The sequence below is a fragment of the Eretmochelys imbricata genome, chromosome 13, assembly GCF_965152235.1.
Source record: "Eretmochelys imbricata isolate rEreImb1 chromosome 13, rEreImb1.hap1, whole genome shotgun sequence".
Classification (NCBI taxonomy): Eukaryota; Metazoa; Chordata; order Testudines; family Cheloniidae; genus Eretmochelys; species Eretmochelys imbricata.
In genome coordinates, this window is record NC_135584.1 from 19291943 (window position 1) to 19580300 (window position 288358).

Consider the following 288358-nt stretch of genomic DNA (forward strand, 5'->3'; position numbering starts at 1 on the left):
AAGGGGAGGTTTGGGGACTGAAATGTAGGGCAGAGTGGCGTTTGAAAACGTGGACGGTTCAAATCGAATTGGCTCTGAGCGACCGGCGCAACCCGGATCCCCAAGGGAGAGGAGAAGTCCCCAGGAGCGTGAGTGAACTGCCAAGGTGGGCTCATCGCCCCGCTGAAGCTAAGCCCGGTTGCACAACCCCCCAGGAGTCAGGAGTGGGTAGCTGGGGGACAAGCACTCGTGCAAGTGCCTCCAGAGGAGGAAGCGGAGGGGGAATGAGGAGGGCTGCAGAAGGGGGGCGGGGAGTTGAACGTGGAGCGGCGGCCCCGTGCTGGGGGGAGGACTAGTCACTAGCGCCCTGTTCCCCTGGGCTTTGCCCTCCGGCTCCGGGGGACGGGGGGCGCTAGGACCCTGCCCCAGACGGCAGCTGGGAATCCCCCCGGGGGGGGTAGGTAGAGGCTGCCGGCGGCTCAGCAGAGAGAGGGAGAGAGCCGGCCGGCGGGCACGGCAGCGCGGAGCCCAGCCCCAGCACCTCCGCCCCGGGACGCCTCTGGCCGCCCCGCCCGGCTAGGGAGCTCCGAGCGGGTGAAGTTCGCCCGGCTCGGCCCGGCCCGGCCCCTCTCTCCGGCTTAGAGGCAAGAGGGGTTCAGGCAAAGGAGCGCTCGGGCGGGGTGAATGCTGCGGCGCCGGGGCTGCGAAGCGATGGCAGGCGCCGAAAGTTTGGGCCAGCGGGACACCTGTCTGTGCCGCGGGTTTGCGGTCTCCTAGCCCAGAATCGCTGCTGCTGCTGGGGTGTCTGGGGGTGTGTTGAGGGGATGCTGGGGGGGGTGTGCTGGGGTGTCTGGGGGGTGTGCTGTGGTATGGGTGTGTGTTGAGGTTTGTGTGAGGGGGTGTCTCTGGGTGCTGTGGTATGGGGGTGTGTTGAGGGGATGCTGGGGTGTGTGTGCTGGGGTGTCTGGGTATGTGCTGTGGTATGGGGGTGTGTTGAGGTGTATGAGGGGGTGTCTCTGGGTGCTGTGGTATGGGTGTGTGTTGAGGGGATGCTGGGGTGTGTGCTGGGGTGTCTGGGTGTGTGCTGTGGTATGGGTGTGTGAGGTGTGTGTGAGGGGGTGTCTCTGGGTGCTGTGGTATGGGGGTGTGTTGAGGTGTGTGTGAGGGGGTGTCTCTGGGTGCCTTGGTATGGGGGTGTGTTGAGGTGTGTGTGAGGGGGTGTCTCTGGGTGCTGTGGTATGGGGGTGTGTTGAGGGGATGCTGGGGTGTGTGTGCTGGGGTGTCTGGGTGTGTGCTGTGGTATGGGTGTGTGTGCACTGTGGTATGGGTGTGTGTTGGGGTCTGGGTATGTGCTGAGGGGTTGCTAGGGTGTGCGTGCTGGGGTGTGTGAAGGGGTGCTGGGGGTGTGTGCTGGGGTGCCTGGGTGTGTGCTGTGGTATGGGTGTGTGTGCACTGTGGTATGAGTGTGTGTTGGGGTCTGGGTATGTGTTGAGGGGATGCTAGGGTGTGCGTGCTGGGGTGTGTGCTGGGGTGTCTGGGGGGTGTGCTGTGGTATGGGTGTGTGTTGAGGGGGTGCTGGGGTGTCTGTGTGTTGGGATGTATGAGGGGGTGCTGGCTGTGTGTGTGTGCTGGGGTATGGGTGTATGTTGGGCTCTATGAGGGGTTGCCAGGGTGTGTGTGTGAGAGGGGTGCTGGGGGGGGTGCATGTGTGTGTGCTGGGGCAGGGAGGACCTTTACATGTAAAACAAAACCCTTCCTAACTCTTGAGCAGCGCAATCAAAGGGCCCCTGGTGTTTTGGGGGAAGACACCGGAAGTAACTGGGAGGAGGGGTGATTGCCTGATGGGGAGTGCAAGGGAGAGATCAGGGCGGTTCCTTTGAACCAACTGACTTTCCCTGTCTCTCCTTGCTCAGGACTCCTGAAGTGCAGCCAGGGAGCTGGTGAAAGCATCTGGGGAGCCCGGGGGACCAGCAGGAGATCTCCCAAGCAAGGCCACATGGAGAACGAGACCTTGGCCTTTGGACCCCCTCTGGGCAACAGCAGGGTCAACCAGACCCTAGGGAAGATGCCCCAGTACCCTCTGGAGCTGCAGGTGGTGACCATCCTGCTGGTGCTGCTGATCTGTGGGGTGGGCATCGCGGGGAACATCATGGTGGTACTGGTGGTGCTGCGCACCAAGCACATGGTGACCCCCACCAACTGCTACCTGGTGAGCCTGGCCGTGGCAGACCTGATTGTGCTGCTGGCCGCAGGGCTGCCCAACATATCGGAGGTGGTGGCCTCCTGGGTGTACGGCTACGCCGGCTGCCTGTGCATCACCTACCTGCAGTACCTGGGCATCAACATCTCAGCATGCTCCATCACCGCCTTCACGGTGGAGCGCTATATCGCCATCTGCCACTCCATCAAAGCGCAGCTGCTCTGCACCGTGGCCCGGGCCAAGCGCATCATTGCTTGTGTCTGGCTCTTCACCTCCCTCTACTGCATGATGTGGTTCTTCCTGGTGGACACTGCCCAGGCGACCTTCTCAGACGGGGTGCAGGTCAGCTGTGGCTACAGGGTCTCCAGGAACCTATACCTGCCCATCTATTTCCTGGACTTCACTGTCTTCTATGTCATCCCACTGGGGCTGGCCACTGTCCTGTATGGCCTCATTGCCCGCATCCTCTTCATGAGCCCCCTGCCTGCCAGCCCCCAGGACTCCGGCAGGCTCAGCTTCATGCACCAGGGCAAGCCGCCCAGCTCCAGCTCAATGAAGCTCTCCTGCCAGGGCAACAATGGGGCTCTGAGCTCCAGGAAACAGGTACATCCTGAAAGCCGGTGTGCTGCCCCCCTCCTGCTGCACCTGAGAGGGGGTGGCATTGGGAGGATGGGGGGGGCACAAGACAGGTGCGGTGGGGCAGGGACTGGAGGTATGAGAGAGGTGGTGTTGCTGTGTTCCTAAAGAAGTCTTCACTCTTTGTCTCTCACGTATTATAAAGACTGGGAATTGGTCTGAATGGCATTTTTTTCTTGGCGTTTCCAGGTGACATCCTGGAAAGGGTATGGGCGACTTAATGCATTAACCCCATTATGGTCAGGATGCATTAAAGGAACCCGTCTGGTGGCTGCTTAGAAAGTCATCATCTCTCTAAACAGACAAGCCTGCGGAGTTGCCTTACTTTGAGGGTTGGCAGCAAAGGACTTCTCTGTGGGGCAAAATCTTTTAGAACTGCAACTCTGATCCCTGACTTGGCAGGGGCCCTGGAATGCCATCTAATCAATTATACCTGATGGGTGCTTAGGGATCCTTTTCTCCTGGAACACCCCCCAAAGCTGGCAGGCTTCACAACAGAGCCCAGAGCTTCTTGGATTTAAAAGAGTGATCGTCCCACTCACAGAAGACAGCGAGGTTGTGTGGGGGGAATGGGGCTGAGCAGAGGAATAGTGCTATTGCCTTTATTGCTATTTCCGGGTTTTCTTTCCCTTCCCTGTGTAATGAAGTCGTCAGGGGTAAGAGGAGAAAAGGAGTGAAAGCTGATAAAAGGCTGAATTCTTTTAAAAGGCCCCTGCTACACAGGGCATTGGTTCCCCACAGTCCCTGTCTCAGCAGAGAAGGCTGAGAAGCGACTGCCTTGTGCTACACACACCACAAGAAAGGGAAGCATTCCGCAGGAATGGAGCAGTCCTGGCTAGAGGCGGATATTCTTGCAGGCTAGCTATTAATTCGCTCCATGATTAGTAAGGTGTTCGATTACCATAATGTGACCTGAGCTTCACTCCCAAACTGGAATCATGATTAATTAACCCTTCCAGTTTAAAATCGCCAAGGAAGAGGAGATCTGATGAGACACACCTTAGAGAGGAGCACCATTACCCAAACTCCCATCCCTTCCCTCTGAACTCCTTTCTGAGCCAATGGCATATGAATTAATTCTAGGGAGCAAACTCGCCTTGAGTAAAAAGAGGAGCTGTCGTCCTGCAGGGGGAGACGTTTCCATTTTCTTTGCTGGTTAGTCCGTGTTTGGCTGGTTCGTTCCTGTTAGCGTTCATCATTCTGTCTGGATGTGATTTCATCCTCTGCCTAACCCACACTTTAGCAGGACAATAACTATCTGAAACCTTATTATCCTCCTTCCCTTAGCAGACAATCACAGTGTCCAGATGTGGGACCTCTATTTTTACATCTGCACTTTTACTTTATTGTGTATTAGTTAACTTTTCCATTGGTGCAGGGAGGCAGGAGAGGTGCCATTTCTAGAGCTGCCTAGCGAATCCAAGCAAGGAGTGAGTCATTACATCTCAGTGAGGAGAAAATTTTGAAATACCAGGTGCAATAGAATAGAGCTCTGTACTTGGATCTCTTAAGCTGTCCATGTGTGTGTGTGTTTCTAGTCTTTCTCCTTTAACTCTTGGTCTCTTCTCTTCCCATGGAAAGGTTTAGATCACATACTGAATCCTTGTAAAATAACTGGGTGAAAAGTTAGCATTTGAAATAAAGGAACTGGAGTGGTTTAGACGTGTAAATAATAGGCAAGTGAGGCCCTTTGGGATTATGCTTGATAATTTACAGCAGAAATGGACAGGCAGAGGATTTAGATGTGGATTTGGAGACTGCAGTTCGCAAGGCCAGTTCTAGCCTGGTGTAAGTGGGTGCAACTCCCTTGACTTTAAGGGCTTAAACCTGGGCTGACTTTGGCCCTTAATGTCTACAAATTGTAAGGATCATATACTCTTGAGGCATGGATGCACTGATACTAATAAGTGCTGTGTAAAGGCTGGTTGGGAAATGGGACTCTCTTTTGGTGTCCCCTTTTTTCCATCAGAAAATTTAAAAATTTGAATTTTTTCAACCAGTTCTAGTGCTGTGTGTGTAGTGAGGGAAGGTATACGACTTGGCATGCTGCAGACAGCCTATTGTATCTTCAAAGCCCTGGGCTGACTTTAACTAGTTCTCCTAGCACCCTTGTAAGAAAGAGGAATATGATCAACGTTTCACGCCAGCTCAGCATTTAAGGGTTTTTAGAACTGTGCATGTGCTTTTACACACCCAGGCTAAAACTCTTATTGGCTTCACTGGACCCAAGATTTCACCCCTCATTTCCTGACTGCAATCACAGAAACTCCCCCGTCACTCATAGCCTGTTCTAATGGGCACTTAGACATCTAACCATCATCTGCACACACTTACCACAATCACACACTCAGGGTACATCCACAAATACACACACCTCATTTTGAAAATCCCAGGCTAAGTGACTTACCTACAGCCAGTCAGTGGTAGACGTAGGATTGTAACACAAGCATTCCTGGCTTGCAGCCCCGTGCTTTTTCCTCTAGACTACGCTGCCTTTGATAGTTTAGGATATGGCTCTTGGTCTGTAAGGCATCCAGCCACGCTGGAACTGTATTTTGGTGGTTGGAGAGTCCAGAAACTGTTCTTCAAAGAACAATTGCTACACAAGTTGCCCCTTTATGGAGTGCCTCCCCTGACTGATGGCCATCATTGCCTGAAGTAGGCTGTCTGCTCTTCAGCACAATTGCCTTGTCTTTTGTGGAGCATTGCATAGCACCATATAACACTTTCAACTTTCCTTAGCAACAATTGTTGACTCTGTAGGCCCAGCAGAGGCCTGTTGATTCTGCTCTTGCAGACAAGCAGACGCAGGATACACTGTCTCCTTTTGGTCACACCAGAATGTGTTGTTTGTAAGAAGGCACAACCCATAGCATTCTGGGACTTCTCAGCATGCAATGGCTTTCTGGTTTGCCTCAGGTTTCTTATGGCCTTTCTGATCTGCTGCTGCCTGAGAGTCCCTGGATGAGGCTGAGAGATGAACAATAATATAATAATTAATATAATTAATAGAATATTTCCACCTGTAGCTCTTAAAGCATTTTAAAAAGGTGGCTCAGTATCATTATCCCCCAACACAAATGAGGAAACAGAGGCACAGAGAGATGAAGAGTAGGGCCCAAGGTCACATGGCAAGTCAGTGACAGAAGCAGGAAAAGAACATGCATCTCCTGGTTCCCAGCCCTGTCTGGGTTGTACTGCCTCTTTCGGGATCCATCTGAATTATGAAGCTGCATGAACTATCAAGTGAGTCAACTTGGTGAGACCCAGGGACCCCAGAAACATTATGGTGGGAAATAAACTTTGGAAATATTGGTCTCTCTGTCTCCAGAGAGAGATGGGCTCCTGGGAGACAGTGGGTAGGAAGGTACCTTCCAAATAGTCACAGGGCAATGAAGCCTGAGCTGTGACAGCCAGAATGTCCTGTTCAGGTTTACTGCATGGTCCAAAGATCACTTTAAAGGTCTTTCCTCATTCTTTGCCTCCCTAGAAGAAACCACTGTCAGCAGAGCCAGGGCAAGCATTGGAGGCAGTAGGATAACTGCAGCTACAGGGGAAACCCCACAAAATGCAATTTGGAAGGACCAGGTGGGAGAATACGTGAGATCTGCAGCCATATTAGGAGGACATCAGCAAGAGGATAATAAGATGTGGGAAGGAGATAATAAGATATGGTGTGTGTCCCTCTCACACACACACACACACAGCTCCAGTGCATGCATCTCTTTGCAGTTCATTAGCTGCTGCAGCTAAAAATGTCTCTCTTCCTTTGAAAAAAGAAAAGGAGTACTTGTGGCACCTTAGAGACTAACCAATTTATTTGAGCATGAGCTTTCATGAGCTACAGCTTACTTCATTGGATGCAATCGGATGCATCCGATGAAGTGAGCTGTAGCTCACGAAAGCTCATGCTCAAATAAATTGGTTAGTCTCTAAGGTGCCACAAGTACTCCTTTTCTTTTTGCGAATACAGACTAACACAGCTGTTACTCTGAAACCTCTCCTCTTTGCTTACTCTAGTTCCATTTTCAGAAAATTGTAAATGTGAAAGAATTTGAAAACCTGCTTTTTTCTTCTTCTAACTTTTCTGTCATCATCTTGTTAAATTGTCATATGTTAAAATCAAGGCTGCTGTGAAGGCTGGAGAGAACTATAGGGTCTCGTTTCTCCTCTCACTTCTAATGTTGTAAATTGGGAGCAGCTACACAGAAGTCAAGCAGAATGAGAAGTGAATCAGGCCCATAGGGTAACATGATTTATCAGCTACCAGGAGACGGGCTGGCCCATCTCAAATGGAATATCCAAGTCATTTATGTCAATGCCAAACTTTGCCTTAAATGTAGTCATGTTTCTTGCTCCCACTACTTTCCCCTCATTAGATTCTTCCATTATTCAATGAGTCTCTGTAGTAGAAAGCCTTCCCGTTAATATTTAGCCGAGAGCCATCCAGTTTTTAACAGGAAATTCCCTAGAGCTTAATACATTTATTACAGTTCACAGAGAGCAGTGGAGAGGAAACAGAGACAGATGAGTTTATCAGGCCAGAGTCAACAAGCTAAATATTGTTTCGTGGTATTATCCTCCAGCTTTTCTTTTCTTTTCTTTTTTTTTTTTTTGGATCCATTTGAGAGTCTCCAGTGGGTGTGAATCATTTACCTGGCAGACAGTAAATTTGTTTAATGCACACATACTATTGGGAGCCTCTCAACAAGGATGACGGGATTATTAGCATGTCTGATTGCATCCAGCATAATATTTGGAACCGTTACAGCTTCCCATTCAATGGGCTTTGGAGGATTTCAGAAGATAATGGGCTAACATGCATATTATTATTAACATTTATATTGCAGTAGCATCTAGAGGCTCGAATCATGTTAGAATCCCACTGTGCTAGGTGGTGTACAAATATCATAAATGACAGCCCTTTCCCTAAAGAGCTTACCAGCTATTATAAAGGTTACTGCCAAATGGATCGGGAGAAACTGAAGACATGATATGCCTTGTTTTCAGTAAGGCTTTTGACGCAGTCCCACATGACATTCTCAAAAGCAAACTAGGGAAATGTGGTGTAGATTATATTACGATAAGGTGGGTGTACAACTGGCTGAAAGAGCATTCTCAAAGAGAAGTTATTAATGGTTCACAGTCCAACTTGGAGGACATATCAAGTAGGGTCACACAAGGGTCTGTCCTGGATGCGATACTTTTTATTTTTATTAATGACTTGGATAATGGAGCAGAGAGTATGCTTTTAAAATTTGCAAGGAGACCAAGCTGGGAAGGGTTGCAAGCATTTTGGAGGACAGGATTAGAGTTCAAAACAACCTTGACAAATTAGAGAATTGTCTGAAATCAACAAGATGAAATTCAAAAAAAACAAATGCAAAGTACAACACTTAGGAAGGAAAAAAATTGAATGCACAGCTATAAAATGGGGAACAACTGGCTAGATGGTAGTACTGCTGAAAAGGATATGTGAGTTATAGTGGATGACAAATTGAATATGAGTCCACTGTGTGATGCAGTGCAAAAAAGGCTAATGTAATTCTGGGGGGTACTAACAGGAATGTCATATATAAGACACAGGAGGTAATTGTTCCACTCTGCTCAATACTGGTGAGGCCTCAGCTGGAGTACGGTGTTTAATTCTGGGTGCCACACTTTAGGAAAGATGGGGCATACTGGATATAGTTCAGAGGAGAGCAACAAAAATGATAAAAGGTTTAGAAAACTTGATCTCTGAGGAAAGGTTAAAAAAACAGGGCATGTTTAGTCTTGAGAAAAGAAGACTGAGTGGGGACGTGATAACAGTCTTCAAATATGTTAAGGGCTGTTATAAAGAGGGCTGGGATCAATTCTTCTCCATCATGTCCACTGAAGGTAGGGCAAGAAGTAATGGGCTTAATCTGCAGCAAGGAAGATTTGGTAAATTATTAGGAAAAACTTCCTATCTATAAGGGTAGTGAAGCTCTGGAATAGGCTTCTAAGGAAGGTTGTGGAATCCCCATCATTGGAAGCTTTTAAGAACAGGCTGGACAAACACCTGCCAGGGATGGTCTAAGTTTTCTTGGTCCTGCCTCAGTGCAGAGGGCTGAATTAGATGACCTCTTAAAGTCCCTTCCAGCCCAACATTTCTATGATGCTATAAATACCAACTTAAATACCTTAGAGGAAAAATACTGACTGGAAAGACATACCAGAAACCCCCATTTCAAGGTTCTGTATGTGAACCGTGTTCAATATATCGGAACTCCAAATACTTATGTTCTCTATATCACATTGACTAGGAGTTCCTGCCATCACACCACCTAGGTTGTGATCTTACAATTAAGTAGAGTCAGTACAAGGATGAGAGATTTCCGTGGCTGACTCCAGTCCCTAGGAAAAGTGAGGTTTGTAAGTAAACAGTAAAGCTAATACTGTACAGGTGCCCCAGTGGCAAAGCCTTCCTTATGGAAGGGACTACTGAGAAGATGAGCTATATAGCCCTGTAAGGGTGAAAAACATTTGGTGGGGAGGCAGTGGAAATGCCTCTTCTGTATCTGAAAGTTTGGTACAGGCAAGAATATATAACATAGCTGGCCTCTGATTGTTCTGCTAATCTCTCTCTGTCCTGCATTGCATAAGGGCACATCTCAGGAGTGAGAAAGGATGCAGGTTTTGTGATAATTTATTTCCAGATGCTCATTTGTGAAAAGGACACAATCAACCTCAGAATGTTTTCTGTGCCATTTTCTCACAGATGATTCTGTTTGTCATGGAAAAGGAGAGAGGACAGATATATGCAGGAGGCTCTTTATCTGGAAATATTTTCTTATGCCACGGCTTGCCGAACATTGTATTTCATGTGGATTCCTGATGCACTTTGTTAGATGTGTCCTGCTGAGTCCAGACAAACAGCGTTTGAAAGGGGTCTGTTTAAAGAGACACTGATGGAGAGGAAGCAGGCTAGCTACACTATTAGCTCAGTTATCAAACAACTGTCTGACAAGCTTTCTAGTTAGGCACTCCAGGCTCATTAATGCCTGCTTCAGAAATGTATTAGTAACCACAGTCTTAAGGGTGAGACATAAAGCCAAAGCTTATGGTCATTAAACATCCCCTTGCATCAGAATAAGGGTGCTAATCTGAATGTCATGGCTGAGTTTCCACTCTCTTCATTGCCCAGGCAATTTCAGCTGGATCCAGAATTCTTCTTAATTTCCTGATCCAAACACTTGTATTGTTGTGCACCGTTAACCAGTTGGTATGTTCCACCCCAAAGGTGGTTGCACTTCAGTAGTAGGGTAAGTAAGCCCAATTTCTCTGAAAAAACCTTCACTGATTTTTAGGACTAAACTCAGATGGAACCATTAAGGTTTTGAGGTGATACTTTTGTTTTTTCTGCTTCCCAGATAGGGTCAGAATTATCGAAGGCAAGGCTATTCTCACAGTAGTTTCATGTGTGGACAGAAGTGCCCTCAAATCTCATGCAAAATCTTGCTCACCCAAGCTTGCCAACCCAGGTCAGGAGACCCACATGGTACAGAGAGTACTGAGAAGTGCACACATTTCTGGAGACTTATCTGCACCAAACTTGAACTTAACAATTTTTGAGGTCCATTCAGCACTCAGACAATGAGTCTAGCATAAATACACATCAACATTCTGAGTTCAATCAGTAGGACAAGAAATTATGCCTCTAGGCTTAATTGATATGCAACTTCCCACTTCATAGGAATATACATAGGAAATGCCATACTGGATTAGAGCAGTGGTCCACCTAGTCCAGTATCATGATTTTAACAGTTGTTGGCACGCAAGCTTAAGAGGAAAGTGCAAGAAACCCTACTCTAGGCTGTCATGGAATAACTTCCTCCCAGAGGAAGTGTCTTCTTAACCTCCACTAGTTAGTTTTGCTTATGCCCTGAAGCATGTGTGTTTATGTCCCTAATTCACTTAGGTCCTGATCCTGCACCACTGAAATGAATGGGAGTTTCATCATTAGCTTCAATGGGAAGAGGATCAGGTCCCTATATCAGAAACAAAGTAACCGTCTCCTGTCTGGAAGGCAATGATCTTTATGGGGTTCCAGGGAACAGGCTGCCATGTAATTTGAATGTAAGTGCTGCTTAGTATGTGTTTCACACTGTACTTGGTGGTATTGAGACAAGTGATATGAGGTGAAACTAAATGGGCAGTCAGCTTTTTCTTGAATTGCAGCATATGTTTTCAAGTACCGGTTTTTCTTCTATAACAATGAAGGGATCAAAATGCCACTGCCTTTTTCCTATCTATTTTTATACTCCTCATCCAAAGATCTCAAAGTGCTCTAACTGCTTGAAATAAGTGTCACAAACCCACGTGATGTATGAAAGGATCATCACACCCATTTTATGTATGGCTGATTTGAGTCACAGAGAAGCTTAAATGGCTTGCCCAGTTTCACATACCGAGTGAAAAAAAGAGCCAAGAACAGAACCCAGGAGTTCAACTCCCTGTCCTTTACTCTACCCACTAGAGTCATTGTGAAGCTATTTAACTGTGTGCTGTTATCCTTAACAGTAAATTATCTATGCACCAAAATCATGCCAGATAAATCACATAGCTATTTTGATGCAGCTGCAGAAGGAATAAACAGAAAGAGTGCTCTGAGTATCATAAATCTTGGCTTTAGTAGAGCATCTAACAATGCCATCTGAAAGCTAACTGGATAAATTTGATCTAGATGGAAATTCTGTGAACTGGATTGAAGAACAGCTAATAGATCATTCATAAACTGTGGTGATTCATGATGCTCCATCCACTTGTGAGGTGTCATAAACATACAGCTAAGGGTAGCATAAAATCCCTCCTTTACCTGTAAAGGGTTAATCAGTTCCATTAACATAGTTGGCACCTGACCAGAAGGACCAATGGGGAAAGAAGATACTTTCAAATCGGTGCGGGGGGGGGGGGGAAGGGGGAGGTTTTTGTTTGTGCTTTTGTTGTTCTCTCCGGAGACAAAGAGAGAGCCCAAGCAAGTAATCCAGCTCCTACTGAATGATACATCTAAAATTACAGAAATAGTAAGTAATAGCAAGGAAATGCGTTAGAGTATCTTTTGTTTTAGCTTGTGAATTTTCCCTATGCTAAGAGGAAGGTTTATTCCTGTTTTTTTGTAACTTTAAAGTTTTGCCTAGAGAGGCATCCTCTGTGTTTTAAATCTTATTACCCCTGTAAAATTATCTTCCATCATGATTTTACATAGGTGTTTCTTTTACTTTCTTTTTCTTTATAATAAAAGTTCTGTTTTTAAGAATCTGATGGGGGTTTTTAGTGTCCTAAAAACTCAAGGGTCTGGTCTGTGCTACCTTTTTTACTCTCAAGCCTCCCCAGGAAAGGTGGTGAAGGGGCTTGGGGGGATATTTTGGGGAAACAGGAACTCCAAATGGTCCTTTTCCTAAATCTTTGTCTAACTCACTTGGTGGTGGCAGCGATACTGTTCCAGGGACAAGGAAGAATTTGTGCCTTGGGGAAGTTTTTAACGTAAGTAATGGGGGCATGAAATGGTATAAAAGAAAATGAAAGCTAGACTGCAGGAACAGGTAGTTGCATTGGTCTGTGGGAAACTCTCCCAAGGAACATCAGAGAAGCTCCCACTACTGGAGTTCTTCAAACTGAGGCTGGATTTGCCCCTTTGGGTAGTGCAGTAAAGGCTGATCTTGCCCATGGCAATACTGGAATACTCCACCCAACAGGTCTGTTCCATCCCTAATAATTGTGCTACCATAAAGTAGTGACTGACTAGCATGACAGCCTTGGCTTTGCCTCAAGAACCCAGTCTCCAGGCTCCCTTTCTGTGGAATAGGTTGAATCACTAGCACTGAGAGATGTCAGGTGACATTCCATCTCTTTCCAACCACAAGACAACCCAGATGGCTTTAGGAGCATTCGTCTCTTGAATAGCACCATAGAATGCTGCTTCACAAGTGATACTGGTTCAAAACCTGTGACAGCTCTTTTACTTATGAATCATTTCTTGTTGGTGTGGATTATTTGCCTTCTGCCATTCATGCTTTCCATAGGCTGGCCAGAAGCACTGGCAGCTTTTTGAAAATGTCACAGAAAATATTCCTGGTGGCCTTCAGAAAGCTACCTTGTCATTTGTGTCAGAAACTTTGAATAGCACCAGAAGCTGTATTATAATTAAAGAATCATAGAATATCAGGGTTGGAAGGGACCTCAGGAGGTCATCTAGTCCAACCCCCTGCTCAAAGCAGGACCAATCCCCAACTAAATCATCCCAGCCAGGGCTTTGTCAAGCCTGACCTTAAAAATATCTAAGGAAGGAGATTCCACCAGCTCCCTAGGTAACGCATTCCAGTGTTTCTCCACCCTCCTAGTGAAAAAGTTTTTCCTAATATCCAACTTAAACCTCCCCCACTGCAACTTGAGACTGTTACTCCTTGTTCTGTCATCAGCTACCACTGAGAACAGTCTAGATCCATCCTCTTCGGAACCCCCTTTCAGGTAGTTGAAAGCAGCTATCAAATGCCCCCTCATTCTTCTCTTCCGCAGACTAAACAATCCCAGTTCCCTCAGCCTCTCCTCATAAGTCATGTGTTCCAGTCCCCTAATCATTTTTGTTGCCCTCTGCTGGACGTTTTTCAATTTTTCCACATCCTTCTTATAGTGTGGGGCCCAAAACTGGACACAGTACTCCAGATGAGGCCTCACCAATGTCGAATAGAGGGGAGCGATCACGACCCTCGATCTGCTGGCAATGCCCCTACGTATACATCCCAAAATGCCATTGGCCTTCTTGGCAACAAGGGCACACTGTTGACTCATATCCAGCTTCTCATCCACTGTAACCCCTAGGTCCTTTTCTGCAGAACTGCTGCCGAGCCATTCGGTCCCTAGTCTGTAGCGGTGCATGGGATTCTTCCATCCTAAGTGCAGGACTCTGCACTTGTCCTTGTTGAACCTCATCAGATTTCTTTTGGCCCAATCCTCTAATTTGTCTAGGTCCCTCTGTATCCTATCCCTACCCTCCAGCGTATCTACCTCTCCTCCCAGTTTAGTGTCATCTGCAAACTTGCTGAGGGTGCAATCCACACCATCCTCCAGATCATTTATGAAGATATTGAACAAAACCGGCCCGAGGACCAACCCTTGGGGCACTCCTCTTGATACTGGCTGCCAACTAGACATGGAGCCATTGATCACTACCCGTTGAGCCCGACAATCTAGCCAACTTTCTATCCACCTTATAGTCCATTCATCCAGCCCATACTTCTTTAACTTGCTGGCAAGAATACTGTGGGAGACCGTGTCAAAAGCTTTGCTAAAGTCAAGGAACAAAACATCCACCGCTTTCCCGTCATCCACAGAGTCAGTTATCTCCTCATATGGGGAGAGGTGTCTTATCTGGAATGGTAAATACTAGGATAACCTCCCCCCTTCCCTCCCCTCCCCCCCCATAGACACGCTAATAATGAGACTTCTCTGCATCAATACAGGAGCTTGTTTAAAAGCACAATTGCCAAGTAGGTACAAACACAAGGGAGGCACCTAGAAATCAGCAGATTTTCTAATACAAATGTGCTTTTGCAGGTGCTAACGTAGCAATAAATATTATTATATTTGTTATCTCCTAGTGTTCACAGCTATGCTGGGCATCTCACAGGAAACAAATAGAAGGCAGATCCCTGCTCTGAGGAGCTTACACATTCTAAGACCTGGATCCTGCAAACACTTACGGATGTTTGAATTAAAGAACATAGGAATGGCCATACTGGGTCAGACCAAAGGTCCATCTAGTCCAGTATCCTGTCTTCTGACGGCAGCCATTGCGAGGTGCCCCAGGGGGAATGAACAAAATAGGCAATCACCAAGTGATCCATTCCCTGCACCCACTCCCAGCCTCTGGCAAACAGAGGCTAGGGACACCATTCCTGCCCCTCTTGGCTAGTAGTCATTGATGGACCTATCCTCCATGAATTTATCTATTTAGTCTATGGGCCTACTCGTGTGTGTAAGCATTTTCAGGATTAGGGCCTATGTGACTAACATGACAGACAGGAGCGGATACAACATGCCCCAGCTATTTGATCTTGCAGCAGTCCAGTGGATGGAAACTGAAGTGAGACAGATTCAGACCAGAAATAAGGTACACCTTTGCATCAGAGATCTGGCAGTAAATATAAAATCACTGCTGATAAAACTTTCAGATGACACATGGATATGCACAGTAGTAAACGATGAGGACAAGGCAATCATACAGAGCAATCTGTATGGTAACCTGGGCCCATTCAAACAAAATATGTTTTAATACAGCCAAATGCAGTTATACATGTAGGAACAAGGAATGCAGGCCATACCTACAGAATGGGGACTGTATGCTAGAAAGTAGTGACTCTGAGAAGGGCTTATGGGTGATACTGCACAAGCAACGTAGCATGAGCTGCCAGTGTGATGCTGTGGCCAAGGGTGCTCATGCGATCCTTGGATGCACAAACAGCGGGGTAATGAACAGAAGTAGGGAGATGATTTTAACTCTATGTATGGCTCTGGTGAGACTGATCCTGGAATACTGCATCCAGTTTTGGTGTCCATATTTTAAAAAGGTTGTTGAAAAAGTGGGGAGTGTGCAGAGAAAGAGCCACAAAAATGATTTGAGAGCTGGAAAAAATGCCTGACAGTGAGAGACTTAAAGAGCTCAATTTGTTTAGCTTTTCAAAAAGAAGATTAAGCAGTGACTTGATTACAGTCTATAAGTATCTTCACAGGGAGAAAATACCAGGTACTAAAGATAAAGCCAGACAAAATCAAATTAGAAATTAGGCACAAGTTTTTAAAAGTGAGAGTGATTAACCATTGGAACAAAACTACCAAAAGAAGTGGTGGGTTCTCCATCTCATAATGTCTTCAAGTCAGGACTGGATGCTTTTCTGGAAGATACGCTTCAGCAAAACACAAGTAATGTGTTAGTCAAACAAGTTATTGGGCTCCATACAGCAGTTATGGCCAATTTAATGGCCTGTGATGTACAGGAGGTCATACTAGATGATCTAATGGTCTTGTCTGCCCTTAAACGCTATGAATCTATGAATTATTAATAAGTTAAAAAAACATTTGGAGCATACTTAGAGAAACCTGAAATCTTTAAATCAAGACTTGATATCTTTCTGAAAGAGATGTTGTAGCTCATACAGAAATTTTGGGCTTGATGCAGAAATTATGGGGTGAGATCCCCAGGCCACCTTTAAACAGGAGCTCAGATAAAATTATCGTAATGGTCCCTTCTGGCTTTAAAATCTATGAATCTATGAAACCTGGGAGGGGAGGGACAAGAGAGGATATGTGTTACAGCCAGTTTCTCCAGCCAATTTAGGCTGCACATGTCCGAGTGGTTCAAGTGGTGCAATTGGTTAGTTTTTCAAATGTAATGTGTGAACAAGCTCATTTACCTAAGATGATCTGTGTGAATTCCACAGACACAGAGCAGGGATTAGTGTGACTTTCATAAGGGAGGCTATTTTGCAAGGTTTATGTTGGAAACAATGTGCTTAGGGATAACTGCCTGATAAATAAAAATGTTACATGATTTTATCTGATAATAAATAACCACCAGTGGGCAGCAGAGATGTTCTTTAAACCACTGTGGCCAGGACTAAGAGGCTACAGGGATAGCCACATGAAGTGGGGCTGAAGGTGTGTTGGAATGGTAGGACAAAAATAAGGCAGGGGAGAAGGTGTGCAAGGGGAAGTGAGAGGGTGTGGAAACTGGAGAACAGCAGCAGGGACTCAAAAGCAGCTGCCTAAAGTGAGACTGTAGCAGATGGAAGGGGTGATAGAAAGCATACAGCCTAAGGAACTCACTAAGGCCAGATGTAAGAAGCAGGGATGGAGATACTGAGTAGGAGTGCAAAACAGCAGCCATCTCCTAAATGACTAAAATGAGCTGGGAGGACTGTAACTCCAGTAAGCTCTGTACAGTGGGAGCGGTGAACTCAGACACAGTGGAAATGCATTCACAGTGATGGAGGATGAAAGGCCCCCAAAAATGTATTGCAACACAAGGTGCCACTCTCATCATGAGGTCTTGGCTGAGAGTGAAGTTGTTCTGTGGATTAAAACTGACTTCACTCCCAGAGCTTTTGAGTGTAACTCATTCTGTCCCCCTTCCCACGGCACAGTGTTCAAAGAGATGCTTGTGGAGGTGATTGTGCTCATTACAGCAAACAGCTCTCATTGCTCCAAGAAGTTAGAGTTAGCAGTTATGGCTGGCGTGTTTAACTGCTTTGAAAGACTTCCCTTTGCTGAGTTTGTGCTTTAGTGAGAGACTTGTGGGTTGGTTCCATTTTGTGACTTTTCCGTGTGGAGCTGTGTGGAATGAAATGAGCGCGTCACACTGAGAAAAACCTTGTTAGGGGAACAGGATGAAGACAGAGATGCAGAAGGCATTTGTTGAGAGAGATTTTTGAGAAGAAAGCTGGTTCCCACACACATGCAGTCACACGCCCTGGCATAATCATTAGCAGCCAGCATGGATTTACTAAGAACAAATCATGCAAACCAACTAGATTTCCTTCTTTGATAGGGTAACGGATTTGGTGGATAAGGGGAATGCAGTGGACATTAACCTGAACTTCAGCAAGACTTTTGACACAGTCCCACATGGCATTCTGTTAAGTAAGGTGGAGAAATGTGGGCTTGGCAGAGCTACAATTAAATGGATACATAATTGGTTAAACAACTGCAAACAAAGAGTAACTATTAATGGAATAATGTCAGATTGGAGGGAGGTCTCAAGTGGGGTTCCACAGGCATTCTGGGTCTGGTGTTGTTTAACATCTTTATTAATGGCCTGGATGTCAGAACAGAGATCATACTGATCAGATTTGCAGATGAGATAAAGCTAGGGGGGATTAGCATAGAGCTAAAATTCAGAGGGATCTTGATAGACTGGAGAACTGGGCTATAGACAACAAAATGAGATTCAGCAATACAAATGTAAGGTGCTACACTTAGGGAAGAAAAAACAAATCCACAAATACAGAATGGGGGACAACTGGCTTGGCAGCAGCACTGCTGAGAAGATTCTGGGAGTTGCAGTGGATCACAACTTCAACATGAGTCAGCAATGTGATGCTGTTGGAAAAAAAGCAAATGCAATTGTAGGTTGCATTAACAGAGGCATAGCATACAAGTCACAGGAGGTGATAGTACCACTCTACTCAACACTGGCTAGGCTTCAGCTGGAGTACTGTGCCCAATTTTGGTCACCAGTGTATAGAAAGGATGTAGAAAAACTGGAAAGGATCCAGAGGCAATTGACAAAGATGATCAAAGGGATGGAATGCAAGCCATATGAGCAAAGGCTGGAGGAACTGAGTATGTTTAGTTTGGAAAAGAGATTAAGGAGAGACATTATAGTGGTCTTCAAATACTTGAAAGGCTGCCATAAAAAAAGATGGAGAAAAGTTGTTCTCTCTTGCCAGGACAAGAGGGCAGGACACGAGGCAATGGGTTCAAACTACAGCATAGCAGATTTAGATTAAATCTCAGGAAAAACTTCCTAACTATAAGAAAATTAGGACAATGGGACAGACCCCTAGGGACGCTGTGGTAGCTCCTTCACTGGAGGTTTTCAAAAGGAGACTGGATAGCCATCTGTCTTGGATGGTTAGACACAACAAATCCTGCAACCTGGCAGGGGGCTAGACTAGAAGATGAAGTTTGCAGTCCCTTCTAGCCCTATGATTCTATGACCAGGCTCAGTAAGTTGAGCGCTTGGAGACAACTATAAGTATTTGTTCCCATTTCTGAGGCCCTTTACATTTCTCCTCAATACTTTTAAATGGCTTTGCATGCTCAATTATTTTGCTCATGCAAAGTAAGCAGCTGTAAGATAAATCACAGAGTGTGTCGGGGAGGTGACTATACTGGAATTAGACACCTGTGGCTGGCTGGCTCATGCCAGCTGACTCGGGCTCGTGGGGCTCAGGCAAAGGGGCTGTTTAACTGTGGTGTAGGCATTCAGGCTTGGGTTGGAGCATGAGCTCTGAGGCCCCAGGGTCCTAGAGTCCAGGCTCCAGCCCAGGACAAGGAGCTGATACTGTAACTGAGATTCTTCCCCTCGGGGGCAGGGAGATGACTTTCATCTGAATTTCTTCTTTTGAGCAGTTATAACTTACGCTATGAGCTATCATTATGAATGAGCAGGTGGGATCAGAAGGATGACATGCAAACCCTGAACTGTTCATTTCTCTCTCTCTCAGCTCTAGCTTTTAATCGCCCAGCATCTTTTATTCTTGAAATAATAAAACAAAAACCAAGATGCCAGCGAATGCCTAAGATCTGTGAGGGAAAGGTGCCTGGACAGAAATCTTTATCCACAAAGCTTAGTGCCTTTGGCTTTAGCCGGATGTTTAGTGGAGTGTCTGGAAGCCATAGATTAGTTCAGCCAAGCCGGTTGAATAAAAAAGGCCCTAACTCATCAGACGTTTTATTTGATCTCTCCCTCCTTGTCTGCCCCTGACTCACTCTTTCCACTTTATCTGAGATCTGACACAATAATTGTTTTGCAAGACTTTTGAAGCTGCTGCTAGCCCAGGTCCCTAGAAACCCCTGCTGATCTTGCTGCTTGCATTGCTATGGCTCCCCAGCCTTCACCTTCCAGGGCAGGGGGAAAGCACCTTTGCTGGGAAGAGGCTGTAACAAGGAACAGCTTTTATACCGAGATTCCTCAGTGTCCTTCAGAGCGCTCTCTCTTTAGCAGATACCAACAGCTGTCTCCCCAGGGGGATAATGTCCCCATTTATGTTTTAGTTTCTCACTTTTAAGTTGCGTGTGTTTTAAATATCATGTAGGGCCCTCAAGTGGGGATGAATTTTTACAAACATGCCCCCAGGACCACATATACACACCCACCCCACATAGCTGCTTGGGCTAGTTTTTCATTGAAATACAGTGAGGAGCCTTTAGAAGGCTAGAAAGCCTTCGAGGATGCTGATGTCACTTCTCACTTTGCCATGTCTTCTTGTACTCGGCAGGGTAGCTCATTTACTACAGTCTTGTACTTTGTAGTCACTGTAGGAACAGATTCTCTCTTCCCCTGTTAGTCTGGAAAAGTGGGTAACTTTGACATCCTCTCTGATGTTTCCACTGGTGTCGCCCCAGCCCCCCCACCCTTTTTATTATTAAGCAGTGAACTAGTGATTCTTTGTAGTCTAGTTTTTCCTCAGGAGGATGGATGAAAGGAGGATCACGGGTAGTGATCAATGGCTCCATGTCTAGTTGGCAGCCAGTGTCAAGTGGAGTGCCCCAGGGGTCGGTCCTGGGGCCGGTTTTGTTCAATATCTTCATAAATGATCTGGAGGATGGTGTGGATTGCACTCTCAGCAAATTTGCGGATGATACTAAACTGGGAGGAGTGGTAGATACGCTGGAGGGCAGGGATAGGATACAGAGGGACCTAGACAAATTGGAGGATTGGGCCAAAAGAAATCTGATGAGGTTCAATAAGGATAAGTGCAGGGTCCTGCACTTAGGACGGAAGAACCCAAGGCACAGCTACAGACTAGGGACCGAATGGCTAGGCAACAGTTCTGCGGAAAAGGACCTAGGGGTGACAGTGGACGAGAAGCTGGATATGAGTCAGCAGTGTGCCCTTGTTGCCAATGAAGAAGGCCAATGGCATTTTGGGATGTATAAGTAGGGGCATAGCGAGCAGATCGAAGGATGTGATCGTCCCCCTCTATTCGACATTGGTGAGGCCTCATCTGGAGTACTGTGTCCAGTTTTGGGCCCCACACTACAAGAAGGATGTGGATAAATTGGAAAGAGTCCAGCGGAGGGCAACAAAAATGATTAGGGGTCTGGAACACATGACTTATGAGGAGAGGCTGAGGGAACTGGGATTGTTTAGTCTGCAGAAGAGAAGAATGAGGGGGGATTTGATAGCTGCTTTCAACTACCTGAGAGGTGGTTCCAGAGAGGATGGTTCTAGACTATTCTCAGTGGTAGAAGATGACAGGACAAGGAGTAATGGTCTCAAGTTGCAGTGGGGGTGGTTTAGGTTGGATATTAGGAAAAACTTTTTCACTAGGAGGGTGGTGAAACACTGGAATGCGTTGCCTAGGGAGGTGGTGGAATCTCCTTCCTTAGAAGTTTTTAAGGTCAGGCTTGACAAAGCCCTGGCTGGGATGATTTAATTGGGGATTGGTCCTGCTTTTGAGCAGGGGGTTGGACTAGATGACCTCCTGAGGTCCCTTCCAACCCTGATATTCTATGATTCTATGAGGGAGCAGCCTAAGTAAGTGCTTTGCTTCTTTGTGGATAGGCAGGAGACCAACATGGTTCTCTGTTACCCTGCACCTCTAGGTCACCTAAAGGCTATGCAAAGCATTGCAAAATGCTACCAGATCAGAAGGGTAGCATCTGAGACCCGCTTTGCACTGGTGCAAATGACACAGGCAGTCAGTGAAGTGTGGAATCAGGCCCCACAGTACCAGGCAGACCTGCACATCCACCAAAACAGACAGGTGTTGTAACCGGAATCTTCAACAGCAAATGTCTGGTCTAGAATGGAATAGAATTATTTTTAGCAACTGGAGATGGTTATATCTGGGATGAAACATGCTCAAAGTCACTGAGGACATTTGTCACTAAAACCATTCAGATAACCCTTGCTACTCATGACATATTATTTATGATATCCTTAACCTTCATAAATTCTCTCTTGCTTAACAATTCTACTTTGATGTCCTGTAAGTACTGCATGGTGGGTAAGGTGGTTAAATGGGGAATCTATTATTTAATTAAAGTCAGAAAGAAAGGATGATACCTCATGCTGACCTGGTGAAGAGTGACTACAGAACACAGTGAGTGAAATCATTGCCTTGTGAGACCTATAGCATCCAACAGAAGAGGACAGCAAAAGATTCCTGTCAGTCATGCACTGCTATGACGTAGGACCTTTTTACTCTCAGTGATGCTGGAATGGAAGTGGGCTTGAGAGAGACCTGGAATAAATGATATTGCAGTGAAAGGAGATATGTATTCCATTAGATGCAGCTTTGCTTAGGTCTCCATCTGTGAGATCGTGATCAGTACAGATTGACTAAGGACATTTACATTTTAGAGAGCGTACTGCAGAACTGCTGCCTGACAGAGATCAGTGTGCTCAGTGTATGGGAAAAGTCACACAAAAAGTGATTTAATAAAGGTAATACAATTCTTCTCAAGGTTAAATCAGTGCTGGCTTTATGTGATGGGAAAAAGGTAAAATTACAGAACTTGACCAAAAATTGAGGAAGGGTAGATTCAGGCTTGAGATCAGGAAGAGGCTTTTTGATCAGAGAGTTATTGTGACATGGAATCAGGTACTGTGGGAATGAGCTGAAGCTATGAATGTTAAGTCAGGTAAAAATAGAGTGAATGAGTACTGAGGATTCCTAGCATTTCTATAAGCACCCGCTGAAAAAGGGGTGGGGGGTTGTTCTGGTAAAAAGACAACTGGACCAATGGTTCCTTCCATCCTAATTTCCTACGGCTTGAGAAACCATCGGTAACCAGATGTTAATTTCCCTCATATTGGGAACATTCCCTCTTTATTAGTGACTGGTACTGTTACTTGTGAATGAACAGGTCACCCTTCACAAACATGATGGTGCTTCAAACCAAAGAAGAAGAGAATTACAAATAAAGAAAAAAAGTCATCTTAGATGTTTAAATGAAACTCCGGTCCCCCAGCGGGAAGTGAAGTCCACCAGAGAGCACAGCTAAACATGCCAAAGTTTGTATTCAGAGTATGTACATGAAAGGGATTATTGTATGCCATTCGGAATCTGATAACTCTCATCACTTTAGGAAGGAATGTCTGTGCTCAATGCCCAGTCTGCCTAGGCTGGCTAGCGAAGGTTTCTAGGTCACACTTTCAGACGGCTATCTTGCATAGGCCCAATCCAAAGCCCATTGAGCCAATGGAAAGTGTCCCATTAATTTCAGCAGTTTTTGGACTAAGCCCCAAATCTCTAATACTGAATTTTCTGCTTATCCCAGAGGATAGCCAGGGCCTTAATGGAGTTCCTGTTCAGACAGGACAAGGATGCTTGCAGCCTGTGTAAACCAAATGAATATACAGCCAAGTCTGCGTCAACCACCCAGGAGACCAAGCTAAATAAAATGTTTAGTAGAGGTGAACTAAAGGTTGAATGAATTTGTACTCAGGGTCACTTAAGACAGGCACTTGGTTTCAATTGATTGTTACAGCTTTGTCCAAGGTGAACACATTCCAAGTTCTCTTACAGAATCAAACCTCAGCAGGATGAGGTAAATGTGCAGTGACTCAGGGGGAAGTGTTTGGATCTTACAAATGTACAGACAGATGATTGCTAGACATTCCGGGTCAGATCCTTGGCATAGCTCCATTTACTTGGAGCAACACCACTTTACACCAGCTGAGGATCTGGCCCTCTCTCTTCCTAAAAGGCTACAAGTGTCTTCTTGTGAGCTCTCCCTCTTGACTGTGTCTCTCTAATGACTTTGTTCTGTGCACAAAACTGGCTGATTATCTGTGCTGACCACTACTTTTCCAGGTGGTGTGTTGGCCTCCATCATGTTGAGCAGTTTCTCTCAGTTAATTGCTATAACAATATTTCTTATGTTCATATATAATTTTTTTTGTATCCATTACAAATCTTTAGCATCAGGTTCAACGCCTTCATTGTCATTATCAATAGCAACATCCCAGTTGGCACCTGCAAAGCTTAACCATCAAGGTTACCATCTTCATCCTTGGGAACAGTGTAAAACCCATCCTCATCTTCAAGTCCTCATACATCTTCCATCTCCAGCCGTGGTAAATAGAAAAATATTTTGGACAACTGTCTTTCAATTTTATTGACCTTAACAGATTAGTTGAATGTTATATTAAATAACATGTAACAGCTGTATATAGTAACGCTGATGCACTGCATTGTAAGTACCACATGTGGGGGGTTGGTAAGGAAATCTATCCTTTACTGCGCTGGTTTGACAAAAAATCCTACAAACCCAGATCACTGACAGCACAGATTGCAGCAATGTGGGACTCCATCGTAATGCCCCGTGAATGTGCCTCAGCACTGACATGAATACACACCCTTTATTGAGCAGAAGATAGTTCAGTCTCCATGGTCACTCCTAATCCTTTTAACTGAGACAGTGGTACCAGTTATGACAGTTGGTTATACCTGGAACTGGACAGAACCCAGTGGATTTCATGTGGAGCAGCAAGCCAACCGTCATACTATAATGACTGCTGGTCACTACCAATCTATTTCTGAGTATTTCTAAAAATTACCCATAAGCATAGGATTTGATGCTAGATGGGATAGATTGGAACCAGAAATCTATATATGACTCTACTATCCCCTGAGCCATCCCGTTCCTTGTAAGTAACGATTTCCATGGTAGAACTGTCAAATATGGGTAACGTTGCACCTACTGCAATCCTTCATGTGTATTTCCCAGAAGGAGTAAGACACAATAACTGGTCCATTGGGTTCTTAGCTGTGACACAGTAACTCATAGCATCATCCCACTATCTCATGCTGGGATGTTCCCTGTGTCACCACTGTACTCTACTCTGGCTTCCAGGCTTGGTAGTAATCCCTTTCTTGTTTCAGGCATTACATTGCGACATGTCACCATTCTTAGCTCCCGCAGAGAGCATTCTACCCTGTAACCAACTGAAAACCATACTTCAAGAGAACCAGGGTGTCAGATCTTGACAGAAATATCTATCTTCCTGCAGAAAAGCATAATTACTGAACTACCCCCTTTTTGGGCATTTAGGGGTGCCTATTCCCTTAATATGCATGTCGTACTCCCACTAACATATATAGAGCATTCTGAAGAGCATGTGTATTCAATAAATATGTGCTGAAAGGAATATAATCACTCATAGAAATGGCTGTTTGCAACTGCCTGATTCAGATTATTGTAGAAAATCAATATAAGAGAAATGCATTTTTAAAAAAATTCTGGAGTACAGCAGAGAGGAACCGCAGCTCATTTCTGAATTCTCATCACGTCCTTTTTCCTAATGTGCCAATACAGAACTTTGCAGATGCTTCGGATTTGAAAAATATTCACTAGCTACTCTGCAAAAAAAATTGCTCTGGGAACAGATCTGGAATTCATGCTGGAGTCTGGTGCTCTAATACCAGTAACTGGCAGAATCACTTGGATCTGAAATGTTTAAATTGAGCGGAAAGTCAACAGAGTCCAAAAGAATCAGTTAAATATCTGAGAAGTAATTTGAATGCTTCCTGCATCAAATGCTGTTTGGGATTCTGCCCTAGCATACAGGATAGTTCTCCCCTTCGTTTTTGTTGTTGTCACAAGCAATTTTCAAAATTGCATCCAGTCAGAAATTCTGACCTCTTCAGTCCTTTCTATCCAGCTCATCTCCCAGCCAATGAATGATTGTTTCCAATGGGGTTTTAAGTGTCTTCAATGATGACGGGAGACCTGTTATGTAAGTGTGTTATTTATATAAAATGTACTCACAGGAGTGAAATTGGCCCCCTCCAGAGGGGTTGCCCAAGATCTGTGCCCCACTTAGCCTAATTTTGAAGACTTAAATGGGAGTTAAGTGATGCACAGACCCTGAGCTGGCCCTCTGCAGTTTCAAAAGTGGGAAGGTCCTGTTGGAAGAAGTGTAACATCAGCTATTTATTTTTTGTCCCTCCCAATTCAACAGGTGATCAAGATGTTGGCTGTGGTAGTGATCCTCTTTGCCCTGCTGTGGATGCCATATCGCACATTGGTGGTAGTGAACTCCTTCCTGGACCCTCCGTACCTCAACATCTGGTTCCTCCTCTTCTGTAGGATGTGCATTTACCTGAATAGTGCCATCAATCCCATCATTTACAACCTGATGTCTCAGAAATTTAGAGCAGCTTTCAAAAAGTTATGCAGATGTGAACAGAAAAGGACTGAGAACCCCACCCCGTACAATGTTCCGGTGTACTATAGCGTCATGAAGGACTATTCCCATGACAGCTCCGATCATGATGTCACAGAACAAGAAGATCTAAATGGTTTCTCCGCAACAGTGAAGAAAAGTAAACTTTACAGATAAACACGGTGACCATGAAACAACATAGACTTTGGGAAGTACATGGTTGTATTTTACACTGTCTGGAACGTCCTATTGAAAATTGTTTCTGCCATATGCGGAGAGCACACAACAAAATTAATTTAAGAGCTCTCTAGGGCATTTAACAAAATAGATTCGTAGAGGGCAAATTAATTTTCTTTTCCTGAATGCTAATTTATTCACAATTAGATTCTGTGTTAGACTTTTGGCAGCATTTTGCATGGTCTGTAGTTAATGTGGTGGTGCATTTACATTTCCTGTTATGCACAAATATTTTTATTTGTGGGGCCTAGTCAGGGTTTGCATAGGAAACCTAAGAAAATCCAGGTGCTGCAGGAGGTTGTACAGTGTCTTCAGTAGGATATCTTTTCTTTGAACCAATGCCTCCCAAACAGTAGTAAGGGGCACTGTATTGCTGAAGTGTCATCTTTCTGGGGGGACATAGAACCAAGACCCAGGCCACTTGAAGTCATTTAATGAAGATCTCATAGGGCTTTCAATAATAGGAGAGGTGTCAGCTCCATTGTCCTGGCCAAATTCCAATTTGGAAAATTTTATTCTTCCTACTTAAAGTCTCTCCAGCATCTACAATTGCATACAGTACTCTTCCTTTTCTGTTCTGCTGTAACTTATAGTGTGATGTTGCTGTGTACTGTTGAACAGCTGCCACACGCTATCCCAGAGGTGGCTGCATTTCAGTGGCAAGCAAAATGACTGTGTTAGATACCTTAAATAATTTGTAAAAGTTGTAAAGTGTCATGGGGCCCTTTGTGATGAATGGTCCTATGTAAATGTGTAATATTATTGTTTCTAATTGTGGTTACACTCTAAGAAGAGAAATGGATATTCAGAATTGTACAGTTCAATGAAACCATCCAGTGGAGCATGTCCCATAACTGCAAGTTATTATTTGGACTAGATCAAAAGCATAGAAGATTGCACATGATTAAAAGGAACATTCTGTATCCTGGGAATTCCTAGGGAAGATTTTGCTCCATAAAACAAATGGCAGCCATTGGTAATCCTGGTGAGCGACAGAGACTTTCTGTGAGACTCTCACCATACATTGGAGATTCTTTCGTCACTGTGTGGCATCTTACAGCTCCATATCCTCAAATTAGAAAGGGACTGTACAGTATGTCTAGAGCACAAATGTGCAGCTATCCAGCTGTACACCTACAGAAGAGAACTGTTCTGAGAACCGAACCTGCACTTCATTCTGACCTATCTGAAGACTATACAGCATATATTTGGTTTTGGTGTGATATGTGGCTCTATGTGTGTGTATATATATTATACTGTCTTTTATTTAACTATCTGGTCCAAAATAATTTTAAGGCAAAGAAAATGTTTAAAAAATGCAAATTGTTGTTTCAGATGCATACTATAGGAATGTTCGGGAATTTATGAACAGATGTGCTTCATGTGCTAACAGCTGGCCTGTCATTAATGTATGTGAGTCTTTAGGAACCAACTATTGTGATTATCACTGGGAGTTCTGCTCACTGATTTTAAATCACAGTTTCAATTGGATTCTACAAAGAGAACTGGATAGAATTACCAGGGCTACAGCATTGGAAAATTGTACCAAAGGAGCAAGTAAAAGACACAGCTTACAGGACACAATTTTTCTTCTATCTTAATATTTGGTGGCACTAAGTAGAGGTTACTAATAAGATTAACATGCAGCTCAGAGCAGAACAGCTGCCACCACACAAAATCATCAAGTGTAAAGGTCTCAAAAACAGTGGTAGGCACACGCAAGGTATAATAGAAACTTGGAAAGCTGCTGTATACATCAAAATGTGCCATGATTAATGACCTCACATTGAAAGTAGCCCAAGTGCCAATCCAGAAATTCAAGACACAATAATTCCAGCTGGTTTCCTATTCTATAATGAGACAATCTGGCATGCAACTCTGCAGGTAAACAAGTTTCATTTGTATGTATGATCATGGTGAATAGGGAAGTATTGTGATTATAGCTATTTATTTGTATTACAGTAGCATCTAAGGCCCTTGATACAGATCAGGGCCCCTCTACATTCATACATGTAATGAAGCTGTACATACATGTAATGAACAGACCGTCACTGTCCCAAAGACCTTACCGCGCCTAGCTATGTTATATAGAGTATACTGAAGTGTGTACCAGGGATGATAGAGAGGGGGTCCCCAGGTACTCAGCGAATGGATACCTTAGACATTAATAAATACACGGAAGAACTGTGCATAATGAAAGACCAGTACAAGCCTTCACTGGCTGAGCTGGGGTTTGCTTGAAAATTTGTTTAGAATGTTTGCTATGTCAAATCCTGTATTTCTATACAGCAAAAGAGCACTATTGACCTGGATGGGACTTTTCAGCCTTTCCCCTACCCCAGCCACCTCTTTTAATTGATAAAAAGCAGATATAATCTAGAGATGAATTCAAACCAAACTCCTGAATTCAAACACCACTGAAATCTTAGCCCTGATCTGCACCCTAATCTTATGGCTGGTCCATATATCTATAACAAGCCAAACGAGACAGCAGATCCACCTCTCATGGGATTCAATGCCTGCTACTGAATTTTCAATTCTGTGTAACCTCGGGTCTTATTCTCCCATTTGTGGCTGATCCACAAACTAGAATGATCCTGGTGCCTGGCAGAATGGACATAGAGAACAATTGCAGTTTAGCAGGATAGGAGGTAGGTATATACAGTAGTTTCAATTTGTGAGAGCAATAAACCCAAATATTAATAGGTCTCCAGTCCTAATGAGCCAATAGGTTCCAATGGACATATTCAGCATCAAAATGATAGCAACTGCATCTACATTCAGTAACTAGTGGGCCACTCATCCACTGGTTTGTGATGTTATTTCCCCCCTGGCATGGGGTATAAGACCCCCAGAAATACCCTTGTAACAAATTGCTCGGTGCCAGTGAGGTGGTGGATGGAGTTTGATGAACAAGAAGCAGTACACACATTATCAGAATAAGTTTGGGATTGTTGACCAGCTGTAGTTAGGCATTTTACCTGACATTGGTGGACATGATGAGTGAAATCTAGATCACAGTGACCCTTCTTAACAACCCACAGAGGCGATGCTTAAGGTATTAAGGTAGTGACTTTAAACAGGTTTATACCCCAAACTGGATCAGCTCTGCCAATTTCAATAATAAAGCAGAATTATCAGTAACTCCCTCTGCCTCCTCTCAAGACCTCAAAGAAGTGCTTGAACCCAATAAGTGGGCAGTGGGCATCGGATGTAGGTTAAACTCGACTTAGACAGAAATGGCTGATACACACCAAGAAAGGAGCCTGAAAATTCAGATATCTAGCTAGCCTTTAGAAACACATTAATTTCCTTTTGAGCTACTACAATCCATCGGTGATCTTCCTGAAAACACCATCCTAGCCACTATGAATGTAGAAGCCCTCTACACCAACATTCCACACAAAGATGGACTACAAGCCATCAGGAACAGTATCCCCAATAATGTCACGGCAAACCTGGTGGCTGAACTTTGTGACTTTGTCCTCACCCATAACTATTTCACATTTGGGGACAATGTATACCTTCAAATCAGCGGCACTGCTATGGGTACCCGCATGGCCCCACAGTATGCCAACATTTTTATGGCGGACTTAGAACAATGCTTCCTCAGCTCTCGTCCCCTAATGCCCCTACTCTGCTTGCACTACATTGGTGACATCTTCATCATCTGGACCCATGGAAAAGAAGTCCTTTAGGAATTCCACCATGATTTCAACAATTTCCATCCCATCATCAACCTCAGCCTGGACCAGTCCACACAAGAGATCCACTTCCTGGACACTACAGTGCTAATAAGCAATGGTCACATAAACACCACCCTATACCAGAAACCTACTGATCACTATGCCTACCTACATGCCTCCAGCTTTCATCCAGACCACACCACACGATCCATTGTCTACAGCCAAGCTCTACGATACAACCGCATTTGCTCCAACCCCTCAGACAGAGACAAACACCTACAAGATCTCTATCAAGCGTTCTTACAACTATAGTACCCACCTGCTGAAGTGAAGAAACAGATTGACAGAGCCAGAAGTTACCTACTACAGGACAGGCCCAACAAAGAAAATAACAGAATGCCACTAGCCATCACCTTCAGCCCCCAACTAAAACCTCTCCAATGCGTCATCAAGGATCTACAACCTATCCTGAAGAATGACCCATCACTCTCACAGATCTTGGGAGACAGGCCAGTCCTTGCTTACAGACAGCCCCCCCCCAATCTGAAGCAAATACTCACCAGCAACCACACACCACACAACAGAACCACTAACCCAGGAACCTATCCTTGCAACAAAGCCCGTTGCCAACTGTGTCCACATATCTATTCAGGGGACACCATCATAGGGCCTAATCACATCAGCCACACTATCAAAGGCTTGTTCACCTGCACATCTATGTGATATATGCCATCATGTTCCAGCAATGCCCCCTGCCATGTACATTGGCCAAACTGGACAGTCTCTACGTAAAAGAATAAATGGACACAAATCAGACGTCAAGAATTATAACATTCAAAAAACAGTCGGAGAACACTTCAATCTCTCTGGTCACTCGATTACAGACCTAAAAGTGGCAATTCTTCAACAAAAAAACTTCAAAAACAGACTCCAAGGAGAGACTGCTGAATTGGAATGAATTTGCAAACTGGATACAATTAACTTAGGCTTGAATAAAGACTGGGAGTGGATGGGTCATTACACAAAGTAAAACTATTTCTCCATGTTTATTTCCCCCCCACCCCTACTGTTCCTCATACGTTCTTGTCAAGTGCTGGAAATGGCTTACTTTGATTATCACTACAAAAGGTTTTTTTTCTCTCCTGCTAGTGATAGCTCACCTTACCTAATCACTCTTGTTACAGTTTGTATGGTAACACCCATTGTTTCATGTTCTCTGTGTATATAAATCTCCCCACTGTATTTTCCACTGAATGCATCCGATGAAGTGAGCTGTAGCTCACGAAAGCTTATGCTCAAATAAATTGGTTAGTCTCTAAGGTGCCACAAGTCCTCCTTTTCTTTTTGCAGATACAGACTAACACGGCTGCTACTCTGAAACCTTTTGAGCTCAGACTCTGAGCCTTCCAGTTCTGTATGAATAAGTAATGGTAACTTCTAACAAGTCTCTGTGAATGTAACAATTTTGTTTCAGGTTTTATTTATTTACCATTTTCTTTTGATGATCATCAGAATGCTCATCGGATACTAGAATCCCTGGGAAATGAGACTTGGTGGGCCAGCTTGTATCAATCAGCATATCTCCAATTGAGATTGACAGAGCTATGCTAAGTTACACCAGCTAAAGATCTGGCCTTAGATTGAATCATATACCTCAGTAATTAGCAGAAAATAGTGATAAGGATCAAATACACACCATCTTAATCAATCAGAGCAGGTGTTACACAGGAATCGTAATTCCCAGGAATGGACTGAAGTATTAGAACTCTATACAAAGAATTTTGCCCCTTGGCCACTCATTTTAGAATAGCCAGTGCTCCTTCCTTGAACCCTCTTAAATTACAATGGCCTACGCATTTAGGTCACTAAAGTCTAGGGGCTATCTTGAACTTGAAACTGCATGGCTCACATAAATTCTTTACAAACATTGCTAGCCCCAATCAATATCCTGCGTCTATTAAATCCTGTTTCCAGTCAATCTCATTTCAGCCAAGAATTTCTTTCAATTACTGCTGGGTTTATCTTATTTTAAACAATTCCTTATTCTGAATTGTTTAGAGGGAAATTGTTGATGATTGAGAAGCACGGATTGCATCTGGTGTGTTACTGACTTAGCCAGTTCTCTTAGGACCTTTTACAAATGTCTACTCAATCGGATTACACTGAGTGCACTACTTCAAAGTACTGGGAGACTATATTGGAAGTAGCATAGTATATCATGTACAGGTGTATGAAGACTGGAGAACAGAACTTCTGCCAACATTTATTAGAATACCACTGTCTCTTCTCTGAATGAAGGAGAGCTTCTAGGGGCACAACTGGACTTATCTATCCCCTTAGGTGTTTCAGTGAACCAGGGATCCAGCTTTTACTAGACAAAATGATTCAACTTCCTTCTGTTTTCTGTAGCTTAATTCCCAGGCTGAGGTAGATTGCCACAGCTCAGACATCCCTCATAGGTGAGTGCTGTCTGTTCAAGGTCTCTCATTGGTCACCCAGCCAAGCTACAGCCCGCAGTCTACAGTTAACAAACCAATGTGATTAGGAAGGGACATGCAGTTGAGGATGGAGGGAGGAAGAACTAAGGGAAGTTGGAGAGAAGCTACGGAACTAGATGAACCAGGGGACTGATCCAGTTTGGCAATGTCTCCCTTACAGTAAAATGAACACATGGTAACTGCTGTGACCCAAGAACCCCTTCCTGCCAACCGGCAAGGGGGTTACAGGAATATCTTGATTCTGGGATGTACATTCTGGTTCACCAAAGAACATTATGTGAAGTCTTAAATGAAAGCTGGGGTCACTCTGTTCAGTCATATCATTGTGAAATGTATATACCAATACTGTGTAAGGAATTATCTTTACCTCTGGGCAATATGGTTTTAAAGTCTATGTCGAGGCAGGGGTGACAATCAGGTTGTCCTCCAAAAAGGAGGTAAGAAATGTGTAAAATATAAATTAAGCATAGTAAGCTCACACAATGGATGTCAGTTTACATACAAAGTCAGAAGTTAGCAAAGAGATGTGAAGTCAACAGTGAAGGAGCACCCAGGAAAAACAAACCACAGGTGGTTGTCCTGGTTGTGTGCAAAAATAATAAGGTTTGGGGATATATCTATGACGCAAAGAAGACACCCCATTTTCCCACATCTGGGAAGTAAACAGGAAGTGCATTTACAGTCATGAAAATAGGATCTTAGCCAACCTGGACTGAAAAGCTGCAGAAAAAAGATAGTGAGTCTGTGAGAAAAAAACTTTAGACGGGAGGTTAAGTTTTGTCTCTAGAAAGTGTGTTATGATTTTGTTGCATACGTAACCATTTGTTTCCAATATTCTTACTCATTATCAAGTGAATCTTTGATAATAAACTTCTTATTGGTTTTCACTATAACTATATCTAAGTGCTGTGATATTAATCAAAGTGCTGATCCTGAGTTGAATCATAAAACTTGGTGCGTACACTGCTCCTTTGGGGACAACAGACCTAGGATTTTTGTGAGTGTTCAGTGTATAAGGGGACTGGACTCTACATGGGAATGCTTCAAAGGGACTCAGGGACAGGGGTGCACCTATTGTTAACCTGCAAGGCAAAGTAAGGACTGGCTGGCATGCTTTGGGTGTCCCTAAACCGCTGATTGCCAGAAGCTGGAACTAGACAACAGGAGATGGATCACTTGATAATTGTCCTGTTCTGTTCATTTCCTCCGAAGCATCAGGCACTGCCCACTGTCAGAAGACAGGATACTGAGCTAGTTGGACCATTGGTCTGGCCCAGTATGGCAGTTCTTATGTTCTGTTAAGAAAGAATGGACTGTTCATTATTTTAAGGTGCAACTGGCAAATAAATTGTTTCGGCAGCAAAAGACATCCACAGGGAGGCTGGTAAACTAGTCAGAAGATTAGATGGTCTGTAGTTGAGGTGTCCTCCTAAAATGAGACATTGTGTTATGCAAGACAGATCTGAAATATCAGAGTCCAGTGCAGGATCTGCTGCATCACATTTAAACCTCGGCTGGGCAAAACTCTGGAGAACATACTCACAGGAATAATTCTGCACTGGGTGATGGGATGGATGACATTGGACAAGATAAGTATTCATCATTTACTCCTATGATTCACCAACAGCAGAAAGCTAGTGAGTCCAAGTTTGGATATGGTACATTCCTGCAGTACCAGCTGCAAAATACAGTTCCACCAGCTGCCATGGGTTATTTTCCCTTAAGGCAAAGCTTGCAGGGCATTAACTCTGTATTTCGTGGTGGCATTTAGGCAGTTTTAATTTGCGTGGGAAAGGAAGTTGGTGACCTTTAGCTCACAAAAGAGGATGTTGGTAAAGGGCACCTCTCTGTGGTCAAAATATAAATTATTAGCAGGGTGGAATTAAAACAATTGCGATGCAGGAGGCTATTGATAGTGGCTCACAAAGATTTCACTGGCAAATAGAATATTCCAAGCATCTCCAGCCAGAGTAAATGGATGTAATTTTACACCAGGCAGACAGAGCTGGAGACCTGTCACACTGGTTGACAATTTCACATAATCACCATCATGTCAACTATCAATGAAAATCTAAAAACAATTCAGCTTTGAATTGACATTGCGTAAGTCAGTGGGAGGATTCTGAGTGGATTCTGTTGCTGGCTAAATTGAATACCACTCACAGCTGGCCCAAGCTGTCAATCTAGCATCCCCTTTCTTTGTTTTTAGGGGTTTGTTCTTTTCGATACAAGAAAGTATAAAAGAAATGTGTAAAAAGAAATGTTTTAAGAATACTGATAATGAGCCAAGAAACATGGCAAAGGGAACCCCCTTTCTGGAAAGGCCCTGGCTTGGTAAAGGTGGCTGCTCTCTCTTGTCTTGCTACCATCTCTAAATGCCACATAATCTACGGTAGGCATTTAGAGTACCTGTAACCATACTTTCTGCTCCCTTCTCTCTTTCTTCATTGGTCCTTTCCCTTTTTTCCCTAATGACCCTCATTATCCTTCCCCAGAATTTAAGCAAGAGAAACACAAAAGAGGGCCTGGTGGCTGGTGTTGAAAACACAAATCCTGCATGGCTAAGTGCTCGTAAATTCTAAAACCCACAGCCCACCTGTGTGTACATCCTGTCTTCTCTTGGATTGCATTACATTGGCTTCTCCCCTTAGGCTGTAAGCCCTGTGGGACAGGGGCCCACTATCAGTTATGTGCTGAGTTGCTATGGTACAGCAGCACACACACTTACAATTATCACTCTTTTGAAAGGCCATTGCTCCCAGCGATCAGATTATACCCATGTAGGTGAAAGGCAAAATGTCATCTGGTGGCTTCGTAAGAGGCAATTAACTGGGATAACTGTACAAGGCTGAAATTCCCAGCCACGTTCCTGAGCTCCATAGAGTTACTCCATTGCTGTTCAGCTTTTATTAAATCCAGCATGCTAGGCATTAAAGCACATGCTAAAAAGGGAGGTTTCTATCAGTCTGGGGCAGCAATTGCCTCATGCTGCCACTCACGGCAAGGGGAAATGACAAGAAAGAGCTGAAATGCATTTGAAATGCTCTTCCTTTCTGTTTGCTAGTTACATTCGCCACCATCTGACTGGGCTACAGTTCTCTTCGCTGACACACCAGGAACATAGTGCCAGGAGAAGTCTTCCTACAGAGTCTGCTCCCTATCAATTAGCAGTGAACTTCACATCCCTCTTGATTTCCTTTATAAGGGCAGAGATCTGACATCAGCTCCTCCTATGACTGTCCTCGCCAACCCTTTGATTTCTTAACCCCAGAGCTGGCCCACAACATTTTGGCACCTGAGGCAGGAAGCTCAAATGATGCCCCCATACCTCCTCGCTTGGGCCAAAACTCTGAAAGCTCTCAATTATGTCTTCTTCCAGTTCTACTCCTCTCATGGTACTGCTCTGCTACCTACCCCAATAAAGGAGAACTAACAACTTAAAATGCCTTGTTCAAAAATTTTAAGTAAAACTTAACTTTCAAACACCTGAACAGCAAATGTAACTTTTCTTGTCTGCATAGTAAATACTGGCATTTTTATCTGTTTGAATAATCAAAGTGGTGCTTTCTGTGCCTTCTTGGTTGCAAAGATTTGAACTGCTTCCTGAAAGTCCACAGTCTGGGCCAGCTCAAGCTCTACTGAGATGGTTGCAAGGTCAACCAGCTTCTCCTGTGTCATTGTGGAGCGTAGATGTGTTTTTATTAACTTCAGATTGGAGAAACTGCATTCTTCACTGGCAATTGTTACAGGAAGTGTTAGAAGTATGCGCAGAGCAACAAATGCATTTGCAAAGAGGGAGGTCATCTTATTTGTGCACATATATTCCAGAACAGCCTTTGGAGTTGATCCTACTGAAATGTATCTTGAAAGTGCTTGCAGTTCATCACCTAAATCACTTGCATCAATATTGCGCATGTCATCATGTGTCAACACTGTCTCTAGTGCCCTGCATTGCTGGTGTAGGTCTTCTTCGGGTATAGTGAGGAGTTTTGGAATATCATACAACATCCCAAATATACTGCTGTGTTCCTTGAGCTGCATGAAACGTTCTTCAACTGACTGTATTGCACAATCTAGCACCTGGTTAAAGAATTCAACTTTGAATTGTTGTTTGGGGTCTCTTATGGGATTATCCCATGCCTTGAAATCAAAATGTCTTCTTCGGTGGCTCTTGTATTCTTGAGTGGGTGGGAAAATAGCTTCAGTGTGAAGTTCCTCTGCCAACTTCTGTGCACTCTTCAGAACGTTTTGAAATCCCTCATCTGACTGGTAAGACTGTAGGTACGATTTTGCTTTGTCCAGTTGTTCCATTGCTCCAGATATATCAAGGTCAACACCTTGGAATCTCTTGCGTACAACATTTATTTCAAACAGTACGTCATGCTACAACACTAAGCCACACAGAAATGTGAAGTTATGTATGTTTCTGGTGATTCCATTTCCCTCTGCCACTGTTCTCCCATGAACAGTTCCTGTCATAGCATTATCCTCCATAATGGAACTATGGCACCATCTATTGTCCCAATCTGGTGTTTGATAGGCTTTATCACCTCCACTCGACTTTCCCATCATGTGGCACTCAGTGGTTTCAGTGTCAGAGAGGATGTTCCCAGATGTTGCTTCAAAATTTGCCATCGATGAGTTGATGCAGAGAAAAATACATAGGTGCTCTGAATTACATTAAAAAATTCAGCAGCCTCACTAGAAGCTGATGCTGCGTCACTGACCACCAAGTTCAATGAACGAGAACTGCGTGGGACAAAAAAAGCTCAAGGGTTTAACTCTCAGATCCATGTCCGCACTCCTCTGTTCTTTCCTCTCATGTTGGCACCATTATCGTAGCCCTGATCTGTCATGTCAGCTATCGCAATTCCCGTATCTTCCAGGTTTTTGAGAAGCACATTTGTCATACTAGCTTCTGTAGTATCATCAATGTCAATAAATTCTAGAAAATGCTCTCTGACAGTCACCATTGCAGGGACATTTTCACTAGTTTCCATTGTTGTTACAAAACGCACCATTAAAGTCATTTGTTCCATATGGCTGATGTCAGGTGTGCAGTCCAGAATAACAGAGTAATATCTTGCTAACTTCTGATCTGCCACAAACTTCTGTTTGACTTTTGTTGCCAGTAACTGTATGATCTCATTTTGAATGGTTTTTCCAAGGTAGTGGTGTTTCTACATTTCTTGGGTGGCGACTCTTCTTAGATGCTCCTGGAGTACAGCATCAACCTCAGCCATCAGCTCCACAATTTTAAGGAAGTTTCCATTGTTTGGCACATACAGCTGATCTGAAGTGCCACGCAGTGCTAGGTTTTGGGTAGCAAGCATTCTCATAATGGCAAAGAGCCTTTTCAGAATATTTTGCCAGTATAGAGACTCTGATGCAATCTTCTCTTGATGCTGATCATCTATGGTGGCCTTTACCCTTAGTCTCATCTCAAGCTCTTTCCACCTATGGAATGCTCTCTGGTGATTTGCTGCCTTCTCACGGCATGCCAGATTTCTAACCAGATTTTTCCAGTCCTTTGTTCCTGTAGAACCCAATGTGGCTGGAACATTAGACTGGAAGAGTTTGCAACAAAAACAGTGTGCACATTCTGGATTTTTGAATACATAAGCCATAGCCTCTCCACTTTGTCACCATTGGGGATTTCACGCCAGTAACGTGTTGGATGGAAATTTCTATTTTCATTGTCTTTGGGGAACATGAAGTTTTTCACTTGCTGTGGCCTATGCAGTACAAGGAAGTCCCTCAGGCTACTGCTCAAGTGAGTCCACAGCCCTGGATCATCTAGACTTAAGGAACTAAACTCAGCAGCAGCTGTTTCTTGCACCTCCACCACACTCTTCTCTGATCTACACTTTTCTTCAGGAATGTGCATGGTTACATCCATTTGAGATGAGATATGGATGCTGCAGTACCTGCCAGGTCACCTGCACTCCGACTAACTGGAAGATCAGCCATCTCCTCACCACTCACATCCTCACTGGGACCGGAAGGCTCACCGGGAACATTTGTGACTATGTATCTCAGGAGAGCTCCATCCTGCTTAGATAGAAAAGCTTCCTTTGCTTTCTTTCTTTTTCTGAATGCTGCCCCAGAGGGGCCTTTTCTTCTTTCACTCATGACTGCTGTTCTATGCCAGCTGTAGCGGCTCTCAACACTCAATTGAAGGGGACAAATAAGCAGGCTGGTAGCAGGGCCTGAGTGAGGGAAGATATCAGCATCTTAAGGGCCTAACTGGCTCCTACTACTTCAGTTGACTGCCTGTTCTCCTCAGGTGGGTTCAGGGAAGCAGCAGGAAACAGGAAGCTCCCTGAGAAGCTGGTGTTAATCAGTCCAGGCTCCTGGGGGTGCTAGAGAGGTACATAAGACGCTCCTCCTCCTCTCTCTCTCTCTGCTTTCTGTTATTCCCTCTCACCTTTTCTCCTGACTTCCTGTTATGTCTCTTGTGCCCTCCTTCCTCCAGCCCAGCACTCCACCATCTCTGTGCATCTAGAGCAGAGAGAATACATATGCACCAGCAGGAGACACAATTTTCTACACTCTGGGTCCTAGTGGCACCCCTCGCTGCCCAAGTCTGGCACCTGAGGCGGCCACCTCAGTTTGCCTCATGGTAAGGCCAGCCCTGGTGAGCAGCCCTGGTCTGGCTGCAGGTTTGCCTCACCGTTTCAATTTTCTAATCATACACTCCTCCACCACATGTATGACTGTCTGCATTGCTACCATGCAGTCAACAGGGGTGAATGAGGTTACGTCGATCCGTGTCTACGAGCCTCCATCCAGCAATACAAATAATTAATAATAAATTAACAGCTGCAAGGAGCTGCATTAAATAATGAGAGGCTGTGAAGTAACCATCATCTTCTTAGGGTGTGGAAAGGTCCTGGGGACTGGCAGCACTTGTAATATCCAGATACTTCCAATGAGCCTCTCCCTGGGACACATTCCTCCCAAAGACTCATCAGCGAGACCAATGAAGGAAGCTAAGAAATGGCCTAATATAGGCACTTCACCAAGCAGGTAGAAGTGTCAGTATGGCAACAATTGCAGAATAAAAGGAGACAAACTGACAGGATTCCTTCATTACCAAGATTATCTGAACCGTGCCAAAGGCAGCGCATCAGGACTTCACAATATGCAACTGAACGTGTGAGGCCAGTGTGGGAAGTCAGATGTTAGACGTAAAGTGCTCCCGACTGGCACTGGAACTGGGAATCCTGTCTTTGATAGAAATGACTCAGGCAGCATTTAGTCACAACTCAGGCATGGCTACTGTGGAGATAGGAGCCATAGAAGTGGACAAATTGAATTACCTTGTGTTGACCCTAACACCCCTCCTTTTTAAAACAGCTGCTCCACTGGACACTGATCCTAAGTATTTCTGTATTTTATCAGCACTGAGCTCAGATTGATGTTCTGTGGTGCAGGGTCTGTTTTCTCTTTATCTGTACAGAGCACAGCTCACCTCTGATGCTCTAAAAATGAATAAAATAATCCTAGGGGTTCTCTTTTTCTTCTCTAGGGGAGAAACAGATATTTGCACCCTCTGATCCCTGTTCACAAAGCAAATAGAAAAGCATCCAAAAGGCAAAGGTTGCAGGAGATGGAAAGGTCCACAGATTTAAGGCCAGAAAGGACCATGCCAATCACCTAGACTGACCTTGTGCACAACACAGCCACTGAACCTCACCAGTCACTTCTGCATCAAACCCATAAGTTCTCTCTGAGCTACAGCATGACTTTTAGAAAGATACCATGTCTTGCTCTAAAGAAAGATGAGACTAGGCCTTTTAGAAGTTTAGAAGTTGAAGGGAGGGATAGCTCAGTGGTTTGAGTATTGGCCTGCTAAACCTAGGGCTGTGAGTTCAATCCTTGAGGGGGCCATTTAGGAATTTGGGGCAAAAATTGGGGATTGGTCCTGTACTAGATGACCTCCTGAGGTCCCTTCCAACCCTGATATTCTATGATAAGTTGCATTTAGGAGAAGGCAGAATCTCTAGGAGACTAATACCAAAAGGCATGTGCCAATATGCACAAGCAGGCTGGAGCAAAATCCTCTGTATGAAATTACATTGCAGAGAGCAGGAAAGCAACCTGTCTTGCTAAACCAGGGGTGCTTCGACCACAGACTGTTAGTGTTTTGTACCCAGAATCTGGCACTCGCTTTTACATAAACATGCATCCCCCCACCCTATAGTGGCTGTTTGGGAGAAAGGTGTTTCCTGGACAACCATTACACTCTAAAGTACTAATGTGCCCCAGGGTAGTCCTTACAGCAGTGTTTTCTTGCAGCAGCAGCTTTTGGGTCTAAATAGGCACGCCTTGGAACAGGCCCAACAAAGGACCAGCAGCCTCGCCCACAGACTCAAGTTGGGTGGCTTGGTAATATTTGAGAACTCTTAATGCAGAACATGGAGGGAAAAGGCTCTCTGCAGCCAGCACCCAAACAAATGAGAGAGGAGCAAATTCCTTCTTCCTAATTCCAGCCACCAGGCTTGGGACATTCAGCACAAATGTTAGTTGAGTCATGTGACCAGGAGCAAAGTAACAGACAGAGGGAGAGAAATGAGATGCAAAGTTGATCAAGAGCAAACTACTAAGGGAGAGGAATATTCTAGTGTTAATATCCCAGATAATGGGCACCCCTGATGCCAGCCTAACTTTCAGGGAACTCCTCTATGCATCCGATGAAGTAAGCTGTAGCTCATGAAAGCTTATGCTCAAATAAATTGGTTAGTCTCTAAGGTGCCACAAGTACTCCTTTTTCCTCTTCACCTGATACTCAGTACAAGTTTCCCTTTAATGACAGGAAAACATGTACTCTGGTATTTTCCCTCTTTAAATTCATAGGCTTAAGTGACAGGAGAAAGTTTTATCTGTAGCTGCTTTTGCAAACCTCAAAAAAGAGGCTTGATGGGGGAGGGTGTTTGCAAAAGCTCAGCCTCCCCAATCTCATTGTCCCTTCAACCACACTCCACCACAGACAACACCCCCTACCTAACTCCAGCAGCTTCTAGTCACAGCCCTCAGCTCTGGTTTATATTTCCTCTTGGAGAAGGTGGAGCTAATTCACACTCCTGTCTGGCCACCCTGCAGCTGAGCAATTAACACTGATTAGTAGTAGATTGCAGGCAGCCAGGTGGCTTCATTCTCCTGCAATTCTGGAAGCTTTTTCAAGGCACTTGTTTGGAGAAGGGTTTTAACCCCAACCCTGCCAGGGCCTGCAGAGGGTCCATTCATTCTATTATAGCAAACTGGGGTGCGCGAAATGTTACAGAGGGTTCTCGGGAAAAAAGTCCTAATGGCGGACAGAGCTGTCCCTAGGACAGCTAGGAAGCCCCTGGACTTCCAAGAGCTAAGCAGATCAAAGCAAGCATATCTATCACACTGAGGTGATTTAAACTTCAAGACTCCTTATAAGAAATGGAAAGGGAGGTGGACATTTTTTGCTGTTTTTAAAATTAAATAGGCAGCTAGTATTGTTTTTAAAATTATTATGAAGAACAAGTTTAAGCTTTGTTGTAACATGTGTTGTTCGCCTGGATTGCTCAAGACCTGAATGCTTGTGTTCACCTGCAAATCTACCAACATGATATATGCCATCATGTGCCAGCAATGCCCCTCTGCCATTTACCTTGGCCAAACCGGACAGTCTCTATGCAAAAGAATAAATGGACACAAATCTGACGTCAGGAATTATAACATTCAAAAACCAGTTGGAGAACACTTCGACCTCTCTGGTCACTCAGTAACAGACTTAAAGGTGGCAATTTTGCTACAGAAAGGCTTCAAAAACAGACTCCAACAAGAATCTGCTGAACTGGAATTAATTTGCAAACTAGATACCATTAATTTGGGCTTGAATAGAGTCTGGGAGTGTCTGGGTCATTACACAAATTTAATCTATTTCCCCATGTTAAGTATCCTCACACCTTCTTGTCAACTGTCTGAAATGGGCCATCTTGATTATCACTACAAAAGTTTTTTTTCTTCTGCTGATAATAGCTCATCTTAATTAATTAGCCTCTTAGAGTTGGTATGGCAACTTCCTCGTTCTCTGTATGTATATATCTATCTTCTTACTATTTGTTCCATTCTATGCATCTGATGAAGTGGGCTGTAGCTCACGAAAGCTTATGCTTAAATAAATTTGTTAGTCTCTAAGGTGCCACAAGTACTGCTGTTCTTTTTGTGTAGGAGGAACTCTTTGAGTTGGCTTCTTAAATACCTTCATGCTGTTTCACATCTGATACTCCTTGATGAAACATAGGAGCCTTGTCTTCTAACAGGCTTAATCAAACTGATACAAGTTACGAAAGTGAGACCTTGGAAGAGTGTTGCCATTTTCATAATGTAATAAAAATACTGTAATGATTAATAATTCATAATAAATAGCGTGTAATAAGAATGTCATAAAAACAAATTGTATATTTCCAAGATCACTGCTTTTATGAATTATACTCAGGTAAAGGAGAAAATCCTGGGAAATTTTCATTTTTAGGAGGAGGTTCGCGGGACAACATTTTAGTTAAAGAGGTTCACTGATTGTTAAAGTTTGGAAACTATTGTACTATAGGGAGCTTTTCAAAATGGGGCTTTCATACTCTGGGGAGAAGTTCACTGCTCTGCACTACGGAGCTGTGGGGCATGCAGTGGATCTGGACATAGTCTATTCTCATTCAGGCATTAAAGGAAACTCTGAAGGCAGATCGGGGAGGAACATGTAATCCAAATCTATACATGTGGTTGAGAAGGGGTTAAGAAGAAGAGAAACAGGGGAAGACAGTTACTTATTCAGTTATATCCAAGGGCCCTAGAGTAGTTAGGAGATGTGCAAATGGCAGGATCATGCCCAAAGATGCCATGTGAAATACTGTTAAAGTCAATTTGGCCATAACCTGGATGTGGAACCAATGCTTAGGGATTCCAATCCTTCAGCAGCAGGCTTCCCCTTTCATATTGCTCATTCCTGCAGTGATTCTCATCAGTGGATCCTCTTTTGCACATTTCCCTTACACTTCCCTTTAAAAAAGATCTGCTTGTGTGTGCAAATACTAGCAATCTCCTCGTTTACCAGGACAGGCTCTCAAATTTACATGACAAGAGGTAAGCCCAGCAGTGCTCACCACAACTATCTAAAATAATAACAATATTGAGTTCTCATCAGTAGAGCTCAAAAAAAGTGCTTTACAAAGGAAAGCAAGCGTCATTAACCCCATTTTACAGATAGGAAGACTGAGGTACATAGCGGTTAAGTGACTTAGCCAAGGTCACCCAGCAGGCCAGTGGCACAATCAAGAATAGAACATGGTACTCCTGCATCACAGGCCAGTGCTCTATCTACTAGAGAACACTGCCTCTTGCTTTACCTGCTGTATGACTTGGCTTGTAGATTTTGCAGGGGAAATTTGAATTGTCTCAGGACAAAACTTGACATTTGCCTCAAGAGAAGTCCTGCTAACTCATCTGAGGAGTTGCCTGAATTTCTCTCTACCCAGGCAGGCTCCTCATTTAAGGTTTGTTAGTTCTTTCTGAACCCTGCTTTGAAATAGTTACAGCCTCTCATCAAACTCTACGGTCTCTGATCGCTGCTGTAAAGTGGACCAGAGACAGTTCGACATCTGTTTTGCAGCACCTACCTGTGCATGTGTCAAATAGTGTCCACTGCCCTACACACTCCTCGTTACTGATCTAAGGCCTGGATCCACAGAGTTATGGAGGCACCTAAGTCCCATGTTTACTTGGGTAAAATTCTCACTGAAGTCAGTAGGCGTTCTGCCTGTGTAAGGTCTATGTGAAGACTGGAGTGTGTGGCCCCAAAGTAGTTTTGATGGGCACCAATTCGTTCTGAAAATAGCTACTGGGCCTTCTTACCATCAAGGTAATTACCTCCCCGGTGTCCCAGGCTGGCAGGTGAGGAGAATGTCCTCCGTTCTAAATATCTAGTTTAAAAATGTCCGGTACTTGGCTTTGCTAATGCATGAGACAGCAATGTTATTGCTCTCTAGCTACAGAACAGCCAGCCAGCCAAGACAGTAAACATTAAATAAGTAGCTGTAAGAAAAATACTGGTGAAGATGCAATTGAGATGAGAAACTGAGAAGGTAAGGATGGATCAGTGTTTGTCAAGTAGGTACAACTGAGCCAGTAGGGGGCGTGTTATATTAAAGCATCGGGCGGGGCAGAGGTAGTTATCAGAAAACATGTAAGCTAAAATAAATTCATAAAACTATGCTTAAACTGTTGGCCGTTTCCCTTTCAGTGGGAGGGAGGAAGAGCTCTGGGGACTAACCATTCTCCCTGCAATAGGAACAGACCATCACAGCTCTTGTTTAACTCTGCGGTGGAGGCATCTGCTTTGGGTGTTCAGGGCTCATCCTGGCAAACCTTTCCTCCCACAAGAAGCTCATCCCCCTGGACCTTGCCCCACTGACCATACTGGGGCTGCTCGCTTGCGGCAACCTTGGCAGGACTGGGCAGTTAGTAACTTCAAGAGGAATCGATAACAGAATTGAGTCAGAGTTATTCAGGTTCCAAAGCTGGTGTGTTTTTTAACCTTTCCTCCAGCAGGTAAAGATCCCAAGATCAATCTGCCTAAGAAATGAAGCCGGTAATCATGATGCATTTTAACTATTGGATTAACTTCTTTGGTCCCCTCAGCTATTCCATGTTCACAGTACTTCTTGGAAATGGGTCAGGAACATTCCTTCCCTCTTGTATAACAGATAGGACATTCCCTCACCATTTTTTGCTCTCCCCATAAAGCTCTGCCTTCATTCTCTGTTAATTGTTACACTCAACAACAGTAATACGTTTATCTTAGAGCTCGATCCTACAAATCCTTCTCCATGTGATTACTTGCCATTGTTTCATACCCCTGCAGCCAAATCATCCCATCTTTATTCATGTCAAGCTGTCTAGTGAGTGAGAATTAAAGGCCTGATCCAATGCCCACTGATGTCAGTCAAAAGATTCCCATTGACCTCAGGGAGCATTGGATCACTCCCTGAGTTAGCTAGGATGAATTTGGCCACTGGTGCCTATAACCTTAATAGAGACTCCAAACCCCTGACATCCAGGATCTGCAGGCAGATGGCCGAGAGGCAAATACTGCTAAGATCCTCTTTGTGGGACTCAGACTGCAGATTTAATAGCTCTCCTTGGTCCATTTGAAATCCCATTAAAATAGGCATCATTACCAGAGACATAGCCACAAATCAGGAACAAACACCCTCGTAAAGAGGAGGGAGCACATTATTAAAAATAAGTAACAATACAGTTCAATTATAATGCTCAGGCTCCATAAGGCTGTGCTGGAGAGCTGAATAACTGGACAGCCACTAAATTTTGTAGTGGGGGAAGAGTGGATGCACCTCAAGTTCAATAATAAAGTAAAATATGGCTCATTTGAAATTATCTGGTCCCAGATTGCTTCTCTGAGCTAATTAGTTTAGAGACACAATCTGGGAGCAAACCAAATAGCTGCAGTTTAAGGAGCAGCCATTAAGCTTGGGAGGCGTATACCTGGTGAGAGGAGATGGTCCCAGCCATATTCGTGTAATCAATCAAACATTATTTATTTAATTTGCAATCCCGGTTTTGAAAGGACTCCCGGAGAGCTTTCAATCAGCATATACACCTTGGCACCCTCGTCCTTTGATTTTGAGTACTCAGCGGTAGCTCTTCAGCACATTTTTTAATCAAGGCATTCAATTTCACAAGTATATTTAAACATGCCGTGCATCAAACCATGTGTATATATAGGAGCCCTTCTAATACAGAGTAATTTAATAAAGGAGCTGAATACTTTTTCTGAGCACTCCAGCTGCATGAGCAACACTCCCCGACACTGAGCTCAAGAGGCACTTTTTACTCTGGTGCACTGGTAAGGTTCAGCCTGGCTGATCTGCCTGAGCAATGGCTGGCTACATAGACCCCCAACTGGAGAATCTAGGAGAACCTAGGAGTGCTGCCGAGGGAGGATGTCACATCATCAGCCTCCCTTGCAGCTGTGTTGCTGTCTCACTGCACAAGCAAGGGGCTGCCCTGGGTCTCGAGCCCCACCCCAGGGAGTGTGTGCATGTTGTACCCCCATCAGAGTAGGGAGCACGCTCCCCCAGGACACCTGAGCATTGTGCCACCTTGATGTTACCTGTCCACACCTTCGCTGTGTCACTGAGATGGCAGGAGTGAGTATTTAGTAGCCACTGTTTGCTCTGGCAATACTCCCACGGAAATCTTGTTTCTATGGGTCTGAGCTGGAGCCCACTGATGTCAGTGTGTGTCTTTCCGTTAGCTTTAAAGGGCTTTGGACCAGCCATATATGGACTGGTCTGATGCAGCCTGTATACCATGCATTGCAGCAGAGCAGCTGAATTTCTGACTGCCTCTGGGGTCGACTTGGCTCCTGACTTTAAGACTGCATCATTGTTGTGCAGTTTGTTTCCCGGACAGGATTGTTTCCCTGGCAGCTTAAAGGCAGCTAGAGAAGCAGAATCCATGGCGCTTGTATTGCTCCCACCATTACAATATCTGAAGTCTTCCCACCTCCTTTCCAGAGGGAGGAAGCGCTTATCTCTAGCCACAGATATCAGCCAGTGCTCGGCTCTTGCTCACCGACATTTCCCTGAGTCGTGTGCACACATGGTGCCCTGTTCCTTGTGTTAGCTAGTTCGGAAATGGAAGCATGAGGTGACGCTTTAAAGAAATGAACCCCCACCTCATGGCAATCTCTCCCCTCTGCTCTTTTCTTACTATCCCTTGGGCCACTGATTCCCTTTCCTTACTGCCTTTGGGCCCGGTTCTCCCCCTTGTATGTTGAGTAGCACCTTACCTTGGGAGTAGTCCCATTCATTCATAACCCACACTCTTATGGAATCTGTAGGGTGACCTCCACAGTCAGGTGAGTACTACTCAGTGTAAATTACGGTGGCAGAATCAGGTCCTTTGAGTCTCAGTGGGGCTGAGCTGGACAGTTAGGAACATAAGAACTGCCAGACTGCCAAGGTCCATCCAACCTAGTGTCCTGCCTGCGACAGTGGCCAACACCACCTGTTTCAGAGGAAGGCGTGAGCAGGGCCGGCTCTAGGTTTTTTGCCGCCCCAAGCAAAAATATTTTTGGCCGGAATGCCACCCCTGGAAATGTGCCGCCCCTGGAAATAGGAGCCGACTCCGTGGGTGCTCCGGGACTGGAGCATCCCTAAGGAAACATTGGTGGGTGCTCTGCACCCACCAGCAGCTCCCCACCCCACCCCCCTGCCCCAGCTCACCTCCGCTCCATCTCCGCCTCCTCCCCTGAGTGCACCGCTGCTCCGCTTCTCCCCCCTCCCTCCCAGGCTTGCCACTCAAAACAGCTGTTTCGTGTGGCAAGCCTGGGAGGGAGGAGGGGAAATGTGGCGCGCCCGGGAGAGGAGGCGGGGCCAGGGATCTGGGGAAGGGGTTAGAATGGGGGTGGGGAAGGGGAGGAGTTGGGGCCGGGGGCAGGTGGGGGGGCGCGAGCACCCACCGGCGCCAGGTAAAGTTGGCACCTATGAATGTGCCGCCCCTGGAAATGTGCCACCCCAAGCATGTGCTTGCTTTGCTGGTGCCTAGAGCCGGTCCTGGGTGTGAGAATCCCACAGTGCACAGATATGGACTAATTAAAGTTGACACTGGTAGAGGCCGAGGAGGGAGGATCTCCACCAGTCCAGGTCTGCACCCAAGTTTAGAGGGCTGAATAACGTGAGGGTTGTTATGGATACGAGCATCTCTTGTCAACACTGTTTGATATACAGGCAAGGATAGAAAAGCAGCTGTAGGATGCCCTGAATTGTCTTACATCAGCGGCATGTTCACAGGTGTTTTTATTGACCCTCTGGATGGAAACTCCACCTCAAAGTAGCAGCTCACTGGTGCCTCTGGCCAGCGCACCATGTTAACAAGGCTTCCCTCTTATAGCTGTTTTTCTAAGTACACAATTTCTTTTAATACCCACTCCACAAGTTGTGCACCGACTGTGCTGTTGCTATAGAGACAGGGGAAAGGACAAACACTTTGCCGCATCTCATTATTTCTCTGAAAGGGAAGGGAAGTTGCCATTAGCAGTGAAGCACTTCAGACGGAGTAATAGGTTCTCCAAGCATCTCAAAGCATACTTTGAAAGGAAGGTTTATGTTCCGTTTTGTAGTGGAATAAACGCTTACACCCTGGCTTTCTATTGTACTCTTGCTATTAGCCCTGCTTCTACCCAGCAACAGTTCCCAATTTCTTGACAACAAACAGGATTTTCAAACGGTGAGCTGTGCATGAATAGCCAGCAGCCTGAATAAATAGCTGTGTCAGAGCCTGAGTCTTTAAACTGCGTAGGAAGCTGTCAGTGTCTGGAAAAGTTGCTCCAGTAAAAGATATAACCTCACCCAGCTTGTCTCTGGAAAAAAGAATCCGTTCAGGAGATGTCTGTCCATCTGTCTGTCTTTGCAGACATGAGGCAGAGGCTGTTCCAAAGAAATAAGATAAGGGCAACTCCATCCACCTCTGCCAGGGACTCCAAACACCCCTAAAATCCTCATGGTCAATGGCATCAAAAGCTGCTGTCAGATGTAAAAGCATCAACATGGGCTGTCTCCATCCCCCATTAGCAAGAGATCAGCAACAAAAGCAGGCAGTGATGTCTCAGATCACTCAATACCCAGGCCTGAAAACCTGATTGACTGAAGTCAAGGAACTTTAGCTGAGGTGCAGCCAGGCTCTCGGGAACGGTATCGCCACTGGGCATAGAGGAGGAGGGGGAAGGGGAAGAGAAGTGATTGGGATTCTAGGCCTAGACCAACCTCAGGGTTCAGTGGATGCGAGGATGTGGGACACCCAGCAAGGCAAACACTCGCCGACTGATACCATCCGTTATTTAAAATAAAAAGTGTTTATCTCAGACAGGCAGTGGCAGGGATTTGCTACACTTCTCAGACACAGAAATAGATCGAATTCAGACAGCTGCTCTCCGTGCCAAGCCCCTTCTGAATGCCTCATAAGTTCTAGCCTGCAGCTAGTCCTTAGTCTATCAAAGGAATTAATTTGTCAGCCCTGGGCATCTGTGAGGGGTTTTGCTCACGCTGGAATGCACATATTTGCACGTCACCCATGGCTGCTGTTTGGAGTGCAGAGATGAGATGGGGGCGGGGGCTGTCAAACTGAAGGAGGTTCGCTCTTTAACCAGCCAGAGCAAGGCAGCAGGTATCACCACAAAGAGCACCCCCCTTCCCCCCACCACATGGGCCCCGGAGGATAAGCCTGAAAGAGCAAAGCAATCCATCCATTTCATATTTACTTTTATTCTTTGTGTTATGGTGGCATTGAAAGGTCCCAGCTGAGATGGAGGCCCCTCTGTGCTAAGCACTGTATATACACATGGTAAGAAACAGTCCCTGCTCCGGAGGTTACAAACCCACCAGGCCTGATGCTGCATTTCTCTGCAAGGGAAAGCTAACAAGGGAATAAACTGTACCTAGATTTGAATGTATGGCTCTGTGGAGCCTAGGTTTTCTGAAACTGATACATAGGCCACAAAGCTATCCCCTCTGCAACCTGGCTCTCCAGCTGGCTGCCTGATTCTAGCAGGCCTGACCGTATCACTGCACACTGGCCCTCTCTGATCTTTCTGCAGGCACAATCGTTCCCCTGCAGATGGACTGCTAGCATGCTGGCAGCCCTGCACTGGTGACTGGAGGGTTGGCACCTCCAGAGTAAGTTGATGTCAAGCCAGGACTCCCTTGGTGGCTGATTATTGTGTTGTAGCATCCATGGGATCATCTGTTCCCAACCCCAGTCCGCAGCAGAGGGTGTGAGAAGCAACGTTTGCTATTTCTCTCTTCTCCTTGTGGCTGCAATCCTCACCCCTCCCACCCCGTTGCATTTGCAGGAATTTGATGCATGCTCCAGTTGGCTCCTCTTGCTTCTCCCGCTCCCTACTCCCTCACACAGCAGCGGGAGTTCTGTTGTTCCAGCTAGTTGCTCTTGCTGTGGATCTCTGGGCATATGCTTGACGCCAGGCTGTCAGCTCTGAAGGTCTCCAAGAGCTCCTTATAAAGTCATTATATGGGGCCAGAAATAGCTTATTCTGTTTATAAGTTAAATCCCGGAGAAGAAAACCCTTAGATAAACGTGCACTGAGTTGCCAAATGGAACAAGGACCATGATGGACTCTCAGGGCTGAATCGTGCTCTGTGCTGGGCAGGTGGGAGAGGTGGGAGCCCTCTTCCCTTTTCCCCCTCCACCCTAGTGAAGCAGCAGGGCAGGTGCCATACCTCATCCACAAGAGAGTGCTAGGAAGGGAAGCTGGCTCTCTGGCCCCCTGAAGCACCATGGCCTTGTGAGGGAAGGGGTGGCCTGTTGGCTAGATGGCATGGCCAGGCCCTTGGCTGGCCAATGTTCATATTGTAGCTGGCAGCACATTAGCAAGGGAGGCATCCTGCTCCTTTACAAAACAAGTGCAACATGCACTTCTCCTACTCCCTTGCCAGCCTGCCCTGGGCCAGCAGGCTGCATGGGCAGGGCCATTCAGTTATTTTGTGTCAGGCAATGCTGCTGGTCAGGGTAATAAGGCACAGCTAGCCTGCACTGTTCTCTCCTCCCCGTCTCTCATGGTAATCACCTCCCTGAACAAAAGTATGTCCCTGGGAACATTCAAAGACAAAGAAACAAAAACACGCTCCATCTCCTGCCTTATTTTCATTCCATCCCTCCATCCCCCTGGCCTGTCCTCATCCTCTTGCATGAGATTTCTCTGGACACAGTGAGCTGAGCTGTGTGCTGACTCCCTATCTCTGAGCAAGTGGTTCCCTGGCGCCTAGCAGAGATGGGTGAAATGCTTCAGTTTCCCTTACATGGATTTGTACAAATTATTCTCTGTGAGTTTGTTCCACCTGGGTTTGCAGCGGGATTCTCTTTTCCTCCCCCTATGGTCTCATCACCCATCCATGGCTCATGTCCTCTGGAGTTTTACACTGTGTCCTGACCCAAAAAAATCAATCAAAACTGCCAAGATTCCCCAGGATTCATGTAGCAGCCAGAAATGGGTAAGATGAAGAATTCCACCAGGTTTGGTGGGGATATGAAACTAGCAATCAACCCCAAACACCAATCTTTGACAAACCCTGCCTGGTCTGTATTAAAATTTATAACAGGACAGGAAATCAGGTGGGGTTCACATAGTTTTATTATAAACATTCCATAGAAACAAAGAGACAATCGGCCCAATAGGCCATCTAGTCAGTAACCTCTCTCTGTCAGGGGCCAATGCCAGATGCTTCAGAGGAGGATACAAGAAGCCCCGATGGGGATGTTTATGGAATAACTTGCCCATGCGGGTGAACAGCTCCAGGGCTTAAGCTCAAGAGAAAGGACTGTACACCTGTGACTGAACGACGCTCAGTTCAGTTTGTTTGCAGAGGTCGGTGTTCCAAGAGCTGCTCAGTGTGTGGAAGGAGCCCTGGCTTCCATGTGCTGGCTGATCCCTAGGTTGCTGCTGTGATTGAAAATTCAGGGCAAGTCTGCACTACAAAATTAAACAGACCTAAGTTACATCGACGTCCAGGCACTGCAGTAATTACATCGCTTTTGCATGTCCACACTGCACTCCTTGTGTCAGCGGTGCACGGCCTCACCGGGAGCGCCTGCCTGGATGCAACTGTCAGGGTGGCGCATGGTGGGATGGCCTCTGAAAGGCAGCGACAGTTGATGTAAGCAGCACAGTGTCTGCATTGGCACTGCGTCGACCTAGCTACACCGACCTAAGCGCTGCGCCTCTCGCTGAGGTGCAGTTAGTAAGTCGGTGTCGTGGGCGAGTTACATCGGTGGGAGCGACATTTTAGGGTTGACGCTTACCAAGTTAGGGTGACACAGGCTACCTTATGTCGACCTAAGTCTGTAGCATAGACCAGGCCTGAGAAATCAAGATGGCAAATCTCTCTCTCTCTCCACAGTCTATCTCCTTAGTAAGGATTTTAAACTTTTTAAACAGTGGAGCTCCTCACTTGTGCCCAGTTATATAGCTCTGCTGCACTGAGCTGTCCGGCTGGCACAATCAACCCTATTTCCATGCCTACAGGCTCTGCAGCTGGCAGCTTCTTTACCTGCAGCATTTCAGGTGGAACTAGGCAAGGGTCACTTTACAGCTTCAGAGCCCTTCGTTATCTGTCAGGCACTTCTCACCATCACCTTGACTTTGCAAGCCAGAAGCCGTTTCAGAGGCTCTTGGGAACATCCTCACTGGAAGGGCAGGGCATCGGGATACCTCCTCTGTGCAGTGCAGCCTTAAAGCTTTGATTTTTAGCTGAAAGAAAATCAGTACAGTGGCTCAGCTAGTATCTACAGAGAATATGACAGCTGGGCCCAATCCTGCCCTACTCAGACAAAACAGCCCAGTGACTTCAATGAATCAGCACAGTTTAGTGGAGAGAATTTGGCCTCTTGTAAATGGAGGTGTTTGTCCGCAAGGAGCAGCCCTTACTGTTTTGCTGGCCAGGGCAGAAAATGTTTCTGGCACCCCCCAGTTTCAAAAGTGGCCAAAAACCCCAAAACAAACAAACAAACAAACAAAAAGACTGGGTGGTACAGTGCCCCCTGCCCCTGGAAGTTTCTGTGTGGTACAGTGGCCCCCCTGTTCACCTGCCCCTAGGACCTGTTTGTATGCAAGGTTGCATGTGTTACTGTCAGGGGTAGTGGTGTTTGTGCTTGAATCTGTGTGTGCACCAAGAGCATTGCAGAATAGGGGATTGATTCTCCACTGTCTGGCGCCTTGGGTAAAAAAATCAGAAGCATCTAAGTGACTTAGGTGACAAAGTCCAACGTTTAAAGGTCACTCAGGCACTGAGCAGCAGATTTTTAAAGGGATTTAGGCACCCAAAGAGGCAGATAGGTGGGGAGTGAGCTTTTCAAAAGCAACCTGAGCAAGTTATGCACCTAACATGTACCTCTCTCTAAGCAGCCGCTGTGTGAGTTTTGTTGATACCAGGGCTGGGTAAGTACTGAACAAAGTGTTTCACCTGAAATATGTCAATACCCTTTTTTAGCTTTCTTTCTTTCTTGGGTGTTCTGTTGATGTTGAGGTTGTTGACAGGCACATGCATGGAAGTAGCAACTCTTATGTGAATACCACAGAACATTCATAGAATACAAATTCCTACTTGCAAGTGTTCCACCTGGAAACCGGATTCTATGAATTATATTAATCAAGTCAGGGAGCAGAGACAGGTCATGTGACCTACTTGTCCAATCATAACATTAATCTGCCAGTGGTAAACAACTACTGGCTGTTAGTCTATTGGTGAATAAATGAAGTACTAGAGCGTGTCAAAAAATGGAATTTTTGTCCTGTGAGAAATTCCGAGATTTTAAAATTTGGTTTCATCCCAAATTGGGACAAATATCAAAATCTGAAAATATTTTGCTAAACAAAATATTCTAAACTGTTTAGGTTCAACCTTATCAAAATGTTTCATTTTGACGTTATCATCTAGAATATTATACTATATTATATTATAGGTGTTTTGATAACTTCCTACCCAAAGTTTCAATGAAATCAATACATTCCCACTAAATGTTTCAGTTTCATCAAATCAGCATTTTCCGACAGGGGGTTGATTTCGGCCAGCTCAATAAAGTATTGTACCTTGCTCTGATTTTCTATATTGTCTGCTGCCTATGGAGGGCACTAACTCCATGTTTATTCCCTCATTCCCTTTATTGTCCCCCCTGAGTAAAGAGCTCATTTGAAGAAAAAGAATTGTTTGCATTTCAGGTAGACAGAAGAAGTTGGTTGATTTAGACATGCATGTTGGAGGAGAAGGCACTGGCCTGTGGCTGCTGAAGCTCAAATGCAGCTAGAAATTCCGCTAAAGAACTGATTCAATAAAACAAGTAGAGATGGAAACATGGCAGGGAAAAGGCCTTTTCTGTGAGCTTTAGGCATGTTCAGAATCTCTTGCCATGCAGCCCCAAGCCATACAAAGCTCAGAGCCAGAGGTGGGCATTGCCAAAGTTCCCTTGACTCTGCAGGAAGTTGCTGAAAGCCCTGCTTAATGAAGCCATCAGCACCAAACGACACCACCACCGTTCCCAACACTGTCACCTCAAGCCTGGGTGGAACTGTGAGGCTGGGAAGTGACTTTTCCCCAGGAAGTTCCAGTCATGGTGATCAGAAGACAAATTCCCAGCCAATTACAGCATCACTAGCCTCGTCAGCTAGGGCAGCCACCAACCAGTTGATCAGACTTTTGGTCTCAAGCAGCTCAAGGTGAAAGACAAAGTCCCAAGGGTTCTGGCCCATCACTTAGTCCTGCAGGGTCCCTGCTCACTGAAGGATAAGGCTGAGTAAAAGCAAAGGTGAGGAGAGTTGCCCCTGAGATGGCTGGCAACTTAAACCACTTCCTGGCAGAGAGACCTTTCCAAACAGGGACGGGTGGGAGAGGAGGGGCTGGGAGGTGTAGCTGATTTGGGATAGAGAATTAGTAGCATTTGGGATAAAAGGACTGAAGGCAAGCAAGAAAAAGAAAAAAAGAAAAACCTGCCAGAGGCAATATTGCCACAGGAAATAAGAAGCCCCACGGTAATGTGTACATGGGGTGTGTGCCTCTAGCCAGGGACTAAGTGCTGGATGGAATTGGGTGTGTGGAATAGAAGGTGGCTTCCTCTGGCTATACCTACACGTGGAGGCATGCCCGAGCTAGCTTTGCTCAAGCTAGTTCAGGTGCTGGAGTAGTGAAGCCGTGGCAGTGCATGTTTCAGGCCTTGTCTACGTTACAGGGAAAAGTTGATCTAAGCTACCCAATTTGAGTTATGTGAGTTATGTGAATAGCATAACTCAAGCCAACGATGGTCACATAAACACCACCCTTTACCGGAAGCCTACGGACCACTATGCCTACCTACATGCTTCCAGCTTTCATCCAGACCACACCACACGATCCATTGTCTACAGCCAAGCTCTACGATATAACCGTATTTGCTCCAACCCCTCAGACAGAGACAAACACCTACAAGATCTCTATCAAGCATTCTTACAACTACAATATCCACCTGCTGAAGTGAAGAAACAGATTGACAGAGCCAGAAAAGTACCCAGAAGTTACCTACTACAGGACAGGCCCAACAAAGAAAATAACAGAAGGCCACTAGCCATCACCTTCAGCCCCCAACTAAAACCTCTCCAACGCATCATCAAGGATCTACAACCTATCCTGAAGGACGACCCATCATTCTCACAGATCTTGGGAGACAGGCCAGTCCTTGCTTACAGACAGCCCCCCAACCTGAAGCAAATACTCACCAGCAACCACACACCACACAACAGAACCACTAACCCAGGAACCTATCCTTGCAACAAAGCCCGTTGCCAACTGTGTCCACATATCTATTCGGGGACACCATCATAAGGCCTAATCACATCAGCTACACTATCAGAGGCTCATTCACCTGCACATCTACTAGTGTGATATATTCCATCATGTGCCAGCAATGCCCCTCTGCCATGTACATTGGCCAAACTGGACAGTCTCTACGTAAAAGAATAAATGGACACAAATCAGATGTCAAGAATTATAACATTCAAAAACCAGTCAGAGAATACTTCAATCTCTCTGGTCACTCGATTACAGACTTAAAAGTGGCAATTCTTCAACAAAAAAACTTCAAAAACAGACTCCAAGGAGAGACTGCTGAATTGGAATGAATTTGCAAACTGAATACAATTAACTTAGGCTTGAATAAAGACTGGGAGTGGATGGGTCATTACACAAAGTAAAACTATTACCCATGTTTATTCCCTCCCCCCCGGCCCCCACTGTTCCTCAGACCTTCTTGTCAACTGCTGAAATGGCTCACCTTGATTATCACTACAAAAGGCTTTTTTTCTCTCCTGCTAGTAATAGCTCACCTTACCTAATCACTCTCGTTACAGTGTGTATGGTAACACCCATTGTTTCATGTTCTCTGTGTATATAAATCTCCCCACTGTATTTTCCACTGCATGCATCCGATGAAGTGAGCTGTAGCTCACGAAAGCTTATGCTCAGATAAATTTGTAAGTCTCTAAGGTGCCACAGTACTTCTTTTCTTTTTGTAATATACTAAGTTTTTAAGTTTTCAAGTTTTTAAGCTAATTGTAGTGTAATTTTTGATAACGGCTGTAGAGTGCTGGGCCCAGGCCAGGAGCAGAGCTCTGGGCTAGCTGCCAGTACCCCAAGCTGGCAGGAGGGGTGAGCAGGGCTGGAGGCCCTGACCACAGCTGGCACGGGGCCGGGCGGCTGGAACCCCAGACCATCAGCAAGGTGAGCGGGGCCAGCGATTGGTATCCCAGGCCGGCAGCAGGCTGAGCGGGGTAGATGGCCGGGACCCCGGCTGGCAAGGGGCCGACGGCCGGAACCCCAGACTGTCGGTGGACTGAGCTGGGTGGCGGACAGAACCTGGGGGTTCCGCTGGCTCCTGTCAGCCAGGGTCCCGGCCGCTGGCCCCGCTCAGCCCACTGCCGGCTGGGGGTGCCATTCACTCGGGCCGGCAGCAGGCTGAGCGGGACCAGCGGCCGAGACCCCGGCTGGCAAGGGGCCGGAATTCCAGACCATCAGCGGGCTGAGTGGGGCTGGCGGACAGAACCCCAGACTGGCGGCGGGCTGAGCGGCTCAGCCCCCTGCTGGTCTGGGATTCCGTCTGCCAGCTCCTGCCAGCCGGGGTCCTGGCTGCCTGCCCCGCTCAGCCCGCTGCCGGCCCGGGGTTCTGTTCACCCAGGCAGGCAGCAGGCTCAGTGGGGCCAGCGGCCGGGACCCTGGCTGGCAGCAGTGTGCCAGTAAAAATCGGCTCGCATGCCGCAGGTTGCCGACCCCTGAGAGAGGGCCTGAGCCAGCTCCCAGAGAAGTCAATGGGAGTATTTCCATTGGCTTCACTGGGAGCTGGGCCAGGCTCTTCGATAGCCATCTGGACCATATTATCCTGTTCTCCAGAGAACTGGCCTGCAATTCACTGCAGCATGGAAGCCAAGGGGGTTAATTTTTCCTTGCACTAATTCCCGTTTATGCCACTCTGGCCCGTTCCTTGGAGAAATACCCTCTGCGTAAGGGACCTCTCCCCTGGCACCGAGCTGCCAGAGTAGCTCTACATCAGCCCAGCCCAAGCCCATGGTGTAAGAGGCATGTTGGGGAGGGAGGGGGCAGGTTTAATAAGATAAATAATAAATATTCATTGTTTCCCATGGCCCTTATGCCACAGCTCTACTGACGTGAAGGACCAAGTCTGCCCCAGCTCCATTCCTGTGCTTAGTGCAGGGAGTAAGTGACCGAGACTGAGGGACAAGGAGTGAATATTACTATGTAAGCCGCTTGGTGGATTGGGCCCAAGAGAGACCAGCTGACCTCTGTACGCACTATCATGACAGCTGAGGTCAGCTGTTGCATTCCCTAGGGTGGCTGCTCAGAGCAGGGCATTCTCAAAGGACAGCAGCTCTGACATTCATCTCACCTGGTCTGAGCCTGAGGCTGTTGACCTTCAGGGGTAATCTGTTTTTCCAGGCTCTCACTTGCTGAACTCCTTGCTCACCTTCTCTCCGAGGTGGCACAGTGTCACAAAGCAGCATAGGTGAGCTTGCCCTGCAGCCCTCAGCTTCCAGGGCTAGAACCCAGCACTGTTTTCCAGCATGAAAGTCACAATTTTTATTTTTTAATTATGAGTAATTGCATAGCAATTTTTCACTGCTTTAGTAGCAAGCCCAGTCCCCGCTCCCCTTCCACCCCCATGCCCTGCCTTGATCATGGGGAACAGGAGCAGCTCCATTCACCAGCATGTGATTTATTAGGTGCAACTCAACTCATATTACTGAGCCCCGTCCCCCAACCCTTCTCACATGGTGTGGATGAATGAGAGGTGCTCTGTTTCTTCAGGGCAAATGCTCCTGAGCAGGAGAGAGAACCGATAGTTTCATGAAGTGTGAATGATTTCCTCTCCTCTCAATCTTAATTAGAACATCCATCCCCCCACCAGACCTCTCCCCCAGTCCCCCCAAGGCTGTCTGAAAGCTGCATGTGCACCTCCCTCCCTGCATGAGCTGAGCCTGTGTCCTTAAAGTCACTCTGCATGGTTACTCTGTCTCGACTGGCTGGTATCCGTGTCGAACACTCCAGAAATAGAACATGAATCTGAGGTTCCAGCTACTCTGGATTCCTCCCCTGCTGTTAGCTGATCAGCCCCTGCTGGGCTCAGGAAGGCGGAGCTAAGCATTGCTCTCCTGTCCTCACCCATAAATCTTCCCGCCATCTTCATGTTGATGTCACTGTTGCCTGGAGGGTTAGCAAACAATTCACAGCCGGGGGGTTGTTTGGCAGATTGGTGTAAAAACCATCTTCCCAAGAGGAACTGATATAGCGGCGGGTGCAGTGCACTGCACGGACTCCCAGATTCATCACTGATTTGGAGATGCCTAGTAAGAGCAACGGTGATATCCTGTTGATTATTAACAGTGCAGATTTGCCACTGGACTGAAGCCAAAACCCCAGGTCCAAATGCTCGGGTCGAGGGTACGAATTCGAGTAGCTCTTCCTGCTGCAGCTCAGTTCCATCTCTGTTTGCGGAGAGAGCCATGTTGGTCCCCTGGGCTCACAGCACTGCACTCACTCACCCCACCTTTCCCTGCGAGTTCATCCAGAGCTTCCTATGCTGCTCCTTGAATCTGTCTGTTCGGTGGCCCCTGGTGTATATGATCAATGTCTGCCTAGCAGGTTGTCTAACTGGACTAGGTGGAATACCTTGAGAAGCTGGCATGACCTGGACATACATCACTGAGTTGCATGCCACTGGCTGAGGGTGGAAAAGCAGAAAAAACACTTGGTTGCTAGGACCCAGTGCAAGACTGGGCAGGGAAAGGGAAGAAGCAGCTTATCTGCCGGCCCTCCCAGTTGCTGGTAGAATCTAGGCACCGCTACTCAGTGATTAGAGCAGGGACTGGAAATCAGGGTTCCTGGGTTAAATTTCCAGCTTTTCCACTGATTTGGACACCTTACTCTCTCTGTGTCTCAGTTTCCCCATCTGTAAAAGGCCAGGATAAGGCTCAAGGGTGGGCATCTTGCACCCGATGAGACCCCTGTCCTGTGGCTGCTGGGGATGCTATGGCCCTAGGGCAGGTTGTCCTAAATTGAAGACTGTCCTAAATTGTGTCCTGGTTGTCACAGCCTCTGTGGGCCTTAGAGGAGCTCGGGAATTGGTGGGGTGTAGGAATATCCTGCTCAGGCCTCCTCCTGCCCATAATCTGCCCCCAATTCTCCCTCACCCCCAAGCCAGTCCCTGCACAGACATATACTGTGGGACAGAGGTGTGATGCCAGCTCATGCCAAGTCCCCAGGCCTCACTGAACACTGACAAATGCATGGCTGGAACCAGTCTGGCTCACCTGTGGGTTAGTATAGTTACAATAGATATTAGTTTTATAAGAATGTGTTCAGACTTTATGAAATGCCTGTAGGTTGCTGCATGTATTAGACCTACTTATAATATTTATATCCCATGGTACAAGGTAATATTTAAATGTTTGCTCTGTAACTTTAAAAATGTTTGCTAAGACTGTAAATCCCCCACCGTCAGGGGAGAAGCATTTCCAAGCGTGAAATACTAATTTACCACAAGAGGTGTCATCTCCTCCCCAACAAGAGAAGGTCTACAGACATCAGACAAGCCATTGTGGACCTAAGACTTTGTTGATTGCTTCCCCCACATACCTGAAGAGGGTACGTGCACAAACCCTCATCCCCTCACAGCCTGAACACTAGGGGGAGAGAATAAAAATGCTTGTTAAGGAGAAATTGCTATTCTTATGCTGCTTGAACTCTCGGGGTGAAGATTTCTAAACGTAAGCAAGGGGTCTCCACCTATTAAGCTTGGGTTAGCCCTGAAGGGCATATATAAAGCTTGCATATTATAGCAGCTACTATCATCTTTTGTTACCTAAGACTATATCTCATTTGAGTGTGTATGTTTACCTGATTTAATCTTGGAGATACCTTATTTCTTTTACCTAGTTAATACATCTTTAGTTAGTTTGTTACAGGACTGGCTGCAAGTGTTGTCTTTGGTTTGAGATCCGCGTACAACTGAACTGGGGTAAGTGACTGGTCACTTGAGACTAGGAGTAACCTGAATATTGTTGTGCTTTTTGGTGTAAGGGACCATCTATCACAGAGACAAGCTTGCCAGGGTGGCAAGATAGACCAAAGTGCCCAAGAACAGTGTCTGTGACTCCATGGTAAGGCTGTTAGCGTGCTTTAGGAGTTCACACTTGATACTTGGTTGGTGAAATCTAATTATAGAACATAAAGCCAGTTTGGGTTTGTGCCCTGTTCCTGGACAGTCTGCCCTGAGGTTGGCACTAGTGCTCCTGAACCACTCCAGACAATGTGACAAGAGGGTGGAGGGGCATCTTACAGCTGCTTTGTGGCTCCTTTGTGCTCACATAGCCTTCACAAAGGTGCCACAGGTCACCAAGGACCCAAGCCGTAGCACTTACTGAGCACTTTACACTTTCTCACAGCACCATACAAAGAATCACTAATTCATGTTCACAATCCCCCGGAGAGGTACCACAGTACGATTAATCCCGTTTTACAGATGGAAAAACTGATCCTGGAGAGGTGAAGTGACTTGCCCAGGATCACACAGAGAGTCTATGGCTGGGCCAAGAACAGAATCCAGACATTCCCACTACACCTACTGCCTCCCTAGCATATTTGCAAAGCACGGAGGGATGCTTGCACTACAGACACCCATGCAAAATGGTATTATACATGTGTATTTCTTGGGAAATTTGCTTCACAGCATGTACAGCTATGAACATGTACAGCATGTACAGCTAAATGTTTACGTGGGAACATTTGCTTAATGACTAGAGTGCATGGTGTTTGGGTTGCTAATGCATCCTAAATCCTTGCCGCTAACTTGCTGTTGTTTGTAATTGCCATTGCAGAGGAGGTAATTAAAGTAGTGGGTTCAGATGCTAACGTTTACTCCAATACTTTTAGAATAAATTTGTTGTTTTCTCTCCCTCTCTCTCCTTTGTTCTTCTACATTTCAAAGTCTATCCCCTGCATTTGCTGCTCAGGTTCCCTCTTTCACAAGCTTCCCCAGTGCCCCGCTGTGTGACTACCTGTCTGGGAAAGAGAGAAAGCCAAGCAACCATGAGGAACCCAAACTGCCAGTTTTTTCTTAGTAACAGTTACATGAAACATTCCAACTCTTTCCTCTGCATTTCTGATCTCTTGGATGGTGCCGAGATACCAAGGAGATAGGTACCTTAATACTCTAGACAGAAAGGTTAGGCAGACCATAGATGCAAGTTAATTATCCATGAGAAAGAGGCTGGGTTGGTTTGTACCGGTGCCCTGATTTCTCCTCATTTGAACAATGTCTGTTAAAGCTGAATGAGGAAGAACTTTAGGTACATTTTTAACATAGTGAATAATATTCAAATAATATGCTAACAATATTTTGCCCTTCTACAGCACCTTGATTCAGAGGCTTGCAGACTTAATACTCCCAGCACACGCACTCATTAACTTGAGGCAATTAATGAAATAAATTTCAGAGCTCCCCTGTGAAGTAGGCACGCTTTACACCCCTTTTAAAGAGGGGGAAACTGAGTCATGCAGCAGGTAAGGCTCCCATTTTCATAAGTGGCCACTGATTTTGGCACCTCCATTTCTGAGTGGCTAACTTGAGACACCTACAGCCTGATTCTCAGAGGTGCTAAGCACCCGCGGCTGGAATTGGCTTCAATACAAAAATATCATTGCCTGAAATACCTTTTGTGACTAATTGGTGCCTGAAATCTGGCTTTGGTGTCTTTAAGGAAGCACAGCTCCCACCTACTGTGGGGGGCTAATTCCAGGACAGCTCATTAGTATGGGAGGGGGTGGGGCCTGTTGTGTGGTGGTAATGTTGACTACCTGAGGAACCAAAAGTAGGTGGCAGTTAAGGGTCACACTTGGCAAAACAACCTGTTTTCACTTGATGAATACATGCATGGTAAAAATGACCATTTCCCTCCTGGGCAAACTGCCTGCCACTTTCACCAAACCATTCAAAGTAAAAACAAGAAACATTTTGCTTTTATGTAAACGTTTGTCTCACCTAATCAATTCCCTGCCGTTGCAGGAGCACGGTGTTGTTGGCACCTCTGCCTGTGGCACACAACATTTTATTCTCCTCCTGAGGATTAGAAAGCTTTGGTTTAACTGAAGTAATTGGGCCCAACATGGTCTGTGCTCTACAGGTGGTCAGATTAGGTGCTCTAATTGTCCCTTCTGGGGCCTCAAACTCTTGAAACTATGACTCCCCGGAACATTTGATAATAAATGATTATTTCTGTGCAGATCTAGCTAGATGGGCTGGTTGCATGTAATGTGTAATGTACCATCTTACCCTCCAGCCTGGGTGAAAACTCAGAACCTACAGAAAGAACAGCATGAAGGGGAAAGATTATTCAAAAGAATGAGCCTAGAGGGAACCCAAAACACACACACACACAGAGCGTCTTGCATCCCACTAATTTACCACCTGCACACTTGAAAATCTTGCATACAAGAAAAGCAGCAACTAATTGCTGGTCTTAAGTTAGGAGTGTACGTGGTTACTCCTCTTGGTGCACAATGCCTAAGTGCATAACCACGGCACATTCCACTGGCTCCGAACTGCTGTGAAAGCACCAGAGGAGGGGGTGAGAGCATTGGCTTTTTCAGCTGTGCTGGCTGAACACCCCATGCAGAGTGGCAAGAACAGGCCAACATGAACATGAGAGTTTCTGAACAACTGGGGATATCATCCCTCAAAGATTTTTCCAACGGGGTGACTTCTTCATATTGAGCTTGTAAGTCCATCTGCTCATTCCATCGTGTCTGGTATTGATTAATGAAAAGCCCTGTGTCACTGCTGGGGTTCTGTCTTGATAAACGTGATTATAGTAGGTTTCAGAGTGGTAGTCATGTTAGTCTGAATCAGCAAAAAGAATGAGGAGTACTTGTGGCACCTTAGAGACTAACAAATTTATTTGAGCATAAGTGGGCTAAAACCCACTTCATCAGATGTATGCAGTGGAAAATACAGTAGGAAGATCTATATATATACAGAGAACACGAAAAAATGGGGGTTGCCATACCAACTCGAATGAGACTTTGTTGCAAGGATAGCTTCCTGGGTTAGTGTTTTTGTTGTGTGGTGTGTGGTTGTCGGTGAGTATTTGCTTCAGGTTGGGGGGCTGTCTGTAAGCAAGGACTGGCCTGTCTCTCAAGATCTCCTGTTGCCAACTGTGTCCACATATCTATTCAAGAGACACCATTATAGGACCTAATCACATCAGCCACACTATCAGGGGCTCGTTCACCTACACATCTACCAATGTAATATATGCCATCATGTGCCAGCAATGCCCCTCTGCCATGTACATTGGCCAAACCGGACAGTCTCTATGCAAAAGAATAAATGGACACAAATCAGACGTCAAGAATTATAACATTCAAAAACCAGTCGGAGAACACTTCAACCTCCCTGGACATTCAATTATGGACCTAAAAGTCGCAATTCTTCAACAAAAAACCTTCAAAAACAGACTCCAACTAGAAACTGCAGAACTGGAATTATTTTGCAAACTGGACACCATTAACTTAGGCTTGAATAAAGACTGGGAGTGGATGGGTCATTACACAAAGTAAAAACTATTTCCCCATGCTAATTTTTTCTCCCTTACTGTTACTCACACCTTCTTGTCAACTGTTTGAAATGGGCCATCCTGATTATCACTACAAAAGTTTTTTTTCTCCTGCTGATAATAGCCCATTTTTATCGATTAGTCTCGTTTGAGTTGGTATTTTTTTTCATGTTCTCAGTATATATATATATATATCTTCCTACTGTATTTTCCACTGCATACATCTGATGAAGTGGGTTTTAGCCCAGGAAAGCTTATGCTCAAATAAATTTGTCTCTAAGGTGCCACAAGTACTCCTCATTCTTTTTGACGATTATAATAGAGAAACAAGGTGGGTGAGGGAATATTTTTTATTGAACCAACTTCTGTTGGTGGAAGGCACAAGCTTTTGAGCTTTGCAGAGCTCTCCTTTAGCCCCCCAGACCAGAAGAAGAGCTCCGTGAAGTTTGAAATCTTGACCCAGCCACCAGTAGAAATTGGTCCAGTAAAAGATATTACCTTGCCTACCTTGTTTCTCTAATAGCCTGGGACCAACATTGAGACAACACCACTGCAAACAGTATGATTATAATAGGTAGCTCTGCTTCGATTATACTGGTAATTAATTGAGAAGAGTAATAAGCACACAACACTAAATACACCAAGGGCTGGTCTACACTGGAAACTTACACTGACATAGCTACATCTCTCAGAGGTGTGAAAAATTCACACCCCTGAGAGATGCTATGCCGACATAACCCTCAGTGTAGACAACATTAAGTCAATGGAATAATTCTTCCATCAACCTGGTTGCCACCCCTTGGGAAGGTGAATTAACTACAGCAATGGGAGAACCCTTCCCATTGCTGTAGTGAGTGTCTTCACTGAAGCTCTACAGTGGTACAGCTGCAGCTGTGCGGTTGTAGCTTTTTCAGTGTAGACGTACCCTGAATTGAACACACCAGCCTTTTGTCTTGTAAAACAGATGACCATGGATTGCAACTCTAGGCCTAGTCAATCTAGCAGATGAGCAGGGGTCTGCCATGAACTGGTCTATTCACCACTGGGAGTGCAGGTGTGGATTCCAATAAGCTCTTTCAGAAAGGCATCTGGATAGTTCATTTTTCTTCTCATTCATTCCCCAGTTGTTTTACCCAATGTTTAATTAGTTCCCTGAGTCATTAGTTTTAAGACAGGGCTATACACCATTTCCAGATGCAATTCAGCAAGGAAGTAGCAGAAAAAATGTTATTAACCCATTGACAGCTCTGGAGTCTCTTCAGTCTGTATGTCACAGAGACTCCCTCCTCTTCCTTTGTAACCTAGGAAACAAAAGGATTCAGTGTATGAATACCCTTTGTGTTGCACACAAGGTCCAGTTTCCCTTTGGTGAACACTCACATTTCCACCAGTACTTTGCAGGTATATAACATATGCTTCTGTGCATTAACATCTGTTTGTGCACCGTAGTCTAATCTTGCAAATGTGCAAGTGTTAGAATTGAAGGGGATGGCTTTGCAGATGCAAGTGCTAATATTTCTGTGTTTGCAGATGCTGGGTTGTAGATGTTTAGCAACAAGTATGTCTGCATACAAAATTGGGCTGTGATATGGAGTACAGGTAGGGCCCCCACTGAAAATCGACCTCTCTATCTGTCTTTCATATGAGATGCAAGACTGAGGCACTTTTCATGAAATGAGAGATGTGAGCAAGGCTAAATTCTAACCAGGTAATTACATTCTGCTCACTTGCTTTCTCCCTGATTGAAACTATCAAGGAGATTATTTTACATTTCCTGTTGTAGCAACAACTGTGTGGTGAATTCTTGCTATATTCCACTCCAGAGGATTGTGAATTTCAATGGTGAGTGAATAGTCCCTATCTATATTTTGTGTAAAGCACGTTGTGATCTTTAGAATGAAAGGTGCTATACAAGAAAATATATAAACTGCTATAATTTTAAATTGCAAGTACTGCAGGTGAAATGCAGCCAGAGCATGTGCTTTCACTAACAAGTCTTGAATTAAATTCTAAACTAATATCAAATCTCTGTTCCTATCTGAGTTTGACCAGTACAGCTGCCTAGTTGGTTGTCAGTACTGTAGGGTATTGACTACATCACAAAGCCCTTAAATCAACCCACAAACTGGCTTTAAGGCAGTTGTTCAGAGAGAGAGAGAAAGAAAATTACTGTGCCACTTTATCTTTTCTCTGTAAATCCAGAGAGATTATGGAGACGAAGGAGTAAGCTGAGAGCCAATGGTAAATTCCAGTGTAATAGAAACCAAAGCACAAAACTGTCTCAGGAAGCCAGGGAGCAAGATACTCAGGAAACTGGTTTATCAGCTTTGTGATTGTTCAGTCCCCGGCTCTGGGGTGCAAAGAGGGATTCCTGCTCTATTTAGGGCATTCTTCAGTCACTGTCCCAGAACTATACATACGTGCCTTTGGCCCACATTTATTCCTCCCAATTCAGCAAAGCACTTAAGCATAAGTTTATATCCTATAAAAGCCACTGAGACTTAAGCACATGTATAAGTGGTTTGCTGAATGGAGTCTAGGAGCCCAGTAGCAGTGAATATGAGTATCAAGTTTAGATGTCAACTCCCACCCGTTCTGCCAATGGTACCGGCCTTCAGTGCCCACTTAAAACATTTTTAAACCGGCTCTTTCATGCTTTCTTGCATGCTGCCTGCCACGTCTCCCTATGAACATGTGCAAAGCCACCTCATTGTGCTCATAAAACCCTCCTAAAAGCTCTCCCGTGCAGGGATGCCTACAAAAACTTGGTAATGGTTAGACAGCTGGTGTGCGGAGACCACTGCCTTTCTCCTGACCAATATTGTCTGTTTCCTTGTGCTCTCCTGTCTATATGCACCTGATGTCTCTTACTTTATACTTAGACTGTAAGCTCTTTGGGGGCAGGAACCATCATTTTGTTGTGTTTGTACAGTGCCTAGCACAATGGCTCTTTTGTCCATGACTGAGGGTCCTAGGTGCTACCATAATACAAATCCTCTTCTTTCATCTGTGTCATAAGTCGCTATCTAGACTGATCCAGCAGTCAGATGGCTGAACATCGAGAGTGGCACGAGATCGCAGTCCACCCGTCTGTCAGGTTCTCCGTGTTCAGAATAGGTACCAACGGTTGAAACTGGATGTAGTATCAGGACCGGGCCAAGGGCTGTGCTGAAACTGAGGCCAGGGGACAGGCTGTGGGTCAGAACCAGGGTCACCATCGATAGACAAGCCAAATCAGGATCATAGTTTGGAGTCCAGATGGAGGCCAAAGGTCAAAACCAGGTTGGAGTCAGTCCAAGGGTGTCAGGGTCAAGAGGTGGGTGCCGGGCTGGAGGGGTTCAGGAGCAGGGCTGGAGCGAGTTGGAACAGGGCATGGATAAGGCTGAAGCAGGCTGGAACAAGAGTGAGGCAGGATCAGGGACAGGACTGAGGGCAGGCTGGAAACCTAGGAAGTTTGTAACACCACAAGGCAGCAGGAGGGTTCCTAGCTGAGTGGTGCTGTTGCAAAGACTAACTCATGGCTCTGGTGGTGAGAATGAAACACCTGTGCCTGGGGGGGTCATCTGACCCAGGCCCTGCCCAGGGATAGGCTGCTTCCGTAGCATGTCTGAGGGATGAGCCACTGCAGGCTCTGATGCAGGAGGGGTGAGTCACTGAAGCTGAGTGAGCAGCCCTGGTCTGGCTGCAAGTTTGCCTCACACCTTCAATTTTCTAATCGTACACTTCTCCACCACATGTATGACTGTCTGCATTGCTACCATGCAGTCCACAGGGGTGAATGAGCTTCCGTCGATCAATGTCTGCGCTGTGTCCAGCACTACAAATAATGAATAATAAAATAACAGCTGCAAGTGGCTGCATTAAATAATGAGAGGCTGTGAAGTAACCATCATCTTCTTAGGATGTGGAAAGATCCTAGGGACTGGCAGCACTTGTAATATCCAGATACTTCCAATGAGCCTCTCCCTGGGACACATTCCTCCCAAAGACTCATCAGAGAGACCAAAGAAGGAAGCTAAGGAATGGCCTAATACAGGCACTTCACCAAGCAGGCAGAAGTGACCGAATGGCAACAATTGCAGAATAAAAGGAGACAAACCAACAGGACTCCATCATTACCAAGATTATCTGAACCGTGCCAAAGGCAGTGCATCGGGACTTCACAATATGCAACTGAACGTGTGAGGCCAGGGTGGGAACCTTTTGTAGTGATAATCAAGGTGGGCCATTTCCAGCAGTTGACAAGAAGGTCTGAGGAACAGTGGAGGGTGGGGGAATAAACATGGAGAAATAGTTTTACTTTGTGTAATGACCCATCCACTTCCAGTCTTTATTCAAGCCTAAGTTAATTGTATCCAGTTTGCAAATTCATTCCAATTCTCTCGTTAGAGTCTGTTTTTGAAGTTTTTTTGTTGAAGAATTGCAACTTTTAGGTCTGTAATCAAGTGACCAAAGAGATTGAAGTGTTCTCCGACTGGTTTTTGAATGTTATAATTCTTGACGTTTGATTTGTGTCCATTTATTCTTTTACATAGAGACTGTCCAGTTTGACCACTGTATTGGGGCATTGCTGGCATGGCTGAAATATTCCTGTTATGATGGAGGAGGGGAAGTGAGAATGACATAGCTGAAGAGAAAGATGTATATGGTAAAGCTGGTGAGAAAAACTTCAAAGGTGCCATCAAAACTAGAATGGTTCATGAAATTGTGTCAATTTAGCTGAAATTTTGTTTTGGAAAAAAAATTGGGGAAAAAAGAGTTCTGAAGGATATTTCAATATTTCATTTTAAAATGACTTTTTGTTCCTTTTTTCATTTTGTACGATACATTTCAGTTGACCCAAAACAATGTAAAAATAAACCCCTTTTACTTTGCAGAGAATTTTCAGGTTTTGTTCTGATTTGGAATGAAGCCAAATTTTGAAACGTCAGAATCCTTCATGAGATGGAATTACCATCCTCTGCACAGCTCTAGTACATCTGTATCCAGAATTACAGCAAATGAGTCTGAACCTGGGTGGTTGTGGCTATGCACACACAGCACAATATAATATTTCCACCGTGTATTATTGCTGTCAAATATATATATACACATGTACACAGATTTGTGAGTGTGACACCACACCCCATATTCTTCACAGTGATATTATTATATGATATGATTATGGCATAATTCTGATGTATTTTAAGCAAGATAGGCCATGTGAGATATCATTGGAAAGGTTATGATTTATTGGACATGGATTTGTTTGCATGTATCATTTTTGTATCTGAATTTAGGGAGATTGATTATATAGCTGTATTACAAATGTGTTTACACCTGGGGAATGCCCACTAGGAAAAAGATTCTCTGGTCTTGTCTGCACTGCCACTTACAGCATTGAAACTTTCTTTGCTCAGGGTGTGAAAAACCACCCCCCTGAGCGATGCAAGTTTCAGCGCAGTACAGTGGCTGTGTAGACAGTGCTACAGCGCTGGTAGCTATTCCCCTCGCGGAGGTGGTTTTATTATAGCCGCAGAAGTGCTTTAACGTCAGCTATGTAGACATACCCTCAATCTAGATGGCTGGCTGGGAAGGGCCCATGCAGGATAATGAGCCATTAGGAAAACAATAGGCCTTAGAAGAAGCTTATCTTTCTGAACCTGGGGAGTCTTCCTGAGGATGCTGCAAACAGCCTCCAACTCATGGCCGCTGTGACACTACCAGATCAACTGGTGCCGGACTCCATCTTGGGACACCAGTGTTTTTCCACTGACTGGAAATGGCATGGGAACCTAGCTTTGAAACAAAAGGTTCTTGCCATATGCAAAAGCTGTATAAGGCAGGGGAGTGACATCATCGAGGTTCTTCACTGACTCCCCACCCAAAGAGACTCTTGAAAACACCTAAGGAACAGAGAGACTGAACTGGGGGAAGTGCTGGACTCAGGCTAAAGGGATTTTTAGCCTGTGAATGGAACACCTGGGGATTTTAAGCTGTGAATTAGTGCAGCTTGCCCCTTAAGAATCAGCAGCCTGCTGGTATCATCACTTAGGATGAGAATCTGCTATTCATATCCAATCTCTTTAGTATGTTAAACTTAGTTTGCGGGTTTTATTTGCTAGGTAATCTGCGTTGATCAGTTTGCTATCCCTTATAATCACTTAAAATCTATCTTTTGTAGTTAATAAACTTGTTTTTGCTTTGTCTAAAACCAGTGTGTGGGGAAATCATAACTCGGGGCAGAAAGCTGTTGTATATATCCTCTCCACATTGAGGGAGGGGGTGAATTTCATGAGCTCACGCTGTACAGTTCACTGTGCAGTGTAAGATGGTATAATTTTGGGTTTACACTCTAGAGGGGGGTGCGTGCCTGAGTAGCTGGGTGGTTTCTTAGCTGAAGCTTCCCCATGCAGAGCTGATTACAGCATCTGTATGTAACTGCAGCTGGGTGTGTCCCTACTTGTATGTGTGCTGGTAAAAGTGCAGGCTGGAGCCTGGGAGAGGGTGTGGCAGGCTGGTCCCAGCAGTACAGTGTAAAGGGAGCCCAGGCTGGTGGGTCAGGGGGGCTAAGTGGTACCCTACTTACGTGTGCAGATCAGCCACATGGGCATGTGGTGGGTGATTAGACCTTTAAACTGTTTGCATTTGCAAGTCGCCTATGAAAAAAGGCACATGGACCTTGGGTCTCATTTTACATTCATAGTGAAGGAGAGAGAAGGGAAAGCACGGAGGTAAGAGTTAGAATGAGCTTTACAGAAATGCACAGTGGACAAGTAATAAAGTCAATTAACTGTAACAGGGAATGGGATTAATGACCTAATTACAGGCCTGTTTCAGAGCAAAATACCCTGGGTCAAGGGAGAGCTGTAAGTTTACCCAGTCTTGAGGCTATGGTGAGCTCGTCCCAGGGAGGTGTTGCTAAGATTCTGATTCCACCTAGGCATCTGGGTTGGAGAATGTACATACACAGTCACAACTGCTGCTGAGAGCAAGCCACAGGGCAAACATGCTTACCCCTATACATGAGGGGCTGCTGCCCAGACACCTGTAGGTTAGAATCAGCTGTAAGAAACCGAGGGTCTGTACATTGGAAAGTGCTGTCTGTGCACATCTTGGCTGCAAAACATCCTTTGTGCCACGCTGTGGCAAGGAAGAAGAAGAATCCAGCTTTCAGCCCAACAATTTTAAAAGTCAAGCCGTGAGCCCAGGGTTCGCCCTGAAAGGCTGGAGCCGCCAGCAGCCAGTGTGTGTATGGGACGAAGAGGGGTCACCTTTTCAGGGAGTTAAGGATGGAAGGTCAGCCTCAAAAGTCACCATCCAGTTGCACCATTAACATTACCCTGTGGTGTCCTGTTTGTGGTTGTATGGGGTGATTTTTCAAAAGGCCTGAAGCCTGACCACCTTCTGTTATGGGGGTGCAATGAATTCACACCCATCTTCTTCTGCCTACAAAATGAATTGTGGGTGCCAATCAGACCACCTGCACTGTACAGTATTTATAGCCTCTTTCGATTTAATTTAAAAGCCTCTAGGCAAGCCCTGGGCATCAGGATAATGTGCAGAATTCCTAGTCCAGTTGGAATGATCACCCAGAAACATAGCAGCCGTCCCACCGAATAAAGCAAATTAATCTCACTGGAAACGATGTTGTGAAAGGAGCAAGTGCCCAGATTTGTTCCTTGAGGTACAAAAATGTGGGCCCCAATTACACCCACAAGAAGGGAGGCGGGGCATCAGCTCTTCTGAAACTTTGGTCCTACAAATAAGTATCAGAGAAGCTTCTATGTGTGTCTATGTGTGTATGTTAGATATTAAGAGAAACTCCAAGGACAATTCTGCACTGGAATAGGTTACCCAAGGAGGCTGTGGGATCCCTGCCCCTGGAGGATTTTAAGAACAAGTTAGACAAACACCTGTCAGGGATGGACTAGGTTTACTTTATTCTGCCTCAGCATGGCGGGCAGGACTAGAGGACTTCTTGAGATCCCTTCCAGCCCTACAATGCTATGATTCTGTGCAGTGTGTGTGACATATTTGCACAATTGTGTGTCTGTACACCCATTGTCTGTATCTCTCAATGCACAGGACAGGTTTGCATGTATGAGTGAATGTCTTGTGCTCACCACTGTAAAGTTGAACTTCATTGCATTTCCACACCACAGTATATGAGTGTTCTAATTATATTTACTGGCTCTATTCTTATTTAGTCACTACTGTATTTCTCATTCTAAATGTAGGAGAACACTGAGCTATATCACATCTCACTGTGTGGCAGTTGTTGGTAAATGCTGACTTCTCAATGGTGACCACTTTATGTGTCACGGCTGTTGAAACATATGCATATGTATGTGGGTGCGTCTCTATGCATGGATGCATAAGACTAGCAACTAGTGGCCAGGATTTGGAGAGCAGATAACTTGTTCTTCCATTGTGCACATTATGTGGATAGCCAGGACTTGTAAGGAATCCAGAAAAGGCAGCAGGAGGGGCTAGTGAAAGCATCTGAGAGAGGCGAGGCACCAGAACCCAGGTATGGAGTCTACCAAGGTGCCAGCTCACAGCCTCCTCCCAGGGCTGCTGCACTATCATCTGTCACCTTGACTAGGCATAGAAGCTGATGGCCAGGTTTTCAAAAGTGTGCAGGTCCCCGTCCCCCATCTGAGAATGGTGGGAGCTGCTGCATACTGAGCGCTGTTCAAAATCTGACTGTAGGGTTTTAATCCCACTCACCCACTCTTTCCAGGATCAGTTCCCATTACCGGTGACCTCACCATTTCCATTAGAATTCTGTATAGCGAAACCACACCCAAAGCCATAGTCACACCCTACTCTCGTCTCAGTGTACATCCATTGTCTGTGTGTATCGCACTTGAGTCTGTAATGGCATCACTTTTCCAGCAGAGGGTTCTAGAGCCCCAAAAATAAGGGAATAGGGAAGACAACTGCTGCACTTTCTGCCCGGGGGGTTATTTTACAGCCTCTCCGTTCTATACTGCAGCTGGTATTTCTGGGCTGGAATCTCTGTGGGGTATTAGGTTTGGAATCTTTCCCTTGCAGTAACATGCATATCGTCTCATAGCTTTCAGATATGCCTTGATGAGGGTGAGAGTCCCCTTTATTTCTCCAAAACTGTCCCCCTCCCAAACCAACAACCCGCATTAGGCCGAACCAACCCTTCAACTGAGGAAGGCAGCAAGTGTTCTGCAGCCCGGGAATAACACTGCAGAGGAAACTGAGGGGCTTGTGTGGGCCAAAGGGCAGAGTAGGCTGCCTCTGTAGTGCTCCCACGCCATCCACCCCGTCCCCAGCCCTTCGAGTGACATTGCTGTTCTGGACCGTAGTCAAAGTTGCCCACTTTTTGAAACGTTCTTCCTTGAAATTAAAATTGGTTCAGGAAGTAGAATGACTTCGCCTCTACTGTACCTGTAGGTGTTCATAAATTTGTTTCTGTAGGTTGCTCATGAGCACAGATCTGCACACACTAGCTCGTTATTTATTGAAGGGTCTCTTCCCTGAGTGCTGAAATGTTGTACTCTGATTTGTTACAGTGTTGTGGGGTCACTCATGAACAATGGGCAGCATGCCCTGCTTTGTTATTGTAAGGTCTCCCCCGTAATGCTGAATTGCGTGCACTGATTTGTTACAGTGTTGTAGGATCACTCGTGAGCAGTGGGCAGCATGCATGGTTTTTTATTGTAGGGTTCTAAGAGGGAACTGGGCTGCTGGCATCAAAGTTTTTAAAAACCAGAACTGTCACGTGTTTTGAAAAAGCATTCCTTAAAAGAGCTATGAATTTTGCACACAGATGTAAGGGAACAAAGCTAGGTGTTATAAGTCAAATTCTGGGGCACACAATCCTGAGCATTCCTTTAAAAAATGAGGTAAGGATGCCATGTTACCATGTCCTAAACACACCCTCCCCGGTCTTTGACTCTAAAAATACACAATAAATTTGTGAGCAGATAACTGTTTATTATTGCACGTAATCCAGCAGAACTGACTTAAAATTCTGGCCGGTATTACACCGATCATGGACAATACACATCTTGCAAAACCTGTGAAGAAGGCAGTCCTTGTGAAGAATGAAATGTATCTCTGTCTTTGTAAGACCTGAAAAGTTTATCAAAATATCCTATCCATTTTTGAAGGCATGCAGTTTGAGGTAAATCTGTTACTTTGCATCTAAAGAAACAAAAGCCCTAAGAGGTGATATATATATATATATATATATATATATATATATATATATATATATATGCATGGAGCCCCTTTAGGGCTTTTGTTTATAAAAGCAAATCTACCGACTTTTCTCAGAACATTACTGGGAACAAAGCACATTACTGAGTATACATCACATGCATACAAACTGGGAGAGAAATCGCCTTAGCATTTTTTAAAAGATCCGGTTTTGTGCTTAGAGATAAATAAAGATCTCTTCGATCTCTCAATCATATATGTGGTTAAAAAAAGCAACAGGCATATTGAAACTGTACAGCTGGCAACAAAGTGCCAGCAAATGGGTCATAAAATTTCAAAGCAACTGAGCCTGGTGTTTACAATACATTTATATTTAGAAAAAGAAGACAGGTTCAAAAAAGATGAATTGCTAGCACCCTATGCTCTGTGAAAGTTCCTAAGAGATACTTCTCTGCTTTCTCAGGGCTGGAACAGCCACATGGTTTCCAGACAGGGATCAAATTAATTTCTCCTCCCACAATTAATACCATGTAAGTGCTACTGTGGCAACATTCCTGAGCTAAATATAGTCACAAAATAAACCTGGTTGGGGGGGGGGGGGGAAGAAAAGAACTATCACTCCTGTTTATCTGAATTTTATCTTCAACAACTGATAAATTATACCTAAACTGCACAGAGGATTTACCCCTGTGTTTCAAATCCCTGCACATTTGCCACATTGTATCTGAAATCCTTACAGATTGGCATTTGGAACTGTTTTGTTTTGTTTTTTCCTTTAACCATCAGTTTTCTGCCATTCTTTTCTCTCTCTCATTTTCTCCCAGCTGGTACTGTGCTGTGGGACTTCAGGGTACATGAGGTGCATGATCCACTGTAAATACATTTTTAAAATACCTTAGAAATTGATACAAAATACATATTGATTTTAAAAAGAAAGAACTGTCCAAGCACTCAGTCTCACACTAAACTGTAACTTCATCTGTGCCATCTTTATATACTTGTATTGCTAAGGGTCAGAACATATCGTGAAGGAAGTATCTCATTACAAAAGCACAGCTGGACTGTCAGTTTGAAGTTCTTTGTAAGGATTATTACATATCACTAAGGCCTTTATGTCTAGAACACCAGAACAATGCATAGAATTATCCCCTCTTTATATTATTGCTGGTTAAAGCCTACGTGCTGTGTCTTTTTCAGCCGGAGGCCCAGGTACACTGGAGTCTGTCTGGATCCCTTATTTTGTTTTCTCACCAAAAAAACCTGACCTCTTTCATTTTAATGCTGCTGCATACGTTTGTTTGAAAAATCCATTCCCTTTTGTTGGACCAACAAGGTCAGAGGGCCATGCCTGCAGCCCAAGGATGAAAGAGAGAAGACACTGGAGATGCGCAATAATGGCGTCTCTGTATTTGGAAGTTAGTTGCCTAGTTTAATAGCAGCTTACATCAGGTTCTGATTGCAACATTTTAACTCTGTGTGTGTGTGTGTGTGTGTGTGTGTGTGTGTGTTTAAAAAAAAAGGAATTCCGGCCAAATATTTCTTTAAAAATCACAGCTGTGGAGTAATTTGCTGCAAAATGATCCTATCTAACTGCTGGTGACATGGACAACTCTCAGCAACAAGACCCAGTGTGTCGGTGCTGTGTAGTCCTTAAGCGGACATGGTCTCCATCTGCTAGTATTTGCCCATTCAAGCGAAACAGCCTCTGATTAGCCATTCTGTCAAGCATGTACAACACAATGCAACCTGCCTACTGGTTCTTCAGCAGCAGCATGTGTGATCCAGCTATCTGGTTTGAGGCTGCTTGCTTGCTTTACACTCTGCCCAATTTCAGTTGCCCCTTAGCAGGAAATTACTACGGGAGCCAGGAGAGGAAATGCTTTTGGTTTCTTCACCTTGGATGATATTAGATTTACTGACTTCCAAGTATGGGTTCCCTCAAGGCTATGCCTTGTTAGTAAATAATCTAACTCCATTTCAGTAGTAGCAGGGGAAGCAGCCTAAGGCTTTTGCTAACAGTGGATTGATAATACTCTTGGACTTAGTGGAGTGGTTGAACATCCCCAACTCTGGCTTGGCTAGTATGAGTGTTCCTGGCTAACGTGTGAATTGGATTATCTCATTGTGTTTATTGACATTCTCTGGGAAAATCACTGAAACAGAGTCAGTCAAGGGAGCCAAAGAACACAGGGCACTTAAGTGTACATGCTTCTATAACTACAGATAAATCCCTCTTCCCTGGCACAATCAGTGACTTTGGTGAGAACACTTTAAGGCAACGGCTAGTTCCTACAAAGGAAAGAACGAGGAAGGGTTGCAAAAATCCAGGCTTCTTTTTGTTGGACTGGAGAGTCACCCACCGACTGGGAGCAGTGATGCTCACCAGATAATCAGAAAGCTTTATTTTAAGATTCATGTTTGTTGTGCAACTTTAGGTTCTAACATCCTCCTCTTTGATGTTTCCATATGTCCAAGAGTTTAATCCCTGCCAAGGTCCATGGTCTACATCAATGGTAACACCTGTTCTGGGCAAAGATCAATGGAAAGGTTAGTGAAGAGCAATATGTACAACCATGCCTGGGTATGTTGTAGGAGAGCATGAGGAGCTCAGAGGGAGTGTGCAAGGATGGCATCTCCCTTTCTGCCTGGATCCTTTATAATGGAGGAAGCTAGGCTCAGTCCTTGAGACCGAAACACATGCTTCACATTCTGCAAGTTGTCTGTGGGCAGATTTGGAATGAACTTGAATCCCCCACTTTCAAAAACATCTCTCTCCAGTAAACAAAAGGCTCAAGAGCCTTTTACCAAACCTGGCCGCTAAGAGCTGCTGTTTATCCTACTGCAAAAGGCAGTAAAGGCTATTAATGTATTTCCCCGGACAGGTTTCATTCACACTGTTGGAATAATGATTAATACATTAAGCTAAATAAAGCAGAGTTTAGCTGAGCTGTTTTAGCTACTGGTCATCCCAACAGAACAGGAGCATGAATCAGGCTTTGAATGGGCATGGGCCTGTGAGCATTAGGTTCAGATTTGAGGCCAAGTCAGGACTAAGGTTAGGATGCAGATTCAATAGTTTTCTTGCACATTTTCAGCCCAAGACGATAGAAAGCTTGTGTGAACTTATGAGAGATTTTCTGTTTGGGCCTGTAGCCTCACAGGGACTGTGTGCAAGATTTTAATGCAACCAAGCCTAAGCTAAACCTTCATCCCCATTCAGTGTCCAGACCAGTCTCTGAACCCCAGTTTAACCCTAACCTGAACCAGGCTAGCTCAACTACAGCTGGAAATCTTACTCTGTAAGTCATGCTCATCTAACTGGGGTGGGGGAGGGAGGTTAAAAGTATATCATGTGATTTACTCTTAATCAAAACAGTTCAGATTTGAATGCTGAAAAACGAAGTCCCACCCCCAAGAAAAAACAATTGACCAGGAATTCTTCAACTAATACTTTTGATAATGAATACATTTGAGAATCCCTATCAGTTTGCAAACTAATTGCAAACACAAAAAGAGGCAACACTTACTGAATAAATTATTGGCTGTGAATTATTGGCCCAGCTGGCAAAGTTGGCCATTTAAAAAAAGACGTTGGAGTCTTTCTTTAGGGAAATATTCAAAACAGGAGCAGGGAATTTTCTCCCACTGAACTCATTTCACTGTTTCATTTCCATGCATTTGTCAATCTTACCTTGACTGAGGGGCACATCATGTCAGAAAATGTACAAATAAGATGGCCAGACCAATATTCAATAAGATGACCATGCAGATCATGATTGTGTTAGGTCCCTAAGGGAAAAAAGCCAAAGCAAAGTATTAACCACCATGATTCAAATGCAGACATAGACACAGTTCTCTGAGCTACCACCCAATTCAAAAGACACTTTTAAACCAATTTCTTTCAAAAATGGGTGCTTAAATCTAGACACCTAAATAACTGGCCTGATTTTCAAAAAAGTGCTGAGTATCCAGCAACTCTCACTCTTGTTCTTTGATTAAATCTTCTTCGCTATCTGACCAGGCTGCAAAAACCACGGCAGCCTCTCTGGGCTTGTGCAAACAACTAGTACATTTCATTTCAAGTTGTTCTTAAAATTCCATTGCCTCTGCCACAAATTGCCCATGTTTGCAATGTTGCTGTTTTTAAGAAGAAAAACTTACTTTATTTTTGTTAGGTTGTCTTAATTTGGGACTAGAAGAGAAAATAGCATGTTGAGAAAAGAAAAGCCATTTTCTTGTGATATTGATTTTTCGACGTTGTTGTTTTATTGTATTATTTGATGTTCCAACACTGCCATGGGGCTGGGAGAAAATTTTAATTTCCTCATAGGTGGAGAGATAGATGAAGCACGGGGTTATTTTACACACCAACATCTGATGTACGAAAACTATTCCAGGAAAAGAGAGCGACAAAGGGACATTTTAAATACAACATTGGACAAAAATTTTCTGTATGACAATTTATTTTTCATCCAGAGCCAGGACTGGCTGTGAAAGTTACTTTAGGAGAAAAAACAAACAAACCCCTCTTACAAATGGCTATGGGATCCAAAAGGGAACTGGATGCATGTAAATGATTACACTGCACAAAAGCCAGAAGTTGTGGATCAATTTTGGTCCCTTTTGTGTCATGTGTGTGAATTGCATAGCTAGACTGCAGCAGCAGTTGGGGTTACAATGACCGGGGAAAGGAAGGCCATTACCTGAACTGGGGCAGGAGAAATGAGCTGCTAACAAAAGTCTTCAAACTGAATGCATATTACTTTCAGGCTGAAAAGTAACTGGATTCCTTCTCAGGGGGCCACTTTTATACAGTAACCTGAGGCTGTAACGATCAGTCACCTTCACATGCTTGTCATCAGGGCTGCCTCAGACTGGATCAGAATAACTTCTAAACAGAATTCTGCTTTCAAGCCATGAGCCCAAACCACAACCCCAGATTCAACTGCCCCCAGGACTTGGGATCCTGATCTGCTGGCCAGCCCCTTCCTCTCTAGTGGGCAAACTTAAACCTGGCATCAGAACACAACCAGGAGCTTCAGGGAACATTCAGATTCCAATTTCAGGGCAGGGGCCTGTCCCACTATCAGGGAGGAATGACAGTCCAGTGGTTAGAGTGGTAGCCTGGGGCACAGGAAACCTGCATTCAATTCCCCACTCTGCCACAGACTTCCTGTGTGACCGTGGCCAAGTCACTTAGGCCAAGATTTTCAAAAGCAACTAATGATGCTGAAAGAAAAGGAGTACTTGTGGCACCTTAGAGACTAACAAATTTATTTGAGCATAAGCTTTCGTGAGCTACAGCTCACTTCATCGGATGCTGAGTGTCTAAAATTTGGGGAGCCTAGCTTGAGAAACCGGAAATAGGCCTGATTTTCAGCTCTTTCTGACAATGAGGGCCCTTTACAGTGTCTCAGGTTGCGGCACCCCAAATTGAAGCACGTGAAATCACCCGTTACTTCTGAAACTCACAGTTGGTCTCTCTGTGCCTCAACTCCCAATCTGTAAAAACACAGAGACATTGTGGGGTTCAATATAGTAAAAAGGTTGTGAGGCGCTCAGGTACTATGGCAACGAGGGCCATAAAAGTACCTTAGATAGATTATGTGCACAGGGGCTTTGTGATGTGGGCATCCGTCCACTAGGCCACTATGCTGGCTTTAGACCACTGGTTCGCTTGATACAGGCCACCATCCCTTCTGGTGGTAACAAGGGCTTTTAATTAGGAAGAGGTAAGCCAATGAGGATAAAATAAGAACCCACCTTATCAATCACCCAAACCTTGAGGCAGAAAGTCAAACCCAAACTTCATATGACAGTCAAAACAATTAATATTTGTAACAAAAGATTCCAAGCACCTCTTTCACCTGAGACTGGAAGCAGAACTATCTTTAAATAAGATGAGAAACACCATCTTTGTGGTATTACCGGTCCAGCTTAACCCAGCAGACACTGGGAAAGCCACTTCTTATGAGGATTCCAGCCTAATTTCTTGGCCATAAAGGTTTGAAGAAGCCTCTGAAATTCTAAGTATCTAAACTTTCAGACCCTTTTGAGGTTCACCTATTAATATTTACTGCCCAGCTGTTCCAGATACAAACCAGTGAACTTGAGGTGAAAGGTCAATTCCCAATCTCCTGGAGCTATCCTGTCGCTAGCAGGAAACCCTGCACTAGGCATGGATAAAACTATCCCAGAGATCTTTCATAGTTTCACAGATTTTAAGGCCAGAAGAAACCTTGGAGCATCTGGTCTCACCTAAAGTTATATTAAATTCAAATTACCTTCAATTAACCAAGATACTGGCAAGATGTTTCACTAGAAGTTGAACTCTGAAACAAGCCTTCCAAAGTGCATGTGCAGATTTTGTACCCTTGCACATGCAAGTTGGTGAGAGATGTGCAACCACCCCAAGTGAACGCACAATTTCAAAGGCTGCTTTGAAAATGTGGCCACACACACATACAATTCCTATTCTAATAAGGCTACCATGCAACATCACCTCTTCAAATTCATCCACTTCCTGTGTCACTTCTTCAGGCGAAGGCTCCTTCTTAGCTACCACTGTAGGTTCAGGTTTAACCAGAGCCTTGATCTCAGTCTTTTGCTCAGGCTTGGCTTCAGTTGCAGCTTCTGTTTTCACAGCAGCCTTGTGCTCGGCTGTATGGTGTTGCTTCAGCTCTTGTTTATGTTTGGGCTCTGGCGTGGGCTGCTCTGGTTTAGATTCTGTTTTGGGCACTGGTTTCTCTTCAAGTGCTGGTTCCTGCTGAGTGATGGGTGTACCTCCCCTCCTCTGAAGTTCTGCTTTGTGTTCAATAGCCCTCATGTCAGTTTTTGGCTCTGGGGAGACCGACTTGGCAGGTGATTTGGGGACAGGGAATGGTTCTTCCTCGAAGTCCAAGGGGGGAGTTATTGGGGAGGTCCTCACTGCGTAGCTGTGGTAGCCTTGGTATAATTCAACATCAGGTTCTTGCACTATCCTCTGAAGGGGCTTGATCTCCATCTGGTCTGCTGAAGTCCTGGTATTGCTGAGCCGAATGGAGTTCTGTGAGGCAGGTCTGCTACTGGCTGCTGCCTTCTCCCCGTGTGCCAACAGTGGATTGGATGGTGTGCTGGGCCTACTTCCTGTGAGGCTCCCGTCTCTGCTGTGATCCCCGTTCCAGTTGCCAGGGCTGAGGAAGCCATCCCTCTGTGAACTCTGCTTTGCCCGCTTTGCCTCCGGCGGCGTTCCAGCAGGACTCGGAGATGGCATTCGGGCTGGATTTTCCTTGCAGGGGGCAGAGTCTTTCTCATGGAGCTGAGGGCTTTCTGGAGGGGTTGACGGTGGTGGCGCTTTGGTTGGCGGAGCTACTGCTTCCATGTTCCCCACATTCTCTACATTCTCAATGATCTCCTGGAGCAACTTCCTCTTCTGGTACTCAGGGCCTGGAGGAGAGGAAAGGAAGAGATGTTCAGCATCCTCTGTGAGTAGTTGGTCACCCTCTGCCTGCCTCTTAGTTCTCATGAGCTAAAGGGTCTGAGTGAACACATGCTCAAGGGCCCCTTACGATCCTTGTTACCATGTGAGAACACAGGAACCTACTTTTCTGGTGCCCCATGACCTGACAACTGGTTTTGAGGGTGCAAGTTTGTGGCTGCAAAAAACTGCACCTACATTTTTGTGTCTGCACTTCATTGCAGGTGCAAATACTGCACATCAAATGACTTGATTTGTAGTTACAAGCAGGAAGTTAGACCCTCTCTAGTAATATGCATCCAATGGCATATTATCGCCTACGCCGACAAGGCCCTAGGCCTAGGGTGGCAAATTTGCAGGGGCGGCAAATTTATAATAGCAGCGCTTTTGTAATTGCGGCATTTTTGCAGAAGTCCACTGCCTGTCAGATGCCTGTATCATCGTTTATTCCTACTGTAGCTGCGCACCAAACTGCCGTGATTCCACTAACCATAGCACGTACTGAAAGCACCAATGACGGCGCAACGCCATTTAGTAAACGTACTCACGACAATCCTAAACGTTAATAATATGACCGGAAGGAAGAAATTAAGCGGTTCTCAGCTTTAAAAAAATGCTATACAAAAGCATTTACAAAAAATGCAATTATTTCAGGGCCTAAGGGCGGCAAAATCATTAGTCCGCCACCATATGCATCACAGACCCAACTTTGCACCTCCAGAACTAAATAGCTGAAAATCAGGAACAAGGTGTTTTCAGAATCATAGACACTATAGATGGGAAAGATCCTGTAGCCTAGTTGGATTGGCCAGGATTGTTCCCTTCAGTTAGAAGCAGGACCTGCTCACAGACTGTAATGTCTACATTGTCACTTTGCCAAGATCCTAGCCTAGGATAAGGTAAATGAGAGGGACAAAGTGGGTGAGGTAATATCTTTTATTGGACCAACTGATGTTGGTGGAAGAGACAAGCTTGTGAACTACACAGAGCTCTTCTTCAGGTCAAGGTAAGGTAACTCTCTCTGCGTGTGCTTGCTGGTTCCTGTAGGCCTCCTGCCTGAACTCGGTCATGCCAGCTCTGTGCTGTTTCTGACATGGACTCTATATAAAGCACCTGGTTCAAGTAAGTAAGCCTTTACCTTAAAATATACTGAAGCCCACGTATGGGGACTGTCTAATTCCACGGGAGACTGTCTAGGTCAATAGCTTGGATGTGACCCAGCAGGAAGATTGTGTACCACCCATACTATATTTTAAGGACAAGCCCTGATTTTATGGGTTCATCCTGTGCTCTGCAAGGCCAGTCTGATACAGGCACCAGTCAGTGATTCAACACATTCCTATCTGAAACTGGACCCTGCAGAGTTCCACTGAAAAAACAGATAATATGCAGAAAGACAAGAAGGTTCTTCCCACTCCCCGTCACTCCCCACCTCTCTCACTCTCCGGCGTTTGCTCAGCCTGTGTCTTGTCGCCTGCCTGTGAGTGCATTCAAGTTCCTCCCAAACCGGCCTTTTGTTGCATTTCCCAGCAGCTAAACAGTCCTGCTGCATTTCTCTGAGTGACTTAACTAGCTGGGACTCTTGCTGAAGATAACACCCTGGTCCGAGTTAAAGGATACACTGAAAAACCCAAGAGAAGATTCTCTCCCTCTTCGTTAATAAACCTGTCAACTAAAGAAAAATCCTTGCTATTCTAGGGAGCAGGAAATAGAAATTCTCCCATACATCTTTGTAGCTCCTTTCACCCAAGAAGCAGAATATGCTTTACAAACAACCAGTATCACAATCGCAGCTCAGTTGAAACACAGCGAGTTAGCTGCTGTTCTCTCCATTACGCAGATGGAGAAGCTGAGGCATAGAGACACAAGGTGGTATTCCCAGGTCACCCAGTCAGTCATGTGAAGAGCTGGAATAGGATCTCGGAGTCCTGACTGTGCAGAGTACATACCCACTGGTTTGTACTTGACACGGCTTAGCTGTGCCTTGACTGCCGTTACTAGCATGATGACAGCAAGTGCGAGTATGTGAACTGGCGCAGGAAAATCAGTGTAGACGTAGCCTCACTCTCACCTTCCTGTCTTTCTCCACATTCCTTCGCTCCCCTCCTTCTGAAACAAATGTGAATGTCTCTCACTCTTATATTCTCTGTTCTAGTCACTTGCCCTAGAAATTTGCTCCATGCGTTGATTTCCCTTTGCCTGAAGAAAGGACTTTCTAACCATCTCATGTGAAAAGAGCCAAGTTGGATTTTCCACAGTACATCTAAACTCTTAAAATCACCGTATGTTTTCAGAAGAGATTCACCACACATTGGAAATAGACGCTTATTTCTATCTCTGACACAGCCCTTCAAACAGGCAGCTAAGGGAAAACTGAGACAAGGAGCTATAGGTCAGAATAAAAAGTCACTCCTTGATTGGATTTCCCTGCACCTGTATGGGGAAAGCCAGATGAGTCATCCAGGCAAAAGGGCCTGTTGTGACAGCCAAGTGCGTAGATGAAGCCTGACTATAAGCAGCTCCACAGACCTGTGCAATGTCCAGCTAAGTGACCTCTGGCATTGAGATCCTGTTCAGAACAGCAGAGCAAAGACCCATTCCAATTCCACAAGGTGACTCCAGGATTTAGATTTCACTCTGATGTCTGACCTCATCTGACTTGCTGGTGTCAACACAGCTTAGATTATTGTTTTCCTGTCAGTAAATCTTTGCTTCTCGGTAACCTTGCACAAAGACTGCATGGCAAATCCCCACCAAACAAACCTGCTTACATTTTGAAGTACAGTAGTACAATCTGGCCTTTTTAAAACAATCAACAAAACCCTACCAACCCAACATGCCCTGCACATGCTTCTCCCTGTGGGGAGATGATGAAAAAACAAACAACAAATAGATGTGTGGTCACATCGCTTAAAGTACTGCTGGAAGGAGCAATACCAGGGGGGCGAGTGCAGGAATCAGAACAGAATAGGATAGAGTCATTGGCCTATGCCGGTTGTCAAAGGGCAGTAGGCAAAGATGAGGATGCAGGGATGGAACTTTGGCCCCTGGTCTACAGAAGGGTGGTTGTTGTTATTGATATTACAGTGGTGCCTAGAGGCCACAACTGAGACCAGGGCCACATTGTGCTAGGTGCTGTACATACACATTGTAAGAGATAGCCACTGCCCAAAGCACTTGCAGTCTAAATAGATAAGACAGACGAAGGGTGGGAGAGGTCACAGATGCACAGAGAGAGGAAGTGATTTGCCCAAGGTCACATAGCATTTTAGTGGCAGAACCCTAGTGCCCTATGTAGAGACCATGTCATGTTCCCACTGGTTGCAGTACAGCTTCCTTCCACTCCACATGGTCCCAATCCAACACCCCTGCTAAGAATCCTTCTGAGAGGTGGTGGAGAAGATGGAGTCTGTTTTGTCTAGTACAATTGCCAAAAAATCCTGCCTACACTAGAGCAAACAACCCGGATTTAAATTAGAGGTGCGTGCCTAAGAGAAACATGTCTGTGGCTATTCATTTGAGTAAAAGACTCTATTCAGTCTGAGTTCACGCCCCTTTTGTGGTCACTTTCTGCCAGTATTTCAGCAAACAAGTGTGCTGGCAGAGACAGTGAATTTTTAGGGACTATTCAAGCATATCCTTCACGTAAAGCAAATATTACATTTGTAATCCTGACTATTCAGACCAGAAACCTGATTCCAAAAGCTCTGCTTAGCTGGTCAGGAAACAGAAATACACCAGGTGTCCAGTTTGTGTTTTGAACATTGAATGCAACGTGCTGTCTGTGACTGATCAGCAGAGCAAGAACCACTGGCAGGAGTTACTTGGCGAGTCATTTTGAAAAATGAGTTTGTCCAGCGTTTGTCCAGCAACGAGCACAATGGGGGTCCTAGTCCACAACAGGAGCTCCGCAGGTGCTACAGTAATACAAAGGATAAATAATAATTTGAGCCAATCTTAAAGTGCAGTCTGGGAACAGACTGAGGCATCACACATTAAACATTTGCTCTGAATTATGCTTTTGGCTCCTGTTCAAGCCAAGCCACCTACAACTGTCTTTGGAAACAGCATCCCCTGTATGGTTCTGCTGAACCTCAGAGCTTCTGGGGAACACAGATGAATGTAGCCGAGTATGTGCTACAAAGGGAACAGGGCCTTTAAGTCTCCCTACAGTGGACTATGTAGCATTCAATCTCTTTTTCTCCCCTCCCCCAAGTATTAACTGAGGTTTTGCGCCTGGCCTGGAAGTTGGACTTTGATGATCTACTCCTGCTAAAAAATCAACGGTGTGAGCAGTATGCTGCTAACACTGGCCTGTATAGGGTGACTCCTACCAAAGGTGGGGGTAGGGGAGAGGTATAGGATTTATTTTAGCCACCCTGCCCTGCCTGCACGCTCCTGTCAATCATGAAGAGACCCATTCAGGGCCATTTATTTCTGGCTGCAACTAGATTATTTGGAGGCCATTTCACCAGTTGTTCAGTCTCCTCAAAATAGCGCCCAGCACCCTCCCCGCCCGCCTTGGGTTCCTTGCCTCTCAGCTGGTGCCGTCTTCTCCCTCTGAATAATTCACACAAGAAAAATCAATCTCACAAACATGCCGTCACTCCCCACCTCTCTCAGTCTCCGGCGTTTGTTCAGCCTGTGCCTTGTCGCCTGCCTCTAAGTGCAACATTTCAGTGAGGCCCTTTCTCTGCAGGATTTTTGCCCCTGTTTGTTACACTGCGATACTGGCTGGGACAGTGTGCAGAATGCTTACTAAAGGGCTGGTGCGATTAGCACTGGCAACGTAGGCACTATTTTTGCACCCGTCTAAATGAACTGTAGGTGCAAATATGAACCCTTGGTATTTCTAACTACTTGAGTGGCAACCACAAAAGAGGGACAGCCCTCCCGGGGTATGTCTTTACTGCACAGTTACCAAGGCCCCTATCTGGGTTTTAGCCCAACCCCCTCCCCTCCAACCGTCCACACAAATAAATCTCTGACCTGCATTTGGAGGTGCTTTAAGTCTGGGCTGGTTGGCCCAGCTGAGCATGTGGGTTAGAACCTGGGTGCTTCACTCAAACTGGAAACTGCTCACTTTGTAGCGAGGATGCAGGCAAAACCACTCAAGTAATGACAGTCCTCCAATGCCTTCCCACGATTCCACCCAGGGGATAGACAAGTTCTCACACAATTGACACAGTTAACTGGGAATGACTCCTAGAGCCTCTCAGCACAAAGGAAAAAAGGTTACCTGCCTTTCGTAACGGTTGTTCTTCGAGATGTGTTGCTCATGTCCATTCCATTCTAGGTGTGCACACCCCCACACGCATGGGCATCAGAGAGTTCTGCCTTAGCGGTACCCGTAAGGCTGGCTGTAGCGCCCTCTAGAGCGCCGTGCTCACGCCGCAGTATATCAGGTGCTGCCGGCCCTGTGCCCTCTCAGTTCCTTCTTGCCGACAACTCCGACCAAGGGGCAGGAGGGTGGGTAATGGAATGGACATGAGCAACCCATCTCAAAGAACAACAGTTACGAAAGGTAGGTGATCGGCTTTTTTTCTTCGAGTGCTTGCTTATGTCAATTCCATTCTAGGTGATTCACAAGCAGGATCAATGGAGGGGGGCTCGGAGTTCGCCGTTGTGCAGCTTGCAGTACAGCGCTGCCAAAGCCGGCGGCGTCTGGCGCCTGCTGGGTCAGCGTGTAGTGCGACGCGAACGTATGGACCGACGACCAGGTGGCGGCCCGACAGATCTCCTGGATTGGCACCTGTGCCAGGAAGGCCACCAAAGATGCCTGTGCTCTAGTGGAATGAGCCGTCACAACCGCTGGCGGGGGCATTTTCGCCAGCTCGTAGCACTGGCAGATGCACGCCGTGATCCAAGATTAAATTCTCTGGGCTGACACCAGGCAGCCCTTCATCCTGTCCCCGACAGCAACGAACAACTGCTTTGACTTGTGCAACAGCCGCATTCTATCGACGTAGAAGGCCAGCACCCATCTGACGTCCAGCGTATGCAACCTGCACCCCTCGTCCGACGCGTGAGGCTTTGGACAGAGGACCGGTAAGTAAATGTCCTGGCCCGTGTGGATCTGGGAAACAACCTTGGGCAGAAAAGCCGGATGCGGGTGCAGCTGGACCTTGTCCTTGTAGAAGACCGTATAAGGTGGCTCTGATGTGAGCGCCCTGATCTCAGACACCCACCATGCCGACGTTATAGTGACCAAGAAGGACACCTTCCAGGAAAGGAGCAGGAAGCTCGGGGTTAAAAAGGAGGGCCCATGAGCTTCAAGAGCACCAGATTCAGGTCGCAAGGGGAACCGGGTCTTGGACGTGTGGGTACAGTCGCTCTAGACCTTTCAGGAATTGCGCTGTCATGGGATGGGCGAAGACAGATCTGCCCTGAAGCAGAGGATGGAACGCAGAAATGGCTGTTAGGTGCACCCTGACTGAAGACAGCAACAAGCCCTGGAGCTTTAGATGCAGCAGACAGTCCAGGATGTCCTGCAACAGGGCCTCCTCAGGACAAACGCGCTTGTCCAAGGTCCAACATGCAAAGTGCTTCCACTTGGCCACATAGGCCGCCCTGGTAGAAGGCTTTCTGTTGCCCAGCAGGACCTGTTGGACTGCCACGAAGCACTCTTGCTCGTCCTTGCTTAGCCACAGAGCAGCCACGCCATCAGGTGCAGCCACGCCAGGTTCGGGTGCAGCAGATTGCCGTGGTTCTGGGATCGCAGATCGGACGGAGAGGTAACTGCAGCGGGCTGGCCACCGAAAGACTCAGCAGCATGCTGAACCAGTGCTGGTGAGGCCGCTCCGGGGCAATGAGAATGACGCACACTCTGTCTTGCTTCACCGTTAGCAGGACTCTGTGGATAAGCAGCACTGGCAGAAAGGCATACATCCATGCTCCCCACCATGGGATCAGGAAGGTGTCCAACAGGGAACCCTTGTCCCCACCGTATAGGAAGCAGAACACATGGCACTTGCTGTTCTGCCTGGACACAAACAGCTCCACCTGGGGAGTACCCCACCGTCGGAAGATCAGGTTGACCACCTCCGGATGGGGTGACCACTTGTGGTGAGAGGAGAAGGTCCTGCTGAGGTGATCTGCCAGGATGTTCCTGGTTCCAGACAAGTGAGCGGCCACCAGGTGGATGGCGTTCTGCACACAAAGGTCCCAGAGGCTGAGCTCCTCTTGACACAGGGCCGAGGACCTGGCTCCGCCCTGCCTGTTGATGTAATACATCGTGGACGTGTTGTCCGTGAGAACCTGCTCCACCTTGCCTTTCAGGTGGGTCAAAAACACCTGAGAGGCCAGGCACACCGCCTTGACCTCCCTGACGTTGATATGAAGAGCTAAGTCATGCTGCATCCAGTGACCCTGGGTGCTGAGCTTGCCCAGGTGGGCTCCCCAGCCCAGATTTGACACGTCTGAGACCAGGATGAGCAACAGTGATGGGGACATAAAGGGAACACCTTCCCCCCCACCCTCCCCCGCAGCACTGATTTGGGGTCTAGCCACCAGTTCAAGAGCGAGAGGGCACAGTCCAGCACAGTGGCCGCTCAGTCTAGGGGGTGCCTGCTGGGAACGTAGACCGTTGCTAGCCACGTTTGCAGGGGTCGCAGATGAAGCCAGGCGTGCCTGGCCATGTACATGCACCCTGCCATGTGGCCCATCAGACACAGGCAAGCGTGGGCCGTGGTGATCAGATGTCTCCTCACGTGGGCAATGAGATCCACCATGGCCTGAAAGCGTGTTTCCAGAAGGAAGGCCCTGGCTCGCGTGGAATCGAGATCCACTCTGATAAACTCTATGTGCTGGACCAGTGTTAACAAGGACTTTTCTGTTTTTATCAACAGGCCCAGGTTGCTGCAGGTGGAGCGCACCAGATTGAGGCTTCTCTGCACCTGTCCCAGAGACCTGCCCTTGATGAGCCAGTCATCGGGGTACGGAAAGATCTGGTAAGAATGAGGTAACCTGCGACCAGGCCGAGTGGTAGGGAGAAAGGTGGTTGAGGAAAGGATGGGCAGGATCCGGCCAGCTGATTGTGGCGTTGCTCTCGAGCACACCCTCAAAACAATCGCTTTTGGCCCCCCGGGTGCTTAGCAGGTCCGGGCTGGGCTAGCGAGTGAGAGGAGGAAGGGCGGCGATGGCTAAACCCAGTGTCCCTTCTCCTTGCATGCCCAATGAGCGAAGGGTAGCCTTAGTGTCCTTCAACCCATGTAGCCTGGTGTCCATTTGATCAGAGAAGAGCCCAACTCCATCAAAGGGGAGGTCCTGAATTGATGCCTGCATCTCCTGGGAAAGGCCTGCCGTTTGGAACCAGGAGCTGCATTGCATACCCACCACCAATGCGACAACCCTTGCTGCCAAGTCTGCCGCATCCCATGCCATATGCAGGGAGCATCTGGCTACAGCAGTCCCTTCCTCTACCAGGCTACCAAACTCCTGAGCCTGACCCTGAGGAAGGGAGTCCTGGAACTTCTGGAAGCTGTCTCTAATGTTAAAATTGTATCGGCCCGGCAGGCCCTGATGGTTCTCCACCCGGAATTGTAAGCTGTCTGTTGAATAAATTTTTCTGCCAAATAGAAAATCAAGTTTCTTGGCTTCTTTGTTCTTGGGGATAGAGGGGGTGGGGACCTGCTTGTCCTTCTCGTTGGCCACTGACACCACCAGTGAGGCCTGGGGAGGGTGGGTATACAACTACTCTAAATCTTTGGCTGGCACAAAGTACTTTTTCTCAGCCCGTTTCGAGGTGGGTGGGATAGAGGATGGGGTCTGCCACAGAGCCTTAGCAATCCTGAGGACCCCATCATGTACAGATAGGGCAATCCGGGCAGACATAGCGGCTGAGAAGACATTGAAAAGGGTGTCCTCCTGCTCCACCATCTCCTGCACTTCCAGCCCCAAGTTCTCAGCCACCACCTCAGAAGGGCTTGGTGTTGTTTAAAGTCATCTGGGGGCCTGGCCCTGGAAGGTCCCACGACCTCCTCGTCCGGAGAAGACAAGGAGGCCCTGGCCACCGGTGGAGGCGCTGAGGGCTCGGCAGCCACTGGAGAGGGAGGTTTGGGGGTGGGCACCGGATCCTCCACCTCCGGCCCCCACCTCCACCAGTGGGCCGTCAATCTTTGCTCCACTGATGCGTGCTGTGAAGAGGGCATTGTCATCACCAGAACTCCCCATGCTCCCCAATACGGCCACTGTGTTGGCCACTGGCCTTGCTGCCACTGTGGTGCCGGGGATGGCAGAACATTTTCTGGTGCCCAATCCCGTCGCGGAGACCGAGGCAATGGGCTGAACTGGGCCTCCGCACCAGAGGAACCACTCTCCAGTGACCAGGGAGGAGCCGTCAACTCCTGAGTCTGCTTGCTGGTTGTGGCTACCGGTGAGCACTGACCAGGCGTAAGTGACTGATGGCTATACTGGGGAGAACTGGCGTTGGGGAGAACGGTGCTGCGGACACAGGTAACACGAGGGGGAGTGGTCCCACGGTGCCAGTGACCAAGACCAATGTCTAGACACGGATCGGCAAGAGGGTGATCGTGTCGGTCATAATATGGGGAGCCCTGGACTGTGGAAGAATGTCTCGGCACCCGGGGGGGAGAGTTTGGGCGATTGGCGGTGCAGTTACGACCTGCCACGGGATTGCTTGTCCAGTGACCTACGGCGCCTCCCCTGCCCCTGGAGGGGACTTAACAGCTGGCTTGCATTCTCGGGGAGCCTTAGCCTGGTCCTGTGGCACCGGAGATGCCATATGAGCAGGTGGAGACCTGTGCTCTCTCTGTGCCTGGGTTTGGGATGATGACGGTGCCGGCAGGATGGTGGGTCCCATACTGCTCACCAGAGGCAGTGATGGACCCTTAAGAGGGCTAAGAGCCCCAGCCACGGAGGCATGCTTGTGCTGCTCCAGAGAAGGTTGGCAGACAGGCCTGGTCTCTCTACTGGATGACCTCTGGGCCTTCTTGCTTGGCACTGGCGGGCGCTTCCTTGCCTTCTTCTTCGGCACCGGCGACGGTGAACAGTGCTGAGAGGAGCTGGGCGCTGGTGGCGCACTGCACACAGAGGCCGAAGTACTCAGTGTAGCCTGTGCAGAGGGCTCAGAAGCTGGGCACAGAGCGGACTCCATCAGATGAGCGAACGTCCCTCTCCTTCTGGGTGCGAGGTAGAAAGTTCTTACAGATCCGGCAATGCTCCTTGATGTGTGATTCCCCCAAGCACTTAAGGCAGCTGTCGGGGGGGGGGAGGGGAGTCACTCACAGGCATAGGCCTGCCACAGACCGAGCAGGGCTTAAACCTGGGAGCTCAGGGCATGCCCCGCTTGGGGCGAAGTCCCCGCTGGGACCTACTATGCACTTAACAATTACTTAACACTAACTACAATCGAACAAAGACTTGAAGGCATGAAGTCCAATCGGAGAAACCGCTAGCTCTTGACGAGCAAGTGAGGTGCTCCAGCTGACCTCCCTGGGTGGTAAGAAGGAACTGAGAGGGTGCAGGCAGGCAATGCCTGATAACCATGGCATGAGTGTGGCATTCTAGAGGGCACTACAGCCGGTCCTACAGGTACTGCTAAGGCAAAAATCTCCAAAGGCCACAGACACGGGCATGCACACTCCTAGAATGGAATCGACATGAGCAAGCACCCAAAGAAGAACCACGGGATATGCCCCCAGGGATGCATGGTCAAGTGCAGAACCAGTGAGGACACAGTAACATAGGTGTAGCTTTGCTGTGGGGATACTAACAGCCAGGCTAGGCTAGTCTGGGTGCTGAGACTTGCGTTCCAGTCCCCCAGGCTAACTGTGCAGTGAAGACATACCCTTGGGAACTTAGCTGTGTAAGTCCAGGACTCCTCTCACAAGAGCTGGGCAAATAATGGACTTTTCAGTTCACCGGCAGTTCCAAAAAATCAGGACAAAAATTGTTTAAAGCCTAGCCAAAAATGAAATTTTTGGAGTTTTCAGTGAAGCAAAAAGTAAAAAAAAAAAAAATCATTTTGACTTGAAAGAAATATTTTGGTTGACCCAAAATGAAACACTTGGTTTCAAATCTGAGCAGTGTTTGTACCTTTTTGCATTTTTTAAAAAATAAGACAGAAATGTTGGAATAAAAAGTCATTTTGACCCCAAAAAATCAAAACATATCATTTTGAAAAAGTTGACATAAAGTGTTTCGACTTTTTCAGATTTTTTTGCATCTGAACCAAACTGACAAAACCGATATGAATTTGTGAAACTTTTGCTGTTGCCAAAAAGTTTCATCCAAAAAATTTTACCCAGCTCTACTTTGCACCCATAACAGAGGGAGAAGGACGCATCTGTGATGAGACATTACGCTGCCAGATGTGTGCAACCAGTCGTGGCCTGAATCTGGAGGAGACAGCACTGTGAATAGAAATGACTGATGTGTCACGTGATGAGAAATCATGGGAATTACTGCCATGGGTTGAAACCATACAAAAGAGAATAAATGACATTTATTTTCTCTTTTGTGTACATGTGATTTCTGGGTCTTTATTTGATCCCCATAAACTCAAGTCTGCAGATAAACGTTGTTGCGGTTATTTAAAAATCACGTACTTAAAATAAAATTCAGTAAAAGAGAGAGGAACATCCTGACATAAGAAAGATTGACATGAAGGAATTCCATTTGTACAACACTTGGTTGGAATTTGATTGCTAGGGGGCCAGATTCTCAGTTATGCTACGTTTACGCCCTTTTAGACTGGCAAAGTGGTATAAAGGGATTTGAGTGTAAATGAAGATTCAGGCCATTACAGTTTTGTTTACAGATGCATGTTTTCCTGGTATTGTTGTATCATTTTGCTTTTCTGTCCTCCACTCTCTCAATAAAACATAGTTTGCATTAAAAAGAGAGTAAAAGAAGGAAAACAGGAATGCTAACAAAATAGTAGAAGATGCAAGAATCTGATGTGACTCTAAATTCAAAAGGCATTCAGATGATTCAAGCATTTGAGGCTTGAAACAGGAATGACAGGCTGTTTCAGCCTGGGGGGCCATTTTGCAAAGGCTGCACAAATTACGTTATGGAACCACCACAGATGCAAAAAAAATCTAAATATATACTTTAACCACCCCCCCCCCCACTGGGAATTCCAATTTCCTCTTACATGCATGCTATAAATACCCTGGTGTGTGCTGGGTGAATTGTGGAACACAAGTGACAGCTGACAGTCTCATGCTGGGATCAAATGAGCTATTGTTAACTGAAGCGTCGTCACATGTTGGCTCACACACATGCCAACATGTGATGGTGCTTCCCAGCTTAAAGCCAGCTCATGCTTTGGGTACCCAGGAAGTCCTCCCACAGAATGATGTATCTCGGCTATTAGAGCCAGGGACAACAGAAGTCTGCAAGGAATTTGGCCAATATCTGTGGGGATTTTTCTCCTTCAACCAGCAGAATTTCTCTCTGTGTTGGAGAGGAGCAATTTTTCTTTCCTACTGTGTGTCCTGTTTTCATATGTTAATACCAGAGATCACTGTAATCCATAACATATTCAAATCAAAAGAGAAGTAAACATCACAGCCTACTGTTTAATGAAGGGGATTGGGCGTCTGGACACTTGGGTTCTATTCCCACCTCTGCTACTGATTTCCTGTATTACCTTAGGCAAATCACCGAGCCTCTTTGTAAATTCAGGCACTGAGAGATGGAGTGACTTGCTTGAGGTAACAAAACAAGTCAGGAGAAAGATGTCAGAGTTAGGACTGCATGTTGTCTGCATTAGCCACTAGATCTGGCCCCCCACCCGCTTGAGAAAGTCAGGTTTACAAAACTTAGAAGAATGCATTTCCAGTGGGCTGTAGTTAGGGAAAGTTTGTGGCATTTATGATCAGCTTCTAGTACTAAACATCACATCTATGAACTCCCTAATGCTGGATCTCAAGAAATAGCCTCCCAAGTATTTTCCTAACAGAATAATCAGCATCCGTGGGAAGAAATTAAATAGTAACTAATAATAATATTTTGCAGTAGTAACTTTCTCACAGCATTTTACAGGCATTAATTAGCTAAACCTGACAAGCCACATGTCCAGTGTGGACACACATAAAACTATGTATTCCTCTGGCAAAGCTGGACCAACAAAAATCAAGGTAAAGCTCTTCAAAAGTGCAGGCCTGCACATGATGATCTGCTACAACCCCGATTCACAAGCAGGGGATCATGGGAACACAACTGGGGCCCAGGCAAATCTGCAGCTGGACCTATAGAAAGGGGGGAATAGAGGAGGGTGGGTGCGAGCGCCAATTTATTTAATTATTTATTTGCTTCTTTTCCTCCAAGTCATTTCTCGCCCTTGCTGACCTGGGGAGCAAAAAGCTTTTGGGAAAGTGCCTTGGGTCAGTATCACTGACTAAACTGGCCAACCCACATTGTACCAATGGACTGTGTTTGACCCACTGGGAACTCGCAAAACACTCCTCTGCCCTTCTCACCCTCTGTTCCTCTTGCACCCTCTTGCTCCCTGCTGATTGGGGCACAGCAGCTGAGGGTTAAGTAGAAGCTGCTCCCACATCTTACCTGGCTGATAGAAGTCTGGAGATAGTTCCCTGGCCATAGTCCTGGCTACGCTCGATTCATTGTTAGCTGCCTGAGCTGCTTGCTCAGCTCCATCTGCCTTGGCTTTGGCATGGGAGGTCCTGTGAAGAGAACACCATCATGACATTAAGTACCTTCCGAAGCTATGATCAGCATTGCCCAAGCACATGGCATTGGCTACACAGAGAACACTGAAGAATTAAAAATCTGGCGCCTCATTTCCCAATAATCCCTTTGACAAGTGGGCTGAAGGAGCAGTGAAAAGTGTAGCCTATCCACCTGCCAAGTAGTAATTTTCCTCGCATGTTTACTGCCACCCCTACTGCCATAGACCTGGGCACCATGACGTAGTTAACAACAGACATGATTATTGCCATCGACAGGTGGCAAACTAGCACTACACTAAGCTAACCCCGCCAGCCAGCAAACAGAAGCCACCCAATGGAAATTAAAATCCACAGCCTATGGACAGCCAAGCAAAAAGGGACAGACTGGCAAATAAGTTAGGTGCACAACTGCTTGAGCATAGTGTGTGTTCACATGCATAAGAATGGGATAACTGTGCTTGCAAATGTGCCTAATTAGCCAGTAATTATGCTAACAAATGGCACAGCTCTATTGCATGGCTTCCACACATTCAACCTTGGGGACTTGCAGCAGGAGTGCCCCAGCCAATCACGCCTGCTGGAGTGGGACATGGAGGGAAAGGCTCCCTCCAAGATGTGGCATCCTTGCATTTTGTAGGGCAGGATTCCATTTCCATAGCCAGGGAACACCCAGGAACACTCCTTTCCCCCACCTTTTGTCTGTTTGTGTTTAAAATTGTAAGTTCTTGGGGCAGGGACCATGCCCTCATATGTGTCTTGCACAGTTTGGGCATTTATACAATGTACATGACAACAACATTATGGCCTAAGTGCAGCGTCAAAAGTCTCGAGTGTGCTACACAGCCAGCTTCATCTTTCCTGCATAGGAGCGGCCTATGGAACTCCAGATCCCAGTATACAACAGTGGGCAAAGTTTGGCAAGTTCTGTCCTCAGTGCCTCTTAAGTGACCATAAAAGAAACAAGAGTCCAGTTTTCCAGGCAGATTCCCCTATCCATACCAAACTCCAGAGCTGCCCTTGTAATATGAAAACCACCGGTGGCCTCCTCTTGCATACCTTGGCTTCTTGAGTCCTGTAGAGAAACGTCTCCTGCTTGCTTCATAAGGGTAACTAAGTTATCTGTCTGTGTGTGATATTGCTAAGATACATAGCATTTTGGTTCCTATGATTTTTACATGAGAAGTTAAGCTAGCTTTGGAACAAAGATCCCTGTATAGTATGACACTGACTTCAACAGTGAAATTGAACCTTCAAAACAGAAGAGACCAATTCTGTGCACACACAAGCCACCCTGTTCCATCCAAGGCTAAGAATACTTGTTTTCCTAACACTGTCATCACGACCAGATTTTCAGCAGCTTCCAGAATCATGCCAATCCATATTTGTGGATATGTAAATGTGCATATGCAAAACCACACACATTTGTATGCATATGGACAGTTAGATGTATGATTATCGATCTGCACGTGTAAACTCGAATACTATTAATTCAGCCTTGCAATAATCTGTGAGCTAGTTAAGTGACATCCAGTGATCCTTTTCCCCCACACTGATACACAGATCCCTTTGGGGTGAAACATGGATGCTGTATGATGGCACACAATGGTACAGCAACATCTTAGAACTGGAACTGAGGAAAGATACTGTATTCCATAGAGACTGCAAAGGGAATTTTAGATAGAATGTAATGACCCGAGTTTCAATTTAGCCAGGACACCAGAATGAATTCTCTTGCACCAAATACCCACTTACATATGTGTGAGGGGGGAGGGTGTTGGCACATGCAAATATTGCAGATGCAATAAAAGAGGCTGCTGAAATTTTTCCCCCAAGTTTCTTTACGGTGAAAAGCGAGAGAAACTTCCATGATTCTTGGTCACAAAGATTATGGAAAAGAATTAAATGGCTAGCAATTTCCCAAATCTTCATGCTCAGCAATGCTGTAAAATACCTGTGAACTGGAAGGGCATTCTGACTCTTAACATGCAAACGACCATAATACACATCCCCCTGTACTTCAGAATTCCTATATCTGGAATGATCTCCCTTTATGTTGGAAACAGGAGTCAGCCTATTGCTAACATTTACTCATCATCTTCCTTCTTAGCTTGCAAGCTGAGCTGTCTCGGATAGTTTTCTACAATTTTTGTTTTTCTGTCCAATATTGTTAGAGCTCCTGAAACATCCAGAGACACTAGCTGATGAGACAGAAGTCTGCAATTTTAAACCTCGACTGCATGCAGGAGATCACGAGAAGCTGTAAACAGAGAAAGTGTCTCCTTTTTTGGTAGCATATAATCAGTGTGATTAATTCCACTACAATCTGGGGAGGGGCTGGTGGCATATTTATGTGCTTTTTGTGCCTGGGGAATCTCTGTGGATTCCCAGTGCTCAGCACAGAGCCTGAAAGCAGCCTTCACCTTGCCGAGAGGTGTTCCTTTTAACTCTCCAAAGCAATGCTCCAGGAAGGAGTGCAGCTTGACAGACACTGACAGTGCTGCTCTCGCACTTGGATCCTGGAGGGGGCAATCCAGAGAAAGAAGCCCAGGCTTTAGCTACTAAATTAGGGTGGGAATCTCAGAACCTGCCCTACAGTGTCTGAGGACGTTATCTGTCCCACTGATCAAGTGATTGAAGTTGCATGCTTGGGGCTAGAACTGGCCACCCTTGTGCACATTGGTGAGCGCTCACTCCCTTGTAGTCCCATTGAAGAGGAAGGGCCAGATCCTCTGTTCCTCCAGCACAGGGACAGAGGGGCTTTAAGCCACCATTGCAACTCCTGCATTTCTGAACTTCTCTTGGCCCTTGTTTTAAGTCAGAGCTGCCTCATGGCCACCTTAACTTATACTCATCATGCTGTGGCCATGTCCCCTTCCTCCCGCAACGCACCCTCTATGCTGGGGGCTGTGAGAGAGGCAGTGTAGAGCCATTCTGACATACTGTGATCCCCAGAGGCCGTCTGCAGGGTTTACTGCTGGTGGAGTGGCATGAAGAGGCTAGAGCAGAGCACAGACTCTGGCCCAGTGGGACCACTTGCAGGAGCACATGCTTGCCATAGCCAGGAAGGGATGCACAGATCCAGCCCTTGTTGTGGTATCTGGCTGCTAAACCAAAGCCCAGGGTTTGTGAAGAATGGGGTATTGGGATGTTCAGTAGCAGAATGTCCAAGGGAGAGACATATAATAGAATAAGAAACATTCCCAGACTGGGAGACATTAGGCAGGCACATTCCTATTTGCAGCCACCTTAACTTGCCATTCTGGGGGCTAAATTGGATGGAGGGTCACCTCCCTATCAGCATCAGCCTGTTTGCTTTTAGTATATTGCAGTTTTGGCTAACATGATAGTTGGGCTTCGCTCTAAGGTGATTAACTTGAATGGACTTTTAGAGAACTAAAACTAGGAACCAACTCTGGATGTATTAGGGCTTGTCTACACATGGACATTGAGGATAATTAATCCAAATTAACTAAAGATCTGAATTTGAAGTGGATTAGTTAAACTGCATTAAAACACTGTGTGAACACCCTCATTTAAAATTAAAGTAGCCTTAATTCAGTTTAGTTTAATTCACTTCCCAAGTGAATTATGCTAAATCGAATTAAGGCCACTTTAATTCTGAATAACTGCATCCACACAGGGATTCAATGCAGTTTAATAAATCCACTTCAAATTCACACTGTTAGTTAAATCAGATTAATTTTCCTGGATGTCCCTGTGTAGACATGACCTCAGTCTCTCCCTGAAGGGCAAAGAGAGGAAGTGATTTGCCATGTGAGGAGATGCTTTCTTATCCCCTTTCTAGAGTCTGCAAATTGACAAGGCCTGAGACACAGTTGCCATCAGTCATGTCACATACTGATTTATGGTGAGGTGTGGAAGGTCAGAGCTTTTGGAACTCCTGTCTCGCTCAGGCTTGGTCAGCACAGACACCCCAAGTGGGGCATTGCATGGCTCAGTTATTACAACAAGCTACTCAAGCAGAGGATGGTGAGGGACTTGGAGCGGGTACATATGGCTCTCTAGTGGACACCTGGTGCCACGCTGATACACAGAAAGTGGGCTTCCCTCCTCACTGGTGCGTGAGGAATGCACACGCTAACATGTTAACAACGGCCGGTACAGATACCCCAGCTCATTCCTTAATGTTCCAGGATGAAACACAGCTTCGGCATGGCCTGGAGGTTACACCAGACAAGACAACTCCTGATTACTCTAATCCCGTGGCAGTCCCGGTTTGGTACACAGAGGCTTCCCTTCCTCCTAAGAGGCTGTTATATCTTGTGCTTATCAGGCTGCTGCATGAGGCTCTAGTGATGGGACAAGCAGGCTGCTTCCTCTGAAGTAATACAGTTCCTACAGGCCCAGACCCAGGCCAGGCAAGAACAGTACAGTAAAGTAAGCGTGAACCACGTGACCTGGGGCAATGATTCTGTCAGTCCTCCCAAGCTAAGCACGGCTGAGTTCTGTGCTTGGATGAGGAAGGCTGCAGGGCCTGATGATGGCGATCCTGACCTAACCCGAGCATAAGTGGGTGCAACTCCTCCGAAGTCAATGGAGCAACTCCGGAGTTACACTGGCGTGAGATCAGAGCCTAGCTTCTTCCTCCCAGGGAACTGCACAGGAGTTCAGGGCTGGAAGAGAAGGAGCGCACACTACCCAACTGAAAGGGCACCAGTAGGGTGACCAGATGACAAGAACAAAATATGGGGACACATGGGGGGTCAGCCACAGGTTCACCCCCACACCAGGGCCGGCTCTAGGTTTTTTGCCGCCCCAAGCAAAAAAAAAAAAAAAAAGAATGCCACTGAAGCAAAAAACAAACAAACTAGAGTGCCACCGAAGCAAAATATCGGGACAAATGGCGTCCCGACCATACATCAGTCGAGACACGGGACAAACAACTAAATATCGGGACAGTCCTGATTTTATCGGGACATCTGGTCACCCTAGGTAGCAGGTCTGTAGCAGCCTGTAGTCGCCACACTGGGATGTGGGCGGGGCCAATCCTGACCTCAGTTATTGCAGATGATGGAGTGAGTCTGGATTCTCACCACCATAACTGATGGTGATGTGCCCCCCCAGGACATAGTTTGAATTTGGGGTCCTCCAGGTGCTGTGTAAATAAGAGATATTGTTATGATGGCAGCTGATTCCCCTCACTTTGTGAGGCTGGCCTTTGCCTCACTCCCACTGATATAGCATTTTCCTGCAATTCTTCTAACACCATGAACTTGGGGCCTACGGCTACAACAGCTGCTGCATGCTCTGGAGCTGCTGCTTAGAAACTGGCACCTTACTCGCATCATGTGTTGGGATCTACCAGGCGCTGGGAGCCTGAGCAGCTGAGTCAGCTCTCAAAGCTGTGCTCTCTTCCCCACAGGCATTTGTCAACCGGTTCAATGTCTGATTGCCCCACACAGACCCTGACTCCCTGGGCTTGTGTGCTACCATGATTTAGATAATTTATTATAGCACAGGTTCTGTGATTAGTGCCTGTGTCTTGCACACCTTGACGGGCTTTGGAGATAAATATGTTGCATTCAGCTTCCACAGACAGCGTGCTCATGGCCAGGTGTTACTGGGACTGTAGCGGCCAGGAAGGTATGAGTGGAGATTGCCACTGTTCATTACCATCTGAGGGGGACCGCTAAGGATTTATTAACATGCTGGACTGGGGTCTGGGGGGGGGGAGTAAGGCACAACTCTACAGCAGAGGAGCTTGTATTCAGCCAGCTGCACTAGGATAGGAACAGGCATGCAATCATAGTGTTTGTTGGCCAGTCAGATGCTGATTAGTGATTCTGAATAATAACAAATCCTAGCTCTCACAGAGCCCTTCTGAAATTATGAATTATTTGTATTACCATAATGCCTAGGAGCCCCAGACATGACCAGATCTCATTGCGCTAGAGGCTGTACAAACACAGAACAAAAAGATGTCCCAGAGAGCTTCCAGTCTCAGTATAAGACAAAAGGCAACAAGTGGAGAGACAGACAGAGAGACAGGGAAGCACTGGGAAATGACCAGACAATACTGCTCATTCAGCATGACGGGCAATGGACTCAGCACATCAGCCGCCTAACCATCACTGCTTTTTTTGTAGGCATCACAGCCAAGGAGAGTTTTAAGGAGGGATTTGAAAGAGGACAAAGAAGTAGCTTTTCAGCTATAGACCTTGAAGAGCTTAAGAGCCAGCAATTTCCCCCAAGGCTAGAGCTGGTAAAAAACAGGAACACTGTTTGCAAAAATTTTTAGAAATTTGAATTTTTTCAGCCAGCTGGTGAGTTTTTGCTACCAGCTTTACGCAAACATCTAGCACCACACCGAGGAGCAATTCAACAGGCAGACAAGCAGGGCAGAATCTTTGCGTGGGAAGGAAGGTGCTGCAGGGACTGGCGCCTTTGAAAATTCCACTCTAAACTTACTGGTGGCGGAAGTCAATACTCTTCTTCAAAACAGAACTACACAATACACAATCCAAATCTCATATGTAACAGTAAATGGAAAGGAAGGAAAAGGCCCCTTAAAAATCATGACAGAACTCTCTATCCCAACTAGGAAGGCAGTGATCTAGCAATGCGCTCCCAGAGACAGCCAGCAGCAACCTACACATTAGGGAGCACAGACTTCAGGTTGTTGCAGTGGAGAAGTTCTCTTCCTAATTTCAGCTCCCCAGTCAGCTCGGTTAAAAATAGGTTGCATGAATTCTTTGGAAGGGGAGCACTCGTCTAAAGCGGAGGTCAGGAGGAGATGTGCAGATGATGCACACTGCACGCTGCCCATTGCCTCTGGAGTGCATTGCCCTGTGTTTTAGTTCCCCTTTATGGTGCTTTGGGGAACTGGCGTCCTGCTATTGATCCAGAATCACCCTTTCCCGTATGGTGATGCTTTTTGCTGCTCTTGAGCCACCAGCATGGCTTACGATTTAGCTCGCACTCAATTGGAGAGAGTAGAAAATCTCTACTGCTGTAATAGTTTTTGTATAAGGGCGGGGATACAGCACCATTCCTCTCTTTTCTGGCTGACTCCCAGTAGTGCTGCTGCCCAATCCATTTCTCTGATTGCTACTAAAATCCTCTGAGGGTATCAGAGCCAAAGTTGGGCCCGCTCACTAACAGGTGAGCCCATAAGCCAAGCCAATAAACCTGTCTTCTTGGACTGTTCTTGTGTTTTGCGCATCCACATTTTGTTGGACTGTAGATAAGATTAGAATGAGCAGAGAATACTGCAAATGCCAGATACAGCCTGAGAGCCACTTATAATCTACAGGTACTGAGTTGACCTTGTAGCCAGAAATAGTGGAATAACTCAGATGCCTGCCCCAACTATTTCACGTTCGGTAGAGAGTGTTATTCTGTGCAGGGTCCAGAAAGTACAGCCCATTCATCACAGCTCTTACCACTCAGTGTTTTGCCTTATTAGACTGAATCAGAGACCCCCATAAGGAATGACTAACTGAGCCCCTTTTTTCTGATATTCAAATTACCACTGGTTCAAAAATGTTACATGAATTTTCACTAATTAACATGTTAAATGAAAGGCAACTTGGCTTCTCTGATAAACCCTGTTTGTTCTTTTGTTATAGTCTATTCCCGACCCACACCTACCCCATTTGTTTCATCAGCTTGTTGTGTCCTGTCTCGTGAACAGCCTGGGGCAGGCCTGTCTTCTTAGTTACTAGTTTGTACAGTGCCTAGCACAGTGGGACCCTGGTCCTGTCTGGGATTCCTAAGTCCTACCATAATACAAATAATAATACAATTGCCTGTATATTACATGCTTTAATCTGACAGGTCAGATAGCCCTACATATCATGCATGTAACATGTTTGTTGGCCTTAGATTTTCAGAAAAGTCGTAAATGCAAAATGAAGACAGAATTGCACATCTAACCGAATGCACAATTGCTGCACTTGCAAGTCCAGACTCAGTAACTGTGTATACAAATGGCTGATAATGTTCATTTTTGAGTGTGCAAGTACCTGATTTTTCATGTACAATCACTCTAACTTCCCCTGCAAAGTGCACATCTAACTCTTCTAAAAGTCCGGGTCTTGATCGCTGCTGTCCATTTAATCAATAAATGCCATACTTGGTACCCTACTCCTGCAACGTATGGAGGGGAGGGGGAAGATATTGTATATTTCAAATATGAAGTATATTGCATTTTGTCCTTCCTGGGAAATTTAAGATATAATAGTTTGGTTCAGTGATAACATTTACAACACTGAAAAAAACAGGGAATATTCCATGCACATTTTTGCCTAAGGGAAAATCAGAACTTTCATATTGGTACCAGAAAGATGCCAACTCTTGGGGAGGTGCGGGTGGAGGATCGATATGTGTAAAGTACAGATGCTTTTGACTGCTTCTCCATTTTCAGTTCTATGCTTGGAGCCTTCTCTTCTCATGTGTTAAGCCACCTTCCATCTCTTCAAAGCCTACATCTTTTGCCTTACATCACTGATCACCCATAACTCTACTGTAACATTCTGCTTTATCTCCTCCCTTTTAATCATCTCTTCTCCTCCTTCCCCTGCCCATACTTCTATTCAGATTTGTCCAGGGGTGAAAGTAAGTCGAATGACTTACAGGTACGCTGGTGCCAGCTCTGGCCCCCCGGAAGGGGCAGGGCCTAGGGCGGAAGGGGGGGGGTCAGAGACAGGGTGGACTGGGGCTGGAAGGTAAGTGCCCCCCTCCTTCTCCTCCTCCCCCACTGGGGTAGCAGCAGCAGCCCAGGGCTCCAGGGGCTATTTAAAGGGCCCGGGGCTCCCCTGCTTCTACTGCCCCGGTCCTTTAATTAGCCACCGGAGCCCTGGGGAAGCGGCGGGGCTCCAGTGGCTATTTAAAGGACCGGGGCAGCAGAGGCAGCTGGAGCCCCAGTCCTTTAAATAGCGCCTGGAGCCCCCGCTACCCCAGGGCTCTGGGGGCTATTCAAAGGGCCCGCGGCTCCCCTGCTTCTACCGCCCCGGCCCTCCAGAGCAGCAGGGCTCTGGAGGCAATTTAAAAGGCCTGGGGCCCCAGCCACTGCTGGGAGCCCCAGGCCCTTTAAATTGCCCCCTGGGAAAGCCGGGCTGCCAGTACGGTGCACCGGCTCTTGCTGGTACGCCATACCGGGGTGTACCGGCTTACTTTCACCTCTGGATCTATCCCATCCGTCTCCATCTCCCAACCCTTCACCCCTCTACAAACAGAAGTGACTGCTCTAGAGGCTAGATGGAGGCCTCACTACCCGCTCCTCCTTTGCATATCAACCTTGTGTGTTTCTTATCCATCCAATTTAGACTGTAAGCTCCTTAGGGCAGGGTTTTTACTGATAGTTGTTAATGCTCATGTACACCAAGGGTGCTGTGTATGTCATAAATACAATACAAACAAACAATCTAGCAACTACTTAATGCAGTAAATATACTTACTGTTCTACAGCATGTCACTGTATTTTAAAAAAAAGATAAAACATAATAACCTTGAAATTACTTTCATTTCCAATCTCCTTTCTCAAACAACCCATTTGTGAGATGCACTGGTATTTTCACTCTGTTGTACCGGCACTCAGCTACTGAAGTGATTGGCATTGTGTAAATACCTATGCTAGCTAGCTAGCAAAACAGTACCTTCTCTCCTTCCTTCTGGCATAAAGGGTAATGCCCAGACCATCTTGTCTTAGAAAAAAGTATCGTTTTTTTAGGGAATGCTTTAGGAGCAAGGAATTGTTGTCAAAGTTCACTGAAACTAACAAGCTCAGTGAGCATTAGTCTTTATGATTACCTGGCGAATTTTTAAAATACTAAAATATTATCCTCAGCCCTAAATAGCTCAAAGCCATTTGTATCCTTCAGTGAATGATACTTCCCCACAGAACAGTTAAAGCGATATTAATCTTACAGCAGACGAATCGGCAGCTATCTACCAAAGGAGCCACATTCTGAGCAAGGGAAACTGGTTAGCTAAACATTCTGAGGTTTTCTAATTCTCAGTATTGCTTTCTTGCTGCTTCATTAATATACCATGTTCTTTAATACTGCAGCTCTGGCCCCCATTGACCTAGATGAGAGGCCAACACGAGCAACTGGCTGGGAGTCAGCTGCCGTTCTCTTTCTTATGGAGATGCCGCTAATGCAGATTGCAGGTCCCAACATGCAGTGCCCAGAGACAGCTCAGGATGGAACGCTGCCTACTGGGACTTGCAGTCTCCATAGGCCGCACCTATCAGAGATAAAGCGGGCTGTATTAAACAACTACATGGGCCTTGTTTGCCCTGCAAGAGTGGAGGGCCTCAGAGATATCAGTGTAAGGAATGTAACAAATGCTTTAACTCTTACTGCTGTCATCTCCTGCTCCAGGAAGAACACAGAGCCCTGAACTAGAGTTTCAGCTGATGAAAAGCTTTTCCATTCACCCTCCAACCTGGCTGGAAAGTATGTCATGACAAAGTCAGTGCAGTTCTCTGCAGACAGAAGGGTAGATTCAGTCTCTCGCTATTAGAGGCTACACTTCCTTTCGCCCATTTTTTTGGCCTGCTCCCAGGCTTCTGTCTGGTGCTTTGCCTGTTAGCAGGAGGGTGAGCATGAGTATATAACTTCTTCCAGTCAGAGTGCACAGCCAAGCAGCTCTACGATAACAAATCAGTCTGTGCAGCCCAGTGCCTGCGATCAGCCCCACAGTAATACGCCAAGGCACACTGCCCTCATGCTGTGAACAATCACTGCCAATGCTAGTGATTTAGATTTATAAACTATATAAAAAACAGCTCATCTCATGCTCAGGACACCCCTTTTATAATTAACTTTCACAGTAAGGTCAAACTGGATGATGCATTCCATGGACAAATACATTAAAGACAATAACCCCTTTAGCAATCAAGCTCTTCCAATCTTCAGCCCACTCCCTCCCCGTTATGCATTTGGGCCTAACAGCATGCACCTTAGGTTGACAAATGTGGACTATTCCATACCAAGTGCACACATGCATGTGTGTGTGTGTGTGTGTGTGTGTGTGTGTGAAGGGGGGTGGGAGGAAATCAGTTCCAAAGTCAAGGATCCCACATGGAGAACACCCTGCCAGCAGCCTCCTCTTGTTCATTTCAAGTGCAGTGTGGCAAAGGGAGAAAGGTGGGGTCACAGGACTAAATATAGATTCCATGAATGATGAAGGGAGCAAATTTCTCAGTGGCACCAAGATTAAATATGTTGCATTTATTAGTAAAGGTATGTTTTTCTGACTGACAGCCCTGCAAACTACTTGGGCTAAAGAGCTGATCAGTAATGGGTATGTTTCCCTGAGGTAAATGTTGATTTTTCATTAAAAAAAAAAACAAAAACCCCACCACATATTGGTCAGTTTTTGGCAATGATAAACCAAAAATATTTTTGGCCTAAAACGGTAAAAAATGAAAATATTTTCAGTATGGGTTTTTTCTATTTTCCAACAAACAGAAAAAATTGGAAATTTTCAAGGAAAACAAAAAGTTTCGGCGAAAAATGTTCCATTAAAGCAAAAAGCCAATTATTCATTGCAAATAAGCTTTGACACAAAATTTTCCTACCAACCCTTTTGGCCTCAGGAGTCAAAATTCACAGATTTTAAGTCCAGCAGGGACCATTATGATCGGCTAGTCCGACCTCCTGCATAACACAGACTGTGGAATTTCGTGCCGTTCTGGGTTATCTCCCTCACAGTATCACCACCAGTCAGAAAGGTTGTGCAGTAAATATAGCCCCTCAGTGACACCTCTGCCCCGCATCGTCTTCTGTGGTTTTGCCCAAGAGTCACTGATTGAAACTCAGTACACAATTCTGTTGACAGTGCACGTGAAGGAATAGAATCCAGCTCCCTGTCCTGTGTGTAGAGGCTCGGCAGGGCTAACTGGAATAAAAAAAGAAAAATCTCCTGTTTGTCAGAAGCGCAGTGGCTGTGGCCGTATACACATACATAGCAGTTCTGTCCATCAAGCAGCTGACATTTTTACAGTCACTTTTCAGGGTGAAGCCACACTTTGATTTCCCTGTATTTTTCCTCTTGAGATGAGGGATCTGGAAAACTGACAGGGCTGTGTGCAAATGCCTTTGGAAGATGAAATCCTTCTCAGTTTAAAAATGTGCTAGGCCAAAAATATATCAACACCTGTGGCTTTGATTCTACAGAAGCAGCGGCTAGTCTGTGTTTTAGATAAAGACTCAGTTCTGGGGAAGATCTGAAAAAGGCAATTTGTATCAAGTGTCTTACATGCATTTCTCTGGTGTTCATGATTATAGAATCTTCTCACATGTCAAACATTAATGAACGAAGCCTCACACAACCCCTGTATTATCAGCCCCATTTTACACATGGGAAACCTGAGGCACACAGGAACTATGCAGCAGACCTAGCAGTAGACCCAGTTCTCCTGACCTCCAGTCCTGTACCCTAACCCCAAGACCATCTGTCCTTCGGCTCACAGTCTAGGCGCATTGGAAAGCATGGTTAGGTTAACCCAAATTCCACCCTTTTATTCCCAGAATAACTGTCAGTGAAAATAACCAAAGGGAATCTCACTTCTCTGCTAGGTTACCAAAGGAAAAGGAAAACAGGTGAGAGCAGCAAGGACTTTTTGATATTCCATTTCCTTAGAATTAAAAGACAAGTAAAGTAATTCCAGGACAACCTCTATGAGAACCCAGTTGGAGGAGAAGCCGCACTGACATGGTAAACCTGCAGTAGAATACAAGGGATTCAGTGAAAATGGTTCTACAGGCCCTGGGCTACAATAGAACAGAGAAGGGCAGGGATGGGAAGATACGACACTGGGTCTTCCTTTCTGAACACACCCACCCACGTCAAATGTCTGAAATCAGAGGAGCCTGGAAACCTCAGCTTCCCTCCCAGTCCACCCAGAACATCAAAGCTCTTCTATGAATATTTACTACTGCCACCAAGAGCAATGAACCCCACACACTGGGAGTCAGGACTGTGCTCATTAGGCACCAGGAAGGCAAAGTCTGGGAGCCCAGGGATGAGCACTCAGAAACTGTTGACACAAATGGAAAGTATTTTAGCTGCACCGGTGGCAAAATATCACCCAGCCAAACTGCAAGGAACAAAATCCCCTTCAGCTACACTCAGGTGCATAATGTTCGCCCCCTGCCCATGTTAGAGAACCTGCCTAAGGTCAGCTTAAGCTAGTGATGTAAAATAGCAGCAAACACAGCAGTAACCACCCTCACCCCAGGCAACCCTACTTTCTGCACAAACAGTACTAGTGCACCAGGTGAAGCTTATATGAGCCTGCAGAGTCCACAAACGAGGTGAAAGTGATTTCCTTAAAGGGGCTGCTCTCCATTCACCAGGCTCCCTGCAGCATCATTTACCATACACCCAGAAGGGAGTTAGCATCATGCAGCCATCCTTCCTTCCAACCCTGAATCAGAGGCATTCTACAGGCGAGACCATAGCTACCTCAACTTTCTGAGAGCAACTGGCACCTTCCAGAAACACTGCAGTCCCTTATGGCCAGACTGTTAAAGGCACTGAAGTGCCTAAAGATACAGACAGGCATCTGGTGGGATTTACAACAGTGCCTAGGTGCCCAACTCCCATTGATTTCAATAGGAATTAGGTACCTAGGTGCTTTAGAAAATCCCACTGGGCACCTATTTACATCTATTGGTGCCTAAATACTTTTAAACTCTTCACTCCTACCAATACAAGCGAGATTCAAAAAGGAGAATAGAAACCCATGATGGTCTCAGTCCCTCCTTACAAAACCTGATTCAAAAGAAAGAAGCAGACGCTACTGTAACCTGACTAAAACATTCTGCCCTTCTTCAGAGCCGCACTGAATAACCCTTCGGTAATGACTAGGAAAGTGCACTCAGTCGAGAAAAAAGGAGGACTTGTGGCACCTTAGAGACTAACCAATTTATCTGAGCATAAGCTTTCGTGAGCTACAGCTCACTTCATCGGACGCATGCCATGAAGTGAGCTGTAGCTCACGAAAGCTCATGCTCAAATAAATTGCTTAGTCTCTAAGGTGCCATAAGTACTCCTTTTCTTTTTGTGTATATAGACTAACACAGCTGCTACTCTGAAACCTGTCAGTTGAGAGAGGAGACAAACACTGCCGACTTCTAATCTCATCTTTGATGCTGAATCCCTCTGACACCTGTGGGCTCAGTCTCCCCAGGGATCCTGACACCTCCTTCACAGTGAGGGGATGAGGAGAGAGCAGTTAAAGTTTACAGAGTGCTTTGACACACGGGGAGCGTTTTATAAGGGCTTGGTATTGGTGTTTGGGAGTGGTACTGCCAAATACCAAAGTATTTCTTGTCATTTTTTCTTTAAGAAATACAACCTTCTTCTGATTTAATTTTCAGCATGTTTGTAGTGACAACTGCCCTGCGCCATCTCTGCAAACACAAGAATTGTTTCCCTGCGGTTCTTGGCTAGGTGGAGGGCCACGCTCTTTGGTTTTAAAAAAAAAGCCCAAACCAGCCCCTATAATTCAGGCTCATGAAGCTCAAGTGACCAGCTGAGTAGCTCCAGGACACAAACTGTGTCATAAGGGCCACTAGATTGCTGATCTGCCACTTTGGGGGAGTAGAACTGGAGTAGGGTGTTCAACAGATCCTAATCGAAATATTCTTCCTTCTCTAGTAATCCCGAATGACGCAGCCAAATCTTAACTCATGATGGCCTTGCAAAGTCTTTTTCCCAGTCGATTTGAGGCAAACTGTGGCCCAAACTCTAGGAGAAATGTCACTTCAGGGAGGGGAGATAGAAAAGTAGACGTGAGAGGAAGCACCAGAGAAAAGCAGCCCAGCAGCACGTACTGCCTAGCATTGCAGCCTGCGCTGTCCCGATGCCAGCAAGGTTGACCTCAGCCGAGAGTCTGACATTCACATCCATTCAGCAACACAACAGCGGGGAAAAACAGAGGCAGGAGCTTTCTGCAGCCATCACATACAAGAGGTAAGGACTACACCCACTCCAGCCAACGCGGCTAATGTCCCAGCAGCACCAGAAAATTTCAGACCACACCATCCTTGTGTGTGTCTGTATTATCGCCCACACTCCCCCCAGAGCTAAGAAGTACAGTCCAGTGTTTCTCAGGCAGTGACAGGACAGGCTTCCCCTGCACTCCTCCCCACCGATGCTCTTCATCCCTGGCCTGGAGGAACGACCTGTAAGGCAGGGTGAGAAAGGAGCTGAGTCTCCGTGGCCTATTCAGTGCTTGGCCTCTCTGCTGAACTTTCTAAAGAAAGGGACCAATTACTATAGATAGTTGTCGAGGAAATGGTGGAAAATGTTTCTTCAATGCACATCAAAGGTTATCAGATCACATTAATCTATGTCAAAACATCCAAGGTGGCCTGGCTACTCCACCCATGACCACCGCAGCCATTCTTGTTTCCCAGCTCTAGTGACAAAACCAGTGAACTGATTCCTCTAGGCGTTCCCGTGCTTGGCACCAGGCTCCATCCATGCTAGCAGGCTAATGGACTTTCCTCGTGTTTTGCAGACAGACCCATTTTATGTGCATACATGAGTCAGCCTGGAAAGGAAGTTATGATACGTGAGAATCTGAGGCAAGGAAAGCAAACAGGAGCGTGGAAATGCTCTCTTCCTCCAAAATAGACAGTGTGAACTACAATAACCCACTACGGTTCAGGCAGTAGATTCTGTAAAATCTCTGAGGACTCTCTTGTCAGGTGATTCCGCAGCCAAAGGTTCCCTCAGGGTATATGTTATAGAAGGCTGGTGATGGGTCAATAAGCTCAATGCTGTGGCTGTTGAATAGGGTTGCCAACCCTCCGGGATTGTCCTGGAGTCTGCAGGCATTAAAGCTTAATCTTTAATTAAAGATTATGTCATGTGATGAAACCTCCAGGAATATGTCCAACCAAAATTGGCAGCCTGACTGTTGAAGCCCAAATTTTCAGCAAGCCTTCCTTTTGTGCTTGTGCTCCCTCCTTTATATGCATAGAGCTTGAGTTTGCACTGGCAAACAGCACAGATAGGATCACGTGTGCTCAGCAGCCCAGCTCATGCAGACAAATAGCGTCATGCACAGTGCAGGGCTCCACAGATGCAAAAGGAAGAGCATTACTCGTTTTGCTTCATGTGAGAGAAACAAACATTTCTGGGGCTAGTGCAGCTGTAGCATGCCTATAAAAAGCCACAAACCAATGTATTAAGGCCCCAGACTTCAGCTGGTGCTAAAATAACGGCAGGTGGTTTAGGGATCTATGACTTTATGATGAATTAATAGGCTTTATTTAGTGTCACACCCTTTTCAAATACATGGAATTTTAATGGTGTCGGAGCTGTCTCATGGTACATTGATACTTCAAGCTGGAGGTGTAATCTCCAATGTGAGGAGACCTACCTAAAAATAAAGTGTAGCCGTGGACCAGTTAGCTGCCCTGGGTGCATACCTAGAGCCTCAGACAGGATCGTCCTTTGGGCAGCTAGCCTCTGCCACCCCTTGTGCTGCTGCAGCCTTGCTGCTATTTTAGCTCGAGCACAATTAGCACAGGTATGTTTCCTCAAGCTGGAAATTACACCTCTAGCTCGACGCGTAGACACACACCCACTTGGGAAAGAGAACAAGCAGCTTCCCTTAACCGCTGCATTCATGATCCCAGAGTCCTGGGGAGTAGCACACAGGCTACAGGCCTGTGGGTCACGGGTATGTTCATATCTCCCTGCCCATATGTACAGTAACTCCCCATGTGTTTGTGTCTACTGAGCAGGTGAGATGTTCATTCATATGATTCCAGATCAAAGGACGCGTGGACAGCCTGGCTGATTAGTGGAGGCTGAACATGCTGCTGCGCAAGGGATTTGAGTTTGGCTCCACGGTTCAGTCACTTACTCCCCCGCACAGCATGAGCTTGGGGTGCCTTTTGCAGACCTGGAGTGACTCCCCCTCTTACTAATTCATAGACTTCAAAGCCAGAAGCAACCATTATGATTGAGTCTGACCTCCCTATGTAACACAGGCCAGGGAATTCCACCAAGTGATTCCTGCATCAAGCCCAATGACTTCGGCTGAGCCAGCTGATATCTTTTAGAAAATGTAAAGCTTCAAGTGATGGATACTCAGGGAAGCTTTAATGGGCTCTAGCGGGGATTGTGCATAACCCAACTTGGCAAGGAGAAGGGTTCTTCAATGGAGCAAAGTAAAGGACCGGGAATGATCTCTCCCTCCTGCCTTCTCAATGTTTCTTTGCTCATACTGTGGAAATGGACTGGAATGAGAACGTGCGCTGTGACATGACCTGTGTCTCCTCTCATGGGAGCAGCGGGGACCGGTGAGCACTGACTGTGGAACTGTAACTGGCAACAGAACTTTATTTTGGTTGACTCTTTTTTTTTTCTTACGGGGTCTGATCACGTTACTATGTAAATGCTGTTCCCAACTATTCTAGCTCCCTTGCAACCCTATCTGGGAGCGGTACTTTAGCAACTCAGCATGGGATTCTGTAGCACTCCGCATGGGATTCTCTCCTTAGTAAGCAGGCTCACTTTAGTTCCTCCATATTGTCTGCTTGTTACATGGATAGACCGCAATTCTATTCAATACACATCCATCATGTGGTACCCAAGCTGGGAGCGAGCATTAATCAGAACAAAAATCAGAACAATGCAGAAGGGCCTGGAGCCTTGTCTAAACTTGGGGAAACCTCCCTAGTACTGATGGGCCTGAACCACACACTATGTGAATACTTAGCTGTCATCAATAATAATCAAAAAGTATGTTTCTACCCCTCATCATTGTGGAGAAGAGCTTACACCATGACCTGACTGCATGCTAAACACCCACAAACCAGAAGGGAAAGAAAATAAACCCCAAATGTACTGTTATTAAAAATCTCATTATTTTAAAGCCAAATCTCACAATATTGAAGCCCAGCTAGTAAGTTTTGAATGCTTGGGGGCTGGCAATACTGAACCTCCCAGATCCACTTGGTCCCCAACTTTGGGGAAGTTTACATACAGGTACAGACTTTGCAGTTATCAGCTGCCTATATCATAGACTGAATTGGAAGTCCATACTCCAGGACTAGGCATCAGTTTGGCTCCAAACGTCACAGGTGGGGGTCCAGCTCTTTCAAAGATATTCTGAACGTTATGTATGGAGTTGCTTTGTGAAAGGCTGTGAGCCATTCCTTTTGCTGTTTGATTTCTCTAGTGGCTGGTGTAATCCTTTCAAATACCCCAGGACAGAATAGATGATGGCTCTTGGATGCGGCTTAAGCAAGTCTTGACAGTTCAAGTACTTTATTACTGGAACCCATGCAGCTAAGGTCCACCTGAGTGGGCTCAAGTTTTATTGACTAAGAGTCACAGGCTTTGGCTCTCAGCTGTTGCATTCTCCTGTAGCTCTGATAAACCATTGCTGTGCATTCCCTTATTTAGTCAGGGACTCTCTGCTGACTCCAGTGTTTTCAGTGCGTCATTTACACCATACATCACGGTCCCCTAAGGAGATGCTCATTCCTGCCTAGGTAATGTAAGTCTGAAAGGCTGAGCACAGGGAGATATAAGTAACATTGCTTAAGAATGTGAATGGGCAGAATAGTTCAGAAAAACGATAGGAGAGTTTCAGTTCACGTCTCAGCAGACAAGTGCCTCTGTTTGTCGAAGGGAGAGCTCAGAAGTGCCCCACAGAACACAAAAAGAAAAGGAGTACTCCTTTTCTTTTTGCAAATACAGACTAACACGGCTGTTACTCTGAAACCTGCCACAGAACACAGACAGCAAGGCTATTTAGAATTCAAAACCTTGGAGTAAACCATTTATCTGGCAAGAAGAGAGTCTCACACACAATTTTAATTGAGGCCAGCCTTTGGGAAAGAAAGTCCCAGAGTGTTTTCCTGTACCCGCAACTTCATCCCATTTCTGTTATGCTATTTATACACTGCCTGGCCTCTCCTTAAATTATTTCAGTGTATTCTTGAGAGTTTTTCCATTATGTATTAAAAGGACAATGTGGAAGCACTTTGAATCTATGTTATAAAGCCGTGGAAAAATGTATGTTCAAATAGCAGATACCCTACTGATTTTAGATGTTGTATAGCCCAACCATAAACCTGTGCTAATTTTGATTTGTGTTTGTGTTTGTCTCCAGTAAAAAATCCTGGTGCTTAGATACCTCCATGTGAGGCGCTATGGATAAATCAGTAAAGTGTGGAAGTGATTTCTTCCTGCTGTCACATACGTGGCTTTCCTGGTGATAATAAATACTATCTGTCACATGACAGATATATTCCAGAGGATATTTGTTAACACAATATACAACTTTCAAGGTGTTCAAAAGACAGGGCCAAAGCTACAGTGTACACATTACAGAACACATGGAAGTGTCCCTTTAAAAAACACTGCTTTCATTCCAGTTGGCTAAGAAGTGCTAGGATTTCATTTGGCACAGATACCAAATTGCAGAGACTTGACGGGGTCACGAAGAGCTGAGCGTGACCCAGAGTGAGAAGGGTTTGCTGAATTTTCATTGTAGATCTGGCCCTTTTAAAAGTCTTCTTAGGCAAAGAAGGAAATTCACTCTCGTTAGCAACTGTAAGGACTGCTTTGTAGCTAATGACTTGAGGGGGTCTCAGGCCTCCAGAAAACCAACCAAGCTGAATCACTCAAGTCTTACCTAGATCCAGGCTCGGGCCCTCAAAAAGCAGCCAGGCTCTGTGCCTCATCTTGGATTTTTATTTTTAAGGAGATGAAAGCTGTCCCTCAGTTGCCTGTTTTCGAAGGGATCACTTACCCTCTGCTTGACAAGTTAGCACATAGCCTGCATTCTAGCACAGATGCCATCAGGTAACCGCACAGACACCAGCCTTCCTAATTGCACAGCTCTCAGTAGCTCTGAGTTGTTTCTGCTGACCAGAAACAACAGGAGCTTCTCAGGGAAGCAGAATGCCAGCCTGACACACAAGCCATGTCAGCAGCTGCTCGATGTCTCGTGTATTTGGGGGCCTCCACCGCACAGACTCAACAAATCTCGGGCTGGCCTAAGGGGAGATTTCCAATCGCAACCTAGCAGCCTGGAGAGCACCTTTGACTAGGGTCACCCCAAACTGAAATACTGGCCTTAGATGCATGTGTAACATAGTTATTTCTGGTTTCAGAGTAACAGCCGTGTTAGTCTGTATTCGCAAAAAGAAAAGGAGTCCTTGTGGCACCTTAGAGACTAACCAATTTATTCTCTCGCCTTAATACTATGCCCCATACAGAGGATCTCACTCTGCCAGTTCACAGGGGAACATACCCACAGAACAAAGAACGGAAAATCAAAGGCCACTCTTTAGAATGAGCAACATTCCCTGGCATTGTGATTCCCACTTGAATGAAACATCCCAGTACAGCTTCTTGTCATGTAGGACCGTGCCTTCTTGGTTGTTATACAACCTGGTCATTTGCCTCTACAAGGTATTTTCTTTTCACTCCCCCTAACATGATGCTTGTCCTATAGCAAACCATTGTACACTGGTAACTGACAAATAACTTCCCATGTGGTATCTCAAGACCTCATTTGTCGTCTTTCCTTAGCCACATTACCTGCACTGCATCATACATTTTCACTTAACGAGCCCCCCAGACTAGAGTAACTGATGAATGACGAGGGTCGGTTTGTGCACAGCAATTAGTGAATTCATACTGTGCCTCACTGCACCAAACATCTGGGTTGCAAGCCAGCTTGACGGGCAATCTAGTTTGCACTTGACACTTTGGCAACATCACAAACACATTAACTGGGCTTAACTGAGAGCCTCTGCTCATTAGACTGGCTGTTGTAGGTCTTGAACGAGATACACTGGCAGAGCTGTGTGGCAGATCCCAGACTGGAACAGCCAGGGTTGCAGGCAGGCGGGAGGGCAGTGTCCTGACAAAGCTGCAAGAGAGAACTCTGCAAACAGCCTGCCCACACTTGGCCAGTACATTCAGGGTTACATGAACATAACCTCTACAATTTTTCACTAAAATCATGAAAAGGAAAATCAAAATTTCTGAATGTGAGGTGACATAACAGGGAATGTTTCTGGATTTCTAATACAGAAAGGTTTCAGAGTAACAGCCGTGTTAGTCTGTATTCGCAAAAAGAAAAGGAGTACTTGTGGCACCTTAGAGACTAACCAATTTATTTGAGCATGAGCTTTCGTGAGCTACAGCTCACTTCATCGGATGCATCCGATGAAGTGAGCTGTAGCTCACGAAAGCTTATGCTCAGATAAATTGATTAGTCTCTAAGGTGCCACAAGTACTCCTTTTCTTAATACAGAAAGAACTATAATGGGACCTGTCAGGGCCAAAACAATATAGTTCTGGAAGGAAAACACACTCAACTGTGCCATATTCTGGCTGGAGATGCTCAGAGACACGAGAAAATCCACAGCCAGCAGGGGGCTGCTCCCAGTTTCTGCTCCCTTTGAAACACTGCACAGATGCTGCTCCATTTCACAGCAAGAGATGTGGAAGAGGTGTGACCCAGGGGTAAAGTGGTCTATTACATGTATGTCCCCTGATCTGTCAATGCTTGTTCCATGTAGATTGTCATGTTCCAAACAAAGGCTTGGGTTTTGGTCAGAATGTGGAAGTACATTTGTACACAGACCGTGCGGCATAGGTGGGGGTTTCTCTTTCTTCACACCTCTGCAGCTTGCCTGAGCCGCCAAAGCTGCAAAGAGCTGGGGGTTTGGGCAGGTTTTAGCATTTTGGGTTTATTTCTCACTGGTTTTAGCATGCCTCAAGGAACCTTTTACGGGGCCAAAAAAAAAGTGAGCACTGGTCTTCTTGTGATATTTCCCTTTCTGAATGGTGGAAATGCCGAGAGGAGGCCAGAACTCAATCTTAAACTTAAATGGCTCCCTGAGGTATAAAAAGCCAGTGAAAAATCATGATCATGTACAAGTACGCAGATGCTCAGATTTCCTGCAGCATCTGACTGCTTGGCCTGAGTAACCAAACCCTAACAATACCCTCGCATTCCCATATAAAGATGAGCACTATCCTCTAAATGGAGGAGTCATGTAGCCTTACCATGCAGCTAAAGACATTTCCATAGGGACCAAAAAGCCAAGACACTTTTCATCAATTGGAACCAGGGTTTTATGCTGTTAAATTCTGCCCTGGGGTAAGCAAGGCAGTTCCATTGACTTCAATGCACTTTCATATTGTGATTCAAGAGGCTCATTCTGTATTTTGATCCCCCAGCTTCACTACCCTAGAATTTGTGCATTAAAGAAACTATTTTACCACCCTGAAGCCACCTTCCCATTTCTGCTAAATTCCAATGTCACTTCCTTCGTAGTCCACAAATTTCAACCCTTAATTTGCAGAGCCATATGTTCCCCCTTCATAACATCAGCACATTTACCCAGGCTCCCCCAGTTTGCCTCACTGGCAAATGCCCTGCTATACACCCAGATGAGGTGGCTGCTGGTGGTTTCTTCCCTATACAGGCAAGGGGCCAACTCCCGTTTCATCACACGCAGCTTTGTTGTCAGTGCAGCTATCCTGTTAGAGTCATGAGAATGTTCTTTTCCCAGGACATGCCAAGGTCTCCTACTTCAGCAGGTGGTCACAGTAGGCATTAGGATGGAGGATTTTGGTCAGGGTGTTATAGGTCACTACTGGCTGTATAAGGAGGTTTCCCCAGGGACCGAGAGTCTCTGGGTAGCTCTGATTGGAGATGAGGGATTGGAAATTCTCTTAATACTGAAAACAATTCCTGTCTCTAGAATGGTTTAGGGATGCACTCCAGGAGGGGATTGTCTAGGTCACCCAAACACTGCGTAAGGTCCCTTCAGTGGTGTGGAGTCACTAGTGGGACACAGAAAGGGAAAGGGAGTTGGGACAGGGCTGTAGCAAGAAGCCAGCACTAGCCCTGGCCCTGACAGGTCTCCAAATGAGGGAGGATAGTCCAGTTGATAGGGAGCTAGCCTAGAACTTGGCAGACCTGCATTCAAGTCCCTGCTCCCACAGACTTCCTGGGTGACTTTGGGCAAGTCACTTAGTCTCTCTGGGCCCCAATTCCCCATCTGTAAAATGGGGATCATAGCACTGCCTTGCCTCACAGGAATGCTGTGAAGATAAACACATTAGGAATTATGAGGTGCTCAGCTGCTGTGGTGATGGGGGCCACATATGCTATGTTTACACTGCAATTAAAAACCCATAGCGGGCCTGTGCCAGGTGACTGGAGCTTGAACTAAGAGGCTGTGTAACTGCAGTGTAGACATTCGGACTCAGGCTCTTGAACCCTGCGAGGTGCGAGGGTCCCAGAGCTCAGGCTGTAACCTGAGCCCACGTTTCTGAACGTCTACATCAGTTAAACAGCCCCTTAGCCCAAGCCCCGCGAACTTGAGTCAGCTAGCATGGGCCAGCCATGGGTGCCAAACTGCAGTGTAGACATATCCATAAATACCTTAGCTAGAGAGATAGCTCCAGCTGTGAGAGTGCCCAGAAGCCCCGTGGCAAAACTGATGAGAGGGAAAACACGCTATGGTTAGAAGAAGGTGAATGATTATCTAGCACTTTATAAATATTAGTCACCTAGTTCTCACGCCCTCAGAAAGATATGAGACTCATTTTACAGGTGGGGAGACTGAGGCAGGGAGCAAGTGGCTTGCCCAATGTCACAGAGAAAGTCAGTGGCAGGGCTAGAGCTCAAGAGTTTCTCCAGTCAACACTCTGAGCATTAGATTTACTCTAGTCCTTAGAGCTGAGATTAAAGGAGGGGGAAGGGACACATTAACAAAAAAGACACTGTGAGTAGGGATGCTAACCCCTTACGAAGCAAAGGCAGCAATTATGGCCCCAAAGGTAAAAATTCACTGAAACTGTGACTTGATTGTGAAATGAACAGAAGACGAAGCTCTGCTCACCCCTTTCCTAAGTCACTACCCACTCCTCGTCTGCACCCCCACATCCTGGCTGGATCACCTGCAGGGCCAGTCCTCCCCTTGCAGCCGCTCGAACACAAATTTGCAAGCAGAACTCCTTGCAGGCAGGCGTTGGAAGCCAGAGCAGCGCTCTCAGTATCGGGTCAGGCTCCCTGAGCTAACTGTCACAAGGGCAAACCTAGGCACTGCAGGAGTGAGGCTGGCACTGCCTGGCACAGACTACGGCAGCACACGAACCTCGACACACATTTGGTTTTAGGTAGGCACCCAGCTGGAGAACCAGTTAAGCATGCTCAGAGATAATCTATCCACTGTCTCACCATGCACGAGAGGGGAGGACTCATTAAGGAAAAGGGTTGTAATGCCTTATTTCCTCTGACTCAAAAGTTCCCTTAATAGGAAATGGTTTCCAAGCTGTACTAGAGAGGATGCCGGCCCCTGTGAGAGCAGTGGACGCATTCCAACCCCTGATGGAAAACACTACAGAGTCTCCTTTGGATTTGAAGTGTAAATCGTGTCTACTAAAAAGGGCCTTATATAAACTGACCAGTGCTTGGGGATCAGCTTTGCTTCTCTAACAGCATTATTTATGGCCTTGCTGCTCTTTGAATATGCCTTTTCCAGTACATTACAAAGTCACGCAGGAACAAAGAGAGCACCAGGCCCGTCCAGATGATGTAACAGGGAGCGCCTTGTGCCAAGACGAACATGGCCCAGTGCCGCTCGCGAACTCAGGCAGCAGCACGGATCTGTTATTTTGATCATCACCGTCTCCACCAAGACACTCTATTGAAACTTGCCGATATTTTTCTGACAGCCTCTGCACTAACCGAGCTCGCTAAAAGCAGCCAAACTCAACATTCGCTCAGGAGCCTTGGTTCAAAACTTTGAGCTGAAATAGTATCGGGCAAAGTATCTGCCTGGCTTCCAAGGGATTTTGATGGTTTTTAAATGGAGGCACCACGCTGTATTTCACCAGGTGGATGGTATTCCCCGCACCTGCCTGGCAATGAGGCAAAGTCTTCAAAAAATCATCTCCTGAGAAACTGAACAAAGTTAAAAGGGACAAGTCAAGAAAGAACCACAAGCCACATCCAGGCCGAACTCCCATTGACTTCAATAGCTGTTTGCCTGGGTAAGGAGCAAGTGCAAATCTAGTGCCAGATCCTGCCACCCACACTCACACTGAATAGTACATTACTCATGCCACTGAAATCAAACTGGTAACATACAAAAGGAACAGCTTGGGTTTTTTAAATATATAAGGCCAAATCCTTTGGTCCTTATTCATGGCTAGGTTCCATCACCATCACTCACGCTGAAATCAGAGGGACACCACCAAAGTAAGCTACTACTTAGCATAAGGGTGGCAGAACCTATCCCTCAGTAAAGACCTAAGCACCTGGCCCTGTATATTTTAATAAAAACCTCCTATTCTACATTGCCAATAACTCTTTTGATCATTAAAGCTGAACAAACTTTCAAAAATCTAAATGCACTTTTTCACCACTGCTGCTGGCTCCCTTGCACTTCACTCTGCTTGTCAGGTGAAACTAGATGGGTCAATTCCATCTTCTGTTTATAGCCCATTTCACTTTGCATCTCTTCTCTGCTTTTGGTGGCATCCTGTTATGTTTGGGTCTCTAACAGTACAGGAAGAAAGATCAATTAAAAAAACCCCAGTTATTTTAAATGTGTGCCAATATTTCTATTCTCTGAGGTTTTGCAAGCCCCATCTTTTTCTTTTTTAATACAAGCCTAAGTTTACGGCCTGAGCTACTAGCCAGGGTTGCTTTAAGCAAAGAGTCAGAAGCATTTACATACAACCTGCAGCCATTTGACAAAATATTCTTAGTGCATAGGCAAAGCAGAGAGAACCTAACCAAAGTATTTCATATCATTACTTTCCAAAGTATCTTAAAGCAGTCTGAGCTGAGAGAACAGTTTCCAAGCTGTCAGTAGCAGAGTTTAGTTGACTTCTGCCTCGTGGCACATGAATCCTGGTAAATCATTCAAAAACCTGGGTGAATGCAAATAGATCACTGGAGCAGGTCCCCGGTCTCTGGAGTGGTACACGGACTAGCAGTGGAACTCATTGCACCATCTGCCATCTCCCACTATTCAGTATGGTTCCCAACTCAGGGACCTGCCTCCTGAGTGGTGAAATCCAGGCAGAACCTGGCTTTAGCCCTTGACTTTGTTTTGCTTGCTAAAATTAGGTTATGACAATAACCTTGTTCCCCCAAATCACTACATGCCCTGAACCCTGGTGGCACTGTGTGAGGGGAAGGAGTGGAAACCAGGCTTCAGCACACACTTCTCAGGAAATGCTGAGATGTTCTGTTTGTAGCCCAATGTGACCAAGATGCGACTATGTGCCCAACAGATGGAAAGCCCTCATGAGAAGACCAACAGCAGCTGCTGCACTATTGTTCATTATAGACCCCATATCCTGCAATGACTCTACTGTAAGACGGAATGTTTCTGTAGTGGTGGTTTTGTTGTTGGGTTTTTCTCTTAATAAAGGAGGTGTCACCCAGATGCCATACTGTCCCTATGCAGAAGGCTGTCCTGATTTATTGTAGCCAAAACAGACTATTTTTCATTCTGCCCTAGTAATAAAAAATCCACCTGCTCCAATGTGTTTCACTGGGGACTAAAGGTTCCTCCCTACGTTGTTATCTCCAAACATTTCTATAAATGCTTAAGAGTATTGGCATCTATTAAGGTGTTGATGTTTCACACAGTGGACCAGATTCTCAGCTGGCATTGTCTCACTGGATGTCAACAGAGCCATGCGAATTTACACCAGCTAAAGAGCTGGCCCAGCCACCCCATCCTTTCCTGTCCTGTTGAGGTTAGTGTTAGTGGCTTGGTAGCCTTCCCCAATCCCCTAGGTCTGGCCTCTGTTAGATTTGGGGGGTGGCAACAGAGAAACCTGAAAGGCTCATGGGACCTAATTAATTGAGCTGCGAGATGCTCAGACCATGGCCAATCTTTCTTCCTCGCCCCCCAAGTCTGTCCCATCAGCTGCAAGGGTTTTAACTGATCAGTGCAAGCAACTGTATGCAGCAGAGAAGAAGCATGGTTCAGAGGTTAGAGCATTAGTCCAAGACCCTGGAGATATGGGTTCAAGTCCCTCCTCTACCACAGACTTTCCTGTGTGACCTTGGGCAAGCCACTTAGTGTCTCAGCTCTTCATCTGTGAAATGGGGATAACAGCGGTCCCCTAACCCACAGGGGTGTAGTGAAGATACCCAGATAGTGAGGTGCTAGATCCTACAGTAGTGGGAGCCAAACAGACGCCGAAGATAGCTTGGCTGCATGCTCCAACATATCGCTCAGCTGCAGGGAGCTCTGCTCTGTGAAAAGCAAGATTCCTAGCTACTCTTCTATAAAACTGCAAACAAACAACACAATCAGTAATGAAACCTGGTGTGCCTTTGTTAGAGCTGGAGCTCCTACCTGGAGGCTGCAATCTCAGCCTTCTGCCGGGCGATGGCTGCGGCCCTCTGAGCTCCTTCCATGCTCCTGTCCACTTTTTGCCTGATCTTGGAGCTCTTCAGTGGTATCACCCTCTTCTTCATGCCTTTGATCAGGATGTTCTGCCGGTATTTGCCTTCCTCCTTCTTGCCATCTGGCAGGGTGGTGCAGCCATAGCCATGCCGCACGTTGTCCAGCCACTCGCCCTCGTACTTCAGGCCACTTGACCTCTCGCTCACCCCGAAGCCCGAGCGCTTGTCGTTCTTCCACTCGCCCATGTAGGACTCCGTGGTGGTGGCGTCGATGTCAGATTCGAAGGGCGGGAACTCCTCCCCTTCCGCCCCTTCGCCCAAGCTGACGGTGGAGGTGGCATCGCTGGCAGCAGAGCTGATGCCGCTCTCGCTCTTGAGGAAGCTGACTCGGCTCTTCTGGCTGGCCAGGGAGGTTTTGGACTCCGATTTCTTTAGCTTCCCCAGCAGAGAGCCCCGTCTGAAGAGGCCCCCTTTCTTCGGCTTGCTGGCTCCAGCATTGGCATACAGACTGAGGGCAAAGCCTCCCCGAGTGATAGTGGGTGACATGAGGATGCTTTCTGGGCTGCCCGCCGGCGAGTCCTGCTGTGGCAAGGTGCCGTTGCTGTGCTCGCTACGGAGGGAAGACAGAGAGGTTCGGAGAGGGGAGCGGACCACAGACGCCATGCCGTATGGGACACTCTGACGGACGCCGTATCCATGGCGCATGCCATTGGTGAACTGGCCCTGGTACGTTCCTAAAGGCAAGAACAAGGACCTCATTAAGCACGGCACTTATTTTTTAAACCGATGCCTCAATACAAAGAACAAGCACAGCAAATCAAACCACCGCATGACATAACGGCTGCCCTCATGCCTGGGCACCAGCTGCTGCCCTCTGCTGGGAGGGAAAGGTCAGAGCTGCACAAGTGATTATCAGTTTGCAAATGTCACAGCCCCTAGAGGCAGGCGGCCTGGAGAACAGATGCAAGCCATATTCCTTGCCCTGACACGCAGCGGGTGTTCTCCATTAGCTCACCCAATTCTGCTCTAATTACACCAGTTGTAAACCCAAAATCACTCTAATGCACACACTCTGGATTTACATGAGCGTGACTGGGAACAGAATCTGGCCCCAACATTTCTGGAATTTTAGGTTGTGTGTTCTGCACCTGATGGCTGATTGCCATGGTATTTGTTCTCTGTGTGTGCACAGTCAGCGATGTAAACAGTTCTTCTCTAGCATCATGACAGCCCCTTCCAGTCCACTTCCTTGCTCCGCTCTTGGAGATTCACATTATTGTCCACCACTAATACTGCATACGGTGAAAATGGCTAATGTTGTACACAGTGAACGTGATCTCCCCAGGGACCATCCACACATTGGGCTGCCTAGCAGAGATGGGAAGTTAACTGAAGATTGGGAAGAAGGATGATCTTGTGGCCTATTTTCGGCTCCTCCTGTGAGTCCCTGGGCAAGTCACTCAGCCTGAGTTCCTCATCTGAATAACAGAGATAACAACACCCTCCTACTTCACAGGGGTGTTGAGGGGCTAAATACATTAAAAGATTGTGAGGTGCTCAGATACTAATATGGCTGGGCCCAAAGAAGCATCTAGATAGACCAAAGCTGTCCTCAAAACGCCAGGGAGACTCTAGGAGACAAGTCTAAAAGTGTCTGTCTTGGAGAGCAATTCCTGCAAACTTGAATACGCTGCCCTTCACTGTTCCCAGAACAAAGCCCATAACCTATTGTTCTGACGGATAAAGCTCCGAGCTTTAGGGATAGGTAGAAAAGAGAGGCAGCCACACCTCAGAGGCCCTCCAGCACTGACCCAAGTTTGGGATGTTTGCAGGACACCCTCTCCCTTCCCCTCCCCCTTTGAAGGATTTGCATTACACTAAGCTTCCCTCTGGCTGAGGAGAGCTCAGGGTGACCCCCTCAGCATCCCCATGTGGAAGGGGACAGAACGGGGCTCATCAAAAGTTACACCAAGGGCTGCCTTCCCAGTCAGGAGTGAGCAGGCTGCCTCCCTAGCGCTCCCAGCTTCTACTGGCCTGGGAGGCCAGCTTCCCAAAAGCAGCTCTCTGCTTGGCAGTGCCAGGTGATTAGAGGCCTGACCCAAACCCTATTGAAATCACACTCCCATTAGTTTCAGTGGGCTTTGGATCAAGTTGCTAGGAGCTCTTACTGGACAACCATGGAGGCCCTTACTTGTGGTCCCTTCATTTACAAAGGTCTGGATACATTCAACCCAAAATGATTCCGCTGGGGAGTTAAAATGTCCCTCCTGCCCGCCAGTTTGCCTCCAGCCATTTGAAAAGATGCCCTCTGCTGTGCAGAGTTCAAAAGGCTGCCGTGAGCCACCCATTCAGAGCAGAACTGACTTAGCAATTCATCAGCAGGTGGGTCTGCGGTGGTGGGAACACAGTGTGGACTGCAGCCACCCCTCACTCATTACCTCAGTGTGGAGTCAAACTGCCCCTTGGGCAAGCTACTGTCATCGAATCATAGAAATGTGGGGCTGGAAGTGATCTCAAGAGATCACTAGTCCATCCCCACACACTGAGGCAGGGTATACCTAGCCCCTCGTTGGCAGGTGTTTGTCTAACCTGTTCTTCAAAACCTCCAGGGTTGGGGATTCCACAGTCTAGGTATCCTGTTCCAGAGCTTACCTATCCTTATAGTTAGAACGTTTTTCTAACGTCCAACCTAAATCACCCTTGCAGCGAACTAAGCCAATTTACTTCTCGGGCTGCCCTCGGCAGATATGAAGAACAACTGATCACCATCCTCTTTGAAATGACCTTTTCTATATCTGAAGACTGTTACGTCCCCCAGTCAACCTTCTCTTCTCTAGACTTTGGGGAAGTCTCTTCAGTTCCTGTGCCACAGTTCCCCGGGATGTGAGTGAAGTTTAATTTCCTAATGTCAAGATCCACCCTCGGAAGGGCACTAGAGAAGGGTAGCATGGGCTACAGGGAAAACCTTTGCTTTTTGTGTTGGGGCAGGAATATCATTGTGGAGCCTCAATACAGAGCGATCGGAAAGAAGCAGTTTCACTGCTGTGGCTGCTTTGGAGGTTTCCCAAGGGGGAACCTGTTTCCTGCCCGATCAATACCCCAGAATGCTAATTCTACTCACACCAGAATCCCTCTCTCCCTGGATTTCCCTTACTCTGTTGATACGGTTGCCTCAGTAACTGGCAAACCACCAAAGACAAAAGCAGCATTCAGCTCTGCCTCCAGCCATCGCTGAGAGTCCAGAATGGGCCATCCCCTTCTGAAATCTGCAGACCACAGCGCAGACCACGGACCCCTGCACCACGCTGCCCTCGGTCAGCCCATGAAAGGTGCTAATGCAGTGCTGATGTTAAATACCGTTGCAAAGCATGACCACTCGCCCCTCCTAAGGGCTCAGTTTCTCACGGGCAAATGGCCAGCTGTGCAGGGGACATTTTTATGGGCATCTGTTCTAAATGGGCCGCTTTCTATTAAATTGGGACAAGATACAGCGTCAGTGATTTACTGGCAGGTGGCAGAGTACGGTCACCCTTAGAGAAGCAAACCCTATGCAGAGAAGGACACAGAAAGCATCCTCCCTGCCACAACGTCAGTTACTGCATGATCCTCTGCAGACCATGGAACCAGTGCTTAATTAACTAGCATCAGGTGAGGCTGATGACAGCATGTGTGTCAATTCCATTAACTTTCCCTCCCTCCCCTCTCCAGCTCTCACCCAAAGGGAAGGATCAGCCAAGTTCCAAGAAATTAAATTCCACAATCTAGTCGTCAAACCCAAGATGGTCCTGCCCAGGAGATGGTTTCTGATTCCTTCTTTGGCAATAATGGGAGTGAACATTTTACGGTCTCCCTGGCCAGTTCTGCCAAATAATCTTTACTCTCAAGATGCTGGTTTCATTGAAATCCTCTTTGAATCTGTCAGCAGGGTGTCAACTTACACACTCCAACAGGGAACAGAAGACGTGCCCAGGTGCAGCAGCAGCCACGAATCCCTCCCCACCATGTGCCTCTCTCCAGCTATCTACGTTCTCACATTGTACTCCTCAGCACAGTGCCTGAACACCTCAACCCTGAGCTAGGAGAACTACAGATGGTGGGAAAAGGGGAATCTAATCTTCACTTAGCATTTGCTTTCTCTGTTGAGGCAGCTAAACAAAGGGTTCAGTTAGAACTAAGAGTTGGGGTGTGAAGTGGCCACCTGCCGAAAGGAAACAACCTACCATGGCAAAATTCTCTTCATGGTTTGGAGAAACTGCTTTAGAAAAGAGACAGCATGGTCTAGTGGGTACGGCATGGATTGGGAGTCAAGAGACCTGGTTTCCATTCCCTGCTTGGCCACTCACCAGCTGTGGGGCTTGGGCACATAATTTGACCCCTTCTCTGACCCTCTGTAAAATGGTGACAATGATCCTTTACCAAGTTTTATTACTCATCTATAAATAAGTTCACATTCTGTGTATGGATGGCCCTGGAACTCAACTGCTTTGTTTCTGCTTGTGCTGGGGTTGCAGCCTGAAAGCAGAGCTGACACATAATATGGAATGACATTAGAGACCTTTCTGTAGGACATTAGTGACCTTCAGCCTCTTTCAATGCCTTAAGGATAGAAGACTCCATTCAATATTGGTTCAATATTAACTAACTTAAAACTGAATTCTAGCAAGTCTCTGAGGCCCAGAGAGTTTAAGCAACTCACCCAAGGTCACACAGTGAGTCCATGGCAGAGGCAGAACATGAACGCCACTGACGAGATCCCCTGATGGCTACAACTTGCTCTGACCACTAGGCAATGCCACCTCCCACCCATGTTCTGTAAGCACCTGTGCATACTGGAGGGGCGAGATTTTTAAGCACCCAATTAGGTGCCCATCTCCTACCGACTGTCAATGTGTGCCTAACTCCTATAGGCACTTTTGAAAATCCCACTCTGGGTCTTTAAGCGTGTTCACTGAATCACTTTAGAGCTGGTTTAGAATGGTTCAGCCTGCTCGATTTACATATAGATCAGCTGGCCCGTGATTCTACAGTCAGTTTAAGCTGGTTTTGACACTGACCACTCTTCCCAGCCCACTCTTGTTAAAAACGAATTTGTTTCAAACTGTTAAGCTCACACGGCTAAATGCCCCATGTAGACGGCGCCTGAGCACAAACCCCAGACCGAGCAGGCAGAGAAGATGAGGCACTGAAAGCCCTTGACTGAACTCACAGCACGTTTCTGGACAAACAGGGATTCCCTGTAAAGTGCCCGGACTCAGCTTTGTGTTTTTCCATGTCACTTCCCAAGCCATGATTTATAGCCTCTCTCAGAGCTTTCACCCTCTTACCCAGCAAAAGCCATAAAACAAACTCCAGGGCCTGGCTGGGCAGCTGCTGAGAGGAGTTAGAAAGCCTGAGGTGGCCACCGCTGTGTAGCACTGAATAATGAAGTCAGTGAGCAGCAGAAAGACAACTTATTCCTGCACCAGCCTGCCTGTCACACAGCAAAGGACAGCATATGGAAACAGTCAAGGAGATAGGGATGCCCCTAGCCCCCTCCTAGCAAGATCCCCGATCAGTGCAAAGGGAGCAAGGAGGGGCAAGGAAAAAGCCAGGGGCGGGGGTGTTGACCAGATGGAATCAATGTTAGTGTCAACCTTTACTCACAGCTCACTAACCTGCTCAGAGACACAATTCTCCTCGCATTTACACTAGTGATTTCATTGTAGTCAATGGAATGGTGCATCCGATGAAGTGAGCTGTAGCTCACGAAAGCTTATGCTCTAATAAATTTGTTAGTCTCTAAGGTGCCACAAGTACTCCTTTTCTATTTAATGGAATTACAGTGGCATAAAAGCAATGTCATAGGAGGAGGATGCCCAGCAGTTAGCCCAGGGCACACAGAAAAGGAGATGCGGTCAACCACGAGTAGGGGTGAAAGGGATACAGCACTGAGTCACCTAGCGACCTTGTTACTTACCTAGCTGTAAATAACCACCTTTGTGTCTGTGAAGACAAAGCCAACATGGACCTACCTAACACCTATGTAAAGGCCAGTCTGGGTATTCGCCAAATGTGTGTTCCAGGCTAACGTTAGGGTCAGCCTATGGTAAAAGCCACAAACACCTGGAGCCTGGCAATCAATTAACAGGGTATAAAACTATAGTGAAGACAAGCCCTAAAAAAGAGGCAATGTCTGAACTAGGGGGGAAAAGTTTGTAATTTGAACCCATGATAACCAGCATGGAAAAATCTTAGTGTAGACAAGATAAGTATAGTTTTAACATATGTTAGTGGGGCTCCTCTTTAGGGTTTAAGCTGACAAGCTAATGTGCCAGAACTACAACTGCCTTGTCAACATTAGGATTTTAACACATATAAGCTACTCTGGGTTAAAAATGCACCCATCTTTTATTTTCCTAGTGTAGACATGTGCAGAGTGTGCAGACAGGGTTTTGTCCTGGTTTAACTAAATTGGTTTAAAAACATACTTTGCACTAAATTGCAGCAAATTTGTACAGAGCCAAGCCCTTAGCTAATTAGTATGCGTAAAGCCTTTTAAATTCCCTGGATAAAAGGAGCTGTAAAATGGAAATGTGTAACTATTTATTCTGCATCATTAATATATGTGGGATTAGAACCATGTGCAAATCTGCCATCTTCCACTTTGTGAAGATCAAAGCTGGTTGCAGACTTTTAAAAAGTTTAAAAAATTAACTCCAAATATGGGTGGGTTGGAGGTGGGGGTGCGGAAAATGTGTGTACATTTTTTCCTAGATATTTTCCCCCTATTCTGGCCAGCTTTAGTGAACATCCACATTCAGAAATAGCAATATGTCTGCACTCCCCACAGCAACAGCTTTCCTCCGAGGAAATCACAATATGACCCCCCTGCCTGGGCTCAGGTTGAGCCGACCAGGTTAGACATTTTAATGGGAAAACTTCCTCTCCTCTTCCTTCACCTTGCAAAAAAATAATCAAATACACTTTTTTTTTTTTTATGGTCACAACAACAGGTCCCAGCCTCTGAAATCTCCCAGTTGCTTTCCCCCCAAATCAGAGGCAATAGAAGAAAACTGCAGCAGTTTGGAGACCCCTGAAAATGTGACTCTTGTCCCTGATGGGGCAAAAGCCTTGAGTAATCTCATTAAAGTCAGAAGCTTGGTGCTGGTAACCAGGGATTTAGAGCCAGCAACAGCTCAAAAAACCCTAAAAGTCTTCAAAGCAGTTTTGAAAAATTCTGCTTAATGGCACAATCTTCTTGGTATGAAAAATTGTCCAGAGTTGGAACAGTAGATTCTTCAGGGGCAGAGGGGAAAGGAATAGAGACCTGAGCTGGAAATTACATCTGAATAAAGGCTGATGCAGTCAGCCTGGCCTCTTTCCTCAGATCCACAGAGCTAGGATAATTCACACCCATTTGTGTGAATGTGGTTTGTCTCATTCCACAGCACAGAATGGGCATTCCTCTCTCCACTACTCCCTTGAGAAATACAACTGTTCACAGGACCAAGGGTGGCCGCAGGAGAGGGGCAATTAAAGGAGACACACAGCTGTGTTCTGTCCAGCCTGGCTAAAAACACCCACTCAACACTGAGCTGGAGAGAAAGCAACGGCCCTCTCCTGCCAAGGCCCATCAGGACAAGCCCAATGATGCAAAGCAGGGAAAGGAATGTACAGAGGCAAGTGGGAGTGGGTAAACAGAATCATATTTTCTTTAGTTCTTCTTAACAGCTTGTGAACCTAAATAAGGGTACTGGCCAGAATGAGAGCTGGTGTGGACAGCTACTGAAGTCTCCACCAGCAGAGCTTCACCAATGCATCTTAGCCCTGACATACAGTAACTCCTGCTACTCCAGTCGTGAGCCCCACACAGAACCACCCTGACCCACAGCTACCCCAGCTACTGCAGCCCTGGGCCCCAAAATCTCAGCTAACATGCAGTGTGTTTTGTGATGTGGAAAACCCTGTATTTAGGACTAGGATGGACCACAGCCTCGCTTTCCCCCACGACTTGAGTCAAAGCTGGAACACACAGATCGGCAGAGGTGAAAGGCCAAAATGTTAATTTGCAGAGTCACTCAATCGTTAGCAGGGCCAGGGCAGAGGGCTGATAGATGAAGTAACAGGGTGGATGGGGAGATGTATAGATTGGAAAGAAAAACAACAAAAAGCCAAAAATGCCCCTTTATGTCATCATCAGTGGAAAGCTTTGCTGTTTTTTAATGACAAGAAATCCTATGAAATGCCCCCCTCCTGTCTTACCCAAAAGATACCATACCTGGCTCTTAGTAACACCTGTTAGACACATATGGGAGTCTGGCTGGTTTCTGTGTTTTTGCTGTGATTTCTAGAGATTTCTGGATCTGCTCCTAAATGGAGCTGACCCTTTCTATTTATATACACACAAGATGGGAAGGATCAAGTTGCAGAGTAGATTAATCATTGTCTCTAAAGACCTCAGTCTCAATCACTCTGATTCACAAATGGATTGTGTGTGCCCTCTGCTTAGGTCAGATAATATATCACACCTTCCATAAGTAGCTGTGGTCAATTTAGTACAGAGACAGGATGATCCACAGGTCATTGAATGGGCTCAAAGGCCAGTGCTGAAATTTGAGTGTCACATAGTGTCTCTCACTTCATGAACCAGGGTCCATTCTTCAGGAAACACCACCCTCTTCCCTTTCCACGCTGGGCATAAGGTGCAAGTTAAAAAAACTCTCACTGTAGTTTTAAAGAGCTTACTTGCCAGCTTACTGGCAACAGCCAAAATAGTATCCTTAATTCTTACAGTCGTAAAGTTTCATGCACAGATACCATGATGATGGACATATTGGAAGTACTTAGTGTCATGGACAGACAGATTAAATAGACACACAAGTAAAACAAACTAATGAAAACTTAGTGCTTGCTGTTAGAACAAAAGTCACCTGAGGGAGGTTTGATTTAAGACAGTGCATAACTAAAAAGCATCAATGTTAGGGCCAAATTCAGCCTTGGTAAAGCTCCACTGGAAAGACAACATGGGCTAGTGGACAGGAAATTGGACCCTGAATTGGGAGACTGGGAGTCTGTTCCCACCTCTGCTACTGACTTGCTGCATGACCCTGGGTGAATCACTTATCCTCAGTTAAATGGTGCTGCTTTCTTTGTAAAGCACTTTAAGATGTATGGAGCAACTGTACTTTATAAGCCCTGTTATTGTTATTTTGGGGTCAATGAAGTTACACTAGGGCTGAGTTTTGCCCAAACTTCCAAGTCCCTTAGCTGTCTCTGAGGACTGCAGCTCAGAATCAGTAGGAAGTGTGAAGAATTCCATATACATTTGCTATCTGTTGTCTGCACTTGGCAATAGGCAGAACTAGCAGAAAAATCATGGTTACTGCCTCAGCTCCAGCTCTACAGAAATCCTCCTCTAAGCTTCAGTCCCCTCTCAGCTTGATTATTGCTGCTAATTCCCTCTTTGATGGCTTCTGCATGGCTCAGGTGCTCAGACTCCAGAATATGCACAGTCCCGCTGCTGCTCACCATCTGGTACACACAAACAAGCATGGCTTCATCACTCCTCTCCTTGGTTCCCTTTCCAGGTTCCAGAAAATTGCCTTCTCTGTTTTTAAAACTCTGCACAGACTCACCTTGGCCAACCCATGGACCTTCTCTCTTTCCTTCTCCAGCCTCCTCCCATCACTTCTCTAAGAGCACTATTTCGCCACTGTTGGTGCAAGAACCTTCTTCTCTGCAGCTCCTATCAGCTGCAACAGCCTTTCTGTACCTCTTCACCTCACTTGAGTCTTCAGCTCATTTCACAGCTCACCTGAAACTCGCCTCATTGTTTCTTTTCACCTCTCCCCCTGGTCTTATGACAACTGAATTTAATTGTTTCCCCCTGAGATGAATTTACACCAGTGCTTTCTCCCAGCTCCCCAAAAACAGTCCTGCACTATTTAACACTGTTTTCAGGCCACAGCTTGAACACAAGACATTTTTAAAAGTTATACAATCATTGTATTGCAAAACAGGGATTGAAGACCAGATGTTTACATTACAGCTTCTTCTGTGTGGTTTAGTATGATCAAACAAACACCCAGAGCCCCTCCAGACACCCCCCATGTCTTTCTTGCACAAAAAATAATGGGGTTTGCAAATAAGGTCAGAGACTGAAGCTCAAGCAATCATTTACACAATCCTCTAACGTGCTTACCTCATTCACACACGGGGCATTCCCAATCCTAGATCACCTTCTCCTTTACCTATAATGCACTATTCTCTTAAAGGGCTCCAGTCGCACACTTTATCAACAGAACTATATCATGAGGCTTTGAGTTAACCACATTTAAAAAAACCCAAACATACATGTTCTAATGTGTTACAATACATTAGGTAGCATGGTCCCTAATGAGTCTGGGTTCTGCTTTAATGTTGAACCAGACCCAATGAGTGTAAGTGACACTACGCCTGGGGAAATTCTGTGCTACTGTGCACACACAGAATTCATGTCCCCCGCAGGTCTTTTCACCGCAGAAAATGGATTCTGCTGGGGAGGCACTGCAATTACACCTTTCATTTACCAGGGGCTGCTGTGGCACCAGAAGAGAGGGCAATTGGCTCAGGTCTGGAGCAGCCAGCTACAGAGAGGGAGGGGTCGGAGGCTGTGTGCCTCAAAGCACCCTGCCCATGGGCCCAGGTGAGGAGGCACAGATATGGGGGGAATGGGCAGAATGGGTTGCACAGGGATCCTGGGGAGTCACACAGACTGGGGTTCAGAAGGGCTACTGGGGGGAGACTGGTGTGGGGACACAAGAGCTAATGGGGTGATAGCATTGACCCCAGGGTTGAATAGGCGTGGGGGTACAGGACCACATGGGGACAGGGAGGAGGAGGTGGCTGAGTGGGGATGCAGGGATAGGAGCAGATGTGCCTGACTGAATGGGAGACGCTAGGGGGTCAGCCAGGATCTGCATGGGAGAGGCTCCCCACCAACTCCCTAACAATCCCTTTGCCTCCCTCCCCTCCCCAAAAAAACCCTGTTCCACACTTCTCCCACCCACACCCAACAACCCTCCAGGTTCACTCCCAGAATCCTTCCCAGCAATTACTTGCCTCTCCCTCCGCTCCTCCATTACCCCTGACTCCCCCAAGCCTTTGAACTGCTTCTGAGGGGAAATCCATTTCTGTATTGTAGTATACATGAATTATTACCCAAAGTTCTGTATTAATATGCCCAGTAAGGGATCTATTTGTCAAAAAACATTTCCTGAATCTTTTTTGTTGTCTGTACTGTTACAGACATACTTGCTGACAGGTATTTTGAAATAAATAACCAAAATAATTGAAACTGGCGTGATTACATTGTGTTATTTTGACAAATAAAATATGCAGAATTTTAAAATATTGTGCTCAGAATTAATTTTTTGGCTCAGAACTCCCCCAGGAGTAAAAGTGAGCACTATTGCCAACAGAGGGGCCACAGTTTAGATGACACACAACATTCAAGTTCTGACTCATGGCAGAGGAAACCACTATAGTGGTGGATTTTTGTTTTGTTTTGGGGGCAGGAGTGGGGAAGTGTTCACCCTGGGGCAGTTAAACTCCAATTTTTGTGCCAATATTTTGCCTGCCCAGATGTCCCTTTTCTGTAGTGCTAATGTGTGCTATTGAATATCTGCACCATCACATCCCAAAGGTAGCTGCATTTTACTGGTGGATGAAGCAACCGCTGCATATGCTTTAAGACAGTTTGACATCCTTCAGAATTAAAGGTGTTATAGAAATGAAAGATATTAGCTGGATAACAGCTGTTTGAGTGTGTCATAACACTAAACTTATACATACCTTACAAATGACCTCAAGATCCTCATGTCAATCGTTCCATTCATTACAAACACATAGTTTAGCCCCTATCCTCTATTATCACGGTATAGTAAACTGCTTTGGACTATTTAACAAATCACACAGCCTGAAGATAGAAGAAGAATGAAGTTTAAAGAACTGGACAAATGAAATTGGTCATCTCTAATCTGCAACTTTAACTGCAACTTCATGTGCCATAAGTGTAAGAACCTCAGCACTTGCTTAAAGTTAGGCATGTGCTTAAGTAACTTGCTGAATAAGGGCACATTAAAGCAAAGCCCCCGGAAAGCCAATACCGTAGCTTGAACTCTCCTATTATTTGAAGGGGTTCTCACAACAAAATTTTTTTCTCACCAACAAAACTCTTGCTGGTGGCCACTCTGACAAATTTTCCTAAAATGCTTAATTAACTTTAGGAAAAACAAATAAATATGCACATTTATGTGTCCAAATAATTGTAATTTATTTATGTAGGGTTTTTTGCAGACTCAATAATAAAAATAATAGACACTTGTCTCTAGTCTTTACTGGACTGAAACAGAATAGAAACTCAAATAAGGTGCTTCGCATGTTTTGCTTTTTGGTTGATTTTTTTTTTTTTTTTAGACTAGCTAGCTAGTAAGTCTGCTACTGTGAAAAGTAATATTTGTAAATAGTATTTTCACAGCAGACTTACTTAGCCCCAGCAAGCTGGGCGACAAATTAAGCCCAGAATGGGAAGGTGGGGAGGGAGACCAGGGGTGATGTGGGGGCTTGAGGTGGCAGCAGGGGTTGGGGCAATGGAGGGCGGGAGTGAGCCCGGAACCTGGGGTCCCGCTGCATGGCTGGAGACTGGAAGAGGCAGGAGAGGCCACAGTGACATGTGGGGGGTGAGCCTGGGACCGGATCTCTGGGTCCGGAACCCGAAGCCCTGCGGCTGGGGGCCGGAGTCTTATGCCGCACGACCAGAGACTACCACCCACCACGCCAGGGCTGAAGCTCAACCAGCATCACCCTGGGAAGATGGAGAACTCACACAGGTTACCTGATCCTACAGTGGTTGTGGCTTCAGAAGGGGGCATGGACCAGCACCTGCTGTCGACACTGGGGGAGGGATTGCTGCTTTGCCGCTCCCCCAGTCAACACCCAGGAGGCTGTGGCTGCAGTTGAGAAACGCTGTAAATGTGATATGCTTTTTTATCATGAAGAGATACATTTCTCAAATTATTTTTCTTTGTAAATAATTGGCATTGGGGGTCCTGAATAATAATAAAGTGCAATCCTCAGGAATATATCCGCGAATACTCCCTTCCCCGCAAATCACCCTCTTGATTAGCCATACAAAACATGGCAGCACGCACTGTTACACTATTGAAGAGTTGCAGAATTATTTGCACAGGATTCCTGTGATGTTGCATTACAATTATTTATTAGTTTCAGACGCTTCCCACCTTGTCTAATTAAATTTTTTCTTTACCGTTCAGAGCATTTGCAAAATGTCTGACAAATACTTGTATACTGAGTGCCTTTGTGCATGAACATGGGCTGAGATTTTTCAAAGAAGTCTAGGGGATTTATACTAGTGGAAGATAGGTGACTCAATTCTCCAGACAGCTTTGATAAACATTCGGGTTGAGTTTTAGTCATACACAAGTTCAGTGCATTCATGCAATTTGGTATTTAGTAAATAGACACAGAGCATTAAAATGCTGTAGATTATACAGTGATGTATAAGACAAAAACAAGCACAACTTTCTTTGCCCAATGAGAATTAATTCTTGTCACTTTATAATTTGCTGTAGCCATGGGCCCAAAATTCTTCAATCAGACGTCCCATAATATAATCCAGTCTTTCACTAGCCTCACGCTATAGAAAATAAAGTTTGGAGGAAACATCTATAATCAAGACATTTGAGGATGTTTTTCACATAGAAAGCATAGTCATGCAGAAGCTTTACAATTATTTGAGGTCTCTCTCACTTTTCTGGTGTACGGAAAAGGAAATGTATGTAGATTACTGAATGTTGCAATTTTCCAAGGGGCAGCCAGACTGCAGAAATTAGGACCTAACTGCGAGTAGATAAAAAGGTGTCACACACAAAGCTCGCTCACACACAGAAATGTATAAAACTATATGGTGGAGGTAGAATGTTCGAGTAAAGTGCCTTGATTTCTCTGCCCCAGCTTTTGCTGTTGGTGATCTGAATTGAACTCCCTCGCTCCTAGGATGATTTACAGCCTCTGGATTTACAGGTCAAACATCATGTTGCTCACTGACCTGACCCCAACTGGCCCCTCCGGTGTCACCCTTACCTCCATCTGCGTAAGTCTCGGTGCCATAACCATCCTGCAGCCCATTATTCCAGGTGCCTTCATACTTTGCTCCACTGCTCATGCTCTGCCTTGTCCCATACCGTCCCTTAAAGCCATGGGTCCATTCGCCTTTGTAAAGCCACCGTCCTTTAGTCTCGATCCCCAAACCGTGCCTCTTGCCTTGAGACCAGTAGCCTTCATAGGTGTTGCCACTGGGCCACGTGTATATGCCCACCACTTCAAAACCATAGTTCCACGAGCCTGAGTACTCCCCTTGGCCCTTGGGACCAGTGCAGATGCCATGGCCATGGGCTTTCCCCCCTTCCCAGCCCCCACAATATGCTCCTCCATCATCAAAATCAAACCTTCCTCCACTCATGGTGCCATCCAAGCTCAGCAAGCCAGGATCTCCACTTTGCTCCTTCGTTCCTCTCTTTCTTTCTCTTTCCTTCCTACTTAGCTGGACTGTTTTTCATAAGCAAAAGTTTGGGGAGTTTAAAATGTTGCCACATTTCCAAATTAAAAATGCTCAAAGCAAGGTGCTGACCCAAGGAGATGATTGCCTTGTCCTGCCCAGCCAGAGGACAGAGGGAGGGAGGGATTTGGGAAGGGATCCTGTCTTGGAGAAGGATCGGGGGCGAGGACACTGCAAATTGCACCGTGAACACCACCGGGACCTCTCTGCAACCCAGCACCCACCTGCCACCTAGGGGACCGGACAATCAAGTAAGGGCCATGCTGTGGGACTGAGGCAGATTGGGAGGGGAGGGATAAAACTCAGTTGCAAGACCTGACTCATATCTCTGCAGCCTTTGCATTGCCCTGACGGTGCATTGGGGAAGCGTCTGGCCCCTTTAAGAGGCTCTCCAGGAAAGGGCGGGGGGGCCCCGGGCTTCTCTGGGGGGGTCCCCCTTTCTTGATCATACCCGCCCCCCGGCTCCTGCTGCTGCTCCGGCTGCCTGCAGAGTCCCTCCCTCCTCAGAGTCCCATTATGTGTGTGTCTCTCTCTCCTCTGCTGCCCCTTCCCTCTTCCCTCTCTCCTCCTCCTGCAGTAGAAAGGTCAGCGCTGCCCTAACAAGGCCATCGGATCCCAGGAGCTGCTCCCAAAATAAACCCCCACAGGCCCAGCCCCTGCTCCAGGGGCCTTTTATGAAGGAGGAACGAGACACCCCCCTGCCTGGGCAGGAATCCAGAAAAGACGAGGGGAGGGGAGAAGCTGGGAAAGTAAGTAAGTGCCTGCTTAAAAATAGACCCTGGGAAGCAGCTAGGGGAGGTGTGCGTGTGAGGGGGGAGAGCTTCTCCTGCTCAGTTACTTTGGCATTTTTCCTCCATTGCACAGAGATCTGCTCAGTGGCTGGGGCATATTTCCTGATGGGGGAAGGAGCGGAGGGGAGAGTGGGGGGAAACCAGAGGCAGGAAGTGGACGGATGACTGGGGGTCTGCTCTCAGAACACAGTCATTCCACAACAATGGCTAGGACCAGAGGTGGGGGAGCAAAGGGTGAATGGCAAAGGGCCAAGATGTCCCCCCCAAAGTCAGTTCTGAGTTCCCAGCTGCTGCTGTCCTGCTTCCAGCCTTATGAGGAGCAGAAACGACCCAGCCAAGGCAAAAAGCTCATATAAAGCTAATGTTTCTAAGGCAACGCTGTCTCCCCCCCCCCCAATGCATCTGCAAACTGCTCCCACGCCTTCCCCGCTCACTGAAGCGAAAGGATAACAGCTTTCTAAGTATCCACTTCCCTCCACTATGTCTTTCCAGCACAGTTAGAGAGCAAGATCGAGACTCAGACCAATCCCACAAGCCTTAGGATAGAAGTCAGCCTTACTCGACTTCCGGCTGCCTCTCGTGCTAAGCTGGACACAATAGGACCTTTACCATCCACAGGGACGTGGCTCAGGTCTGTTACCTGACAATTTCACCCATCCGCAAAATCTTTGTTCCCTAGTAACACCATTCCTTTCACCAAAATTTCTGACCGTTACATGAATGCGGCAGAGGCCACATTGACCAGGCAGTTTAGTGTTTAGGTGACAAAAACTTTTGGGAATAAGATGAAGTATGCTGCATGAAGCACTAAAATTTTAAATTAAAGCCCATTTATTCACTCACAGGCAGTATCAAGGACAGGGGGGCGAGAGGAGGACAAGAATATACACATTAAAGTGAAACCCCAAGAAAGGTTTTGAGTTACAAACATTATTTGAAATCATGCTCATCTCCATCACTCCTGCCAAGAGGAATCAGTTGCCCTGCTGAAAATCCAGGGTCTTGTCACCAATAGTCCAGGTGTAATTGAGCACTGCACTTTCCCATTTTCATGCTGTGATGCGTAGTATGAGCCAGGTTTATCTTAAGCCTGGTCTGCATTGAATCAATCTAGTTTATTCAAGCCACTAGTGTAGATGTGTTTAAACCAGTTTTGCTTACATGTGTAATTTACAGAAATAAACTAAACAGATTTAAGCAAAGTTTAAAGCAATTGAGGTGGATCTAGACTGGGAGGGTTTGCATATTTTTAGATCAATTTTAAATCGCTTCAGCTAGCCACTACATGTTTCCAATATAGACAAGCCCTCAATGAACAAGCAACTGTAAATGCATGCGAAGCATCCACTGAAATCCACTTCCCAGGTCAGCTGAGACCAAGTTTGCACAGAAGATGCATTCATCTCCAAAGAGAGGTTGCTGGCTGCTTCAATGTTCCCTGTCTACTTCAGAGGGGCCACAGGACCTACTTTTAAAAAAAAAAAAAATCAAATCTCTGGAGGTATTTCACCTTAGGGTCTGCTTTTATTTATTTATTTTTATAGTCAGTCAACAGGTTTGCTACTCCAAAAGCTTTACAAGCAGTGGCTCTGCCTGGTAGGTGGCGTGAGCACTGCTTATTTGCATTGTGCTTGGAAAAGACAGAACTAAACTACAGAGCCGCATACAGATGCTGTGGTACGGGCACATAACTCCCACCTTCAAATACAAGACTGGTGAGTACACAGGAAAGAGAGGGGGGACGTTTCCCCAGCACGTCCCACTGATCCAAAATCTTTCCCTCCTTCAACCTGTCCCAGGCTCTAAGACGACGCTTAGCAAGGCCATAAAAGTATGATGTGCTATTTAGTGACCACCATATTACTAGGAGCAGGTGCTTATCCCAAAGGAAACAATGGCAGCTACGGAGCTAACCTGTGTTACTGCTGGCACATTATGCACCCCTAGTAAGAGGTAAAGTATTGAGATAGGAACTCTGAAGTTCCAAGTCCAGCTCTGCCACTGATTTGTTGTATGGGTCCAGGCACGCTGCAAAATCTTGTCTCACCTGTAAAATTAAGACAACCCATTGCATGGTTGTACAGGGCTTTACAACTGATGCTATCATTAGGGGCTTCAGTTTTTAGAACTGCAAAAGTACATGCTACATGGTGCCTAAATGCAGCCCCACATGCAAATACACCTACCCATTGGGCATGCACGCACGACAAAGTTAAGCCCAGCAGTCACTTAGGCTAACCTTGTTCTTCCCTTACCCAGCCACTCAGGTTCTCAGAGAGGTCATTCAAACAAAAAGGGAACTAGCGACAAAATTCTATTCTACAGAGTTTCTTATATTGCACTTATCACCATAGTATCTAAGCATCATATCTGAGGCTCAGAAATGCCAGGTGCAGAACTGTCAGCCCCAAGCATTCAAACATCATGAGTTAGACCTCAAGTTATAAGATTGGCTTAAAAAGAAGATTCTAAAATAGTTAAGTGTTGGGATCTTTCACTATCTTCTGGTTTGAGCCCTTAGGGTACGGACAGGTCACATTCTCAACTCACTCTGCTCTGAGGGGTAGATTTTTTTATTTTTATTTTTTAAATGAGAACTGAGAATTTCATGTAGTCACTTTACTCAAGGTGCTGGGACTTTAAAACAAAATATTGCAAGACTTGTGATAAAACTGAAGAGATATTAACACTGAAGCGTCTTCAAGTACATCTCACGCTGTTCTAGAAGACAGGAATAATAAACTCTGATCTGGTTTATCACCACCAATGATGTTAATGTCTTAAAAACAGGCCAAGTTCAAGACCATGAAAGTTATTACAAACTGCAGCACTGTTCCACAACAAAACTGTAATGAAAATTATGTTCAAATGTATATTTTAAGCACCACTTGGCTATAGGACTCCTAAATGACTGAACTGATGCACTACTTAGAAAGTTTAAGGTAAGAATCAGTCAGCCAGTGGGTCTATATTGTCAGGGAGTAAAGATGTCACCTTTACATGGAGTAAAGGTGACATCTAGCGGCCAGACATGGATTACCAACTTGTTTGGATGCTTCTCCTTCCCTAACCATCAACAGTACATTCCCAAGTATTGTACAATTTTCCTTTAGGGTCCCTACTAGATATTGACTTGTACTCCAGGATTCACTCTCCGTAAAATTCAGGACAAAGTAATTGACTGTACCAAGTCCACCACACTGCACTTCATGTATTGCAAAACAGGGCAAACAAAATATAAATCCTTACCCCTAAGTCTATGGGACTCCCATGAGAAAACAAAATAGTGGAATGGTAACTGGGCCCTCCTCCCTATGAAAGGTATTACTCCCATTCCCCAGATGTAATATCTACTGTATGAATTAGAAGTGAGCAATGCAATGAGTTGGTACTGGCATTATATATATATATATACACACACACACACACACAGGCATATTATATATATATATAAGGAAAAAATCCAAAAGAGTGAGCAATTTGGGATAAAATGAAATTTCAGAGTTTACAATTCTAGTTCTATTCCTGCAGCAGACAACCACACACAAGGAAATGGAGTTACTTCACATTCAGATACATGTGACTAATCTTATTAAGTTATCTGAATGCAGGGAAGTTGAAGGGGAAAATGGACCCAGCACAGCCTGCCTATTTAGGACTTCTGACATTAAGAAATGCTAGGTAGTTTGGGGTCATCAATTCGGTCTTAATTGTGAGGCCACTTCACTAGGATAGATTATAACACTGATAGACAATGACTATCCTGTGCCATTAAGCCATATCAAGCTGCAGATAATGGAGCAGGGATGACATTCTTAATAACCAGAGGTGCTAATGGAATTTAGCACGGAAGGGTTTCTCCTAAATTATTTCTTGTCTCTCACACAAGGCACAAAACTGTAAAAGCATCAGCACATGATAACACTGGTTCATACCCCTCCCCCCAAGGGCTAGTTTCAGTACCTGGCAGTATACTCCCTTGTACGTGTCCACTGCTAAACCTAGAACAGGAGACAGCTGTTGGTGTTGCTTTGATGTGATCACATGCAGATTTGAGCTGCAGCTGCTCTTCTGTGCAGGGAAATACGCACTACAGGCAGTGGAGAACCGTACATGGAGTCATCAGCACTCTGCCTCACGACAAGACAAGGATCACACTACCAATATTTTTATGTTTTAGTAAATGGATTGCCAGAAGGGAGGGAAAAGGAGAACACATGGATGCAGTAGGAAGGCCCAAGATGTCCCGGCTTGGCAATTGACCAAGCATTAATTAAATTGAGACATAATAGACCTGCAGGCTTAAACTATGTCAAAACTATGTCTCAAACGGCTGGTCTACACTGCCACTTAAGTCGAAGTAAGTTACGTTGCTCAGGGGTGTGTAAAAAAAAAAAAAATCACCCCCAAATGACACAGCTTACATTGACCGAACGTGGTGTCTACACCACACTATGTCGGTGGGAGATGCTCTCCCGCCAACTTACCTTCCGCCTCTTGGAAAGTGGAGTACTGAAGTAGACAGGAGAGCGCTCTGCCATTGATTTATTGTGTCTTTACCAGATCTGCTAAATGTACACTGCTGCATCAATCACAGCAATGCCTATTTAGCATACCAGTGTAGACAAGCCCTCAGAAATGAGCAATTGCAGGGAGGACAAATTTGGGTATTTTTGTCTAACTACAATCAGGATTACAGTGGGGGAAGGATGTGCAGACAAAAGCACACTGAAGAAGCTGGCAAATGCTGTTTGGTCTTTTGATGTATTTTTATAAAAAACAAACTGCAAAGGAGTCAACTCACCTCATCAACTGTTTTTCCTTTGGCTATTAATGAGGAACAATTACATTCAAGATACAAAGCCATCTATTTCTGCTGCAGCAGACAAAGGTAGAAGATCTGATTACCTGAATTATTTCTCTGATTAGGGAGCCTAATGTGGTAATACCGCTTGCAAGGTTAATACTAGAATCTGATAATATACTAACTTGGAGAATAGGAGAGCTGTGAAGAAAGGAAAAGGGAAGAAAAGGTCAGTCTGAAGAAAAAGTTTATCCTACTAGAAACAAAGCTGCTCTTTAATCATAAACAAGCAACATTGATTGCACCTCCCACCCCCCACAGAAAAGCAAATTCAGGCATCTGGAAATAATTAGAGCAATGGATGTAAAGATAAAGGAAAAAAATGGGGCATGACCCCCACTTTTAAAGTGTTCCCATAATTTGGTGCTATACAGCCCCACTTGACAAGTTTCCAAAGCTAACCCTGAATCCATAACTGCCTGTTTATGAGTTGCAATTGAACATCAAAGAGAGACCTCAGATGAGCTAAGATACAGCATCAGACTTCCCAAATAAAGAGGTCTGATCCCATACAGCGCTTTCTATGGACTGGTCTCTGCAATAACCCAGAACTGCAGGATTTTTTTTTTTTAAATAAGATCTTTAATCAATGCAGAATTTCCCAAGTTATTAGTTCCATAAGCAGATATGGGAAGAGACTGTTCTCTAACCAAATCAACCACGATTCTAGGGTTAGAGCTGTCACGTTTCTAAATTAAGGTGTTTTGTCTGGTTTAAATAACAAAAGTTAGCTGAGATGCAATGAAGTGTTTTTATTGCAAGCATGGTGAGCAGGGAGTGGATTGCTTCTCATGTAGAGTACGACTGAGGGCAGATTTCAATCAAACCCTTTCTCTAAAGCCCATTGATGTCAGGTGTACATCATTTCTGCCATGTGAGACATTTTCTTGGGAATATATAAGTAATATTCCATGTATCCTGAAAGGTCTTCAATAGTCACATCATCCACATAGGCCCTTGCTTGCTCAGAGCAAGATCGTGGAGAACTTGAGGGAGTTCTTGATGGCAAAGGCTGGGAGTGGTCCTCAGCAACTGTTCTTTCTGGTGACAATGGGATGGTGTTCTGCAAGCCGGAGAATTTGTACACTTCCATGTCTTGCCACCGCTTACACTGACAGGCCTTGTCCATGCATGCACATGGCTTACTCTTGTTTTGTTTGGACACCGACTGGAAGTCAGAAAGATCTGTTGTCTTTAGACTTGCTTTGGACATCAGAGAAACAGCAACAGAAGAGTTTTCCTGTTTGTTCTCTGGCATTGGCTCTGCAACAGAAGCGCCCGAACGCTCAGCAACAACTCCCTTGTGGCCAACGCCATCTAGAACAGGACTGGAACGTTCATTTGCACAGAATTCCTTTGGGACTGGCACCCCTAGCCCGGTGCTGTTGTCTGGAGTGTCAACCTGGCTCTTGTGTACCAGATGGCTGCACACAGAAGGCGTTTTTGAACTGCAGTGGATAAACTTAGGAGGATGAAGGATTGGAGACTTAGAACGCCTCCGACGCTGGGTTCTCACTGCCCCTCTTGAAGGTTTCCTCATAGACCTAGCAGCAGAAGATACACAAGTGAGTGTTTACTCTATAACCAGATGCAAGTAGTATTTTCTTTCTGTGAATCACAGTAGGAAAAGTATTTAAAAAGCAACCTCCTCCACTGTACAGTAGAACCTCCGAGTTACAAAATTCTCAGGAATGAAAGTTGTTCGTAGGGAACGTTCGTAACTCTGAAATGTTTGTAATTCTGAACAAAACGTTATGGTGGCTCTTTCAAAAGTTTACAACTGAACATTGACTTAATACGTCTTTAAAATTTTACTATGCAGAAGAAAAATGCTGCTATTAACCATCTTAATTTGAATGAAAAACAGTTTCCTTACCTTGTCAACTCTTAAAAACTTTCCTTTTTTTTTTTTTTAGTAGTTTATGTTTAATACACTACTGTACTGTATTTGCTTTTTTTGGGTCTCTGCTGCTACCTGATTGTGTACTTCTGGTTCCAAATGAGGTGTGTGGTTGACCGGTCAGTTCATAACTCTGAGGTTCTACTGTATTTATATTACATTTTAATGAGTGCAGTAGCATCCACTGAGCTTTACAGAACAGGTGTACAAGATTGTATGAACTAACTCAGACAGACATGATAGCAGTTCTGGTAAACAAAGGTGTGGAGCTAGCACCTGAGAGATCAATGTAAGAGAATGAATAAAGGTGGTTTTAAGGAGGAATCTGAAAGAGGCGAGGCAGGGTACTTAGCACATGGGATGAAAGAACACAGGGGCCACATGAAAATAGTAAAAAGAAAAGGAGTACTTGTGGCACCTTAGAGACTAAACAATTTATTTGAGCATAAGCTTTCGTGAGCTACAGCTGTATAATCCACTAAATGTAAAAATGGATGAGTTTTCTACAGAGAGGTTTTTAGTATAGAGAATCTCAAAGCACTTTACAGATTGGTTGATCCACAATCAACTACCAAGGTGAAATGCAGCAGCTCTCAAATGGCGTACAATACTACTATGCTCAAATAAATTGGTTAGTTTCTAAGGTGCCACAAGTACTCCTTTTCTTTTTGTGAATACAGACTAACACGACTGTTGCTCTGAAACATGAAAATAGTAGCGATTCAAGACTGTTTCAACAGTCATTTGAAAATGTAAAGTGCTGCATAAGCACTAAGCATTCAGGAAACAAAAGGCAAAAGATTCAGAGATAGAAGTGCCTTAGAGGTACCTACTACTCTACTGTATGATGCCAAGTGATCCTGCAAGAAAGGATTCATGACTTAAAATGACTCATTTTCAAGTACAGCAGCTTGCTGGATATGTTTACTCTGCTCCTGTTCCTAATGCTGGTGCGGCTGTAGCATTCAGAACTTCACCCACAGCTGAGAGGTGTTTCACTTTGTAAATTTAGAAACAGAACACAAATGGCATGGGAATGAGGGGGAAGGGATGACAGGCATGTTTGTTTTAAAAGGGAAACTAAAAAAGGTAAAATTTTTGTAAACAAGTCCGTTTAGAATCCAAAACCAGTAACAGAATTGGGTAATTAGAGTTAAAATAATTCCAGTTCATTTACATTTAAAAAACCAGGTCAGTCGGTCCCAGGCTGCCCTCTGCTTACCCATGCCAGGCTTCTTTAGATGTGCACATATTCTTAGGTTTGGTTTCATCTGTAGCTGTTCTAACCAGTGCTCTTGGAATTGTACCCTCACCCCCAGGAAGAGAAGCAGTGGACCTGAAAGAGAAACAAATACACTGCAATTAACTGAAGAGAATGCGAAAGATATATGTGTCAAAATACCGTGGAGAGGCTATGAATTTTCTTTCCCAAAAAACACTTTAATCAATCATCAGAAATGCCTTAAGCAAACTGTTTGCAAACAAACAAACAGTCTCCTAAAAGCTTCACTGAAGCACCAAACCAGGAAAGACACACAGTGTGCTAGTTTATAACTGAAGTGTTAAAAATTCAGTGAATTTTCATAGTGAACCACCAATATGTGAACATACATAAATTAAGCAAGCATATGATGTTATTGTAGTAACCGGTGTCCTTCCTCACCCTACTATTTGTTACGCTCATCTGTTATATCACATTATGTTTAATTTTGAAGTCTAAGCTTTGCCGGGCATGGATCATGGTTTTTCATTTGTCCTGTAATGTTCTTACCAAACCTTTTGGCACTAAAATTAATAAATATGAAATAAGATTATAACAGTTCCAGTCAGCCTTATTTACCAAATCATACCTTGTTGCAAGCTGTTAGCCAAAATGATATCTGCAATTACGCATTAACGGGGCAAGAAAATACCAACAAATATGCAATAGGGAATGATGTATATGAGCCAGTAAGTCTTTTCTATAGCTACATTCTATAATGCTCAGATATCACACAGTTATAAAATGGGTTAAGTGTGGGCAAACAGCATTACAACTATGTTCAGGCAGGTTTGAAAACTGTTTTAAAAGCAAATTACTAGCAGTGGAATGGACAGAGGCTTATAGAATCCAGTTTCTGTCTGAAGACTATGTGTTGCTGCTCATTGCTGAAGACCAGAAGGAAGCAAGGTTAGATTTAACCAGAGCATACCTCCCATGACCAATGAATGAATGCTTAAAACCCATGTTTTCTGAATCCACTAAATGTAAAAATGGATGAGTTTTCTACAGAGAGGTTTTTAGTATGGAGAATCTCAAGGCACTTTACAGATTGGTTGATCCACAATCAACTACCAAGGTGAAACGCAGCAGCTCTCAAATGGCGTACAACACTACTATACTAGTAGGAGACATGAGAAAGCTTACATCAGTCTGTGAGCTTTTTCTAACTCAAGTCTTCTTCAGCACCATTACTTGCATATTACTAAAATACTCAGGCCCCTAATGCAAGAATGTGAGTTTCTTTTAAGCGCAGGGAAAAATCTCCCCACAAAGTAAAATTTGAAGACTCTGTATGATTTGGAATACACCTCTACCCAGATAGAACGTGGTCCTTGGGAGCCAAAAAATCTTACCGTGTTAAATCGAACTTGCTTTGGCCTCGAACATTTCCGTTAATACAGTATTTGACATAAGAAGTTTTATTCTTGGTGTTGTTTTAGAAAAGACGCATCTGATGTCGTCCTTCACATCAAGCCCGGGGTCGGGGCTCGCAGCCGCGCAGCTCCACACAGGGGTAGATGCTCGTAGCTATGCATCGCGGTCGGGGTCATAGCCCAGTGCAGTGGTTGGGGCTCGCAACCCCCACATGGTCATGACCCCCCAGTTTGAGAACCAATGTTGTAGATGAGACAGAAAACCATTTTTGCTTTACCGAGTTATATCTGAATTTGTGTTATATTGGATCGCTTTATATCGGGGTAGAGGTGTATATGGAAATAGTAAGTCTACTCCATTACCCTTTCTTGCTGGATGACTTCCACTTGATACTCTACAAAAGCAGAGCCAACTGCTGAAAAAACATATCCAACAGAACTTGATGTAGAGTCCAGAATAGGAAAGCCAAGTGTACTTCAAAAAATTTAAGTATGGAAGTCCAATATGATTGGCAAAAACACCAAACTTAAGATATTTAGAAGCAATAAATCTTTAGTCATTATATGGAGCAGGGTCCTGGAAAAATAGGACCAATGCACATTTGAACAGCTTTCAATGAAAGTGCCTGCATAGAATATTCAAACTAAAATGGACTGAGAGCAAGCAAAGAACAGGTCCCAGAATAGGCACAACCACCTACAAGTAATACAAACAGAAGATGTCTCAGATATGTCAATTTCAAGAATGCCCTAAAATAGCATTTCTAAGGGCAAGAGACACAGAGGCATGTTCCATAGTACGATAGTGGCTGAAGAAGCATGATTACATCTGAATATAAAAAATCTGGCTAAACAAGTCCAGGATAGGGATGATGGGCTGTTTGACTTCTGCCTTATGAACTTGATGGTGTGGGAAGAATGATGAATATAACTGAACTAAATCTTAACAGTTAGAAAAAAATCAACCTGAGTAACAGGGTAGAAAGAAGATTCTGTAGCTGAAAGGACAAAAACTGCTGGTGTCAATTACACTTAGGTGAAAATTGGGGTGGGGGAGTGAGGAAAGGATGTTCATGGAGTTTCTCTGAATTTTGATTAAATGCTTAGGAGCATTATATGGATACAATTTTTAACAAATAATTAGAATGGCAGCTATTTAAACACTAGCTTTTAAATTAGACCTTCACACTGCAACTCTAAGCTATACACAACAGCCTTAAATGGAATTTTCCCCAGAGAAACAGACCCCAGAAAATGCCTCAATTTTTAGAGCCACAAAAAAAACCAACACCACCCAAGTCTTAAAGCCAGTCTTTCCTAAATATAAACATTCCTTGGATATAAATAGACTGTTTAACTGGAACACACTAGTCCCGGTGTACAGGAAGAATGTTTGCTACAAGAAACTCTTCTCCTTATTGTAGGTTTGGCCAACAGAGCTGAAAGGTTACAGTACATTACATTTTCAGAGCCTTGGCTTAAATAGAATTTGAAGATTTACTGGGCCCCCCAAGTCCACATTTTGAAAGCTGCCCACAGTCTGTACACAACTACAATTGTGTATGCAGTTACTCAAAGGGCAAGTGAAAATTAGGCTTGAAATTCTGAAAGTTTAGGCCCATGTCTATCGACCTTCTGGAAAGTCCTGACAAGACAGGTCAGGAAAGCATACTCCCTCCTCTCCCACTAACTCAAAAGACTGTTTATACAGTTTCATACTGAGTTGATCATACAACTCTCATGACAGAAACCTGGAAGAGAAAATGGGCAGTAACAGACAAGGAGGGGAAGGTGAAGCATGAGGTCAGGTAAGAGTATAGCAGTGGGGAAAACAAATGACAGTGCAATAGCTGAAGGCAGTGAAGAGATGGGTTTTGAACTGCATTTTAAAAGAGAGCAGGGAATCACAGTGAAGCTGAAGGACCAGGGCACACCCAAGTAGTCAGTGGAGGGGCAGTAAGGCATTAGAAGAAGAAAAAAATGGTTCATTTAATGTAAAGACCAGTAGGACCTGAACTAAAACTGCTTTAAGATGAAGATTACATATTGGCAACCTAAACTATTTAGCTCACTTGACAGATGTAAGGCAGCTCTGAGCTGCTGCCATGACATTTGAGACTAGTAGGAATTTATGATGTAGTAACCTCCACTTAGTCACAGCAGTGAATCACCCTTCCCATTCCCGTGTCATTCACCACTATTGTGTCCTCCAGTTTCCATATATCCAATCCATGGATCATTCATCTTTACTCATAAGGCACTTCAGTGGAAAGTCCAAGTATTATACAGCAACCAGCTCCAAGCAGCAGTATTTATACAAGGACTTTGATATTTTAAGTTTACCAAAGTGGCCTTACTGTAATATCCTTACGTATTTTGGTCCTCTCCCAAACATGGGAAATAAGAATACGAGCTATGTTTTACTGTATTGCACCTGCAAAGAAAACTCTGTGTGGACATGATGTTTGTAAACTATTGTTATAATACTTCACTCCTAAGTGCTTTGAAATAAGGGTAATACCTACATTTGTACAGACAGAAAAACTTGGGTATGGAGAGCTGAAGTGAATCAGATGGGGAATACAGTGAGTGTCACGGTCAGGACTGGAATGCAAGATAAGAATATTTAGATGTGTGACATTTCTCATAGGATTATTTTCAGGCTCTTTAGTCAGTTGCAATGTTTGATCTTTGATATTAGGAATCATTGAATCTAATTAACAAAGCCAGCACCCAACTTCAGATTTTAAATGCGATAGAACCAAATAGTTAAAAATCAAATCAGAGATCATTGGATTAAATATGTTTGATATGTGCAGGGTGTTCATTTATTTATGATGCTCCTTAACTGTCAAAGTAAGACATCACAAATCCATCCCAAACCCCCATTTTCAGGGAGTTGTAATAGTTCAGAGTATCCTTTCAGGTTGACACTTTGGATTTCAGCCAAACAGGGAATTATTTTGCAACACTTGCACTAAATTGGTTCAGATTGGAGGTGGAGGTTTCCTGTTAAATGAAACTCTGTCCTTATTCCCTGTCCTGGGCTCAGAACAGTTGACATGCAGAAAAGACCAAGATATTAATATTCAGAAAGAAGCTCCTCTTTCTGCTGTAAACACAGATCAATCGACTGGAGACTGAAGGTGGGAAGAGATCATATCAGTTCTTTGAGCTCTCTTTACTGGAAAAGAGTTGAAGCATATTGGAGATAGGGGCATGTGCAGGGAAGGGAGGTGTCAGATTTCCAGTGGGCCTGGTCAATTGTATTGAAAGACCCTGAATATACTGGGGCTCTGCGAGGCTTCCAGTGGCACCCTAACCAGCTTGAAACTGAGGCCTTGCCTATACTTAGATTGTAAGCACCTGTTCAGTTGCTTTGGTGCAAATAGTTATTTACATGAGCCCAGTTTACATTGTTTCATAGATATTTAGGTCAGAAGGGACCATTATGATCTAGTCTGACCTCCTGCACAATGCAGGCCACAGAATTTCACCCACCACTCTTGCAAAAAACCTCTCACCTATGTCTGAGCTACTGAAGTCCTCAAATTGTGGTTTAAAGACTTCAAGGAGCAGAGAATCCTTCAGCAAGTGACCCGTGCCCCATACTACAGAGGAAGGCGAAAAACCTCCAGGGCCTCTTCCAATCTGCCCTGGAGGAAAATTCCTTCCCGACCCCAAATATGGCAATCAGCTAAAACCTGAGCATATGGGCAAGATTCACCAGCCAGATACTACAGAAAATTCTTCCCTGGGTTTTCAAACCAAGGAAGGCTGCATCACTGCAAATCATGCTGCTCTGGTGTAAACTGTACCTACATTAGGAGTTTGCACTGGTGCAGCTACACCAGTGGCTGAAATTCCAATGTAGGCCAGGTTTGAGAGTTGAGACTTGATAATTGTATTGAGTGTTCTTTTATTAAGTAGGAAAGGGTTGCCATTCTGAATATTAAAAGTGAGATGGACAGATTCTTTGTGCTCTAGTATCATGGAGCAGTAAGTCAAGTACTGCATATCATGTCTCCCAAGTAAGGAGAAGATATACACAACATCCTCCCTTTCAGTGTTTTTGTTAAAGAAATTGTCATTCCTGGAGACTAGAGTCCAATGGTGGCAATACTGGATTCCTACATGACCTCACCAGTATCTTCAATACTGATGTGGCAAGACCACTTAACTCAAAGGGGTAGGAAGGGAATCCATCTCCCTGGTTCAATTCAGTGGTTGGTCTTGCTGCTGGTATTGCCAATAAATACTAGTTACATTAGCAGCGTTCTAATAATGTGTACATGTCCTCTGATAACCAGGGCTCAGCCCAAATTCATTTAATATGGGCAGCCAAATGACAGCTATCAAATAGTAACCATTTTTGGTCACTGTTAGCCCAGGTTGGACTTGAACCAGCAATTTAGATGGGAATTGATCTGTATCCCATTTACCAATCCCCACAGCTAAATAGCCCTCTGATTACAAACTTTTTTTTTTTTTTTTTTTTAAAAAGACTTCAATTTGTTGTGCTACAGTTAAGCCTTCCACTACCTAATCCTTTGGTACCTACCTCAATCGCTTCAGATTTGTAGAGTGGTTCCCTAGCAATTCACTGGTCATATAGTTCCTCAATACATCATTATATGCTTACTTACCCTGCTGCATCAACTCTTAGCTTTTTGAAAGCTGTCTGAAGACTTTCCTCTTCTCCATCCTTAGCTTCTGTTTTCATCCTTGGCACTGTGGGTGCTGACAGTTACCCTATGGTGTTGAAAGCAGAAAGTGAGTTGTTTGAAAATTAAATGGAGACAACCAGCACTGTGTTCAAAACTTTACTACAATTTCCCATCATCATCATAACTCAAGAAATAAATTCTGAGCAGCAAATTGTAGCATACACATAGCCCTGGTCACTGTATTAAGACACTTCTGGGAGAGGATTCAGAAAGAGGAGCAGAAAGATATGCAAGAATGATAGAGTCATCATCATGTGTAACAGCTTAGGCAAATAAAAACCTTTACAGTAAAATAATTTGGTGTCAATTCTGAGCCAAGTGGGGGCAAGGGATGGGATAGATCTCTTCAATGCAGGAGTTTTCTATAGATTCCTATACTTAGTTCCACTGTAACCAAAACTGCACTCCAGAAGCAGTAGAGCAAACAAGGAGGGCCAGCACCACAACACCAATCAACTTCCTGTAGGTCACTGTTGGTACAGTTTGAGAACCTCTGCCCTACAGTACAGTCTTTGGGGCTTTGTCCTGTTTTATAAAAGTAAAGTGATATGGTTTCCACTATTTCCTTTGAAGACTACTCCACAAACCAGGGGTATGTCTATGTTACAGCAACGAAGCTATGGGGCTACAGCTGTGCCAGTGTAGCACTATAACACAGATGTTTCCTACACCCAATGGAAGGCAGTTTTCCATTTATGTAGTAAATAATCCCGCAGAGACAGTAGCTAGGTTGACGATATAATTTTTCCATTGACCAAGCTGCATCTACACTGGGGGTTAGGTCAACCTAACTACAGTCCCAGGGCACAAAACTTTTCACAGCCCTGTGCAACACAGATAGGTTGATCTAATTTTTAAGTGTAGACCAGGCCTAGATCCCAGCCTCAAAAAGTTCTATCAGGTTTTCAGCCCAAATTTACCCTCTCTTAATTTCATTTTTTTGACCTTTGTTATATTAAACATTTCATACGAATTATCTCATCTTGGATGTTTAAGGCCCCAAAACTATTTCTAGACTTGTGTCCCTTACTGCTCGTGCAACTAGCAGTCAGTTGGCCTAGCTGGACAGCAATCCTTACAGTCTCTCAATTATTTTAACAATCTCTGTTGCTTTTCTCCAGCTCCTCCCAATTTGTCAATATTTTACTGGTAATCAGTTGCCCAAAATCAAATTAGTAGTTGTTCTAGAGTGATTAAAGTACTAGAACAAGTCTTTAACACCCGGTGTTTAAACTGAAGTTGTCTTGATTGGTAAAGGAGTACTAGACCACTATGGTTAAAATGATTCTTTTAATTTGTAAGAACTCCATATACTCCCGCAGGCAAGTCCTCATACACAGACATTGTCTCTCAACTCCTTATGAAGCTGCTCTTTTGATATGACAGATATAAATGGAATATTACTGACTACAGAGTTGAGTTCTCAAGTCACTAGAGAGATAGATGCCTAAGAGCAACAGATATCAACTACCATAACAAAGGCTAATTAATAAGCGCTATTAAATCAAGCTACCAGTACAATACTACTTATATTGGTATTTGAATAATACATTTGCTAAATTAATTCTAACTCTTTGATATGCTGGAAGAGAGAATAAATTTAGATGAAAGAGCTGCAGCTAAATAGTCACACAGATTCTCAAAAGACAAAATGAAACAAGTAAATATGAAGGGTAAATTCTCTACCGGAGAATCTCATTTCTATCTGGCCCCCCTCAGATCTCCCAGCTAGTGTGTCTGCTACTTGCTCTGCAATGACTTCATTCAGATGTATTCCTTAGCCGCTAGTTGGGTGCCATTATGACACATCCAGAAAGATGGATGTGTCATAATGTGTTTGACGCACATACTATGAACTGAAGCAGCAAATAAACACAAGGGGAAGTGGTTGAATACAATACTGGTCACTGTGATGCTCATCTGAGCAGACAAATGAGCAAAGATTAACAAAACAGCCTGGCTTAGGGTACACTCTTAATTGGGTACTGGTACCACTTTACGTTGATGTCTGGGTGAAAATTTCTATCATAAATCCAGTGTGGGGACTAGCCTCAATAAAATTATTCTTCTCTGCCCCGAAGAAAAGTTATCCTTAAAAACAGCTTATACTTTTTTGCCAATTTTAGACTGATACCAAGTTAAACTTGAAGCTTTATGCCAGAACACTTCCTATCACAGCAGCCTGAAAAGCATAGCAGCAGTTGGCTGTAGCAAGGGAATGGAGCAAAAATGTTTTAAAAATCTTAGTAAAAGATGTTTAACACAGTGACAGTTTTAGTTTGGATGGAATTTTTACACGATATGTGGTCCTGTTACTTTTATTCACTGGCAAAACTAAACTGATTGTGAACTTATGCATTTTATGATAAACTGGTTGGATGAATTTAAATCCTTCTGAGTGATCTTCAATAATCTGGGTAGCTTCTGAAGACTGTAATCATGAGAAGAAAGTCTTGGAGATTTAAAACAAGTTAATGCCGGCCAAAATTATGTTCTTATTTTACCTGTCTTCATACTATATAATCTCAATCGATTTCTATTCTATTACCTTCAGAAAGAGACTGTTAAATATTTTTAAGAACCTACTTCTTTTGCAAATAGCAATCACAGGGAACTCCCCACCAGGCAAAAGGCTGGGCTGTATGAACATCACTGTGCAAAGACATTCATTCTATTTCAGTGGTTTCTGACTCTTTCATTTGCGGATCCCTACAAAATTTCAAATGGAGCTGCGGGGACCTCTTTGGGAAGCTTCGGCATAGTCTGTGGCGCCCAAGGTCCGCGGACCAGAGGTTGAAAACCACTGTTCTATTTCATGTGGAGACCAGGCTCTGAGAAGCCTGGAGGGGACACTGGAGGCGGAAAGGTAAGGCGCTTGTAAGTGAATAAAACGGAAACGAGACATCAGTTCGTCCGTCCCCGGAGGTACAGAGTCTAGCCCGGCCTGAAGGAGGCTCAGGCACTTAGGGACATCAGCGATACCTATAGGGCCAGGAGCTGCCAAGAGAGTCCAGCGGGAATTTTTAATTTAGCGCTTTTGAAACCGGACTCGTTCACCGCCCTTGGCCGGCAGCACCCAACGGGAGCTCGGTGTGAGTTCCCAGCCACCCCCCCAGCTCCGGCCTCGCCCTGGGCTCCCAGCCCGGAGCGATGCGTCGCCCCCCGCAGCGGGGACCGGGCTGCCCGGCCGGGGTGACTCAGCACCAAGAGCCGCGGTCACCCGGAGGAAGCCGAGAGCTGGGGCCAGCCGGGGTCCCCGCTCGGTCAGGGCGGGGAGGAACCGTGCGAGGGCGGCTCCCGGCTGGCCGGGGACTGGGCTGTCCTGCCGCACGGACACAGCCCGCTGGCCGGGAGTCGCAGCGAGCGCTGGCCCGGGGGAAGGGGCAGAGCAGCCGCCCGAGAAGGGGGCACCCAGGGGGAGGACGGGCCAGACAAAGCTGGGCGGGGGGGGGGGGGGGATTCCGCCCAACACACTTACCGCGCTCAACCCCGCAGGGAAGGAGCCCGCCGCCGCCCCGAGACCCAGCGGCTTCTTCCGGGGCGGGGCGGGAGCGGTCGAGTAACCCGGATGGGAAAACCCTTAGCGCCAGAAAGGGGACGGTGGCTGGCTGGTTGCACGCATGCGCCTTCTGGGAGCGCTGGGGGCAGAAACGCAAAGGGCGCATGTGCGGCCCCCGCGCGATCGTTCTGCAGGGGGCGCGGTTGCGCGCGCGTCTCGGGAGTCCTGATTTTCGCGTGCGCTGTCGTCAGTTCCTGTTGTTTTTATCCTCTTTCGGAGAGCGAGTCGGAGGCCCTCTGGTGAGTGACGCAGCCGGGCGGGGAGGGCCTGTCTCACTCCCCCCTCCCCCTCCCCGGTCTCCGTGCCCCTTCTCGTGGAAGAAGGATCGGGGCCGCGCGCGGGGGTCTGGGGCGGGCAACCCCAGGAGCCCGGGAGGTGACGCAGCGGGGGCTCGTCCGGGGCATGGGGCCGCGCTGGCTGTGAGGGGAGCCCGCCTGAGCGCCGCCGCCGCTCAGGGTCTCCCAGCCGGCAAGCATCGCACGCGTGAGGGATTGGGGAACGGTGCCCCCTCGGCTGCGGGCGGCAGGGAGCGTCCACAGCTCCTCTGGCCTGCCTCGATTGGCCGAGCCAGGGCCCCCATGTGCTCGGCGCTGTAGGCACACCGCTACATGGAGAGCGGCTCTGCCCTTCGGTTTGCGTAGTGAGCCTGGCAGCAGCAGCGCGCTCTGTGCCCACCCGCGCCCCCTCCCGAGCCAGGTGCCTCTGAGGCCTGTGCGGCTCATTCCTCTCCAGCGCAAGGAGGGACAAATGCAGAGAACAAGGGGAGCGGGGAGCTGCTGCTCCTCATGCCGCACCGGGCCAGGAGCGAAGGGTCTGTGCAAGTGAGGCCTGAGCTACACACGGGTTTTGCAGTATAACCCTCGGCCAGGGCTCTGGCTTTTCGTGAAAATAGTTATGTGGGTACAAGCCCTAGTGTAGACAAAGCTATACCAGTATAGTGGTACCTGATACCGGTACAGGTTATTCCCTTTCATATATGTGACTAAGGTATACCACAAAAAGCACGTTTGTACAGATATAACTGTGTCTGCAGGGAGGATTGTACTACTTCACCTATACTGGCTTTGTTAAAGCGGAATCGCTTTCGTGTGTAGCAAGGCCTGAGTCAAATTTGAAACAAAACTTGTATGTGTAGGTGGGTGGGAAATAAAATCACACTTTTCAGAGAAGGCTTTGTGGAAGAGTCATTGTGGGGTTCGATGTTTGTGTCTCAATGACTCCAAGTCAAGTGTAGCCTTTTGTACTTGTAAACTGAGTGTTGGGGTGGATGTTTCCTACGTGCCAGTGCCAGAAACTCATCCAAGACTGAGTCAAATCAGACTGCAGGTTATGGAGATTAAATTACGCCTTCACAGGCATCAGTGTAGGATCATTACCTTGAGTTGTCTTCCATGGTTTTTACATGCCCTGAGGACAGAAACTGAGCAAGCAATGGGAATGTGGTTAACAATTTGTTGATGCAGAAGCTCCCAGAATAGAATCTCATTTCCCTCCCAGAGCTGTGCAGAACTAACTGAAGTAAACAGAAATAAAAATGTGGTTTTGATAGAAAACGACGTGTGACTGAATACACACAGATCTATAGGATAAGAAAATGGCATTTTATAGAGTTATCGTTTAGAGAAGAATCTCACTTCACATTGTGTTATTTTCTTTTTGGCTATGAATATTTTTATCACGCCTTTCTACTTTGCAGATGTCTACGTCATGATACAATGGTGCTCAGATACCATGGTGATTAAACTGTAAAAAACCTAGATAGATACAATGGAAACCCAGCAACACAACAGGTGCACATGCTGAGAACGCTCCCCTTGAATACATTGGGGATGGCATGCTGAAGGACAGCACAGCTGCCCAAAAAGCATGGTCGTTAGCATTGTATGGCATGCAAGGTTTTATTGCATCTGTTAATACATTTACAACTGCTTATTAAATTAAAATAGTTGAGCTTCCACTACAGAAAGTGTCATGTTGTTGTCACCTACCTTCCTGTTTAGTCCCAGATCTGAAGGTACATTGCACACCTTTATACTTACCCACTTAAATAGCCTTTGGAATGCTGTTGAATCAGAGCAGAGAGTGGTAGCACCTTGCTCCAAGACAGGAATTCATAAGCAGAGAGTACAACTAAGGCATTTTTGTCCTGTCTGAGTGACTGATTTTATCTTTCTACTTCCACTCTGATTTGTTGTCTCTCCTTTTTCCTGCATGTCTTGTTGCCACGTGAAGCCAGTTCTGTATGTGCACTATGGATTAGAGAGGGAAATGTACTCAAGTAATTTGGAAGTTTCACTTTGCAGCCTATGATGCACATAGAGCAGCATTTCCCAAATGGTGGGTCCCAACAAAGTTCTAAATGGGTTGTGAACCTGGTGCAGAGGTTGGAAAGTGAACCCACCATGCACTCACCCCAAAGCTGTCCCCCAGGGCTAGGCCCAGGTCCTTGCTCCAGGCGTTGTGACCTGATGTATGGGGTCACATTGCCACTCAGGTGGCTGGGCCAAACCTGAGTGGCACTGGAATCCCGTGCACCCAGAGTGGGTAACTGGGCCATGCCCATGGGACTGGAGCAGCTACCAGTATGTGAGTGCGGGGTGGGCTTGCTCTCCAACCTCCTGTCTCCAGGCCTCCCCTCCACACTAGGCCAAGATTCGAGTTGTGGTGCCAAGGCAGAGGGGTGCTGGTGTGGGTAGTTGGTGCCCACCAGCTGGGTGCGGAGGCCTCTCATTTTGCCCCCCCCCCCCCCCATGACCCCTGAGTTGGTTGCAGAAAAAAAAAGACCAAAGGTAGTTGCTGGGTCACTTGAGTAAAAAGTTTGGGAACCACTGACATAGTGCATGAAAGAATAGACTATTGGAGAACATTGCTGATGTCTGAGGACCCAGATCAAGGTGCTGGTCCTTCTGCTGTAGTGGAAGGAAGTGATCCCTTGATATTAGCTCTTAGACCTATGGGAGAGTTCTTCAGTAGCAGTGGGGAAGTATACAGAAGAGAAAATCTACCTAGAACAACAGATAGCAATGAATTCTTAATAGCAAGCATTATGATCAGCCAGTTTCTCAATAGTGAGTACTATGCTCAGCCACTTCTTTAAGATTCAGACAGGAAAATGCTTTCATTTGTTCTGTGTAATCTTTATAGCCAAGGACCAATTGGATACATGTGCACAGAGGACTTTCTTCCAATGTGGGCTTTATTGTCTTCTGCTTCTAGTCCAAGCTAGGTGTGGCAGGGAGGAAAACTGCCTTCAAGTCAGGATCAAATTGCAAGAGCAATATACAGCACTACTAACTGTTTAATGGTAAATATTCTACATTCTGTCCTTGTATATAATTATGCTATTTATGCCCAACACTTCAGTTCCTATTATTAAGGCCCAACCAGTTTCACAGCTGTGAAAAACATGTCACGGACCGTGAAATAAGTCCTTCCCCATGAAATCTGATTTCCCCAAAATAAGCTGGGCTGGGGCTTGTCCTTCCCCTGCATGGCTGTTATCAGAGGGAGGTCAGACCCACCTCCACAGGCAGTGCAGAAGTGAGTACCACCCTCACTTCTGCACTGCAGCAGCCCCAGAGCTGGGCTCCAGGCTTCCACCCCCTGCGGCTCTTTCCGGGGCTTGGGGTGCCCGGACTGAGGGCTGCCGCCCCCCCCCACGGCTCCTGCCAGTGCTCAGGGCACCCAGGCTGGGGGCTGCTGTCCCCTGCGACTCCTGCCCAGGCTTGAGGTAGCTGAGCTGAGGGCTGCTCTGGGCTGCTGCACCCCCCTGCGGCTCCTGCTGGGGCTGCCCGGGCTCCAGCCAGGGCTCGAGGCTTTGACCCCCTGTGGCTCTTGCCTGGGCTCAGTGACCTGGGCTGGGGGCTGCCACCCCTGGACAGCTCCAGTCCAGCTTAGGGCTGTCCCCCTCTCCATTGCTCCTGACCAGGCTCTAGGTGCTCAAGCTCGGGGGTGCTATCCCGCCCAGTGGCTCCTGCCGGGGCTGGGGGCACCCAGGCTCCAGCTAGGAATCGGGCTTCCACCCCCTGCGGTTCCAGCCCCTGCAGCTCCTGTCAGGGCTGCCTCCGCTCCCCTTCCCCCCCGCCTCCCCCTCCCCCCCATGGCTGCTCCCTGGGCTCAGGGACCTGGGATGGGGTCTGCCACCGCTGCAGCTCCAGCTGGGACTTGGAGCTTTTGCCCTCCCAGCTCATGCCTGAGCTCCAGGCTTCAGCCTCCGCACCCGCTGGCACCTGCCTGGGCTCGGGGCGGTTGCCCTCTCTCCGCCCCTCTACCCCCCCGCCCCCAGTGGCTCCAGCTTGGGCTCAGGGTGCCCAGGCTCAAGGCTGCTGCCCCCTCCTAGCTCCTGCCCGGGCTTAGGGCTGCATCACCTGCTGGGGCTCCAGGCTTCCACCCTGTAGCTCCTGCCAGGGCTGGGGCACCCATTTTTCAAATTGTCTGGGGCCCATGCATTAATTCATCAGTAGCCTTGACTAGAAGCAGCCGGTTGGGGAGCTCCCGGCAGCACTGTGGAGATTAGACCTACCACCACCTCTGGGAGCCTCCTCCAGCTGCAGGAAACTCCACAGCACAGAAGTGAGAATAGCAATCCTGTAACCCCTCTACAGCAGGTTTGCCCCCCGCCCCGTCCCCTTTTGGATCAGGACCCCCAGGGTTACAACACTGAAATTTCAGATGTAAACATCTGAAATCATGAAATTGACCGATTTTAAGACCCTGTGGCTGTGAAATTGACCTAAGTGAGGCGTAAATTTGGTAGGACCCTACCTGTTATTTGTATCTCCTTGTCTAGGCTAGGTGTGGCCTATCTAAAGTAACAGGTTACAAAAGCAGTACAACTCAATTAACTGTTTAATCTCTAAATTCTACACTCCTGTCTGTAGTGTAGCCCTATAGGCTAAAATTAACTCTTCTCTGTATGATTTCAAGCAGATAATATATATACTTTTTATAGGCTTCACTTTTCTTACTCTTTCTCGGTACAGTTCTCTTTACCTTATTGACACAAAAGTTCCTCAGTGTGTGTTTGGTTCAGTGTGCTGACCAGAAACTACTCAGTAGGGTTGATTGAGGTCAGTGTCCCTTCTGTCAGTGACAAGTGCCTAAGTGAAATTGAAATGCCAGTATTACTGTTCTGTAAACTAATACCAACTGCCAAAGTACATCTTGTGTTAAAACAGTGTGTAGGGACGTGGCAAAACTTAGGTTGTCTTCCTCTGCACTGTGAACAACTCTGAGTACACAGTTCCTGGTGAACAAATAATATTAATGGAATGGTTCCAATCTGAAGGCAATGGGACTGACACTAGAGGAATGAAACACAACATGGTGGCTCATTTCAGTTGTGTGGAGTTTTATTTGGAAACCGGTAAGTCTTCAGTTCCCAATATCAAATCACAATTTGTATATTTTTCAGTGCACACTTCCATGGCACAATCAGTGTTACTCTGACAGCTCATCAATGGACTCAGAAGATAAAGACAGAGAGGAAGAGAGTCTGCAGACAGCTTTCAAAAAGCTAAGAGTAGATGCAGCAGGGTAAGTGAGCTTGTAGAAAAGTAGCTCAGTTTGTCAAGTTTTAATAAAATGAAAAACACTTGAGGCATTACCTAAGCCTCCAATTTCCCCTCAGGTAAGTAAGGGACATAAAGGAGTCATTTCAATGACCACTGCAATGTAGTTACCTCTGGGGTGGAAACACGTTTAATCGCAGGGGTTGTATGTATAGATGGCTCATTAGACTTCTGACTGGCTATTTGCATTTACTGCAGTTGAGAGAGAGAGTTTAGGCAAACAAGGCATTTCTGATAATGCAGTTGTATGCTTGCAATTCTGAAAAACAGGGCCTAGAGTCCTATACAGGAATTGCCTTGCATTTCATTTCTGTCTGAGAGGAATAATCGATAGGTAGCCTCTTCACTTCTGTTCCCACATCTCCCTTCCTTCCCACTGGCTCCTTGATCTGCTGCTGTAGACATCCTGTTATCCTGTTTTCAGTGAAACCATAAGTCTCTGGTTAGCAATGAATCTGTGACAACAGAAATTTAACATGGATTTACATTCTAGTACCATTAAAGTTACCTTCTGAGAGGGATAGGACACAACATCAATGTGGAGACACTTTGAAACATATGTTGCAGAACTATCTTAATGTAGCATTTTTCCTCTCACTCAGATCTACCGCATCTCTGTCTGTGGATGAGGGAACAAGTCTGAGAGCACCGATAAGAACAGCTATGGACGGAACCAAACCTCAACCTGTCTGTGCCAAAGAGACTTGGCATGGGTAAAACACATTGTTAACTGAACTGTATATTTATTCCTTGTTAATTAGAGATGATGAAAACATGCATAACATCATTTCAAACAGGGATTGCTTGTTTAATTAAGCAGCTGAGCCACGTTATTTTTCCCCTTTTGTGTTTATAGAAACCTTAACTTAGAGTTCATCTTGATTCTTTTTAATAGCCTTTTAACAAAGCCTTTTGTCTCCCTTCAAGAGATACTAGTATCCATATGTGTCACAGTTACTGGGCTAACTTCACTTCTGATCACTCCTCATGTTTTTGAGTATATCTTCCTTTAGCTCTCAGGCCACTAGCTGCTACCTGGCTCTGAATGGAACTGTGTGATTCTTCCATTCTCAGACCAGGCTTTGGGTATCAGTCCCCTGGTACTAACTGATTACCTCAGCAGATCTGATTTATTTCCAGACCCTGGAATTCTGTTCCCTCTGGGGCAATGACAGAAGTGAGCAGTGACCAAACAGCCTCCTTAAAGCAAAGTATTAGTTATTTAGCACAAAAGTGTTTAATAGAAAACAATAGGACAGACTGTTTAATAGAAAACAATCTTAAAAACAATTGAACAGACTATGTATATCTAGCTCTGCCCCTTAAGGCTTACCACCTCTTAGATCCGGGAAGGACCAGTTCCTTCATACCCCTCCATGGAGCTTGTCCATGCCAGCCTGTTTCCTTAAACAGCTGCTGACCAGAAACACTCCTTCCCATCTTCACAGGAATCAAAATACTTCCTGTTTGTAGCCCTTTGATCTGGGAGGTTTGAAACTTGATGGAAACAGAGGAGACAGGATCCCTGATCCTAACACCATTGTCTTTCAAGTATGTACCTAGATGTTCTTATCTGGGAAGCCATTGTTTTGCTTCCCTGTTTGTTCTTCCTACAGCCCCTATTGAATCCAAGCATTATGGTGTACAATAAACATTCCATTATCCCAGTAAAAGTGTATACTCTCTCAATAACTAGGTTACACATCAATACATTCCTGCTCCTACAATATTTATAATAATATTCCATATCTGCTCCTCTTCTGTCATGATATCAATTACATCCTCCTGAGTATCAGTAGCTGTGACAATTGTCATCTCAGTCCTTTCCTCTCCTTTCGTCCACCCAGATCCTGGTGTCCTGGATGATCATTTTGTAATTTAGTATAAATGAAATAAAACTCAGCATCAGTTCCTTTCTCCTGAGTCTGTTGCTACTTCCCTCAACAGCAACTTCAAAACTTCCTCAGTTTGGTGTATTCAATTACAAAAACCATCCTACAGCAGGAAAGCATCCTTCCTTTGGGGTATCAGCTCCCTCACAATCCTTCTTACAATCCTCTCTAGATGCTACTCTCCCACTTTCTTCTGCTTCCAGCATAATCTAGGGTGGAGGAAAGGTCAGTTCTCTCTCCCCATCCCCTTTTATTTAAAGACACGAGTTTAATCACCAACACTGGCATTTATAGCTATTGTGAATGTGCATTCAGAATATCTCTTGTCAATTTTTTTCTGTGACTTGGTCTGCTGAGGGTTTCGGATACCAGTGGAGTGCTGGGATTTTCTATAGCTGTACAGATAATCATTGTTCAGATCTGATACTTGACACTGTCTTGCTTTAAGTGAGGTCCTGTTTTGGAAAGCATTAGGCTCCAGAATTGAGTTCTGAGTAACCTAATTGTTCATCTTTTGTTCACTAACAGGTGTGTGAGGAAGCCCTCCAGGGGGTCATCAAGAACCCAGCGTCGTAGGCGTTCCAAGTCTCCTGTCCTGCATCCTCCCAAGTTTACCTACTGCAGTATGAAAGCATCTTCTGCCCGCAGCCAGTTGAAATACAAAAGTCAGCCAGACACTGCAAAGAGTACTATCAGCTCAGACATTTGTGTTGCAGAAGAACCGTGTACAGGGGACAAGTATGATTCCTGCTTTGATGCCAATGATTGTAGAAGAGCCAGAAATGAACCTTTGGGAGCTTCCACAACTGAACAGCCTTTGGAGAATTCAAGAGAGAATTCTGCTGCTGTTTCGTCGTCCTTTGAACCCAGCCTGGATTCTAGACAGTCTTCAGATTTCCAGTCATTATCTGTGCTTAGCGATAGCAAGCAGTGTCCTTGCGTGGACAAGGAATGCCAGTGCAAACAGTGGCAAGACGTGGAAGTGTACTCTTTTTCTGGCTTGCGGAATGTCCTGTCAGAATGTGAAAAGGCAGTGCTAGAAGTCCATTCCCAGTCTCTGCAGAACAAATCACCCTCTGGTATGGCTTCATCAGGTTCTCCCCGATCTTGTTCTGAGCAAGCTCGAGCCTTCGTGGACGATGTGACAATTGAAGATCTTTCCGGATACATGGAATATTACTTATATATTCCCAAGAAAATGTCCCACATGGCAGAAATGATGTACACTTGACTACAAGGAATCCGTGGAGAATCATGGGCTGGAAATTCAGTAGTAATGAGTGGATGAAGTGCTTCCCTCAGAGCCATGAGTGGGAATTTGGCCATTCTCATTGCTGTGTATTTGATCAAATGTTTCTTTGCACCATACAGTGTAGTTTTTTAATAAAGTGAAAAACAGACAGTAGCCTCTGAGCTTAGTGTTTTAAAAGAATGCATTAAACTCTGCAAAGCTCAAAGAATTCATTGTAGATCAAATAAACTCCCTCTGTTCTTTGGTCTGTGCTGTGGACATTTGAGCTGCCTGTACTGCTTTCACTATATGTCTTAGAAGAATAGCCTTTTATGATTGAATCTGGGGATTTGTGGTATTTGGGAGATCCTTTCTCTTTTTAACTGCAAAATATTTAAGACAAAGTAAGGCCCAGTAACTTAAAGAAACAATATGTAGTTAGGGATCTGTCTTAAACCAGCCCACTTGTGTGGGAAGGATAAGTAAATATTCTGTGTTTTGGGCAGGGTGTCTTTCATTGTTGAATCTGAGTATTGCATAGATGGTTTCACTTGAAGCAAATTTTGAAGGCTTCTTCCTCACAGCTATGTTTAGAAGTGCAGACTGTCGTAGAGCATGTTTCTGCACCCTATATAATAATAATATAATATAATATTAGCTCTTTCATAGCACTGTTCAACTGTACATGTCAAAGCGCTTTGCAAAGGAGGTAAGTATTGTGTATTTTATAGATGGGGAAATTGAGGCAGAGAAAAGTGAAGTGACTTGCTCAAGGTCACAACACAGGCCCATAGCAGAGCTGGCAATAACTCAGATCTGAATCCCAGTCCGGTGCCCCATCCACTAGGCCACACTGCGTTTGTAGGAAAAAATCAGCTCCTTTATACATCAACTTATGGGTTTTTCCTCATTGGTTGTTTCTGGGCCAATGTTGCCATAGGCAGAGAGTCTGGAATGGGGCAGAGAGACTATATACACATCATACAAGCTAGATGGTATAGGGCAATAACACTGAAGCTGGATGAAAATTTTCTGTCAAAACATTCTGTTGGCAGAAAATGGCACTTTGACTAAACTGAAATTTTCACCAAAAAACACACTTGTAAAAACACACACTGACCCGTCACTTTTCATTTGTCAAAAATCAAAAACTTCGTTTTTTTTTAAATCCCGCCCCCCCTTCCATTTTCATTTACTTTTTTTCACATCTGGAGTTCAGGTTGAGTATAGATCAGTAATTTATGGATAAATATATTACAGGGATTTTGTAATTATCCCCAAAACAAGCATTACAAATCCAGGAAGTTCAGAGTTAAGCTTTTAAAAGAAATCCAAACATGCTGAAGTCTGGAAACACAGCTAAGGCACCTAAAGAACCATAACTTTCCCTGTAGTACTTTTTTATTTAGCGTGTGTATAGTCGTCTAGCCAAGCGATGGCATCTTCAGTGGCATGATGCAGTTCTTCTAGGCCACCGCTGAACCTAGTTAGCAGGCATTCATCAACAATGTGCATTGTCGTCTGTGTTGCTCACATCTGTGTTGTGCCGCAGCTCCAAGCGTCAGCTGGAACCGACAGGTTCTACCTCTAATGATGCCATGTAATAACTATATGACTATTATTAATGTGTAATAGTGTTTGTAGTCCCAGATTAGATTAAACTGATTTTTAGACACTTTAATTTTGTTGTCTTTTCTCCCTCATCACGCCGCTAGAAGGCACAGTTAAGGTTATTTGGGTACCTTTCCTGTGCATTCCATACCTTAACACAGTTTGGATTTCTTTTAAGTTTAGCCTTAACTCTGAATCTCTTGGGCTTGTAATGCTTGTTTCTGATAATTACAAAATCCCTATAATGTTGTTACCTTTTAAGTCTAGCTCAAGGTTTTTATGTGGGAATTATTAATAAATAGCAATACAAAGGAAGTTTCATACAGGAACACTCAAGAAATGCAAAGAGAATGATACCATGTAATATTTCTAATGGTCTGAAGATATCTAATATCAGCATTAAAAGAAAAAAAGATTTAACGTTTAGGTCCAGAATCCAGCAGTAGGCTGTCTCTGTTTTTACTCTTCTCTGGAGCAGCACAAACCAGCCAGAGCGTACTGGGCACTTTCACCCAGCTCCTGGCCTCCATGTTCCCCTGTACACTCACCCAAGTTTCCCTCATGTCCCGTGTATTTCTCTGCGCATATTCTCGCCCATTTTCTCACTCTTTCCCTCCCACATCCCCCTATAAGCCAAACTACTCAATTTCCCCTTCCTGTGGCTTTCTCCTAACCACACACACACAGTTCCTGCCCCCTCATACCCTCCCCAATCTGTCCTTTGTTTTCTTCCTTTTGAGTAAATCTGTCACAAGTGGTAGTTTTTTAAAACAGATTTTTAGGATTAATGATTTTTAACCCATTCTTCAAAAAAGAACATTTCTTCTCAGCAGGGGGTCAATGGATAATGTTCATCTGCAGAGAATTCCATGAAGAAATGCCCTCTGCCATTTCCTGTTCTCAAGGGGAGTAAGACTACAGCGCTGCCCTTAGCAAAGATACCCTCTTACAAAATGGTGACTGCCTGCCATTGAGAGGGGTGCCCAAGATGTTAACAAATCCATATTATAAAGCATCCGTGTGATGTGTTTTTGCTTCTAGGTTATGCCTGTATTCCACTTGAAACTGGTATTCATTGTCTGTGACCCACAGCAAACATAAAACAAAACCCAACTGTCCATGTACCGGCAGGAGCACTGAAAACTGGACCAGCCATTCCACATTCTCTGAAAATGAGATCTCCATTGTTACTGTGTTTGGTGAAAGGGACTCCCAGGTCACGGTGGGGCAGTGGCTCCTGCTAAGCACTGGAGTGGTGCTTGTATCTTACCAACTACAATTGAGCAATGACCTTGCTGCTGTGAAAGATGTACAGGAAATGGGGGGAGCCTGGGCCAACAGGCTGATATTATGATCATTTGGCATCAAGCTCAAATGTTGTAAATGCATCAGGTGGCACCAATCATGTAGCAGATTTCTCAGCACAGAGCATGGATCAAGTCCTCGTGCTATTTGATCCGGGCTGGGGGAGAAATGTAGGAAAGAGTGGAACTCAAACCATTCCAAGAAACACCCTAAAGTACTAGGACCTTCTTGGAATCTCATTTGAACTATGGAACTTAGCTCTGCAAAACAGGTGGAAATAGCATGAAAGCAGATTCTCCAATGAAGTTTCCAGTGTGCCTGAGTTAGATGGAAGTGTTCACAGCTTGACTATTTCAGCCTGGCTCACCTCAAGTCCATCCAGAATACTACTGCTAAGATCATCGTCATAGCTTGCCTCTCTGATCACATCAGTCCCTTCATTAGCTTCCTCTTCATCTCAGCTTAAATAATAACTCATGGTGGTGTCAACCGCTGACTTCGATCTGGCTTCCTTACCCAACATTCAACTTCTTCATTAAACACCATCCTGCTTTCTTCCATGCTACCTGGGGAAAACTCTTGGGTAAAATTAATAAGCCTCACCTCAACCGTAGTGCCTACAAAACCATGTTGGTTGGTTGTGGCTAGGCAAGGCAAGTGAGGAGTTCTGACGGCCCCTCTTCCCCTTCTGACCCTTTTGTGCTCCCTTATTCTCATGAGCTCCTCCATTCCTGCTGCTCCTCACTCTTCCTCTAGCCACAGCTCAAAATCATTACAAAACAAGGAGTTAACAAAGCTGGGCCAATTCTTCACCATGTTCGTTTCATGTTACTTTCACAGAACTTAGAGTGCTGCGAGACAAAGGCATCAAATAAGTTAACTCTTGCCAGCCTCAGAAATGGCTCCGTTTGAGTGTGGGGAAGCTAGGTTTACTGGATTATTTTGCTCCTCAAAGGGGCATGGACGAATTCCACTCTCAGAATAGGTTAGATAACATCTGGCAGGTATAGTTAATCCTGTCCTGGCCTGGGGGTCATGGACTTCACTGGACAACCTCCTGAGCCCTATGTTTATGACTCTATAGGATACATGTTGGCACTCCCTGGCTTCAAGCCAGCTGGAAAAACCAAAGCAGCGGATACTCACCAATTCTTTTTAAAGTGGGCCATGTTTCTGTGTTTCTGAAGTCCTGGATTCAGCCTTTCAGCCACTTTTCAATCTCACTCCTAATCTCCTAGCTAGCAAACCCACAGTACTTTAACCCTTAGCATGCCTTCAGTTTGATGCTTTCCATATCTCTAGTCAGCAACTTTTAAACACTAACAAATTCACTTCACAATAGCTGGTAGGGGAGATCAGTCTCACCCCCGTTTTTACAGATGGGGAAACTGATGACAGGAGAGGGAGGGAAAAGAACTTTCACAAGGTCACACAATGTTAGCGTCGGAGCCAGGAATAGAACCTAGCAATCCTGCCTCTCAATCCTTTGCTTGGTTTATTAGGTCACACCCTGTCTGACTGCCAGCCAAGTACACACTCCCAAAGGATGTGAATATCTGCAGGATTCAGAAAGATACAGAGACTGTCATTTCTATTCCTGACTGCACAATATACAGTATAAAATCAAATAGTCCACTAGATGGTGCTTGGTGGACAATGATCTGGTCTGATAGGTTAATACTGAGTGGCTCTCCTCTTGTTCTAAGCCCAAGATAGCGGCACCATTTGATTATGTACCTTGTCAGTGAGAGTTATTAATATAAAGGGATCTGGAAAGATGCTTTATAGGCAATGAAAACACCTCTTATTCTTGTGCCTGGAGAATAGAAAATGCTAAATTCAAGACTAGGATGAGCTGAGGAAGGTGGCATTGCCTTTCTTTGCACTTCATACTGTGCTTCTGTGCAAGCTGCAGATCAGGAGCGCACAAAGTTTGTGACAAAGAGGGCCCCATCAGCAACTTGCCAGCCCCCTAAAGGCAGGCCCACGTTTGCACTTATATACCTGTAATACAGCGTGCACAGCCTCAAGGCTGCGAGCTGGATCTCTCTTGGCAGTTGAGTAGCAATTGCCTGCTGCTTGAGTTCCCCTGTCATAAACGCTAGAGATGAACAGCTGTTTCTGTTAAGTCTTCACAGGCTGCACTGAGGCCTCCGGCTGCACTTTGCAAGCCCTCGCTATAGACAGTGAATCTCTTCCATGGTTGTTTCATGAGACTGAAGAGGAGAAAGGAGTAAGGGCAGCAATAGCCCTTCCTAACCCCCAGCTCTTCCCTCTGCCATTACTTTTCCCTGCTTGAGGGACACAATGCACTGGGAAATGATGATTCATTTTAACTCTTTTGTCCCACCCCCCCAAATGGTTTTGACAGGAAATCTGGCTCATTTAAAAATCTATTTGTGGAGGTCAGACCCACCTTGCACGTCACCCCATAGACAATGCCTGTGGGGAATGAATGAGGTGGGGAGCTCCTGTTAAATGGTCTAAAACAGGGGCACATTTCACCAAATGTCTCAGTCCCCCTCCAGCCACCCCTCACCCCACAGGGTTAGTTCTACGTCTGTAGCATGAGGGGCAAAGTCAGGGGATCAGAAGAAGCTGGAGATGGGAAAGACCCATGGGGACCAGTCTCTGAAAATGCCCCAGCAAAATGTGCAAGTCTGTCCTTTCATGCACTCCAAGCCCAGCCCTTGCACACACAAACCAGCAGCTAGACACGATTTGTCACGAAGTTTTCACAGGTGCAAATGTGCACCAGCACATTTTGCACGTGCATCTTGTGTGGGCACAAATTTAGTTCCCCTCAGTGACTGAGCTCGTCCTCCCAGCCCATACAGGATTTATTTTATTTTCCCAGACTTGAATCAGTCTAATCTTAAGTGGTGCTTCTAGCACTTTTCTTGGGCGACTGTTTCAGTGGTACAGATGACAGAGCACACTGTCAGGAAACGTTGCCAGATATGAAGCCAAATGGTGAGGCAGCGAGGCCCTGATTTCTAGACCTCTGTGTTCGTTATCATGTGGCCAAAAATATGTGTGAATATGCACAACCAGTCTGTACCTCCACATCCTGTGAATGTAATCAGAGTCAAAATAGTTGCACCTACAGAAGGCCCTTAGATGTCTAGCCAGCCATTTACCTGAGCACTGACTCTGGCTGCATGCACAGTTACAATAATTACATATGAAAGGCATGTTCCCAATTCTGGAAATTTGAGCCATCAATTCTGTAAATAAAATAATTGTAACCCACATTTGTGAGCTCTTTGGGGCAAGGACTGTCATTTTGTTCTGTGCTGGTACAACACCTAGCACAATGGGATCCTGGTCCGTGACTGGGACCCCCTAGGTATTACCGCAATACAAATAAATCAAAATAATTAATTAATAGTTAATCGGAACATACAGAACCATGAGAACATTTGAAGAGTCCTTACTTCTTTGTTCCATACAGGGCTGTAGGTAGGAAAGCACCTGCTGTTTTACAGATAGCATTTATTTCTGAATCAGTTTATCCAATATCTATCAAATATAAAGTGATCCAAATGTTAGTATCAATTGCAAAAACATTCCTGATGAGATGTGGACTTTGGAGTTGCATGTGGACTGCTGTGTTGGTAGCACCGGTAGCAGAGACTGTTTCTGATCTGTTCCAATGAAACAATGCATGCCCACTGTAGTATGTTTCAGTGGGAGCCCTGACATGCGTGTAAACAGGTTCTGATTTAACACACACAATCCCCTTCTTTTGTAAAATCAGACCTGATTCTGATTCTGCTCCCCTGCGTTCCCCACCTAATACCGAGGGTGTAATGAAATTCAGTCCACTTGCTTGAGTAATGATGCTGTTTCCATGAGCCCATGTGATGCTTGGATAGTGCAGCTGCCGCTGCTCTCTCCTTCCCCCGTTCTTCCAATCTCAGGCTGTCATGGCGACTCCCAACAATGCTACTCCCACCAACTGCAGCTGGTGGCCCATTTCAGCTCTTGAGAACGATGCAGGGAAATCTGCGGAGGTTGAGGACAGCCAGGACCCAACAGACCCCACTCTCAGATCCAAGGATAGGCTGGTTTTGTATCACTGGACCCAGTCTTTCAGCTCACAAAAGGTAAATGCTGTGCTGGATTCCCAGGGAAGAATCACCTCCAAAATCCAGGGCATATCCCTGCCTTGGGAGAACGGCTTGGATGGGTGCTTTGTAGGATGAGTAGATTGGCTATTCCTCAGAGGTGAATAGGGGTACAGCTGGCAACCGGCATATTTAAATAGCAGTGTGTTTTGTGCCTGTATTTCTGCATTTTTGACAGAATCTGTCTGGGGTGGCGGTGGGGGGGTTTCTTTGTAATTCTGCCTTTGCTTTGGAGTCAGATTTTGTGCTGGGAGATGTTTCTGATTTATGATTCTGCTCCATCTAACACCTGAATCTTACCTGACAGGGAGAAGTGTAGACAAAGACAATTGCATTGAAATACTGGCTAGCTAGGACTGTCCTGGTGTTGGGGGAGGGGACAGTAGTCATACGTACAGTGGTCACCATTAGTTCCCATACATCCTGGCTCAGCACTGTGCCAAACAAATTTGCTCCTGATGCTGCAGCAATGCTATTGAAATCCTGTTCCCTCAACTCTCTGAGTCAGTTCAGAGCTGCCATGCATGGATTTTGGTAACAAATAACAATCAGTCATATCCTCCAGTCAATAGTAAATGTTCTTTTCTGCAGCTCAGGATAGCAGCCAATGTTCAACAAACCTGACCTTATTTTCATAGTCACCAACAGTCCCAGTTGTTCTCCTTACATTCATTAAATATGTGAGCTGAATTATTCATAGTGGAGAAGGTGAACATAAAGTTTTCAAGCTGCAAGGGCTCTGGGTTTCCATGAGAGCAGAATGTTCTCCCTTCACCCCAAGCACATTCCGGGAGGCTGTGGGGGTGGGGGGAGGCAGGGGGAGGACAGGCTTCTGTGTGTGCACAGAGAAATCCTAGGGCACACAGTGCAGCTGGATGTCTACAAATGTTGAGTCCTTTCTTCGCACTCTTCTAACTAAGGTGTTTATTCTGCATTAGCAGAGCTGAGTCTTTAGGGTAAACAATCTGACTCCCATCTTTCCTTCCTTCCCTGCATTGCAATGTCCCTTTTGGGAGGTTGCTATTTGCATCCTTATCTATTGCTTTTCTCATTTGTCTCCCAGCACTGGGAGGGAAACAGTTAACCAGCCACTCACACAGGATTTTCTACAACCAATCCAGGCCTAGCCCTACCTCTGCCAGAACCACTCCATGAACACTATAGGGCACATTTAAAGTCGCAGTGCACAATTTCATATTATTTATTGAAATCCCAATTTGATTTTTTTAAAGTCACTTGCAACCCTGAAACACCCTGAAACATCCCACTGTAACTAGGGATTAACTAGCAAGACAACCTGTACATGTAAGTGTAATGGACACAGCCTGCTGGAGAAAGCAGATCTATGCCAGGTATTGAAATATCCTTCAAAGCCTCTTTCTGATAGGAAATTTCCCTTATGTTAGAAGTGTTGTTAAAAGTCCTCTAGGAGTAAAGCTGTTTCCAAGCCCCTGTCTCCCTGACTAATTGCACAGATCCATCATCTTGCTGCCAAAGTTGTTGAATATTGACTAATTGGGTGGGATTCCAGGGGCAAACCCTAAGACGTGGGGATCATCTGCTGAACCCCTGATTTGGCCCTCACTGCTGCAAAATAGGCTTTTAATTTGAAAAGGTTTCTTCTTTCAATCAAGGTGTCTGGCACAATAAAAGCTTCACATTTCTGTGCAGATGCCTGATGACAGAAGTACCTTGAAGTGCTACGCACAGCCAGGCCACCTGATCTAGCCACCCTGCAAAGAAATACCTGGGGTTCCTTGTTCTAGGTTTGGGCCCAGCCTCCCCATTCAGCACCATGGCCAGAGCATAAGATGGTCTCCTACAGCCTGCCAGAAACAAGCTGGGGGAGACGGGGAGGGAACCAGGGTTACCTGCACAAGCCAAAGAACCAGATTCATTCCTGTATAACCCAGTTGGGTTAGTTACCCTAGGTATAAATTTGGCCCAGTGTTTCTTAACCAGGCCTTGGACCTTCTTCCATTAATTGATGGTCCCCCTCAGACCTTGGGGGTGAGTTTGTGACCTACTGATGTCAATGGCAAAGCTCCCCTGGACTTCAGTAGAGCCAGGATTTCACCCTAGGTCTCTGGGATTCAGACGTATTGTCAGTGGCTCTCATACGCTGTGCACATCTGGAACCCAGACCAGTGATTTTTTTGTAAAGAAATAGTCTAGCTAAGCAAGGTTGCTGGATCTGGTGGCAGAATCCCTTGCAGTCTATTACCAGAGGTTTCTCAGAGGCTGACATGGAGATTCAGGGGACTGCTTTGATTAGTGAGCACTTCACAGCTTGGTTATCAGTTCGAATCCAGCCCAGGTCAGTTGTGACCCAAAGTAATTACCTTCCGGCAGCTCTTTGGAATCTCTTGTATGAAATGAGTTGGTGGGTCTTAGTCCAGTTCCTAGCAGATCAACTTTCTATGTGATAAAAATTGCCATAGCAATTGGTCTGAACACCCTCCTTCTTGGCAGCCTCAAATGAGAGTTCAAGAAGTGAATAAGCCTGATAGAATGAATTCTTCTCTTAGCCTAGATGCAGTTCCTGACCTGTAGTCAGGGTGGAACTACACTGATGAAGGGTGCTGTGTGTGGGAAGGCTGCCCTGCTACTGTGCTTGCTGTACGTGTTCTGTGACTAGAGGAGATCCGTCTCCAGGGCTGTCGAGCTTGCTGCTTCCATCAGAACCAAAATGCACCAAAGGTTATTTTGTAGAGAGAGGCTTGCCCCGGCATGCCAGTGCTTATTATCATAAGAATCCTCTTCTACTCCAGGCTCTGAAATGGAGTCTGAGCTCAAGGTGGCTCTCTCTTAGCTTGAGTGGAAACCTCTTCCACATCCAGGGAGGAAGCATGGTCTAGTGGTTAAAGGACAACTCCAGGAGGAGAATTCTTAGAGTCCATTTGTGGTTTTGGCATTTATTCACTGTGTGACCTTGGGCAAGTCATTTCCCCATTCCATGCCTCAATTCCCCACCTGCAAAACGAGGATAACCGCACCCACCGACCTACCTCACAGTGGGGCTGTGAGATTTCATTTCTTAATGTTTAGAAGATGCTGTGAGAGGTTGGGATGGGAGGTGCTACAGAAACACAAAGCACCTGATGACTATTGTCAGGCAATGTGGGTAGCAAATTGCTGTGCCAGGGATACACCGTACCATGCTGTACCTGCTGGACACGTGTGGTGACCCCTGCTGCAAGCTCTGCTTCTCCTGTCAGTTCTAGAACAGGCCACTGGCTCCTTAATGGCTCACTGATTAGAAAAGGGGAATGGGGCAATCGTCCTCAGTGGCAGGACGGTTATCCCAGCACTGTCCCTTCTGGGATTTAATTCCCTTTCAGCAACACAGGGGCAGAACGAGAGGAGTCTGAAAACAAGGGGCACAGGCTTTTACTTGTTTTATGTTAAAAGGAAAAAATAAATTGTCGAGCCTATAAATAATGAATTGCTAGTTCTGCAAACTCCTTGTTTGGAGGCTCTAATAAAAAAAAATGCTTATTTTTTAAAGTTTTATTTTTAGCAAATTCTAGTTGTAAGAAAACAATTGCTTGTTTGTTTTTAATTCAGAAGTTGTGTGTTAAGCACCTGTTAGGTGTCACACCAGTGTTTTTGTTTTTAGTCGTTTGCCCTACTTAAGTGATAGTGGTGAACATTTTCAAAACCTGTATGTCTAAAATTAGACTCCTAAGTTCGTGTTATGGATTCTAAATTAAGTGGTCTGATTTTTAGAGGTGCTGAGCACCCACAGCTCTTCTAGAAGTCAATGGGATTTGTGACTGTTCAGCACCTTTGAAAATCAGAACCTTAAATATGGGCTTGGAGGTCTAATATTGAACATGTGGGTTTGAAAATGTTAGCCAGTGCATTTTATACGCTTTATACTTTGCACTTCTCTAACGTTTTCCATGTGAGGATCTGGAAGCACTTTGTAAGTGTTACTAATTCTATCTCAAATCCTCCTGCCCCTGTGTGGTTGCTACCATTGTTCCAATTTTACAGATGGGGAAATTGAGGCACAGAGGTTTAGTTATTTACCCAAGTTCACATGGAAAGTCTGTCTCAGAGTCAGGGACAGAACTCACAACTCCCAGTCCCATGTCACAGCAAACCTGTCACTCCTGGAGTTATTTTTATTTAGAACAAGTAGAAAACAAACATCCTGGTATTAATACCATCCATCTGGACAATTTGTTGAGTGTCTGGAAAAATATAACTGGTTCATGTTCCATGTGCCTAGGAAGATCTGACAAATAACAACAAAAATCAAAGCTTGGTGCAATTTTGTATGTGAGGGTGCAAATGAAACAGGACTGGGTGCCTCTAAAAGAGCTGGATGGGCAGTGTGATGGGCCACGCTTTTGTGGTTGGTACTCCAGGCTCCCTGACTGTTCCCTACCCTAAGGATGAGGCCCTCACTGCCTGCCTCCCATTCAGCTGTACACAGTTCAACCTGCCTGATGCGTGTGCTGCTCACCGCATTGGGAGTCAATTTTGTAGCAGCCCAACCCCTCTGGCAGGTTAGAGCGCACACAGATGAATGGGAGGCAATGGGCATTACTGGTACTGCCAAGGGCCTAGACTGGAAAATTGGCACAGCTGCCCAAAGAAGCTGGGATACTCACTGATCTAAACCCCTGACCTCCCTGACTCAGAAGAAGAAGCCAAGCCTGGTGCCCAAAAGCCATGTAAAGGGTGGGATACAGATATAAAGGAGGCATATACAGAACAGCTCAGGACAGGGAGTGCAAAGGTGCTTTAAGCCACCTATGTGTCTCCATAGTCCTCCTGGGTCAGGTGTGTTCTGGGATGGACCCTTTGGCTGATCCCTGTACCACTTGCCAATGGCCTCATGGGGGTGATGTAGCATTTGGGGGTCACTCACACACAGGTGGCATTGGCTGTTTCCCTTTTTCCAGGCCACACCTCCTCCATTGGCAGAAAGGCAGGATTTGGCATAGGAGCTATTAAGCCAGCTCAGAGGTGTCAGAGGATGACTCTAAACTGCACTGATCCTCCTAAGGCTTTGTATTCATGCAGAAGGACTCCATAGTTAGGGCACTGGCTTAGGACTCAGAAGAGCTGGCTTCTGTTCCCTGGTCTGCTGGGCTTCTTTCTGCCTCAGTTTCCACATCTGTAAAATGGGGATAATGATTCTGCCTTTCCTTTCTAAGGTGACTTGAGATCTCTGGCTGAAAAGTGCTGTGTAAGACCTAGGTGATATTATTTTTTATGATGCTGGGTTTAGAGCTGCTCAGCCCATGAAACTGGGAACTGGGGTCATACAGCAAGAATTTGGGAGCCTCCCTAAATGAGATCCACTGCGTGGCCAATAGCTCTGTATGTGCACCAGCTGGGCAGATGGAAGTAATATGGTGCCTACCATCATCCTAAAACAGACGTTTGAACTGTGCTAGGTATGGCAGTTTTTTCTCTCTGGCAGCTTTAGTAAGATTTCTAGAGGTGACTATCTGTAGATACACATAAGGAGCAGCGAAAGATGGAGAAGCCAGACAAAGTGCCTGAGTCGTGCTCCCCACGAGTGAAACTGCTGAGTAGTGAAACTGTGGGTGGTGTAGAAATGCACAGTATGTCTTCCTGTCTCAGCAGATCCCCGTGTTGGAAGGGAGTGGGGACTAGATTGGCAGATCAAAACACCACTCTCACAATGTGACTGGTAATCGGGTGATAAAACCATAAATCCAATCACACAGAAGCTTAAGGGCTTTATAAGCATTCACTGGCCTTTACCAGCTGATAGTGATAAGTCAGGGGACAGCCTGAGCTAAAGCACAGAGATCTGATTAGTCCAAACCTTTTGGTCCAAGAAGGAGTGCAAGCAGTGATGCTTTGCTTTAACACACACGGTATCTGCCATCCTCACAGAGAAGCACACAGAAATGTGCACACTCACAGAGACAAGCCCTGTTACACGGATACACACACAAGCACACTAATTGCCACACTCACAAACACCCACAAATGCACAGCATTTTGATTAAAAAACTAGAATGTAAAATTAACATGGCACACAATAAATGGATTAAAAACTGGCTAACTGATAGGTCTCAAAATATAATTGTAAACAGGGAATTGTAATGAAGCAGATGTGTTTCCAGTGAGGTTCCACAGGGGTCGGGTTTTGGCCCTACTCTATTTAACATTTTTATCAATGACCAGGAAGAAAACGTAAAATCATCGGAACTCAGTACTCTTGGCTCACAGTTCCCTGCTCTAACCATGCAGCAGGAGCATTCAAGAAGCCAGACCCTTCTATAATATCAAATGTCTCCAGCAACAAGGGCCAGGAAAAAGGAAAGAAGGAAGTTACAGGCAACGAGGGACCTTTATGTACAGCATCTTCATCCAAAGTATATCACCCCAAATCTTTCACAGGGATAAACAACAGGAGCCAGGGAGCGAACAGAGGCAAAGGAGGAAAGAGATGCAAGGTGGAGAGATAGATGGAGACTGTCTCACAGAGCAGGAGCTGTGGGGTATAAGGCTGTCTGACCGCATGGAGTGCTAGGAAAACAAAGGGAAAGGGGAGGGGATTGCAAGACGTGGCAGGATTCTCCCTGTTGGACATTTGCATTCTCCTCTCACCATGACACTCCCCTCTGCTTTTGGAACCAGAAATGTTCCCAAGGGAGCACTGACTGGCCGAAGCGAGGAAAACAGCAAGCCTTCCCCTGCTATGGCAACGATACTCCATGTATAAGTGCCGTCAGCCACTTCGGCATGTAAGGGAGGGGCCCAATAATCACCTGATGCTGTCCTGTCCTAGATTTGCAACGTGTGTATCATGGCGTGTCATTGTGTCTCAAGGATATCGCGTTCGGAGGAGCCATTGTGATGAAACATAATGGCACAAGAGGAGGACAGCATGCTGAGATTATGCCTGTCTCTGATCAGCCCGTGACACCACCTGCCATCACTAACTTGTTAAATTTTCAAACAAGCACCTTCGCACTTTCTCCCAAGCTGCCTCTCATGCCTGGGAGAAGCTCCCCATAAACATCCACAAACCCAACTTATTATCCACCTTCAAAACCCTCCTTACAGCTCTCCTTCACTGCCAGGCCTACAAAACACTTAACTGCTGGTGTGCAGAGACCACTGCCTATCATGCTGGTCAATATGGTCTCATTGTTTCCTTGTATTCCCCTATTGATCTGTATTCATCTGTTGTCTGGTCTTATATTTAGGTTGTAAGCTCTTTGGGGAAGGGGCTGTCTGTTCTGTGTTGTGCAGCACCTAGAACAACATGATGGCTGGTCCTAGAAATTATAATATAAATAAAAAGTTTCTGTGATTCTCTGAGACTGGGTAACAAAATATCACCTCTGCCTTCTACCTCCTTCTTGGCTTCTGGGAGAGATGCCAGAGACTCTGGTATGTTGGGGTCAGGGCTCCTCCTGATGTCCTGCTCCATAGTACGTGTCAGGTGGCATGAGGAATAATCCTAGGATGGGCACTCTACTGAATGCCCACTGGGAAGAGGAGCTCCAATCAGCCCTGTGCAGCACTGGGCCCCAAAGAGCCACAAGTGGCTGAGCATCACTGTCCTGTGAACTTTGTGGGTATGGGAGACCATATACAGAGCCTGGTGGGCAGCAATCAGACTTCTCTGCCCTGCTTCCTGCTGTAGGTCCGCCTGGTCATCGCAGAGAAGGGGCTGCCGTGTGAGGAGCGGGATGTCAGCATGCCCCTGACTGAGCACAAAGAGCCCTGGTTCATGCGTCTCAACCTCGGGGAGGAGGTGCCCGTGATTATCCATGGAGACAACATCGTCAGTGACTACAACCAGATCATCGACTACATGGAGAAGAACTTCACAGGAGGTAAGGAAGGGTGGGTCAAAATTCATCATCAAAATGGGGTTTTGGTGGAAAATTGGGTTTCAGCTCAAGGAAGCTGTTGGTGAAAAGTGTCTGCTCTTCAAGGAAAATTTCAGCTTTTCTTTGACAACAAAACATTCCAAAGCCAAAACATTTTCAGCCAAAACTGAAAACTTTCAGCTGAAAACCAAACATTTCAATTGGGAAATGTCACCACAGTGCCTTATGGGAGTTGTAGTTCATGCTCTTCGTGTCCCCATTCTCCTTTATGAGTCAGGCTCCCCAGCAGGACTACTGTTTTTGTCTTTGGTTTGACTTCTGGGCTATGTTCCAGGCCACTTCACCGATCCCCAGCTGTGACAACTCTATTCTTTCTATGCATCATCATTATGAGAGTTCATGTGCAGAGATGGGGTGAAACTGGAGCCACTTATTCGACTCTCCACCTCTACAACCTTTATGAGTTTGGATAAAATGAGGCCTAGCTCTGAACCAGCCAGGGCCAGTGAGATTTGGCAAAATCAGTGCCAATTGTGGTTTTTGCTCAACCTCTGCTTAGACCTAATAGTTCTGCAGGGTTTTGCCCCCTAGCAGGATGTCACATTGTCTGACGTGAAGCTTTCATAGCCTGCCAAAAGCAGCTTGCTCTGGCATCCTAGCCAGTAGCACCGGGCTCTGACATTCCTCTCTCTTGACTGTGCCCGGGAAGGGTTTTGCTTGTGCTTTTAGTGCACTGAGGCTGAGCTGGTGAGTGACTGCAGTCGGAGGGCAGGTTGGTATATTGCCAGTTGGGAGGAAATGAAAGGGGATGGCAGCCGTTAAGGAGGGCTGGAGGGGAGATGTTTACATTTGGTGTTACATGAATGTAGTGCTAGTGAGCGGCACAGAATTGCCATCCCTGAGGAGTGAATCCCATTATTTATCCAGAGCAAATGCAGCCTGGTTAGTGGCAGGGCAAGCTCCCCCACACTGCTCTGCCCTGGTGCTTCACCCTACGGGTGCACAGAGAGAGGGCCCGGGTCTCTCTGCTGAGGCAATGACTCACCAGTGCTTTCCTGAGTTCCCTTCATTTGCCAGAGCAGAGCTGGCCAGTTCAGGGCTGTCAGACTGGGATGAGCAAGCCGGGAGACTTCAAAGGCTTAGGAGGGAGGTTTTAACTCTGTCATCACGACGCTCATCACACAGCCTGTCACCTTAGGAATGGAGAGACTTTAAAAAACATCTTAAAATAGATTCCGAACACAAGGGAGCCTTGGCGGATCAGCGGTTGCCCTCCTCTCCTTGACTCCAGCACTCCCTTCTCACATGGCTCAGAGAAGGCATTCAGCGAAAGCAGGAAGATTCCCCACCCAATTGGAGGCTTTTTTTAGGTTTAGTTGAACTGGCTGGTCTCTGCTGAATGCCCAAAGTTTCAACAAATGCATCTTAAACAAAGCAAAGGACCATTTGTCACCAACCCTCCCAGCTTCCCAGAGATTCCTGCTTATGGACCAGGCCAGGACCCAGATTTTGTTCTGAAAGTCTGAAAGTCTGAAAGTCTCTTCTCAGACACTTGGCTCAGCGGGCCGTATTCTGCTTTATTAATGCAACCTCACTAATTTCTAATCCCCAGTGAGCTCCCCCTTACAGATGTGACTTTACATTGTCTCCATTAGGGTTGCACACATCTAAATGAGGGCAGAAGATACACATGTGGTAGCATCCTGTCACCAGCAGAAGGCATTGACCTAGCCAGTGACATGGAACAGCTCCTAGAGTGAAAGATAATTACAGATCTGCCATGGTGCTGGGGAAGGGGATGGGAAGGGGAAAAAAGTGCTCTGACCCTGGTCAGCAGTTCTATTAGCCATATTAACAAGCTCTGGAATCATGTCCAGCCCATTCTGGCTTTGCCTGCAATGCCAGTCTTTAGAAGCTGATGCTGGCGAGACAAATCACTCACCCCATAAAAATGTTTCAATCCTGGAAGTGCTCTTTATACTAAGGATAGATATCTGCAAGGCTTCATTTTGTCGCAGGCTTGAAGCAGAGCCTAGCTCTGTTAGTTACCAGCAATACCCTGTGGAGTCACATATAACAGGGCATCAGCAGCAATCGGCCCAATATGTGGAGTTTGTTCAGTGACCAACAGGGAGAACCGGTGCCATTCCGGTGAGCTAATGCCTCCGACACCAGCTGAAGGGAGTGGGTCTACAACCGGAGCTGTTGCGTTTCAGTGTGGTTACTGAATAGCCTTGCTTGAAGGGCTGGCTATTCTGAATGTGTTGGGTTCCAACCCGGGAAACCTCGGCATGAACTGGTACGATGCTGGCTGGGAGCCAGCGGAAGGCACATGCGCGCTGGGGATTCCATAGTAGTGTTATTTAATTCCATTGGTGGTTGGTCTCAAATGAAAAGTCCCCATTTGTGGCTGGGATCTTGGCTCTTGTACTTGGTCCAGGGGCAGCATGAAGGTGAACGGCAAACTAGCAGCCCCATGAAGGACTTTGGCTCAACCACATCATGTTTAGAAGCTGTGAAAATCTCTCAGTCTGAAAAATTCAGTGGGAAAGGGTTTAATTTGATAGAATCCCCAAAACTAACAATGGAGACGCCTCACTTGGTCCCATGCAGTTCATCCCTGGGGGCCAGGCCAGGAATGTTCCCGATAGTGCATTTACTAGTACTTTATAGACTCTAGATTTATATTATCCTAGGGAATAGCCAGCTCACTTATCTCTCGGGTCAAGCCCGTCCCATTGCTGCGGATAGCACTTACTTACCCACCTCAGAGGGAGGTAGTGAGGTTTAATTAGGGTTTAAACAGGGCTTGAAGATGCAGAGCACTACATACCAGCTACCAGGGATTATTTCCCTCCCAAGTCTGATGTGCTTTTCAGTGTGAGGATGTACCACGGCTATAGCTATAACCCAAATCTTGGGGCTCATGCTCAAACACCCATAGAAGTCAGTGAGAGTTTGCCAGAGTACAGGCTGAGTAAAACTGGAACGAGGACTTCCTGGTTTGACTCTGTGCTTGGTGCAAGGAAATGGAAGTCCTGGGACCAGTGGAAGATTTCATCTAATCACATCTGAGAAGAAATCAGATGTTCTCCAGGAACTGTTTAAATCCTCAGTGATTTTTTGGGGCCACATTTTCACTGGGTTTCCAGGAAGCACCTGCAAAATCCCCTGGCATGTACAAAACCCTGTATTGGTGGTACAAAGCCATTCAGATGCCATAACCAGCTTTCGACGAGAAAAGGCAGGCACGATCCCAGACCTTTATTTAGCTATTGAAGATCCCTGAAGGAGGAATAGTAAGGTTTGCAACACAAAAACCAGCACTGTTGATTTGCATATGTCTAAATGAAGCATTACTCTGTGAGTATTGGCAGCTGCTATGTAGCCTGTACCTGAACTGACTGGCAAAATGTACATCTGCAGTGAAAACACAGATCAGGTCGGATTCTGCAGCATGACAGTGAGTAAGTCCTACTGACTTCAGAGGAGGCTGCACGCCATTGGAAGGGCTGTCAGCTCAGGTCCTTAATTAAGACGCAATGCGAGCCAATGTCTACAAAATGTCTCCCTAGAACTTTAATTTCTTTATCCCAGATCAAGAGCCAGGCCCCTTGAAACTCAGGAAGAGAGCACTGCACTGCAGACAGCAGACAGGCAGTATGGCTAACTGAGCCCCTGTGGTAAATTTACTTCACTGGCCATTAAAAGCGATCTATAAAATCCATAAAAATGGCCCAGAAAAATAATGTTTCCCTCATTCCAGTGTCATCCCCTCTGTATTTTCAGCAGTGAGTCTAATAAAAAGAATGCTACCAACTGGCCCCTATAGCTCATACTACCAGTGTGAAGCGAACCAGGAAAAATAAGCCTAGAAACAGCAAAGCCATAAAACATTGAAAGTTACAGAAGCTGAATGATTCAAAACAGACTGAGAAACTACATGTCCCGACTAGAGAAGAGAGGTAATCTTGTGGGTAATGCGTTGAATTGGGCCTCAACAGAGTTGGACTCAATTCCTCGCACCCCCACAGTCCTTCTGTGGGACCTCGGACCAGTCACTTAGGCTGAGATTTTCAAAGACATCCGAGGGAATTAGGTACCCAACCCCCACTGATTCAAGAGGTGCCTAACTCCACTAAGCTCTTTTTGGAAATCCCAGCCTTAATCACTCTGTGTCTCAATTCAGGAATATTTCCTACCTCGTAGGGATACGAAGATGAACGTTCACAGTTGTGAGGTGCTCTGGTGCTGTACTCAAACAGAAAGAAGCTTTCAGACATCGTGAGCCTCCTTTCTTAGAAACCCCGCAGCCAAGGGCTGTTGCCAAAGATGTATGTGCCACAGTGTGCCTAATTTGTGTGCATAATTACTGAGACTGCTTGAAGATGATCAGAAGGGTCCGTTTGCATGTGATTTGCATGTGAACTCACAGTAATTACATGGATATATTAGACTTGCCATTGTAAACAACCCTGGTGGGCTGTGGCTTTGAAAATCAGGCCACTAACTCACACTTTTTGGCAAGAAGAGAAGGAACTGAATGTTGTTAGCCAGGAAGAGAAAGCTCTCACACAAATGTGATTGTGTCAGTGAGTGTGGGCTGATGACGCGCTGCATAACGCAGCCAGGGTTGACCTTACAGTAGTTAATATTAGAGCAGAACTATGAAGATGTAAAGTGCCATATAAGTACTAAGTATTGCTGTTATTATTGAGTGTTATGATTGTGGGTGCTTGGCAGTGCCCCAATTGGCATCCAGGAATTAGCATACAGCTAAAGCAGACGCGGTGGATCTGGTTTATAGAGAGTTGCTGTGGCTGTGCACTGATTGGCCAAGGGACCGCACTTGGAATAAAGAGTATCATAAAATAGTTCTGTTGCCCTAGAACTCCATACACAGGGCATTCAGAAAATGTCATCAATCCCGGATACAGAGGATTGGTGCCAGTTTGCTTTCCTGGGAACAGAACTCAGCACCTGATGTTTAGAGATGCAGAGAATTTGCAACCACCACTAAATTCAATAGGAGCTGCAGATACTCACTGACTGTGAGACCCAGGTCCTGAACATTTACGCTCAATGGGTGCGGGGGGAGGGCATACTGTACATGATCAACCTAATCAACCAGTGCACAGGAGGGACCTGTCCAACCAAACCAGGAAAGCTTAGCTCCAGGGTTAACTTCACTTGAGCCCCCAACATTCTGAAGGAAGGTGTTTCAATTAATGGTTTGATTCCATCTCTAATCAGAACTAGCACAAGCTAAACACAAACCGGTGTCGCAAAACAGGAAGTAATGAGCCACCCTAAATCAATCTCTGATCATCCCTGTGGCCTGGGGATAGTCAAGTCACATGGGAACAAGTTGACGTATGGTAGTTGTAACCAATGCCAACTTTTTGTTCCACGTTTCAGAAAACGTTACCCAGCTGATCCCCGATGCCGGGAGCATTCTTCATACAAGAGTGGTGCAGTACAGAGAGCTCCTGGACTCACTGCCCATGGACGCCTACACTCACGGCTGCATCCTCCATCCCGAGCTCACCACTGACTCCATGATTCCAAAGTACGCTACAGCTGAAATCCGCAGTAAGTTGCCTCCTTAGCAGGGCTGCCTACCGCTAGTGAACAGTGGGATGGTGGGGGATGTTTATTTCTTTCTATCTTGACCCTATGCAAACTCCACGCCGACAGGTGCTGTTGACACACCTTTCAAAACACAAGGGCATAGGAGATGCAGCGTAAGCAGCATCACTTCTTTCTCCTGTGCTACTGCACATCATTTGGGCATGTGACTACATTTCACCTTCCGTGACTTCAGCCCTCCGTCGGGGCCTGCTCAAACAGATGGGCTCAGCAGGGTGCCCAGGAGACAAAGCAGAACTCTTCCTTGAAGAACAGGAGACAGTCCAGTGGCTTTCTGACCCAATACGCTGGCTTCTCTGGAAGCAAACGTCGGGTGTCACTCAGACTCTTGTATGCTCTTTACTTCAGTTGCCTTCTCCGGGAGCTTCACTCCAGATATTTATTCTCTCTGGTTCAAAGCCATTCTGCACGAGTTCCCCATTTACTCCAAGTCACTCACCTTTTACACCGTGCCCCTCCCCAGGGTGGAAAATAGATCTGAAACAATGGAAAGCCTGCCACTTTGAAAATCTCAGTCTCCTTTTCTCATGGTGGATCAACCCTTAACCATTCCCCAGAGCTTACAGCTACAGCTGGTAGAAACATTTTGGACAGGAAGTTTTTCCATTGGAAAATGCCATTTAGTTGAACCTGCTATTTTCCGGGGGGGGGTCATGTCAAAATTTTGTTTCAATAATGTTGGAACATTCCATTCTGGCATTTTTTAAATGGAACGTTGTGATTTTTCATTTCACAAAATGGAAATTCTGGTTCCCACACAACTCTACTCACAGTCAACTGCTGAGTGGCAAGGAGCATCCCTGGGTCCCTGTGAGACAGTGAGGTAGAGCCTCCAGACATAGTATCACCCTTCCTTCCTTCTGGGTCCCCTTCTCTAGGACAATAATCTTCCTGCAGGGTGTTGCCCAGGGCACTGCTCGCAGGATCCCAGATGGGGCTTATCATCCTCTCCAAGACGATTGTCTCTTTCCTGTTGGATATTTGTACCCTGTGACCAGAGAGGCAGATGGGGATTTTGTACCTGCTACAATAGGAGCTGCAGGACTGCTCTCATGACCAGGCACTGAGCATGCAATGGGGTGCAATTTCAGCATCAAGAAGAGCTGCTGTCAAAGCCTTGTCATCATAATAGATACAGACATAAAAACCCAGATGGCCAGCTCCAGCCCTGGCACAAGCAGGTGCCAGTCCCTCGGGCTTCAGTGGAGTTGCATTATTTTAAGTCAGAACCGAACCTGACCCAGAGTGGCTAACATCCGGGCACTACGTTCTGCCAGAGTCATGACTAAGATGCTCAGCCAGTGAGCAGCCTCTTTATGGCTTTCTATGGCATTGTAATTCACTTGAGAGAATTATGGCTTGGTGGTTCTGATTCCAAACAACTAAGATAGCAGATGGTCTGGAAAGGAGACAGAGAAATCGACTGCAGCCTTTGGGGCAGAGGGTAGGAGTCCATCTAGTCATGGTTCAGAAGGATCAGCCTCCATGCAACCAGGACCAACATTATCGCTCTCAGTTACTGGGCCCTTTGCAGATGTTTTATTCATACATGCAGGTGGAGGACATGCTGCACCCTTCATTATTTTATAAAGCATATTGCATTTGGATGCATTAGCTGTTATTGCTGAGGGGGCGCTGGTAGGAGAGATTGTTGTCCTGCACATTACAGCTCAGAGACTGCGTCAAACAGGGCACATGCTGCATACGCTTAGGGCCCCGGTTTACGTGATTGCTGAGCGCATTCCATTCTAACATGTGCTGTCGGTTCATGAGGACTGAGAAAGCCCTCTGAACCACTGACGCCCAGTGGGGCTGTGCATTTTGGCGAGTACAGACTTTGGAGTCCTGGCCACAAAGGGGTTATCTACCCCCTTCACACCATGGAGGGGGATCCACACCAGTACTAAACAGGCCAGCATGGGTGCAGGGCTTTGCGTGGAAGAGGCCTGTCTGGATCCAGTGGCCCCCAAGGCCCAGGTAGGTGGAGTAGCAGCCATGGGTATGTGAGTGAGGTGGTGGAGGATATATTAGCCCTGTGGCCTGCCTGTGGGTTGGGGGAGGGACTCTACCCCCAAAGACTGCCAAGTGCCTTCCCTGAAACCCAAGTACTTTTGTTTTAAGCAGGAGGAGGAATATCACAACAGACCACATCAGGTGTCCAAATCACAGCCTCTCTTTCCTCCCTCTCCTTGTCTCTCTTTTTCTCCATCTCTTTCATGCATGCTTTCTCCTTGCTGCTCTGCTCTTTTTCATGTGTGCTCTCTCCTGCTCTCCTTCTTCCTCTCCTTCCCCACACCTCCAGTGGGTTATTTCATTATTATTTTCAATCATTTAAAGGTCATACGGGGAGACTGCACAGGGATTCAATTACAGACACTGGATGAAGCGACGTAAGACTGTGTACTTGACCTTCAAGCATTCATGAAACATTGACAATACTTAATATAACTCAGCTGCAAGGACTACTCTTAAAGCACTGTTCTCCTCCGGAAAGTGACATTGTCAAAATGACACTGGAGGGCCCCACCGTTATTGCCTCTCAAGGACTCTGGATCAGAATGGCTCATGGATCATTGTTTACAAGTACAAAGATTTTTTACCTTTGACAAGCCCATCCTAGGACCTGGAATTCAAGCTCGGCTCATGCATCACAGACAATCAAACTTCTACTGTTGATAAGGTCCTTCTCGGCCAGATTTTCTTCAGGGTCTTTTGCTGTTTCATTTTCTCTTTCCCCATTTTACTTATCCTCTCCCTATGTACCTCAGGTTAAGCACCACCTCCCTTTCTATCTCATTCCCTTCTCAAGTCTTCCTATTGGTCAGTGCGTATGGTGGGCTCTTTCTTGACATCAGTAGGTTTCTTATGTCGAGATGGTTGCACTCCATCACACGTGTGTGTGTCTATGTGCACACGCACACTATTGCTTTCTAATGGGTGGAAGCAGATCTGCTCATGTGGATAGTAGACCCTTCTACTGGTGAAGTTAGTGCCACTACTTCAATTTACTGAGTACCACCTTGAGGTTTTGGAGCACAGTGATGATTATCAGTATCTGTTTATATTGCAGTAGCCCCGAGGAGCTAGGCACTGGACAAACACAGACTACAAAGATGGTCCTTGCTCCAAAGAGCGTACCGTCTAAGCAAGCATAAGAGTGTGGGTTCTTTTCCCTATGCTGCATGCCTATGAAGACTTGATGACAACGCTGTTGTGAAGTAAAAGGCTTCAAGCTGTATGCCTAAAAGAAATTCTCTAAGGTCAGGATTATGCCAGTCCATTGGATCAGTGGAACCAAGAAGCCAGGGTGCATTTCGGACTGGAGCTGCTGGGCAGCCACCTTGTCAGAGGATCTAGTGCCAGTGGGTGAGAGATGCAGAACAGAGAGAGAGGGATGTAGGATGAAAGAACATACCATTAAAGCCATTTATTATTTACTATTGTAATCCTGAACTCCTCAGCTCCTGGGACGGCACATTCATTCGAGGGAGAAAGTGCCCTGGCAGGACTGACTGAGTACTCCTTGCTTGGGAGGTAAACGTTGGGATGCTTTCTCAGGGTGACCATAACTCCAGCTGACCTTGTTACCCCTTTGCCTTAGCAAAAGAGAGATTTGCGGGTGTCACCCCAGGTTGCTAGCCAGCCAACCAAGTTCCCTAGGTCTCTGCCAGCCCTCTTTGCCTGGCAGGTAACGCTTGATACACCCTAGTCCCCAACCCCCCCGCCCTCCCCCCCCAGAAGTGCATTCCTCTGCAGTGTCCAGCCCCTGCCACTGGACACTCCCAGAGATTACCAAGTCTGTTGTCTCCAAGACAGTGTACACACCAGCCTGTTGGCTCGGCAGAAGTTTCGCACTTTACGTAACCACACTGCACTGGGATGAACTTATAGTAAAATGAATAACAGGTTTATTAATAGTGGACAGAGATCTAAGTGATAATGGGCAAGGATAATAGGAACAAACTGGTTACAAACAAAACAAAAGTATAATGAGCTTTTGAGTGACTAAATTTGGCAGGCTACAAACCTTGTATTAAGGCAGTTTTCTCACCTACCACTACTTCTTAGCATCACCAACCCACATGGTGGGGAATCCAGAGTTCATGGATGCAAAGAGCACTGACCTCTTTGTTCCCTCAGTGGTGGATTACCAAAATTTCTTTTTGCTTCTCCTTATATTCCCGCCAAGTTTATTGTCTGTGTCACCACTGTCATGATGAACCCCTGGCATTCAGACTCCAGCATCTTCCCATGCTGAGTTCACATCCTCATGTTAATTTGTTCCTCCTGTTTACCTCTGATGCAAATGAACTGCCTGTTGTCTCTGGCATCACTCTGCTCAATTTACATTAGAGACAGGGAGATAACTATCCTGCCTCTTGACTGGAAGAAAACCTGTTTCTCCCTTTCTCTGGTCACAGACTTTAAAGCATAATATCTGTAGTTCCTCATACAGTGTTAATACGTACACTTCAAAGTGATATTAATGACTAGTGTGTCACTGACTTTCATTTGATATCTCACACAACATTCTTTGTGATAAATATCATGACAGCAATGTGTTAGGTGTAGTGAGTTTGTCAGGCTTGATAGGAGTTGCTGTTACATAACAGTGGCATTGAAGGGCTCGTAGGGGAACAGATATACAGAATTTCAAAGGTAGAGTTTGTAATTAATAAACCATTTGCTCAGCTCTTATAAAGGTCCCAGCAATGTCTCTTTTGTATGCACAAGGCAAATGAGAGTTAAAAGAACACAACACAAACTGCTGATCTGATGGGGATAAAGCTGCGACAGCAAGGTATGCCACAGCAAGTGTTCAGGAAAGCTTTAAAAAGTACATATGCTGGCAGCTCTAATAGGAATCCAGAAGAGGAAATGAAGAGCTGAAAATCATTTGAACCCCACTGGGGTTGGGATGAACCTGCTGGGGGATGACATGGCATTTAGCTTTTATTATTATAGTGGGACTGTGCCACCACTATTGTTAAGGTTGAGACCAGCTTACTGTTTACCAGCTGGTAAGTACTTGAAATGTGCTGCAAGTATGTTTCAGCAAGGGCTGCCCTTGGGCTGCAGGTAAGAGGCATGACTTGGTGAATGTGGCATTTTCTGCAGCGTGTTGTGTCCCACAGAATTGCATTCTCTCATTCTTTGGTATGCACTCCAGCTGCCCTGCACTGTGTTAGGGACAGTGTATTGCCTGGTGCAAGGACTGCTTGCAGCAGGTTGCTCTGTGGTATTAGGAGAGGTGCGTCTGAATCCAGAGAGATCACAGACTCCTTAATTCTGGGCTGAGTCATGGTGGTTGTTCAAGAGAAGCAAAATGGTCTATTCTTGCCATGGGGATTTGTACCAGTGTAAGAACATAAGAACGGCCATACTGGGCAGACCAATAGAATCCTGTCTTCAGACAGTGGCCAGTGCCAGATGCTTCAGAGAGAATGAACATAAAAGGGCAATTATCAAGAGATCTATCCCTTGTCATCCAGTCTCAGCTTCTGGCAGTTGGAAGTCAGGACACCTAGAGGTCAGGTTGCACCCCTGACCATGTTTGCTTATACCCGTGGTTGGACCTATCCTCCATGAATTCCTCTAGTTCTTTTTTGAACCAAGTTATACTTTTGACTTTCACAACATCCCTGGCAACAAGTTCCACAGGTTGATTGTGCATTGTGGGAAGAAATACTTCCTTTTGTTTGTTTTAAACCTGCTGCCTATTGATTTCATTGGGTGATCCTAGTTCTTTTGTTGCGTGAAGGGGTAAATAACACGTCTTTATTCACTTTCTCCACACCATTCATGATTTTATAGACCTCTATCATATTTCCCCTTAGTTGTCTCTTTTCTAAAATTAACAGTCCCAGTGTTCTTAATCTCCTTGTATGGAAGCTGCTCCGTACCCCTTGTCATTTTTGTTGCCCTTCTCTGCACCTTTTAGAATTCTAATAGATCTTCTTGGAGATATGGTGACCAGACCTGATGCACTATTCAATGTCTGAGAGTACCATGGATTTACATAGTGGCATTATGATATTTTCAGTTGTCTTATCTATCCCTTTCCTAATGGTTCCTAACAGTCTGGGCGCTTTTTTGATTGCCACTGCACTTTGAATAGATGTTTTCAGAGAACTATCCACAATGACTCCAATATCTCTTTCTGGCGCTAATTTAGATCCCATCATTTTGTATGTATATTTAAGATAATTTTTTCCATTTCATCTGCCATTCTGTTGCCCCGTCACCCAGTTTAGTGAGATCCTTTTGTAACTCTTTGCAGTCAGCTTTGGACTTGACTATCTTGAGTAATTTTTATCATCTGCACATTTTGCCACTTCACTGTTCACCCTCTTTTCCAGATCATTTATGAATATGTTGAACAGCACTGGTCCCTGTACAGATTCTTGGGGGACCCTGTTATTTACTTCTCTCAGTTGTGAAAACTAACCATTTATTCCTACACTTTGCTTCCTGTCTTTTAACCAGTTACTGACCATGAGAGGACCTTCCCTCTTATCCCATGACTGATTAATTTTCTTAAGAGCCTTGTGAGGAACCTTTTCAAAAGCTTTTTGAAAGTCCAATACACTGAATCGACTGGATCACCCTTGTCCAAATGCTTGCTGACACCCTCAAAGAATTCTAACAGATTGGTGAGGCATGGTTTCCCTTTACAAAAGCAGTGTTGACTCTTCCCAACCTTTCATGTTTATCTATGTGTCTGATAATTTTGTTCTTTACTATAGTTTCAACCAATCTGCCTGGTACTGAAATTAAGCTTACCAGCCTGTAATTGCCAGGATCACCTCTGGAGCCTTTTAAAAAATTGATATTACATTACCTACTCTCCAGTCATCTGGTACAGAGGCCGATTTAAGCGATAGGTTACATACCAGTTAGTAGTTCTGTAATTTCGTATTTGAGTCCCTTCAGAACTCTTGGGTGAATAACATCTGGTCCTGGAGATGTATTATTGTTTAACTTACCAATATGTTCCAAAATGTCCTCTACTGACATCTCCATCTAGGACATTTCCTCAGATTTGTCACCAAAAAAGAATGGCTCGGGTGTGGGGATCTCCCCCACATTCTCTCAGTGAAGCCTGAGGCAAGGAATTAATTTAGCTTTTCCACACTGTCCTTGTCTTCCTAGAGTGCTCCTTTAGCACCTCGATTGTCCAGTGGTCGCACTGACTGTTTGGCATCTTTCCTGCTTTTTGGCTTACTCACAAAAATATTTGCTGTTAGTTTTTGTGTCTTTAGTTAGTTGCTCTTTAGATTCTTCTGATAGCAAACATAACCGTATGGGCAGGGATAAGTGTAGGTGATGTCCTAGAGAGAATCCTTAGGACAAGCGACAAACGGTAGAAACATCTGGCATCTCTGGGATGGTTTGTGCAGAGCAGGTGAAGTGGTTTGGTCTAGGCCGGGTAGAGACAGTTGGTGATCACTAAGCCCACCTTAAATGTGACTTTTGCCTTAGCACGGACATGGACTGACAGTTTTTGTCTCGTGCTCCATGTCGTTCCCACAGTGCTCCATATCATCCAGAAGGATAGTGAGCTATGATGTCTGCCAGGGGCACTTTATGGCATCCCTTATAGAGGGCAGAGTTAAGATTCTGGGGGCGGGACTGGCATGCACCTTAACTCTGCATTTCCTGGTTTTCAGAGGTTTAAGTCTAAGTGCACTCAACTTTCATGCACTCACGAAACCCTGATGGTCAACCTGGACTCTCGTTAAAGAAGTTTTGGGTGATGAATGAAGAACTCTCTTTCTCTGAGTTGTTTATGATCCACAGTAGGATGCATGTGTAAATCACAGAGTAAAAGAACGGAACTGAGCCAGGTATAGGGGAAATGTGGGGCAGACTCCATCCCTATCTTCCCCAATCACCAAGGCTCCTGATCTAGCAACAGAGTTAGAGAGAAGGAGGATGGGGGGCTTTGCTGATCATCTCAATCCTGACCCACAGCATGCACTGCTATTCTGGGTCCTAGGCTCCGCAGACACAGCTCTGCCCATGCCCTAAAGCTGCCTGCAACTCACTCTGTATTCCACTGCTGGGTTCTTCTTGCACGGAAACTACTGACTCTACCAAATGGCATAACTATTCTTTAAAATCAGTCCCGTGACCTGGATAAACAGCCAGGTCCAACTTTCACTTGCAGCAGAGTGAGGGGGGTGGATAAGGAAATATCTGTATCGTACTCGCAACCCTCTCCCCAACCCTAGGCCGCTATGCCAGGTACACCTCGCCCCTCTCAAGGAGATGAGCAGTGGGCTGGCTGTGATACTGTACAGACATTAATCACTCTGGCTGTGCTGGGGAATGAAGGGAAAGCCAGAGGCTGATTTATAGTCTAGCTCTGCATCTTGCTGAGCCACTGATGTTGTCATAATTACCAGTGATCATTTAAGGGAGGCACAGGAAAGCGAGGGGGAAGAGAGTCATTACTGGGCTATCTTATCCATTGAAGAGTCTGCAGAGGTGTCTGTTTCTAATCTAGTAACCTGTTCACCGCTTCATCTGCTACCAAAAGCAAAGTGTCCTGGATAGGTGATTCTCAGAGGAAGGGTGAACGTGCACTGCATACCTTGCTGTACATCTGTCTATACTTAAGGTGTTGTTATTATAGGCCAAGTCCTGCATTCCTGCCACGTCCCCAAATCCCAGTAACTTCACTGGGAGTTTGGGATCCCAAAGAAATGCAGGGTCAGGCTTAGGCCATAGAAGTGCCCAGGGAGGCTATTCGTACTCCTTGTTGCTGGGGTAGTATGTATCTTCCTGGTATAATGGCGCTAGCCATGCCTCTTGCTCACAGTGGAAAGTGTTCTCATCTCTAGCTTAAATCAGGCTGTTGCTTATTAATGATCAGTTATTATTATTAATAAACCAGATTCAGATCCAAGTTACACTTCTGTAAAATCTGGAGAAACTGCATTGAAACCACCAGTGGGACTGAGAACAGAATTTTGCTCGACATGGCCCAGATTGAGAAAAGCACCAGTTTCAATGGGATTTAAGCATATGCTGACGTGCTTTCTGGTACTGTAAGTTCTTGCATATTCACGTAGCACTTTTTACACAAATGAACTGCACCTCAAGGTGATTTATAGATGAACGGCCTTGTTTTCAAACTGTTCTCTAGATGATGCTCACAAATCCCTATCAGTTACACTCTTCAAGGATAAACCCGCCAGAGCTGAACAAAATGGCTCGGCAAATATTTGCTGTGAAAGTTAATGGGTCAGATCCTTAGTTGGTGTACACTGATTTCAAGAGAACCTCACCAATTTACCTGAGGATCTACCTTCATGTTTTTACCAGGATTTGCACAATCACAAGGTTCATGGGCAGCTGCAGTTTTTGGCTGCAAGTAGATCTGGATTCTGCCCACCACCCAGGAGTAAAATATTGACTCATCCTCAGCTGGACATGTACCATTTCCACAGAAGAATGGCTTCAAAAGGAAGTCACCAAGGCTGAATGAGGCCACTATACAGACAGGTGTGCAGCAGAAACCATTTTTCGTGGCGTAATGAATGGGGGGAGAATGACAGTTTCGTAGCCAAGAGGCTCTTTTCACACAGTGCCAGGTCGGCATCACCACTCGCCTTCCGTCTGCAGTGCGAGAGGATGCAACAGCTCCCCCAAACTGTCCTTCTGTCTCTCCCCAGGACACTTAGCTAATGCCAGCACGGAGCTGATGAAGCTGGACTACGAAGGGGAGCCCCAGCTGACCGAGCCATACCTTTCCAAACAGAAGAAACTCATGGTAAGACGTCTACAGCAACACCTAGGACTTTATTTCTAGGAGGGAGAGGGAGGATGGACCCCAAAGAACAGCCAAGGGCACCCATTGCTGGGTCCTTGATACTACTGAGAGCCCGGGGAAGCATTTGGGTCCATTCTAAAGTGCTGAATATTTCCTCCCTAGTCACCCTCATGTTGTGTCTGTACCACTTGGGGACCAGACTCCCAAGTGAGCTGAAACCACTAGTAGAGCCTTTCTTTCCCCCCACCCCTCTCAGGGGCTGGGCTCCCTATGGGGCATCCTGAATTTTACTGCAACTGAGATGCCAGCTGGGGCTTGTGTGGTCTCCAGGAAGCAGCTCCGTTATGTGAGCCCAAAGGGTGCCTCTCTCTGGCTGATCCAGTCAGATCTGTGCCGAGCTGCTCTTACCGGGGAGTTGCTTCCACTGGCCAAAGTGGCAAGAGCTCAGCTGTGCTCATCTCACCTAGGAGTCCTCCACCCCTTGCTGAGCCGTGAGCAGCTGTGCTGGTCTCGGCTGGAAGCCACCTTGGGCTAGGAGTTGCTTTCTCTTAGCCAAAGCTAGTAGGAACTGTGCTGAGCTGGGCTAAAATGGAAGTCGCCTCCCCATGGTTGAGTAGGTCTCAGCAGGGAGTCACTTTTACATAGGTAAATCTCCTCTCCAGAGTCTGGTGAACTCCTCCTGCAGCTGTTGGATAAGTAGAATGACGAAGGGGTTTAGAAGGTGCTGTGTACGTTCTGCATTGCACCCAGTCTAGTGCCAAGAGCACCTGTGCAAGGGACGTATGGTCTTAGGGCCACCCATTCAAGGTAAACCTTTGGCTTTTATTTAGGCCAAGATCCTGGAACACGACAATGTGAGCTATTTGAAGAAAATCCTTGGCGAGCTGGGAATGGTGCTAGACCAGATTGAGGCCGAGCTGGAGAAGAGGAAACTCGAGTATCAAGGTAGGCAGCTTTGTGAGGTGTTTTGTAAGGCACTGCTGATGCACTGGCCCAGTACAGAGCAGTAGCTCTGCAGCACCACGACAGTCACACCCTCTCATCCAGTGGTTATTGTGAGGCATTTCCTTCTCTTTACCATAGTCACCCTTATCCCTGGGGTGACACTGTTTTGATGCCTTGGGAGGAACCACTTGGGAAGTAACACCTGTGTGGTGCAGCACACAAGGGGTTACGGGTTCCCTGCTGATCTCAGATGCTCAGGTTACATGGTTCCACACATCCCTCTCTCCCTGTTTTCACTCCCCTCTGCTGGCTGCGTGATGACACCTCATAATGAGCCACCCAAGAAACCAGATGAAAGTTCAGAGGCAGAGGAGTAATTGCACTCAACTGCTATGGTGAAATGTCAGTGGTGTGACTTGTTATTCGCCATTCAGATCGACTGCTCCACCCACCTCCCATCGAATATGCCTACACGGGAAGCCAGGTTGTGGTGAGAGCTGCTTTGACATTACACAGTGACCCCAGAAAACGTCAGAGCTGGGGTGGGGCAGAGGAACTTCCTCTGCTCCCGTTGTGGCCAAGTCCATTGCAAAGTAACAATAGTTTGTGTGTGAAGCCCAAGCAAGCTTGTGAGGAACTACAATCAGTAATGCAACTTCAGGGAGGCCAGGAGTATAACTGAAAACCTGGAATGGTCCCACTTCTCATGCAGCAGGAGGGGAGCAAGGAATTCTGCTCAGATGCATTGAGTAGGGTTTGGAAATACACAGCTGCGTTAGAAAGAGCTAAATAAACCAGTGCTCATGGGTTACACAGCAGGGCACTCTCTGTAGAGAGAGATTGAGCAGCCTTCGCTGCTCAGGCAGTGGGGTGGATTAAAGACTGGCCTTTTCTGCATAAACATGTCTTTTCTAATAAGTGGCCTTGTCAGTGCATTTTAGCACTGGCCTGTGCAGGCTTTGGTTTATGGCTTCGTAAATCATCGGCGTTTGTTTAATTCGAGAAGCTTCTATTCACTCCCAGTGACTCATTTGTGAAATTCCTTGGGAATGGGGGAGTCATAGAAAAGGTCCAAAGTGATAGCATATTATAAGATAATCAGGGCAAGTCAACACCACAAAATTAAGTCGACCTAAGTTACATCGACATACAGCAACCACAGTAATTGAATCTCTTTTGCATGTCCACACTGCACTCCTTGTGTCAGCGGTGCGTGTCCTCATTGGGAGCGCTTGCATCGATTTGTCAGTGTGGGGCATTGTGGGGACAGCTTCTGAAAGGCAGCAACAGTCAAGGTAAGCAGCGCAGTGTCTCCACTGACACTCCATCAACCTAACTACATCGATCTAAGCGCTACACCTCTTGCGGAGGTGGAGTTATTACGTCAGCGTAGTGGGTAAGTTTACACTGACGGGAGCTACGTTTTAGTGTGGATGCTTACAGATCTAGGTCGACTTAAGCTGCCTTACATCGACCTAACTCTGTAGTGTGAACCAGGCCTCAGTGATTATGGATGCAAACTGCAAAAAAAAATGTAGAAAACTATTCCCACTAACTGTGGTTTGTAACCTATCACTTAAATCAGCCTCTGTACCAATGAGTGGAGGGTAGCTAATGTAATGCCAATTTTTAAAAAAGGCTCCAGAGGCTATCCTCACAGTTACAGGCCTGTAAACCTAACTTCAGTACTGGACAAAATGGTTGAACTATAGAACAAAATGATCAGAAAAAGATAAATATGGTATGTCAGGGAAGAGTCAACACAGCCTGTGTAAAGGGAAATCATGCTTCACCAATCTATTAGAATTCTTTGAGGGGGTCAACAAGCCTGTGGAAAAGGATGATCCAATGGATGTAATGTGCTTGGACGTTCAGAAAGCCTTTGACAAGATCCCTCACCAAAGGCTCTGGAGCAAACTAAGCAGTCATGGGATAAGAGGGAAGGTTCTTTCATGTATCAATAACTGGTTAAAAGGAAACAAAAGGTAGGAATAAAAGGTCAGTTTTCACAATGGAGAGAGGTAAATAGTGGGGTCCTCCAAGGATCTATACTGGGACCAGTTCTGTTCAACATATTGATAAATGATCTGGAAAAGAGGGTGAACACTGAGGTGGCAAAATTTGCAGACGATACAAATTACTCAGGATAGTCAAGTCCAAAGCTGACTACAAAGAGTTACAAAAGGATCAAACTAAACAGGGTGACTGGGCAGCAGAATGGCAGATGAAATACAGATACTGGGTTAGATGGACCATTGGTTGACCCAGTGTGGCCGTTCTTCTGTTCTTAATGCATTTGCAATTGTACACCTAATACGCATGCAAAGTTTTTGTAAATGCACATTTATAACCTGGATTTTTGGGTGCACAATTGACCATTTATAAATCTCACTAATTATTTACATATACATATGGACAACTTTTGCATGCAGTCAAGGAAATTGATTGTGCAAATTAGGCCTGCAGTTGCTCACCGGTATTTCTGATCATCTATCACTGAACGTTTAGGGCCAGGGAAAACAGATTGATGGGGTGACATTTCCATTAAGAATAACCCTAAATCTTTGTACTTCTCTAGTGCTTTCCATTTAAAGATCCTAAAGTGCTTCACAAATACCAATTGACTAAGGCTCATACTATCCCTTCACCAGTCAGGTAGATCAGTATCCTTTTAGACAGGGACCCATGGAGAGATTAAGTGACTTTCCCAGAGTCATACAGCAAGTCAGTGTCAGAGCTGGGGCTAGAACTCAGGCCTCATGATTGCACATCCCATGCTCTGACCATCAGAAAGTACGTGTCACAATTCATATACATCACTGGTCACACTGCAGTTCCTGTGCTTTCCTTCTCTTCCATTTTGTCATTCCTCTCCCCTTGTGTTCTATTATCGACGTAGCAGCCCAGTCTCCGGTGTCTGGGTTTCCGGAGAGGCTGTGCTGATGCCTGTCATCAAGCATCAGCCTTCCTGAAAAGCAGGGTTATTCCCAAGGACATGACTGGTTCAGCTGTCCCCAGTAAATGCTTTGTGATGCGCACACAGGCCACAGCAGGAACCACCAGCATCTGCCCAGTCCCAGAGACTTTGGGAATGGGGGTGTTATGGTCCCCCAGCTGTGCTGAAACCGACAGGAGTGTGAATGGAAAACCCAGAGTGTGCTGCTCATGGACGGCAGGTATTTTATGGATACTACATAAAATGCCTGCAGAAGCCTGAAAGATTCAATTAACTCCCAATTACAGAGAGTGAAAGCCTGATGAAAAGAAAGCTATCAATTACCAGACAAGAGCAAAGCAGCCCAACAGGGCTTCCCCCCCGGCACCCGCAGGAAGCCTGGCATGTGAACAGAGAAAGGTTCCATCTGGAACTGGGCTGCTGTACAACAGACAGGGAAACGGCTTGCCAGGAATATGGGAAGCCCCTGGGGATTGCTGCTCTGAACAGAGTCATCCCAAAGGCCAATGCTGCCAATGAAAGGAACAGATCTTCACTGATACTTAATAAAGGATTCATAGGAATCACCCTTCTCTTAATAACCTTTAATCTTTTGTTTCCTTGTCCTGCCCCCTTCATTCTGTTAGCCACCCTCTTTCATTGTCATGAGTACAATGGAGGCTATAAGCTCTTTGGGTCAGGGACTGTCACTTCTGTGAACACCCAGCACGCTCTCAGACACTATGCAATGAAAGTGGTTCTAAGCAGTGTGACAAGCAGGACTGAGGGGGCTTGAAAATCGTGGGTGGCAGGTTGGGAACAGATCTTGGAACTGGTTCGTCAAGCAACGATTCCTGCAGGCATCTCACTCTCCAGGGCAAGATAACTGGTCCTGAGTGTGATAGGAGTTGTGTCATTCCCAGTCAAAAGCAACATGGGGTCTTAGTAGCTATCAAGTTCAGTCCCAGCAAATCCCACAGGTGCGGGGATTATGGAAAGCCACGTAGTCACTGGAGTAAGTCTGTGGCTACACCTGTTAATCATGGCAGATAATACTCTCATTATCAGATACGCTCACGCTTAGTACTAATTATGGTGCCCTCCGATGGGAGATTTCTGGGGCATGAAGCCAAGGGCCACAGCTAAGGTCTCTCAGAGGCACTTTGTTTCCTTCCCACTTAGACAGGGCCTCAAGCTGCACTGCAGCAGCCCTCATCTTCAGTCCAGAGCTCCAGTCACTGAGGCTACAGGGCCTGAAGCGCAGTGCTCCAGCTACCCAGCTGCTTGGAGCCAGAGGGGGCTTATTGGGCTGGGACCTGCCACCCTTTGGCCTGCCTCTCTAACAGAGGGCAGGGATGCATTGTAGAACAAACTGGGCGATGTGTGACTCACATGCTGGGCTACGGCCACCCTGCTTTGCACTAGAGACGGACCCCCATTGTGAAAAACCTCAATCTGAACTTCCGCGCTATCTAGGGGTGTTCAGGTTTGGCCCGTTATAGACATGGGCCTGAGTCCTGGGGTGAGATTGTCTCCCCCGTGGCGCCTACCAGTGCTGTAAAACCCCTTCCGCCAGTAGGCACCGGTGCTGTCACCTGCTGTGTGTGTCTGGCAGTATTAGGACAGCTGCCAAGCCAATAAAAACCAGGCTTTGCCATTAACATTAGCTCCATTGCTGCAGCCTCTCAAAGCAGGCAGGCACCACTTGTTTGCAGCTCCCCGCCTGGGCAGTGCCAAAAATTGTCTGTTTCTGCTCCACTTGCCTAATAACGAGCTTTCCAGAACAGGGACCGTGTCTTCCCTACTCTCTGTAAAGTGCATGGACATTTGCAAGGCTAGAGATTGGGTTAACAATGCAATAACTAACAGCAATAATAAACAACAAATAAGGTTTGATTCAGTGCATGCATGTTTTTACACTACAGCAGAGGGGGCAGCATCTTCATCCCCAGATAGGGGAGCATACGCCAGCGGAGGAGGACTTTCCCTTTCGTGGTTGGAACAAGGGGACAGGCTCAGGAAGGGTAAAGAGGGCAGAGATCAGGTTTCCTCAGAAGGGAAATGCTAGGCTTCCCTTTGGTCCACAGGAGTTCTCTCTCTGTCGTTAGTTCCACAGCTCTAATTTATTCGGAGGGTGGAATTGGGCTGAGAGCTGCCCCCATTTAAATGTTTACCACAGAATCAGGACAGTGCAGGAATAATTCAGGACACAGTCCTTGCCTGGAGTGCTGGCAGGGCAGGGAAGAACAAGCTGGGGGGAAGAGGGGTTCATGCCAAAGTAGGTTGGTTTTCTGACAAACAGAGCTGTTTGTTAATGAGCAGATTGGACGTCACCCTATGCCACTGCCCTACATGAACCCAGAGCTCTAGGAATCCACCACTACCCCCCTGCAGGCCCCCAAACGTGGCCTGTTCGGGGTTGGGTCTGCTCTTCTACTTAGCCTTTCCCTTTCTCCTCTAGCTATTGTCAACCCTCTGGTATCTCCTCAGATTAGTGAGGTGTCCTTCAGAGAAGGACATGAAGGGTTTGTGGTATTTCAGAGATGACTGAGGCAGGTTTTAGGATAACTTACTTATTTACCTAACAACAACAAATGGCTTGCAAGTCAACACAGCACAGATGCTGCTGTAATCTAGCCTGGCTTTATTCTCTTGTCTCCCTCTTCCTAAAAAAGATCATCCCTGCGTCTGTGGGAGAGTCCGTAGGAAGTGTGGTCTAGCATCATATCCTGCAGGGTGTGTGACAACTTTTAACCTCATACTAAAGCGTAACCTTTTATAGCAGAGGGTAGCTCCCCACATTACAGGCTAGGCTCACTGGTCTGTCATTGCAGGTCTGTTCATGAGCACTCACACCCTGCAAATCCTGGTTTGATATTGTAGGGTTGCTCTTAAGTGCTCTGCTACACACACTAGTGTATTATTGTAGAGAGGCTCCCTGGCTCTGTACTGCACCCAATGATTTATTATTGGAAAGTTACTCATGTCCCAGCACTCAGAAGCACTAGAGATTTTGCCTGTTTATTGATTTTAGAAAAATGTATGAAGGGCATTTAACTTCCAAACATTTTCTCCCATGGGTCAAACAATAAAGCTTCCTACAGCTACAGAACATAGCAAGGGATTCAGGGGGGTCTAAAATCCTAAAGGGAGAGACAGAAACCCCGCCTAGCCAGCCTGCCACCTCCTTTTCCCTTCTCTCAGCTCTAATCCTTGCTCCGCTGTGAGTTTATGTAACCCCACTCTTAAGGGAATCAGCTGCTGTCACTAACAAGACTCACCTGCTACTCTGCCACTGCCCCTGCCGGTTAACATGGTACAGGGATAGAAGGATGTTTGGGGAAGTGTTTTAACCCCCTCCTGGCCAGTGCCAATGCAGGAGTCCCTCCACCCCATCACAGACTCTCTTTGAGACCACTTCTCCTGTGACATTATGGCTTAGGGTAGCCTGTGACTGGGAGCCTTTAACCCTGTGGTATCTGTTCTCATAGCCCCTGTCAGCATTAAATATTGCCTCCCCCTGCAATCTGATTCCCATCACAGAAGTGCTGATAATTCTGGTGTCTTGGAACAGAGTTTCCGCCAGAGGTCATGAGGGTGCTTGTTAGTGGCAGCAGGAAGAGCTGGAGGCGCGGGACCAGCAGCTATGCCGAGTCCCACACTCTGTAGGAAATTTATTGGATTCCCAAGTATTTCTTGCATCCCTAATATAGAAAATGGGGAACAGTACTGGCCGAGACACTGGGGCCTCCTTCATTTCTGAAACACTGCACTATATTCAACCAGCAGCCAAGGACAAAGGTAATTGCTCTCCCTGAGTGCATAGGACAGCTGTTCATTTGGCGCTGGGACACTTACTAGGTCCCACTGAAGCCAAAGGGTGTTTTGACGTTAACCTCACTGGAAGCAGGATAAGGAACCACCATCTATAATGAGCCCACAGAGGAGGTTCACAACTAGTTCTAAATTCAGCAAGTTCTCACAGCCCAGCTTTTTAAAACTCCCCAGGGCCCAATTCAACTCCCTAGGAACTCATTGCAGAAGACCAGGTCCTTCATGAGCTCGAACTCTGCAGCGTTACTTAGAGCCTAATCCAAAGCCTGCTGGAATCAGTGGAAAGACTCCCCATTGCTTTCAGTGGGCTTTGGACCAGGCCCCAATTTTCTAAACAGCAGCATGTTCTCATCTTGTCTGTTTTTGTGGCTTAATTCTCCAGGGCAGAAGTGCGAACTCTGGCTCTGCGGATGCGTTTTTACCTTGGCCGACATTCTGCTGGGAGCCACCCTGCACCGCCTCAAGTTTCTAGGACTGTCTAAAAAATACTGGGAAGATGGCAGCAGACCTAACCTACGGTCCTTCTTTGACAGGGTACAAAACCGTTTTGCCTTCAGGAAAGTTTTGGGAGACATACACACCACCCTTCTCTCGGCCGTGGTACCCAATGCCTTCCGGCTTGTCAAACGGAAACCCCCCTCCTTCTTTGGAGCCTCCTTCCTTATGGGATCTTTGGGGGGAATGGGATATTTTGCTTATTGGTATTTAAAGAAAAAATACATCTAATGCTGGCTGTTTGGTGTTTAGTTTGGTGTCTCTGTGCTGTGTGAAATCACGATGAATCTTCAAAGTAACTGTAATGAAATTTAAAACAAGGTATGAATAATTATATTGTTGATGTAACATTCCCTAGTCTAGAAGTAGAAACTTGTACTGCAAGGAAATAAGACACAAAAATAAGTCAACTTATAAATGGCTTTTTTTAGGTTTAAGTATTAAACAGTAGCAACCGGTGAGTGTCATACTCGGGCACTTTCTGGGCTTACACACCTGCCATGGAGTGAAACTGCCTCCGGAGCAGGCAAATTCCGGTGGAAGAGAGATGCAACCCTGGAAAGTTTTCAAACACCAGGTTACACTATGGGATTTGGATACTCTGTGCTGTACCTTTATGTTTTCAAAATGTACATTGGCTGCATCACACATTTCACAAGTGCAAGTAGAGGGGACGTTCTTCTTCTAGAAATGGTTACACTCTTCTGATCTGGGGTCTTTCCTGGAAGCAGAGAGGACACAGCCAGTTGGGAGGTACAGTAGCCAGTCAAGATCAAGGTGGAGTTGAATGATTTAATTATTCATTTTCTTAATTATTTCCATTAAATCAAATATTTTTAATGAGCTGCTCTTAGAATGTATCCACCTTCTACATCTGCTTTCTTTTTTTTTTAATGTTTAACATGTGTCTGTTATTAAGAGCCACATTTATTTCTCAGTGATATCATTTTGACTTCCAGGCTGAATTCTGTCAGACACAGATTTTTTTTTTAGCCTCGCAGCTCTTTGCCTTGATTTTCCTTTCCTGGATTTGCAAAGCACCTTTCACCAACGGAGTTCTCGGGACTCTGAAAAATGCAAGCGTTCTCAGAACTTTTCTGCACTTGCCTGAAGATGCTTTTGTTTTCTCTTTTGTTGGGGGCTCTTCTCAGTAATTTTCTCCCTGTGTATTTTCTTAGAGACTCTTTGCACAGAATCACGTTTATCACTTTCTTGTGCCTTTTGCATGTTGGAAAGAATAATGGGTGTCACTGCTACTCATGCTTAGAAAACTACGAGATCCGGAATAAACCAGATGGGAGACGTAACTGCTTTACATTTCTAAATGTGTTTAACATCAGTTGACTCTTATTTCAAAGGGGGTCAGTATTTGGAGGGACTGTCAGGTGGTTTGTGCTGTTTCCTTGCACAGTAAGGATTGAAATAAAGCCCAAGTGGAAGCAATATACCCTCCTTTTCAATCAAATCTTTCTAGCGAGATCTGAGCCTGTTAGAATTTCCTCTACCTAGTTTTCAGAGCTCCAAGTGATCACTGGCAAATAGCACGGCATCTCTAGGTTTGGTAGCTAACAATGAGCACTGCACAAGAGCTAGGAATCACATTGTGCCTCGCCTCTGATACGAAGAGGCAAAAGTAGTTTCTTTATGCGTTTGTGAGACGTAGGATTTCACAGCAACATCCGTGGTCCCCCACCCTGCGAGTCATGAAATTATGGAAAAATTCACCAGAAATAACATGAGGGACCAATGTGTACATTTTTGGACAAATGTGCAGGCAAAAATGCACAAACTTACTCCATATTTTCACGATCAGTTACACATACAGTAGAGCATGCAGTCACTCAGTTTGAGCGTGCAATCATTTGCACACAGATGAGGTACCCAATTCATGCACACATTTTTCTTAGGACTTAGACCCATATTTTTCAAAATGTGGGTGTGTGCGTGCACAGATGCCTCCATTGGTACCTGCAAAACCCTCAAACCAGTATTTGTATATGCAAACTGGGCCATTGTACATAAGTGTCTAGTTACATGACCAAATGGGTGCAATGTTACATGGGTAAATGTATTCCCACAAATATTGTTGGTGTATTTGTGGAAACTTGGTGGTAATTTGGCCCGAAGTTTCCAAAATAGGAGACCACAGAATTTGGTGCATTATAAGGGGGGCGTGAGACTGAAGAGTCTCCCAATTTCCTCCCCTTGTTTAAAAGCTTGAAAGGAAAAGACTAATATAGAAATGTAGGGTTGCCACCCTAGAGCAGGCCAATGGTCCTTATAAAGCAGTGGCTCTCAACCTTTCCAGACTACTGTACCCCTTTTAGGAGTCTGATTTGTCTCGCGTAACCCCAAGTTCCACCTCACTTAAAAACTTCTTGCTTACAAAATCAGACATAAAATACAAAAATGTCACAGCACACTGTTGCTGAAAAATTGCTGACTTTCTCATTTTTACCATATAATTATAAAATAAATCAATTGGAATACAAATATCGTACTTACATTTCAGTGTATAGAATATAGAGCAGTATAACAAAGTCATTTTCGGCATGAAATTTTAGTTTGTACTGCCTTCGCTAGTGCTTTTTATGTAGCCTATTGTAAAACTAGGCAAATATCTAAATGAGTTGATGTACCCTCTTGAAGGTGTCTATGTAACCCCAGGGGTACGTGAGAACCACTGATCTAGAGCAATGGTCTATATCAGATACCTAGGAGGCAGCTGCAAAGACACTCCCAGGTGATATCCTTGCCCTACTGAAGTCATTGTAGTTTTGCCATGGACTTCAATGGGGCCAGGATTTCACCCTCCGATGAACAATGAAATGCACAAGCCAGATGCAGAATGTAGCCATTGCTGTTGGTGGAGCCACAAGAGCAGAAGTCCCAGGAGTGATGGGAATAACAAGACCCAACTGAATCTGCTTAGAGATGACAGTGAGCCCAGAGTTCCTAGGATTCTGGCTTGAGGTCTATGCAGAAGAAAGTCACTAGTGGGATGCTGGGAGGTAGGGCAGATAAGCAGGTGGCTGCTTTTTACCAACAGGAGAGTCAAATGACAGAGCAATTGAGAACTTTAAGTGACAGGGAAAACAGAATGTTCCTGTTGTTCTAGGACATATTGTTTCAGTAAGAAAGTCCTATGGACACTGGACAGGAGACAAAGGAAAGTACAGCCCAGTTCAGTTCAACAGATACACGGAAGATGTGTGGTTGTGTTGCTTAATGCACTGCTGGAGGTACCTAGGTACTACGGTGATGATCACAGTGAAAGAATCTATCTGGACTAGAATAGAAGCATACCTGACAGCGAGCACTAGCTGGTAATGCTTACCAGAGGAGTCCTTTTCAGAGATTTTGATGTAGATTAAATAAACAATTCAGAAAAGGTGGAAGAGGCAAACAACCCTGGCATGTTTCCAGGGTCAGTGAGTCTGGTTTCCCTGGTAATTCACTCAACAATGAAATCAGCTGGAGACTCTGGCTAAAGTAAGCACTCCAGGGAAAGACCATGACAGTAAAAAACAGCAATCAGAAGGACTGTTGTGGAGGTTAGGTGGATAGCAAAGGCACTGCCGAAATGAACCATGGATGAGCATTACCATTCCGACCAACCTATATTAATGCACACACTTCATTACGGTGCAGTCCTGCTATAGTTAGAGGCAGTTATGATCAAATGTAATTCCAGATCCACGAGTTGGCCTTTGTCTGCAAGCCTCTTCTATGCATTCAGGTGACAAATCGTTCTCTCCCTATCACTGTAACCTTAACGTGGAACCAGGCAACAGCTGCAACAGAACCCTCCTAGACAAGGGTTTCCCCACCTGATGTGCTCTTGCTAGGCAGAACTGGTGACCCACTGCAGACGTGGCACCCCAGCCCTTACAGTTAGATGGGGACTTCAGGCACAGCCCTGAACAAGGGGTGGCGCATAAGTTGCAACACCACATGAGTGCTGCTGGGCAACGTGCCTGAGACATCGAGTGAATTCCCACTCTGCTTCTGGGCGTAGTAACTGACAGCTATCCTAGGCAGCAGTAGTTGCTACTCCCACCATGCTGGCTTAGCTACAGAGGCTGGTAAGCTGGGGATGGGGGTTCAGGCCAAGGATCTACCCATTCCCTGCCCCTGCCCATTTACAGGCTCCTGGGAGGGAGTAAGCAGACAAGTAGCCCCACTTACTCCTTTGAACTAAGGCCCCCATAAGTGTGTAAGGAGAATTCTTCTTCCTTTATATGGGGGCATAGTCTGAGCCACAATCTAGCCCTAAGTGTTTTAACTTTCATTTTAAAAGGGCCTCAACCTGGCTTTCGATTTTGCTCCTGCAGTCCCTCCCGCCCCGGATATATTTTCAGCATTTAAAAGTCTAACTACCTGATTTGTGGATGCAATCAAGTTTTTAGACATCTAAGTGCCTTAAAAAAAAATAAAAATTTTGCGCTCCAACACTGAACCTGCAATTATTTGGGGACAGAAAATCAGAGGCCACTTTCAAAACTTTTGGTCTTTTAGTATTGATCAGAGATCTATGTTTTCTGTGGCAAGGAGTGATGTGGATACATTGTGTTCTTTTAGGTAATCAAGACTTTCACTTTCAGCTGGAGACTCCAGTCAATTTGATCTCTACTCCAGCTACTGTTCCAGTTTAAATGGCTCCCACTGTTCAGATTTTTAAAAACACAGCGGTTTTTAAATCTCTTTTTTTCTGGGGGTTTTGTTTGAAAGCTTCAATAATGAAAAATGTAAGTACGTCATTTTATCTAGCAATTGATTTTGTCCTGTCACACCTTACTAGTCTCCTTCATTTTCCAAGGCAGAGCGGAAACTCCCCCATCAAAATGGCGCATTCAGGAATAAAACTGATCAGATGATCAGCAGAGCGAGAACACGATAGAGAGCCTTCCCTTTCTAGATTGCCAATAGGAGCCCCGCCCAGGTTCGTAGCGTTCAAAGAACATTTGGTGACTGCTCGTGAAATTAGTGGCAGGATCATAGTCTGTTTCTGAACAGACAAGTGTCCACATGACACAATTGTTGGCAGCCTGAACAGCTCGGGTACGGAGTGCAGGGCCATGGAGCTAGAATTATCCTCTCAGATTGCTCATCTAAGGTCAGGCTTGGTCAAGGCCCATAGATGGGGCAGGGTGGGGGAAGCTTGCAGGGGCACTGCACGTGTTGTGCCTGTTTGAGACTAAATAGATACAGGACTTTGCATCCGGGACATCAGTCAAAAGGAAAAAAAAAAAAAACATAGCAAATGATAGTGTTTGTGAAACTACTTAACATTAGGCCATGTTTTAAACTTATGCTAAAAGAAACTCTACAGCATTGGTCAACAACATCAAGAGTTAAGTCAAACCACTCCAGGTTGCTCCAAAATCCTGTTTTAGGACACTACAATAATGCACCAAATTTATCAGATATTACTAAAGGCCTTTAGGTATTGATAAGTCACTGAATGAATAATCCAAGGATAAGGAAACTGCTCTGAATATCAGAAATTAAATATCGCAGTTTTGCATCTGCAGGTATTCATAGGATAGTAGAGAATAAAGTTCTGACCCAACACTGAAGTCAATGACAAAAGCTTTCCTTGACTCAGTGAGGCAGAATCAAGCCCCGTAGCCCCATTTCAGCAAACCAGTGCTTTTGTTATCCAACAAGGCACTTAATCACATGCTTAACTTCAAGCACATGGTTAACTCCCATTGACTTTAATGTGGTGTAAACACATGCATAAGCACTTGTGTGAACAGGGTTAGACCTCAGCATGTGCTTAAGGGTTTAGCTGAATTGGGGCCTAAATGACCAAGAACTAGGGAATCCAGACCAATCCATTTCCAGTACTGAATAAAACTAAGGCCAGGGTTTTTAGCTGGTTGAGGCCAAAAATGATGGATCTTTTGTTCAGTCTGAAATAAATACATTACAGCCATGAGTACATTTCACATCCTTTGTTCTTACTTTGGTTTCCTAGCATGTCCAGGTGACTTTACTTTTTGCTAGTATATTGTCCTTTATCGTACAGAGACATTTACAAGAGTTTCCCATCCTTCACTATGAAGAATTACACATTATGAACACAGTCTGTCGGTTTTTTAAAATGACTTGTATATTGGAAATATTATAATCTTGTTTTAAGAAAATAAAATAGATGGGTAATTGGTTCATCACAGATTTATTTTTGTAGATTTCTTTACCACTTATTACACTTAGCAAGAATATCAGGGAACTCAATCTGTAGCAACCAGGGAAAGTGGAAGTGAATGGAAGCCAGAGCCTGGACCCTGTCTGTACACTGAGGTTTAGCATTGTAGGTGCATACAGCTTTGGTTGTAGCTCTCAAACACTCTAAAACAGATTGCTTTGCCTTCCATTTCACCTTAACACTGACCAATTCTTGTTTCCTAGACACCAGTTTCAATATAAACAATAAACTAAACTACTTGTTGGTTCATGTTTTGGCTGAGAATGAAATGCTCCTGCATTTGTCAAAATAGCAGACTCACGGTTTAGTGTATGCGGAGTGGAACTGGGTTCTGGCCCTGGGAGACCTTTGGCAAATCATTTTACTCCTCCGTGCCTCAGTTTACCCATCTGTAGCTTGGGGAGAAGAACCCTCAGCTACCTCACAGGGCTATAGGGACTGTCCAAATAATGTAATTTATTAGGTGGGAAGTGCCACATAGTTTCAAGAAAAACTTGTTCCTTTAGCCCCGTGCCGCACCAAGGGCCAAATCCTCCCTTGAGGTAACCACTGAAATCAATTAGAGGAACATCAGGGATACAATTGGCTCAAAGATTCAGTTCTGTCTTGATAACCCAGGGCCATACACTGGTGTGATCAACCAACTTGGATAAAGTCATGTGAATAAGGAAAGATGAGTGTAGCTTGATGAATGAAGAGTTAAATCACTTTCAGGATTTCAACGCTAGAGAAAAGCGCTAGGTTTACAGGTGAGACTAAGAAAGCTGCCTGCAAATGAGAGATGGGATCATCCTGAGTGCTCTCCAGAGACCCATCGTGCTTCACAGGACATAAGATCAAAGCTCAACAGTATTATTTACCCAGGCCCAAGTGACATATATAATGGGAAGTGAGTAAAGACATACTAAAGCTATTTCACATGCAGATACAGCCCATGGACTGTAGCAGCAGCTATAGCCTTGCGTGATTCCTTACATGGGGCTTTTGCCAGTGGATCCATGCACAGTAGTTTGTAGATGCACCGGCTACATGCCCACTCTTCCCCTGGCCTGCTCACACGCGCCAGTTCCTTGGCATGATTCTGCACCCCTTATCATCTGCCAGGGTCAGGTGTACTTGGTCCTGCCTCCTCACAAGGGACTGGCCTAAATGATCCTTTGTGGGCCCTTTCAGCCCTACATTTCTATGATTCCATGCCAGACTCAAAAAAGCCTGATGCCCAAAATATATCTAGTTTAAAAGGTGGGCCTGTCGTGAGCTGCTAGTGCCACTTGGCATCACAGACACTAGAGAGAAAAGTCCCTTCACCGCCCAGCCATCTGATCTATATCCTGCTGCCCCGGTCCTTTAACTAGCGCAGGATTATTCCCTGCGGTTTATTCTCCAGTCCTTTACACACCATAGGGGACAGCCAGCTGTGGTCTTTATCATGAACCTCTTCTTCTGTCCTGCTTTTTATTAAAGATGTTCCTAAGAGTTGTAGGAGATCTTACTGGGACCCATGTCAAGATCTACACAGAGCTTCACAGCATTGTGTCTCTCCTATGACAGGGGATTTCAAACACTGCTTTGAGAAACCAGGGAGCAGAGACTAGCTCACTCCAGAAACAGGTAACATTTTTGAAAGTGTCATCCCAATTCCATGTGTGTAAGTCCCCACCTCTAGGAGAATATATCCCCTAGCCTGTACCACTGGCAGAGTGAAAACACTTGGATTCAAATAAGAGGTCACTATTTTGGAGGCGATCCGGTGTCTGCAGAGTTGTTCTCTGGTAACTACCGCTTTGCCAATTCTTTCCCTTTCCTCACTGGATAGTAGAAAGAGTCACCAAGACAATAACAGGCAAATTTTTACCTGAATGACAATAGTTATATTTAAACAAGTGATCTCATAGGCATTTTATTGTTCTCAGCAGCTCACCATTAGTGGATTTATCCTCACAATACGCCTGTGTTGCGGGGAAATACTGTCATCCCCAGTTTGATGGGTGACAAACACAAAGCGTGATATTCTGGCTCTAGTGAATGAAGTCAATGGGAATTTTGCCATTGCTTGCAACAGGGCCAGAGCTTCACCCTAACTGACTTGCCTAAAATCAGCTGGGAAATCTGTGACAGAGCCAGGAACTGAAGCCAGATCTGCCGAGGCTCAGGCCAGGGCCTTAAATCTAAGGCCAGCCTTGTCATCTGTTGCAATAAAAGGAAACTGTCACACGTAACTTGTGCTAATATTTCACATGCTTTGAATCGGTTTACAATAACCAGATTTTTGCAATATCTCAAGCTACTAACCTTGACAAAAGTACCAGCAGGTAGGAACCTTGCCCCTAAAACACTTCTGCCCCTCCCCCCTTTATACCATTGGAACTACCTATAATCTTAAAAAATGAGATCAATTTGATTAGATAAAAAATAGCATTCCACACTGCTCCACAAACCAAACCAGAAAGAACAGGCTCTGACCACAGGCTGCTGGGAGCCTGGAATGCAGGAGACTTTGAAGAGCCACTGTCTATAAATACAAACTAAACTAAACTACTAACAAATGTGAAACATGAACAAACAGGTGCTTGTTTCTGTGATCTATAAATAGAGACTATCCCAAAACCTGGAGGCTGCACTTTGAGTATCACTCCAAAGTAACACAGTGCATAATACTATTGCAGGTGAAACAGACCACAAATTTGGGGTCAGAGCATGGGGCCCAAGGGGAAATGAGCTTATTTGACAACAAGGCTGGAGCTTATTTGAAAACAAAAAGACAGCAAGTTTCATGGATTCAGTCTCACCTCTAAGATGAATCTGGTGCAGAGCTCAGTCGAGCCCCACACCAGGAAGACAAGTTTCAAAGCACTGTCCTTTCTATAGTTCCATGGTTTCCCTCTTTAATGATGTAGCTAACCCCAGACACAGCCCACACGTTCTAAGACATGGTCTGCTGAGCCCATCACAGGCACCCTCACATCACCTGCAATTCTCGTAAATGTATCCTCTCTCTTGAAAGGCGGGAATACTTCAGGGGAAGGCTGTACAGACATGTAGCAGCATGAGGTTCAGGTAGGTTTGACTTCAACATGACAAACATTATGGAATAGGGATTAAATCTATAGCTGGTGTAAACAGTCATCGCTCCATTGAATTCCACAGAACTATGACAGTTTACCCCAGCTAAGAATCTGCCCTCTGATCTCTAAAATTCATTACATTGTAGGACATGGTTTGAAACACACCCCCTATACATGCAGAGATGCACCTAGATTGGACATCTAAATAGAGGGTCTTAGAAATAGGGTAGATCAATTAGACTGTTATTCATATTTACCTTCTCTTGTTTAACAGTTCAAGGCTCTTTCCATGCATCAGAGAGGTATACAGTACAATTGAGGTCTCACCTCATATTATGGCTCAATATCCATAGGGTTGCAGTGACCCTTAAACATTACATGTTTTTCTGTATATTTTTGATCCTGGATATTCAATCCTCCGTTCCCCAACTTTAATCCCATTGTATCCTTGTTGTGCATTCAGTTTTAACTCCAAAACATCCTTCCTGGGTCTAAGCAGCAACTAAATTTTCTGCTGAGCATTTCACCAATGCCCCTCTTTATGCCAGTTACTGCAGCATACAATGCCCATTCTCCAAGACAACCACAGCGTCAGCCTCACCTAGTCCACCAAGAGACACTAGGTTTACCAATGAGTACAGGGATCAGCCTAACAGAACACACAGCTGTGCAGGGGTGCTGGAACAATTTGTATAGCATGGATGCTGAGAGCCACTGAACCAAATTGTAAACCCTGTATATTATGGAAACCACTTTAAGCTAGGGGTGCGGTAGCACCCCCAGCACCTGTAGTTCCCGGACCTATGCAGCTGTGTGACCACGATAGGGGCCATCTCCAAGTGACATTCACCCTTTCTGCCAGGAACCCAGTGCATTTGTGGTACAGCTCTGCACAGCGCAGAACAGACCCATGGAATATCAGTACATTTCCATCACATGCTAGCCCTGGGGTATTTTAGTCCAACTTTACAATTGCAACCCCAGCTGTTCATAAGGAGGACTGTCATCATAGTTCACAGCTGCAGAGGCTTTTCACAAATGCTAACAAACTTCCACCTGATAGGCTGACAAAATGCTTTAAGAATGTGAACAGAAAAAACAACCACCCTTTTTTAATAAATGGAGCTCTAAGAGGTCAGGAGAAGCTATAAAAAGAGGAAGAGGCGTGTGAGTGAACAGAGACTGACTAGGTAACTGATGGCAAAGAACTGAAAAAAAAAGATGACCTCAGACAAGGTACAGGAACAGCATCACCTGCTGCTGCACAGTCAGAAGCCACATATTTCACTGAAAACGCTCACTCTCAACTGGTTTTTAACAGGAATGGCCTCGGTTTTTCAGAAAAGTTGGATGCACCCAGTTTGCCCATAAAAATGCACCCAGGGTCACAATCTGGCATCACCATGAATTGTAATGCAGACGAATTACACCCGAGGTACGATTCCGTTATCACAGCCTCACTCCAGAAATAGAGGTGGACTCAAAATGTTCGGCAGTTTGAGAGGGGAGGTGTCCTAACTGCACTACTCTTACACAGACATCACTAAAAGGTTTTACGGTTGTGGTATCAATAAATGGTCAAATCAAAAGTAGGGGGTAAACCCCAGTGTGCGAGGTCAGAGAGCAAAGCTTAATTTACGGGCGGAAATGAGACTTAGGGGAAAAAAGAGAAAGCATCGAAACCCAGGCAGTTTCAGTTTTGTTTAAAACCTGACCTTTCACCCTGTTCTTATGAAAGACCTAAACTCTCCTCTGCCCCATGCTGGGATTCTGTTCCTACCCATTAGGATATAAATAGATAAAACATGTTATAGGAAATGGTAATATGAAGTTAAATTAATCCCAAATCTTTTTAAAACTTCCTACTTTGCTATTCCTCTTGTCCCTCCGTTCCTTAACAGGCCCTTCGCTAGGTGAAAGCTCTGAGATCTGGAATGCCAAAAAATCCGAAGTTATTTCTTTTAATGGCATCATTATATAGAACACCCAAAAATAAGCCACAACCTTAAATATACAGAGCTAGGAATAAGCAAAAAGCTACTTTTAAAAATGTATTTTGTTTACTTTATTTGTGTATTGTAGTGGGATGATGAAAAAAATTCCCTAAATAATTTCAAAGACACCGGGGACACAATACTGAATGTAGGCAAGAGACTTTAATTCAGGAAGTCAAACAAGGCTGTTATGAGTTATAATTTCATGATTACAATTGCTTCATATCACCATCCACTGCAAGATCTGAATACTGTCCTCTCAAATACTTTTTCCAGGTTTTAGTTTTTAAAACTCATGCAAATTCCAGATGTATTTCCAGCAAGTTCAAAGAAAAGATCTGTCCACTTGGCAACAATCCACACCAAATCCAGCTGTTTAGAGTGGAGTTTTCTTCTCTGCTGCAAATTTACCCTTGATGTGGAGGGACTGGATTTTCATTCCAGTGGTAAATATAAACTACCCGACCCCCCTCCCCCAAATAAAGAGAAAAAAATACACATGGAGAGAAGATTTCCTGCCGTTGAATTCCACAGACAGCTATTAGATTAACATTGAAAACGAAAAGGACGAGATCATCTGCCTGTGGTAGGATCAAAAGGCACAAAAGAAAAGTTCCAATGTCTGAACGCAGCAAGCGAACTCTCCGAGTCAATGGTAAACGTGTGGCCTCTGTACTGAGGCTAGACACCTACTCCCGAGATTTTTAAACACATTAGGAACGAAATCCAGGCCACACAGTGGGAGTTTTGCCATTGACTTCAATGGGGCAAAGTTTTCACTCTAGGAGCACAAAGCGCAGGTGTATTAGTAAGATAGTTTGCTCAGATGGGTATTTATATAGACAATTACACAATCAGTCTGCACAGTGGACACACGTTAGAACACTCGTTTTGCTCATACACTTTCGTGCCTCATATTTTCGAAAATTTGGGCCCTACTGATGTGTCCAAATACCATAGGAATTCTCAATGACAAACTTAAAAGTCTCATCCTGCAATACTTACTCACCAGAGTAGTCTTTACTCATGCAAGTAGTCCCATTAACTACATGGGCACAAGTAGCAGCAGCAGGCCCTTAATTTATCTTTAGAGGCTCCAGAAATTGAACCTCAACCACACAACCCCTTGTAAGTCTTCTAGGTGAATTTGATCAGTTACATTTGTCTAACATACTAGCATTGAGGTTACAGTAAAGTTTCAAGCATTTTCATATCCTATGCTATTAATTTTAATAATCATAATAAACAGTTACTATGACACACTGGTTAAGTGAATGGAAGTATTTGTAAACAGATTGCACAAAAACAGTGTTTTCCAGAGGAGAAGCTAATTTTAACTTAAGTTTTAAAAGCCTGTCAGTTTAACTGCATAGTTTTTAATAATACTGGGGTTCTACTCAGGCCTTATCTACATGGGAATGTGGCACCGGCATAATTTAAACAGATACAGTAAAACTGATATAACCCGTGTGTGGCCTCTCATGTCAGTATAAAGGAGTATAAATATCAGTTCAGGAAAGAGTGGGATCTTGGGGTGTCTGCACCGAGGAGTCTGGGCTTTTAGCAGTTTTCTTTAAATCTACTGGGAACAGGTTTAAGCTAAACCAAAATAAGAGTGTCCGCATATAGTTAAACTAATGTGAAACCCTTTCAGTTTAAATGCTGATTTAAATTAAACTGATGAAACTTTCTCATGTAGACAAGGTGTCCAATAAAGCAGCTGAAAGGTGGTTTGACACAATGGATCCGACTACAGTTCGAACTGGAGCTGTAATTTCCAGCTTGAAGAGCTTATCTCAGATTGCCGTGTAGCCGTGGCAGCACGTTGAGCGAGCCACCTGAGTATGTTCTTAGAGAGGCCTGGACAGCATCGTACTCGGGGTGGCTGCCACCTCCTGCCACCATGCCTACACTTTTTAGTGTGATAACTTGAACAGAGCTAGTGCAGGTATGTCTCCTTGAGCTGAACATTACACCTCTGGCTCAAAGCGTAGACATACCCTAAGAACAACCCAAAACACAAAGCTGTATTTTTCATCTACTCACAGGAATCTCATGAGACAGCCTGATCCTGAGATCTGCTTTGTGCCTTCTGGGAGCTCCCGAGGACCCTCAACCATCACTTGATTCAATGGGAACAGAGGGAAGTCAGCATTTCAAAGGATCAGGCCCCAAATGAGAAATTAACCTGTTTGTATTTGCAGGACGGTCTCCCTCTCTGGCTAGGAAAGAAGTGTTAAGGTGGCAACATGAGCATATTAAGATCAGGGTATGGAACCCCTTGTCCTAAAGGCAGCAAAACACAACTCAAAATCAAGTGATGTAGAAAATTAGGTCCATCACTGTGCTACTAGAACTAGCTACAGTTTAGAAGACATACAGATGAGCTACCAAAAGCTTTTGATAGCCTGCTGGACTCACTAGTACAGTTGTGAAACTGATTTTGGTTTGTCTACTCATGACATGAATAAGGCTTTTGTAAAACAGATAAAATTTTTAAACTAAAAATTATGCTAAATGTCCATCTCACATGAAGGACAGAACATAGACATCCCAATTTGTACATCATAATAGGGTTTTACTGGCTACCACTTTTTGCCACAACTTAGTATGCAGTTAAAATAGCTTATTGATGCCAACAAAAAGATAAGAATAAGTATTTCTTTAAGCATATTGCTACAGTACCCTTGGCAGAAATGCTATATTACATACAACCCCTAACAAACAGAATGATTCAAGATATAATGGGTCCAGCCAGTGCACTTGTTACATGAGGCCAGAAATCCGCTGGGCGTCCGTCTGAAAGGAACACATCAAACAGAGCTTTTTTATTGCAAATACAAAATTTGCAACTTATAACATCTGAAAAAAAAAATCTTTTAAATCATTAACATTTTTGTACAAGCCAATTAACAGAGAACTGGGAGGAGTCATCTTATTATTACATTTTAACAAAACATACCATCTTGCTATTTTTACAATTAGTGTTAAGAATAAAGGGGCAAATCGAATTTTTTATCATCATCTGAAGCAATAAAATTTATTTTTTAGGAATTTCATTTCCAAAGATTGAGAGGAGGAGTCAATTTAAAGCTGTGACCTAACATTAGGCTCTGGGTCGCAAAAAGCAAAGTCTCTCTTCTTGCTGCTGAATATACAGAGGGCCAATTAAAATTTATGGGAAGTGAAAGTATTTAACAGTCTGAGAATGTGAGGTGCTCCAGTTTCACAACCCAGCTACATTCTGCTTTAATAAGTGCATTTTGATTGCCAATTAAAAGTCTGCTGCAATAGTTAGCACCATTACACTGCCCCAGGCACATTTGTAAAGATCACAACTAGAGTATTCAAAAAGTCAGAATTAAAACCGAGCACAAGGTTTGGACCATGTGAAATATTTTATCTTAAAAAAAGATGATGGGGAAGAGAATGATGAATTTCAGATCAGTGAAACGTGTTGGGTTGATAGCCCTAAAGACTGAAGATCTCTGCCAATCCTGGATCCTCTGTTTATCAACAGAACAGGTAGAGAGAGCATAGGTAGTAGCAGTGCAGGCTTTCTTTACAGCACCTTGCCAATGGGCCTCAAGCTTGCCCCAGCAGGACCCCCAGAAAGGGAGAAGAGAATTCAGTCTACAGGCTGGATCCAACCCTTGGACTCTTTGCTCAGATTTCAGTTAGGTAGCCAATTACACCCAATCACGGTAGGCAGTTCTGTGATATCAACATTTGCTCACCAGGAACTAGACCATAGCCACAAACCAGGCATCAGACTGTAAAGACTATTGACCTTTCTTCCCATCCCCTTAAATATGCTCTTTAAAAAAAAAAAAAAATGGAGCATTGGACAAACTAATATTCCTGTATTTAAAACAAAATCTGAATTACAGAAATTTTTATCTGCTACAATTAGGCTTCTTTGAACTCAAGCTAGTGTTTTGGGGAGGAAGTCCAGGAGAAAAGGATTTCAAGTACCAGAACCTGTATGTTCCATACCAGGCTGACAGACCCACTAGGGTGCCGAACAATTTTTGGGAGAAGTCATGGAAATATACAGCAGTGCAAAAAAACATCCAGACCCAGATCAGGGTCAGAAAGCTCAAGGCAACGAACAGGGCATTGACCACTGCATGTAATCTTGGGCTCCGGTCAGTGTTCAGGACGTGCAGCACAGCCATCTCCTCCACAATCATCAGGGCACAGTATGTTAGGAGGAAGGAGTGCCCTGAGATGTCGAAGCCATTCCAGAAGCCACCACCCTGGCGGCATTGCCACTTGCTGGGGTGCTCCTGGAACAGCACATCAAGTGCTGGCGATTTGTAGCAGTTGCCAGTGAAATCCTCTATGCGCAAGAAGAGACTAGTGCAGACGTACCAAACCACGGTGCCCACCAGCAAGGTGCCGAGACGCCGCAGCACCCCCAGGACATTTCGGCTGAGATAGTAGTTGGTGATAGCAATGAAGGGTAGCAGCAGCCAGAACGTCCAGGCCCAGGCCAATTTGACAAAATAGCTGCCAGGGAGAAGCCAAAGGAAACATATAAATATATTAACCTCCGAGACAGCAAGGAAGGGGTAGGGATTAGGGGTGTACATAGAAGAGGTTTCTAAATTACATCACTCACAACTGTTTACCTTGGTTATTTACACAGCACCCAACACCACAGCATCTAATCTAGAAACCTGGAGAACAGGGGTCCTTAAGCTTTCAAGTGACCGCCAAATAGATTGTCTTGCGGACACATCCCTCCCTCTTCATGAGTGTCTGGAGTATCTGGTCTCTCCTGCCCTCCAATCCACAATGGATTTACATCCCCATAGCAACTACAATTGATAACATGAAAAAGTAATATCAACATCATGGGAATGGGGGTGGGTGGGGGTGGGGAGATGTTGCACACTTTGCCGCTGCTGTAGGCTCTGCTCATTTGCATACACCAGAGGCTCTTTGCATCCTTCCATTCTCCCCTACAAGTTCCCTCTCAACTCCAGGGATTCTCTGCAACCTCCCACGCTCATGTTGGGGCTTCTCTGTGCCTCCCGCTCCTCACTTCCCCCTTGGGTTTGTGTGATTCCCCATTCCTCCCAAACCGAGAGCTCTGTTTACTCCCCCTTCCCCTCATCCCAGGGGCTGCCCACTATCATTATTTCACTTCTTTCTGTCTGGAGAAAAATCATTCAGGGTGTCAACACATTATATAAACAGAGATGAGACAGGATATTGTTATGCTGGAAGGTATTAATTGTTGCCATCAACCAGTTCTTTGATCTACTGACAATTGCAGAGGTACTTGAAAATACGGCAGGGGCTTCAACTGTCCTCCAATTTTCCAACATTCAAAAGTTATTGCATTATACCAGAGGTCTCAAACACGCAGCTCGTGGGCCGCATGTTATTTTCTGCGACCCACCAGCTCCCCATGGACCCCCCACAACGTTTACCTAAAGTGGCTCCAGCCCGGTGCGCACCGGGGGCAGGGCAGGCTCCCTCCCTGCCTGCCTGCCCTGCCCCACTCTGGGAAGCGGCCAGGACCTGGTGGGTGCAAAGGGGTCTGTGTGTTGCCCTCGCCGCTCCTCTAGGTACCTCCCCCGAAGCTCCCATTGGCCACGGTTCCCAGTTCCCGACCAATGGGAACTTCGAGGGAGGTACCTGAAGGCGCGGCCAGGGCAACCACAGACCCCTGTGCCCCTCCCCCAGGTCCTGGTCGCCTCCCGGAACTGCCCCCTGCCTCCTGCTGGTGATAGCCCATCCAAAGTGACAACTCTTTACACAATGTGCATGATGGATTTGTGCAGGAAATGGCCTAACTTCATTATCATGCACATTGTGTAAAGAGTTGTCACTTTGGATGGGCTATCACCAGCAGGAGAGTGAATTTGTGTGGGGGGGTGGAGGGTGAGAAAACCTGGATTTGTGCTGGAAATGGCCTAACCTGAAGATTACTTTAGATAAGCTATTACCAGCAGGACAGTGGGGTGGGAGGAGGTATTGTTTCATATTCTCTGTGTATATATAAAGTCTGCTGCAGTTTCCACGGTATGCATCTGATGAAGTGAGCTGTAGCTCACGAAAGCTCATGCTCAAATAAATTGGTTAGTCTCTAAGGTGCCACAAGTACTCCTTTTCTTTTAGTGTAAAACTAATCTCTCATCTCTGTCTTTCGCAGGAACCTCAGGGATCACAGGAACACGAGCCGGCACAGCACAGGCAGGCTGGTGCAGGACTGTCAGGTTCACAGGCCCCCTGAATGCTGCTGCTCACAGACGGAAGGTGCTAGCCGGCCACCTGCATAGGGCTCCCCTGCCCCTCCGTGTCCTACAAGCAACCAGGCCCAGCCGCAGGAGCGTGGCATGGGTGTCCTGTCTCTCTGGGATCCTTCCGCAGCCCTGCATGGAGGGAGGGACGTACGCCCGGCTGGTGCGCCGGCTGGTGCTGGATCAGGGCTCAAACAGCCACAGCCCCCCCCGAGCCATACACCACCCAGCAGGGTCACTCACACCCCCAGCACGGTCCTCCTCGACCACCCGCCCCCGCCGGCCCCGGCCCCGCCCGCGGCCCCGCCCCCTCACATGTTGAGCAGGTTGCGCTTGCTGCTCAGGTAGGAGTCGGGCAGCGGCGCCAGCGCCTTCAGGAGGGAGCCGCCCAGCATGAGGCCCAGCAGGCCCCAGGGCAGCCACAGCCGCATCGAGCTCCGCACCAGGACGGCGCGCAGCGGCCGGGCGCAGCGATCCAGCGGCTCCATCCCGGGTGCGGTCGCGCCCAAAGTCACTCCCGCCGGACCAGACGATCACGCGGCCCCGGCGGCGCCTGGTCTCCCGGCCGCCGTACTGCGTCACCGCACGTGCGTGCGTCACGACGCACCGCTCCCACGGGAGTCCAAGGGCAGCGGCGCCCTCTAGCGGCCGCCGAGGGCCAGGCCCGGCTGGCCCGGGGGAAGCGCCGGTCGCCGCGGACTGCTTGTTCGGGGTCGCGTTTGGGTCTCGTGAGACTGGGCAACTTTGCCAGGCGGGTCTGCTCAGGGCCCGCGCGTGCGCCCCCAGCAGGGCCGGAGCGAGGAGCGGGGCGGGGCGGGCCGCGCCGGGGCGAGTCTCGGGGGTTGCTCCCGCCCCCCGGACCGGCTCCCATCGGTAGGCCTCAGGGCGAACAGGCCGGGCTCTGGCGGGCGGCTGGCTGCGGCTCCCTGTCCGGCGGGCGGGGCCGCGCGTCCCGTCCGTCAGGCCCAGGGAGGCGCCGTTATCTTCGTCGCAGGACAGACTGGGCTGCCGGAGGCGGCTGCCAGAGCCAAGCGGTGGCTGGGCCCCACCCGGCCCGGCCCCCCTGCTGCTCCGCCACCCGCCAGGACAGCCCAGCCCCCCGGGCGCCTTCCCGAGGCTCCCCGGCAGCGCCCTCCGCTGGTGGGGGCGAGCAAGTCCCTGCAAGGCCTGGGGGCAAAGGCTCTGGGCAGCCCCGCAGGCAGAGCGGAGCGGTAGCACCTGCCTCGGGAACGGGGCTGTTCAAAGCCAGCGTGAGCCCTGCTCCCCCTTCGCTAGCACCGGCCCTGGCTCCTTTGCTGATATAATTCAATACACTCGGAGTTTTTTTCACAGCTTTCCACTAAGTGGCACCACATGCCTGAGGAAAGGAAGGAACTGGGCTACTCCTGCCAGCCATGGGATAGCACCAGATCCTGGGGGTTGGGGGGTGTTTGCATCAGTTTACCTGCTTCATTTCTGCTTATCCCTCTGAAATGCTCCGTGTGGCCTCAAGTGACTAGACCCCTCGGCCCACATCCCCAAAGAGATTTAGACACCACTGCCCTGCTCCGATCTGGTGCCATCTAACTCCCCAGGCCAGGGCCTAAACTCACTTGCCACCTATTTTTGCTCTAAAAGTTCTTTACCCACCTAAATTTCTGCCTTTTGTTATTCCCACTGCTGCCTTACTCCAGATACTGTAGTCCCTCTGCTCTCCCACCTCCCAGGTGGGTTGCCTAACCACCATGATATGGAGTCATTCTTACTGGCCCCAAAAACAGCCTCAATAGGGGAGATTCAGGGACACCCACTCGGAACATCCCATAGCCCAGTGGGTAGGGCACTCTCAGGAGAGGTGGGAGTCTGTTCAAATCTTTTTTCCCCATCAGGCTGAGTGGGGAATTGAGTCTGGGTCTCCAGCATCCCAGGTGAGTGTGCTAACCTCTGGGCTAAAAGTTACAGGGGTAGTAGTACCACATCACCACCTTCTCTTCTAGCCATTTTGTTTCAAATTAGGCAGGTGCCTAACTCAGTCCCAAGAACCATCTTAAGCGCCTAAGGTGCCTTACTCCAGGAAGGTGGTCCTGGTTGTGGATCACAAACAAAAGGGTACCTGCCTTCAGCCTGTACGTAGGTGCCTACCTCTGCGAGAGGGGTGGGGCTTAGGATACACCCTTGGGTTGGCATCTCCTACTGGCTAACTTAGGCAGCTCTCCATGCAGGCTTTTGTGGATCCCATTTTTAGGTGCCTCTCTCTCCTCCTGCACTGCATATGGAGCCTATGTGCCTATTGTTATTGTAGGACCCAGGACACCATTGTGCTAGGTGCTGTACAAACAGAGCAAAAAGACAGACTGTAAGATTTTTGGGACAGGGACTAAGTACATGCTTATGAATCTCAAGTTCTCGGGAGGGTATTTTTGGCTGAGAAGTGCTTGATAGGTCCCTTTCAGGGTCCATCAATGCTACTCTTCTTTGGGACACACAAAGTACTGTAGAGCAACAAGGCACCATGTTCCCCCATGCTAGTGGCTAAATAGTTTTTTGTTTTTTAATTCTGCCAGACACCAGTGGCTCCTGGCACTGGAGACCAGGTTTAGGTAATGAAGCTGGGTCTATCACAGTGGTTTGGGGAGTATGGCTTGCTACAAGGTAACCGCACAGAAAGCCTCTTCTCCCTTCCTTTGTCCAAGTAATTTATAACTCTTAGCTACAGACCCATATAGAGGTTTGTCCTACTGCTGAGAACTGTATGGCAGAACCTCATTTGGTAAACACATCAGCTGCTACAGCTGAGTAAATCTCTGGACACCCCCCCCCAAATTTAAGGAATTGCTCTGCCAAGTACAATCATATTATGTGGCTGTCAGAGGCCCCACTCTGAGGAGAGCGTTCCCAGTGTCAGACGAGAACCATTTGTCAACGGGTTGAACAATTCCTCTGTCTCCTTGGAAACCGCCTTAGATACGCAAAAGGTTAATTGGAAAAAGAAAAAACAGCACACCCAACCCAAACATCCATGTGTTTGTCTCTGTCTGCCTTTCCATCCAATATTAAAGTGATTGATTGTTTTACACTGGGGAACACACAGCTTTTGTGTGAGCTGACCAGATGTAGGGGAGTTCAGGACTGACTCTTACTGAAACAATTAAGGAGAGTCCACAGTCTGAGAATCAGAGAATTCAGGTACCCTGTAGGAATTTGTATCATATTATTGATTGTCCTGTGTTGATCAGGAGGCCCACACCAACCCTGTTAAAGCGGATGAAGGACTCCTATGGAGACAGTTCTGTAAGCTGCCACAGAAACCTCTCACCTGCTATATTAAGACTGGTAAATAGGATATGGTAGAAATGGCTGCAATAGCTACTCCTGCAATAGAAAAAGATACACTTCAGCTGGTGAAGGGTATGGTCGCAAACTGGAGATTTACAATGAAAGAATAAAAAGCTAATTATATCTTGATGGACTATATAATGACGGGGGGGACATGATAAGAATCCACAGATATCTGAAAAGTATGTGCAAACCGCAAAGCTGTAGAACTACTGTAGAAAGTAGCTAAAGAGGCAGCTGGTCTGATTGATTGAGTAGGCCTTTTTCCATTTCTAATTTATCTGATTTAAAGAAGGCCCAGAGATGAAGCTGGCTGGGTCCAACTGAGGAAATACAAATCATTCCCAGATCTTTCATCATCATCCAAATTAATATGAACCTTTCTTGATATTCCTACACTGGAAAAAGTGACAAATAATAATATGCATCACTGTCCAGATGTTTGGAAAAATCCTCCATTGTGTATACAAGTGCCAAGAAATGGAGCAGAATGGTATTGCACACCTGGGAATTTCAGCTTTGAATCCAGCCTCATTTAGAAAAATGAATTGCTCCATAGATTGTTACTGTCTCACTAGTTAGCAGACCTATGTGAGGCTTTAATAATGAACCAGAAACTGGGCACAAAATTCACCTGCTCTGGGGTTTTATTACAGACCCAAAGCTTACCTGACTTTTACTAAGCTTCATGAATCTTTCAGTGTACCTGGGTCAAGTTTCAAGCAAGAACATGTGAATCAGGTTTTGAATAAACCCCAGGAACTTTTGTGGTTTTGAATGGAAACCAGATAAAACTTGATGGTTTTGACTGAGGTTTGAGGTTTTGGGTTCAAATTCAGAACTCAGAGGGAAGGGTGGTGAACTTAACATAGGCCAGAAACTTTACAAAGGTTTTATAGCCCCCTGTCATCATGCCTCTCACCTCCAGACCACTTCCCTGAGTCTGGGTGTGGTGTTGCAGGGCTATTTTCAGCCTGGTGCCCTCCTGTAGTCATTCTGGTGTCACAACATCTATCTTTATACGTAGCCTAGCCCTCCAGCCAGGTCACTGCCCAATCTGTTCCTCTTCCAGGTTAACAGAAAAGTCTCAGATAGGAAATCCCAAAGTCTGAGGGCTTCTGAGCTCAGTCCTCAACCTGCATCTGGGGCCCACAATACTTGACCTCTTCTCTTTCTGATGCCCTTATCGTTCCCCAGTCAAGAGGGAAGGGAACCCAGGCCCCCCCTCTACTTTGGGTTCCAGCTCCAGGACTTGTTTAGGTAGCCAAGGACTGTTCCTTCAATCCCTCTGCCATTTTTCCTGGGCTGCTCCTATCTTTTACTTATCTTGTCAACATCTTTCCCCACATCTCCGGATTCTAATATCCCTAATTGGGATCTCTGGTTCCTCACCACTGTCTCTACAGCTTTACCCCCTCAAGGTTACTCCCAGCAGCTGGGAGATGACAAGTAACTCCTAGCTCTTTAGCTTAGATGAGCCAATCCTACCCTCACCTGAGTAGAAGGTTCCTGTCAGCCCTCTGTCTGGAGCTTGGGTTCTCTCCCAGGCTTCTTTGCCTTAGGTTAATCACTCCTACCCTCCCTTAAGCAGGGATTACCTCCCCAGCCCTTTTCCTGGAGCTGTGATTGTGACTTAAATTCCCAGTTTTCTTTAGCTGAACACCCTTACCAATTAGCCTTCCACTCTGGAGCATTCTGCAGGGTAGCCTTCTGTCAGGGTCTGCCTGCTCTGAAGGCGGAGGCAGCCTTTATGCTGCTCCCAAGGTCCCAACTCCTTCCCAGTTGTTTGGGTGAGAGGGGTGTAGGGTCCAGATTCTTTCCTCAAGTACCATTAATTCCATGGAGCCTTAGGTCTCATTCATATATATATATATATATTATATTGGACCCTCTGAAGCCTTAAAGGGCCATGCCGGGGGGTAGGGTGGGCTAACCACTCTGTGCTACCATCCTCAATAGCAGACTACCTTGGCACACTCCACACAAACAGAAACTGCTGTATCACACAGCTCTGTCACTGAGCCCCTGAGATATATTAAGGTAGCGGAATATAGTAGGTGGTAGTGTGACAAATATGTTTCCTTTGGCTTGATCTAGATAGGAACTTCTTGAGAATCTCAGAGGCCAGATCTACCAGGCCTGCAGTGATGGACACGTCTGGCTGAGTCTGACCACAGAGCTGAGCTCTTTTCTCAACAGCAGAGCCAAAGAGGCAGTCCCAGAACATCCCATTTGCTAGCCTTTTCAAGGTCTCTTCATTTTTTATGTGGTGATATAGAAGTGAATTGGCAATTAATTCTAGTGAAATGCCATGTTTCCTAGGGCTAGGAAAGGCTGTCCAGCTGCACTCTGTAGACAGAAGGAGCCTGAATACTAGACCTGTGTGGAGTTTGAAAAGGCAAAGTCTTTAATAAAAATAAACATTTTGTCCTAAGATCCTTATGTAGGTCTACATCCATTGTAATCTCCAAAGTTTGAGATTTCCTTGTCTTGTTCACCTCTTCATGTAGTACTCTGCAATTGGGAATATCAGGAGCTGCTAGCAGGGTCTAAGACCTGTCCACACATCTTCTGATAGTCATAGTATCTCTGGTCAGCCTTGGGTTAGTAGTTCATGTCCTGGGCAGATGGCATGTATAATGCTGTTTGTACAGAGTTTTTGTTTGGTTTCAGAGGGGATCACGCACTGGGACACTCCATTGAAATATAGTGGGCTCCTTGATGTACATCAAATAATAAAGTGCATTGTACATCGAAAAACTCTTGTCTACCTCAGCTTCATAATCTAACCTGTTAAACTGACAAAGATGACTCTTTCACTTCTCTAACCAGTCAGAGAGGTCCCTTTAGAATGTAAAATAGATTACTAGTCACCCCAAAAACAAAAACCAAGAGTGAGAATAAGAGATATATTATGCAACCATTAGCATGAATTCCAACTCACCTGTGTCCCTTCTAACATAATGTGCATGCCTTTCATCCATTCAGTGAATTTTTGGAGCTCAAAGGATTGTCGATCTTATGACTACACAATACCAAATGGCTTACTGTGGAACTACACTGAAAGCAATGGAATTCCACCAGTAATGAATTTGGCCCCCTGTGATTTTATCCTATTTATGAGCGATTTAATTTGTCAAACAGCTGTTGTGGAAGTAATTTCAAATCAATTTTTTTTAAATTAAAAAGCAGCATGGAGCAGAGATACTGCTATGGAACAAATATCTTGGTTTTCAAACAAATGTCCTTAGTAATAAAAACAAGGGGGGGAGGGGACGACACCCAGTATGAGACAGAAGGAGAAAGGGTTTCTCATCAAGGCAGTTTTCAAAGTCATCACCAGTAGATCTGTGACATTGTGCAGTCTGAAAGAAGAGACGGATACATTGGAGTTCGCTTACATTGCAGAGACATTCTTCATTTGGTACTGAGAATTTCAGCTAAGAAGGCAATCCAGAATAATGGCATTTGACAATTAATTATCTGTTGTTTCTGGCAATACTGCCATGACCATGTCTAGCGTTACTAGTCACAACATCATATCCCTGGATTAAAAAAAGACAGCTGCACTCACGCAAATGATTGAGGATAATAGGAGCTGGGAATGGGTTTCACAGAGTTAAGTACTGTCTGCTTAAACCCCTTATGCTAGGGCACAGCTGTCTTTGAAACTTTTCCTTCTTTGCTTCCTAGATTTGTAGTGCTGTCTTCAGATTGTTTTTCAAAGAGGTGCACTGTAAGCTGAAGTTCACTAGTGGCTTGATTGGTTGCTAATGGAACATATTGTGGCATCTGAATAGACTTTCATAAGGTTGGCGCTAGTTTTAGATGAGTGGAGCTGATGTCACGGGCTCGAGATCTCTTATCTTCACTCCAAATTGAAACACGAGAATTATCTCTGAGGTCATGAGTTCTAGAATGTTCAGTGAGAAAAATCTGATGGTTTCCAGGGATGCAGATTTGGAGCAATTCCCCCTCCTTATTTAGAGTCCTTTTGTAGATGGGGTATTCCACATCTCACCTGTGTTTGCTGCCAGGAGCCACCAGCTCATGCCAATACTCCTTTAGAAGAACCAATCACTGTTCCTTTATAGGGACTCAGAGAGGAGGTTTCAGTTTAGCTAAACATGGAGAAATCTGATTTTGCATCTGAGAAGGCCACGTCGTTTCCTCTATGGGGATTGCCTATGGAAGATTTGTAAGGGAACAGTTCCCCCACAGCTGGTGGAACTGTGACAGACAAAATCTATATTTATGTGAATTGATTTTGGGGGGAAAGCAGATATAGCCTACTGCTCTTCCTTCTTTTGTATATTTTAACATGCATCCTCCTTGTGTTTGCAGAGGGGAGCCAGATTTTGCACTGTACTGCAGTGCCATTGATTTCAAGGGTATAAATCTGTAAAGAATTTGGCCCATGGACTGTAAAATAAAAACCTGGGAAGCACCTTGACTCTGTGGAAAATAAAATGCATTGTATTGTAATGAGGAAAGTTAATGTGTCAAAGAATGTGCTTGTTACACTGTATTTGGCCTGTTAACCGCTTTGGGACTCTATTGGATTCTCAGTAAATGTCAGTATCTCTGTTGCTGCTCCTATCTGTGCATATGGTGCAGGTATACTCTAAGTCGGGGGTGGGCAAACTTTTTTGGCCCGAGGGCCACATCGGAGCTGCGAAACAGTATGGAGGGTCGGGTAGGGAACCGCAAACAGCCTGGCCCCTGCCCCCTATCCGCCCCCTCCACTTGCCGCCCCCTGATTGCCCTCCTCAGAACCCCTGACCTATCCAACCCCCCCTGCTCCTTGTCTCCTGATCGCCCCCTCCCGGGACCAACTGCCCCAACGGGACCTCAACCCCTATCCAACTCCCCCTGCTCCCTGTCCCCTGACTACTCCACCCCCTAGCCACATCCCTGCCCCCTGACAGGCCCCCTGAGACCCCAACCCATCCAACCCCCCCACCCACTCCTTGTCCCCTGACCACCCCCTCCCAGGACTCCCATCCCTAACTGCCCCCCCAGGACCCCACACCCATCCAACTGCCCCTATCCCCTGACTGCTCCCCGGGACCTCCTGCCCCTTATCTACCCCCCCCCCCTTACCATGCCACTCAGACCAGCAGGACAGGCTTATTGGAAAGCCTGGGAGGTGGGCGCACGCAAGCCACGGTGACCTGGTGGTGGTGTGAATGTGGGGAAGGGGGGACAGCAGGGGTGGGGCCGGGGGCTAGCTTCCCCGACCAGGAGCTCAGGGGCTGGGCAGGACAGTCCCGCAGGCCAGATGTGGCCCGCAGGTGATAGTTTGCCCACCTCTGCTCTAAGTGGTCATGGTTATGCAGAAAGTTTCTCACTGCTTCTTTAGCACTTGCTTCTTTGACTCTGAACTAGAAGTCAGAAAAACGTATGAAGTCAGGATTGGCAATCTGGTTCAGATAAAATAGGATCCCCATCATACAAGCCTTCATCTATTATTAGAAACAGTGTTGGTTCTAGTTTGATTTGAGTTTGGGGGAAAAGTACAGGCAGATTCTTATTGTTTCCAAGCACAGTCTATCCATAGTTTTCACACCATGTACAAAGGCTTGGAAGGGCTAGATTTTTAATCACTAAAGGTTGGTAAATGTCAGTTTCACCATACATACAGAAGCTGATGAAAAAACATTTCCATCTGTAATAATCAAAATTTTCAAAGGCAAAGTAAGAAAACTGCTGCTTGAGAACTTTGATTTAGGGATATTTACTTTCTATATTTTGATGTGATACTGACAACGTGGGTTTTAATGTTTACAGATCTTTAAATTTTTGAATCTCAACATCTACTGTCATTAAATAATTGTCTGATTCTCCCATAATTTCCTGCAATTGTGAAAATTTAATAGAAAATGCTTAAGACCCATAATTTTGCACAATTGAAAATTTACATGGATAAAAATTTAAAACAGCTTAAAAATATCAATATTATTAATCAATTATTTTAAAAATAAGTTTTGCCAAGTCTACATATATCCTATCCTTGTTTAGACTTCTGTTCAAGTCACCTGTGAAATGTTCTATTGTTTCTCTCCCCAGTTTGCAGATCTTTTCCAGAAGGACACCTGCAACCCAGATGGATCTGCTTATTACTCATTATCTGCCAGCTCCTTCCCCTGGGGAGGTTCTCCATGGCTGCTTCTCTTCACTGCCCCCCCCCCCCCAGTGTTTTTAAAATGATAATCATTTGGACATCATGTGCTTTTAGTGGCTGAGCTGCTTGTACTGGGAATTCATTCTTGCAGGAGCTTGGCCAAGTCCTTCTTGCTCTTTGTTTTCCTTAGTTCACGCTGCTTACATCTCGGTGATTGATTCTGTTTGATTTTGATTGTTAAGTGTGCTGGGATGTTTGCATAAGAGGTGCTACATAAGCATAATTTGCACAGTATTTTCTTTGCTTAATGGGAGCTTATCCCTGAAGTTCTGGGGTACTGGACCTTCCCTGGGACACTGCCTTTGATTTCCAGTGCCTCAAGCAATGTAGCATGCCCCACTCACCATAAGCTTGGCAGAGTGTGTTTAGCTGGTCAGTTGTGATCACTTTTGAGTCTCTCAGGGCTTTAAACTTCTGTCTGTGGAGGGATGTGACAATCTTTCCATGTCACAGGACCAGGTGTTTTGCCTGTCCCTTGTTACAACAGATGCTTTTAGATCCTGATTTGCCTCTGTACCATGCGGACCTATGGATCGCACTTCTGTGAGTGGATGGTACATTATGTACAGCAGAAATACTGAATCAAGTAACTGAGGTGACAGAAAATGCTATTTCGCAACCGGAGTGGCTGTTCAAACAAGTGGTAGGCTTTCCCCACTCCGTAAACCAAGAATTTTGGAACCAACTGTGGAAACGTACCCCAGATAATTTGTACAAACTGAACTATCTCTGTTCTCAGCATCAAACCCTCTGCAGCTCATACATTTCCCTGGCAGACTGTTCAAATGAATAAAAGGGATACGATTCTAGCTAAAGGGAATTTTCAGCAAATTTGGTGGTTATATCCAAAGATCAAAATAATGTGGGATATGGGGCAGCTACAGATTCAAAGAGTAATAAAGAGACCAATTCATTTTTCAGTGGCAACAAAACAACAAATTAATACTGAAGGCTACAAAACATTTAGACTTCTTGTTCTGTAAAGCCAGACTTCAGCAGTGTAGCCCAATGGCAGATTTTAATTTTAAAAGGAGAATGGTATTGTGGTTAGGTCACGGGACTGGGATTCAGAGGATCTGATCTGGGTTCAATTTGAGGCTCTGCCGCAGAGTTCCATTGTGACCTTGGGAAGCGTCACAGATCGGGTCGGTCTCCCCCTGCCCTCGAGTCACCCACCGGACTGCTGTGAGGAGGTCCAGACAGTGAATCCCCCAAGTGCTGCCAGCTTCCCTGAGTCTCAGCAGGCTGTAGCACTGCTGCTTTCCTTGGCCTCTCCTGAACATTTCTTGGGCACCAACTTGATCTGTCACCCCTTCAGAGAGATGGACCCCTGCAGCCCACCTGCCCTTAGACCCCCAGGACCAGCACATACCCCTTTGCTGAAAAACACACCCTCCTCCAGAACTCCAGCTAAAAGTGTGAATCTTCTGCTCTACCTCCTCAAGGATCACAAGGTATAACACATAAAAGGTGCACACACTTTGCACGGGAGCCTACAGCACTATTGCGCTTTACTTAATTGCCTGAGACATACAGATTGTGTAGACAAACATCAAACCTCCTCCGAGTAATACCCCTCACTCTAGCTCCCCCTTCTCCGTGGGAGACCATCTGAATTCAGGTAGCCAGAGTTTCCCCTGCCTCATCAGGCTCCTGCAGCAGCTTCCTTCATTGTGAGCACGTGAAAATGGCCAAAGACACTGAATGGATCAGCTCCTGCCCTCTTATAAACTTCCTGCCCCTGTGAGATGACTCCCAGGTCAGCCTCTTCAGGTAATCTTAGACCCTTAGCAGGCAAACTCTCCCTTGATAAAACAGTTCTCCTGGGTGGGAGCTGACCTATTGGTTTTTAGAACAATTCCATTTCTGTGAGAGCCATTAAATCAATGGCCCTCTATTGTCAGTCCTTTACCACCAGCCTTTGGAATTGCAGTCTGACATAGAGGTAACAGGAGAACAAAGAGGGTAAAGAACCCCCCCATCCACAATGGAGTCCTTAGTCTGATAAAGATACAGAGAGTTCATACTCTCACACAGAATTCATAAATTGTCCAGACAGACAGATTCCCCCAATGGTCACAGCAAGTCACTTAATCTCTCGGTTACCTCAATATCCTATCTGTAAAATGGGGATAGCAAGACTTCTCTATCTCACTGCAGTCTTTCAAGAGTAAAGTCATTATTGTTCATGAGGTGCTCAGACAGAATGGTGATACAGTCCAGAAAAGCCTAAACATAAAAGTATTTATCCCAAATACAAAGCTGTGAGCAAGTCTCATTATAGAGCAAATTACCTCTAAAAAAATATGACTGCGCCTTATTTTTAAATAAAATAGGCATGCAACTTAATATAAAAATGGACACCTAATTTGCATGCATAGTGTGGGGGAAAATATTGCTGACCTGACTGCAGCATTCTGATCATTCTGCGGCAAGATCTATGCACTTCATGAACATAGGCAAGAGTGGTAATGCAAGAGTCCTACAGGCCTGCATCCTGTAAGATTTAGCTTAAGCTAAGCATTTGCTTATGCTGGGCCGTGGCATTTGACCCAGATAACGGACTAGGCCAACCTCTATCTAGAAAAGAGCTAAAGGGGCAAAAGTCCCTAGCTGTCCATTATATGCAACTCCCCCCCCCACCCCCACCCCTGCAAAAGTCCCTAAACAAAAACGCTGTCACAAGCAAACCGCAGATCTTGATAATAACAAAATGTGTCAGCACAGTACTAGTTATGAAACAGTTTTGTTTTATCTCCTTATAAGGCTTTACTAACAATGCTTGATAAAAATGTGAGATAAAATAAGGAAATGTATCATTTGGCTTGGATTTGTAACCTATATAAGACTGGTATTATAGGGGCAGGACAGAGGGAGACCAGGGTGGCACCTGCGTGTGACCATCTCTGTCTCCCTCTCCCTGCATGCTTGTATTCAATAAAAGACCTCAGACTGTTTGAACCAAACAGATGGCATGACTCGTTTTCCACAACAATAGTCATTATTGTTGCCAGCTCTGAATTCAGGTTGCGGCAGGTAAATGGAGGAAAAGCTTATTTTGAAACACCTTATTGGATCACATGCTTTTCTATAATATTTACCTCTGGGCAGGAATTTCATTACTGATTTGGGATAATAAATAATGCAAAAATAATGTGAACTCTGCTGTTCTCTTAAGGGACAAGAGTTTATAGGTACAGCAATAATAAGCCACCATCAGCAATAAGAACAGAACATGAGTCCTGATATGGGGCATTTCAGCCACATGCAGATTGCTCCAGCTCCATGAAAGCTGGTTTACCAAAATATAGACTAAACTACAGGGATTTATTTAGTTTCACACAATTACCTCAGAGTCTCCCTCATATAACGAATGATTTCCAGCTGCCTACTGAGTCTCCCTCCTCCTCCTTGCAAGGTGGGTCAATGTCTGTTCCCTCTGCTGTCAATAGCTGTCAGGAAATATTTTACCAACAATTCTCAGGGGAACAGGAGCTTGCTGTCCGAGTATGGCCCAGGGAGAGCTTGCATGAGCCAAGACCTAACAAAGCCCAGAGGAGCTGAATCCAAGCTTGGGACACAGAGTGGTGAGCTCCTGAGAGCAGATTCATTACATTATGGGACTATATTGTGATGGTGCAGTATCCAAAATAAATCAAGGATTCTGGGGTGTGAGCATAGGCTTTTTGGCTAGACTTGGGACCCAGGATTCTGGGGTTCTGTTCCCAGCTCTGGAAAGGTTTGTGGGCTAGTGGTTAGAGTTCTGAGAGTTCTGTTACTTGTATTTTTCCCTGATACTTCTCTAGCAACTTTCCTTTTGCACAGTCCTAAAGCACTTTACGTATGTTATAACAGCAGTATTTATCTCCATCACCAATATGTAGCCACCTTGGGCACAGAACTCAGCAGTTGTCCTGTCTGAAGGACGCTGCACTACTGGGCTTTTAGGAGAAGAACTGAATGCTTTTTCTGGATCTAAACTAATAGGGAAATTTTGATAGGCGGAACTTTGGGGGCTTGAGTTGGAATGTGGCTCAGATGCCAGGGAAAACAGTGACAGTTTGAAACTTTTCCCCAGACTCTGCTCTGGGGTACACTTCACTTTATCTGGTCTTGGTTCTTTTTATTCACTGCCCCTATCTTCTTCAGAACTAAATGGGCAGTATTTAGTTGGATTTTTAGCACTTTAGGTGACACTCAGCTGCCACCCTATCCCCCATACCTGGCACCTCCACTCCAGCTAATCCTTGTATTTTGGCATCGAACATTTTCCCCTTCATTCACTGTTTAGCGAAAAAGATAGCAGCTACCAGTCAGAATGAGCAGTGCTGGGTCTGCTGCTAAAATTGAAATTCATGGCTTCCAGGAGCTCCTGGTGCCAGTGCCGACCAACAGTGGCTGCATTTGGGTCAGGAGCAATGCCCGAACTCCAGCTGAGGCATCTCAGAGCTGTGCCGGCTAGAAGCGAGTAACAAAATCACGACTGTTCAGCTGAAAGAGGAGATAAATGATAAAGGGACATAGAATAGTTAATAGTGCACAGAAGGTTGTTGGGACATTGCTATTTACCCTCTCATAATACCACAAACACAGGGACGCTGAGTGAAGTTGAAAGGTAACGCATTTCAAACAGATAAAAAGAAAATATTTTCACACCGCACACTGTGAACCTGCAGAAATCACTGCTACACAATATAATGAAAGCCAAGAATTTAGCAATATTTTTTTTTTTAAGGAAAAGGACTAGACATAGATAATGAGAACATTCATAATTACGCTAGATATGATACAAAACATAAGGGACCAAACCCCTCATTATTTCAGGTAAAAGACAACTACTAACGTTAGGACTAAGTATCCCCTATGAGCTAGTTATTCCAAAAGTATTTATTAAGGAGTTTCATTCAACTTCTTTTGAAGCATCAGGTGCTGCCCACTGTCAGAGACGAGAGACTGGACTAGACAGACCACTGGCCTGATATGGTTTGGCAATTCCCATGCAACACACTGACAAAATGGAGTAGACTATGGCTACTTTTCAGGTTTGCTCTAGGCAAGGCCTCCCATTCTGCAAGGAATACGGAGCCCCAGAATATGATGGTCCCTCTTGCTACACACAAGGTTAGGACTGAGATATGGAACCTTTCACCATTCAGTCAGCAATTTAAATCAAATCCAGACTACGCTGTGATTAGGTGACTGTTCAATGGCCTACGTGAAATAAGTAGTTGGGCCTCAGCCAAGATTCCTAGTGGACAGATGGATGTGGACCCGTATGCATAATATCTCTAGGATATGGCCTTTCTTATTCATCCACACAGCTAAACCTCTTCTCTAAGCTCTCCTCATCTCAGATACTGCAACAGCCTTCTCTCTGGCCTTGACAAAAGCAATCTTGTCTTGCTCACACCCATTCAGAATGCTGCTGTAAAGAGTTTTCCTAGTCACCACTCTTTGCATCCCTCCACTGGCTTCCCCTTGTCTAGCACATCAAACATAAGCAGATTTTATTCACTTTCAAGGCCCTTCACAGTCAATCCCCACCCTATCCTTTCTCATTAGCTTGCTTTCTTCTGATCAGCCCATGATCCCAGGCTTCACTGCCCACTTATTAATGTTTCAAACAAGCACCTTTGTGTTTTCTTCCATGTTGCCCCACCTGCCTGGGGAGTGCTTCCCATAAACATCCATAAAGCTCCTCATTGTCCACCTTCAAATCCCTCCTCAAAACTCTCCTTTACCATAAGGCCTACAAAAAACTTGATAACAGCTAGACAGCAGGTGTGCTAAGGTGTGCCTATCATGCTGGCCAGTATTGTCTCATTCTTCATTTGTACTCCTCCATCTGTCTTATTAGTTTATAAATCGCTTGGAGTAAGGGCCTGTCCTTTGGTCTGTGTTTGTACAGCACCTAGCACGGTGAGACCAAGGTCCATGACTAGGACTCCCAGGTGCTGTGGTAACACAAATAATAAAACCACCAAATTATAAGTGTCTCCTCTGATGGCAGCCTCAGCCTGAATGGACATGGAGAGTCTCTGCCTGGATGAATCCAATTGGCAATATGGGGAGGGGCATAGGGAAAGCTCACATTGCTACGGCCTGGACTGTACTTGTTTTGAGAATAAACAGATTTCTAGGGCTGGAAACTTTCACCAGCATTTAGCTCAGTAAAAAATATGAAGCCAAATCCTAGTGCTGGGATTAATCAGAGCATTAACCAGCTTCCCTAAGAGAACAGGATTCTTTTCAGTTGTATTTGTCTGTACAATTTTAAAAAAAAATAAATCTATTTTATATGAATACACCACAGATGTGTGACTTGACCTAATCTCTGTTGACACAATTCAGACGTTAGGAAAAATACATGAGATGTATGTTCTGCTGAAAAAGGTCTTTCTTCAGTATGTTCCTTTAATGTAGGCCCCAAACAATTGGCAGGGCATTTCTAACTCCAGTGTGGGGAGATCAGCAGGACCCTGCGAAGGATAATGCAGGATTCCAGCACAATTGCTGATGCTTAGATGAGGAGAGTTGGTGGCTCTGTTCCCACCTTTGCAGAGTGGCATTTTTGTATGCCTGTGAGAGCTTGCTCCACCAGCGATCTCACAGGTGCTGGGCCTTTGAACTCCACTTCAAAGCTAGGGGCTAGAGCGAAGTTTTTCTAAACTCAAAAGAACATGTAAATATTTGCAGGCACCGATGAACCCTCCTCGTCATTTCAATGATCAACTGTATAAGATGGCTGGACAGAGAGTTCAGCAGGCTTTGAAGTGTATCCTGCTAGTTCACTGAACCCCTCCAAGAGCTGCAGAGATGGGTGCACACAAAATGCAATGACAGAGAGATTTGTACCTGAACTGGAATTTTCCCCTTCTATATTCTCCATATAAACTCATGAGGACAAATCAACTTTTTGCTCAGCTTGATGCCTCGAATAGTAAGAAACGCCTTTTTCTGGTCAGAAATACGTGGTGAAAGTAAGGGCTGAATTCTGATGTCATTGCCACTAGTATAAATCCAGAGTCACTCCAGTGAATCAGCAGGGTTATTCCAGAGTCACACCACTTGCTGTATTCCTTGAGAGCAGAATATGCCTTACAGCTGTTATTTTCAGACATGACTGATTATGGGTCTCCTGATCCTGGAGTTTTGGGGTGACCCATTATAAAGTCAGACCAATTGTTAAATCTAGATTCAGGTTTAGTTTCTATCCAGACCCACCCACCAAAGTTTAAAGGTCTTTGGACTGGAGAGTTGAGATTCAGGGGCCCATTCACGTCCCAGCCTTTATGCTGAGGCAGTCAGTCGAGGAGCTGATTAATGCCAGCTGTGTGCTGTTTTTTGCCATGTGGGCACTTGTTCACTAACAAGATGGACTTAGACCCACCAGCTAATTTCACCCATCATACCACCATCAGATGATCATGAACTTCATTTAACCTGGACTGGATTTGACCCAGTTTTCCAGGGGTGGAAGGTTTCCCCATTCCAATCTGCCTCCCCATCAGCTGGTGTCTTTAACATAAGGATGCTGAAGCTTTTAAAACTATATTAAATATGAAGTTTAGTGTTTATTGGACCTTTTGGTCTAAGGCTATGTCCACACTGGGAGCATTTCACTGGTACCTAACCACCTTCTGCTTAAAGTGCAAAGTGCACTTCACCCTCCCTTCTCGAATATAAAAAGAACGACATTTACTTTTTTTAAAAAAAAACTTCAAAACCTAATAAACCCCCGCTCATTGCACATACAATTTCCCTCTGAGCAGAGGACAAGAAAAAGAATGACCCACGCATGACAGATGTTAGTCACATTTAGGGTGACCATGGCTCCCTTATTTTAAGGGACCACCCCTTGTTTCAGTGACCTTTCTCATTTTTAAGATATATTGAAATGTTTTACAATTGAGCATAGGTACCATTATAAACATCACATTGACGTTTATGATAATTGCGTTGTTTGCTTGAGGGCAGAAGAAATGCACACTTTAAAGAAAAATATGCTAAGGGCAATGGTGTTTCCCTGAAATGTCCCTTAAAATAAAGCATTGTCCCTTATTTCCACCCAAGGAAGGTTGCTTAGTGCGCTAGTGAAAGGTGCTCAGGTTCTACTGTAGTGTGAGGACATGAACACAAAGAGCCAAGCTTTAAGCAGCAGTTAAAGAATTCCCTAACCAGGAAGTTCCCCCGTTTATAAGTTCCCTGCTGCAACACATCCTAGTCATCTCTCGAGAAAGTGGAGGACCTGGAACTCTATAACCACTCCACATCTCCCTTTCTTTATAACAATAGATTAAAACAAATTATAAAGCCATGTGTATATACGCACACAACAGTGTGAAAAAAACTTCAAATCCCTTAAAGCTATTTACACTACTATGTCCTTGTAACCAAGTTCACTCACCACTAGGCATCCCTTTGTGGCCAGGCATGGAGTCGCAGCTCTCTCAGTTGGCCAGCAGCCCCAGCCGACAGTTGCTCCAGCGCCGTGGTATGTCTCTGCCTGGTAACACAGCCCTCTGGCTGGCTCACCATCTTTAGTCCACCCCTGCCAGGGTCCCAACTGTCCCAAACTACATGTCCAAAAAATGTCTTTAACAGAAACAAAATCCTTCCACCCTCCCAGGGATTCTTTCTCACCCACTCTTCAGCTCAGTCTACAGCCCTGTGCTAGGCTCAATAACCCTTACAATGGGCTTGTACACCCCCTTCCTTGGGGCTGGTAGGGGAACCCAGTCCCACCCTCAGCTCTGGGTTCTGGCCCAGGGCCCTGTATTGAACAGCTAGGTCTGCTCCTTTACCTGTGGTGCAGTCTTCCCTCCTCCATTTCCTACTCGGCCTCTTAAGTTCCCCTCCATTCTCCCAGTCTCTTCCCTGGTTAGTCAGGGTTTCTCCCAGGCCTCCCTGCCTGGAGAGCTTTCCTTGATTGTCCAAGCTTCCTACCTAGCTCTCCCTCTGGCTCCTACCCCAGCTGGGCTTTATCACCATTCAAGCCTGATTCTGCCTGCTTTAAAGCAGTCATTTTCTCTACTTTATGGGGAATTGCCTGATTCCCCTCAGATGAGGCTCAGGGTAGCTTAGCCCCAGGCTCTCCAGTCCATGGAGCAAGCCACCCTGCTACAGTCCCTTTTTCAATTTGCATTTAATTAGTCCTGAGGAGTATTCTAAAGATCAAGTCTTTGAGAGGGTCTGATCAATTCTTCCAGACTGTGTTGAGTTTGTGTATAGAGTTCCCTGTGGAAGGGGCTCACTTCCTGACAAAGTACCAGCAGGTCCCAGATCCTCTTTTCATTGTGTTAGGAAATATTGAAGATAACCCCCATTCCTCCAGAGAAGTCTTTCTGGAGCCTCCACTAGGTAGGATCTGGGAGTTTCTGTCAAAGGCTGAACACTTCAAAATGTCTGGGAGCTTCTAAGCCAAACATTTCCCCTAGTTTCAGTGCAGATAGTGTGCTTTTGTTTTGTGCTGATCATTGACATTTTGTTGTTGCCAAAATTTTATTTCAGCATCCTGTTTGCAAAAATGCTTTCAGGTTGGACTGCTTAGGTTTAAGTTGTATCAGTACCCCAGGTAAAGCTGTCTTTAGTCGCCTTTCCATCGGAAGTTCTGATGGAGATAGTACAAACACAAGCGGTGTGGACCAATATGCCAGGAGTGCTTTATATGGGTCCACTGGTTTTTGCAAAAGTCTTTTAAAAGTCTGTGCTGCTCTCTCCACCTCTCTGTTGCTCTGGGGGCGATGTGGACAAATAGTATGATGTTCAAAATCAAAGTCCTACACAAATGCTAGGAATGGCTCAAGGTAAATTGAGGTCCATTATGAGACACGAGGACTTCAGAAACTCTGTATCTTGCAAATATTGACTTTAGTTTCTGGCCGACCTGTGCCAATGAAATCAGTGTAAGTATTAAGTATAGCCAAGTCAATATCTCTGGAGAAGTAATTAGCTATAATAAAGCGTGTGTGTGTCCCTTCCAGAAAAACAAATCTGTGGCTACCCACTGCCAAGATTTGTCAAGTAGTTTTGCACAGAATAATGGCTCTGGAGATGATTTTTTTGTTAATTTGTTACATATTTCGCAGTCCTCTTCTAAGGTCTGAATTTGTCACCTAAGACTGGGCCACTGTACAGAGTGTTGTGCTTGTGCCCTACACTCATTTATATCTTGGTTTCCCTCATGATTTTGGAGAGTATCCTTTTCTGAAATACCATAGGGATAACAATGTGCTATCCTTTCAGAAGCAGGCCACTGACCATGTGAAAGGTTACTTTGTTCCTGCCAATATGTTAGTAGGTATGTTGGAAGTTGACTCCATTGACCCCACCCTCTTTGGCAGAGCTAAATCCGTTTCTGGTGAGTCTGATCCTTTAGTTGTTCATCTCTAAGTGGCAGAAGTCAGTTGGCAGGTGCTGGAATTGCTGCCAGAAGGTCTGTGTAGATTTTGACATCTTTCTCCAAAGCCTTTTCTTCCACTGGTGGCTGCTCAACTCTGGGGGTCTAGATAGTGTGTCTCCTGCTCTGAGTGCTTTTCTTCGTATGTGTTCAATATTGAAAGAAAATCACATCAGCCATATTTGAAATCTTTGAATCCTCGGCGGAAGGTCATCCACTGGTTTTGAACTCAATAATGCCGCTAAAGCTTCGTGACCTGTTTCTATGATAAAATTCAAGCCAAACAGATATTCACTGAGCTACTCACAGGCCCGCCTGACTGCTACAGATTCCTTTTGAGCATACCGCTGCTCTATTTCTGTGAGGCTTCTTGATTAAAGCAACAGGTCTCTGGTCTCTTTCTGGATGCTTTTGTGTGAGCCCTGCTCCTAACTCATATAAAGATGAGTCTGCTGCTGTGGTTGTTGGATAGGTTATTGAATATTGTGCCAAAACAGGTGGAGATATCAGTTATTTTATTAAATGTATTTTGTTGTATGCTCCTCCAGATCCACATATTGTGACCATTCAGGAGAACTCTTAAGGGTTTTGTTAGACAAGCTAAATTTGGCAAGAGTTTCCCAAAATGATTTGTCATGCCCAGGAATCTTCTTAAACCTATCCTTAGGTTCAGATAAGGCAAGTAATGCCTTCAGTTTGTCTGAAGCCGGCTAAATTCCCTGTTTGCTAATTATGTGTACTACCCATTTTATCTGCTCCTTTCCAAATTCACATTTCTCATTCAGAGTGAGGCTGGCTTGTTGGAAGCATCTGAAAACTGCACGTAGTCACTCAGCATGTTCATTTTTATCTCTGCCTTATACCAACGTATCATCGGCATGGCAAACAATGCCAGGCAAACTTGACACAATCTGGGAAATTCTCTTTTGGAAGTGGTCTGGTGCTGAAGATATGCTGAATGGAAGACAACTGAAACAGTGCCTTCCAAACGGGGTGATGAATGTAGTTAATGGTATAGATTCCTTAGCAAGGAGTATTTGCCAGAAGCCTGCTGTAGCATTTACTTTTGAGAAGACTTTGGCTTCTGACAACTGAACTAATGTCTGGTCAACTGTGGGAAGCATGTGTCTTTCTCTGTACATGCTTTTAGTAAGTTGTGTAAGGTCCACACAAATCCAGATTTTGCCACTGGATTTAGGAAAAAAACACTAGAAAACAATAGGATTTTTAAACAACAGTCTACACACATCTTTCTTACCTAAAGTACTACCATCCCGTAATGGTGACCTTGGCAGGCTTCACTTCTCCAGACACCCCCAGCAGGTTCCGGTGCCTGAGTCTGATTCCTGTCTGGTTCCCCCTGCACTCCCCAAGACTGTGTCTTTTAAAATTCTGTCAAGTTCTTTGTCAGTCAACCTTGGCAGGTTTTTTTCTTCTCCTGGTTGAAGCACCCCATAGGCCTGGCAGGGGATTGAGCTAGAGTCGTTAGAGCTAATAGTCCTAGAATTGTCCCTTAGTAGCTCATAAATGTCAACTGCTGGAGGACATGGCTCAAGATGCTCACCTTTCCTGCCTGACAGATCCTAGACAGCCCCCTAGTGAGAAGTACTTAAAATGAAATACACATACAGAAACCAATAACCAGGCCAACATACAGTGTTAATACTAAATTATTACAGAACAGGTCCCTATTCATCACAGGCAGGCAGGAACAGAAACATTTCTTTTATCCCCATGGTAATGTTGTTACAAGCTGAACAAACAAACATAAAGAATCTTTTCTGCAGCAAAACCATTTTGCAGCTAGAGAAAGCGAAACTTGCATCTTGCTGGGAAGGTCAAAAAGCAGATCCTGCTAACTGGGACCCCTTTTCATTGGCTGATTCCTAGCCACATGCGCAGCCAGGCGCAGGGACTCACAGTCGAGAGGGGAGCCTGCGTAGGTGTGAAAGGAAACCAAAAGAGAAACAATGATAACAAGAGCTTACTGTGAAGTGGTGAAAATCTGCCTGTGAACTGGTGCCAGCTGCTCAATTTCTATCTTAATTTTGGACTTGGAAAGAAAGTGAGCAAATTAAATACACAGGAACTACAGTGAAGCTGAGGCACACAGCCTCCAAGCAAGCAAATTACACATTACAGCTGCCAGGGTGTCCTGATTTCACTTCACCGGGTCTAGGTTTTACAGTCCTTGGTAACCTTTGATCAGAACCCCTCAGAACAGTGGCTGATCCTACGTTATCCCAACTCATAGGTGCTAGAACTAGGGGTGCTGGGGGTGTAGCCATACTCCCTGGCTTGAAGTGATTTCCATTATAGACAGGGTTTACAGTTTGGTTCAGTGGCTCTCAGCACCCTCACTGTACAAATTGTTCCAGCACCCCTGTTTGAGCCAGAAATTTCAGCCCCCTTTCCTGACCAATGCACAGCACCTGTGTAGGGGTATTGGTGTCAGAACCCCCGAGAATGATGATCTCATGTGTCCTCAGACATGAACTGGGGATATACATTGAATTCAAGTAAGTATTGACCACACATTTTTGCACACTGCAGAACTCTGTTCAGTGTTCATTATTGTGGAAACAACCAATAGTGTACTGGTGGCACCATGATAATCTAGAGACAGATTTTCACAGGAGCAGGTGGGCAATTGTTATTGTGGTGGGAGGCTTTCTGCATAGTCATGTTAAGAAATTAAATACAACAGGTGCCACAATGCTCACACATGCTAACCTGTTCCTTACTGCCATTGCCCTCCCTCTCAACACAAGAGTATTACAGTGGGACTGGAAACAGTACAGTTAGCTACCAGAGGTGAAGCCCCCAGCAGAAAATTGAACATGGGAATGCAGGGCAATGGGAATGCACAAGAATGTTAGGTATTTCATCTTTGTGCCAGAGGTTTTGGTACATAAATTGAGGCAATGGCCATGGCAATAATAAAATCTTATCCCCATGCAAAAGGATTAATTAATTTCATTCTGCAAAAGATGAAATGTTAAGTGCTTAGATGAGTGGTTTTCAACCTATTTACCATAGTGGGCCACATATGCAGCTCTCTATGTGTTATGTGGGTCGCATGCATATAATATATATACTCCCTGTATGGTCCTGAGGATGTCACATGGACCACAGGTGTGTGCTGATTGGGCCACAAGCAGCCCCCAGGCCGCGGGTTGAGAACCACTGACTTAGATGCTATAGGATGAGCATGCTAAAAATGGATAGACACAGATAGCCTGACACGCTCTGTTTTTGAGGTTTATATTTTTCATAAAACTTGAGGAAGGGGTGTGTGAGCATGTGTCTATGTGTGGCTTTTGGGTTTGTTATTATTTTTGGGGGGTATAATGAGGACTCTGTATAGCTGTGTGGTGTGGTTGTGTTCTATAAGTATGTGTGCAGTAGTTATTGGAGTGTGGTGTATGTAAATCACAGATATGAGTGGTTTATAGGTGTCTGGTGTGTGTGCTGGTAGGGGAGAGGGATGGGTTACGAGTGAGTTCTCTCTGTTTTCTAGAGTGATTTATGGCCTGGTGGATTCTTGTTTTTGTGTACCTGTTAGATTCTTCTTATGTTGGCCGAATGCACTGAGATCATCACAAACCAAAGTCACTGGGCTAAAAAAGTAAATTGTTAGCAAACAGTAAATGGACGATTGACTCTTATGACTTGTGTTGTGAGTAGCTCCCAGGTTATTTATGAAATGAATTCCTAAATGTAGTCTTGTTATCATAAAAAATATCTTTGAAGAAATTACAGTCCACGACATTCCACCCTCACAGATATTTATTTCTTGAAACCTCAGAAAAATTTCTCACTCTTCAAAGCTTCCAATTATATCTTAGTGCCTGGGTGGATACAATATGCTCCACAGCCTCCTTAATATCAAAATATGGCTTATGGAGACTACAATACCCAGCACACTGTGCTGCCTCTTGATCTGATCCACATTGCCCAGAGCCAGAACATTGCGTGGAACCTGCTGTTTCCACAGACTAGCCCCTGTATTAAAGTCACTTCTAATACAGACATTACAACTAAGATTAATGCAGGCAGAAACTTACAAACATTATGTAAAGCAGATGCATCCCTGGGGATTCTGGCAGATTGGGAGTGTTGCCCTGAGATCGGCAATGTGTGGGCACTTCTGCTGCAGTAAGGATCCCAAACTCAATGGTTGTTGCTTTATTCCACCAAGGCCCCAATCCTGCAAGGTGCTGAGCTCCCTCAGCTGAAGATCCACTGAGCTCAGTGGCAGTTGAGAGTACTCATCCCTTTACAGGCCAGAACCCAAGCCAGGAGCTGGTCTACTGCACAAGACCAAAGGAACAGAAGGAAACATTTTCAGTACTTGGGTGCCAGCTCTGCCTTTGAGAACGGCTTTAGTAGCCACGCTTTGTGCAAACACAAGAGAGCTCCAAAACCCCTTTGTGAAGTTCTCATCAAGCCCCCCTCAGGTGGCCATAAACACACACACAGACTCACTGCAGAGTCCTCAATGGCAGCACTAACTATAAACCAGAAAAGGACTTTCTCACATTTATTTTGAGGTTTTCTCATGCTCTAGCAAATATGTGAGCAGAAATGACATGGTTACAGGAGAACGTTTTACCTGATCTTAGAGGCAATAGCAGTCTCCTGAGCTACTCCAAAGGCATGTAAAAATGGCTCTAACAATGTAGGATTTGCCACACAAGATCAGACCATTTGGTCCCTCCAGTCCAATATCCTGCCTCTGGCACTGACAACAATGCACAGCTCTGGTATCTGTTTTTATGGTAACAGCTATGGCCTGGGCTTTTGATATGGTAACATCATTAATTACATTAGGTGTGGAGAGTCTTAGCTTGGAAACATTAGTAAATGCTTTCAAACCCTTAGATGAAGAGACAGCAGAGAATAGCAAAGTATTATTCATTTATTTACGTAATTACCCTCAGTTACTAGATACAGCTGATCCTTTCTTCATTTAACAAAACCCCTTGAGGTCTGAGGAACACATTAGCCAAGGCCTTATCTAAACTAGGATTTGGAAGGTGCTAGCTAGCATGTATTAACTAGCATGTGTTAACAGCCTAGTGGAGACAAGGCAGTGTACTTTTAATGTGTTAAACTGGTTCCATTAAAGCCTAGGCACCTCCTAGACAAGTCTAGACCAAGCTCAAGGCTATCCTCTCTTTTGCTGCCTGTTCAAGTCCCTGTGCTCCCAGTTAGTCAGTATCTCAGCTGTTTTCCTTGATTCTGAAGGAATCCTTTATTCTGAAACCCACTCTGTTTCTACACCCCTCTGAGTATATCCCACAGAGGTGGGTGAAACCTTGGTGCCGAAGGTGCCTGAATAGATCACGCCACTCACTATAACACACACACATTCTTCAACGCCTATTTGGTCCAGTGAGAAGCATTCAGGGAAATAAATAAATGCTGTACACCAAAATAAACACCCTCCATGGAATTGGCTTGGGTAGAGAATAAAGGATAATAAGCACTTTCAGGGCAGATGCCCTCATTCTGTGCCAGGACACATGGAATTCAGCAGTGTAACTGAACTACCGCACTTGGCAGCAAGGTCAACAATGTGTCTCCCGGCGAGCATGAATTACGACTGCCTCCAGTGCATAAAATGGTACCAGGAAGCAGACAGAGCTGGGAAGAGCATGACCATATAGGAGGGGATTTCAAATCGATCTCTGCTTTCAGTGCTGGAGCCAAGAGTGCGCTCAGATGGCAGAAAGAGCTTTTCGATTTTTTCCCCTCTGAGTGACTTTTGGGGAGGTGCCCCCAATTTTTTTCTAACGAACTAGCCATTGAGGTGGTGCTATGAGCCTTCTAGACATGTGAAGGTCAGGAGATGCCCTAGACATAATATTAATTAATTAATTAATTAAAAGTTGATAGGAGCCTGTTTATTAGTATTATTATCATGTATTGGTATGATCATAGTACCCAGGAACCTCTGTCATGAACCAGGAGCCCATTGTGTTACACACTGTACAACCACTGTACAGCCACAGAACTACAAGACAGTCCCTGGGTCTTTGCAGCTCAGTTTCAAATACTGTTTCCAGAATTGTGTCCATTGCTGCTGGCATCTCAGGGGCAGTACACTAACAAGGAGATAAACAAATAGGAGCCCTTTGAAAGAAGTGTTATTAAAACCTCAGGGGAAATTACCAAATGGAAAAGAATCAAATTGATGTGGAAAGAAAAATTAGCGCCAAGTTTCTCAGAAAATCATACAAGTAAGAGATGGGAATGACCCTGATTCAGGAACCTAAATCTCATTGCCAAAAGAAATGTAAGCACTTAGGAGCCTAAATCACATTAACTGTCAGTGGGGACTTGGTTCCTAAGAGCCTAAATCCCTTTTGACAATGAGATTTAGGCTTCTAAATCAGTTAGGCCTTGCAATACTGAGTACTGCAACACCTTAATTCCTTTAAAAAGCTGGGCCTAAGTGACTCCCCTGAGGTCCCACCGGAAGTCTGTGGTATAGCACAGAGCTGACCGTGGGTCTTCCAAGTCCTAGATTAGTGCCCTAAACACTGGACCCACCCTTCTTTTTACTTGGTTCCAGGGTCCACTCGGAGGGTGCCTGAGAGCCTGAAAAAAATACAGAAAAAAAAGAATACAGGCCATTTCCCAGGCAGGCCTCTATTGTTCCCTCATAGGGAAAGCTGATGCTGGTCATGAGTGGAGAGTACCATAGGCTGGGGAGGGCTGTGCCTCCCCAAACAGCCAGGCATGGCTCTGCCCACATGCCACCCCCAAACCTCTTGCTTCTGCTCTGCGGCCTGGCTCCAGGGTCTGGGGTGACACCGGCTGCCCTCATGGCGCTCTGGGGCTAGGGGCAGTGCTGCCCTCCCTCACGGCTTTCCAGGGCTGGAGGGACTGAGGTGGGGAGGTCGAAGGAGCAAGGCCTCAGGCGGAAAGGGCGGGGCTGGGGGCTAGCCTTCCCCCCGCAGGCGGTTCACACGCTGCCCATGACACTGGTAAACAAAGTGCCAGCTCTTGCCAGGGCTGCAGGCATTAGCTGAGAACTGACAAACTCATAGCTGGAGACCAGGCCATTTCTCTTATGTTACTGTTGCTCAAAATAGGTATTAGTCTTATAAGAATGTAGTTAATGTTTAGGCTCTACAGAATGTTTGTAAGTTTCTGCCTGCATTAATCTTAGTTGTAATGTCTGTATTCCATGCTGTAAGGAAATATGTAAATTTTGCTTTATAACTTGAAAAATGTTTGCTCTAAACTTGTGAACTCATATTGTTGGTGTCCCCCTTCTACACCCTCCCCCCCCGTTCAGAAGAACTATCAAAATCAGATGGGCCTTCAAAGGAACATCACAGACCCAATACAAAGGATTGGTGAACGACCCTGTCACACTTTGGAAATGCTATGTGCAAGAAAGATGGTCCTATAGACTTGGAGGCTGAATGAAGGAAATAAAAACAAAGACACAGGAAAATATGTCATCTCTTTGCTCTCTGAACTTGCATAGGGTTAGAGATTCTAAATTGAGGCAGAGATCTCCAGGGATTACCCCTGGGTCTGCTCTGAAAGACATCTTGAATTGACAGATTCCCACATCTCTGTCTTCTTTAGAAATCATAGATGGTAACTCATTTGTGTGTATATTTCTGCTTGCTTTAACCTGTAAATAACTCTCATGTCTTTTTCCTAGTTAATAAACCCGTAGACAGTTTATTACAGGACTTGCTACACATGTTGTCTTTGATGTAAAATCCAGGGTAACAATTGATCTGGGGTAAGTGACTGGTCTCTTGGGACTGGAAGCAACCTGAATATTTTGTGATTTTTTTGGTATAAGTGACCATTTGTCACTAAGTCCAGCTTGTCTGGGCGGCAAGATACACTGTAGAACCTAAGGGGACTGTCTGTGACTCCATGATAAGACTATTACAGTGATCCAGGAGTTCACATTTGTCACTGGCTTGGTGCAATCTAATTATAGAACACACCACCAGCTTGGGGTGTCTGCCCTGCTTTCGACAGCCTGCCCTGAGGTATCAGAGTAGCTGCCGTGTTAGTCTGTATTCGCAAAAAGAAAAGGAGTACTTGTGGCACCTTAGAGACTAACCAATTTATTTGAGCATAAGCTTTCGTGAGCTACAGCTCACTTCATCGGTAGGCATTCACGGTCATGAGCCACTCTAGACAGTGTGACACAGCTGTAGAGAGGCTTTCTTAGAGCTGTAATATGGGGAGGCCATAGGGTTGCCAGGTGTCCGGTTTTCGACCAGAACGCTCGGTTGAAAAGGGACCCTGGCGGTTCCGGTCAGTACTGCTGACTGGGCCATTAAAAGTCTGGTTCGGAGCGTAGGCAGGCTCCCTACCCAGCTCTGTGCAACTCCTGGGAAGCTGCGAGCATGTCCCTTCGGCTTCTAGGCAGAGGGATGGCCATGGGGGCTCTGCACACTGCCCCCGCCCCCAGTGCCAGCTCAGCAGCTCCCATTGGCCAGGAACTGCAGCTAATGAGAGCTGAGGGGGAGGTGCCTGCAGGCAGTGTGCAGAGCCATGTGGTCGTGCCTCCACCTAGGAGCCAGAGGGAGATGCTGGCAGCTTCCCAGGAGTCACCTGAGGTAAGCATCGCCCAGAGCCTGCACCCCAAAACCCCTCCCACACCCCAACCCGCTGCCCCAGCCTGGAGCCCTCTCCTTCACCCCAAACCCCTCATTCCTGGCCCCACCCCAGAGCCTGCACCCCCAGCTGGAGCCTTCTCTCCCTCCCGCACCCAACTCCCTGCCCCAGCCTGGTGAAAATGAGGGAGTGAGCAAGAGTGGGGGAGAGCGAGTGATGGAGGGAGGGGGGAATGAAGTGAGTTGGGGCATGGTCTTGGAGAAGGGGCAGGGCAGGGGGCAGGGCAAGGGTGTTTGGCTTTCTGCAAATAGAAAGTTGGCCACCCAAGGAGGCCATATCAAATGCACCAGCAGCAATAGAACCTCATGGAGCTGGCCCCCATAATCACCCCTGCCGTCATCCACCACTTCCTAAAGCCCAGGGCAATGAGGGCTTGGTGTCTGCCAGATCTGGGGGGGGAGAGACAGGGAGCAGGGACTCTGTACTGGGAGAAGACATGCATCTGTGACCTGCGACCCAGCCAGTTTGCCCTATTTACTGCAAACCTTTCTCTTCTGTCTAGTGACTGCCTGGGCATGGTGCTAAATAGAATAACCTAGTGATAGTCCTGCCTTCCCTTCTCTGAGTCAGACCGGGAATCTAGGAGGGGCTTTCTCAAAATCTATGGCTGGCGTTGGGCACCATGCTGTGGCTTGCGTGATATATGGCTTAGTTTGGTGTGGAAGCCCCTTTGTCTGGAACGTGGTGTCCCAGACTTGATTCTCTCTGACAGCATAGCATATGTCCCATAAACCTTCCTCACTAGCCTGGCCAAGGTCTGACATTCTTCGCTCCCCAACCTCCAGGAGTTACAGACACCGCAGAGGTGAAATGTTCACTCCCCAACGGTCTGGTAGCACACAACCAGACCCTCATCAGTCTCTGCCAGCTGGCTATGAGCAGCAGAAACGTCAGCCAGGAGACATAATTCCTGTCCGAATGGGTGAGGAGGCAGTGACCACTAACAGGCTTTGGAATGTGGTGAGGGGTCCGAAAATTCAGTGCAAATCAATAAATGAATCCTGAATAAATAATCCTGCAAGCTCTGGCAAACCAGCTCAGGACATCTTGGCTCACACTCATTCCAAAGGCTCCAGGAAAGTCTGGAGTGTCTCAATTTATGACACAGTCACCAATTGTTGCAGGAGAGACAGGCCTCAGTCTGTGAGACCTTCGTTTGTACTTTTAACAATTTGTCCCACCAGCCTGCATCCCCAGGACATTTATTTATGTGTGAAAGGATTGAAGTGATTTGATTTTACTCAAAGGTATTTCACAGAAAACTCTTGGAAACTAAGGAGGAAATGTGTTTAAAAGAAAAATCCACATAAACAGGACAGGGCATCAGATGATGACTCCATAAGAAACTTCAGGGGACAACAAGATACAAGATTGCTTACTCGTTAGTCTGAGCCAGTTTTTTCTATAGCTCATAAGCACTTCAAGGCAAGGACTCTTGTATCTGTATGGCATATTTTACCTATTGCCCTATACTGCACACATTGATGATTCTGTGGTAATAATAATAAGTGTTATAACTATGTACAAAGTTAGCCAAAGAAATCTGAGAATGGTAGATTTGGAAGCAGAATTAACAAACATGTATTACTTATTTTTAATATTTTAGGCAAAATTTCAAACCAGCATCTAAAATCTGAATAGTCACTTGTTTGCACATGCCAAATTTCCACATGTAAAGCAAGCAGCTAGACATGCAAATAACCATTTACATGAATCAATATGTATTTCTGTATGTGTAAATTATATAGACTCAGTTTCAGAGGGAAATATCACTGTATCATACCAGTGTATGATTTCATACTTTGGTTAAAACATTATTGGCTGTTGCCTCTCCAGCATAAACTTTGGCCTGGGTTTTTTACACCACTTCCTTTAGACCAAGATTGGAAAAAGGGATTGGGCATTGACAGGGATATCAAGAATATTCAGAGTTTTCCAAATTAACAAGTTTGGAAGGGCTATTTAACCTCAAGCTTCAGGGCCTAACACAATCTCTAATCATTGGAGATCAGGATGAGATCTAACAGGGAAGGCAGATCATCCCTTACCCATGTCTATGGGGGTTCTTAACCATTCTTCTGAAGCATCCGGTGCTGGCCACTGTCATTAGACAGGACACAGGAATAGATGGACCTGGGTCTGTTCCTGTCTAGCAATTCCTGTGTCCTGTGTTATATCCTTGAATCATTAAGGGTAAAATCCTGGCTCTGCCAAAGTAAATTGGAGTTTTGCAATTGACTTAATTACAGCCGGGTTTCACCCTAGGTGTTACCCGTAGTCAGCAGTACTTAATGTTTTCCATTTCTAATTTCAGTGATTTGGGGTGAAATATGTACAGTGAGATGTATCCAGGGCCACACCTGCAAAAGAAGGTCACCTAATGGAAACTGCATTTTAGCCAAATGTTGAACAAACTTTGGGGGTACTTTAAAGGAGCCACTTAAGATAGGTGATTACACATAGCAGCTCGCTGGATTTCAATATAACTGTGTGTGTTTTATTCCAGAACTGTTCAAACTTAACTTTAAATTAGTTAAATCTAAGTGACCTCACATTACAGAACTCTGGTAATTGCTGGCATTTACAGAGATTTTGCCCCACTGTCAGAAAACATCCCTGGTGTTCTGAGAAAAGAACCCTGCTTTAATCCATTGCTTTTGAAATTTTAGACCACTGGAGGGTTCTAGACAGAAAAAAACTCTTAAGAATCAAATAAACCCTTTTTTTCCTTCCTTCATTTCACAGGAGCTGGAGTTAATATCAGCATTCACATCAAAATGAGCCATTTTTCCAGTTGGCAGGATTTTTATAGAGACACAGAATTTTAACACTTTCTGGACAAAGAGGTCTAATAAAGAAAGGGTATATTGTTTTACCCAACCAGAAAGAAATATTCCCTCTCCCTCACCTCTCCCCTTTGTCTCACAATAAACAGAAGACATCTGATGATTACTGAAATCTCTTCTTTCCTGTCACTGGGGCTTCTCATGAAGGTCTGAAATCAGCAGAACTAGGAGCAATGGTGTAGAAGTGACAAAGGGGAGCCTGAGATGTGAGAGTGAAAAGGAAACATGTCAGAGACGTTACGTAGGTAAGGCTGCTGCAGGATCTGATCCAAAGCCCATTGAATTAAATAGAAGTCCATCTCATCTACTCCAATGGTAGCTTTATCTCAGCCGCCAGTTGTGTCCTGTCTGACATGCAGATTGTGAGCTCTCGAGGTCAGGTACTGTTGCCTTTGTTATTTGTCTGTGCAGTGCCTAGCACCATGGGACCTGGTTCCTTGATTGGTGTTCTTCAGTGATACCATAATCCAAACAAAGAATAATAATAATTTCCACTGATTTGATTGGACGTTAGATCAGGTTCCTAGTAATGGTCTCTCGAGCTTCCAGCTGCCACAGGGCAGCACTTAAACAAATGTGCATGGAACTGCCCACTTAGAAGACGTACCCCAGAAATTCTGGAGAAACAAGCCTAGTCCAGAGTGGTAGTGACTGGAAGATGCTCTGACCTGGTGTGGCTTAGTGACCTGCCTGAAATGAGTGGGTGAGTCTCCGTCATGGGGTTCCTAGTGAGACAGGAAGCAACATCTCAGAACTCCTCTGTACTCATGTTGGCAGAGCAGAGCTATGAAGTGAATGGGCCTTGGAGCCCAAGTTCTCTCCATTGCCCGAGGGGCACATTAGTGGGGGAAGTTGGAGGTGCTGTGGCTGAGGTTTTACATGCTTTGGAGATATACATTTTCTAGAACTGGCACCGGTGCCTTTCACTGGCAGCACTTCACTTTGAGGAGAAGGGCCAAATTCAGCCCTGGTGTGGGCAGATCAATCCCACTGACCTCATCCTCTTACACCAGGGCAGTTTTGATCTACGAGGATGCCCAAGACGGAGCCTCCCTGGCAATCCCACAGAGCAAGGATAAGCATTGCACAGTGCCATGTAGTAGCATGGGGATCAGTGGCTCATAAAGTCATTAGACAACTGGATGGAGAGAGAAAGAAAGAGAGAGAGAAAATCTTCAGACTCCATTGTGTATTATTATGTAGCGAGTTGCTATGTGTGTCAGCATTTAAACCATTGGTGCACATCTTGTCTGAGACAATGCTGTTAACCCAGTGATTTATCTCCTCTCTTTCTTTCCCTCCATGCTCATTAAACTGAGAATTCATTGGCGTGGCTGCTGAATCCAGTTGAATGCATGTGCCTTTTGGCTCTCCGTGAGGTCCTCTCTGCAGATACCGTATGCTTTGGCAGACAGGACAGTGTAGGCTGCAGGATATTACGCCTGGCAGAGACACAAAACCCTACCAGTTCCTGGAATTTAAATTGTCTATCAGAGTGCTGATTAAGCAGCACTTTCAATCTGCACCCAAGAAAAAACCTGTAACTGTCTCTGAGCATAGGATTCTTTCACCGTTAGCTCACTTTATGGTAGTGGGAGCTGCAGCTGGTACACTCTCTCCAACCCATTCAATCTGTCAAATGTCAAACGGGGAGACACAAAACTCTTTTCTCAAATGCAAAAGTTTGCCTTTCACAGTGTTAGATGGGTGTTTGCTCCCTAGGTGGGGGGAGGGGGAGCTTTTTAAAGAAAACACTAATACCCCCACTCAACTATGTATCAGTATTTTCTCTGTATGCCAAAGCTGCTTACGAATACTCTGGTGACTGCTTCTGCCAGTCTGCCCAGTCCATGTCCCTCGCTTGCCCAATTCATGCCTCCAATCTGTTCACTTCTTGCCTCATTGTTGCTCATGTTGAGCGGTCACTATCCCTCATTTCAGAAACAGGGGGCTGAAAAATATGGTCTCACCAACAAACAGTAGCACCACCAATGCCCAAGGATGGCACTGGCTATTTCATATTACCAAACAGGCAGCTCCAATCTAGAGCTGGCCATACTGAAGCAAAATAGCCACTGCAATTCCTGTTCTTAGAGTGCGCACAGACAGGCCACCCTCTCCTCCTGTCATCAAGATGGTTCTAATCAAGCTGGATGCAGCATTGTTTCCCTGCTCACAGCTCTCATCCATGTGGGATTTCAAAGGAGAGCAGGAGTCGTGCCCAAACATTGGCTGGGGGCTAAGGCTTAATTGCGACTGTGTGTTTACATACCCATTTATCATCAAAAGTAAATATGCCAAGCACAGTGTTTGCTGGGACTTGCATCTTCCTGCTGCATGAGATCACCAGCAAGGAAAAGCCTGCAGCAGATTAGCCTTAATCTCACCCGGTGTTTGCAGCGACTGAGTGCTTCAGGCTGCATTATACAGGGCTTGTGAGCTCTGTTTGCCTCTCTGGCCACACACTGAACACTCCTGGTCTAGATACTAAACTCAACTGCAAGGAGGTTTCCAGAGCCATTTCCTTTGTGTCTGGAGCTGATTTGGAGGATGCATTTGAAATATGACATTAGTCCCGAGGAGAAGCTCACGGGGGAAGGTTTTTCTGCTGCCTCTCTGGCTACCTCTTTATTCCCTCCGCTGTGCAAGGAGCAAACAGGAGTGTGTGGTGTCGGTGGCCCATTCACCACACATCAGTGGTGCTCTCCATCCACCCCCAGGAGCGCCAGGCAGCTGGATTCACTTTTCACCAGAGCAGATGCCAGGAAAAGTCTCAGGGGACGATTTCATTAGACAGAGTCACACAGGAAGATTTGGGGGGCTAGAAAGGAGGACTGCATTTCCTTCACACATCAGACCCACTTTTGGGGCATCATTAGGCTCCATGTCCCATGCCCCTTCCTCCTGGCTGCTGTTTAACTTAAGTGGGGCTGTGGGTTTGTTAGGGGCCCCCTTCCCCACTTAATTTCTATTGCTGTTCTCACTCCAGTCCAATCTCAGCCATTTACCACCATCTTCCTCTAGACTAGCTGACTCCAGTCCAAGCAGAGATGTCATAATTGATTCTGGTAGGCTCAGATCATCCTATACTGCCGGGGTGCTTCAACTTTGCCCAGTGTCTGGTTGCACCCAATGGTCTCTTACCCGGAACCCAACATGTACAGAATGAAGCTGCCCTCATCTTTCGTTCTGAGATGCAGGCTATCGAAGGCTACAGGTGAGATCAAGATAGAGTAGTGATGCTGGGAAATGTGGGCTACATGGGCCACATCTTCCATGGAGAAGCCAAGCGTGTGAGGTGCATTGTAAAGTTCTGTGGGACACATGTAGCTGCAGGCTGCACTTCGGCTACCCCTGCCATATTGAAAGGCCTGTATTATTACCCATGACTTGGAGGTATGTGATATTGCATAGCCTTCGAGATCAACTATGGGGGCTGGAGACTGCCTCCTTGGATGGCCCACTGCAGTGAGATTCACTTCTGCTGCTAGAGACCTGGTGCCATCTATAGGGCGACAGCCAGCTTTTTGTGTGTGCCTTTGCTTAAATGGGTTTCTGAAACCTCTGCACCAATATCCACCTATACCTGTTCCCTTCTCAAGTCATTGTGATTCTGGCTGATTGGAGGAAGGGGAGGATGTAGCTCCTTCTATGAGATTTTGAAGCATTGTTAATTTATGCAATGCACCCCTGGTCCACTGATTCAATCATTAGCTTCCCCAGCTTGGGCCAGGTACTGATAGAGTGTGACGTGAACACTGATCCATGCCCCCCCGAGGAAGCACTATTGGGGTCCATCTAGCCTATCCCAGGGGACAGTACGCTCTCATGTGCATGCCTGAGTCCATTCTTCAATGTCTCAAGCAACGGAGCGTCTACAGATCTCATTTTCCCCTGCACAGAATGGGCCAAATTTTCAGTCCCAGCTTCTGTTTTGCACACCCATGTCTGCATATGCACCTGCAAATCTGGGCACTCCCTCCTGTCCTGTTTGTGTGCACAGACCTGTATGTGTGTGCACGTCATACTTGTGCAAATGCCAAGGCTATGCAATAAAACGGGCTGCGTGTCTAGTTCGGTGGGCCTATTCAACTATGTGCAAAGCTGGCTGAACATGGAGTCCCCATACAATATGTACTGCACTGTCTGATAACGCCAACTCTGTGTGAAATAATAGCAACAAATCTCAACACAGTTCAAAAAATACAGCCTGATTCTGTATAAAGAGAAGAGGAAGAAAGCATGTCAAACTTTCCTGGCCTGTAGTAATTCATTCAGTCCCAGGGAACTGTTACCATTCACTCTGTTATAGGAAAGCATGTGTGAGGCTCTCAGACCTGATTTATACAGTGGTTTCATCTAACTAAGATGGAGATCTAAACTTCTGTTAAGCTGGATGAATGTCAGGGTTCTGCAGAAAAAAGCCCTTTCCCTTCCACCTGGGACACCGTGATTAGGCCATTATCACTGGCATGGATTCATTTCCATCCTACCTCAAATCTATAATACACTCTGATCAGTACCTAGGAAGCAGCTGGCTCTGAACACCAGGGTGGCCAGAGAACAGCCCAGGAAAAGTGCTCTCCAACATGGCCCTGTCACTCATAGGGAGAGGTGTTTGCCAAGGTAGCAGATTGGGATGTCCATTTGCTCAATTCAAGATAGAGTGCTGCAGGCTGGAACTCACGGTCTCTTCTGGGCACCCTTCCACAGGAGTGAGGACAGAATGCTGCATTCTGCTCCATTTCACACCAGTTACGGGGAGCCCTCAGATTCCCAGAGAGCTGCCAACAGGGTCGACTCACCAGGGCAAAATATGTGCCCCTCTACCCCTTTCAAAATTAAGGCAAATTTACTTCCAAAGTCCTTTGGAGGGAGGTGAGGTCTCTGGAAATGTCTATTATTAGATGTCTCACAAGCACAATACAAGGGTCCCACATGCATATTGCAGCTAAAGAGAAGCCATGTTTGACTCTGATAAAATAGGCCCCAGGATATTAATTTTATACTGTTTGCTGCCTTACCGGGTTCATAATACACTCCACTCACAACAAGCAGAGAACTCGGCAGAGCTGGGCTGTGTGTACACAGGGAAAAGGCCATAAATTGCCTAGCAGAGCACTTTTCAAACTGTAGGACATTCCCCGGAGGAAGAGTTAAGAAGTAGATTTTGCGTCAGATGCTATCAAAGGCTCCTAGAACTTGGCTACGTTAAATCTCTCTGCCACATGTGCCTGAGCAGGTTGTTTGCAAAGGTCAAGCTCCCAGTCTGTTGCTGCAGCAGCGAACATTTCTCAGCTGTTCTTGGCTCAGTCCTCAAGGTATGTAGTCTGGGAAATGTCCTCTCAGCTTCTTTGGGGAATGTCTTTCACTGATGGTAGAAGGTGCATTGACTAAAAAAAAGAAAGAGATTTTTTTAAATCTTGGTTTTGAAGTGGTTGATTTTGCTTCCCCAAAGAAAAAAATTATTTAGACTCTCTCACTGATCCTTTTAGAACTTGCCGTTTGTTTCTTTGTCTGAGTAAGATTTCAGGTTTTTTGAGGGATTTGCTCAACGTACCAAAAGCCTGTGAAATCAGAGGGGCTAGAACCTTAAGATAGCATAGCATCATGTAATTCATTAGCCTGGGTTTGTGAAAAGCGAAAAATTTGGGGAAGTTTTTTTACTCAAATTAAAAAAAAAAACAAAAAACTTTCTGCAGATTTCACAGCTGGTCCCAGGGAATTCGCTCTTATATATGAGCAGGAAATCCAGCTTATGAAAGAGACTTTCTTTTTAAATGTAGTTTGCTTGTGGAAAAGCATCTGTCAGTGTTTTATTTTTGTTTTGTTTTTCAACCTGGAAAAACTATTTCCATGATCTTTGGGGAGGTGGAATTTTCATGTGAAATGCAAAAGTAAACGGTGCCTCTATTGTCTCCTTTTTTAGATACACAATCAGAAAGAAGAAGATTTGCCTTATTTTTTCATTTCTTTTTGTTTTGTTTCATTTGACAGTAGACAGTTGCAAAAAAAAAATAAACAAAACAACAACCTAAAATGACTTTATTGCACATGCACCTGTATTTCACTGGCTTGGTCTTCTGGATTATACCAAAATCGAGCTCTTTTGTGCTGCCCAATGCCACCGAGCTCCTGTACCCCTCCAGCCACACACAGGCTGGCTTGGTGTCTGGCCTCGGGGTGCCAAGGAGTCGCCGAAAGCGATACATCTCTCCGCGGGACATGAGCGCTCTTTTGGACTACCACAACCAAGTGCGGGCACAGGTGTCTCCATCAGCTGCCAACATGGAGTATATGGTGAGTTTTTGCCATGCTTCCTGAAGGGAGAAGGAATGATCGTGGGGTCAAGGGCAGGTTTAATGTCTTAACACCATCTGCTGAGGAAGTGGGTACAAAGCAAAAACTGCAGAGCTGCAGAATGGAGCCCGTTACACCAGCAGAGCGGATGCCATGCTCCGGCACTGGCAATGTATTGTTGTGATCTGTTATTTCTCAGCAACAAGCTGTGTGCTAGGCACTGCACAGCAGCGTGCAGAGTCACAGCCCCGGTTCCAATGCGCTTCCTACCCAAAGTCAAACCTGACACAAGCAAGGGTCATCAAGAGCCTCACCAGGTGTGGGGAGGGGAGAGGGTGCAGGGAAGTTAAACCCACCCTGGGTGCTATTAAGTTGGGCTTCTTTTGTTTTCTATGATTACTTCTTGTGAGACAGCAGAGTATCTAGGAGGGACCTGAATGAGGAAGGGGAAGGGGGATCTAAAGCCCTTTAGTGAGTACAGAGCTTGCCTGTCACATGTTACGCCCAGCCAGGCAGTGCCCGTCGGTTCAGTACAGTGTATGCCAGCATTAGCCCCCAGTACTAGCAGTGCCCTCTGGATCCGTTTGTTCATCGAAGCTCCAGCTCTTGGTATATTTCTCCCTCTGGTCTACACACAACGTTGCACCCATTTAACTAAGGGTGTGATGCTAAAGCGATGCAGCTCTGTGTGTAAACACTATGACATTGGCTTATATAAGTTCAGCTTATGTCTGCAAGGTAACAGGTACAAATCAAACCAACACAGGCCAGGTTCACGCAGAGTTATGCCAGGTCAGCATCCTCCTTTTAGTTAAACCAATGCAACCTCTGTGTTAGACAAGCCCTAATTAGTCAGCTGTTTCCACCCCGTTGTAGACTGTGGGCACCTGGAAGGGGTCGGGGGGGCTAGACCTGCAGACAGGGAGGGGCCCACTTGGTATAGAGCTTATTTCACAAAGGAAAAAGTGAAGAGCTAAGGGAGGGATCCTTATGTGAGTGGCTGAGCGCTGCATCAGCCGGTACCATGCAGCCTGCAGGGCCCCGTGGAGACAGCCTTTCTGAACTCAGTGAGCTCTTTGTTCATGATAATTGTAGTAGCTGCTTTTTGCTGTCAGCAGAGAAGATGTGAGAAGATGAAAGGCTGCCACATCACATTAACTTCCCCAGCTAGCAGCTCTGAGTGCAGCGGTTGGGGCCGGGGAGGTGGTGAGTCCAATGAAGGTAACTGATATTTCACAGCATCTTCCGGGAAGCCCTGGCTTGCTTTCCTTATGCAATTCCTGGCACACTGATTGCTAACTCAGTAGCTAATGCTAACCGCTGAGTCTGTTGGTTTTGTGCCTTTTCTTTTCTTACTCATGTGTCCAAAAAAGGTCAGAGTAGAAACCTGCAGTAACTGAAAAGCATGAATAAAAAATAACCAGGGTTCTGATCCAAAGCCCATTGAAGTCTGTCCAGTGGGTGTCTGTCCACTGACTTCAGCGGGCTTTGGATTAGGCCCTTGAAGAGAAAAGTGCAGCTGTGTTTGCTTGAGAAACTCCAGCTGCTGACAGATACTCTGTAGGGAAAGCACCAAGCTCTAGGTTCCATTCAATGCTCTGGAGATGGGCACTGGGGATCTGCTGGAAAATCGTCAACAACAGACAGAAAAGAGACCTCCTATGGGCCTGATTCTGCAGAGCGCTGGCATCTTTAACCCTCTGAAGTCAGTGGGAGTCAGCACCTCCCATGACCAGGCCTGTGCTTGGTTCCACTCTAGAATCCTGGCAAAACCAAACGTCGTCTGCTGCAAACCAGGAACTGACATACCCCCTAAAATGGAAAGAGAAGCCCTGTTTGTGTGCACCTAGGGAGATCTGCCCCAGGCCACTTCCACCAGTGCTGCCCAAACAACAACGCTATCTGCTGGGGTTATCTGCCCCATGTGGAAATGTACCATCCTTTCCCCGGGGGCCTGCAAAGCAATTGTTGGTCATTTCTACTCCTGCTCGGCTTTGCTATTGTTAATGTTTGTTAAGTGCTGACAGCATGATTGGTGCTGTACATACACAGAAGAAGACCTGTCCTCAGCCTCCAGGGGCTTGCAGTCTAATTCACACACCATCCACACAGGTCTGACCCAGCAAGTGATGCCTGGAGATAACTAGAGGCCTAATTTGTAAAGGTGCTGAAGCACCTCCAGCTCCCATTGATATCAGCACTTCTGAGAATTAGGCCCCATTTTCTGAAGGTACAATAGGAGTCAGAGTTACAGAGATAAAAGGCACCTCACACCCAGCTCCAGAGCTAGAGCTTCCTGCTGTAGGTGTGTAACAGCATCCATCAGCTAAGTACCAGTATCACAACCACAGTCCCTTTGTTATTAACGGCTTAGAGCAGCTGTTTTCTTTGTCCTCACTCACCTTGAACTGCTTTGGAGACAAGCCCCAGTCATGCCTGGGAGAGAAAAGGAAAGGCACTGGTCTGATTTTGGAAGCTACTAGTTTAGGCCAAGCATGTGTGAAGCACAGACTCCCACACAGGCAAGTTTGATCCAGTCTGAGAACCACACAAGCAGAACTATCGTGTATCCCTTATGTATCAACATCTAGAGGCCACCCATAATGCCCCTTCCTGTTGGAGCCAACTTATGTCCTTTACTCACTGGCACTGAGAGCTGACCCTTTGTGTGTCACCCACCTAGTGACACCCAGAATCAACCCACGGTATCCCCTACCCAGTGAAATCCAGAATTGGCCTATTGGGAATCTGTTGCCCAGTGGTGGCCAAAATTGGCTCACTCTGTAGCCTCTGCCCTGTGATCCTGATGGTGATTCTGAGATGTCTGAGGACAATGGGTGATACAGGAGCCTTCCTTCTGTTGTCTACCACAAGCTACAAGTTCAGTATTTCTTGTCACTCCCATCTTTTCTCCCTTTGGGGTTGGCTTCCTGCTTCCAGGCAGGAGGACCCATGTGCCCTAACTTGTAAGTCCCCTGCACTGGGTCCTGAATTTTCAGCTGTCCACACGTGTTATGGAGGCAATGACAGAAAATGAAGCTGGAACCACTGCTGCAGCCTGCATCGCAGAGCAGAGAGGAGAGCAGGGGTTCAGCTGTTAAAATCTCTGAGTCTCCGTTCAGTGCCCACCCAGCAAATGGCCATGCATGTCACTGCAATGGGGGAGGGGAGCTTTCATGGGCTTATTGCCTCTGAATTAGTGAAATGTTCGTAATGGTGTCAGAAACCAGCTGAATTTCCCCTGGTCCAAATTACAGGTGTGGGATGTATTGGGCTGTGGCACGTCTCCCTGGTACTCTTAAAAGTTGGCTGGACAAGGCACTGGAAAACGGTCTATAGGGCAGAACCCATGAGAAAGACTGCATGAGCTATATACCAGCTGGCTGGAGTCTCTGGGTATGTCTACACTGCAGTGTAACCCCGAGTAAATACAACTTGAGGTAACAGACCCTGGGTTTGTTAACCAAGTTCTTGAGCATCTACACCAGAGGTCGGCAGCTTTTCAGAAGTGGTGTGCCAAGTCTTCATTTATTCACTTTAATTTAAGGTTTCGCATGCCAGTAATACATTTTAACCTTTTTTAGAAGGTCTCTCTCTATAAGTCTATATATTATATAACTAAACTATTGTCGTATGTAAAGTAAACAAGGTTTTTCAAAATGTTTAAGAAGCTTCATTTAAAACTCAATTAACATGCTGATCTTACACGGCCAGCCTGCTCAGCCTACTGCCGGCCTGGGGTTCCATTCACCTAGGCTGGCAGCGGGCTGAGTGGGGCCTGTGGCTGGGACCCCGGCTGGTAAGGGCCTGGCAGCCGGGACCCCAGACCGGCAGTGGGCTGAGCGGGACCATCAGCCAGGACCCCAGACCGGCAGTGGGCTGAGCGGGGCAGTCAGCCGGGACCCCAGACAGGCAGTGGGCTGAGCGGGGCAGTCAGCCGGGACCCCAGACAGGCAGTGGGCTGAGCGGCTCAGCCCGCTGCCACTCAGCTCGCTGCTGGTCTGGGATTCCATCCACCAGCTCCTGCCAGCCAAGGTCCCAGCTGCCGGCCCCACTCAGCCCGCTGCCAATCCGGGATCCCGGCCCTGCCCACATAGAGTGGGTACCTACCGTCTCCCTGGTTCTGGCCCATTCTCTTCCTCTCTCTCTGCACGGAGATGAGGGTGGGAGTGCACTGAGTACAGGACTGGGGGTGAAGGAGCAGGCTGGGGGTGGGGTGTAGGGTCTGGCCAGGAGCTAGAATGAGGGAAGGGGCTCAGGGTTGGGGCAGGAGGTTTGGGTGTGGAGTGATTACCTGGGCTGCTCCCATTTGGTGCAAGGGGTGCAGGTGGGAATGTGGGGTGGGGGTGTAGGAACTCCCGTTTGGTGCTCAGGGTGGGGGTGGGAATGTGGGGGTGCAAGAGTTAGGGTATGGGGTGTGTGGGGGTTGTGGGTGTGTGGGGGGTGCAGGAGTCAGGGCAGGGGGCTAAGGGCATGTGAGGAGGGTGCAGGAGTCAGGGCATGGGGTGTGGGGGGGCTGGGTATGTGTGGGGGATGCTGGAGTCAGGGCTGCAGTCGTGGGGGGTGCAGGGGTCAGGGCAGGGGGCTGGGGTGTGTGGGGGCTGCAGGGATCAGGGCAGAGGGCTGGGTATGTGTGAGGGGAGTGTGGGGGTCAGGGCAGAGGGCTGGGGGGGTGGGCTAGGGTTGTGGGGGTGCTCACAGAGCGGCTCACAGCAGGGGGCTGGAGGGGATATGCCCTGATTCCACCCCCACTCCCCAAGGCCCTGTCCCCACCTCCTCTCCGCCTCCTCCCCGAAGCAGTGAGCGCGCTGCGGCTCCGCTTCTCCCCCTCCCTCACAAGGGCCATCAGCTGATGGGCTGTAGGGAGGAGGGGCAGGAACCCAGCATGCTGCGGGAAGAGGCGGGGAGGAGGAACTTGCCTGCCCTGCAGCAGCAGCCGGCAGAACCAAGCTTCTTCACCCTGCCGCCATTGGGGGGGGGGGCAGAGAAGAGCGGGCTGGGGCAGGCAGGATTTTTAATGACACGCTGTTGCCTGCCGAGGTCCCGGCTGCCAGCCCCGTTCAGCCCGCTGCCGGCCTGGGTTCAGCAGCAGGCTGAGCTGGGCCAGCGGCTGGGACCTGGCAGGCAGCAGCATGCCATTAAAAATCGGCTTGCGTGCCGTCTTTGGCACCCTGCCATAGGTTGCCGACCCTTGATCTACACTCATTTGTAACTCCAGGTTAGGAACAGTTGAATTCTGGGTCCCAACCTGGGCCCAAGTCCAACCACCCATATCCCAGACTTCCAAGTGCTTCCCAAAATAAGGCCGTTCTAGCCCTTTGCTCATGGTGTAATGTGGGAAAACTTGACTGTCCAGAGGACAAAGAAAGTCAGCCAGCGGGATTGTGGAATATGATTGGCCAGCTTCCAGCGCATGAGTCCAGTGCGGCTGCGTCTTCACTACAAAGCAATGGGAATTGAACCCGAGGTCCTGACTTGACTAATGCTCGGACCCTCCACGGGTGGGGGGTCCCAGGACCCTGATCTGAGACCTGGGTTAGTGAGATTTGTGTGTAGACAGAAGGGGGTTAGGCTTGAGCCTGAGTTTGAACCGTGGCCTTACACTGCAGTGTAGACACACCCTATGACTCTCTGACCAGCTGGTTTTTAGAAAACCTCCATCCTTTGGTTTTGCCCAAAGCTGAACATCAGGCAGGGTTTGTTGAAAAGTACCACAGACCAGGCCCATTATTTAGAAACACAGGTGAAATTCAGGGGCTTCAATCCCAAAGCTCAATCGGGGGAGGGGACCTGGACTCCTGACCCATGTGCCACAGAGCCCAGCAGAGCTAAAGGGTCACCAGACCTTCACATCAGGCCTGATGCAGACACTGCTTAGGCTGTATTTCATGCTCTCAGATAAGACGGGGTACCTGACACTTTGTGATGGATGCTAGGAAACATTTTCAATCTGTGAGGGTGATTAGGCCTTAGGAGAGACAATAAAGGAGGTGGCTGAAGCAGCAACGCCGGGAGAGATGGTGATGATAACAATATAAAGATAATACTTTGCCTTTCTATAGTGACATCCATTTGAGGATCTCAAGGCAACTTTCAAACACCAGGGAGTTTAGTCTCACAGTTGCCCTGCTCAGTATCTCCAGACCCATTCAACAGATAAAGCAAGTGAGGCACAGAGCAGGAAGTGACTCACTCAGTGTCACCCGGTGTGTCAATGGCAGAGCAGAGGACAGAGGACAGGCCTCCTGATGCCTAGTCCTGGGCTTTAGCTGCAAGCCCACTGCTCCTCTCCGAACGAGTACAAACACGAGTAGGAATGATGTAGGGAAGTGCCCTGCATAATGCAGTAACCTAAGGGTCCTTTCCAGGCCAGCTTTCTTGGATTCTAAGGTGGTTCCCCTGTACACATGTCATGGTTAAATGGTTCTCTTTCATTTTTTCAGAGAATGAGTCACTCTTTCCTGCTCTGGGCCGTAGCCTAATGACATATGTTGTTGCACCATTTCTTTTTTCCCTCACTTAGGTGTGGGACGAGAGACTAGCCAAGTCTGCTGAAGCCTGGGCCGTACAGTGCATATGGGACCATGGGCCGCCACAGCTGATGAGATACATTGGTCAGAACCTCTCCATTCACTCTGGCAGGTAAGTGATCCACAGCCGTGCTCTGATCACGCATGTTGCATCAAATGAGGTCAAAGTCCTCATTCTCTGCAGACACAGGAGGAACTGGGGAGTCTCGTTAGAACCCTGCCTAGAACAAAATTTGATCTATTTCTATGGACATCATTATTAGCAGCTTTGTTATTTAGGACCCGGTTGTCACCCCTAATTCACACTCAGTAGCACCTTGCTCCACTGAGAGCTAAATGAAAGAAAGCAGCAGGGGGAGTGAGGTGTAGTTCCAAGGGAGCAAGGGACAAGCCCAGGACAGACAAAACGAGTCTGGGCCAGGTTCACTGTTGCTCTAAGGAGGTGCAGCTGAATCCATCGCACAGGCAGTGAGTCTCAGTCACAGCCTAGAGAAAACGCTCCACCTTTGTTTGGGGAGGAGTGTGACTTACCACAGAATGGAATCTGAAGGGCACGTCTCAGCTTGATCTGCAGACCTTGAGCCACTCAGCTGTCGGTAGCAGAAAGAGTCCATTAATATTCAGAGAAACCCACTGAACCAGAGCCATGTTCCTGTTGGTGTTAGTGAAGAGATTTGTATTTAGAGCCTTTGCAGGATGCAACTGGAGCAGGGGATGGGCCATGAAGGAGAAAAGCTCTCGTTCAAAAACAAAACACTTTGGGTAAATTAGTGAATGTGGCAAGAAATGGAGATGAAAGCATCCAGAGATAAATGAGTCGATGTGTGAGTTGGATCAGTTGAGAAGTTTTCTCCTTGCTGGTTAAAGTTCCCTTTTTTTTTTGCACTGACAACACGCAGGGGGGTTTAATGGGAGTAAGGAGTGATTTAATGCAGCCAGAGGGGGCCAGATTTTTAGAGTCACTTTTGTACATGCCCCTGGCATGCACGAACACAGCTCACAATGCAGGAGAGCAAAATTATGCTGCCCCAGAGTCCTTAGCACCTGGAGAGACCCGGGGGAACTTGCACTCACATTTCAAACCCCTGTCCCTCTTGCTCTGTTCCCCATTTCACTAACTATGAGCACAAAGGGGCCTCCTCCTCCTCCACTCTCTGATGTCACCTCCCAGCCCCTTGGGAACTCAGTTCCATTCTTGGTCCTTGAGGGAGCAAGGCGAGCACCTGCTCGCATGGCTCCAACACAGCTAAGGCAAAGCACCTCTCTAGCAAACATACATGAGTGCACCTGGGGGCAAGTCTCTGACAGGCCTGCCCTGGCAGGTCTCCTTGGGGTTTGCTTCCTTGGTCTGGGTAGTGTGGAGGAATAACAGGGGATAACATGTGTGATCTTCCACAGGTACCGGTCAGTTGTGGATCTTGTGAAATCTTGGTATTATGAGAAACAGCATTACTCCTTCCCCTACCCTCGTGAATGCAACCCCAGCTGCCCCTCCAAATGCAGTGGTTCTGTCTGCAGCCATTACACCCAGGTATGAAGCCAGAGTCATGTGAGGCAGGGTAGTGGTATTACTAAGTATGCTGACATGCCCAAACGAGGAGCTAGATGGTAATGTACCAGGATCAGATTGCTTTCTATTGCACTGTGGGAGGTCTGGGCAATCCTCTTTTGTGTTGGCGGGATAGAATGCCCTGCAACTCTGTGTTTGTACGGCGCCTGACATAATGGGGTCCTGGCCCACGAGGAGGACTCCTAGCCGCTACAATTTAGCAAAAAATCCCAGCAGACTTCCTGGGAAGCCAGTCCTTTTGACTGACCAAGGTTTGTGTTTTGTGGCAAACGATGAGAGGCCTGAGGAAGGCAGGTTCAGGCATTGCTGAGCCTTCTGTAACACATCTGGACGGGGACTCAGTGAGCATCAGTGGTATTATCCTGCTGCTGCAGCTTCTTAGAGCAATGAGCCATATCACCTAAAGCAACCAGCAGAGTCCCCTGATCTGTCCCTTGCCAGGGCTGTCAGTCTGGCCCCCTTTGCTAGCGCTACATTCATTGCAAACAAGCACATTAAAAAACACACCGTCTAAACACCAGCTCTTTTCCTAGCAGCAGTGCCTGCATTTTCCACTGCTCCATCTGCCGGCCGGGGAGATGTTGTCTGTCGCGGCTGAGCTAGCTGGATGGAAGGAGGAGGACCAACTCCGGGAGGCTGTCTGGTTTAAATCATAAAGACAAGGCCAAAGGAAGGCAGGAGTTAGCATTCCTGACAAGCTGCCTGCCCTCAGCAGTATTGTCCTGGGATACCTTGCAGAGCATTTGCCAGCATGAGAGGCAGCTATTCACGGCGTTGTACGCCCAGCGCTGCTGCCCTGTAACACACACATTGCTTTGAGGTGGATCGGTTTGTTTACATCAAAGAGCTGTGGCTGTATCTGCAGAGAGGTTTCTCGCCACGTTCTGCAGCACAGACAGGAGATTTTGGCCAATGGGCTGGAATGCTCCTTTTTTATTTGGCCTCAGCTTCCCCTCTTGACACCAGTAGCCCCTCGAAGTCTCCAAAACGGGGGGGGGAGCCCCTTCCTGCCTTGCTGATCATGAATCAGCTCCTTCACAACAGAGCGGCTATTTAGTGTGCAGAAATGTCTGGCTGCTCATGAAATACGGCTCCCTCATCCCCCAGAGCACATCCAGGAGGAGCGCCGCCAGCACAAGGTGGAAAATGTTCCTTTACTTCTATGGTTTGTGGCAAAGCATTTCTACCCTTTAATTAACAGTGCGCCGTATGGCTCACTGCTCTTCTCAGTCTGCTTGGCCCCTGGCAATCCCCAGGCCAGTGTTTCCATGGGTGTCTGCCACTTACACAGACTTTTCATCCCCTTTCCTCCTGACTTGTCTGAGAGCTTGAATATGGCTCAGTCCCCTTGCAGCTGTTGTTATTGTTGACACTTAAGCACCGTCTGGATAGTGGCTTTAGGGAATCTGGGAGTGAACTCGAAAAATAACAACTGCTTTTTATGAAGAGTTCAATTCAATGACCTGAGCAAGTTGGATGGTTTTCCTAGTTCTGATCAGTGTGTGAAGACGTCCATGCACAAGGCTCTCCCAATGGGATATGTATTCAAAAGGGCTGAGGCTGTACCCCTTTTTTGTGGGTACAATCCTGCAGTGCGGGCATTGCCAAGTCCTTGCTCTTCTGTTTGATGTGTACCGGTAATTAGGGAAGCAAATACTCAGATTTGAGCAGCTCATTTCAACCTAAAGTGTGACAAGGCAGGTATCAATATTGCAGGCATGAATTGTGCCCACAGAAAGGAAGTCATTTGGCCGGAAAACTGGCCTTACAATCGGTCAGCAAAGCACAAGGCAGACGCAGCAGTAGGCATCCACCAAGACAATCAAGTGGGGGTGTTTTTATTCTCTGTAGAATAAACAGAGGTCCATTTGCCTCTGCTTGGCAGGCTCCATGGTTCTCCACCTCTGATGCTTCTGTTTTGGTGTAGGCCGCACAATCCTGATAGCTTCTGTTTGACTGTCTCTGATGCAGATGGTGTGGGCCTCCTCCAACAAAATTGGCTGTGCCATCAACACCTGCACCAACATGAACGTGTGGGGCACCACGTGGCGGCAGGCGGTGTATTTAGTGTGCAACTATGCCATCAAGTAAGTGAGCTAAGGAAAGGTTCTCCCTGACCACAGGCAACTTCAGAGAGAGGATGGGAGCTGGGGGTTAGTGAGCGCTGCCTCCCCTCTCCCAACACACCTGCCTGATTTTGCCGTTCACATAACGAGCTTGCCCTGTGGATCAGGTTCCATCTCAGCCTGCTCTTGGTTTGCCTGAGGGACCCCTGCAGGAGGGGAAGCAAAATGGGAGCTGGGAATTCTCTCAGCCTTACCGGTGTGCTCACAAATACAGTGCCCCACCGTGTGTTGAACATCCTGGCTCGGCAGCAAATGAGTTGCCCCAGCCCAGCCAGGAGATAGCGTAACCCACACCCTTATTGCTCTCAGCCTTTGCTCAGTCTGGGCTCTCCTCTGGTGCCTGGATTAGCCCTAGAGAGTGTTTTCTTTTGCCTCAAAGGCGCTTAGGAAATACATGCATACAGAGTCCCCCTGGGGAAAGCCAGAGCTGCAAGCACTGACCATGATGCAAAACATTCTTGCTAATCAGCCTCAGGTAACTTTTTCCCTATGCAGCTGTGACTCCCTGGGCACCAGCGGGGCTGGACATGAGCCATCCTACACTGGTATGCTGCTGGGACAGTGGAGGTACCTTAGTAATTTGAGCGTGAGTTAGACTCAGTGTGTGTCCAGCTTCACCTTAGCCCAGTGATCCAGAGTTGAAACTCCTTCACCCCCCCCATGTCAGTAAACAGATGCACACTCACACTGTTGCATGCACGCACGTGCAAACAGACACAGAGACACACTGACCAGATTGCACGTGCACAGGGCATTGTGGTGCTTGTTTAGGACTCTATTACAGAGAGAGCCAAGACAGTGCAACATTCTGGCTTTATTCCTTCCTCCATGTGTATTGTCCTCTCCCATCAAGCACTCCCTGAAAATGGAGTTACCCTCCAGACAAACGTTCGATCAGACTGTAGCGCCCCCAACTGGGAAGTTATCTATCATAACAAGTGCTATTTGCAGTCACTTGTTTTATCACATGCATCGCTAGCTGAACAGACTTCCTGGCTGCTCACTGGGGATACAGAGCCCAGGATTCTTCTGCTTCAAAAGTACAGACCTCTCCCATTTTGAGGTAAAGAATCTCCCTGGGCTGCAATGGTATTACAGTTCATCGCACCTGTAGTCTACAGCACTAGAGGGCAACATGGTCAGACACTGTTGAACAGATGTGACTTTATCCAGTAGGGGGCAGTGTGGCCTGTGTGCACACACGCACGCACACACGTTCTCTGAGCACAAACAAGCACAATCCAGAGAGAGCTGCGGCTCCCATGCCATGCCTTCCTTTCCAGGGGCAACTGGATAGGAGAAGCTCCTTACCAGGTGGGGAGACCGTGCTCGGCCTGCCCACCCAGTTACGCTGGCGTCTGCAGCAACAACATGTGCTTCACAGGACTCAAATCCAACAAAGTGAGCTGGTTCTGAGGCTCCGCGAGCTCTTCCCGGCGGCTGGAGAAGCGGAGCTGCAGCTGGCGACAGAAGAGCGTGGGACAGGCCGTGTACAATGTTGTGTAAACTAGGAGAATTATTTATAACGGTGACATTCCAGGCTGCTTCCCCTGAACCCCCTCAGCTGCATTTAGGAAGCTTTAGTCAGTAACGGCTCTGAAGAGCTGGCAGTGTCTTTCCCTATGGTTATTCTATTCTATCCCGGCTGTAGCCCATTCCCCTAATGCTGTGTAGGGAATGGCTGAGCTGTCACTTTGTCTCTGTGCTACACAGCTCCCGAGGGAGCGCGTGGGGTGGTGTTCCTCTGAGGGCAGTAGGTGCGGGTAGGTCCCCAGGGTAGCAGTCGTAGTGGGATGTCTGTCCTTTTCCCAGCTCTGCGGCGCCCCCTCCCCCCAGCTCACGAGTAAGGCAGATGATTGTTGTAAATAACGCTCAGGCTTTCCTCTGAGCGTCCCCCATCACTGAGGGTCCAGGGAAGAGCTGGGACTCGGGGCTGAGCAAGCAGTGGGGAGGACGCTGCGCACCCACGGCCTCCCTTGTCAGTGGCTCCACATTCATTCCCCCCGCCAACAATAAGCCTCTTTGTCAGAACTTTACAATAAAAGTCTTGGGCCCAAGGTGTTTGTGCCTGTCTCTGCTGCTGGCCCGTCACCAGAAAACGCGCCCTTGCAACACAGAGCAAACCCCCTAGGCTTCGTTGTTCTCTTTGGAGCGAGATGCCATTTATCGTAGCCCAGAGGGTGCTGGCAGCCCTGGCAGAGATACAGCTGTTCTTCCATGAGGGGAGGGCTGGGGGGGCCAGGGGCAGAGTATCTCCAGCCACACACATGTGGGGAAGCCAGCCACAAACCTGCAGCTGGGGCATTTCCTTTTGCTAACCCCCACCAGCTCTATTGCCAAAGGTGGCTGTTGCAGCTCCCATGTGGAAATGCTTGCGTAATTTGCTCCACCTTGTGGGGGAAGGAGGGTATTGCAGTGAGGTCAAATCACCCCTGAGTCAAAAGTGAGATTCTTTCCTGAAGTCTCTCACTGGGCTACTACAGCTAGATGGGGGAGAGGATAAGGGGCTGCTTTGCTGGGAAGAGAGCCCAGGAAGTCCACACAGAGTAGGCATAGTTTCTTGCCGGCTGGCATACCCCCCTCTGCCCTGCCCATGAATTTATCTGACCCAAAGGCCCAAATGCGTGAAATTGGCCAATTTGCCCATTTGGTTGGGTCAGGGAGGCATAGGCACCAACGCTGTGGGTTCGCTGGGGCTGGAGCACCCACGGGGAAAAATTAGTGGGTGCTCTGCACGCACTGGCATCCAAGCTCCTTTTACCCCTGTCCCACCTCCTCTTCCTCCTCCTCCCCCTCCCCTGAGCACGCCAGGTCCCCTGCTCCTCCGCCTACCTCCCAGCATTTCCCGCCTCGCCGCCACCAAACATCTGTTTGGCAGCGTTAGCATGCTCCGGGAGGGAGGAGGAGGAGCAGAAACGTGGCACACTTGGGGAAGAGGTGGGACTGGGGCGCGGATTTGGGGAAGGAATTGGAGTGGGGGTGGAAAGAGGCGGGGAAGGGGCGGAGCCTCATGGAAGGGGTGGAGTGGGGGGCGGGAGCAGGGGGGGGGTCAAGCACCCACGGGAAAGAGGGGAAGTCGGCACCTAGGGAGGTATCCTTGGTCTTCAGGTGGGACTCAAGCACAGCAGCAGGGGGTGCTGGGAGGGGCTGCAAGCACTTTGGGGGACAAGATTGGAATTCAAAACGACCTTGACAAATCGGAGCACTGGTCTGAAATCAACAAGATGAAATTTAATAAAGACAAGTGCAAAGTGCTGCAATTAGGAAGGAAACATCAACTGCACAACTACAAACTGGGAGACAACTGGCCAGGTGGCAGCACTGCTGAGAAGGAGCTGGGGGTTACAGTGGATCACATACTGAATATAAGCCAACTCTGTGCTGCTGTAGCTGAAAAGGCGAATACCATTCTGGGGGTGTATTAATAGGCGTGCCGTATGTAAGACCTGGGAGGTAATTGTCCCTCTCTACTCGGCAGTGGTGAGATCTCAGCTGGAGTGCTGTGCCCAGTTCTGAGTGCCGCACTTTAGGAAAGGTACGGACAAATTGGAGAGAGTCCATAGGAGAGCAACGAAAGTGATAAAAAGGTTTAAAAAACCTGACCTTTGAGGAAAGGTTAAAAAAACTGGGTATGTTTAGTCTTGAGGGCGTACTTAGACTGTGTGGGGACTTGATAACAATCTTCAGATATGTTAAGGGCTGTTATAAAGAGGACAGTGATCAATTGTTCTCTGTGGCTGCTGAAGGTAGGACAAGAAGTAATCTGCAGCAAGGGAGGTTTAGGTTAGGTATTAGGAAAAACTTTCTAACTATTCAGGTTATTTAAGCTCTGGAACAGGCTTCCAAAGGAGGTTGTTGAATCCCCATCCCTGAAGGTTTTTAAGAACAGGGTGGACAAACTCCTATCAGGGATGGGGGTCTAGGTTTACTTGGTCCTGCCTCAGCACAGGAGGCTGGACTTGCTGATTTCTCAAGGTCCCTTCCAGCCCTGCATTTCTGTGATTCTATGGGTGGGGGTGAGGTTAGCTGGAATAGCTCCCTTGACCCGGGAGCAAGAATGGGCTCAAACATCTGAGAGCTGGACACACGAAGGTGTGCTGTGCAGCATGGAGGACACGGCAGGGCAATGATAGGAGGGAATCCAGTGGCACATTGCATGAACTCCCTGGCTTATCCACCTGGCAATGTGAGGGCAAATCCTAGGTCATCGGTGACATGAGTGTGGTGGGTCTCAGCCAGCTCAGATCAAGACCTCTCCTCTGCGAAGACACACCGCTGGTGGTGAGTGACTCTCCTCGAGTCCCTGCACAACTACTTCAGGCCTAAGGAAAAGTGTCTGGGCAGTGGCCACTGAAGGGCAGATAACGCTGATTCCCCCTGCTAAGCAGCAAACAAAGGGCAGTGCCTCTCTTATCTGCACTGACAATGGGAGGGTTCAGCCCAGCATTCAGTCTGGCTTATTCAGGAGGCTGTGGGGAAACCCTCTTATCTCAGCTCTCTGGTGAAAGACAGACAAGCCAGAAAGGAGCAGAGCGTCTGGTTTTCCCCTCTCTCCACTGGACTGGGGAAGCCCAGCAGGAGCATTTTGGGCCACCAGCCCCCACTCCCGTCCCCCTCCCCATGCTGCCATCCTGAAGAAAGGGAAGGGGGACAATAATGCAAAGCAAAGAAGGTAAAAGAACTCGGAGTCGTTGTATCGACCCCGTCCCCCTAAACTGCAGCCCCACATCCTCCATATCACACCCCTAACCCCATATTGTGGGGGCCTGCACATTACACAGCTCAGCCCCAAGCTGCTGGAGATGCTCTATCCCAGCCCAGCCCAGAGGGTCTGGGTAGAACCCTCTCTCCCAATAGATGGAGCCACTTCACATCACCCACCCCTGCCTGCACCGGCCTCCACATGACACACATCCCTGCCCCAAACAGGGCCCATCAGTATCAGACACTCCTGCCTCAAACTCAGAGGCCCCTCTATCCTGCCCCCACCTCAGACACACCATTCCCCAAACTGGCGGTGTCTGCCCGTCTCCCACACCTTGCCCTAGGCTGCTCGGCCCCTTCTGTCATTCCCCTCCCAGTGAGCTGGCGCTGGATGTGACTATGCTCAGAAAGTGAACAGCCTGAGTTTCCCCTCTCTGGCCCCTCCTCGTCTTGTGGCCCCCTGCAGAACTCTCCAGGTCATCACCATCGGCCAGCTCAGAGGTGTGGCTACCATAGCCTAGGAGCAGGAAATGAATCCTATGGTGACTCTTGGTGCCTGGCTCCTGGCACGGGGCGGCTGTGGGGCTGTAGCACACTGGACTGAAGGGGATGCACAGATGAGCAGAAAGATGCTGGCGGTAGGTACAGATCAGAGATCATGCTGTTGTTTTCTGCGGGGCAAGCACTTGTTATTCTGGCCTGCCATTTGACCCTTGGAGACTTGGGTGGTTATGGACTCAACCCTTTACTTGCAAGCTGATTGCTTTCTTAACCCAAGCCTGACCTCCCTATCTCCCCATCATCTCACCACTGCCACCAGCATCTACTATGCAGCAGCACCAAGCCTGGGTGTATTTGTGCAGCGAACACAGCCCTGCCAGGGTGATGCATCCATGCAAGATAACTTGGGTGCAGAACACTCAACTGCACCTTCCGAGGTGCAAAGTGAGGCGCTCCTGTGTGGAATGTATCCCAACAAGTCTGCTAGGAACCCACAGATACTGCACACAAGCCAGGTGACACAAGGTGCCCAGCAACTGGACACAAGATGCCCAGCAACTGGTTACAAGGTGTAGCCCAAGGTCCAGTGTGCTTCAGCAGCAGCAGTGAGAACTACAAACTGCTGCAAGCTGGGTGAACTTCCTGGTCCCTGCAGGAATATACCCACTGCCTGCCCAGCAGAAAGTCTGAGCCTTGAAGCTGGGAGCAGGAGGCAAGGAAAGGGAAGGTGGCTCGTCTGGGGGGAAGGGACGGAGGTGAATACCCACGGGCGCCAACACAGAGCCCATGGAGGAACCCCCAAACTTTTACACAACCCCCAAAGTTGTGTAAAAGCCACAAGGCGGGCTTACCTTATCTTATACCATACTGGGATGGTGATCAGTAGAGAGTGTCCCTCTGTCACACTGAGCGCACAGTCTCTCCTCTCTGGGGTTGAACTGGGATTTTTACCTTCAGTTTCCACCTCTAATTGGTGGTCACTGATTCTGTATTTGGGGAGAGTCTGACTTAGAGTTGTACATTTCCCTGCCCTGAGGTAACCAGCTAATGGGATAGTTCTGTGATAGATGTGATTTGATTTGCACACACCTGCCTATAAACACAGCCATGTTTAAACACACCCTCATACACAGGACACACATAGGACACACGTCTTGCACCCCCTCCCATAAATGCACTTATGTGCATATGCACATTCACCCCGGCACAAATGCAAACACACATTTACACACACATTGCATATGCACCCCCTGCCCCCACACACACATGCCTAGGGATGTGTCCCTGGGCACACATGCGTGTGGCATGCACCAGTCTCACCCATGTACACAGACACAGAGCCTTTGTTTTCTCTCTTTGTTTGGCAATGGCAATAAAAAGGGCTGTATCTCAGAGGCTGGGTTGGTTCTCCCCTCCCTTCCTCTTTCAGCGCTCCCAGCCAGCAGGGCTCTGCCATCAGCCCACTTTTCCACCACTGCCGGGGAGAGTAATGAGAGAACCCCCTGGCCCTGGACTCAGCCTGGCGTGAGTGGGAGCCCCAAAAGTGAGCAATAAAAGCCATGTTTGAGTTTCTAGCTTGGCAGCAGTTACTATAGCTACAACAGCAGCACCTTGCAGATTGGTTTCCATAAGAGCTTGGTTACTATTTAACATCTCCACCCACATTAGCCCTGATTAAGTGAATCAATAAGATAACAGGAGAGGCAGGTTTCCTCGCCCTCCCTCTCCACAACCCCTCCTGCCTTCACCTCGCTCCTTGTACATATATTTATTATTTTACGCATTCTGTTTTCTGGCCCGTGGTTCCTATAGAATTAGTCGACGAGACATGGTCAATGTAATCGCCCAGCTAAGCGCTAAGATGGAGGCTTTGTACGGTGAGTATGTGGGTTATCATCTTCCTTGCTGCGACTCTTGGCTCCAGGCAGTCATTGCTCGTGGGAACAAATGTCAGGGAAGGTAGGAGGCTATGGGCTGGCAGTGTGTGTGGCAGTTACACTTCTGGGGCCCAATCCTTAGGGCCCTGCTCAGGCAAACTCCCACTGACTTGAAGAGCAGTTTTGCCTGAGTGAGGACCCCCAGGATTTTGGCCTTTATGGACAAAGATTTAGGGGGTAGGGGGAAGATCTCCGAGCCTGGAAACTGGCATGGAGAAGAGAAGCAGGGTTCTTTCTGGAAGTCTCTTCCTTCTGCTTTGCGTGAGGCAGGAGGAATCTGTGCTATTGTCGTGCTCGGAGCAGCGCAGTCCAGCCGGAGGTGTCCCCTCCCTCACAAAACGTCAGCGTGCTCGGGACAGGGCCTGGGTTTCTGTCTGCGAGCCCCACTGATGTGACATGTTCATTGCACCAGTGGGAGAACAAATCAAAATGAAAGCCGGGCCCTGCTGTGCGTTGGGCAGTGCTTGGGTGGCGTGCGGCAGGTCAGTAACAATGCAGGCTTTCGTCACAACAAGGCCTGGTTTCCCCAATAACAGGCAGAGACGGCTGACCATTGAGAGGGGCTGGTTTGTTAGTATTGCCTAGTGAGAGGATTATAGGCTGCGGGCTTAGCCCACAAGGAGAAAATGGCATGAACGAGGCATACACCGGGAGGTGTGTTATTGGTTAGGAACACCTGGGTTCCATAGGAGGAGCCAAGAAGGCCCCATACTGTCCCTGCATGGCCGGGAGGGTGTGAGCCTACTTGTGCACACAAAACAGTTAGGAATGAGCAATTCCACATTATCCCCAGCACCAGGAAACTGTTTTGCTTTGCCAGATGCTAAATGCCAGGAGCTTCACTGTAAATAGAGGATGATGGTCACTTTCCTCCTTTGGATGCTGGTATCATTATTATTATTACTACCCCTTTTTGACCCAAGCGGTGTAGCTAAAATTCAGAGTCCTGTGGATTGTTTCCATTAGGAGAAGAAACTGATGACAGAGTCAGGTATTTCTTTAGTGCAGACCTGTTTATTTACAAAGAATGTACAACATTCTGTTACCCTGAACACAGCAGGAGCCAAACAACAGAGGACAGTTTCTTTACTCACAGTTCCAAGCCTCAGGTCCAAGCCCGCACTCTGCCCAAAAGCTCTTCTCTCTCTTAGCTGTTTCTCAGGATCCCGCTCCCAGGGCTTCTGTGGCTGATTGGCTGTGGTTTTGGCTTTCAGCTCCTTCTCTCAGCTTCCCTGGTTTTTCTTGCTGCTTCTCTGACACATAGAGACACTCGTAGCACTACCAATCAATACTCTGTGTTTGCTAAATTTTCTTTTCTGAGGCAACCCCTTGGGCCACATGGTTCAGCTTTTACTCAAGCCTTGTTTTGGGTGGAGGATCCTATTAGCTCAGCTCTTTACAAAGGAGGTCAATTGCTTTTTGACATTTATCCTGAATAAAAGACAGCTGTTACACGCACCAGCTTCCACGAGGTTTAACATTATTCATTCTGCAGCAGGGCCTAAGGGACCCAGTGTTTCTTTGTCAAAGCTGCCCAGGCCAAGGAAGGTGAAACAACCAGATTGACTGACAGTTGAGCCTGCCCATCCAGCCATCCTGCTTATTCCTTGTGGTTGCATGCGTACACAAGGAGCATGGCACTAATAGCTGGTCTCTGGCCTGGCACTGGCTGGACACTGGCTCTGTCACTCTCCGGTCTATCCCTGTTCTGTGGAAAAACAGAAGCCTCCAGAGCTGTTCAGTCTGACATCTTGTGCCTGCCCTATAGTCACTATTAGGAACAAAGAGCCAGTGCACGCTGGCATGGGGTTGTTTTAAGATGCCCATATGCCAACAACCACCTGGAAGCTATTTATCAGGGTGGGATTTTGTCACACTCTTTTGACCAGCCTGGAACTGGATGCAAAGATGATCACTTAAATATTCTCCAGATAGGTTTTCTCTAGACATGCACAAACCTCTCTCCAGGACCTTCTTATTGGACCCGGTCCTGAGTCGGTGCAAATCCGTGTCACTCCGTTTGCTTCATGGAGCTATGGCAGTTTACGCCAGCTGAGGATCTGGCCTATTGTTACACTGCTGCTAGGATAAGTTAAATACCCTCAGTGAGATTGGTGGAGCAGGAGAACTGAAGACAACTCATAAAGTACGTTTAGGGGGTCTGGTCTGCTTGTCCGACTGTGAGTATCCTGTCTGGGCCTTGGTCTGTGTGGCTGCAGTTTTCAATCGGTAAAAAGCCCAGCTGATTTCACAGAGCCGTAGAAGTCAGAGGACGGAAAGGATCTCTTGGGTAAAAGTGAGCTCTAAATTGGGTGATCAGTTTTACATGAACAGTATTTTGTTGGTAAGCCATGCTTTTGTATGCCCAGTCCCGCTGCATAGGCAGATAGGGTCGTGGGATGTTCAGTGACCCAGTCTGTTCTGTGAGCAGCTCAAACAAATGCTTGGCACCTCCGGAAACAATGTGCACAAAGGGGCTGATCCTGCAAGGATTCTATCGATCTCAAGAGGGGAAAAGGGCACTGAGCACCCTGCAGGATCAGGCCCGAGCTCATGATGATTCTTGCTGGGCATACAGAACACTCAGTGCCCTCCAAACACCTCCGGAGACATGGCCCCTTCTCCCGAGAAGCTTCCACCCTGGCTCAGACACATGCAGAAGAGCTGGCCCCATACAGGGATGGCACAAGCCAGGGCCTGGGCTGGAATCTCAGAGGGGTTATCATCGAAAGGCTTGACATGGCCGGTATGTTTGAGGAGGCAGGAGAGAGAGGTGCCCGGGGCGAAGCAGGGAGTTCCAGGCAGAGGGGCAGCATGGGGGAAAGGTGCAAAGATGAGAGCAGCTGAAGGAAGCAAAAGGAATAGTTAGGAGTTGAGGGTGGATGGCACAAAGGAAACAAGGTGATAACGGATCCTTGGTCTGTCTTGTCTCTTTAAACCCTTTGGGCAGGGGCAGGTCTGTTACTATGTGCCCACCTCTAGGTCCTACTGCAACAACAACAACAATTCGTAACGTATGGCCATCTCATTGCCCACCCTCACCCCCCCAGCTAATGCATGATCATTCTCCTGGTGCATCTGCCAATGCAGCTTTATCCAGGCTAGTTTTCAATGATTCAGGCAATTTTCTCCCGCCACCTGCTTCTCATGAATGAATCCCCCCATCTGTTTTATCCAGCAGGGATCAAGCTGTGTGTTTCTAGCTGCAGAACAGGAAGGATTAGAGTGATTCTCCCATGGGGCCCTGGCTAGGAAGCTTGGAGGTGCAAGACACCCCCTTTTTGGGGTCTCCCTGCACTCAAAATGTTTATGACACACATTTGACTTGGGGTTCAGAGCTCTCTCCCACCCCGTTTGCCTTCATCCCTGCTTGGCTGATAGTATTGCAAACGGCTGAATGAGCTGTTAAATCACTTATTGATAAAGTCACTGTGTCCCCTTGCATCTGGCTTTAACATGGGCAGCAGTTTGCCAGCCTCAACTTATAGAAGATTTACTGGAAACTTTTAATCAAGCTGAGTCAAATATTGCTGCAGCTAATTTTCTCCTAGAATCCAGCCCCGATCAAAAGCAAATGAGAGGCCAAGAAGAGCTGGCAGGTTGCATGCAGGACATGTGGGAGGAGAACGCTGCCATATCAGCTAGACTTAGGAAGAATTGCTCCACATCCCACCTGCAGGGTTGGTCTCCCCATCTGTTTCATGGATAAACAAAGGAGATCTCACAACAGACACTCGCTGTTTGAAAGTCTGTCACGGGAAAGACCTGCCAAGTCTAGCTGAGTCCGAGGCTTTTGAAAAAACAACAAAAAAGGAGCCTCCGAGACCACAGCAAGAGGAGCCAATGAATGCTGGCAGAAGAAGGGGAGCCCTCGTACACCGTTAGGTTAAAAAGTTATCCAAATACAAGCAGAGGAAGGTTTGGCTGAGAGCAGGGACCCAGGGAGTGTCTGGCATGAAATGGAGTTTGGGAAAAGGATTCTTTAGACGAAAGCTGGAATCTCAGTCCTGCATGGACACACTTCAAATGGAGCTTCAGGCTAGCCTTTATGATAGATAGATAGATCGATAGCTAGATAGATAATGTTCAAGTGGTGCAAAGTGCACAGGAACTGGCCAGAAATAGCCACTGAAGAATTGCCCCTGGGCAGGGGAACTCCTTCCCACTATAAAGCTGGTGAAGGTGGCATAGGTGCCTCCTGGAACAGCCACCTCTTCTTGTCCCCAGCACTGGGGGTTGGGTGAGGAAATGGGCGTGTTGGAGGGGGTGCAGCAGAATGGAGTGCGCTACACTGAGTCTGTGCTGGTGCAACTTGGCCAGTGGCGTAAGTCGCGGCTGTTCCTTATCAGGGTGGTGCAGGATCTGGGAGCCCCAGCCAGCTTTCCGGCAGCCCACCCTCCGTGTTGTCCTAGGGGAGTCTGCATGCAGTGGAGATCTGGAGATCTTTTTGGTGACATTTTCAGGCTGTTGAAAGGTGCCTCACCCACAGCCTTGATCCCGTTTGTCCCCCAAACAGGGGCAGCACCGACAGCAGCCACGTGCACCAATATGCGCCGAATTGCTCCCCACGTCTTGAAACAACGTCCTGCAGGATGAGAGGTGGGGTCAGCCTCCATGTCAGTCCCTGTGCTCCCTTTCTTTTGTCAATTGCAGTGGAATTGAGGAAAAATCCCACAGCAAAGTGTTCCGATAACATCAAAACATCTGGTTCAATCTTCTCGAAATGGAGCATTTTGATTTTTCATTTCAAAACCACTTGTCAGACCAAAATTCAGTTTTTTATATAAACCTTTTTTAAAAATGTTTTAAAAGGCCAAAACTGGAGCAAAATGTTTTCGTTTTACGTAAACTAAACGTTTCAATCAACCCCAAATTATTTTTCCCCCCAGAATTTCATTTCGTAGGAGAATTCAAAGGTTTGTTTGTTTGTTTCCTTTCCATTTTGCAATGGCAAAAAATTCGAAATCAGAAAATTTCCCAAAATTCAAAATTTCCCCAAAAAACAAAATGGAAAATCTAGTTTCTGCCCAGCTGTATTTAAAAGACCCCAGTGATGCCTTGGCACCTCTATTTGGGGGCTGTTTGGTGGGGGACTGGCAAGGCATCCCCTGACTTTTCACAGAGTAGGGCACACTAGTTTTCCACATTCCAACTCTTCCATTTTATAGGCCATTCCTCAGAAATGGGTAATGCAGAGTTGGAAGGATTTGTCCAGCAGGGCTGATGAGAGAGGGGAGGGCAGAACAATTGTACTAGGGACCTGAGCTCAATGGGCCCCTCCAGAATATCTGTATTGTCTGTGTAAATAAAGAGACATGGCAGGGGATTGGGCCCCAGGGAACATGATGTACCAGGGCCCCATATTTCTCTCGATGGGCCTGTCTGCACCTTCCTAACTGTAACTCAGGGGAAAGGGGTATGTGTTGAAAATACCTCTCCAGCATGGTGTCATCCTGCTGGTGCTGCTGGAGGTTTGTGGTAACAAGGAGGAATTGGAGGCTGTTGAGAGGGTAAGTAATGGAGAGATAGACTAAGAAGAGCGCTGGCTACCCTTATAGACAACGTATAGGTCAGGGATAGGGCAGAAGGCCCATCATTCTCTGGACAATGAAAAGGAGCCGGGGTCCTTACCGGGGTCCTTACCGGTGCTCCATTGCTAGGAGACGAGGGAGGAGCCAGACTAGTCCAGCCAAGGCCATTTCTTTGCATTTTTCCTCACAGGGCAGTAACTGTTATCACAGCATCTCTCTGTCCTGAGAGTCAGTGTGGGCTAGTGGTTAGAGCAGGGATCTGCAACAGAAGTCAGGAGGCTTGGAGTCTGTTACTGATATCGCCACTGCTGAACTTGGCCACATCCATCTGTAATCTGGGTGTAATGCTAAGTGAAAGGCTGGGAGACCCTTATGTGAGAGGTGCTAGAGACTGCTAAGTATTATTAGGTTTGATAGTTGTGTCAAGGGTTTTCTTTTTCTTGTATCACGGGGGAGAGAGGAAGAACAAAGTGCTAATGATGTTGGCAATTACCCCTTTTGCAGTTGCTGGCTCAATAACTGTGCACAAGATTAGGCAAACAATTGCACGTGAATTTGAACACCTACATTTTAAAAAATATGGCTACTCTGATTATGATTGATTGTTGAGTGCATGAGCGACATTATGGTAGTGCCCTGAGGTCATGATGAAGATGTGGACCATCAGGTGCTATACAAATATAGGGGTGGATATGCTTCCTGCCCCAGATTGCTTACGATCCATTTCCTTTTTCATTCCAAAGAGTCAGCTGTCAAACTGGGAATGAGCACCCCAGGGTTTACATCTGTGACTGTCTGGGGCAGGATTTACCTGCCAGAAAACAGCTGAGTAAGGTGTCTTGCTACGTCAAGGAATAAGCAAAGCTACTTAAACACTAAACAAAGGGTAGTCCTTTACTTTAGCTGCCCTGGACATAGCTACCGTGCTGTCCCTTGGAGCTCAGAGGCTCTTTATTCATGAAAACATCCACACCGTATAAGGAAATGCCTGGGCGATGGAGCTGAGAACATGCAGCGCCTCTGTACAGGGACACAAGGAGAACTCATTAACTGCATTTGTAGGGTGCGTGGAGACCTTGAGATGAAAGGTGGGTTGTGTGCAGTTGACAATAGTGATACTGCCATGTTCTGAGCTAGTTCTACACAACTCCATGCCATTTTTATAAGGGGGTGAGAGAGCAAAGTATCCTGAGTCATGGACTGTGACATTTACCCCTGTGCTGAGGGCCAGCCTGAGGCCTGTGCAGCATTTAAAGTCCCATTTCAGGCCTACTTTGCGGTCTTCTTGTCTACACTTACCAGGGGTTCGACTTGCGGCGATCAATGCAGCAGTGGTCGATTTAGCAAGTCGAGTGAAGACCCACTAAATCAACCGCAAATCACTCTCCCGTCGACTCCGGTACTCCACCAGAAGGAGAAGAGTAAGGGGAGTTGACAGGAGAGCATCTCCCATTGACATCACGTAGTGTTGACCCCGCAGTAAGTAGATCTAAGCTACGTTGACTTAAGTTATGCTACTAACGTAACTCAAATTGCGTCGCTTAGATCAACTTTCCCACTTAGTGTAGACAAAAGAGGATTTCACCCTGAATCAGAAGAAATATCTTTTACTCCAGCAGTGTCTGTTTTTAAGGGCAGGGCTGCACTACAGGGTTAAGTCGACCTAAGTTACACAACTCCAGCTATGTGAATAATGTCGCTGGAGTTGACGTAGCTTAGGTCAACTTATTGCAGTGTCTACACCATGCTAGGTCGACGGGAGAAACTCTCCCATCGACTTACCCTTGTGCTTCTCATTCCGGTGGAGTACTGGAGTTGACGGGAGAGTGATCTGCGGTCGATTTAGCAGGTCTTCACTAGACCCACTAGAGCAACCCTTGCTAGATTGATCGCCGCAGCATCAATCCACGGTAAGTGTAGACAAGCCCTAAGTCTCAGTGAGTTTCATTTGGAAGCAACAGCACTAAGTGGGTGGACAACGTGGCACGCTGATGGAAGTCCTAGTCAAATAGCTCTTTAAATATAAACTTAATAGCACTCAGCGTCTTCCCGAATGGTGGTCCCTCGGTGCACTTTACAATCTATACACAGAAATGCAGCCCACCTCCGGGACACAAGACAGCATAAGGCACAACAGCAGAGCAGAAATTTGTATTGCAAATATTTTTGCCTCCTAACAATAGCATTTCCCTATCCCCTTGGTGACTGTCTGGCTCCCGCTGATAGGCCTTGCTTGTACTGTAAGGCCCTGTCTACACTAGGGAATTTCTCTGCAAATGCTCCACCACTGGGGACACTGGCTTAGCACCATTCGTGTTAGCAATGCTGGGACCTCTAGTGCAGCTGGATCCCCAGTTGCCAGTTTCATGTAACCCTGTTCAGAGCAGGCCTTATCAACATGGTGCTAAATGCTGGCAGTAGCCAGCAGCTCATCTATTCTGGGACTCTCATCATTGCTGGCACTGGTGGGTGGGTGGGTGGGTGGATGGAACCCATCTATCCTGTTTCCCTCTGCCTTTAAATGATCTAGTCTGCACTCGTATCCAGTACGCAGGAAAGTTCCTTCAGCCTCCATGTGTCCAGGCACTAATGGGGAACAGAATCACACTCTGTAAGCAAAAGTTACCCCTAAGTTATTAGGGAGTTTGGGTGGTTTGGGATATTGGGAATTGGGTACAAAGCTCTCCCCCATAGGTCAGCAATATCAGTCCTGATCCAGCCAAGGCTGACAGTGATTGAAAGTCAGTTCAGTAGCATGTTTGAGATCAGCTGTCACCTGGAGCTCAAGTCCTGCCTCTAGGGGGCATGTGGCTGAAAAAAACCAACAATGCCAGTGACGGCACTTGTGGCCCTATTTGTCACACTAGCCGGCAGCTAGTCTGCTGCAAGGCCAAGGACTGAATGATCAGGGAGACAAAACTCTCCTCTGGTGGTCCCAGTGGGTCCTGGAAGGGGGCACATTCTCAGGGTGGCACAAAGGAAGCTCACATTGCTGCTGCTTAGCCCTGCTTATTTTGTGGCTAGACAGAGGACTTCAGGCTGCATTACTGGCAGCCCAGCTGTGGTCTCAGGTCTGTCAATAAAGCTCACCAGCTGGACCAGGATGTGCTGCTTCGTGCCCTGCCACATCTCTGCTGTCTTTGTGTTGGTGCTGTGAATACCCCGATAGGCACCTCTCAGTGTATGTCTCTGTCAACTGCTGCCACACTCAGAACTGGGCAAATACTAGGGAAAAAATAGTGAATATTTTTGTTCAGGCTCCTTTTGTGTTTGCTTTCCTCAGATATTCTAGCAAACAAGTTTCCTGGCAGGAATGTCTGTGGAAACAGTGAATGTTGCAGAATATTCATGGAAGGCAAATTTCAGGTTTATGATTGCACCAGAAACTTGATTCGAAACAATACCCTGTCACCTACACGTCCAACCAAACCAGCTGAAATTTTGAGTATCAACTCTTCTCAGGGAACTGCTTATGCACAAGCTTCAGCTCAAGAATTAGCCGTAGAAAGTATTCAGCAAACCACTTCAGTAATAAAGAAATTTTAAAAACCTGTGATCTACTTTTAGATAATTTGCAAAGATTAAGAGAAGTGACTCCATGCAAAATGATTGACTTAGTGCTAGTTGAGAGGTTTCAGAGTAACAGCCGTGTTAGTCTGTATTCGCAAAAAGAAAAGGAGTACTTGTGGCACCTTAGAGACTAACCAATTTATTTGAGCATAAGCCTTCATGAGTTACAGCTCACTTCATCGGATGCATACTGTGGAAAGTATAGAAGATCTTTTATACACACAAAGCATGAAAAAATGGGTGTTTACCACTACAAAAGGTTTTCTCTCCCCCCATCATGTGCCAGCAATGCCCCTCTGCCATGTACATTGGTCAAACTGGACAGTCTCTACGTAAAAGAATAAATGGACACAAATCAGATGTCAAGAATTATAACATTCATAAACCAGTCGGAGAACACTTCAATCTCTCTGGTCACGCGATTACAGACATGAAAGATGCGATATTACAACAAAAAAACTTCAAAACCAGACTCCAGCGAGAGACTGTTGAATTGGAATTCATTTGCAAATTGGATACAATTAACTTAGGCTTGAATAGAGACTGGGAGTGGCTAAGTCATTATGCAAAGTAACCTATTTCCCCTTGTTTTTTCCTTACCCCCCCCCCCCCCAGACGTTCTTGTTAAACCCTGGATTTGTGCTGGAAATGGCCCACCTTGATTATCATACACATTGTAAGGAGAGTGATCACTTTAGACAAGCTGGAGAGTGGGGTGGGGGGAGAGAAAACCTTTTGTAGTGGTAAACACCCATTTTTTCATGCTTTGTGTGTATAAAAGATCTTCTATACTTTCCACAGTATGCATCCGATGAAGTGAGCTGTAGCTCACGAAAGCTTATGCTCAAATAAATTTGTTAGTCTCTAAGGTGCCACAAATACTCCTTTTCTTTTAGTGCTAGTTGCTATGTAAAGGGCCATCTGCGGGGAATGGCCCCAGCAGCTCTGTATCTAAAATCATGAGCCTCTGATGGATTAGTAAACCTTTATGATTGGTGTAGCCATTCGAGGGGTACAAAGAGCCATGCTGTCCTAGGGTGGGTCAGGTTACATCTAGAAGTAGAAAACAATCCCAGAGAGACAGGGAGGAGAGGGGCTCCATTCTGACACACAACGCCCCCACAGCCACAGCAGCCAGACCTCCCAGAAGGACCCACTGTGCTCTTGGGGCAGTTATGAACAGCATCTCCTCCCAACATCACAAAGGGATGGGGATTAGAAATGTCCTTCTCCCCTCCCACCTGAGCATTGTGTAAGTGATGTTTTCCTGTGGCAGCTGTAAATAATGTTACATAGTACCTGCTTCAGGTTAATCCATAAATACATACACAAATGGCACAGGAAGGACTTACACTTTATAGCACTTGGTAATCCAGTGATTTTAACACAGTGTCAACAGCAGTGCAAAGGAGCAGGAGGTGACTCTCTTCTGGTGGTGGGGGGAGGAGGAAAATAACCAAGAGGCCCGTGAGGCCCAAATGTTCAGAATCATGCACGTGCCGGGGCGCACCTGGCACGTCTGTAAAAATACCCTGACGTCTTGAGCAGCTACACTAAAGCCTCACCCCAAAGGCTAGCTACCCAGCCCATCAGTTTGGGTAGTGTCTACACTGAAGAGCTACAGCAGCGCAGCTGTGCCCCTGTAGCGGTTGAAGTGTAGATATACCCTAACTATCAGAGGGTGAGGTTTGCCAAAAGTTGTGGGGGCAAACAACTTAAATAGATTTCAGAGACAGCTGGACAAATCTACAAGTGCGATTCCATGACGAGGTTGCTTGGGATGGGAAAAGGAAAGGAAAGGGCAGGGCTCAGCAGCCCTGGGGCTCACTTCCAGTTTATGTCTTATGTTCCTAAAAGCTCATGCTTCAGCGTTTCAGCTGGCTACCTACAAGGGTCAGGAAGGGATTCCCCTCCCCACCCCCCAAGTGTATTCTGGGAAGGTTTTTTTAAAAAAAATCTCCTTCCTCTGAAGCATCAAGGACAGAGGTCCTGGAACAATTTTGACAGTAGGGGGGTGCTGAAAGCCATTGAACCAAACTGTAAACCCTGTATACAATGGAAACCACTTTAAGCCAGGGGGTACGACCCTGTATATAATGGAAACCACTTTAAGCCAGGGGGTGTGGCAGCACCCCCAGCTCCCCTAGTTCCAGCACCTCTGATCAGGGATGGCCACAGCTGGAGATGCACCATTGGCCAGGTGGGCCAGGACTCTGAGGTGGCACCAAGCATTTCCTGTCTGCAGTTCTTGGCTGGCTGGTTCGTGCTCACATGCTGAGGGTCTAACTGATCGCTGTATAAGGAAAGGAATTTTCCCCCAGGTCAGATGGGCAGTGACCTTAGGGGTTTTCACCTTCCTCTGCAGTGTGCTGGTGGAGGTCACTTGCCAGGATTATCTGGGTGGATCTTTTCATTTCCCTGCCATTGTGGGGGCTTCGGACACTGGGGCACCGTTCAGCCCCACCTATTCTCTGCCTCTGGCACATAACAGTCGAATTTCCTGAGGGCTGTAATGCTTTGGTCTCATTTCCGTTGTTGGGGTAAGTGTGAGGGTGCTGGGTGTTGGTGCTGGCTTGTGATATTCGGAGACTAGACTAGACAAGACAGATCTGCTGGTCCCTTCTAGCCTTAACTCTCTGACACTGCATGCTTGCAGGTGGCAGGTACCTTTCACCTGCCTTCTGCACAGAAAACCTCCTGTGGCTGAAAATGGGCGTGTCACAGATTTTATAGCCTCGAGGCGAGGGGGAGGGGTTGGGAGAGCCATACATTCAGCTCCCTGGGATGGCATTGACACTCTGCTCAGCAGAGCCAGTGTCAACAGAAGGCCTGGAGGAAGAAGGCAAAAACCAAACACACGGGCACTTCTCAGAACAAGAGCTGTAAAACCTGTGCAAACCTGAACAAGTGGCACGACACTGTTTTTATATGTTCAGAATCAATAGTGGGGCCCACTAAGAGTATTTGCCGACACATAAACTACATCCACCACCCGGGGTTTCCCAAGGCTTATGACTCAAGGCCTGGAGTCTTCAGTGGAGTTTGTAGGGCTCAGGTACCTACCTCTACATCTTGCTTGACTGTGGCTCTCAAATCACCAGCCTGCAGCCTCTCCACCATATGCTCTTAAAATCTTTTTTAAAGGGTGTTTGTTCCACTGCAACCTGAGTACACTGATAAGCAGCCTGTGCTGCCCCCCACTCCCAGCCCCAGTCATGGGAGGTGTGGTCAGAGCATAGCATGTGAAATTGGGTGTGCCAATGCTTGTTACCAACAGCAAGCGTCATGGCCCTGCTTTCCGGCTCGCTGAGTGAGTTCTGCCCCCAAATCAGTAACATCCCTGGGGATGCATCCCAGCCACTCCTGAAACAAATGCCCCAGCCCAGAAAGTGGATTCCGTTCAGGTTAACTTCACTTACCCACACTCAGCTAGTGGGGGCAAGGAGTGTTAATACTGGAGATCTGGGTCAGCTGCTGGCAACAGTCACCACTCAGATAGGCTGTGGACACTGAAAAAGCAGCTGCCCAGAGTAAAATCACCCAGCTTGATGCTGGGCCCACAGTGCTGATGGGGAACAGGAGCAAACCCACCAGCGGGGCCCTGGATCTCGGGGTTCTGTGCAGCTGGCTGTGCTGTAAAGAAGAAGCCACCAGAGCAGTAGAAAGGCCACCCCAAGGGGATGATCCAAGTCTGTCCACAGCAGGCAAGAGATTGTGGAGGAGGCCTCAGCTGGAGCTTTCTGTGATGGTTGGGTAGAATCATAGAATATCAGGGTTGGAAGGACCTCAGGAGGTCA

General features: G+C 46.2%; 6 protein-coding genes and 1 pseudogene across 10 annotated transcripts; 4 read left to right on the forward strand and 3 right to left on the reverse strand.

Moving 5' to 3' along the window:
• The first annotated feature begins 663 nt into the window (after positions 1–663).
• LOC144273643 (thyrotropin-releasing hormone receptor-like) lies at positions 664–25913 on the forward strand (annotated as a pseudogene).
• A 51842-nt stretch (positions 25914–77755) lies between these two features.
• Positions 77756–137070, reverse strand: JPH2 (junctophilin 2). Its single transcript, XM_077832215.1, has 5 exons — positions 136692–137070; positions 122521–123304; positions 95037–95155; positions 80550–81472; positions 77756–77836 (listed from the first exon to the last, which is right to left on the reverse strand). Exons 1-5 carry the CDS (start codon positions 137068–137070, stop codon positions 77756–77758), a joined length of 2286 nt encoding a protein of 761 aa, XP_077688341.1.
• A 6483-nt stretch (positions 137071–143553) lies between these two features.
• OSER1 (oxidative stress responsive serine rich 1) lies at positions 143554–155688 on the reverse strand. Its single transcript, XM_077832634.1, has 4 exons — positions 155564–155688; positions 152005–152110; positions 145944–146057; positions 143554–144365 (listed from the first exon to the last, which is right to left on the reverse strand). The coding sequence occupies exons 2-4, from the start codon at positions 152079–152081 to the stop codon at positions 143672–143674; spliced, it is 885 nt and encodes a 294-aa protein (XP_077688760.1). The 5' UTR covers positions 152082–152110; positions 155564–155688; the 3' UTR covers positions 143554–143671.
• Positions 155689–155736: 48 nt separating this feature from the next.
• Positions 155737–164508, forward strand: LOC144273912 (oxidative stress-responsive serine-rich protein 1-like). Of its 2 annotated transcripts, none has more exons than XM_077832631.1 (4): positions 155737–155883; positions 161058–161179; positions 161817–161927; positions 163635–164508. In XM_077832631.1, the coding sequence occupies exons 1-4, from the start codon at positions 155749–155751 to the stop codon at positions 164335–164337; spliced, it is 1071 nt and encodes a 356-aa protein (XP_077688757.1). In that variant the 5' UTR covers positions 155737–155748; the 3' UTR covers positions 164338–164508. The 2 variants fall into 2 exon arrangements, with proteins under 2 accessions (XP_077688757.1, XP_077688758.1); XM_077832632.1 differs by lacking the exon at positions 155737–155883 and adding an exon at positions 158482–158948.
• A 6674-nt stretch (positions 164509–171182) lies between these two features.
• On the forward strand, positions 171183–203088 carry GDAP1L1 (ganglioside induced differentiation associated protein 1 like 1). Of its 4 annotated transcripts, none has more exons than XM_077832222.1 (6): positions 171183–171371; positions 179032–179224; positions 184640–184813; positions 194551–194648; positions 195479–195593; positions 202745–203088. In XM_077832222.1, the coding sequence occupies exons 1-6, from the start codon at positions 171183–171185 to the stop codon at positions 203086–203088; spliced, it is 1113 nt and encodes a 370-aa protein (XP_077688348.1). The 4 variants fall into 4 exon arrangements, with proteins under 4 accessions (XP_077688348.1, XP_077688349.1, XP_077688350.1 ...); XM_077832223.1 differs by having other exon boundaries at positions 171183–171362; XM_077832224.1 differs by lacking the exon at positions 184640–184813 and having other exon boundaries at positions 171183–171362.
• An 11185-nt stretch (positions 203089–214273) lies between these two features.
• Positions 214274–220934, reverse strand: FITM2 (fat storage inducing transmembrane protein 2). The gene is made up of 2 exons (XM_077832250.1): positions 220700–220934; positions 214274–218642 (listed from the first exon to the last, which is right to left on the reverse strand). The coding sequence occupies exons 1-2, from the start codon at positions 220870–220872 to the stop codon at positions 218027–218029; spliced, it is 789 nt and encodes a 262-aa protein (XP_077688376.1). The 5' UTR covers positions 220873–220934; the 3' UTR covers positions 214274–218026.
• A 36897-nt stretch (positions 220935–257831) lies between these two features.
• R3HDML (R3H domain containing like) lies at positions 257832–269734 on the forward strand. Its single transcript, XM_077832441.1, has 5 exons — positions 257832–258092; positions 264616–264734; positions 266021–266153; positions 268164–268279; positions 269602–269734. Exons 1-5 carry the CDS (start codon positions 257832–257834, stop codon positions 269732–269734), a joined length of 762 nt encoding a protein of 253 aa, XP_077688567.1.
• The last annotated feature ends 18624 nt before the right edge of the window (positions 269735–288358 follow it).

Coding starts and splice junctions, on each gene's coding strand:
- JPH2 (XM_077832215.1), bottom strand. CDS start 137,070: ATGAGTGGAGGAAGGTTTGATTTTGATGATGGAGGAGCATATTGTGGG. Junction 95,156..122,520: donor GCTGAGATTGCAGCCTCCAG/GTAGGAGCTCCA, acceptor TTCTCTTCACAG/GACCTCCCATGCCAAAGCCA. Junction 77,837..80,549: donor AAGTGGATGAATTTGAAGAG/GTGATGTTGCAT, acceptor TTTTTCCCTTAG/GGACCTAACACAATCATGAT.
- OSER1 (XM_077832634.1), bottom strand. CDS start 152,081: ATGAAAACAGAAGCTAAGGATGGAGAAGAGGAAAGTCTTCAGACAGCT. Junction 146,058..152,004: donor CTAAGAGTTGATGCAGCAGG/GTAAGTAAGCAT, acceptor TTTCTCTTTCAG/GTCCACTGCTTCTCTTCCTG. Junction 144,366..145,943: donor TCTAAAGAAGCCTGGCATGG/GTAAGCAGAGGG, acceptor TTCTGCTGCTAG/GTCTATGAGGAAACCTTCAA.
- LOC144273912 (XM_077832631.1), top strand. CDS start 155,749: ATGTGCGGCCCCCGCGCGATCGTTCTGCAGGGGGCGCGGTTGCGCGCG. Junction 155,884..161,057: donor AGCGAGTCGGAGGCCCTCTG/GTGAGTGACGCA, acceptor TATATTTTTCAG/TGCACACTTCCATGGCACAA. Junction 161,180..161,816: donor CTAAGAGTAGATGCAGCAGG/GTAAGTGAGCTT, acceptor CCTCTCACTCAG/ATCTACCGCATCTCTGTCTG.
- GDAP1L1 (XM_077832222.1), top strand. CDS start 171,183: ATGGCGACTCCCAACAATGCTACTCCCACCAACTGCAGCTGGTGGCCC. Junction 171,372..179,031: donor GCTCACAAAAGGTAAATGCT/GTGCTGGATTCC, acceptor TTCCTGCTGTAG/GTCCGCCTGGTCATCGCAGA. Junction 194,649..195,478: donor CCAAACAGAAGAAACTCATG/GTAAGACGTCTA, acceptor GCTTTTATTTAG/GCCAAGATCCTGGAACACGA.
- FITM2 (XM_077832250.1), bottom strand. CDS start 220,872: ATGGAGCCGCTGGATCGCTGCGCCCGGCCGCTGCGCGCCGTCCTGGTG. Junction 218,643..220,699: donor AAGCGCAACCTGCTCAACAT/GTGAGGGGGCGG, acceptor TCTCCCTGGCAG/CTATTTTGTCAAATTGGCCT.
- R3HDML (XM_077832441.1), top strand. CDS start 257,832: ATGACTTTATTGCACATGCACCTGTATTTCACTGGCTTGGTCTTCTGG. Junction 264,735..266,020: donor CTCTCCATTCACTCTGGCAG/GTAAGTGATCCA, acceptor GATCTTCCACAG/GTACCGGTCAGTTGTGGATC. Junction 266,154..268,163: donor TCTGCAGCCATTACACCCAG/GTATGAAGCCAG, acceptor TCTCTGATGCAG/ATGGTGTGGGCCTCCTCCAA.